At 36.0% G+C, this 288,358-nt stretch overlaps 5 protein-coding genes across 11 annotated transcripts; 2 read left to right on the forward strand and 3 right to left on the reverse strand.

Moving 5' to 3' along the window:
• Positions 1-23,589: 23,589 nt before the first annotated feature.
• Positions 23,590-151,310, forward strand: LOC140153302 (voltage-dependent L-type calcium channel subunit beta-1-like). 5 transcript variants are annotated; one of them, XM_072176021.1, is made up of 12 exons: positions 23,590-23,894; positions 52,879-52,968; positions 87,572-87,691; positions 93,047-93,169; positions 95,190-95,317; positions 117,000-117,223; positions 127,423-127,535; positions 129,821-129,963; positions 131,505-131,617; positions 145,149-145,300; positions 146,156-146,251; positions 147,761-151,310. In XM_072176021.1, exons 1-12 carry the CDS (start codon positions 23,775-23,777, stop codon positions 148,727-148,729), a joined length of 2,391 nt encoding a protein of 796 aa, XP_072032122.1. In that variant the 5' UTR covers positions 23,590-23,774; the 3' UTR covers positions 148,730-151,310. The 5 variants fall into 5 exon arrangements, with proteins under 5 accessions (XP_072032122.1, XP_072032124.1, XP_072032123.1 ...); XM_072176023.1 differs by having other exon boundaries at positions 117,117-117,223; XM_072176022.1 differs by lacking the exon at positions 23,590-23,894 and adding an exon at positions 39,259-39,374.
• A 16,638-nt stretch (positions 151,311-167,948) lies between these two features.
• On the reverse strand, positions 167,949-181,563 carry LOC140153304 (NEDD8-conjugating enzyme UBE2F-like). 2 transcript variants are annotated; one of them, XM_072176026.1, is made up of 6 exons: positions 181,484-181,563; positions 177,799-178,002; positions 174,764-174,897; positions 174,076-174,146; positions 172,973-173,063; positions 167,949-172,117 (listed from the first exon to the last, which is right to left on the reverse strand). In XM_072176026.1, the coding sequence occupies exons 2-6, from the start codon at positions 177,938-177,940 to the stop codon at positions 172,001-172,003; spliced, it is 555 nt and encodes a 184-aa protein (XP_072032127.1). In that variant the 5' UTR covers positions 177,941-178,002; positions 181,484-181,563; the 3' UTR covers positions 167,949-172,000. The 2 variants fall into 2 exon arrangements, with proteins under 2 accessions (XP_072032127.1, XP_072032128.1); XM_072176027.1 differs by lacking the exons at positions 177,799-178,002; positions 181,484-181,563 and adding an exon at positions 175,239-175,370.
• A 3,759-nt stretch (positions 181,564-185,322) lies between these two features.
• LOC140153305 (ras association domain-containing protein 8-like) lies at positions 185,323-204,596 on the forward strand. Of its 2 annotated transcripts, none has more exons than XM_072176028.1 (3): positions 185,323-185,358; positions 199,748-201,131; positions 203,872-204,596. In XM_072176028.1, exons 2-3 carry the CDS (start codon positions 199,958-199,960, stop codon positions 203,961-203,963), a joined length of 1,266 nt encoding a protein of 421 aa, XP_072032129.1. In that variant the 5' UTR covers positions 185,323-185,358; positions 199,748-199,957; the 3' UTR covers positions 203,964-204,596. The 2 variants fall into 2 exon arrangements, with proteins under 2 accessions (XP_072032129.1, XP_072032130.1); XM_072176029.1 differs by having other exon boundaries at positions 185,323-185,354.
• Positions 191,913-192,422, reverse strand: LOC140152250 (uncharacterized). Its single transcript, XM_072174553.1, has one exon. The coding sequence runs from the start codon at positions 192,420-192,422 to the stop codon at positions 191,913-191,915; it is 510 nt and encodes a 169-aa protein (XP_072030654.1).
• A 17,622-nt stretch (positions 204,597-222,218) lies between the features above and the next one.
• Positions 222,219-287,119, reverse strand: LOC140152251 (bridge-like lipid transfer protein family member 3B). The gene is made up of 24 exons (XM_072174554.1): positions 286,945-287,119; positions 283,918-284,080; positions 283,138-283,176; positions 269,471-269,559; positions 266,558-266,672; positions 259,275-259,475; positions 258,362-258,556; positions 256,424-256,607; positions 250,217-250,303; positions 246,888-247,121; positions 243,260-243,598; positions 242,142-242,248; positions 240,709-240,786; positions 239,197-240,038; positions 237,828-237,999; positions 237,710-237,790; positions 232,439-233,294; positions 231,771-231,839; positions 230,894-231,000; positions 230,041-230,191; positions 225,316-225,449; positions 224,229-224,357; positions 223,587-223,698; positions 222,219-222,713 (listed from the first exon to the last, which is right to left on the reverse strand). Exons 1-24 carry the CDS (start codon positions 286,986-286,988, stop codon positions 222,424-222,426), a joined length of 4,818 nt encoding a protein of 1,605 aa, XP_072030655.1. The 5' UTR covers positions 286,989-287,119; the 3' UTR covers positions 222,219-222,423.
• Positions 287,120-288,358: the final 1,239 nt, after the last annotated feature.

A 288,358-nucleotide genomic window follows, 5' to 3' on the forward strand; every position in this document is an offset into this window, starting at 1 on the left:
AAATGATTAAAATTTGATATTTTTGATATATAACAGTACTCGAAGTAAACTTTATAAATCTGATGATTTATACTTAAAGTATAGAGGTGGGATGAAAAGCCGACGATCAATTGAAAATTTTGACCTTTCGTATTGAAGATATGGATTTTATTCCCAAAACACCAAATTAGGTCTTTTTGGGAAAAAAATCCATATCTTCAATATGAAATGTCAACATTTTCAATTGATCGTCGGCTTTTCCTCCCAGCTACATACACTTTAAGAATATGTGTCTTTAGACTTTGAGGACTGTTATATATCAAAAATGTGAAAAATATCAAATTTTAATAATTTGTCATAAAATTTGTATTATATCGTGAATTTCAAAAATGAAAATATTTGATATCAGAAAGACATTCTTCGTATTCAGAATGCAATTCGATATGTCTGATGTGCTCTCATGTCCCACAAAAATACTGTCGAAACGCTCAAAACGCTCATTCCAGATCCCTTAATGTTAATTCAATGCATTGAAATCGAATTGAAATTGAAAGTAATTTTAGGTGATTTTCATTTCAATGCATTGGACCTACCTCAAGACATCATTGACATCCCTACCCACTTTTTTTTTTTTTTTTTTTTGGACTACATTATTAAAGACAAGAATTAGACAACCACTCCTAGCGACCTCGAGGAATTAGACAACCACTCCTAGCGACCTCCAAGAATTAGACAACCACTCCTAGCGAACTCCAAGAATTAGACAACCACTCCTAAAGCTCCCAAGAGGAAGATTCAGGAGGAAAAGTACAAAGTACAAAGTACAAAGTAAGTAATTGAATTGGAATCGAAATGAGTGGGCTTGGGCATGAATTGAATTGGATTGGAATTGAAATCATCCTGAGCAATGAAGAATTGAATTGGATTGGAATTGAAATCATGTTGAGTGATGAAGAATGAAGTGGAATTGAAATGAAATTCAGCCGTGATTTCAATTCAGCATTTCAATTCACAAGCAGATGTCTGTGATTCCAGATCATTCCGCCTGTAAATAGTGCCCTTCCCCCGTTCTGAATTCTGATACACTTCCAGGTCTATTCACACAAGAGACGCACATTAAAATTTAGCATCAATTTATGGATCCATATAATGACCATCCCTGTCTGGTACAACATGCATTTTCAGGGAATTTTTGTTTATATTAGCATAGATAATCTATGATATTTGCAAGGAGTCTGGGAGTGAGCTGAGACTGCATGCACCGTAAATGTACAAAACATAAACATAAAGTGTTACGAAACATATCAACTAGCAAGTATTCTGGAAAGCGTTCATTTAAAAATGATGGCATAATTGAAGAAAATTAAAAGTATATAGCTATCATTTCTCATACACAGGTATAGTTAAACTTTTTGAGACTTTTTTGGAGTTCTCCTTAATCTTTCTTTAGAAGAATATCTACAGTCTCTCTTGTCATGTGGAAAAATTATACTGAGGTTCTATGTTCATAAAGACACTAATATCTTCTAATATGATGCAAATTGATTCTTAGCATTTCCAATGTTTTAGATTGCTTGATATGATCGATAATGTGAGTATGAGATCCCTCCCCCCCCCCCCAACTTGCCAAAGATCTCAAACTTTTGGCACTAATCATAAAGCCCCTATTTTTCTCAAGCTCCTAATTTTTATGCCCAAAAGTCATTATACATTTGAACAAATTGTGAGAAAACCATTAATGAAAATGCTTATATCTTTGACAGCTTTTTTTTCACAATTTTGTCAAAAGTACAAGGATTTTGGGTGTAAAATCTTAGGAGGAGTAGGAGACAAGTAGGTAATCATTGCGCCCAACTGCGTGCATGCCATTCTATACCAATACACGTTGTTATGAGACTTAGTTTTTCCGCCTTATACGAGGGGCAGTCAGTATGTTTTAAGAGTTGACTCGTGACGTCATATGTGGATTGTTTTCATGGCATTTCTCAATGATTACATAAACACTGTACCTTTGTTTTTCAAACAACACATTACGTAACAGCATTAGCATAAAATCAATATACAAGGGACACTGCCAAATCACGCAAAAAGGCGGGCCTTTTAAATTACAGAAAAAACATGTGTTTACAATGTCCGAAAACAGCAAAAGTACAAGGTGCATATGGCTAGTTTTGGGCAGGAATAAACACTAGGTCCTCCGTTTGCATTTGGTAAAATATGCCATTAAACTTTGGTGGAAATGGGACGTCTGGAAACTTCAACAACTTTAGGGCTTGAATGGAAGCAAAATTATTCTGCAAAAATGAAAAAGCAGTTATTACAAATGACATTAATTATCTCCAAAATGAAACAGACTAAAATATAATGACTGGTCACGTGTGAGAGCTGGTAGGCCTACTCAGTGCGATGATAACTGGTGCAAATGAAACAACAATCTGCGCATGCGCAGGTCAGGATGACCGATACAACATGGTGGAAATGCACGAAAATTGCTAAATTCCATGTAAAAGGGCCTAAAATATTACAAAATGCTATGAAAATTGTAATTTAAATATGCATATGAATTTTTATAGATGATCTCAACCTGAAATGAACAGAAAAAATTTAAAAATAAATTTCTCATTCAAACGATGGCCTCTCTCTTTGTACCACTACTTTTTGTATAAATGTAACAATGGTACAATAACAGTTATATTTTAATCACGGATTCAAATATTTTCTAGGGAGACTCCCGTTTAAATGTTTGGAGATTAGTCAACAGAACTGGCAAAAAATTTAAATTTCCACGTTTGCTATTTTTGGCAATATCAAGATTTTTAAAGAAAGAAAAGCCTTGTTTTTGTCAAAAAATAAGACATATTTGACCACGCATTTTAAATAAGCTAAAGGCTCATTCTCCGATAAAGCGTCCAAGTTTGGTCTCGGTAATTGCAAAATTCCAACCACGAAGAATTCATGAAAATCATTCAGAATCGTAAACTTTAATAGTTTCAGAGCACAAAACAATGCATGGGTGATTTTTCAACAATACTTCATTTTTGAGCAATATTACTTGTACGCATTGGTGGTAACGTATCAGTGGTAACGTATCTGTGAAGCCCTTTCACACTTTTGTCTGAATCGTGCAAGTGTAAAACTTACCGACTTAATACTCATACTTGATCAGTCATCACCCAATGTACTAAAGTCTGGTATGGTATTTGGCTTCATTTATCACAGCGTTTTTTCCGAGGGGAGTAGAATTTAGGTAACGTATCTGTGACGACATGAACGTAACGTCAGGATTTTTTTGCCATTAATAGACCTGATTTGTTTTACTTTGAAACCATTGTGTTATGTACCACATATATAATATAACTATGGAGCCTGCTTGATCCATCACACATGAAAACATTCATATAGCTAGTTATTTTGACAGATTGCTATCCATTAGAAATATGGTAACGTATCTGTGAACAATATTGGCGACATAGTCTCAAAGCCCTGTTGGAAAAATTTAATAACCTGCGTTGTGGTGTTTTATACTTTATAATTAGGGCATACCAGCTAATGAAAAGTACCTATAATCCATTATTATGCGCGCATGTATAGCAAACAGGGACACATTATACGGAACGCACCTTGGCTGGCGACATGGAGGAAAACAATGGATATGTATAATCAGCTTTATTGTTTTATACTTTCTAGGCATGTTACAACCTCTAGCCCCCACACACTTTAGAAAGCAACTCCTAAGTATCAGTTATATTAATAAAAGTCATTTCTTTCTGACGAAACAAGTCTGAATACGACTTGTAACTATGGGCGACACAGATTTGGCTTTTTGGACACTTTATCGGAGAATGTGCCTAAAACCTTTACAGCCCAACAAACATGGTTTAATGAACTGGTACCGGTAGTTTGTGTTCTATTACTGTTCCAAAAGGCAGCATTCTCCATTCTTTAATTCCCGAGAAAATATAGAAAATACAACAATACCTCATTTCAGCCTCTTATTTCCCTAATAGGTCTGTCACACTACGACGGACTGGATCAACGTACATCACCGAATACAAAAATATTTTATTCGGTGGAAAAATCACCAGTCCGGCAGAAGATTCGGTGGGATTTTGGGTCCGATTCCCGTTCGTCTCTCTATGCGTTGTGGCCGCTAATAATCCTGCAGGCGTCTTATATCCGATCGTTCAACGTCCGACAAATGACCGGATTTGGGGGTCCGATTCCCGTTCGTTTCTCTATGCGTTGTGGCCGCTATTAATCCTGCAGGCGTCTTATATTCGATCGTTCAACGTCCGACAAATGACCGGATTTGGGGGTCAACGTCCGACAAATGTCTGGATTTGGGGGTCCGATTCCCGTTCGTCTCTCTATGCGTTGTGGCCGCTAATAATCCTGCAGGCCTTTTATATTCAATCGTTCAACGTCCGACAAATGACCGGCGAATCCGTGGCATGTGGCACCAACAGGGACGTCCACCCTATCAGAAAAGTGGGGGAGGAGAGGGTGTTTGCGAGGGTTTTTGACCCCTTAGAGGCAGTGACGTAGCAAGCACTTTTTCAGAGGGTGAACAAAGTGGGGAAAGACAACCTTTAATTAAGGGGGAAAAATTTGACGAAAATGGTCAAATATTGGCTAATAAGTACAAAAGGGCTACAAATCTGATATATCAGGGCAACCAGCGTCCGGGGGCAATAGAGGTGAGAAACATTTGGACAATGAAGGCCCAATTGAAGCCATTTGTCATTTTTGGATCAATTTTAGCACTATTATTGGGTACTATTTTAGTTTGAAACAGCCGCAAATTGGTGAAACGAAAGCCTAATTGAAGCCATTGAAAAGTTTTCACCATTATTGTATAATATAAACAATTGTTTTAAAAATAACACGTGGATGTCCATAGCAGAAGCAAAAAGGAAGACTTGTCCATTTTTCAAAATGAAGGTCCAATTGAACCCATTTGCATGGGGACTGTAGGGCCTATTTACATTATTAGCCTAGGCCTATTGTGTAAAATGTTACACTGATCCACTGACACTTAGATATAAGACTTCAGACTCGTGATTTCAGGTAAAGCATGCATGCATGGATTGATATGTTAAAGTCAGTAATAGACCGAAGTCCGTCTTAAATACTGACTTCGGTGACAAAATGTCACGGGCCCTACATATCGACGGGCCGGCAGTAATTTTCACAGACTTTTGGGCCAAGGAACCACATTTAAGCACTGCCTATAATAATCACAGGCCTATACTTAGGCTTACTATATACTATCCTGGGCCTACTCAATAACGTACAATTAACCTTTTCCATGTTTTCTCTTCTTTTTCTTTCTTGTCAATCACTAAAACTGGTAGGAATTTGATATTGCGTCCTCTACCCTTCAGAAAGTGCCCCTCCCTCAATACTACTTTACTGCATAGGCCTACTAAATTACGTGCAATTTAACTTTTTCTCTTCTCTTCTCTCTTCAATTTTTCTCACTTTCTTTTCTTTTTTCTCTCTTTTCCCCCTTTTTTCTACTTGTCAGTCACTAAATTACTGGGGGAAATATGATATTGCGGCACACACCCTTCAGAAAGTCCCCCATGATCGATGCACATGTTCGCCATAGGCCTACATCCGGCACAAGCGCCTGCGAAACCTTGCAAACACATGCGGTATATAAACGAAAGAATAACGAACAAACCCAGGGTATATATACAGAACAGTACGAACACACATCGGACAACTTCCGAACATGTGTATTCGGCACACTCCGTTTCAAGTTTTGTGCATGCACAATACTTGAACCGTATTGTCGACGGACCAAACAAACATCACCTAACACGAAACGCATTTGGCGGATAATAGCAGGACATATGGAGATCATAAAACGAACATTGACGAACACTAACGGATTTGCTAAAATACCATCCGTTTCTTATACGGAAGACCGATCCGGTGTAGTGTGACACTAACACGGTCTGGGTCAACGTACATCACCGAATGCAAAAATATGCTATCCGGTGGTGAAGGCCTCACAGGAACGTATTTGCAACGAACACGGGCCGAGTGCAACGAACAAAGAACGAACATGAACGAAAGGAGAGCGAACAAACTCCGGCAATATGCAGCACCATACGAACACACATCGGATAAATACCGAACATGTGTATTCGGTACACTCCGTTTCAAGTTTTGTGCATGCACAAAACTTGCCGACGGACTTAACGAACATCACCTAAAACGAAACGCATTTGGCGGATGATAGCAGGACATAAAAAGAACATAAAACGATCATTGACGAACAACAACGGATTTACTAAAATACCATCCGTTTCTTGTACGGAAGACCTATTCGGTGTAGTGTGACAGAAGCATTAACAAAAACGCCTCACTTTCACCAGGTGACTCTAGACCATTGATTTTATGCTAATGCTGTTACGTAATCATGTGTGTGATATAATTTTTACATGTGTTGTCCGAAAGACAACGGTACCGTGTTTATGTAATCATTGAGAAATGCCATGAAAACTATCCACAAATGACGTCACGAGTCAACTCTTAAAACATACTGACTGCCCCTCGTATAAGACGAACAAACTTTAGTGTGATGCAGATCCTCTGCAGTATAAATTATCCAGATCCAGATCCAGATGCTTCGGCCAAAAAATAAAAGGTTTGTCTCAAAGCTTGCGCGCGCATTTGTAAAATCGCGCAATTTGAGAAAAACCAAATGCGGACATTTCTTTATTTCAAAACAAATTTTTTTAAAAAATTTTTCCAGAAAAATTTGGCGAAAATCAGATTTTTTTCTCAAAATAAGGCCTTCCGAGTCAGGCTTCGCGACGTGTGTCTGGGGGAAAGGGATTTGTGACTGGGGCAAAAAGTGAGCAAGAAGATAGCATTGGTGATGGTAGTAGTTGCTGTCCACTGAAGATAGCATTGGTGATGGTAGATGCTGTCTACTGAAGATAGCATTGGTAATGGTATCAGATGCTGTATACTTAAGATAGCATTGGTCATGGTATCAGGTGCTGTCTACTGAAGATAGCATTGGTAATAGTATCAGATGCTGTCTACTGAAGATAGAAATGATAATGGTATCAGATGCTGCCTACTGAAGATAGCAATGGTAATGGTATCAGATGCTGTCTACTGTAGATAGCATTGGCAACGGCATCAGATGCTGTCTACTGAAGTCTGAAGATAACATTGGTAATGGTATCAGATGCTGTTTACTGAAGATGGTAATGGTATCGGGTGGTGTTTACTGAAGATAGTATTGGCAATAATATCAGATCCTGTCTACTGAAGATGTTAATAGTATCAGATGCTGTCTTCTGAGAATTGTTATTGTATCAGATGTTGTCTACTGAAGATAACATTGGTAATATTATTTGTCTACTGAAGATGGTAATGGCATCAGATGCTGTCTACTGAAGATAACATTGGTAATGGTATCAGATGCTGTCTACTGAAGATAGCATTGGTAATAGTATCAGATGCTGTCTACTGAAGATGTTAATTGTATCAGATGCTGTCTACTGAAGATAGCATTGGTGATGGTAGATGCTGTCTACTGAAGATAGCATTGGTAATGGTATCAGATGCTGTATACTTAAGATAGCATTGGTCATGGTATCAGGTGCTGTCTACTGAAGATAGCAATGGTAATGGTATCAGATGCTGTCTACTGAAGATAGCATTGGCAACGGCATCAGATGCTGTCTACTGATAACATTGGTAATAGTATCAGATGCTGTCTACTGAAGATAGCAATGATAATGGTATCAGATGCTGCCTACTGAAGATAGCAATGGTAATGGTATCAGATGCTGTCTACTGAAGATAGCATTGGCAACGGTATCAGATGCTGTCTACTGAAGATAACATTTGTAATGGTATCAGATGCTGTTTACTGAAGATGGTAATGGTATCGGGTGGTGTTTACTGAAGATAGTATTGGCAATAATATCAGATCCTGTCTACTGAAGATGTTAATACTTAATAGTATCAGATGGTGTCTTCTGAGAATGGTTATTGTATCAGATGTTGTCTACTGAAGATAACATTGGTAATATTATTTGTCTACTGAAGATGGTAATGGCATCAGATGCTGTCTACTGAAGATAACATTGGTAATGGTATCAGATGCTGTCTACTGAAGATAGCATTGGTAATAGTATCAGATGCTGTCTACTGAAGATGTTAATTGTATCAGATGCTGTCTACTGAAGATAGCATTGGTAATGGTATCAGATGCTGTCTACTGAAGATAGCATTGGTAATGACATCAGATGCTGTCTACTGAATTAAGATATCATTGGTAATAGTGATGCTGTTTACCAAAGATAGCATTGGTAATGGTATCAGATGCTGTCTACTGAAGATAGCATTGGTAATGACATCAGATGCTGTCTACTGAATTAAGATATCATTGGTAATAGTGATGCTGTTTACCAAAGATAGCATTGGTAATGGTATCAGATGCTGTCTACTGAAGATGTCATTGTGTACAAAAGTTAGAAAACGTGCAAAGCAGGTCCATTATTGAAGCCATTCGTGGACTATGCCTATCGTTTTATAGGCCAAATTGATAAGCATAAGTGTAGGACGGTGTATGTAGAAGCAAAAGCGACCACTTGTTTAGGCCTATGATATACGCGGAGGGGGGGGGGGGCATTGGAAATATGGCACCGGGGTGGCAAATTCCCCCACACCTGTATGGCTATGACTACCTCTGGTTTTGCGAGAATTTATTCCATATCTCATCAGATTAGCTTCAATATAGCCAAAAGGTGATGGATTCACTATACTTCATGAAAATGTTCCAACCCCATCACCCCCCCATCATATCGTGAGAAATCTACGGCGGCACCAGGATTTTGTCGGGGTGCCGGGGTGGTGCATGGAGGGCAAAGTGAAATTCGGGGCGGGTCAACAAATTTTGCACGCACAAAATTGCATTAAAAGTGGAAAGTTGTGTAATTTTGTTTTTTTTGGTGTGACATGATGCAGTCATGTCTACAGTAGAATTCATCTCGACCTTTGCAGGACTTAAACCCCATTAAAAGCTATTAAACCAAGATAACACTCATTGAAACAGCTCAACTGATTAAATCGGATCTTCTCTGGTTGTGCACATGTGTCTGTTTTTGCATGTGCGATATCGCAATAAAGCTGGTATTATAGCTTCAGTTGGGTAACCGATTATAAAGGAAACGGAAGGACACAATGGTATGTGGACCTTTGTTCACGAAATGAGACAATGCCTGCTTTTTGTTAACCAGCATTCTTGAAAATGAGCAACATAATGATTGTTGACTTAACACAGTTTGGAAATAATTTCTTCATATTTTTGGTGTTATTTGTCGTTTACATATCCTTCCTAAAACACAAAAGTGCGACCCTCTCCAAACACCTAAATTAGCTAAAAATTTAGGACATGTTACAAAACTATATTTTCTAGAATTTCATAGAATAATTTAAATGTAGCTTGTACCGTTTTTTTGTGGCATCCTTCAGAAGTGAGCGGTCCGATACCAATATTTTCGGTCAAATCTCCATTCAATTAACACGGGGAGTTGGCTAGCTATGCCTTGCCCTCACTCATATTTTACAAAAGTGCGACCATTTCTGAACATCTAACCTAGCTGTAATTTTAGGTCATGTTAGAGATATATATTTGCTAGAAGTTTGGAGAATAAATTAAATATTGGCTGGTAATTTTTCACACAGTGATGTTAACTAGGCAAGTGTCCATTCTTCCAACATACATCATTTGTAGAGGTCACGCGTCAATGGTGAGAGCACTGTGTATTGTGTATAGGAAAACGGACAGTAACTGCAGTATGATGGGAGCAAAGGGGGGAGGGAGAAAATAGGAAGCTGGTGGTCCCCCGTAGTGCTGCCACTGCCACTAGCTGCGATTGATGTCATTGATAACGTCATAAGCATTTTACAGGATGACAAAGACTTTAATCATTATTGATGAAAAAGGTCTATAAAAGATGAAAAAGGTCTCCATCTAGGTCTGTATACCATCCAGCCTGACTCGGATTTAGCAATGATACATACATTTATTAGTAGTGTTAGCATAATGATTATTGTATCGATCACAATATTATAATTATTGACTGAGTACTGTGCAGCTGATCTGGGATGTGCGACTCATACACGTTGACCTCATTTTCAACTTTTAGTCTGGTGCTGATATAGAGGAATCCAAATTCACGCATTCCTACACCTGACTAGCAGCCTTTAGTTGGGTAGCCGTCGGCTACGCAATAAACTGAATCTCGACCTACTCCCCTAAATCCTCACACGCTTTGCGCATGTGCGAGTACTATAGTCTGTGTTCAAGACTTGCGTGTATTCATGATGCATTGACCAGGCGAGCACGTATATTTGCCGTGCTTGAGTACTTGTGTAACTCGGTAGCCTAAGTGTGCTAAAATCATGAAAAATAAACTGTTACTTTCTGCAGGGCTGCTTTCTGATAAAAGAAAATGTAGGCCCCTATCCATAGAAATATTAATGCTTTATGTAATCAACTATCACAATGCCGTGAGTTGGTTATAGGCCTATGCCTAGCTTAGGCCCTTTAAGATTTGTTTAAAAAGGCACGATGTGACTGTTAATTACAGTAGGCCCCTAGGCCCATTAATTATTAATTAATTACTTATTATTTTCTTTATTTTGAAACGAGTGGTCACATCCCAATATCAACATTTTGGCATTGCATATATAATTATTGCGATTTATGGTTGATCTTATACATTGATATTTAAAGGAGTATTTCGTGATCCTAGCTAGCATCCTCTTTTTATGACATTTTTATATCCACGAAAAAAAGCATATTCCCAAAATATCAGTTGATTCCGATTTTGCGTTTGCGAGTTTATGCATGATTATGTGTATTACACTGCTCCATAGACAATACGTTGTAATTTCGTTCTGGTGCACCAGAACGAAATTCAAATTTCGCGATATCTTTGCTAAACGAAATCTGCAAGAAATATTTTGTACATAAACATTATGTAGCCAGAGTATTCCAGTGATATAAAAATCTCAACTTTTTTGAGAAAAGTGGGGGATGAGGCTGTGGATCACGAAATGCCCTTTTAAAATGCAGGGATTTCAGTAGGCCTATCACAGTTCAAGAAGTAAAAAAAGAAGTAGCAAATTAATATAGGCCTATGTCATTTTGAGAAAATGTCAAAATGATAATTAAGATCAAATAGGCCTAATTAAATATTTTGCAATTCTCAATTTTGGACGCGGGAATAAGTAAATAAATAAATATGTTTTACGGCTCCTCTGGCTTTCTTTTTTGAGGTTTCTTCAATTTATAGCAGGCCTATAGGCCTATTTTTATTTTATTTTTTGAAGTTCAGTTAGGCCTAACCCCATCCCCCCAATGTCAAAAAGAAATATACGCCATGCACTGGTCATATTATCCACTAGCCGTAATTGTTTATTCAAATTAATTTTCCGTTAGGCCTAGGCCTATATTAAAGGGGCATTTCGTGATCCACAGCCTCATCCCCTACTTTTCTGAAAAAAGTTGATACGGGAAAGCTCTTGCTACATAATTTTATGTATGTTTGAATTACGTTCTGGTTTGGAAATAAGCTTTTTTCCGTGGGCATATACTGAAAAATGTCATAAGAAGAGGATAGGATTACAAAATCCTCCTTTAGGCCTATAACTAACGTGTTTTGGTTTGTGTATTTGTTTATTTATTTGTTTGTTTGTTTTCCGATTTTATTAATTATTTTATTCATATGTTTTTTATTTTTTGTTTATTTTTGTTAATTGTTTATTTCTGTTTATTTGTTTATATGTTTTTATTTGTTTGTTTACTTGTGTATTATTTGTTTATTTATATTTTGTTAATTATTTTGATTATTTGTTTGTTATTATTTGTTAAACAATAAACAAAGAAACAAAGAAACCAAATATAAACAAATAAGCAAATTAATTAAGTGTTTTACTTATTTGTTTATATTTGTTTTATTTGTTTTTTATTCGTTTTATAGTTTGTTTTGACTTTTATTTGTTTTTTTTATCTTTATCAATTGTTTTGTTTGTTTATTTGTTTATTTTTATATAAGTTAAAGGTGGGTAACCTGATTGAAAATCTCATCCCCCATTTTACCTCATCAAAATGCTGATTTTGGTATCAGATGAAAGTTCATATTTTTCTCATAAACATATTGAAATTTGGCGTTCCAAATCGGTGTATTTCCGAAGAAATCATTAAAAAAAAACCTGCCGAATTAGTGTGTCAATTATGGTATAGGCCTACCATAGTTTTCGCCTAATTAGGCAGTTTTTTTGATGATATCTTCGGAAATACACTGAGTTCAGTGAGTTGGAACTTCTAATTTCAAAATGTCTATGAGAAAAATCAGGGCCTGTCACTTGAAATCAATATTATATTACATGATCATGATGATTATCATTAATAAACCACTATATAGGCCTACTACCAATGTCACACTGTATAAATGTCGGTAATTCCATTAGGAATTAGTCACATTTACAAAAAGCATTTACATTTTCTTTTTGCATGAGTGCTTGTAAAGGATGACATTTTATGTTATACTTAAGTTTTAAAGAATTTGATTTTCCAAATATATCAGGTCACCGTCCTTTATTTTGTTTGTTTGTTTGTTAATAAGTTGGTTAATAAGTTTGTTTATAAATTTGTTTGTTAATTAATTTGTTTACTTTTTTGTTCATTGTAGTGTTTTTGTTTGTTTGTAAGTTTGTTTATTTCTTTATTTGCTTGTTTGTTTATCTTTTGTTTTAAATTGTTTATCTTTTTGTTAATTATATTGTTTATTTGTTTGTTTATATGTTTGTTTGTTTGTTTGCTTGCTTGTTTGTTTATCTTTTATTTATTATTTTGTTTATTTGTCTGTATTTTGTTGCTTTGCTTATAAGTTTCTTGTTAATTTGTTTGTTCATCTTTTTGTTAATTGTATTAATTACTTGTCTGTAGTTTGCTTGTTTCAAGTTTTGTTTATTTGTTTATAACTTTGTTTGTTGTTCATTTGTTTATCTTTATATTATATTGTTTATTTGTTTGTTTATAAGTTTGTTTATTTGTTTGTTTAAAACTTTGTTGTTAATTTGTTTGTTTATCTTTTTGTTAATTATATTGTTTATTTGTTTGTTCATCTTTTTGTTAATTTTATTATTAATTTGTTTGTTTATAAGTTTGCTTGTTTAACTTTTGTTAATTATGTTTAAGACAACGGATAGCAAGAAGAGTTATATTTGTTCTCTAAATCACTCATTCGAACTTGAAAATTACGGATGCGATTTAAATTCTGGTCTAAAACAGTGAATAAAACGTCATTACTACTAAATATAACATTTAAAGGTGAAATATTAACTTTATTAAGCTGAATGAACATGGTAATAACCTAACTCGATATTTTGACATTTTCGAGTTATAACTCGAAAATGTCAAAATATCGAGTTAAGTTATTTTGTCCCTGAAGAGAGGTATTTGTTTTCCCCCAGATCACGTATAGACGTAGGGAAGTAAAATACTCTTAATAAAATCTCATTTACATTATGATTTAAGACAACGGATAGCAAGAAGAGTTATATTTGTTCTCTAAATCACTCATTCGAAATTGAAAATTACGGATGCGATTTAAATTCTGGTCTAAAACAGTGAATAAAACGTCATTACTACTAAATATAACATTTAAAGGTGAAATATTAACTTTATTAAGCTGAATGAACATGGTAATAACCTAACTCGATATTTTGACATTTTCGAGTTATAACTCGAAAATGTCAAAATATCGAGTTAAGTTATTATGTCCCTGAAGAGAGGTATTTGTTTTCCCCATATCACGTATAGACGTTGGGAAGTAAAATATTCTTCATGAAATATCATTACATTCTGTTTTAAGTCAACGGATTGCAAGAAGAGTCATATTTTGTTCATTTGAAATTGAAAATTATGGATGCAATTTAAATACTGGTTTAAAACAGTGTATGAAACATCATTACTACTAAATTCAACATTTAAACGTGAAATAACCGTACCAAACATCACAAAACCACAGTTCACAAAGCATAGGCACAGGCAGGTATCCCACGTGATGTGATTGTGTCATCATGCGAACAGTCATATGATCACGGAAAGCTTGGTCGACAAAGCTACAACCCCGTGGCAATGTCTGGCGCCCGAGGGGTCGGTGGTTCGAAACCGCACCCGAGAAAAAAGTTTTATCCTCTTCTTCTTTTTTTTCTTCCTTCCTTCTTTCCTTCCCCCTCGCTAACAACCAGCGAGGGCGTTTGGGTGAAGGCTCAATTCAACACTCACTTGATATTCGAGGAATTATATAATTTTTGACCGAAATATCAATTCATCCGATCGATGTTTGACATACTTCACTAAATATATATGAATATATATCACCAGTATTTAGGTCAATTTAAAAGATTAAAATATGTAACTTTAAGGGGGTACTACACCCCTTGATAAATTTGTGACTATCTTTTGCATTTTTCTCAAAAAAATATTAATAACACACTGGTAACAAAATGTTATGTGTACTATTATAGGGGCAAGGAATCCAGTTTCTACACTGGAATTTCAGTGACTCAAGGGTACGTTATTTATAATAAGAAAAGAGGTACCACTAGAATGTACCTCATTTCTTATAATGAACGACTTGTTTTAAATCACTGAAATTTCAGTGAAGTAGGGCCTAATGGGATTTCTTGCCCCTATAATATACATAACTTTTGTTACCAATTATGTGTAGTTATTTTTTGAGAACACTGCAAAATTGGGAACCAGGGGAGAACAGTGCCAGTGCATTGATTGGTCACCTAAATAAGAAATAAATAGATAAATAATTAGTCACAAAATTTGTCAGAGGTGTAGTACCACCTTAAATGATTATTTAATTAATATAGGGCCTACTCGTTGTACATCACAAAATTTCATTTATAAGATCCATGCATTTTTTCCCTTAAATATTGGCACTTCCTTGGTTTCTCGTAGCTCTGCGCTAAATTGTGTTTTAACATTCTGTCAAATTTATCTCATAAAAGTTACACCGAATAAGACTTTTATTATTTCGCCAAGTCTAGCTTGTATTATTTTGAATACTACCGTTCTACTTTCCGTGTCCGTTTAACATTGTTTATAATGTTCAACTACTTTCTGATTTTATTACATTTTTACTCAAAACCTCTGAAAACCTAATTCAAAAATCCTAACTCGAAACTCGAAAATCCTAACTCGAAACTCGAAAATCTTAACTCGAAACTCGAAAATTCTAACTCGAAACTCGAAATTTTTAACTCGTAACTCGAAATTCTTAACTCGAAACTCGAAAAACCTAACTCGAAACTCGAAATTAGTAACTCGAAACTCGAAATTTGTAACTCGAAACTCGAAACTCGAACTCGAAACTCGATACTCGAACTCGAAACTCGAAACTCGATACTCGAAACTCGATACTCGATGAATAGCAACACACAACATTATTAACGAAAAGATAAACAAACAAACATATTAACAATAAAGTTATAAGCAAATCAACAAACTTATTTAATCAAATAAATAAATATAGAAATAAATCAATAATAAAATAATTCATTAAGTGATAAATAAATAAATGATTAATTGATATATAAATAAATAAATAAATAAATAAATAAATCAATAAATAAATAAATAAATAAATAAATTAAATAAATAATAAACAAATGAATAAATAGATAAACAAATAAATAAATAAATAAATAAATAAATAAATAAATAAATAATAATAAAATAATAAACAAATGAATAAATAGATACATAAATATAGGTCTATAAATTAAGTAAATAAATAAGAAAGAAAGAAATGAAGAAACAAATATATAGAAAATTCACTAATGGATAAATAAATAAATCAATAAATAAATATTAAAATAAATAAATATATCAATAAATAAATAAGCAAAAAAGCAAGCAAGCAGCCGTTATCAATTAACTTTTAAAACATTAAATAAAGAAATAAATAGATAAAAATCATAAATTGATAAATAAATACATATAAACAATCAATTAATTGATAAATAAAATAAATAAATAAATAAATAAATAAATAAATAAATAAATAAATAAATAAATAAATAAATAAATAAATAAATAATTAAATAGATAAATGGATAAATAACTAGGCCTAGGCCTAAATACCAAATAAATAAATAAATAAATAAATAAATAAATAAATAAATAAATAAATAAATAAATAAATAAATAAATAAATAAATAAATAAATAATTAAATATATAAATGGATAAATAACTAGGCCTAGGCAAATACCAAACCAATACCAAAATACCTTCGGTACTGCACAAGTTTAAAAAATATTTGATTTCATTTATGGCCTATGCATAATTTTGACTACCTTTATGGCTTGAATAGTAAATACTAAATAGCCTATAAATAGGGAGATAAATATTATTTTTATTTGCGTAAATATAATCCCCCTTACCTCCCATCGACCAGTTGATAGGCCTACCTTCGCTTCGTTTTATTATATAAAATATTATTATTTCATCTTCAATGACGCATTTTATTCCGGGATTTTATTTCGATTATTAATATTATAAATCCAGGCAGGAAGATCCAGGGTTTATCATTTATGCCCGGTAATTATGGTAATAATTGTGGCCGTAGGCTGCTTGTTGTGCTACAACATCAACATCAAACCATGGAAGAAAGAGATCTCTTTCTTCCATGATCAAACTAAATTCCCCGCGAAATGCAGGTAATGTATAGCAACGTTTCGCGATTCGTGCATGACACGGTGATTTATTTATAGACTGCATGCACCTCGCGCTAGACTTGTGAAATGAATCGTACTTGTGCCGTGTGCAAATTTAGGGGAGTAGGTCGAGATTCAGTTTATTGCGTCGGCTACAATGCACTCAAAATGTGAAATGATTCGGCCTTGGCGGAAATTTTAAACTGCATTCCATCACCCGTTTTACACCTTCCGCGAAAACACAGGTAGACAAAAGAAAGATTAAAGATTACAACACAATACAGTTCCCTTCGACAAAACACACAGCTGGTATATTCGCTGTTGAAGTGACATAATAATCGGATTAACTACACGCGGTATCTATGCATTGATGTACTTGCAAACAAAAGGACTATGTATGAATAGATGCGACGGGATTACCTGCGGAATTATCTCCATTATATATATTATTAGCTATTATTCTATTAACCCTCTTCGTCCTTGCATCTTCTCTATGTGTTAGGCGGCTTTTATTTGCACAATTGGACGCTCAAAACACCAGGTTGGTGCTAGCGGCTACCCAAAGATGTCCGACCAAATCCTGACCATGACTTGGCTCGTTGGCAGAGCTCGTTGGATTCGTCTATAGGATCATGTTGTCTTGACTCTAAAGTCAGAGCGCCCGCACAATGTTTTTTGGTGTTTTCTATATCTCTGAAACCTACTGGTTCAGAATCTGGCGGGTGCCACCCCACCGGCCCCTGGCACCATTGAGCATCTTGAAATAAATGACCCCAAAATGACCCCATATGGTCAAAATATCACAATCACAATATTATTCCTTTTGGTAGACAAACAATTTGCAACAACTTTCACGAAAATCGGAACAATTATTTTTGACCCCAATGCAAACTGGAAATGAATCATTGACCTGTTGTGGCACATAACTTCTGAACCAAAGGTCGTATTGAGAAAAAAATTACATATTTGCGATCTTGGGCCTAGATAAATAATTTGATATACTTTGAAGTGATATTTGAAGACTTTCAATTTTTAACCCCTGTATAACACTATGGGGTCATTTTGGGGTCATTTATTTCAAAATGCTCAAGGGTGCCAGCCCAGCAAACACAAAACGTTTTCGACATCATTCGCAAAAGGTTATAAAAGGTTGTCAGAAAACGTTTAAATGTCGGGTTATATAAAGGGTATATTCAGAGTATAAAACGTTTTCATAACCTTAAAAAACATTTTTTGATAATCTACTGCTCAGCAAACAAAAATGTTTTACAGAAAACGTTTAAATGTCGGGTTATATAAAGGGTATAAAAACGTGTTAATAACATTCCAAAAACATTCTTGAAAACTTGATACAAAACATTCTAAACAGAATGTTATTTTGGGGGTTGAAAAAATATTGTGCGAAAAATGTTTGCCCAAAATATTTGCAATAACGTTTTAAAAACGTTTTCATGACCTTTATATAACCCGACATTTAAATGTTATTAAAAGGTTTTGAAAAAAACATTTTAAGAACATTTCTGTGTTCGCTGGCTTCAAATATTTTAACATAGGCCTACTGTTATTTAAGTATTGACAAAATATTTGGCAAAAATGTTTACAAAAATGGTATAAAATAACATTTTTTGAAAACATTTAAAAAATATTGTTGTAGTGTCTTTTCATACAAAACGTTTTAAAACGTTATCATAACCTTTATATAACCCGACATCTTAATGTTATTAAAACGTTTTTACCTAAACCAAAAGCCAAAATATAACTTATTTAAAACGTTTTTAAAACGTTTTTGTGTTTGCTGGGAGGGTGGCATCCGTCAGATTCTGAATTGGTATGTCTCATCAGAGATATAGAAAACACAATAAAACATTGTGCGGACGCTACTTTTAGGGTGGACGAAGTCCATGGGCCTGAGGGTTCAGAGCCCCGAGCACAAAAGCGAAAATTAAATATGGGCTGATAATGGAGAGTAGAGCCGGGTTTAACATTGGGCGGTCAGATGGGCCCGGGTCCAGGGCCCCAAAATTTGGGAATTTGGGGGCCCCAAAATTGCCCTATGCACCTTTCTTTTAACCACAATAACAGCATGTTTTTTGGCCAAAATAGGGCAAAATTGAAAAATTTTCCGCGCTTCGCGCGCATTCAAAGGGGATAATTCATATTGATATGGGGCTAAAATAGTCCGAAATTGATGGTTTTTTTTGCGTGCTTTGCGCGTAAATGTCCTAGTAACATCGGAACAAAATATGTTAGTCCCCCTCTATATTATGATACGTAAACTCACTAACTTGAGTGCACATGCCTTTCTCGGCACCTGAGTTCGGGCTCTCCCAATTTTGGCATGGCCCAGAGCCCCTATATGGTAAATCCCGCCCTGGTTAAAAGGGCCCCGCACTGGTCTTTGTCCATGGGGCCCCTGATGCCTTTGCTACGCCCCTGTATAGGCTATTAACCCCTCCCAACCCACCCGCCCGCCCTTAAAAATGTAAGAAATGCCGTGGAGGGGGTTGCGTGTGATAGCATTGGTAGTGGTATCAGATGCTGTTTACCAAAGATAGCATTGGTAATGGTATCAGATGACGTTTACTGAAGATGTCATTGTGTACAATTTTAGTTAGGAAAAGTTAGAAAATGTGCAAAGCAGGTCCATTATTGAAGCCATTCGTGGACTATGCCTATCGTATTATAGGCCAAATTAATAAGCATAAAGTGTACGGCGTAGAAGCAAAAGCGACCACTTGTTTAGGCCTATGATATACGCAGGGGGTGGGGCATTGGAAATTTTGCTATGGCTATGACTACCTCATAATGGCCATTTTAGCCTAAAAGGCATGAAAGGTGTCAATTTTGCGGGCTTTGTGAAAATTTATTCCATATCTCATCAGCGCCGCTTCAATATAGCCAAAAGTTGCTGGATTTATATACGGTACTTCATGAAAATGTACCAACCGCATCACCCCCCCATCATGTCGAAAAAAATTCTACGGCGGCACCAGGATTTTTTCGGGGTGCCGGGGTGGTGCATGGAGGGCAAAGTAAAATTCGGGGCGGGTCAACAAATTTTGCACGCACAAAATTGCATTAAAAGTGGAAAGTTGTGTAATTTGTGTGTGTGTGTGGTGGGAGCAAACGGGGGAGGGAGAAAAATTATAGGAAGCTGGTGGTCCCCCGTAGTGCTGCCACTGCCACTAGCTGCGATTGATGTCCTTTCCCCAAAATTGCCCTATGCACCTTTCTTTTAACCACAATAACAGCATGTTTTTTGGCCAAAATAGGGCAAAATTGAAAAATTTTCCGCACTCCGCGCGCATTCAAAGAGGAAATTCATATTGATATGGGGCTAAAATAGTCTGAAATTGATTTTTTTTCGTGTGCTTTGCGCATAAATGTCCTATAGTAACATCGGAACAAAATATGTTAGTCCCCCTCTATAATTATGATACGTAAACTCACTAACTTGAGTGCACATGCCTTCCTCGACACCTGAGTTCGGGTTCTCCCAATTTTGGCATGGCCCAGAGCCCCTATATGGTAAATCCCGCCCTGGTTAAAAGGGCCCCGCACTGGTCCTTGTCCATGGGCCCCTGATGCTTTTGCTACGCCCCTGTATAGGCTATTAACCCCTCCCCACCCACCCACTCACCCGCCCTTAAAAATGTAAGAAATGCCGTGGAGGGGGTTGATTGTGATTGGGCGTGTGGGTGGAGGGGTGAGTGCTTCTTGGGAACTGTTTTAGAGCCCCGGTGCAGACAGCATCCGAAGTCCGTCAGGAAACTGGTCAACCTTGATGTACATGCAGTGCAGGAGTATAGGCTAAAATACAAGCGTCAGTTGGACGATGTCTGTGTGAGGGCATGAGCGCCAATCCGGCTTGAAATGTATGTTGGGGGGGGGGGGCACTCTGCCAGTGCTCTTTAGCAAAGTCATATAGTTAATTGAATTTACAACCGTATGACAAAACAGGTTAAAATAGTAACTTTTTGCACAAGATTTGCAATTTAAAGAGAACTCAAGGGAGATGTCTGAAAAACAATTTACATATCAAACATATTTGGATAAATTGTTCCGCTTGGAAAACAATTTAACCGAAGAATAGTTTGTCATATCTTACCTGGGTAACAGGCCAATAAACTTATCCCATTGAATCATGTTCCCAGCAAACACACGACGTTTTACAGAGAAGGTTTAATCGTTGGTATATAAAGCCCAGCAAACACAAAAACGTTTTAAAAACGTTTTAAATAAGTTATATTTTGGCTTTTGGTTTAGGTAAAAACGTTTTAATAATATTAAAATGTCGGGTTATATAAAGGTCATGATAACGTTTTAAAACGTTTTGTATGAAAACACACTACAACAATATGTTTAAATGTTTTCACAAAATGTTATTGTAAACTATTTTTGCAAACATTTTTTGCCAAATATTTTTCAATACTTAAATAACATTATGTTAAAATGTTTGAACCCAGCAAACACAGAAATGTTCTTAAAATGTTTTTTTCAAAACATTTTAATAACATTTAAATGTCGGGTTTTATAAAGGTCATGAAAACGTTTTTAAAACGTTATTGCAAATATTTTGGGCAAACATTTTTCGCTAAATATTTTATCAACCTCAAAACGTTTTTATACCCTTTATATAACCCGACATTTAAACGTTTTCTGTAAAACATTTTTGTGTGCTGAGCAGTAGATTATCAAAAAATGTTTTTTAAGGTTATGAAACCATTTTATACTCTATACCCTTTATATATAACCCGACATTTAAACGTTTTCTGACAACCTTTTATAACCTTTTGCGAATGATGTCGAAAACGTTTTGTGTTTGCTGGGAGGGTATAAAAACGTTTTTATAACATTCATAAAACATTTTTGACATGCCAATTCAAATTTTGAATCTTGTTTCATTGAAATTGAATGTAAATCTAATCAGAATGTGTTAGTGGGAGTATTATATAGAGCACACACTTCAATCGATAATTTCATTACAGACATTGACCCTATTTTAAAGAAGTTAACTTTGGATAAAAAACATATTTATATTATGGGTGATTTTAACATCGATTTACTTATAAAGTAGACAGTGACAGACCTACTCATGATTACCTTGAACTTCTTTACTCCTATTCATTAATACCTACTATTTATAAACCAACAAGAATCACAGAATCAACAGCTACAATTATTGATAATATCATCCTTACAAATAATGACAATATTATCAACTCAACAATTATGATTTCTGACATAAGTGACCACTTTCCAACTACTTTATCAACCAACCTCGAAGTAGAAAATCAAAAGTGTAAAACGAAAGACGTTATATATAAAAGAAATCATAATAATAAGAATATTGATAAATTTAAAACAAAACTATCCGACGTTAAATGGGGTGAAATTCTTGATGCAAATGATGACTATAATAAATTCATTGACACCTTTAATACGCTTTACGACGAATGTATTCCGTTAAAGAAATGTAGGCCTACTGGTAATAGAAGAAAAGAACCAATATCGCCATGGATTACGAAGGGATTGTTAAAAAGTATTAACAAAAAGAATATGTTATATAAACAATACATTCAATCTCCAAACGACAAACAATTTCAAATATTCAAAACATATAAAAACAAGTTGCAAATGCTTATTCGAAAATCAAAACGCAAATACTTCTTTACCAAGTTTGAGCATGCTAAAAAATAATATGAAGCAAACATGGAAAACAATTAATAATATTATTGGACGAGGAAAGAAACAATCTGCACAGAGCAAATTTAAAGCTGAAGATGGCAGTTCTATTACCCATCCTAAAGAAATATCAAATCAGTTCAATAAATAAATAAATAAATAAATAAATAAATAAATCTCTTTTGGGATTTAGAACTTTATTCAAAAGTCTAACTATGAGTAAAAAGTTGTTAAACAAATAAATAAATAAATACATATATAGAACCTGTCAATCAATCTAAGGAAAGAAAGTGATAGAAAGAAATAAAGAAATATATAAATAAAGAAATATAAATACACAACTAAAATGATTACCCAAATTATAAGTAACCATTAAAACAGCACGTGTACCGAATCGAAAACGTATCCACAGCTATCTTAGCCTTATCTTCAGTAGATAGCAATATCAAATTGCCATATGATGCAGTTTTTCAAGCCTTGACAATTTTGCATACCAAAGTTGGATAAGCACTTTATTTATGCTTTATGAATTTACTAAATTGGAGGAAAATATTGGTAAAGGATATTATTTGTGATGCAAATTTCTAGTACATCATCTGATACTGATAATCTCCTTAGGTATGTACTGTGTCACATAAAAAATTACTGAGGTGAAAAAAAAATAACACAGAGAAAAAAAATCACCTTTTCCTCGTTATGATACATCGTTTTAATCGTAGACTTATTATTATTAATTTCCATAATATTTGCCAAAGTTATAAAATAATACTCAGTAAAACTGTCATGACAAGATAGGAAGATGAACCCAGCTTATGTGATGATGTCAGGTGAGTTCTCAAAATATGCCCTTCTGCAAACCAATCAAAGCAACAATGACGTCGGATTGTTTTGGACCTAACCATTTTTTAGTAGGGATAACTTGTTGTTATTAAATTATGTAGAACCCATTTTTATAATCTCTGCTAACTAAATGAATGTATAGAAGCATGTTCTCATTATAAATAAATCTAATGGAAATGATGTTGACTTAAAAAAAAAAATTATCTCAAAAGCACTCATATTAATCTACACGTTTGATGGTATTTCATATATATATCCCTAAGTGAAAGTGTTTACTTGGATTATTCCAATGGTAGCCATTTTAGCCATCTGGGCCGGGTAATGCTGAAACATCCGAAGTATTTGATGACGAACCGATCGAAATTTACGCGAATTGTCGGTTAATTATTACAGATTTCGTCGTATTTTTTGGCCCAGTGTATAGTAAAAATGACCAAGATCATGTGGTAGCGATAAAGGGAAGCTGGGATTGGAAGAAACCAGCGTAATATGGCCAGACCAGCGCCGAGTCATCACGAACTAGACCCTCACCATCCTCGTGTAGCGGTCTCCGATCATCATCAACAGCCTTTGCATCCCAATGTTGGTAATCACACACAGGCATTGCAGGTCGGTAAAATATCAAATTATAACACTTTTGGGGGCTTAAAATGTGGCGACATTAGTATTCATGAAGCATTCAACAACTCAGTAATATAGATTGTGGCATGTTATCGTTGATACTTGAAGATGACTCAATTTATTGCAGCAAATGTCATCAAAACAAACGGGAGATTTCATCTGATTTGACAGTCGATGTGAAATGTCATTTTCACCTGGACTACGTAAATCGACGTAAATTATTGTTGAATCATCACGAATAGAGTGTCATAACATTATATATATTGAAATTTGTAATGAATAATACTGATAATCATTAATCCCATCAATATTTGGTATGTCATTATTTATAAACATGCTTGGATACATACATACATAAAATGTCATGAAAGTGCTTGCATATTTCCCCGGGCCCGGCATAATTTTGTAACATCTAAAAACTGATACATGTAATTTTATGTATCATGTTTTTGTATGTATAATATACTAAATGTATTTGATTTCTTTAGCATAGTAGTGGATGTACAACCTAAGGTGTTGCAATGTTTCAATGTACTTTTTGTCAGACTTCTCTGCTGAGTATTCAAGAGGATAACCACCAAGTACCAAGAAAAATATCAAGTTATGTTTTCAATCTACACCAGCCATAAAAAGAAACTTGTCAGTTATATTCATCCTTGCTGTTCAACAACCTAATAATTTTGGATTATTCTGAAATATTATTAATATTATATACATTGTTAATTGGACTTTGCTTTCTCAATCTCAATTGACACCCTGTGAAAATTGAGCTAGAATTTATCAAGATATGCGCCTCCAAACCCTCAAACCCCAAAATCAAAAGTTGCAATTTTAACGATTCAATTGTGCCTTACACTGTGTGTGTTATTGATTAGCTCGTGGTGCTTGTGTGCAATACAACCATGCGTTCCCATTGTAAATCATTGAAATTGCAACTTTTGATTTTGGGGTTTGAGGGTTTGGAGGCGCATATCTTGATCAATTCTTGTTTGATTTTCACGAACAGGGTGTCAAATAAGAAAGCAAAGTCCATTTAACAAAATGTATATTTCAGAATAATTTAAAATTATCAGGTTATTGAACAGCAAAGATGACTATTATAACTGACAAGTTTCTTTTTGTGCCTGGTGTATACACTGACAATGTTGAAATCATTATGTTCTTGACATGAAAAGGGTATATCACAGTATAAATGTCACTGCTAAAAGTGACCGGTATGCGGTATATGATTGGTATCATTTTTAGCTTTGAAGTAAACTAAAGTAATTTTGTTCAAGAATGTGTGCTCATTATTTTACAGCGCATCACAAATATTCAATGTAGTCAGATATTTTCAATGTGTTTATTTCAATGTCAATGGTCAATGTTTTTTGAACATCGCAACAGCTTGGTACAACCCCTGTTACCGTACTGTCCTATTCGGCAAGGACAACAATTTTGTCATCCTTATCAGTCTGTTTACAAACAGAGATACGAATTAACATGTCTGTTAAGTTGGTGGCAGCAAGGTTTACATGTACAATGAAAAATTACAAGCAAAAGTCCAGTGTCTCTGCAATGACTAAACAGCTGAAGTAGCAGTTTTTGGAAGAAAGAGGGATGGATTCCAGACTCACATTTATACAAATCACTCCATCAGTTAAACCTGGACCAATTAAAGAAAAGCCCTTCATCTAGACAGACACAGAGAAACAAGTCTCCTTTCACCCTCATCAACTATCACTGAGAAAGACTACAGAATGAAATCTTCTCCTTAACTGCATCAACGAGAAGGGCCCTCACTATTACAAACAGAGATACAATGTACAAATTAACATGTCTGTTCATGTGGAGGCACTCAGGCAGCAAGGTTTACAATGAAAAATTACAAGTGAGAGTCCAGTGTCTCTGCAATGACTAAACAGCTGAAGTAGCAGTTTTTGGATTATAAAGAGGATGGCTTCCAGACTCACATTTATACAAATCACTCCATCAGTTCAGGGTAGCGCTAACTTGCGCCATGGGGTCATGGTAGCATTCTTTTAGCTTTTAGGCGCACACAATTACAATGTAGAGGTTGCCAAAGGGTCATTTGAACCCTTTATTTCTATTGTATTGGATCCATAATTTCACAAAATTTGAAATTTTTGCCCCCGTGTTTGAAAACCTAGCGCTACCCCTGCATCAGTTAAACCTGGTCCAATTAAAGAAAAGCCCTTCATCTAGACAGACACAGAGAAACAAGTCTCCTTTCACCCTCATCAACTATACCACCGAGAAAGACTACAGAATGGAATCTTCTCCTTAACTGCATCAACGAGAAGGGCCCTCACTATTACAAACAGAGATACAATGTACAAAATATGTCTGTTAAGGTGGAGGCAGCAAGGTTTACAATGAAAAATTACATTGTCTCTGCAATGACTTTTAAAACAGCTGAAGTACCGGGGTAGCAGTTTTTGGAAGAAAGAGGGATGGCTTCCAGACTCACATTTATATAAATCACACTATCAGTTAATCCTGGACCAATTAAAGAAAATCCCTTCATCAAACAAGTTTGTTTCTCTAGACAGACACAGAGAAACAAACTTGTCTCCTTTCACCCTCATCAACTATTATACCATCGAGAAAGACAACAGAATGGAATCTTCTCCTTAACTGCATTAATGAGAAGGGCCCTCACTTAAATTAAAATATTTTTAAAAAGGTTTACCTTCAAGACTTGAACAGCGCTACGCTTACTAGGGACTCTCATTATGACTAGATATATGTATATGTCCCTTTGTGTAATAGCCTATGGAGGCGATTGCAGAGTATACAACCAGAACCAGAAGATGCATAGATACATGTCATGCATGTGAAATTGTGACAACATTTAGGAATTCATACTTGTTTATGCGCCTGTCAATTGCAGTCCCCGCCCCCCGGGACCCGGGCAATAGCGGGGACCTAGCCGGGACTTAGCCTGGGATGTAACAGCTCATTGGGTCCCCGCACTGCCGGGACATAGCCGGGACTTATACGGGGATGTAATGCATCTCGAGAGGGCGGGATCTACCCAGGGCGTTATAAAAGAGTCATCTCAACTGTGTAGGGTCCTAAGCAGGGGAAACACTGATCTGTTCTAACCATTTACCAGGGGAATCCAGGTTCTTTGATATTATGAATTGAGTCTCGGAATTCATGCACATGTTGTGATCTTTTGGCAGTTGCCCGGGGTTAGGGGCAGGGACTTGCCCGGGATGTACAAGAAAATATTGCCCCACCCCTGCAGGAACTTAGCCGGGACTGTTACAGTTTGTAACAGTTTCCAGAATTACGTCCCCGCCTAAGACCCGCTATCCCCGGGTCTCGGGGCAGGGACTGCAACTGACAGCTGCATTAAACACATGGGCAGCGACACTTGAGCATTCTGTGGGTCGGAGTGTTACCCTAACTTGGCTATTCCTCAACAGGGGTTCAATTTTGAAAATAATAGGCTTACGTCAAGTCGCACATGTATCTGGAAACGTTAAGGCGGGCTGTCAGGTGTGGTATCAAATTGCACTGGGTAAGAGCTTTAAGAAGTTACAGAATTGAGGTGTAATTGCACTCGGAAAAGCGATAGGTGTGCAATGGTGTGTGATTGCCCTTTGGCCCCTTAAAACTAAATCCCTGGCCTCAACCTCCTTTTCACTGGAATAAATGATTGTTGTTGAGTTGAGTTGGAATTTAAAAGTTAATAGAATTTCCACAAAATATAAAAACATATAGGTTTGCAACTATGTCTATGTACAGCATCATTTTGCAGCTGCTGACAATTGGACTCGGATGAATCTTATGGTACGGTACATGACAATCTTTGGCCATCAAATGGAAATTAGATGTTATTTTGTCAGGCAATTCATTTATATAACAAAAAAGGAGCGGTCCTAGGACTGTTCCTTGTGGAACACTCAAAGTTACTTTGATGCATTCAGATGAACTTCCATCCAGGACTACACATTGAAATCTGGAGCTCTGGAAATCTGGAATTGTTTAGCAAAATGATGTGGCACTATGTCAAATACTTTACTGAAGTCCATTATAATTATATCTATTGCCCATGCAAAAAGTCGATGGACTTAGCCAAGTCTTCAACAGTGAGTGCTAATTGAGTTTCGCAGGAACAGCCCTTTCTGAAACCATGCTGATGGTCAGTGAACACTTTCAAAATGGGTGTAAACATGCTCTGCAAATTACATGTAGGAAAAACGCTGTTGGACAAATTCAACAGCAAAAAACCTTTTTATCATGAGCCTCACCGACAAAAGAAATCCCATCAGACACAGTGGACACTCTTACAAAACATGCAAGAGTCCGAGCTTGAGACAGTTGACAGTCACACCTACCTGGTTAACTTCAAATTTCCACCTCCACATTGGTAACATCGCCACATTGGGCACCATAACACACTGATGGTACACAATATGTTCGAGTAGCTTACATGCGATTGCATTCAATAATTCGATGGAGATGAGCGGCCACCCTTCTTAAAATGTGGCGTCGCATTGGCTTCAAGCCAGTCTTTTGGAGATCTCCGCACAATGAAGATGATTCAACTAAGTTGTACAAAATGTACAATAATAATGTTCAATATTCCACTTAACACTGTGTATATACTTTCAGTCATCTGAGAAAAGTTCAAATTGTGAAAATTGAAAAATGTCAACCAGAAAAAACTTGCTTTTGGTTAGATGTTAAAGCCATGTGTGATTTGCCCCACAGCAACGGCCTCATTTGTTTAAAAATGTCTACTTTTTGCACCATTGCAACATGCCATTGGTGTACATAAATGCCCTGTGAAAGACTAAGCCGGAAGTGCTTTAATTCCAGTAAAATTTACCATTTATAATAAAACCGGAGATCTCCGGTTTTATTCTGAGCTCACTGATCGAGTGCTGGATAAACACATACGTGCGTGTACACATTCAATCATTGAATCAGTGATGTACTCTATAAACTGTATGCATATCGCTATTTGTCTTGTTTGCAAATTGTACATCACATCAGCTGCATATAGCTCTGCCAGTAATCATGATAATAATACGATCGGCGAGATTATGATTATACACGCATTGTAAGTGATGTCCGTCTTGACGTTTAAATACATTTTTGTGTAATCTGTGTGCATATCGGAATTCGTCATACTACGTCAAGTTCGTCCTAGCTGTGTAAAACTACGGCAATATTCATGACAATAATATGATCAGCTAGCTGATACACGCATTGTACATAGGTGCTGGAATGAAATAACAGTTTTCTTTGTTTTGCCTTGTTTGTTTGGCTCAAAATGAAAAGGGAACAATGTGATTGGCAGTTTTTAAATAGGAATCTATTCCTTATGGAAATCATACTTTATTGCTGTAACTTCCTCATCGATTGACCTCCAATGACTCTAGGCCTAAATCATCTTACCAGCTGAAGGCTAAAGGTAAGCACCACTGCACCAGATAAAAACGCAATTTAGAAATAAAAAAAATGCACTACGATTTTCCAAGTGAGTTTTGTTCTGGTTGACTTGATTCAAATTACATGTATCACAAATTCACAATATTCCACCTAAGTTATCAATCGGCTGAGTCACCATGGTCATGCCAGTTGATTATCAAGCTAAAGTTTGCAAAACAGGGATTATAAGTTTGATTTGGCTGAATAGAAACATTTGGCCATGTGCAGTATGTTTGATGTGCAAGGCCATAATTTATGAAACGATTGGTGTGATCAGCAATTTTCAAGCAGAGTTGTCATGGTATCCTGCATTTTGATGTGGAGGTACAATTATAACGAGGAGAACATTTGCTATTAAAATTAATGTTTTATAAAATAAATCAATGTGTACTGTATCCTGTTGTCATTTATTTCTTTGTTAAATTGTCAAATTTTAAACATGACTTGAAATTGACAATGTGTAATAACTTAACCCTAACGCCCCAGGGGCTTTTTGGTAACTGGAAGGGAAAGAAGGAAGGAATAAAGAGAGAAAACAAAGAAAGAAGTTGTTTGCTCTGGGTGGGATTCGAACCCGATAGCCCTTGCATGCCAAGCACTAGGTCGGCGACACTTTGCCACAGGTCTTGGGTGGGCATGGCCAGCGAAAACGTGCCCATATATCACTTGGGGCGATTGCTTCATTACGTCACATGGGATGCAGGCACAAACTGGGGCTGTTAGGGTTAATTAAGCCTTTATTGAGTTTCGATAGTGGTCAACTAACCCTAACGCACCAGGGGCATTGTGGCGACGGGAAGGGAAAGAAGGAAGGAATAAAGAGAGAAAACAAAGAAAGAAGTTGTTTGCTCTGGGTGGGATTGAACCCGAGACCCCTCGCATGCCAAGCACTGGTCGGTGACACTTTGCCACGGGTCTTGGCCTGGCCAGCGAAAGCGTGCATGTTTATCACTCAGCCTGGGCAATTGCGTCATCTCGTTACGGGGGATGCACGCACGAACAGTGCATATCAATTAGTATTTTGTAGTACATGGGGCTGTTAGGGTTAATAGATAGTGTCTTGGTATAAGTTGAGATTGAGGAAGTCATTGACTTGACTTGAACAACAGCAATGACTTGATTCAACTTGATTCACATCTACGATACTCTGTTCTTTGATTTGGTCTGGGTGACTTGGTCACATCATATTTTTTTATGCTATGTCAACTCAGAGGCAGTTTGTTTTGTGTGTGAAGAATCAAACCAGCAGTAGTGGAGACTACATGGACAGGGGCACTTAAAAGTTCTTCTGGGGTGCTACATGTAATTAAGGAAGGGCACAACATTTTGTAATTGATTGGTCCTGGCCTGCAATAGCAGGGACTAAGCCAGGACTTATACGGGGATGTAATGCATCTAAATAGGGCTGGTGATCTACCTGGGGCATTATTAAAGAGTATTCTCAAGTCTCAACTGTTCCAGGTTGTATGAGGGTGAAATACTTGCCCTGATCTGTTCTATCGATTTACCTTGGTAATCTTGTTCTTTGATATGATTTGAGTCTGAGAAGTCATGCATGTTTTGTGATCTTTGCAGAGGGTTAGGGATGGGGACTTGGTTGGGGATATACAAGAAAATAGTGGCCCGCCCTGCTGGGACTTGGCTGGGACTGTTACAAATGTAACAATTAGTGTCGGTTTGAATTTAAAATATAAGATCTTCCTAATCTGTGTAACATGCATGCCTCATGTACATGTACCAGTGATGTCTATCATCTATCAATGTTTAAATTATGGTTTTCAATTTTTTTTAAATATTTGTTCTTTTAGAAATGTGATGTCCCATGCCAAAAATCTGCCCGGGGTGATTTTTTCACAGTTTGTTTTGTTTTTTTCCCTCCAGCTCCAAGTGAAATCGCCCCGGTTAAAATGATGCGTGTCAAGGTGGATTGAGGCATTGGCATTGCGGCCAACGCTTTGCGTCAAGATGAGAATTGTGCAACCTGCAAAATTATTTTTTTATTTGAGATATGAATATTGTTGTTTTGTTTGCAAAGTTAAATAGCATGAGTTGACAACTCTTGCTTTAAAGTGAAACCAGGAATACTTGTAAATATGCTGTTCTGGGTCATCTCTCTTCAATTCCATATAAACAAATAAATAGTGACCATGAACAAAGTAGTGGAACAATATTTATTGTCAGGTCCTGGGAAAAACGGAGTGAATTGAAAAACAATACAAAAATCCTTGAGTTCAGGTGCATTTGTTTACGTATAAATTAGGCCAAAAATAAAATGGTTTGCGTGTCCTCCACCGATCGACCCAAAATTGGCCAAAATCAGGGTAGGCCCTTAATTTTTTTTTTTTTAGTTTATAATTTTAATGGTTTTTTATAAATTTTTCTGTGACTAAATTTCATTTGAAAAGCTAAATTTGGCCAACAACATTTGCTTAAGAATAAAAAAATTACCGGTACTGTAAGCTTGTTAGAACATTTATAAGTGTCCATTTCAGCATCAATGTTTGCAATAAACTTTGTATTTTATACCTGTAAGTATGCCGTAGTTCTAATTGAATCTATTTCTATGTGGTGTATCTTGCGTATTGAAGATCTGAAGTGAAGTATTGATTTATCTTTCCACATGACCAATGTTCAATTGACTACAGGCCTATACAGTAGTGTTCATTGCCGAGGCCTTTACAGTAGTGAGTCATTAAAAAAAACCCAGACCGACCGACCCGGGGAAGTGACGGTATGTGCCTGTCAATAGGCCCTCTCTTTTTAAGTCACATACCCCGATGACCCCCTTCTTTTAAAAGTCATACCCGATGACCCCCTTTTTTTAGGTGTGGCTACCAATGATCCCCCTCTTTTAGGTGTAGCTACCCAATGACCACCTTTTTTGTAAAATTGTATCGGCAAAATGCCAGAAAATAATGCAAAAACTTTCAAATTCCCTTATTTTAAGCAAATTTGTATCGGAAATTTGTAACAAGAAATAGAATTTTGCTTCCATTTTTTCAAAATTTCTACCCGATGACCCCTTTTTTGTGAAATTTTATACCCAATGACCCCCTTTTTTCAAAATATTATACCCAATGACCCCCTTTTTCATTTTGTTTGTACCCAATGACCCCTCTTTATTAAAACAACATTTTGTACCGATTGGCCTCTACTTCAGCGATGCTTGTAGGCACATACCGTCACTTCTAAAACTTGATTGCTCCCCCACCCGAGCGACTGACTCAATTCTGAAAAAGTTGTGGAGGACAAGCAAACTATCTTTTTTTTTTTGGCCTTATTGATGATGAGTACTGTATTTGGGCATAGTTTGGTTTTACATGTTGTAATTCCCTTATGATTCAGCCAAGTTGAGACTATCCTACTTTGTAATGCTTACATTATTGGATAATTATGTAATTGTAACATGAATATTAATAACCACAGGGTTATATGCAAACTAATCTTATAGGATGTATAGAGTGCATGGATTGCTACAGGTAAGTGTGGTTTCACACCATATCATTGTATTCAGAGCATTCTGAATAGCTTTTCCCTGTTGTACAGTATGTATACGGTTATAATATTTTATATAAAGGTGCCCTTTGAAATTGTGAAAATTAGAAGGAAAAAAAATGGATGAATTGGCCTTTGAGCTTTTACTTTAACAATAAAAAGAGCGGATTTTTAAATGAGAGGAATTTATAGGGAGGGTTAGATTAACTTAAAAATGTAGGTATATTTACAATTTTGGAGCAAAATGATTTGTATGACGTGGAAAGTACACAATTCCAATTCCGAGCCAGACAAAATGTTGAGGCCTTACATCATTGCGGGATAAAGATGTTTGCATCAGTATGTGAGCCCTTTTTAATAGCCTTATGACGTGACTGGAAAATATTACACTGGTACATGATTCTGAATAATCCAGTTGCCAAGTTGATCAAATAATTTAGTGATTTCTGCTAGTGAAAATTATGCCAATTTCATTGGGTTTTTTTGATTAAGAGAAAGAAAAATCAACATCAAGTTACAATAATCCAATTCAAGACTCCTTCTAATAAAAACAGCCAACAAACTTTCAAAATATGTTTTTGGCACCCTGCTGTTGCTGTATGGTCTGGGAGGTGGAGCCAATGCGTGGAGAGATGTTGGTTTGTCCTGGTATGTCCTAACTGTCCCATCTAGGTGGGCTGTACAATTTCGGGTGTCGGATGGTACTAACAGTGGTCCTATTTTTTGTATTAAAGGCATTTGGGTTTTCAAAATTTTCCTACTGTTTGTCAGGTGGTCAAACCAGGGATATGAAACCCCCACCCTTCTTATCTTCCCTATGCTTTTTAGGTAGACATCCTTTTTATCAAGAATTGAACCCCCACCCTTTTGTGACCAAAGCTTACAACATTGTAGTTGTCAAATTAGGAAGACTGAACATTGTTGCTTTCCACACGGGCACTATCAACGACAACCACTCGTAGTTTACATCTTAACCATGAAATCTTATGGTTAGTAACTTGAAGTTTACTTGTTGATAACTTAACCACGACAGCGTCCATATGGGCACTAACTACAAGCTAATCATCAAATTTTTTGTAACTACGACGTAATCAACAACTTATCATGGACCGTCTGAACGTGCCTTATGATGCCAACTTTTCTATTTGCATAGTTATATATTCACACTTAAGGCTGGCATTTTCGGGCGGGCTCGCAGGTACCCGCTCGAGATTACATTACATTAAATTAAAAAAAAAATTTTTTTTTAAGTTTATTTTTTATTTGTTTTGTAGTGTCCCTGGACCTAGACCTAAATGCTAAGATCGTTCATGGTTGAACCCCCCCCCCCCCAAAAAAAATTTGCACAATGTTTTGTGTTTTTAATTTGAAAATTGATACTTTGTTTTCATGTCATACTCTATTAATGATATCAAAATGCATTCAAATTCAATGCATTTTTTTTTGTTGTTGTTGCAATTTCGGGTAAAAATGTGCCGGGTACCCGGGCACAAAATTACCCGAAAATGCCAGGCCTATTCACACTTCACATACTTGTTACAAGGCATGTACATGTACCAGATTTGTACCCTGCATACATGTACATTTGGTTAAATCAGGTATTGTGACATAAAAAAAAAGCCCAAAATATCTAAAAGACAATCACTTTACAAACAGAGGTGATGCTTGGTCAACAGCTTAAAGGTGGATCTGTATATGTCACAATAAATAATAATATTACTAAAAAGAACAATACCCATTCACTACAAGATGTCCATGTCAATACATGTTAGAGAGGTCACAAAGTACTAGTGCAAATTCCTGAAAGTTTTGAATTATTTTATGATATTTTACAAGTTTATTGCCATTAATGTTCTAATTGGCTTATGAAGTTCAAATTTTTAGTTATGATATTAACCTGGGTTTGAAGTAGTTTACTTATAAACAAAGATGTTATGAACATTTCCTAATTTTACACAGATTGTCCAAAAAAACCTCAGTTTTTATGAGCTTTAAAAGCATACGAAATATGTTAGGATTGCACCAAAGATCTACAAAAAGTCTACAAAAATCAATATTCCTTCCAGAAATTTGTTTTCTATTGAATTTTGGCATGTTTTTTAAAAGGTATGATCCGATTAACAGCCTCACCCCCCATTTTTCTTCATCAAAACTGAGATTTTGGTGTTAGGAAAAAAAGCTCATATTTTTCTCATTACCTCAGTAAAATTTAACTTCAGAGATTTTTTTTCGTTTATGGTGTGAACAAAGAGGTTATGAATTGTGGTAACCACAACCGCAAGTATGTACTATCTTTGGGGCACAACTCAAAATTTGGATACATATTGTTTTAATGGTAGGCCTCAATTAAAGATAGAAGACAGACCATGAACAAATTAGACCACGCCCTTTAAGGGCTGGGGTATGAACGTTTGGACAGTATTTATTTTGGGACATTAGAGCACATCAGACATATCGAATTGCATTCTGAATCTGAAGAATGTCATTCTGATATCAAATAATTTTGATTTTTGAAATTGCAATTTAATACACATTTTATGGCAAATCATTAAAATTGATATTTTTGATATTTAACAGTACTTGAAGTAAACTTTATAAATCTGATGATTTATACTTAAAGTGTATGTAGGTAGGTTGGGATGAAAAGCCGACGATCAATTGAAAATTTTGACCTTTCGTATTGAAGATATGGATTTTTTTTCCCAAAACACCAAAAAAATTAGGTCTTTTGGGAAAAAATCCATATCTTCAATATGAAAGGTCAAAATTTTCAATTGACCGTCAGGCTTTTCCTCCCTGCTACATACACTTTAAGAATATATCATTATATTTATATAATTTACTCGAGGACTGTTATATATCAAAAATTTGAAAAATATCAAATTTTTATAATTTGTCATAAAATTTGTATTATATTGTGATTTTAAAAAATGAAAATTATTTGATATCAGAAAGACATGCTTCAGTATTCAGAATGTAATTCGATAGGTCTGAGGTGGTCTCAAGTCCCACAAAAAATACTGTCGAAACGCAATAAACGCTCATTTTGGATCCCTTAATGGACCGTATAGTTCTTCTAACGTGCCATACACTAATTCTGTGGGAGCATGTCACATTTTTGGCCACACAGAATTTCAGTTCATGAAAACTGGTAGTGTATAGTGAGCCCCGTGCTGCCTCTTCAGAAAATCATGGACTTCCCCCTCCCCATGGATGTTGTTTGATCTTTTCATCACATGATGTTGCCATGTTGAATGAATATTGAATAAGCTTACTTTTTATGTTGATAATTACTGCAGCTTTTGTGTGTGTGTTTGTTGTTATGAAGCCAAAATAATACATGCTAATGTAATTAATGTGGAAGTCTGGGCTCCTCACTTTTAAACTCCAAAAGTTGTATAATTTCACACATTGGATAATGAGAAAAATATTAGCTTTCCACAGTTGCGAAATCTCATTTTGATAAGGGTAATGATTGGGGGCGATGGTTATCAATTAGAACACCCTTTAACATCGTGTAACATCCCTGATGCTGCTGTGGCCATGGGTAACACTGCTACTAGTGCTAACCTAATGCCTAGCCTGCTGATACTTAGGTGATTGAGAAAGGGTTTACATACCGTAAACGTTCACCTAATGGCGCATCTGGGCTCCTTTTCCTTTGCCATGGGATAAATTTCATGTGCAAATAGAGAGCTCCCTCCTTTGAAATCACAACAAGAATTAAGGTTCTGTGCCCTTTTTTGCTGGTGGGAATTTTACGGTATTGCACTTTTAGGTTATGCCTAAAATTCCGCTTATGTCAAGGGAGCCCATAGCGCCATAGGCGAACGTTTACGGTATTCCATGAGAAATTAAAATTTTGGTCCTGGGGTCGGTCAGGTTAGCACCAACCCTACATGCTGCTGCATAACAATCATCCCCATTAGCACAGAGGAAATTGATGTTTGTGTAGTCTTTGTCAAAGACAACTCGCGATTGAGGGGAACGAGCCGTAAGCGCAGCATCTAACACCCATAAATACCATAAGGATGACCACTGCGTATCCATGCATCCCATGTGATATGCACTAATGCAATCACCCAAATTTCTATTCACACGGAATTGCTGGCCAGTTCAGGGAAACCCCTGTGGCTACCTGTCGGTTATTGTTTGCTTGGCACGCAAGGGGTCTGAGGATTGAATCTCGGAGACTAGGACTAAAAAAGGTGCAATAAACTGAATTTTGATGATTCTATGATTTTCCAAATGAGCAAATTGCTGAATGGGCCCTTTATTCAGCAAAATGCTCCCATGTGTCAAACAGTTTGCATCTCATTGCAAGCAAACATGGGGAATACATGTAGGTGTAGTACATGGGGTCTTCATCTCAGAAGGGGTGGGGTAAGAATTTGGTGTATGGCTATAGTAAGAGTTGGGGGCGAGGGGTAGGGGTAGGGGTGTGGCATGAATAGACCTAGGGTGTAGATTGGTCATTCTTAGTCAGTGGGAGTGGTCTAGTTCAGTAGACACATTTTGATTGGACAATCGCAAGATTTCGGTGCCGTTTATCAGGCCGTAGAGCGACCCCACGTCATCATGCGTCTTGATAATGCCTTACACGCTTGTAAAGGTGCTTGGCGTATGTATTGGCGCTGTAATCGTGAGACTAGTGCGAATACGTGACGCGCTAGCAGTACAGCGCAACAGAATACGTGAAGTTGTAAACAAGTTTCGTTCATTTTATAATGAGGGAGTTTTTATGACGGTAAACTTAGTTTTTGCTTTAAAAATTGTTTACAGTTATTAAAATAATATTTAACTGACTAAGAATGAGAATAAACAATAGGAATTTTTATTTTACTATCCTCTACTGCGTGATAGACGGCAGGTAGGTCCAATATTTTTATCGTAGTGGATACCGGCTGCGCCCGGCATCCACTACTCAAAATATTGGACCTGCCTGTCGCCTCATCACACGGTAGAGGATAGGCAAAATAAAAATTCCTATCGCTTATTCTCTAATTGGTACAGTGCTGGGAAGGTAGTGCAGTGGTGTGATAAGGGCAGGAATGGAGAAGGTCATCAGGGGTCATTTGAGGTCAAATTTGTAAAGATTGTTGGTTTTTCATGAAACTTGGTACCTACATTTGAAAAAAAATATGGGAATTTTGTGCAAGGTCATTAGGGGTCAATTGAGGTCAATATAGTAAAGATTGTTCAATTTTCATGAAACTTGAAGTACGGTACCAAGTTCTCTTGAAAGTATGAAAATTGTTTTAAGCTCATCAGGGGTCATCTGAAGTCAAAATTGTTTTATTAGTTTTAATTTCCAGAAAATTGTAATTAATCATGCACTTTCCCCATTTTTGCAATAATGCTTTAGTTGTCAAAGTTCATCGCATAAGCAGGTGGTTGTGACAGACTTGTGGGTTGAGAACTGAATGTTTATTATAACATTCAGGGGCATTCCCAGAAACCTTCAACCGGGAGGGCATGGGGGTTGTTGAGTGGCTAAACTGCTTTAAAATAAGCCGATTTGTCATGTTTTGGGCATAAATGGTGGTGGTGGTGGGGGCACACATGGTATTGGATGCCCACACAAGATGCCAGTACTTTTTTCTTTGATGATAAACTGAAATAGGGTGATGTTGCTGGAAAATGATATATTAATTAGTGAGTCTGTATGAAGGGACTCAATACAAATCTGGCTCATGAGTTTCAAAGAACAAAAGTCACTTTTCCTTATTAATATCAAAGCTTAATTTAAGTTGGACAGAATTGAATCAAAACCTCCAAACAAACAATCATTGTAAAGACAAACAAGTAAACACCTTTATCATTCAAAATGTCAGCTTAAATATAACTGTTATTTAATGTGATAAATGAACAAAAACTCAACATGTAAACATTCCACTGAAGTCATTAGATTAAATGACTTAAAATTTCCATAGATTATAAACAGTATAGAGCACCTTTAGCATTGCCAGTCAGCGTGTGAAACATCTGTGAGCTATTTAGCGTATTAATAAATTATATGATTACATGGATGGATCATCTGAAAAAATTGCCATATTTGAAAAATTAATTGTCACCTTTTGTCATGCCATATTGGATTCCTAGCTAGAAGTGTGCAAGCGAAAATTGCAAATTGGACGTAGATCACAAGTGCACAGGGAGACGCTAGGTGTTCACGCAGAAATGAATAAAGGAAGAAGAGATTTGAACGTGGAGATGCCCTCTCTTTCTTTCCACGTGTGCCAACACATAGGAAGTTTATTTACCCACTTGTTCTAGTCAAGAGTGTGCAAGTTTTTGTCAGCTCTGGCTTATCCTTGGTCATGTATGAAATTAAAGATGTGCCTTTATCGCTGCCACATTGCAGGCTGGCAGTCAGTTAGCCTGGGATTTTCTCTATAATGTGATCTAGGCTGCAGATGACACGAGCTACCAAAGGCTAGAACTGACTTGGTGTTGGCTTCATAGCTGGCCAGCATTATGGTCCAGCAGTTGTATCATTTTCAAATGGACTTCGCTAGGTACAACGTGAGTAGATACGATAAAGTGGTAATGGTATAATTTACCAATCTTAAGATGTTGTAATGCGTGCATGTCATGTACTATTATTTTGTTGCAGCGTGGTGGTGAATAGCAAGTTGTGTAATATTATGAGACAGACACTATAGCTTCATCTAGTCAGAAAATAGCTTTTTCACACACGGTTCCCTGGGTGTCAAAACGGGACGGTTTCTCCATGCATATCACTTCTCCTCATCTCATTAATGACATGATTCAAAATTCTCTTTTACTGCTTGTAATTGTATTTTATATGGAGCCAAGCATCTATATTCTCACTGAGGGAAACATGTACTGAATGAAGCTTACCAAGACTAGATTGATTCTGAACTGTTTAGAAATGAAATCTATTTTTTTTTGTAATGACTTTTGTAGCTTGTTTATCATCATGGTATGTTGAATTTGTAACAGAATTTGCTTCCCGATCCAATGTGACACAATTAGGGTAACATCAATGTCTACAATTTTAATTAATTTGTACTTGTTCATATTCGCCTCAAGCATTTTTAGGGTAACATTGTTATGCATTTAGTGCATACTTTGATGGTGGAAAATTAGTGGCAAAGATTGGCACATTGTAACTAGATTGGAAGACTTGGCAATATATTGATAGTGATAATTAGGGATGAGTCTTATGACAACAATATTGGATTGCAGGGGATTTGATACTGGACTTTAATATTACCTGGGTGTTCCATAAGCCTATCATATTGTCATGACTGCAAAATGAGATGAGTGCAGTAATTTCATGATGGCAACCCATATTGGGTGTTGGTCAACATCAATAAAAATGTATAGAGCTCTTTTTGCTAAATTTACAACTTGATGATCAAATGTAGCTTTCTGAGTTGCTTCATCCTATCATGATGGCAAAATGAGATGAGTGCAGTAATTTCATGGTAACCCATATTGGGTGTTGGCAACATCATTAAAAATATACATCTTAAAATTTTTAAATAGAAGGGTTACAAACTTGATGATGAAATGTAGCTCTGAGGTACTCCATAAGCCTATTCTAATATCATGCAAATTGAGATGAGCACAGTAATTTCATGGCAAGCATTATATTTTGGTGTTGGTCAACAACAACATACATTTCATTTTGTTTAAATAGAAAGGTTGCCAACTTGATGATGATAAATGTAGCTCTTTTCTATACACATACTAATGGGGAATGTGAGTCTACATAAGTTGTGTCACATTTGATGTAGGTTGGAGTTGAAGCTCATGAATAATTAATATATATTATTATCTGTGTAAATATGCATGGCAATGTTCATCATAAATACTTGATGATAACGGTTCTTGTAATGTCCAAACCAATGTGAATTGTAATAAGTAATTTGAGTTCTTAAAATGTAGACAAATTTTGGAAAGCTGCCAGAGAACTGATGATATATGAAACAAGCAGGTTTATACATCCGAGTTAATACTGAACATCAGACTGAACATTTAATAGGATATTGTCACCATATCTAACTAAAGAGCCAAAATTTTCTCTTCAACTGTGAGTGAAAAGACCTTATAACAGGCATCACAAGTCATGTGTGTCGGTGTGTTCAGTCAGTGTGTGTGTCCAACAATTTATATAAGGCTTTTGGTTAAATTTGGTCTCACATGAACAGTTAAAATCCAACTGCAACCTAACTTGGGCCATAGCTACACTATAGAGGGTATGCAATACGACGTCACTCATAACAGAGTCATCCTCATTTAAATAAAATTCTGTCCTCCATAAGGTACCACGGGAAAATTTGTATGATAATACAATAAAATGTGTGATAGGTATGAATGGTTGTGGAATCGATCTAGAGACCTGTCCTTCTGTCATCTTAAGTTATCTTAGAACTGTCCTCCAGCATGGTAGACCCACCCTCGGGTCCATGGAGAACGACTGGTAATGTAGATTACATAGCATTAAAAATCAACCCAATACATGGACCCTCCCAGTCTGTAAGCAATTTGACTTCCAGTTCCCACAAAATGCTGGGAGTTCACTTTTACGGATTTGGAGTCATGCAATCTTTCTATATACCACGTCCATGTTTTCACTACATTAACGTTTGTGTAAGCGACTAAAACAACGATATTGTATCCGACCAATCAACGCAGCTTGGCAGCGGGGATATTTGAAAAGGCTTCCCTAGCTAAATAATGTGCAAACATTTGCAAACCGCACGCGATAATATACGCAATATGGACAATAGGCCTAAGTCCGAGTCGAGTGGTTGCCTTTTATTATTGCGCGTACCATGGGTCTATCAGACGCGTGCCACATGAGCTCAATACCTCTCAGTTGTTGACAAGCAATGACAAGTGTCCCATCCGATCTTGCGTCACATCCCGCGGCATAGCTTTGTGCTACCATATTTGAATTGAAACTGGGGCGGGGCTTTCGTAATTGACATCAGAATCACCGGGCTTCGTTGAACGAATATTTGGAAGTGAAATCTCTAACACTTTGGAACAGTCTCGGCGTGGGGAGCGGTCACTGAATTTTAGCGTTCAATATAGGAGGTGTGATCATTGTAGTGGTCTCAATTTGAGCTAATTTGTGTAGAGAGAGGAATTGGTTTTGGGCTGTGTATTTAGAATCGGGGGTGAAGGACTATGGCATATTTTGGTAGGCTATTATGTATTTATGTATCGTTCCATTATCCAGTCCGGACCGAACCGAGACTGTGGGACAGTCTACCAGCATGGCTGCCATTTCAATTGTTATACCGTTCTGGTTGGTTTATTGCATACACTCTATAGGAATTAATAGTGGTGTTCAAGGTCCACACTAAGGTCAAAGGTCATTTGAGGTCAACTTGTAAAATAGGTTGAGAATGATAAAAAAAAAAGTATCATATCTTTGTACTACCTATCTGGGATCGCCATCCCTATTTTGTGTGTTTTAATGACAAAAAATCCATAAAGGTGTAGTTCAAAAGGATATAGGCCTATGTAGGCATTTTTCCAGCAAAATAAATTTTAATTTTGACATCCTTAAGGGTAGACTAGGTATTGTTGGTCGAAGCAGCCAAAAAACAAAAATCGAATTTCATTATCTAAATCATTGAAAAATAACACACTGATGTTTTGCAAAAGTTCATGAACTACAAATCATATACATGTAGGCCTACTTTGAAAACTTGCTTGATTTATTGTTGTTAATGAGTTATGTACGTTCTTACAAAAGTGTCGTTGTTTCAGCCCCGGGTTTCAGCCCTCTGGACCTACAAAAGTATATCTGTGTTATTTGAATTCTTCTACACACTCTCTATCTATTTTTGCCAAAGCTCGCTACCATTGGCAAGATGCTGTGAACTACCAAATCGCAACCAAATAGTTGCTAACCTTAAATGAATACCAAACCTTGAAAGTCTTTCACATGAAAAGTTTCACAGGTTCAATTCAAGGAGAAAGGTGAACAATAACAACAAAGTTACCTGATGGCAATCATGTACATGCACAATGGCACACATGCTGTTTATTTCGGGGTTTGCTCTATTTTACTTTTGGAATATGAAGAAAACTGTGCTATGTAGTTTTTCATCAAAATGCAGAATATTCTGTAAAGTTATTGATAAGTTGGTCTTACATTTTGGGTGTTGAAATTCTAAATGACTGTTCATCCCTTTAATGACAACAAATCTTAAACATGTGGTTTTTAAAATGACAAAATAATTTCCTTACATGAAATCCTGAAACGTGTTGTTTGATGGTAAAACATCCTTAATTAAACATGTATCGGTAGTTTGATGACAAAAAAAAATTCCTTAAATTATGACCGAGGCAGAGCTGAGAACACAAAGAAGGGTCAGTCCATATGATATCAAGGAGGTCCCCACCTGACCCCCTCAGATTTGCTTTATATTTTAGTCATATGTTGTACCTGTAAAAATATTAAAAACCTGCAAATTTGAGGTCTGTAGCTCTTACGGATTTTCTGTGGTAGCCATTTAAAGTTGGCGTATGGGGGTCTAAATTTGGACTCAAAAGTTGCCCTTTAAATAAATGTCATCTTTGGGAGTCTGTGACTTCTTTACAAAAAGAGAGAGAGGTCTGAAACCTTGTATACACACTAACTGCATGCCTAATTTGTCAAAAAGTAAAAAATAAAAAAAAATTGGTAATTGCGCGTTGTGTCACGGGGTCATTAAATATGCAAGAAAAAATGTAATGTTTTGTAAACTTGCAAGTTTAGCCCCCCGAAATTCACATTTTTTGTCAGATTAATTATTTTTTGTTGTCACTGATGCTAAATATAGGTTAAATACAATACATATCCAAAAAATTGAGGTCACAACTCATTTACATTTCGAACAGCGCCCTCACGAAGATGAAATTTATTGCAAATTCAACATTTTCAGGGGGTCCAAAGTCGATGTGGTCCACCTTCAAAATTTATAAAACATTTTTTTTATATGACTACTAGTCTTAAATTACAACTTTGCAAAGTCCCAGTAATTGTCTAGGTTGACTTCATATAAAACGATAACCCCAAAGTTGACCATTTTCTTATGATTGCATGTACTGCAAATGTGCCGAATTTGGAAGGCTTAAAAGTCAAATTGGCCACAATATTGAAAATAAATGATTAGAGCAACTTTTGAGTCCAAATTTAGACCCCCATACGCCAACTTTAAATGGCTACCACAGAAAATCTGTAAGAGCTACAGACCTCAAATTTGCAGGTTTTTAATATTTTTACAGGTACAACATATGACTAAAATATAAAGCAAATCTGAGGGGGTCAGGTGGGGGACCTCCTTGATATCATATGGACTAACCCAGAATGATCATGCCCTCATTACTTTAACTTTAACTCTCCAAGTGCTCTTTGTCAAATAGAAGGGAAAGAAGGAATTAATAAAGATAGAAGATGAACAAAGAAGTTGTTAGTTTGGTGTAGGATTCAAACTCGAGACCCCTCGCACGCCAATCAATAGCTCGCCCATACGCCCACCAGTAGCTATTGGTGTTTCGCTGGCCTGGCTAGAGAATCTGTGCGAGGCCGGAGCTTACGGCGCAAATACGGCTTTTGAGAATTGACTAATCACGTGGTCGTTGCTAGGCAAGGTCAAGGTTCGGTCATGTAGGTCGTGCAATCATGTTATTTTATGAAAAGTACACTGACGCAGAAGGTAGCCTACATCCTCTCATGATCGAGAATTACTTATTTTGCCTATAGTTTCTTTATTTGTTTCATTTAAATTCAAACTCTTTTGCTTGAAAATATTTTGTTTGTTCATCAGAGAAACTAGTTATTTTGTGTTTCAAATTGGATCCCTGATATCGACAATATATTTATTTATTGTGTTCGGCCAAAATGTGACAGAACCCGCTAGAGATGGGTAGTCTTGAAGGTACATGTAGTTGTGGTGATACGGAACAAACAGTTTCAGCAGTTTATTCCACAATGTTGGCTCATTACTGAAGATTAATTGGGTAAGATGTGATACAAGGACTTGACAACTTTCAATATTGGCTAGGTACAGTTAATCACCAAATCTAATTCCCACATATCAGCAGGCCTGAACAATTATAGTTGTGATATTATTATAATTTCTAGAGGTGAAAATCACAATAACCTCAAATATTTACACAATATAATTTTTAAGGATTCCAAAAAGTGGAGTGAAAAATATCTGTCATCAATACAACTGTATTATGTTGGTGTGATCCATGACCTTCTTACATTTAGCTTTTAAAAACGGGTGATTGACAAAGTAAAAAAGTTATCAACGATTGTAAAATTATGAAAAGTGGATACTGCAAATTATTTAGAATTCAAATTGACAGAATAAGTGTGTATTTTACTATTTTACGTCAATCAGTGTGAATTAATCAATGAAAATGTATCCGGTAAAAAGGACCAACATAACAATCAATAAGTGCATTTATTTATGCAGTAAATTCAGTGTGATGCTTGAATTAACATTTTCATATATTTCATTTCAAGCTCAAATCAGGTCTAATCAAATCATAAGCCAGGTTTTCTTTGAAATTTTGGGTCTTTCCATTTAAGTTTTAGCAAAACATTTCAGGAAGTAGATGGTATAATGTATTTATTGATTGTGACATGCTATCTACTGAAGATAGCAATTATCATATTAACTTATCATTTTAATTGTAAACTTTGAACCATCATAGTCATTTTAATTGTAAACTTTGAACCATCATTGTCATTGTCATCATCACCGTCATCATCATCAGCACCATCATCATCAGCACCATCATCACCACCACCATCATCATCACCGCCATCATCACCATCATCAATCATTATCTTTGTCCTCAATGATTTAATATGGTCATCATGTATTTATCTACACACAAAGTTCAAAATGGTAGTTGTCTAGAAGGTTAGATTATCCAATTTGAGTTCACCAGACACCTCAGACTGGTTAGTAAATACTGTTGCCCATATTCCTGATCCACACTTACATGTACAGTCAACAGTACCTGGGGAATGAGCTCCCAAAGTCGCCATTTTGTTTTGCCGAGTTGTGGATCATGTTTCTTTGGAATTAATTATTTAGCATTTAGCACATTGCACTAGACTCTACATCTAGATTTTTCCAGAGTCGGTGACATTGAAGTTGGCTGCCTGCTCATTTATAAACGGATTTGATATTCATGGTTTTGATTGTGGTAATGATCTCTTGTAAAGGTATTATTAGTCTAGGTTCTTAATCCTGAGAACTGTTGCAGAAAGTATTGTTAAAACTGTTATGCTTTAAATTAAAATATTGATGTATAGTAATAAGGGTTCAAATTAAAGGTGCCCAGGACCAATTTCTTTTATATGATGTTTTGACTGTTTTCTACATGGTGACCTATATGACTGAAACATTTCCAATTCCAAGTTGTTATAATCGTTTGTGAAGTCCTTTTTAAGCCTTAACCTTCGCAAATACACACCCTGGGATACACGCAGGATCCTTTGCAATGCAATAAATAAAAGTGTTCTAATTTCACTTCAAAGTTTATCAAATTAAAGAACCTACTGTCTGTTCAATTAGCTTAGATTCTTGTATTTTTAAGATATTTGAAAAAATAAACAATTTTGGTCAAAGTCATCAAAGAAAAGTGTTAGCACAGCCTTAGACCCAATGTGATTTTAACTTTTCAAATTCCAAAGTTCAATAATATTTGAAACCCCATTTCTTTTCAATTTTGCCTCATTTTAGGCAGTTACTTGGGTCCACCAAAAGGGTTCACAACCTTTTCACAAACCGAGTGGGACGGTCCATTCTCAACTTAGGGCATAGACCCTATCCAATTTAGCAAAACAATCTGTCCACCAATCTGTCCTGCCATTTCAATTGTTATACCGTTCCGGTTATTGCGGGGGTTATTGGATAGGGTCTATAGGTGATGATGGTTCACCAGTTTTTGTTGCACAAAATTATATAAATTATATGCGCGATTACGTTTTATGCATGACATTATGCTGAGCATAAATAAATTAATTTATAAATACGCAAGGATTTTATATAAGCTGGGCCTACTCTGGAAACCCTTAGTTCATCTTCACATTTTTGTAATAACGTAATGTTTCAACAGTGGGGTTTCAACACAAAATAGACCTACTGGCAAATATAGCTGTTAAGCTGGAAAATACTTCCTGATGCGGATGGTCGAATAAATACTATCTCAGCGCATCTAATTATTATGACATTCGTCCCTATTGCACTAAATTGATTGATTCAAAAGAGTTTATGGTACCCGACGTTGTACGGCTTTTTATAAAAATATACTTACCTGTACCATTCTTGTTGTCAATTCTGGATACTTCGAATGAATGCATGCATGACTAAATCAGTGCTCCTAATATTTAGTCAGGTGAAACAGTATTGTTTGAAAATTTTTGTAAGCTGCAGATTGCAGAGCAAACATCACACAGTTCAAAGACCTAGCCATTATTATTCAACAGTAGGTAGTAAAGGTAACTACCTATTGGTCACACACCAATAATAAAAATATATGTTTGGATTTCAACTAAAATTGTGATAGTTTCATGATTTGCAAAACCTTTCTCCATGCAGCGCTTATAATGCAATATACATATCTGTGTCTTTTCTGATAAAACAATACATTATTCACAGTTTCTGACAAACAGTTTGCACAAAATGTCTTACATAATTTTTGTGTATGCAGTTTGCACGAAATGTCTTACATAATTTATGTGTACATGCACATCTGAGTGTGAGCTTGTAAGTTGTGGTGACTGATAGGACTCTGATAAGCAATAAATATGCTTTTTTGAGCTTCATTTTACGGAGGAATATAACTAAGTCCAGGTCCACAGGAGTGTGTTTTTCCTGTTGATTGTGTTACAATCATGTTATGAAATTACTATCCTGTGTCTGCTCAGTGTCTTCGGCATAACAACAATCGTTGGGTCAGTGAAGATAGTATGTTTGTTTTTGTTCTTTAACCTCATTATTTTGCCTTTAAAGCCACTGCAGAAAGCCACTGCAGAACTTATCTGGACAATTGTAGTCTATTATGCATACCCAGGATGTGAGAAACTAACTATACAGTGTGTCTCGTCGCAAGTTGAGAGTAACGCCATGTTGGATTTTGCACGTTCAGATTAATTAGAATCAGTGCATTTACTTGGTTGCGTTGTCAGCGTATGTACAAATCGCCTGTCTACGCGTGTGTATACGCCCCGCGGGATTAGGTTGGCACACGCTATTTAAATTTGCCACTGCTAAATCCAACGTTACTCCCTCCCAACTTGAGACAAGATTCTTTAACTAGCATATTACAGTTTAAGTATTACTCACTATAGACTTGTTTTGGAATGCTTTTTAAAAATGCAGATACAAGTGTCAGATAAACCCAACCACACTTTACCTTTCCAAAGTACAATGTAGCACCTTTTAAAAAACTTCTTGTATAGGGGGCATAGTCATGACCTGCCAACAGAACATGAATCAAAAGTGTGATGGCATTTCAAAATGTTCTACATTTATGTTGGGTTGAATGCGCTGTTAATGCCATGATTGCAGTTAATGTCATGATTGCCTTTTCTACAGGTACCATTTACCATATTGTTATATAGAATTAATGTGATTATTTTAAATTGATAGCATATCAACTTGAAGTTTATGTGCACTTTTTAGCATCTAAAGTGCAGAGCTATGGTGAAAGCTAGTGATGTGATATTCTGCTGTGTCACCCCAGCTGCATGATTGAGATATTCATATTGATATGTAACAGATAAATATGCAGCAAATGTGATTTGTCTGCGTACGAAAGAGGTGTTAATTAACAAAGATGATAATAAACTACCAGCCGGGAATCTTAAAATGTTGAAAAACATACGTAGCCTTTCGTGATTTCCTGAACAATATTAGTTACCCCCTGTTTGTTCATGAAATACAGAAAAATATCTTAAGGTCTGGTGTCGTAGTCCATGAAGCCGAATGCTGAATGGAAAAATATCTACGGTCTGGTGCCGTATTCCATGAAGGCGAATGCTGAATGGAATACGGCATCAGACTGTAGATATTTTCCCTTATTTCGTGAGAAAGAACAGGGGGTACATGTAACGATTTGTGTATGGACTGCAAGTCCAGATCATCAAGCCTGTGCACGTGGGCGCTCATCCTTTTTGCCCTTTGTCAGGTAAATGGGTAGGGGCGCAGAAAATCACCCAGAACTGAAAAAACCCAAGAAGCACAATCAGGGTCGTTCGGGCCGGCCCGAAGAATAGGGGTTATTTATTGCCTTAGCGTGTATTTCCCATCATGCAGGTATGTTAATTTTGTACAGTCCTAGATTATACAAGTGCTGTACGAGTCATGTATACGACACTGGCTTGATGTTTGGTTCCAAATTTGGCACCCAAAGCTGAGCATCATGTGCTGATGTTGTTACAGCAAATTTTCCAACTTTTCATCAAGTAATCATGAAAAGGTTTACAGTAGAGTTTAGAGTAGTTGAGGTAGTGAAATACCAAGAGAAATCTACTTTGATAACCAGTCATGCAAATCCACTAATGTGTCAAATACTGCGTTGTCTGGACTTGTCTCATTAATTTTTTTCTGAAGTGATCGGAACAGCTCGGCTTGTCAAGCGCTAGCCTAGTTTGATTGCCGCAATTATCTAAAATTTGTACTTACCAGCCAGCTGGGTGTGTACCAAATTTTACCTGTCCTAAAAAACTGGCACTGGCAGGGTCTTATCTAGGATTTGACAAGTGCCCATCATTTTCACCAAACCTGCCTGTCCAAAATTTGACTCTGAATACATAAACCAGATGTCTGCCCCTTCTGGGGTACTCAGTTAGTATGAACGGCTAATCAAGCTTGCAGCAAAATAGCCACAATAGCAAATTGGAATTGTGTATTAATTTAAAACTTAGAACAAACTAAAGATAAGTCTTCACTCCACCTATTTTTAGAGTTTAATAAAAAATTTACCATTTCTTAAGTATTTCTTTATTTTTTGAAAATTACCTAAATTTTTCCACATTATAATTTTTTTTGGCCTACATGGAGTGTGCTATGGTTTCCAAACTTTCAGGGATGGTGTATAAGCTTAATACCTAAATTTTCTCGCCAGCTTTTTTGGATAAAGTGTTTAATTTTTTAGAAAAATTATTTTAAAATTTTTGATTTTAGGGAAATTTAGAAACACCTATAACTTACAACAGAAACACTTAATTAAAAAAAGCTGGCGAGAGAATTTTCTAAATTTGATTACCTTTCATATGACACCTTGTTTGTTGAAATTGGACCTATAGTTAGCTCCAAAAAAATTCTAGAATTTAGGTAATTTAGTGTTTCTAGAAAAAGTCAAGAAAATTGAAAAAAAGTACTAAAATTACCATTTCATATCTCCTTTGTTAAGGCCAATATTTTGGAAAAAGTTGCTGTCCTTTATTAAGTAGCATTTTTGCAATAAAATACATTAAAAACTAGATTTATGCAATGGGTATAAAGGAGAGAAAATCACATTTAAATAAATTACTTGTTTTCAAAAATTAAGCTGATTTGAAGAACTTGGCAACATGCAAAGTCTATGGGGTTTTCCAATCACAGGTGAGTTTTTCTCATCGATCTCCACATTCTGTATCATTTTCAAGCAAATCTGAGCATGACACCATAGCCGTTCATACTACCTTAAATAGAGCTTGATATAGCCTTGATTTATTAGTTTGGTCTTGTTTTGACTAACAGAACTTATTCAAGCATTATTTTAAGTCACAGGTATTACTTGTGCCTGTTACAGGAGCAAACTGCATGTCCAAAATGATTAGGATGGAAGTAAAGCAACAACCCTGAATGAAGTTAGAAAATTGCAGTGAAGGCAACTGGTTGCAATTTGATGCGAGGGCATACTAGAGACTGATATATCAAATCAGCAGTCACTTTTCCAATTGACAAAGGGAAACATAATAAAATTTTTAAAACGTGTTACGCTCCTTGCGAGTGCCAAGCACATTGTATGACATGCGACCTGCTGCGACGAAATGACCATAGTCGCAAGTTGGTATTTTCGAGACATCCTGGCTGACTGAGTTGATGATCTTTGTTTGCTGCGCACTGTACAAGCCAGTACTAGTATGTCCTTCGAGAATGGCCCAGTGTGCCCCATTCACAAAGGACATACAGACATGTTACCAACTTGAACAGATGCGTAAGAAACAAAGAACACCAAGGCAGTAGCCAGGGCGTTTTAAAACTGCATATTTGGCAACTTTATACTCATTTCATGGTAGCAGGTCACATAATTATGAGCATTAAACTGATCAACCTTCTTTAGTAAACACAATTCATGGAGAAATTGTCTTGAGTGACCCTTGAAACAGAATTGATGATTGCACATTTACTTTTATGATGAGGACATGTATTTCATTTTAAATATTAGAGGAACATGTATGTGATGAATTTTCCTTTGCTGATTTTGTAAGACGCCAATTGTTTTTCTCTCTTACTTGCAAGTAGTGTTGATTCTACAGACCTGTTACTTCTGAGTGTGTGAAGTTTAAGTCAATCACTCTACTGCCATCTGTTGGCCAAGATGAATTAAATTATGCGCAAATTCTTGCAAGTGCATGTTACCTGCTGATGTCATGCTGCTGTGCAGCGCTAGTCGCCACGGTTGGTTGAGGCAGTAATTTATTATCAAGTATATCCCAGCATAAGTACCTCTGGTTTTTTAAGCAGTCACTTAAAGTAAGCTTCCCCGTCATTAAATTTGCTGTCATTTATTGCTTTTAAAAAGATACAGAATAGTTTTCTTTTCCATTATAACTGCTTTGTTTAGAAAAATTGTATTTTATATGAAGATTTTATATGTTACATATGTTCCTGAAGTGAAGGTTGGCTTTTGTCCATTAAATATGTACTAAAAACAGCTTTTAAAGGCCTATTTTGAAAATTCACGATTTGAGAGGCGTGTTGTAATTAAAGTTTAGCTAATTATCAATTGAGGGACCAGTTGAAATCGATGTTTGAATGCTTTCCAAGGTATTTTATGTGTGGCCAAGCTTGTATTCAATTACACAAGTACCCCAAATACTAATGTTACAGCCTTTCATCACTGGTATGGTTGTCATAAATGAAGAGGCCTAACATTTGTCTAGCACCTACCTACCTCAATTGGAGATTAAATACAGGAGTAAGAGATAGACAAAAGCTGGTTTTCTGATTAGAAGAGTAACATTACGCTATATATTGTCTCCAGAAATGCATACGGATTAATGCCTTCGTCAGATGCCCAACCTGGCTATGATAATTTCCGGTGGCAATTTGAGAGTTTGAATGTTGGTCCCTGCCTAATTGTACGACACTCAGGAGTTGTTGTCCGTCTCTTGGAATGGAAGATTTTGGTGTCACTTTGCTGAAAATGATAGCTTGTTGGCATCAGCTATTATTATGGCATGCAGGCTTGCCAATTACATTATGTACATGTTTTTGAGTCTAGCATCACTTTGGAATTAATGTATTATTATACTAAAGAGGCGAACTGGAAAGTTGCTGCAGGTGTCATCAATGTCAAGGGAAATTTTGTATCGAATGGTAATACTGGGAAAGCAACTTTTAATGCAAAAAGTGCAAATTTCTTGCATTTATTATAACAAATTATGTGAAACTTTGCATGATTAAATTGCTATTTCATGCAGATATTTTGTGTTCAGTAAAAGCTTTAAGTTAAAATATTTTAACAGAAGTAATATATATGTTGTACAGATTTTAGGCTTTACATAATTTTATGGATTTTACCACATGTATTTTATCAATTTATGATGGATTATTATGTAAACTTCGATTTCAGTACAAGCTGGCGTGAAGTCTTTTAAAATAACGATCATGTCTTTTAACAAAACTAACTGCAAACATAAATCTTATCAATCTTTTATTTTTCCCTTTCCTTTTTTTTTGACATTGCGTCGACAATGTTAGAATATTTATAGTTGTTAAGCTAACAAAATGAAGATTTGTTTGCATATTTTCTGTTGCAGGCTGTTGGTAAAGGAGCAAAGAAAAAAGGAAGAATCAAGAGATCTGATGGTAGCTTCTCAGATGCCAGCTCCAATAGTTTACTACGACAGGTAAGAGTAACAAAGAAGGCCAGCAAGGTGGCAACATAGTCATCTCTTTTTTGTCCTTTTTTTGTCCTTTGATATTGGTTTGTTGACTTTGAGTGGGTTAGTTGGCACTGAGTGGGAGGAAATATTAATGCACTATTAGTATTTAGTCCTAAATGAATTAACTTGAGTCTTGAAAGAGTGCAAACCATGATGAGTTGTGGTGCTGTATAAAGTAAAGGTTATATCACATAATTTGCATATTTATACATACTAATGAGCTTATTAGCACATTTGGGCCAACAGTACTTGTAACTAACCACCTTGTTGAAGGGTACATGTACACTGTGTTCTCCATATAATTAATTTGTATGGTATCCTGGACATCTTAACACTGAGTGCTGAAATCTGACATGTTTAGTCATTTCAGGAGCCATCCACTTCACAATTCTTAGGAATTCTAAAAACTGTGTTTTTGTCTTGCCTTGGCTCATAAAGCCAGCATCCGGCTGTCACTTGATCACTTGTGGGAAAAGAAATTGAAGTGCATGAAATTTGCAGCAGGAACCGCAGGAAAATAATAATGGATATATGAAGATGGCCATTTTGCTCGCTTTGTGGAGGCGGTCATATTTCCATGGTAAATTGAAATGGGGTCAAAGTATCGGGCATTTTCTTTATTAATTTTCTTTTAAGGGAAATTGTCATGTGTTTAAGGCGAATAAAAATGAAATATGTTGATTTCTTAGTAAATTCATGATGGGTATATACTGATAGGCTATAGTAACAATATTCTTATTTATTTTGAAAATGGCTGATTTTGAGGTACATGATCAAGCAAAGGGTTTGGTTTAAATATAGGAGAGTTCAGATTAGTCTTAAATCTGAAAGTTTCAATATTTGCCATTGTAGACAATTTGTCATACCTTAGTCACTGGTTCACACCTGTTAGCAGCCCACTGACTTTGTGTTGTGATCATTTTGATTGCGGTTCCCAACACAGATAGCATGAGCCAGTTGACATCACACTACAACAGCAAATATAGTATACAAATATTAACTGTCTATGAGTGTGATGGTCGAACCTGAACAGCGAGTGGAATGGAACAATACATCTTCAAAGCCTGGTACTCTTCATGTGTAGGGACCAGTGCCAACATGCCAACTGGCGATATCACTCTGGATTCATCTTGCAAATATGCCATCCTAGATGGATGCCATCTCAGATGATTTTTGTCGTTCTGAGTGGTCTCTGACAGTGGTGTATGGGGCTCCCTAACTGTACAGCTCTACGATGGTTTGTTTGGAGGGGGCCTATGTGTTGCTCATTCCCGCCTGCTCCAGAGGAGCAACCCAGGTTATTTAAATTTGGTTTCCAGGATCATTAGGTATAGCGCAGCTCACAGACTACAATGTGGCCTTTAACAGGTGCAATTATTTAGATAACGATAGTGATGATATTGAACATGACAACATTATGAAATTTTTTTAAAGGAACAAACCATAAGATCGATTAAGTCCCATAAACATCTCCAGTTTAAACTCCCCAGGAGTATTTAGGAGGTCTACCAATCCAAGATCCAAGAATAACATCAATTTAAGAATATAGGAGAAATGTAATCAATATTTTACCCCTTTCCCTTACTCCCAAAACAAACAAAACTTGTTTTTTTAGAGGACTTCATTGATCTTTTGGTTTGTCCCCTGGGAGTAGAATCAAGATGTTGTGCAGAATTCAGTGACCAGGAAATGGTGGGAAGTTCAAAAGGGAAATCACAAACTAATTAAAGATGCAAATTAATGCTTCAGCATGAATAATGTTGATACATTCACGACTGTCCGACATCTTGAAAATATTGCAAGGTGCAGTACATCATGGGCCGGTGAGGTGCAGCCGAGCCCATTATTTTCACTTTTTTCTGGCCATATAATTAGTCATCCACAAAGTATACTGGGAACCTTTTTAATCCTACTCCATTACTCCCAAAGCTGTGATTTTAAAGAGAGAGTACAAACTTTTCAAGTGACAGCATGTATTTTTGAAAAAATCAACATGAAACCACACATAGACCTTTTCAGAAGGAGGTTTTACAAAAAGCAATGATTATGCCAAAATATATTCAACCAACCAATTTCTGGTGATTTGAACATGTATTCGGCCATGTAGTGGACACCGCGTTAGATATGCGCTGTCGCCAGTGTGATTGGTTGTGGTGCTTCTTACCGCATCTGACATCTTTCTGAACTAATTTCCAACCTAAGATTTTCAATCATCTGCTGAAAAGGTGTATGCTGTGAGTAAAATGCATCATGCCATTCAGACGCTTTCGGATACATAAGAATCTTCAACCTAGAATTAAATCAGTGCATTATATCCCATTTTGTACGCTAATACAACATACTAAGTTAAAAGTGCATAACCTTTAGGGTTTATCTACTGGATGTAGTTTTGTACCTAAATTAATAAATAAAACTAAATAATCGAGGCGTGGTCACTGTATCTATTTTGACTTAACTGCACAGGATGTTGTGTCCCTTTGCCCCCTGCCGAGTAAGCCTCCTCCATTCAGTTCTGTCTGTCGCCTGTGTCTTTGCTTCATGTGGGGTCATTCTCAAGTCCCTCTGAATTTGGTCCTTCCATTTGGTTGGTGGACGACCTGGTGGTCTTTTCTTACTGAAGCCATTAATGTAGGTTTGGTGAGGAAGCCAATGTTGAGGCATCCTGATGATCCTGAAGATATGCAATATGCCTAAATTTACCTTGTGGGAAGGAATATAGGTACAAATCGACATCCGGTAGAGAAAACCTAAAGGTGAGTATTGATACAGATTGTATCTAAATGATTGGTACTCATCAATTCCTGTGATTATGGTTAAGACCATCACATCAATACAAGATCCATCTCATTTGTAGACAGATGTTATGAGGAGTTCAAAAACAGTATTTAGTGTTCATATCAAGAGGATCCAATGTTGAATTGTGAAGAAGCAGGCCTAATCAATATAAAAACTGATGGGTACCAAACATTTTGATACAGCTTGTATATATATTGTGTAGCAAGCCATGACACTTTCCTCTCTCTCACACACACACTCTTCTCTCTATCTCTTTTTGGCGCCCTTGCCGTGGATCTGTGTTTGTCTGTCTACATATCTGTCTCTCTCTCATCCTCCATCCTCACCTATTTCCCTTTCTCCCTCACTCCCTCTCACTTGGTCTTTTCTTTTGTCTCTACATGTCTATCTCCCCGTTTCTGTCTTTCTGTTTATGTCTCTTTCACTCATCTTATTTTTAGTTTCATCTTATTTTCTGTCAACTTGATAAGCACTGCCACACTGCCATATTGATTTTATGTATGAGGAGGCCCAATACATTATCTGTTGAAAACCCTCTTACAGGGACAACATTTTTTATGGCATCGCTGGGTAATTTGTGATAAATGTTAAAATACCTCGATCATTTATTTCTACTTTTTGCTTTCTTACAAAAATTTTGATCCATAGATATCGTATCTTAAGAACCACAAATTTGTGCTGAGTGTGTGGTTGCTATTGCACACGCCTTAGCATCTTTACTGTAATCATATACCAAACTAAACTTGCCTCAACATACATGTACTGTATAATAGGATACATGTATTGCTGTTTGATAAAGCCATAATGTGTGATTTGCATAAAGAATAGATTCCTATTTAAATGTTAGTTTTGTACTGATAGCCAGGGACAGGCGATTTGCGCGGAACTTTCTTTCCGCGCAATTCCGCGCAATTTAGGGATACATGATTTGCACTGAAAAAAAAGGTTCCGCGCAATTCCGCGCAATTTGCTATTTTTTTCCGCGCAAATCGCCTGTCCCTGCTGATAGCTATTGGTCACATTGTCCCCTTAAATTTCAAGCCAAACAAATAAGGTAAAACGAAGAAAATTGCTATTCATTCCAGCGCCTACAATGCGTGTATCATCTCGCCGATTGTATTATCATGATTATCTTCATGCAGCTGCAATGTACAAACAAGGTCTACGTAAGACGAATAGCGATATAGTTTATGCGTCAAGACGTAAGACTAATAGTGATATGCATGCAGTTTATACGTCACTGATTCAATGATTCAATCATACACACGCACGCGATGTGTTCATCCAGCACTCGGTCGGCGAACTCAGAATAAAACCGGATATCTCCGGTTTTATTATAAAATGTTACATTTTACCATAATTAAAGCACTTCAGGCTTAGTCTTTTCACAGGGCATTTATGTACACCAAAGGCCATTACAATGGTGCAAAAAGTAGAAATAAAAAAAAAATTGAGGGCGTTACTGTGGAGCAAATCACACATTATGGCTTTAAGGTGGTACTACACCCCATGATAATTTTTTTTAAATTCAAGTACTAACCCTCCCCGGTTATAAGCCCACCCCCATTTTTGAAGTGAAATCTGCTATCTATGGGGGTGGGCTTATACCCGAGTGATTACGGTACTATACTCTGATCAGCTCGTAATAAGTGGGACTCATAATATCGTGGATTGATATAGAATGGCGTCCACACAGCTGGGCGCAGCACCTATGTGAACAAACCGAACATGCGTATTGCATGACTGACACACGCTTTTATGAATTTATGCAGGCGTAAAAAAACCCGTAAATATGGCGGACTACTCAAATGCATTCAACAAAAGCATGATTGCAATCTATCGCGACAGTTCGTCTCACACACATAACAAATGCACTACGATCAAATAGGTTGATGACAACATTTGATTGAATGGACTGCACTGCGCCATGATTACAGTGAAGGTTCTAATCCTTTTTTTGGAGCCAATCGATAAAACAATGCAGGGCCTCTATATAATAATGTATTTTGTGTTTGCTTACAAAATTAGTTTAAACCAAATTTCATGCAAAATAGTTCACTAAAATTCTGAAAAGATTTGAGAATATTGTTGCCCCTTAGGCGACAAAAAACAACCCAAACCTGTTCTACTTTTTTCTTTTTCTGGAGGCTAAAATTACCCTAAAATATCACCAAAATCTGACAAATCTGAAGATTTTGTGCAAACATAATTCTAAAAATGTTCAGCAAAAAATTTATAAATTTTAGCCCAAAAATGGCTGGATTTGCATGATTTTATCTAAATTAAAAAAACCAACCTAAGCATGGAGTTTGTGCTGTTCAAATCTGCAGCAGTGGCATTTCAAAGGGGAGCAAAATCACAAAGTCGTCCTGCTCCCCTGCTCTCAGAATTACATTACCAGGATGAGTATTTGCGAAAATTTGCCATTATAATGCTAAAATGGACCAAAATGGGATTTATTTTGGAGCAGGAAAAAAGCAAAAGTTAAAAAAAATTGTGTCCATTTTGCCTTGGTATTTTGACAACCCCACTGAACTGGAACATGTCAGAAAAATTTGTTACTACAACTACTTCTAGAACTGTGTTACAACAGTAAATTTGGCCTTGAGAGGACAGACAATGTTGATGAAGTTGAAAGGGGAGTTAATTACAATTGCCATGGCTAGAGCAAAACAATGAACAAGACATATTACTGGATTTGAGTCTACCTTCTGAAAATCAAAACAATAAATTATACTTGGGCATCGTCAGTCTTTTGCACATCGCATAGCTCGGCCAAAACATATTGCGATACCGCCATCTGATGATATTTTTATCCATATCAGACATTCACAGTGATACAGGTGCAAAATGGCCCAGCAACTGTGACAAGCAGTGAAGCAACATGTATGCAAATAAACAAATAGAAAACATACTTATTCAATCCACTGCCATCGTTCAAAACAGAATGTTTGAAACAGATTAATTAAGTACAGGGCAAAGTACACTGTTCAATATGCCTATTGTTTGAAGCAAATCCCACATACCGTTTCCGTTTTACATCTATTTGAAATTTTCTTGCATTTGTTGTTTTTACCAATAATCAAAAAATGAGCGAAAAAGTGCACATGAATATTTAAAATTGCCAATATTCTTTTGCAAAAAAAGAGGGCCTGAGTGAAACATGAATGACAATGAGTTTGAACTCATCATGGCTTATATTGGAAACAAATACAATAAAAACAAAACCATTACAAATTGAAACAGAATTTGTATGTTGAAAGTTTGATGTAATTTTGGTTCTTAACAGTTCAAAATGATCTACATATTGAGCCCAGGTTTTTCGTTGAGCAAATGTGTCAAATTCAATAGTTACCAGCTCTACAGGCGTCAGATAACCGCACCCTTGACGTCATTACTTTCAGCAACTTCACAAATTTGTGAAATGAAATAAAAATAAGGATTAGAATTTAATTTAAAATTATTTTAACAATATTACAGATATTTTTGATGTATTATATTTCCAGGATATATTCCATGTGACCAAATTGAAACATAGTTTGTTTGAACACTGTGCATGAAATCCAAACACGACGATTTGTTTCAAATATTGTTAGAATTTTTTTTTAAATTTCGCCATTCAATGATCTGCATGAAGCTATATATGATTGGAATCAATTTTATGCTGAAAATCATAACTCCCACCAGGCTATAATAACATGTAAGTCCAGGAGGCAGCTTGGATGGTTTGAAAGCGTTGTGGTTGTTGATAGCGACTGGCCTGTGATTATCAGTCATACCCATCTTAACCCCCTTTCCTTGTCCATGCTGGAGATTTGTTAGCCGACCTGCCGGCATGTTAATTACTCTCAGTAGTGTCAGCGTGCTTGAGACACATTTCAGCCAACTCGTAGAGTTGTGCGTGTTGTTTTAGCTTGGTGTAACACATGGGGAAACAAGGTATAGTTGGTGTTTGCTGTTTACAGGATACATCTTGATGTGATGGCCCCAACTTTTTAACATTTGGGTGACACATCGGTGCTTCTTGCCTGAAACCTTCAGCAACTTTAACGCCGGCCATGTTTTCTTATACGTAGCAACTGTGGGGATGTACATTTCGTTTCCAAGCTCCGTAAGAGAAGACAGCTGTATTTTGCATGTTTGCCAGAGAAGGCACCTATAGTGAGTGGAAATACTTAATGCTGCTTTGCTGGTATTCTAGACCATTGCAACGTGAGCTTCAGTCTCACTCGGCGGGCTCAGCAGGCACATTGTAAGGCAACCTTCACGGGTGCCCCAACGCACACTACCTACCTTACCTACCGACCCCGGCTTTTTATAGAACTTTGCCTGCTCGACTGTCTGTATGCATACATGTGATAAAGAGTGAGAGAACAGAGTTGAGCCTAAGGAGTCATGCAGTGCCATAACAGAGCAGTTCTTTGCCAAACCTGGTTTGTGAACAACATTAATGTAGCGCTATGGAGTTGCGGTCCTTGGTCTTATGAAAGCTTACATTTAATTGGAAACCTATAAGGGATACTGCTGGACAGTTCCCAAATGACAAATAAACGCTGCAAACCGTGGATACCTATGCAACGCCAGCGAGTATGTTCCGGGTAAGTAATGTACCTCTTCATGCAGTAACTTCTACCCCTTTCTATCATTGTAGTTAACTTTGCTATTTTATCATCTCCTCATTTCTTTTATACGTGATCAAGGAAGCAATTATGCGGGGGAAGAGGAGTATTGCATAGAGCATGGCTTTTATGGATTGACTCTGTCTACAAACGTTAGTTATGCATAGGGAAACAAGCATGGCAATTATCATGGGTGGCTGCTTCAAAGCAAGCAGTGAAAATGAAGAATCAACAGCATATGATCTACAGCACATAGTACATCTAGTATTGTGTTTGTATGTAGTATATCTACACAGGTGTATGCATGTATATGATGAACCGGCAGTAAGCCATAGCTAGTCGTTTGCTTGGCTGTCAACTTGGTTAGTTGGTTGGCTGGCTGGTTGCCTTGCCTGATCCATCGTGTCACTACATGTACATAGAACTAAGAGAGAGGATGCTTTATATATGCACCGTGCTGTTTGAGCCTTTGGCACCAACGAGGGCCGCATTCCCATGCCGTTGCACCACAACTATTAGAATTTGTACTCGCAGTGCAGCAGTGTTGTCAGTGGCCATGTTTAAACCATTCTGTTATTGAGACGCATGTGAATATTGAGGTACTTTGGTGAAAGTTATAGAGAGTTTGTGTAATCTGAGGGAATTTTAGCTCGCTTGTAGAAATATTCCTTGGGTTGAATGAGAAATACAAAAAGCAAAACAAACTTCAAGAATGGGTACTTCCACTATCTGTTGAAATATTTAGCTAATATGTGTGCCTAAATATTTCAATAAAGAAAAATACAGATACAGACTATATACACCCCATCACATTTATCATACAATTACATGTACAATTAAATCCCCCTTTGCATAGAATAGTTCATTATATCTCTTTGACCTTTGACTTTATGTGGGGTAGATGGCTTCTGGTGTATGAGGTCCTTCCTGGGTTGAATCACCAGCTGTACGTATTGCATCAGTTTTGACTAACCCTTTGTCATCTGTTGGTAACTTTAGAGGTCACACATGAAAGGTCAAAAGGTCATTTAGAGGTAAAATAGAAAATCTAAATGGCAAGATGCATACTACAATATTCTTATAAGTCACTGCAACTCTTTGAATGACCTTGTTTGACCTGCAGTAATTTTTGTTTCGCCTGAAGAATTGAGGAAGGCATGAACCAGTCCTAAATTCTGTATGTGTGTGTGTGTGGAGGTGGTGTGTTTGCATTACTTTGGAGGACTCCAACATAACATACTGGCACACCAAGGACCCGTGGGGCCCTTAAGACAGGGGAGGTGGGCGAGCCGGGTACTGATTAGGTTTTCCTAAAGTAAAATGTAGGCTTGGTAGGTTGAAAATTAGTATGAAGAAAAACTACTGCATTTTGATGTGCAAGTGGCCCTTATGTCCTCATCAAACTGCGAAAAATTAAGTCTTGTACCCTTCTACCCTCTATAGCTCACATCATTGAAATGTTAACTGTTTCAACACTTGTTTGGTCAGTATTACTGACTTTTTAAGGACTTGACAAGACAACACACCAAGGATATTTGGACTTTTCATCATTTTTCAGGTCCTCGGAAATATTAGTAGTGTGGGGGGGCAATTATGTAAACAATGTAAAAAAAAAATCGCCCACCCAAAATGACTTTGTTAAGCGAAGCACCCGGGGGGGGGATCACTCCCATTGTGGCCTGTACACCATCCGCGATAATCAACTTTTGAAAAGCACCATAAACAAGGATTTAACCCTTGGTTAAAACGATACCCTTTTCACACCTTAAACAGGGATTTTATTCCTTGTATCAAATTTCATACCCTAACTTTCATTTCCGCGTATTTAGCAATTGCAATTTTGCTACCCTTTTTTCCAATTTTTCATGTTTTTGATACCCTAAACACGATGCGGCGTATCGTGCCTACCCTGAAAAAATACCCTTTTACGCGTTTTCATTATTGCGGATGGTGTACAGGCCACAATGGGAGTGACCCCCCACCCTGGGCTGATATTGAAACGAATATGGTAATTTACCTTTTGGGTAAATCCCATGATTCCTTGCAGTTAGACATGAGATGTCATTTAAAGGAGTATTTCGTGATCCTAGCATCCTCTTTTTTTGATATTTTTCATTACATATCCACGAAAAAGCCTATTCCCAAAATTTCAGTTGATTCCGATTTTGCGTTTGCGAGTTATGCATGATTATGTGTATTACACTGCTCCATAGACAATGCGTTGTAATTTCGTTCTGGTGCACCAGAACGAAATTCAAATTTCACGATATCTTTGCAAAACGAATTAATCTGCAAGAAATATTTTGTACATCAACATTATGTAGCCAGAGGTTTCCAGTGATATAAAAATCTCAACTTTTTTTGAGAAAGTGGGGGGATGAGGCTGTGGATCACGAAATGCCCCTTTAATGTCATGCCGACTTGCAAATTTGAGGTTAACTTGCAAAATAGGCTAAAAATTTATCAAATGCTGTCACATGAATAATTGAAACCCAATTGTAACCAAACTTATGTCATAGCTGAACTATGGGAACTTTCCTATGATGGTGGATTTTAAGGTCACACAATGAGGTCAAAGGTCATTTGAGCTCAACTTGTAAAATAGGCTGAAAATGAAAAAAAATATAGTCCCACATGACCAGTTTGAATCTACTTGCAAAATTGCAGCCAAGCTTATGCACATGCTTCAATATGGAAGCTTTCATGTAATGGTGGAGTACAGGGTCAATGATGAGGTCAATGGTCATTTTAGGCAACTTGTTGGGTAATCACAAAAGCAGGCGACACTTGTAGTTCAAGAACCGCCTTGTTGGGAATTGCAGCAGAAGTGACAAGACTTTTACAGCTGATTTAACACAATGCAATCTGAATGCAGTGAAGTGTCAAAATTCACTGGGAACTGTACAAATTAGTATTATTTTTTATCTACCACAGCCTCCGGTACCTTCAAAGTGTTCTCCAGTGACAAGAAATACAGGGCAATGTATGAACAAAGCCCAAAATGAAAGGCCCCTCCCCATGATATTGGAGTGGGCCGGGGATACATTTTCGTTTAGTGTGACAATATCTTGAACAATTATCCAATCTTTGAGTTGAAATTTTTCCAATGAAGTGTTTGGATAAATTTTTTTAAAAATTGTGAGTAAAGGCTGTTGGCAACAAAAACTCTACAGATATAGCCCGACTACCTTATTCGACCTAATAAGCACCTTGGGCACTTATATAAACTGGAAATTTTTCCTGCAAAACAATGATGCTGTTCAAGAAAAAAACAACATTAGAACAAGTGTCAAAGCTATTGCAACCTTATGCCAATATATTCAAGTAGCATTTTTTACCTCTGTTCATGCTAAACTACTGTGGGGCACGTAGACAGGGGAGGGTGGTAATTAGGTTTTTCTAAAGTAAAATGTAGGCTTGGTAGGTTGGGAATCTTTACATGAAGAATAATCACTGCATCTTGATGTGCAAGTGGCCCTCAGTGCCGACTGGATTTGCCATCTGGAAAGCAACCATAAATTGACTTTTCACATGAATAATGCAAACTGTTCAGATGTAAGAAAATTATGAACCCAGAGCTAACACTTCAATATCCATGATAAACCTCAGACTCTACAGTCTCAGGCTTAGGATTACTGCAATATTGTACTATAGACAGCCATCAAAGTGTTTTGCAATAAGTGATGTCAGAATTGGTCACGTCTGGCTTAGTTCATAGGCCAACTGTTCCAAGATCAGTTGTGCACACAATTTACATTGATTTGTACACAAAAACAGCCTTCAAAATTCCACTGTTATTGGTTTTTTCCCTTCTCCAAAGATGAAAAGTCACAATAAGAAGATATGGAAATGTTTCATCTGTAAATTGAGTATTTTTTGTGTGTGTTTGCAATGGATCCCACAATGCAACAGCTTCAAAAGAATCTCTCTTGGGTTATCCAGGGTTATCAAACCCAAACAAATCAAATCAAATCAAATCAAATCGAGACCATTTGCATTTACAGGATGTTATTTCAGTGTTTTATGAAATGGTGCAACTCATTTAAAAATGGTCAAGTTGACCTATTTGTTTAATTGACCATTTAGTGCAGCAGTTTAAAAATTTATATCAGGTAAGGACTCTTATAAGAATAATGTCAAAACACATGTTATGATAAGGTCCCCAGTTACACAAATTAAAGGCATCAAATTAATCAATAAGAAGGGTGGGGTAAATTTGAGAATTTCAAGACATACAAAATGTAAAATACAGGTTCATATATTATGTTGTGCACTTAACTGGTCCTGTAATTGTAGTTGTGGTAGGTTATTTCAGTATCACAAGTGCCATGATATCTTATTTTTAAAACAGCATTGAAAAGAAATACCAGCCAAACTGGGATGACCTTTAAATCAACACCCTCCAAACCATTACATTTGCTGATGTACTAGTTAATCATACATACTAGTTAATTTTGTATGCATGCAACAATTTGTATAGTACATATACATGTACATCAACATATTGAATGCTAGCCTAGTGAATCATTGTTAGCCTGACCGTGACACCTTTAGCACCTATGTATGCATCAAGGAAAAGTCAACTGCCACTATGTCATCAATCTATGTCTGAGTATGGGTGTCTTCAAGTTACACAGTATGAGGTGGTCTGTCCTGTCTGGATGTGTTAGGCGGATACACCCAATCATGGAACTGTACTGGATCAGATGGTTATTGCATCTTACAGAAAAGAATAAACCATTTTGAAATTGTCATAGTTTTTGGCGGTTTTTGGTTAATTGGGTATTTTCAATATATTTCTTATATATGCAAATTAGAGCAGCTAAATAACAAAAACACTGTATATTAAATATGATAATGAAGCAAATTGAGATTAATGTCAATTGCAATAAATTTGGACCTTTCATCGCCCCTTTAATGAAACCGTCACAAAGATTCGCTGAACTGCATTCTTAGTTCGCGCGCATGTATTACCCGAACGCATCATCGCGGGATAATTGAGGATCAACAAGCATGGCGCTGTTGTGTGGCAACGTGTGCACTGTCTTATATGATTATCCACTATTGTCATGATGTATAGCTGAAACCCAATCAAATTGTGGATACATATTCTTGACAAGACACATCAACTGAATAAGGATAAACAACAGAAAACAAAAGAATTAGAAGTTGTAGTTCAGATATAGTTCTTAAAATATTAAATTCAGAAAGCTGTTAATTTGACACCTACAGACCCGTGTTATTTGGCTATTCAAAGAAGCATACAAATTTACAAAGTTTGATAAACCAGATTTCTGGAGGTGAGATATGCAAATAGCTGATATCGAATATATACTATCTTCAGTAGATAGCAACCCATCATTTCTCGCAAAAAAACAAAATGTTTAGATATGGTTATTGACCCTGGAGATGCAAGAAATTTGTTCAAACGTTGAAGCCATAATATGCGATATGCTCCACAGCGACACCCTCATTTTTTCCTTGAATTTCTACTTTTAGCATGATTGTAATGCCCAATGGTGTACTAAAAAAATACCATGTGAAAGACTACCGGTAAGCCTGCATTGCTTTAATTACAGTAAAATTTCAGATTTTTTCTGCATTCACCAATTGAACGATGGCTAACACGTCCCATGCATGTGAGCTCAAAGTGATATATAAACCGGGTGCATATGGCTGGAACAAAGTAGCAATTTCCTTCATTTTATTTTATTTTTACCTCAGTTTTTTTTGCTCAAAATGAAAAGGGGACAGTGTGATCAGTGAAAACCAGCATTTAGATAGGAATCTATTCTTTATACAAATTGCATATTATTAACACACTTACCTTTGACTCTCTTGACATGCTGTCACATTTAAATTTACCTTTGAAAACAGTGCCCTGATCACAGGCTGCTATAGACTGCTATCTACTGAAGATAGCATTTCCAATCAAGCTGCGGATTTACTGTTATAGACTGCTATCTACTTAGACTGCTATCTACTTAGACTGCTATCTACTGAAGATAGCGTTTCCAGTATCAGCTATATGAACATAAATCACCTTCAGAAATTTCATAGAGATTACTCAATGCAAAGGATCATCAGTGTTTGGAATGATAATTGATATGGCATTCATCTCGCATTGACAAAATAAACAAACACATTAGAAATTATCTAACTGGACAGGTGCATCATGCGTATCATGGAAACGAACTGCACTTCATGGATTCTTGCCTGAGTTTTGATATTGTCATCATTCTAATATGATTGCTTAGTTTTTCCAACATTTAAATAAATTTTTATAATAACACTATTATGAACTAAAAGATCAAACCAAACATGAATGCTATTTAAATGCTTTCTAACAAGTAAATACAGCAAAATGTTCATCATTATTTTACAATCTTTGAAATATTATTGTTTACACAATCCAGGAACTTCCCTTTTGAAAGAAATTATGCCCTACTGATTTTAGGGATAATCCCTTAAAGCCATAATGCAAGATCTTATAATATAAAATTGGTTGTTTTCAAACCCAATTTTTTGCTATATTTTTAATGTTTACACATGTCCCAACTTACGCTTAAATGGAATCAGCCATAATGCGTTGTGTTTGTATGTCAACAGAGCAATTTCCAACCTAATGTCATACCTAAAGTTTGTTCGGTTTATATAAGGCGGAAAAAATATGACTCATAACAGAGTGTAATGGCAACACAGTTGGCGCAATGCTTACGCTACTTGTGCGTTGCGTAATGCGTGACTCACTGGCGACGCTTATGTGAATTTACGCGAGGTGAGTTGGAACTTTATTGACGTGGCAGCAGTAACAAAAGCCGAATAATTTCCGCCTTATATAAGCCGAACTAACTTAAGACTCCATGTTAAATGGCCAAAATAGCCAGTAGGTTTTTTTACTTTACATGTACCTTGTTATTTCATTTTAAAATGGACAGAACCCCTTCCTGACAGTTATTACTAATATTATTCAAGCATTTTAGATAAACAATAACATTATGGCTTTAGCTTTAAAAAAATGGTTAGAAATATTGCTATAGAATATATGGGAGAATTCTAGATCATATTCATAAATTTGTTTTCTCTCTCTCGCTATGTCATAATTTATGTAATTTCAATTTTGTCAATGAGGAAGCAGATCATAGATTACCCTAGCTTATTTCAGGTTAAATGTCACAGTAGCTTATAATATGCCAAGCTTACACCTTGTATTGGCACCCTTGTGTACAGCAAACTGTGAAAACTCATCAACTATTGAACAAAAACATCAAACCCTTTGGAATATACAATACCTGTGTTGTTTTCAATTTTAATGTGAATTTTGACGTCACTGGCTTCATTTATAATAGTCCAGACCATCCAATTACTATTCCATAAATATTTTAATTGCTTGTTATTATATTAGCATCCCTCAGTTCATTAAAAAATGTATCAAAAAAATTATGTTCAGCATCTTGGATTATTAGGCTAGCATCTGTGGTTACAATACAATAAACTATTGTTTTAATAAAGTAGTGCATTATTTTAATTTTGCTTAATGAATTGGAAGGCTTTTTCAATGTAGCGTGCAATTTTAGTCATTTATCTTTATTCCTAGTGACAGTAACCACAATACAGATGATAACACCAATGAAACCTGGTGATAATCCCCCACATGCAAATCAATCTTAATATCAATCAATTATTTCCCATATTTGGATGAATATTTCCCACCCACATAGGAAATGGAATATTCTCTAAGTAATTTACCTCACATTTTATATTATCAGTTATTGTGACTGCGGCTAATGCACAATGTATAGCCATTGTAAATATGTCTAGCTGAGGGCTTTTATGTATTAGAGGTATATGACCTGACATCATTTACCTATGAGATTATGTATGCCTGTTAATTCTATCTAACATGCCCGTCTAAGCAAATTTGGTGAATAATTGTATTGATTTTGACATCCAACAAAAAATTTTTCTAGCAGGGCATTAGTAATTGCTATTAATAAATATCAAGAACCTTGACTGTATATAGCTGCCTACATACGTTTCCTACTCAATTCATGTATCAAGTGGAAGCACCTCCCCGTGGCTGATAATGGTAGTGTCCATATTGCTGATGCAAAACGCTCATTCTGCATTAGCTACTGCTCATCAGCAATTCGTGTCGTGGGGCGAGGCTTGACGTTGTGGGGAAAAATGCATCAGTTCACCGGCCTTCCCACACTAGCTCAACACATACAAACTCTAGAATTTCCACTATGTCTCCTTCATAATGACACCAAAATGCTACCGTTCATGGCATCCTGCTGGGTGGGAAATTCATCACATTGACTGTAAAGACGCATTTTGCATGTCCTGGTCTAGAGCAGGCTCTCTGACGGACTTAAAGAGGAAATAAGTCATTTTACAGTGAAGGGACGAGACAATAATACATCCGAGCTGTGCACAGAGTGGAGGCCTCGGTATCTATTGCATGCAAGGGACAACAGTGTGACATGTTACGCAAGCATGGCTGCTTTTATTCACATCTCTGTGCCGACGGCCATGCTAGATCCTTCATCCTGTTCTGTGCCTTAGCTGTTTTCACAGGGGCCTTACCCTGGGTAACCCCTCTGAATATCTTAGTGTCTTCAATACGGGTCCAGATGATACGGCAAAGGATTTTAACACCATGACTTGGACGCGCAAGGAACGCGAACGGGGCTCCTATTCCTCCGTCAGTCAGTTTGATCCGGATTATTTTATGTCAACTGATGAGGTACAGTACGACAGTGTCAATATTTGTCATTCACTAACAGATCATGAAAGCAAGAAAAAATTTTCCATTCATACATTTCCAACATGAATAATCTAAACTATGTTATTATTACCATAAATAACCAAATATAATTCAAGCGTCAATTATATATTTCAAAATTCCAAGCTTCCAATATTAACATGTAACTGCCTTCGTTCAGTGAGTAACATCAGTTATTTTCATATTCTTATGATAATAAAACAGTCACTACATAGGTGTAGATCAATATGTTCATCGACCATCTTGTTTTATAGATTTTTGGAGATCTGATATTTAAGATCATCTTGCACATAATAAATTGTGCCGGTTATTTACACACCTTGTGGCCCCTCTTCTATCAGCGTATATATTAATGGTATTTCCTTTGCTGATCAATTCATTCATAAAAGCTGTAGGCAGCCATTTTAGATTCTACAACAGGCTACATGTAGTAGTATATGGTTAGTAAAATTCCTAATAAACATGTATTCAATTATTCATCAAAATGGCACCATCGAAGCATATTATTACCTATTGTATCATTAATTTCTATATAATATATGACAGATATTAATTTATTATCTTCCATGTTTTGAGTTCATTGATGAATATACGCACATGTTGGGGTGTGTGGGGTAGGTGTGGGGTATCTGTTTGTGTATGTGAAAGTAGACAGCACTATGTTTGTGAATGTGGTACGTAAACGCACGGTGTCACGTAATGCCGCTGTAACCAAACGGCACTCTTGCATGGCACCAAATTGACATCGCACGCTCTCATTTACCGCATTCGCATAGTACTATCTTACAACACTGGCATGGACAGACACACCCATATACATGTAACCACTGGCAACGTGGATAGACATATCATATAAGGGGGGCATTGATTAGAAGTGAATTTTCAATGAAAAAACTCGCAAAATACATCTTCTGGAACTAGCAAAATACAACTTCCGGTTTGAAATACAACATGGCAGCGGCCATGCCGGGCCATGTGTGACATATTATTTCAAAATACTACAAAGATATTTACATGTATGTGTAAGAATGTGAATTATTTAGTTAAATATCATTCTACTATAATGTGGCGATGACTTGGATGTAAATTCAAGTTAGAGTTGGGTTTGTCCATGCAATTTCTCAAACATAACATGCCAGTTTTAAGCTTACATGCTGTGGCATGGGAATTTCGACATTAAAAAAAAATATGGGGGGGCATTTGTTAGAGAATATACTTGACAGTGGACATAATATACATTGAAGGTTGACAGCCAGGTTGAAAGGATTCCTTTGTGAGTGAAGGCTTTCTGGTTCTCAACCCATGATATACATACCGTATTGTTTGTATTAAATACCCTGGAGGCGTTGCATTTTTTCAAACGGGGGCGTTTATTAGAAGTGAAATTTCAGTGAAAAAAAGCTTCAAAATCGGCGGTGAACTTCAGAAGAATCACTAACTTCCGAGTTCAATTTCAAGATGGCCGTGCACACAGAACTATGTGGAACATGATATTTCCGGGGTAAATATGACGAAATAACATCTACATGTATAGGTGCATCATCAAACAAGAATATGATGATAATAGTGAAATTCTACCATAATTAGGCAATGACTGGATGGTAGTTTGAGTCATAGGTTTTGTCCATGCAATACTGAATAGTGAGTGTCACTGACATGACTGATGCAAGTTTTAAGCTTACTCACATGATATGGCATGGCAATTTTTGCATTTTTATCCCTTTTTCATTGAAAAATTGGAGAGGGCAGCCCCTTCCTGTTCTCCCCCGGGAGGAGATGTATTTTGCGACACTCGTAACACCCTGGAGTTGAGTGCATGATGGGAAGTAGGGGAAAAGGTCTATACAAACAATACGGTATACTATACATTGAGTTTTATTTGCCTTACTGTGGACGGTAATAGTTTTTAACTGTGGACGGTTATAGTTTTTAACTGTGGACGCTGTTTATAATGTATTGTAACCTTTTTTGATCTAGTAACACGTTCTGAAATTACGCAGTTGCTGTGTGTCAACTTTCACAGATATTTCCATTATGTACGTCTTCAATTGTTTACAAACACACCCCCTCATACATCACACACCCACACACATAGGGTAAACTGTGATTTGAAATTTTGTCAGATAATTTATATACAAACAATTGCAAGATTTATGCCTTCCAAGATATTGTGACATTTTAGTTTCACCTAATTGTTTGTGATAATTACTATTATTTCTATCAATTAATCCAAAGCATGTTACACTTTAACTTGTAATATCATCCTTAGTCAACTTGAAGTTAGTACATGTGTTATTCAACATCATCTTCATCATTGATGTCATCATCAACAAGGTCATCTATGTCGGCATCATTGTCATAATCATTGTTGTTATCTTCATCAACATCCCCTTTGTCATCATAACCATTGTCATTTCTTTAATTCAGCAAATTTAGTAATGGTTGTATCTTTTGATGTTGGTAGAAGATATGTGGACATAAAAGAAGCTGAAGTTGTTAACATGACTATGTTTTATATGGATATACATGCAACAAAAAGGAATATTTCTGCAGTTATAATAATATTTGCACAACAAAATCATTCAGTGCAAAATTATATGCACAGCTGTGACCAACATGTATCCATAGTCAAAATCACAATAATTACACAATGATTCATAGAACTGTCCATTGAGATTCAAAATATGCTGAACAGCATACCACGTTCAGTATTGTGGTTTAAAGTGTACAAACTTGCATTTGATGTGTATCAAGATCAAATACACTAATAATAACGATGAAGATGTGTGTAACACATCGGAAATGCAAGTTCAGTTGACTTTGTTGTGCTGAAAGTCAGTTTAAACTATTAGAAATTAGAATTAAAATGTTAATTCTACTAATTACAATCATGATAATATTAATAGCAGTAATAATGATAAAAAAAACATCATTTAGGTCCAGGCATTAATGTTAGGTAGTTCAGATAAGGGTAGCCTAGTGGCAGTTGATTTAGTAACTCACTATATCTAGGTGACATAATAAAGCAAGGATGTCTGATCAATATGGGTGATTTAATATAGACAAGAAGACTCTCTCACCTAATTTCAGACATTGCAAAACAAATCTGCTTATTTATTCCTATACTCTCTTCACTAGATGCCTGTAGGATCCAATTCAAGAGTCTCTTCCAAGCACACAATGCTGTCCATCTTTGTATTGCTGTTTATTTCTCATCCTGTTTTCAGATTCACAGGACTTTCTACATGTACAAATGTATGCTCTACCATCTGACTCCACTGTCATTTTTATGTTCCTGACTTAAGGAATTGCATGGTTGGTTACCTGGCTTTTCTTGCGCTGCATCCAATGGGTGCAAAATCACCATCATCAGATGCTATTTAAATCTCACATCTTCCCAGTGTTTCTCCTTTGGGGAGGAGTTTAGCAAGTGGTACTATCCCTGCTTTTGTGGGTATCACTGAGGTCATGAGTTTGAGCCTAGACTCCCATTACATTGATTATGATATTGATAAGTTAAGGAGTATTTTGTGATCCTAGTATCCTCTTGTTATGGCATTTTTCAGTAGATATCCACAAAAAAAGCTTATACCCAAAATTTCAGATGATTCCGATTTTGCGTTTGTGAGAGTTTATGCTTGATTATGTGTATTACACTGCTCCATAGACAATTTGTAATTTCGTTCTTGGTTAATTCAAATTTCACGATATTTTTGCTAAACAAATTAATCTGCAAAAAATTGTTTGTACATAAGCATTATGTAGCCAGAGGTTTCCAGTGGTATAAAAATCTCAACTTTTTTTCAGAAAAGTGGGGGGTGATGCTGTGGATCATGAAATGTTAAAAATGGTGCAAATGTTTTAAGTAACCAATAAGCAAGCACTCACTCTTTCTATCGGTTGATTTTCTTTCTTTCCAGATGTGCTTAGTCTACTTTTGTAAACAGTGCTTTAGATTTATTATATCTTGCACACTTGTTCATGAATAGATCATTCTGCTGAAATGAAGAAATTGCGAACATAATGGTCTATTTGCTAGCTAGTTAACTCATATTGCGCATAAATTGACATTTTCAGGGCTATCTTTTACACAGGGATGATAATGACCAGTTGAGCTAGCCCTGTGTATATAGGGCCATGAGGTTTTGCATAGCAATTGGAATTGATGGAGAGTATTGTCATGCTGTTTTGATGTAAAAAGCCATACTGTTATGATTATAGTCAAATTTTTATTTTGCTATAATTTGCCAAGGTTTTCTGATCATTTTAAGCCGAAATAATGATGTCAAATGGAAAGAAAACCACTTACTGTGGAACTCTATGGGGGAATTGCCAAATTGGCAAATAAAACCAGGGATTTGCAGTTTTAAGGGTATGTTTCACCATTCTACAAAGCAGGCAGTAGTCATTCATTACACTACCATGTTTTATGGTTAAATTTGAACTAATTAAATATTCATGTATATTCAGATTATATGCTCTTACTTTCAGTGCAGCCACAAAGCCAAGCTGACCATATTGCAAAGCAGATGCGAGTGTGTTCTGTGGTTATTTGGTACATGTATTTAAATATTACAGCTCAAGATGAATGACCCTCACTCACTCACTCTCCAATACAATACCAGAGTAGCCATTGAACCTATTCAACAGACTTGGAAATGACATGGGTAGTTAATCTAATGTCTCTGTTATGAATAGAATACTATATCAGGGAATTTTGAATTGCAAAGCATATATCTAAACATGTTTAGTACATCACAAAAAGTATTTCAGTTATCACAAGTCTTGCCGAGAAATTGATAGGCCTGTTATCGACTGTCGTATGTGTCGTATTATCGTCGATATGACCCTAAATCCGACATGTCAAAATAAATTGTCCTGTTTCGACACTTTAGGACACATATCAAAAAGAAAAAAAATTAAATTTCAATGCTATTTTGTCCAAATAAGCTTACCGTACGATCATGTTTTCATCGGAAAGTTGAAAATTACCTCCTGAAGTTGACTCGAACCCGGAAGTAGAACAAACCAGGAAGTATGTTTACACCGGAAGTCGGCAATCGGAACTCGGCAATCGGAACTCATATTGGCATGATTTTAAGCTTATCTATCGACTTTTTTCAGCATTTTAAAATCCCATTACGACTTTCGACATGTGTCGATTGTTGTATTTTTACCCCAACGAAGTGTGGAATTAAAAATCATGTGTCGATAACAGGCCTAGAAATTGATGTAATTAACAATTAAGATTTTATATTTTGCTGTAACTAATGTAGAGTTTCAAAGTTGTACCAAATACAGTTTCATAAATTTTGACCTTAAACATTCAGAAACACTCAGCTTGAGAGAGTATTGTTCAAAGCAAGGGGGTGGGTTGAAATAAGGATTTGTAATAAGCAATGAGCTAGTTGGTTTCCCTGCATGCTTTGATCATAGTCACAATTCTGTGTCAGTTCTTATTTTCCACTGATGACATTTAAGCCTGCCTGGAATACTAACTAAGCAATAACCGTGATAACAACTCCATAGCTAATTACCTCTTGTGTAACTCTTGTGTATTAATTTGGATGTTCCAAGTTGACCTAGTCAGTGCATAAGATTATTATCTTTGTCCAAATGATAATATTGTCACTTCCTCTTAATTGACATTCTCAACCTATGGCTTTGGCTTTTGAAATAGCTGCTTGATATGAGCACTATAAGAAGATATAGTTTGTGGCAATGACATTACAGGCTGGAGAAGTCTTATTTTGGGTGTGCTCTTCTTTTCATTTATGTGTCATGTCATCGTAGGTATGTTATTGCACTAATACTATACTGTCAATGGAGCGGAAACAGTTACTCATGCACTGTCACCTTAGATGTTACATGCAGGAATAGCTCAAGTGAGAGCAAAAATTATTGCCTTGATGCTCTTTAGCAGGCCCAACTTGTAAACAGATCAGATTATACAATCAATAATTATTTTATTTGGAAGAAATTATTAAACAGAGTTATCAACTGTTGTGCTTAGATTTTGGCATAAAATATGATTTTGAGGACTTGATCACACACAAGATTGAAAATCACAACCAATATAAATGCGAGTTGTTTGATGGTTCAGCCCATAAATACGGAGTTGCATTTAGAACTATGTCAGCTTTATCAAAATGATTGGTACCCATCCGTTTTTGGTATCTTTGAAAAGCCTGCGTTCAAATGTACTAAATTGGATCCACTTGAAATGACCCAGACTGTCAGATTGTGTTAATTTTGCTATCTACTGAAGACAGCAGGTATCAGAGAGAGGGGAAGAGAGGGAGAGGAGGGGCAGAGAGATGGGGAATCCATACGATATTCAATACCATATGATTATTATCAATAAGCCTGGCAAAAATTGTCTATTTGGGCCCCCCCCCCCAAGTGGGAAATTTGGTGGATTTGGGCCCCCGCCCCATACAGTCTTGCTCCTCCTGGAAAAAATCCCAGCTACGCTGCTGGTTAATCCTTAATACCTTTGACCCCAATCTGTGAAAACTTCATAGACAATGGCTAATAGTAATATCAATGCATGTTTGCAATTGGTGTCACTTCTTTCTTCCTTCCTTCCTTCCTTTCTTTCTTTCTTTCTTTCTTTCTTTCTTTCTTTCTTTCTTTCTTTCTTTCTTTCTTTCTTTTTTTTTCTTTCTTTCTTTTTTTTTTTTTTTTTTTTTTCTTTTCTTTTTTTTTTTTCTTTCTTTTTTTTTTTTTTTTTCTTTTTTTTTTTTTTTTTTTTTTTTTTTTTTTTTTTTTTTTTTTTTTTTTCTTTCTTTCTTTCTTTCTTTCTTTCTCTCTTTCTTTCTTTCTTTCTTTCTTTCTTTCTTTCTTTCTTTCTTTCTTTCTTTCTTTCTTTCTTTCTTTCTTTCTTTCTTCATTCCTTCATTCCTTCATTTTAGCTTCCTTTCCTTGGCGACATTTTGATCGAAGTGACATGCAAACAATCAAACAAACACCCAAACAACTTTTCCCTATTTAGAGTAAGATGAAATAAGTATCATACATAATAAAAACTGTATTTACTTATCCTTCACTTTTAAGCTATTCCTACAAATTGCAAGGTGTTTAACACTTTCACTGTGATCACTGATGATAGCCTTTAATCACTACAACGTGGGCATGACATTACACCTCAAATGGGGAACCTGTCACACAATGCATGGCACGTATAGCACGCACACACTGGAATTAAGTACTGCTACATATTTATTACCACTATTAACTTTCATGGAATAGGAAATGTTGACTTTTTCTGTGATTACCGTCATCTTGTTTTCTTTGAATAATTTATCAAAAGATATAATGATTGTATTTCTTACAAGGAACTTATTTTTAACTTAACGGATATAAATCCATTGGAATTGAAGTGCCTGTGCTGTAGTGCTAGCCATCATAAATGCTCAGGATTCCCAGTCTAAGCTCATATGTATTTACATCCGATTGTCTTTGAAGTTGGACCCCAGACTGACGTCATACTGCTGAGCTGTTTCGTATTCTTTTTAGCCCTTTCTAAACAGAATTGTTGCATTTTGGATGGATACATGTGTCAAGTTACATCATATGGAATTAGATTATGCTGCATTTATATTGGTTACATTTTCAAACATTTCAAGTTCAGGGATCATGTTGGAGAGAATGAATAATTTGTTTTAACTTAGTATTGGGTAACACAGTTGTCACTTTTGGGAGATTTACATAGTTTTGGGTATGTTTGTAAAGCCAAAAGAGATAATAATGTACTTGGAATTCAAGCATACCCTCTTGAGAAGGAAATACTATATACTGTGAGTTTTGAAGCAAACATAAAAATGCTTGTTGAAGGGTGTTGTTGTATGGACTTGGGGGTCATTCAGGGTTGTTAATTATTTCTCTGTGTGTCTGCGTTCTTTATTACTAATTTGGCATTGTTCTTTGCCAATGAAATTTATGAAACATCCACTAGATGCTAATAACATTGTTCCATGAAATAGCTTTCTTTCCCAAATTTGAAATCCTTTTGGGGAACAGTGCAATGAACTTTTGGACATAGCTATCTTCTGTAGCAGTAACACAATCTGAAATCTGTCGTACTCAGTAGATAGAAGCATTAACATCATTTGCTGTCTATCTGCCACAAACTAATATGGTATATCTTCAGTAGATAGCAGCATTATTATATACAATTATGTTTTGTTTTTTTCACAAAATAATAAGGCCATATAAACCTATCTATCAGATACATGTTAATTTTTAGCTGAAATAAGGTAAAATTGGTGAAATCATGAGTTAAACATAAATTGGAGGGGATATGACTGGCATGCCATTTAACTTCTTGTTCAATATTGAGATATTTGCTATCTTTTTGTGAATTATTTACAGAAACACAATCCCTTGTGGCCACACATGTAAACAGGGTCTAGTAACATGCCGTCAGATCACACTGGTGCTATCGTATTTGTATGCAACAAATACACATGTGCGCAATTAATTACGTCTGGTGCCATAGGAAAATAAGTATTTAATTAACATATTTGATCAGTATTTTTATTAGCTATTTTATCAATTTCCATGGAAACTAGTCCCAGTACCGGTACCCCAAAACATTTTTTCAGAGCTCATTCTAAAAAAAATTTTTGGCCATATCTAATGATTGTATACTCTTTTTTTAAAATGGATAGCTCAAACATGGCCTCCACTTATGCTATTTTATCTCTTGATCTACAACTTACAAGTCAAAGTTAATTTGCAAAAATATATGTTTCAAGGAATATGATGATGACTGGAAAACCATCATTTACTTTTTGTAGAGATCTAAATGGTATTCCCCTTGTGATACTTGTCAAATGATATTTTAATTTCGAAAGCTCAAGATTTGTTAGTTGGTAGCTTAGTAATGATTATTTTTAGGCATCCCTTTAGAGAGATAGAGGATGATTCCATTGTAAAGAAAAGATGCATTGTTCTATGATTTTATTGTAGTTCTTGAGGTAATTAGAAGGGAAAAAATTACAAGTTTAATTAATTTATAAATTATCACAATTTTTGATAAGAATTTGAGATGAGGTATTAGTTTGTTTGCACATTGACATCATTAATATTGCGCTGATACACATAGTTGCTCAACATCAATGTTGAATAGACCTCAAGTCCTCATACACTGTAGATATAAATCAAACATTTCAGCATATGATTATATATTTTATTTGGTGTTGGTTAATTTGGCATTGTCGTTTGCCAATGAGATTTATGAAACATCCACTAGATGCTAATAACATTGTTCCATGAAATAGCTTTCTTTCCCAAATTTGAAATCCTTTTGGGGAACAGTGCAATGAACTTTTGGACATAGCTATCTTCTGTAGCAGTAACACAATCTGTAATATGCCGTACTCAGTAGATAGAAGCATTAACATCATTTGCTGTCCATCTACCACAAACTGATATAGTATATCTTCAGTAGATAGCAGCATTTAAGAAATATTATATACAATTATTTTTTGGTTTTTTCACAAAATAATAGGCCATATAAACCTATCTGTCGGATACCTGTTCATTTTTAGCTGAAATAAGGTAAAATTGGTGAAAGCAGGAGTTAAACATAAATTGGAGGGGATATGACTGGCATGCCATTTAACTTCTTGTTCAATATGCAGATATTTGCTATCTTTTAGTGAATTATTTACAGAAACACAATCCCTTGTGGCCACACATGTAAACAGGGTCTAGATCTGGCAAGTAACATGCCATCAGATCAGACTGGTGCTATCGTATTTGTATGCAACAAATACGCATGTGCGCAATTAATTACGTCTGGTGCCATAGGAAAATAAGTATTTAATTAGCATATTTGATCAGTATTTTTATTAGCTATTTTATCAATTTCCATGGAAACTAGTCCCAGTACCCCAAAACATTTTTTTAGAGCTCATTCTAAAGAAATAAGAAAAAAGTTTGGGCCATAATCTAATGATTGTATACTCTTTTAAAATGGATATAGCTCAAACACAAGTCAAAGTTAATTTGCAAAAATATATGTTTCAAGGGTTATTTGATGATGACTGGAAAACCATAATTTACTTTTTGCAGAGATCTAAATGGTATTCCCCTTGTGATACTTGTCAAATGATATTTTAATTTCTGAAGCTCAAGATCTGTTGTTAGTTAGTAACTTAGTAATGATTATTTTTAGGCATCCCTTCAGAGAGATAGAGGATGATTCCATTGTAAAGAAAAGATGCATTGTTCTTTGATTTTATTGTAGTTCTTGAGGTAATTAGAAGGAAATAATTTACAAGTTTAATTAATTTATAAATTATCACAATTTTTGATAAGAATTTGAGATGAAGTATTAGTTTGTTTGCACATTGACATCATTAATATTGCGCTGATACACGTAGTTGCTCAACATCAATGTTGAATAGACCTCAAGTCCTTATAGATATAAATCATACATTTCAGCATATGATTATATATTTTTATTGTGATTGTTAAAGTGCATGTACTCTTCAGGCAGGTAGGCAGCCAGCTATGCGGCTTCAATAATTATATGAAAAGAAAGCGTGTATACAAGGAGTGCTGATTGGATCAACAAATTCACTCGGAGAAAATGAGGTCAAATATCTCAAAGTACTCTCACCAGAAGTGTACAAGGTGAACACACAAATTTGCACAATTCTCATTGTCTCAAAGATGAACATATCTCTTATTTTTAATTTTATTAATTAATTAATTAATTTATTTATTTATTTATTTATTTATTTATTTATTTATTTATTTATTTATTTATTTATTTATTTATTTATTTATTTATTTATTTATTTATTTATTTATTTATTAGTTTATTTATTTATTTATTTATTTATTTATTTATTTATTTATTTATTTATTTATTTATTTATTTATTTATTTTTTTTTAATTTTTAATTTTGATTTTTATTATTTATTTATTTATTTATTTATTTATTTATTTATTTATTTATTTATTTATTTATTTATTTATTTATTTATTTATTTTGCATTAATTTTTCTATTTATTTATTTGGTGTGCAAAAGATCTGCAGACATGAAAAAAGCTGAACGACAATGTTAAAATTGTTAAGATTTAGATAATTACAATGTTATCTACTGAAGATAGCGTTTGTGTACTTATTTGTTGTCAGAAATAATTAATTTAATTAATTCATAATTTATTTTACATTTTTAGATTTTTAGTTTTAACATTGTTCTTATGGAACATTAAAAAGAAAGTCAAAGATAATGGTGCCTGAAACCGATTGTTTTCCTATGATGGTGAGGCAGTAGTTTCATAATTGAATTTAAGTAAATGCCTACATAAACAGAAGAGTGCAGTTAGGCCTAGGCCTGCACATCCACACAAATTAACTGAAGTGCATGGATACCGCAATGTGCTGGTATACATATGCATACTGATAGACAAAACACACATTGGCATATAATTGAAATATTCATTTATGCATGATAATAAGACTATTTATAAAACCCTCAGCTGTGCAACATTTGGTGCCAAGCCTGAATCAATAAATCCATATGATTTGATAATGCTCAATTCATTTCTATATTTTCTGTGCTTGTACATAATTTAGCTAAGGAGCCAATGTAACGAGCATGAGCTGAATGGGTTGACAATTATTATTACATGATGAGAGTCATTGACCTGGCAGGGACATGATCAACATGGGGGAGTGATCCTCAGGTTTATGGCGGAAATGGATACAGTGCACTAACCTGATGCAAACTTGCCACTCCCTGTGAATTTCATCCTTTTAGTTCCTCATGTTGTTTGTAAGTTAAGCCAATTATTTACTAATAAATTAGGATAAGTATGAATAGCTATTACATAATTTCAGGCTCTCCATGATCGCTACTTATGAATATTTTATTGTTCATTGTTAATGCTCAAGATATATTTTGAAAGCCAAGGAAAAGATGGCATAGTCCATTTCTTCATTTTTGTGTTACATTTTATGACGAAGGAGGACAATTGAACTCATGAAATGAAGCATATTCTTTCATGGTATGTATTTGCCTTGCCCTTTATGTACATAATGTCCATTTTGTCGAACACTAGGCGCATGATTTTCATTTTGCAGTTAATTACTTTACAAGATGGTATACAAACGTCATATATCAAATGCCACCAGTGTCGTTTAAAGCTTCAAGCTAAAATATAGTCAGTATTATACTATCATTATTAACTCGGGTTTAAGCAAATATGTTGTAACCCTTGTTTTCATCGACACATTTTATGTGAGTTTGTTAATTTTCTTCCTGTGATGATATGTGACCGTACAGCACAAATGAGCCGTAAATGTCCTCAATTGTATTCCGAGTTACAGTGTAAAATGGGCATGAAGGTCGTATTCATTGGTACCTCAATTTGGTGCTCGTGTACCTCATTTAATGAGATACACGTAGCACCAAATTGAAATACCTATGAATATGACCTTCATGCCCATTTTACACTGTAACTCTGAATACAATTGAGGACATTTACGGCTCATTCGTGCTGTACGGTCACATATGACCATTATATTGTGCAGTGAACAGTTTTGTGATAAATGTAATGCATGTAGGCTTATTTCTTTGAATCTACACTTCAAATAGGTGGAGTGGAGTTCCACAATCATATAATAAATTAATATAATGCAATTTTTTCTGGGACAACGTTTTTTTAACATACATGTAGGAACACTACGTACCTAATTGCCCAAGCCTAGGCGCAAGGGAACCATGAGGCATAGAACATCACAGCAAGAAGGAGATTATTTCAAATGATTTGTCGCTTTTTTAGTATTTACTTCAAGTACAGCCCTGTGTTCCATCTACCACTCTTAGCTGTCCTGCCCTGAGGTTGCATGATCATTCGATCGATCAATCAATCGATCAATCAATCAATCAATCAATCAATCAATCAATCAATCAATCAATCAATCAATCAATCAATCAATATTCATACAGTAAATTATAAAAAGCAATGAATGATGAAGTTTTTTAGGTTTTTATTTTGACAATTTATGCATATTATTTAAAAGATTTGCAATTGTTGTATAACAAACATGTAACTATATCATGAAACATGGCCAGGTACTTCTTGTTATGAACAATTGTTTGTAAGCCTTCTTTAGATCTTTATACAACGTGACCAATAATAAATCAATGCCAGTTTGTGAGATTGAGAATTAACTAAATCAAGTTTACTGATGTGATGGGGAATTTAATAAAAAAAGGCTAGTTTAATTTGCAAAGATAAAATTGGTTCAAAATGATTTCAAATTAGAGCAAAGAAATTTGATTATGTACAAGAGTCCCAGACAATAACAATGACCGTCCAGTGATTCACTCAGGTGAATTCCTTATTATTTAAAAAAAAAAAAAAAAAGAGGGATTTTTTTTTCCTGTAAATTTGGTTGTACACAGCATAAGGTGGCGATTCTCTGCCGCTATAAAAGACGTTTGGTTTCCATGGCAACTGGCATGCTAATGTAGGAAACGTTCATGTGTAACACAATCTTAATAATTGGCGCCTGCAGATGGAGCTAGCATAAAAGCAGTTCTGTTTCCCCAGAAAACATCAAGTCTTGTTCAGATCTATTTTGCAAGCTTGGCTGAGGTTTTTTAAAATTTTAAATATGGTCCCCTTTATGCACTAGCTTTAAAACTTGTTCATAAATTATCCTTGTTTAAGATTGATCTGAGTTTGTTTACTCTCAGATCAGCAGATATAAAGTAGATGTGAACAGAATGGAGTTAAAGATGGCTCAATCTGCATATCTTATGAACACATGACATGCTTGCTTGTTGTGACAAAATCAACCAATGAAATAAAGTCCTGGAACCATTTGTTACTGCCCTTCCAGCATAATGAACTAATATTCATATGCGTTTTTAGGTGACAACAATTGTGTCATCATGTTGGGCATAAAAGTGATAATGTTCAATAAACTAAATGACTTAATTCTAGTGGGAGGGAAGCATAGAAACAACAAGTGTAGATAGATATGAAGGCAATTTGTGAATGCCATAGTGTACAGTCCCTTGATGAAAGCAAAGCGAGTCAGCCGGGGCTGCCAGTGCTTGGCTTGTTTCCAAGGAAATGATTCTCGCAGTCTGAAATGTAAAGGGTTAGTTAGTCGAGAGAAGTAATGGATCAAACGCTGACGTCATGTGGATTTGGGAAAGATAAACCAGCAGAAATGGATTTCCTTGGTAAATAATCGCGCTATTGTTGAACTGACGATTATAAGAATAGTAAATGATCACCTAGTTCTGTTGATGGTCTTTATAATGTCACATAACCTATAGGGAGATCGTAATTTTAAGTTTGACGTAGAAACTACTCCAGTTAATAATAATAATTAATTTCTGAAATTCATGGTTATTAAGCAGATGTCTCATTTAAAATGACAGAGACCATGTGCAAACAGTATTGACATTGAGTTCAATGTTTTGTTCTACTTCCAAGCAAATGTTATATACCAAATACAAGAATTAATTTATCATTCATTTCAGGCTAATTAGTTTGTAAAAAAACGATTAATTCTTCCACAAACCTTTTCAGAAAGTAAACATGGATCCAGCGCTACCACAGTAAACAAAAGCATCACAACCAATCACACACTGGTGACAGAGCGTTCGATGAGTTTGTTGCGTGGTATAATTGTTCACACCAATCACATACCTTGTTGCTCATATGTGACGCAACGTGGTGTCCTTTGTATGATCAAATATGCATTCAAATTGCCATAAATTGATTGGTTGACTATGCAAGATTTTTCTGAACTAATTTTCAAAGATTTGGGATCAGCTGCTGAAAAGGCAGACACTGAAAGATAGTTTTTCGTTAGTTTTATTTCAGGCCTATATATGACATGATTTGAGATCTTGCCACCGTTTGACTGCCAAATTAGGTTGCAATCAAACCTTTGTGGCTAAAACTTTGTGCAGAATAAGAATATGAAGTAAAAAAATGCCAACATAATTGTCAACTTATTCCCCATTTGATTGTACATACCCCAAAAATGGGTAAAATAGTGCAGTGCTACTTCAATTGATTTTTATACCCCTAAATATAAGTTAATTATGAAGTAATTAATGTAAACTGCTCCAAAAAAGAAACTTACCAGGTAAGAAATTTGTCTGTCAAATTCAAACGACAAATTGTGTTACACTAAATGGGATATGAGTGGAAGCAGTGTTAATTTACGCTAATTTTGACACCTCATTTGTTGCAAACGGATGAGTATTTTTGAAGTTATGCTTATTTAACCGAACCTATCCACTGGAATGAAAGTTGCACTCATACCACTTGAGATGGTTGGCAGTATACAGGTGTAATCAGTGCTCTCCTCTTCTTCTTTGCATGACTAACTTTCCTATTGCTTCTTGTGAGGATGAAGAATGATCAAAGTTCAATGACAATTGTCCTTATTCAATCATCTGGGGCGGACCTGCAACTTTCAAATTTGATAGTAGGCTTGTTCAAATGAGCATAACTTCAAAAGTTTTGATCTGTTTGCGACAAATGAGGTGTCAAACTCCGCGTAAATGTACACCGCTTCCACTCATATGCTATTAAGGATAATACGATTTGTCGTTTGAACTTGACAGACGAATTTCTTACCTGGTAAGTTACTTTTTGGGACCAGTTTACTTTGCAATTGTATATGTACCAACCTAGTTTAACTTTTGTCATCTGCAATTTATGAATTATAAATCTCCCTTTGTGATTAAAAATTGCCACAGTTGTATTTTTGATCATCAGATATAATTACGTATAAAAGCGGTAATAAAACAAATCACCCATTTGTCACATTCGTCACATTTGCAAATGTGACATTTAGAAACCCTTTGAAATTTCCATTATTTTTCAACTGATGTAATTTTGTATGCAAAAGAGCCTGGAAGTATTTGTTTGATATCGCACTGATGGACATAGTCTATGTGGTCTCTGCATTTAAGGGTAGACAAGGTATTGTTGGGCGAAGCAGCCAAAAAAAAAAAAAAAAAAAAATACATTTTCATTATAATCTAAATCAATATATTATTAAAAAAATAACACTTTGATGTTTTGCAAAAGTTCATTCTACAAATCGTATACTGTATTAACTGTCCAGGGGTGCTTTTTTTTTTACATTGCTTTATGAATACATAAAAAATGGCCCAAAATATTCAACCATCATCATCAGTGTGTCATATGTTTTGGGCCATGATCCAGATTTGCATTGGCAGTTTGTTGTAAAGTTATTGGTTTATTGTTGTTTTTAAATGAGTGATGTACGTTTAACAAAAGTGTTGTTGTTTCAGCCCTCTTTGCAACATAACTCGAGAACCACAAAACCTATAAAAGTATATCTGTGATATTTGAATTCTTCTACACACTAGCTATGGAATGATCAGTGCAATTTTGCCAAAGCTCACTACAATTCGCAAGATGCTGTGAACTACCAAATCGCAATAGTTTAAAATAGTTGCTAACCTTAAATACGAGTTGATATACATATAACATACATACTATATATGCATAGATGTATATACACCCGCCATTGTCTAAGCATCAGAACATCAAGTGCCGGTGTAATCTTCATTCAATGTTAAATAAGCATGGCATTAAAATGCAATGCCTTCATGTGTATGACATTCATGGGTGTGCATTAAACTGCGGGCATATGGTAAATGCCTGTTGCAAGGATAGGGAACGACAGACTGGGAAAATTTAGTTTTTAGCTCAGGAGGAATATAGCATGTCATGGACCCAATAAAACATGAGTGTGGAATCCAGTGCCAAAGACAGTTAATGGCAGATGAGTCTTGATCATAAGATTTAAATTTGCAAAGTTTACTGGAAAAATCCAGTGACAGTTTGTTAAAACAGTGTATATGAAATTCAGACACATGGCTGATTAGCTGTCCTTAAAATAAATGGAGAAATGTGTGAATTATATAACTTACAAAAATCATAGGTTCAAAAAAATATACTACAGCAATATGAACCTTGTTAAAAGCTTTAGTTTTTTATGCAATGTTATTCAAAACAAGCCAAGTGATAAGTATTGCATTGATGGTCGAAGGATGTTTTTTTTTTACTCTCACAATAAAGTGAATTTATATAGTAATGTATAAATATTCATGATTACATCATTCATTTGGATTGATCATACGAGTGAACATGGAAAATTGTTTTTTCTTAAAGCTTTCAAGATGAGTCAATTTGCAGCTGGAGAAACCGTTTAAATTCTCTACCTGTAAGATACGTAGCCCAGTTTCATTTCATTACTATCCATTCACTTTGACCTTAATAATCATCATAATATGATTTTAATAAGATGCCCTTTCTATTCATCCATACACACTTTAATCATAGCCTAGTAACCATGCAGTTAGTGAAACAATGAAATATATTAATAGGTAAACACATATATGCTGGTGATCCATGAGTATGCATTGCTTTCAGTGTATACCAGCAAACCAGTCTGCCGTATCAGTTGACATAATCAGTGAGAAGACAAAATGGGCACATCCCATACAGTAGATGGGAGCAGGTGCTCGTGTGAAAATACTATTGTCGTGAAATTGATGGCGGAGAATTTTGATTTCCTGATGCGACTTTCAGAAAGTAAATTGTCAGTGACTCTCGGGCACAGTCTGCAAGCTGCAAATTGATAATGGCATGACCCATGCAAAGTTCATTTGTACATGTGTATTGGATATACAATGTTAAGACATTTTGTTGCCTAACAAAATAGTGTATGGTGGGGAATAATATTTGGCTCAATAACACTCCAGATGCAGTTTAAAGCAAATGTAGTGAGAAATCAGGTAATGTTGTACTAATAGAATGCCTGTGAAATGGTCACCCATGATGATCACATATCATTTGTAATTTGGCAAATGTATTAGAAGAGTTTGCATTACATTATGCGAATATAAAGGTTATAAAATATATTTTGATGCTAAAAGATAGAAGCATTACTTTGACATTGGGTTTTCAACATACAGCACAAATTTACAAAATATGATTTTTGACCATTACTGGTCAAGTTTTTATTTTGTTTGTTATAAATGTATGCATGTATGGAACAAAATCCTGAATTGGTTTGTGTTAATATCATGTCCATGATGACATGGCATGGAAACTTATTTACCAAACAATGCCTTATAAATCAAAATGTGAACTGGTAATTCATTGTGAGGAAGCACTGGGAATAATGGTAGTCAAATAGGTAATGTTCGTGGTGCACAAATCTTTTAAACAATAATCAAAGACTATCCTGATGAATTTCTTTGCAATATATGTTTTATTTTTATTTTTCTGTTACTCAATCATGTGTTCTTCTTTTTCTCATTATTTTAGGGATCTGAAGACTCCAATTATGGAAGGCCTTCCGATTCGGATCTATCGCTGGATGAGGATCGAGAAGCCTGGAAGAAGGAAACCGAGCGACAGGCCCTTGCACAACTAGACAAAGCTAGGGTAAGTGAACTAATACTTAGAGAATAAAGGTAGTGTTTTTAGCCGCTGTTGTGCATCTATAGTCTCATATATAACACTGGCGGCATCATTATTGTTTTACGCCAAAGATAATGATGTCGCGTGTTTTATTCTCATTCTTAAACACTTCAATTCAAATAAAAAAAATAAATTTTTAATCAAATTAAATCCTACATTTTACCTACAAATTACCCAGGGCTTAGAATCGATGCACCCCCGATTAGTACAAATAGTGTGTACAAGTATCGCGTCGAAGGGCATGCACTCTACCGTGTTATGTCATGTCATACGGCTAAGAACCAATAAGATTGCAGGAAATTTTTTCCAGTGTTTAAAGGAAGTGTACTGCAATCACGACATTATGTCTTATATGTTAGAAAAATAATTTATCAAGCACAAATCACATGGTTTTATAAAAAAAACTAACTCGTACTGACCATAAAAACAAATAAAAATAGCCGACTCTCAACACGCAATATTCAAAATACCTGTGCCGAAATGATCTAGTTTTTGATAATATGCCATAAAATTTGTATCATATCACAAACTTTAAAAAATCATAATTATTTGATATCACAACAAACAAAAATCCTAGACACAAAGAAACATTCATAAAATGAGGCTTTTGTTAATTAGTATCTAGTTAGAACCTAAGTTGCCTTTTAGGAGAAACAAATGACTAGCAAAATTTTCTCAACACAGAACTTTGTGTTAGCCTCCAGACTGTAGATCATTAAAACAATTACGGGCCTTTGTTCAAATCTATGACAGTGCAATTATTTATTTTGTTTGATTAATTATGTCAGTACAGTTCGTATGCACCACATATTAATGATGGGTGCAAAAGTGCAGAGAATAAATTAATAGGTGGCAGTATGTGGAATGTAATTTAGAAAATGACATGTGATAAGGCATCATGAAGCAAACTATTAGAAAGCTGGATAATTAAATCTAATATTTCATGTTGAAATTAAATGTGGTGAATGTCACATCTTGTTATAATCATGACTTGGATAATTTACAAAGTTGATACGGTGTTAAGTTTTAGGCTAAGTAAAAAGTTTGTGTGATAAACAAAACAAACACAGTTTATTTGCACGAGAAGAAGTGCATCAAAATTCAAAATGCTTACTAAAATGTTCCACAAGTGAACTTTCTGATTTTAATCCTAAAAACCTTGAAAAAGCTTTGCTTTAATTCTTTCAAGCGAGGAGAGAAAGTTATGATGCATATAAGTAGCCTAAAAGTAGAGAGGAATTGAAATCAACATTGTACATGTATAACAATTTTATTTCAAATCCCATGTGGTAATAATTAAAATTCAACCTAACTGACCCTTTTCAAAGTGGATTTCCAGCTTACTGATCAACAGTCATCATAAAAACTAAAAAAAATAATTCATCCGTGCCTGTCTTTTTGATGTTAATTTATTACAATCTCAGAGAAATATTCACCCTGTTGTTTGTAAAACATGAAAACAAGTGCAGGATGAATATGAACATGTCCAAAGGCTGGCCACAATATTAGCAGAATAAAATTGCTGATTACATTAAAGCAGTCAGTAGAGAACACATGGAAATACTCCAAAGAGAGATAATATGTTCTATGTGAAAGCATAGAGGGAGGTCGGGGGAGGTGTTTTGATGGTTGGCACAGCTGTGCTGTTCATGTGCATAATTGCAAGCGTTTGAACCATCCTCTATTGCACAACCCATGACTCCAAGATCCGGATGTTTATTGAAGATAATAATGATGAGTCAAGGACCCTTGTTGATATGCACCAAGTGTCTTGGATGTCAGATTAAATATATGCAACAGGGTCATGCCTTCCATCAACAGGCTAGCACTCATACGCATACAGCATATGTGCAAAGCTCAAGTTGGGAGCACTAGGTTGAATGTAATTTGGAATTATAAAATATGAAATCCCCCATCTTACATGTAAATTCAAAGTGTGGGTGGGCATTGTTAAATTGTGTTTCTTAGAGATATTGTGCTACTTAGAGATATTACCAAGGACTGGGATTTGTGTTACGTGTACCAAAATCAATCCAGAAACACAAATCATTCACAATCAACAATACACCCGAAATACTAGCGCCAAATATAGAGTTGCTGTCTACAGTAGATAGCACATGCTCACAAACACACACTTTCATGTTTTTAAGAGCAAACAAATCTCACAGATATGTTCATTTTACTTGTTATTCACCAAGTCCATTAATGATTCACAGAATCTTAAGCTGCATTTGTAGCAGACCATGATGGTGCCTAGGGTTTTCAAGGGTTACATAAGTAGAATATTGGTAAATGCGAGAGTAAGAGGGCTTTACCTTATAAGATGGCATATCTGAATAACAGTGTGCTACTACAACTTAAAGAATATCTGTAAAAAGAGATGAGATGAACAGTTTGACTTTGCCAAAGTTAAGGAGAACTTGTTATCAGAGGTCGTCATAGATAAACAGAGGATTATGTGTATTATCCACTGAATGAATAACAAACAGTGTGCTACTACAACTTAAAGAAGTTTTATGTAATTTATAATTACCACATTCAACAGACTGTACATACCTCAAAATAGAATTAAAGTTCAGTTATATTTAATTCATTCATGTATTATTTGCTCCAGCTCATGTATTTTGCTATCTTCAGATGATAACAATCACATCAGAATTATAGTTCACTTAGTGATATTCATAAAAATAAAAGAATGTGTTGTCTTCAGTACCAGATAAACAATTTCCATCAGCAATTGAATTTTTGCTATCTTCAGTAGACAGCATTTAGAGCAATTCAATGTTTACTATCTTGAATATATTATGTTCACGTGACCAGTCACCATGAACCAGGTGTAAAGTTGCCAGGGCCTATTCAGATATATAGCTCCATAAACGCAACAGAATTCAATAGGAAACAAAGGAATTTCAAGAGGATTATTGCCTATTTGATTGAATATTTACCAGCAATTATTACATGTGATATATCATTTTAAAGCTTATTTTTTTGTACATTGTAAATAATTCAAAATCTAAAAATTGAAAATCTTGAGTATACAGGATATTTTTGAATCCGAAAGATTGGTACCAGGGCTAGTTTGAGTTACTTTGCTTACTTGCAGGGATAAATATCTGTTGAATTGAAACTCAGAAACACAAACAAGTTGGTAATTTCTCTCCATTTCAAATCATTACATTTTCTTATGTTGTGCAGGAAATACAACCTTTTCCCAAAAATTAATGATATTGCTGTTTGTCCATGGATGATTAATTTTTACACGCACATAAAAACATACACCGCCATGACGTTAGTTAGTCATTAAAATTTGCTAAGGGTCCTAACTACTGTACTTTGTACATTTATTTGGCCAATTCATTGGTGAATCTATGACCTGAAAAAGCATGCAAAATGCAGGTCACTGTTCCTTGCATGCATGATGCCCACTGGTTACAAACTTGCAATTAAATCTGTTACTGCTATCTTCAGTAGATAACTCAATATCAAATTTTAGTTAATTTGTTTTCTTCAGTAGATGTTCCTTCTGATTTTTAGAAACTTGCAATCTGTTACTGCTATCTTCAGTAGATAACTCCAGTATTAAATTTTAGTTCATTTGTTTTCTTCAGTAGATGTTCCTTCTGATTTTAGAAACTTATCTGTTACTGCTATCTTCAGCAGATAACTCCAATATCAAATTTTAGTTCACTTATTTTCTTCGGTAGATGTTCTTTCTGATTTTTGATTAAAAGTAATTTATTTTTGATTGTTTATTTATTCTGTTCAGCTGGCAAACCAGACATAAAAGCAAAAGTACTTTTAAATTTATTGTTTGCACAATTGACAAAGTTCCGTGCAATCATTGATATTATGCAGTGCATAATATGTTGCATCCGCAGCCATAATATGGTTTTTATTTTATTTTATTTCATTTTATTTGATTGCAACAGATACGGAATCAAGAAGCAGCTGGTTATAAGATCCAGCTGTTTGTATTTTTTTCTTGGGTATGCATGCATGTATGCATACATTAAACTTTACCATTCAATTGAAGAATTTTTCATATTTTGTACTGAACAAGTGCACATGGCTCATATAACACATATAATTAATGTGTTGCTGTCATACTTCACTGAGCATTTGGTGTCTTTAGTACTACTGCCCCTCCCATTAATTAAATGCATTATTAAGAACACCACCAAGCAAATATGTACATTTACACACTAAAGACATAGTTTAGATAAGAATACTCTGTGAGAAGTCATTTTTACAAGTCTTCTTTTTTGGACCTCTTGTAAAAGTTCATTAACAGTATTTGGCGTACACACCGTGTGCAACATTTTCAAGTGTTGCTGTTTTGTAGCGGGCACTATAATCAGTTAACCACTTCAACAAATGCAGCCATGTTGTAGTAAATAATATCTTTCCATAAATTGTAAATAAATATGCAAACAGCAGTTAAAAGACTGAGAGATTGGAATAATAAATACTTAACCCTAATACTGCTGGGGTGGTTTTGGTGGGCAGCCTCATATGTTACCCCTCCTACTCTGTTCCAGCAGAGGTGCCCAGTGTGTGGTAATTTATGACATTGACTGGTATTAGGGCTAATTTAATAGTATCAAATCTGAGTGTGAGACTGAGCTCGGTGTGCATCATGGCACTGGTTGCTCTATTCTATGTGAAAGTAGAATTTTTTGTCTGGATGTAACATTACGTTACTTAAACTCACATTTTCACCCGCTCAACAATTACATCCCTGTGGCATATATGGGCCTGCCATGGATTGAAGCTACACTTCAATCACCAAACATCATCCAAATCCTTGTATCAAGCAATCATAGTATGTTGGCTTCTGAATTACCCTCCCACAGGTATCTGTGCACATCATGCAGACTGGCATGAAATACCCTGTAAGGGACCTACATACTACTTTTAATCTGTTTATTTGTATCGCAGTTCATCATCTGTGTCACAGAAGCAAGATATAGCTATTTGTGTTGCAGCGACATACTCAATACAAACCCCTCAAAATAGATTTCTATGAATGTTATCAGCCAAATTCATCTTGAACCCTAGAGAAAGTAAATATAATTGTTTACTAGGAATAAGATGTATACAGACTTGAGGAATTTCAAATATTTGGAAGATTATAAAATGTGAGGTTGGTTTTTGTACTATATTGTTATGCCATAAATTATCCCAAACATGTATTCTGGCAGATGTTGAAAGATAATTTTTTATTATCATGTCCTGTAATATAGGAATATGTATAATTTAAAATGCAGGCTCTATCAAATAAAACATGCATATAATTTATTATTTTGTTTTCTTTTGCAGACAAAACCTGTAGCTTTTGCTGTACGAACAAATGTAAGCTATGATGGCACCTTAGATGACGACTCACCAGTACAGGGTTGTGCAATATCCTTCAAGACAAAAGAGTTTCTTCACATCAAAGAAGTAAGAAAACAAGCGGTGAAATGAGCCCATTCGCAATTTTGGAAATCTCGGTCTCATGATGCGCTTAACTTCCTTGCTTGGGAATGGGAGATAAAATTGATAACTCGTTACAGTATTTTAATGCGGGTGAACTTTGCAAGAAATACTTCCTACATGTATTTTTCATATTTTTGGATCTTGATGTCTTCCGAACACTGCAGAAGACTAGGAAAGTATTGATGAGCTAGATAGAAATTGCTAGAGTGAAAACAGGAATGTAAAATCATGGGGAATCCTTTCAGGCACAGTTCATCACATACATCGTCAATGGAGGAGGTTCAGTTGTCACATGGTTGTCATCTCTCAAAAAGGCCCAGATGTTGATGCACAGTCGTTATGAGTCCGAGATTTCAAATTGCGAAAGACCCGGATGTTGATCGCAGTCCAAGATTTCCAAAATTGCAAAAGGGCTTATTACATGTTCAGTAACAGTGTTACTTTGAGTTTGAGAGGTTTGGAGAGGAAGTATTTCAGGGACATGTTATTGATTCAGAATTTGGATTTATTAAGATGAAGGTGAATGTGGAAGAAGGATCTCATCCTAATATGTTTTCAAAGAAGCCATAAAATACATTTACGGAGTAAAATTGTACAGATTTCTAGTGTGTCATCATAAAAATTAGCTCTTTGAAAGGTTACGGTGAAACTTTTCTTAGAAATTCAGAACCATATGTTCTCGATTCTAAACATCCGGCTTTTGAAAATGATGGAAACCAGTAAAAGCTGATCAAGGACAAAGAATATATCTGATTACAAGGCAGTCACACCCACAGTTCTAGGACGAGTAATGAGCTGTGTGATTTTCAACACCAATCTAGAGAGTGAGCAACAGGTCTATGGGGCTTCAGTGGTTTTAATCTAGGGCCTCCCTCCATCGCTGAAAGCATTTTCTTGTGCATTAATTACTATGTCTGACTCATATTCTAATGAGAAAAGAAAGTGACACCCATAAGGCTGTAAACATTTTGTATGCGTATGTGTATGTGCAAACTGCAAAGTTAAACGATCTAGCCAATAATAAATGTCTGCTATGAAAATACTATTTAGGCAGGGGTTGAGCTCCCGGTTGAGCTGTCCACCAAATCTTACAGGGTCCACACAAATTCATTGGACCCATTCAGCCCTACAAAATCCAAATCCAAGGGGTCCGATGGGAATTTTAAACAAATGCCACATTTTGTGGTCTTGAACATAAAAGATATCAAAGCTTGTTCTCAAATAACATGTTCAGCATATAGAGTAGCAGTAGACAAGAGTTGAATGTGTCCTTGGTTCAAATCCTTTCCGGTCAGCACGTTTTTGTGTAATTATATAATGATGTTACAGGTATCTATTTACATTGTGCTCCCTCAATAGGCGGAAATTGCTATGTCAGAAAATGGGTTTAGGACTCAAGCACACACAGACTTTGATACTGGCTATTTTGGCTGTTCAACATGGAGTTCTATGGGGGGATTAATATCCAAATTATTACATTTTATTAGAATTATTCTGTTGGTCTACAATCCTACAAACACAACAAATTAGCAGGGTCAAAATTTTGTTTCACAGTGCGAGAATCAATCTTCATTCTTGCAGAAATGATTCTCGGATTCTCGCCGAAATTCTGACCCTGATTTGGCTGATTCCATTTAGGTGCAAGTCGGGACATGTGTAAACATAAATATTTAAACAAAATAGGGTTTGAAAAAAATTAACCAATTTCATATTATACATTGTAGGATTGTACATTAGGCTGCGATCACATAGAAGTATTACTTTATACTGTATTCGCTATATGAAATACGCTCATTCGATCAGGCTGAGTTCACATAGGAGTATGTGAACTCAGTCTGATCGAATGATATTCAGATAGCTTAATACCGTGATACCGATACTTCTATGGCTTGAAAGAAAACCCTGCTGGTTATAGCTTTGAAAGTTGTGTCACTATCTATTATAGATGTACATAATATTTTTGATTATTGTTTTGTTCCCACAGAAATACAATAATGATTGGTGGATAGGAAAACTAGTCAAAGAAGGAGCTGGACGAGGCTTTATACCGAGTCCTGCCAAATTAGAAAATATGAAACTACAAACATCAGGGAGTAAAAGCAAACTAGGAAAGTGAGTATCCATCCTGCTTGGTTTGTATTGGTCTATGACTGTATCACAGGCTGTCAATAACAGTATCTATAGTTGCTGAAATGCTGGTGTGAAAAGCATCTTCCAATTTACTTGATAAGACCTCCATAATACAGTTCAAATCATGCCTAGAACATGGCTTGAAATAAGCAGGAGCAAGGGGCAAATTTACCCCAGCTAAAAGGCAAAATGCCCCTGGTTCTGAAACAGAACTGTGTGTATTTGTATAGACCAGGGGCAATATTTACACAAAAACACCCAAAATTGCTCCTGGATCTGAAATCCTTATTTCAAGCCCCGGCCCAGAAAATACCTCTGTTGGTATCATGTATCCAGTCTACATGCCTTTGCATCAGCATGTATTACAGTAATTAATTTAAACGGAACATGTTTTTCAAAAAACACAAGAAGGAAAATGTCACCCTTTAAAATGATTCCAAAGTAAATTACATTTGATCTATAATTTGTTTTTTAAACTGGACACCGTAATCATATACAAAACACAAAAATTCTTGCGAGGTTTTAGATTTTGTAGGCTACCAAAATAGAATTCAGAAGAAAAACAAATCATGCATGAAATGATTGCTTATCAATTGAAGTGTTTAATTATTTACTGTGAACTTTTAGACGGCGGCACTTGTTAGTCTTGCTTTCACAAACTGATCCTTCCTTTGCTGTTGTGCAATGGAGTTGCATCCTCACAGCTTGACCTTTTGGGGATTCGTGCCTGTGCGAGGTTGATCATGACAAAAACCGACATCTGTAACAATACCACTTTGTATCCAAATAAATCTTGATATTTTTCTATTCCTGAGGGGTAGAAGGATGCATAATACATGGAAGCTTTCATTTCCTTAGCGAGTTATCTTCTAGGAACACTGTGCCCCATTTATCTGCGGAAAACTTGTCTAAAATTCCAGTAACCTTTTGCAAAGTGTGATACTAATGACCTTTCGAGACAAAAATCAGCAAGGTTGACATTTTCCATTGTGGCCTCAGAATTTTGTTTTGTTTTTTAAAGAACAACTTTTGGGATGTATATAATAGAGTTTGTTTGAAAATGCAGCCACTGATACAGTCAATAAAAGACCTAAGCCATTTGAAAATGTATTTACCTACAATTAGGTGATGATAATTGAGGTGATGTTGTTTTTGTTTTGAATTAATGACAAATCATTTGAGTCAGCCTGTTTCATAGTCTTGCTCTACTGATAATGATCTTTGAATTTAATTTTCCAATTGTTCTGGCAGAACTAAACAAAGTTTGCATTTTGTAGACTTCACATAACATACAAACCAGTATAAAATGACGGGAGCATCAGCTTTTTTCATTTAGAGTTTTTCACATTTCTACTGCTTTATATTTGATGGTTTGCTTTAGAACATCCTATCAATACCTTGATCTTAGGTTAGTGTATACCTAGGCGCTCATCCTTTATCACAATTGGGGTATCTTAAGATTTTGCAGTATTTCATTTTGAAAACCCCAAGGCTTTAAACTACAGCAAAGAGTCTAGATGAATTTGATTGCAGGATTCCAAATCCTGTAGCACACTCTTGCAAGGTGGATAAATGTTTAAAATACCAAAACATTTTAATCCTTCCCTAATGTGACTGAACTGCAAATTACCTGCACATGATGAATAATATCAAATTTGGAACCCACTGTAACACCCACGACAAAAATTTGATACAAAAATAAGAATCTAACCAAAGAAATAACGACTAAATCTTGTGAGTAGTTTTTCTTCAATGAATATTATAATGCATAAAATGTCAAAATGACATAATGAGATATGTAGTAAAGCCAAGCTGCATGCATAATGGACAAGATTCTCTGTATAAAGGTCTTGTCTAGATGTGTGTGTGTGTGTTTATAGGAAAAAATGCAGTGTCAAATTACGGAGTATGAGGGTAGCACTCTCTCTATCTCTCCTGCTCTCATTTTCTAATACATATAGAGGTCCTCCATTATATACTGGTTGTGTGTGATATTGGATAATTATTTTGTTACAAAAAGTAAGGCATGATTTTCCTTCATTTGTATAATTTTGGGCTGAAATTAACTTGTTTGGAAACAGTTTTTACAGCATTGTCACATTAGTCAAACATGTTGCCTTTTATAAAAAACAAAATGGTGTAAGTACCATCTAAGTAGTTTGCTTTTTAATATGGTGAATGCTTACTACTGCGTTCAAGAAATTAATTTATTCACATGGACAGTGCTTTGCATTATTTGTCACTTATAGTGAATTATGCGTCATGTTCGATTCATGCCCATATTGGGACTTGACTGCAAAGAGCTTTATTCAGTGTAAGAGCTTCCCTGCCCAAGTGCCTGGCTATGATATGTTATTGCCACACTAAAACAGGACCATCATCATCATCAGGAGTTAATTGTAAAGCTGAATTTATACATGTAATGAGTACTGTACAGTACAGATTATTAGCAATCTCACAATGCTGGTTATCAATATTGTATAAGTTCAGTTATACATGCTTTGTTTGAAGCTACCGAGTAGCAATGGGAGTACTCATAAGGAGAAGTTTTAAACCAATTTGGAAACGTTTGTTATTGCCTCCTTATTCCAGAAAGCAAACCCCAGAAATGGCTAAAAAGAATTCATTGATTTTGAAAAGCTAATATTATGTAAGCAACATTGCGATCATCCCTTAGCTACTCACTAAATTGATACACATTTTGCTCTGTGATAAAACGATGCCAATTTGTATTAATAGCTTGACCTACAAGATAAATAATCCTATGATTTTGACGAGGTCATAGCGTTTAATCCAACATGTCATCAGTCCCTTTCTGCATCCCTGCTTTCTGTAAGCACTATAACTTCTTCCATGTGAAGAACCTGAAAATGCATTTTTTTTTTCAATTTGACTGCATTTGCGAATAAAGCGGGTCATACTAATAATGATATATGCAAAACAAAATTATTTCTTTCCTAATCAGACTGCATTCTGGAATAAGGAGGTTATACAACAAAAATAAGAGGAGACTTATTTCATCATACCTTTAAATACTGAATGTTCAGTGGTGTGTGATGAATCATTGGTATGCTAAACAGAGAGATGGATGTTTTTGTGAGAAAATGTACAGTCCATCGGTCAAAAAGCAATGGATCATCCTTGATCATTGGGACATTAATTCAGCTTTTAAACAGACCAATCAATAATTTATGTGGGGATTTGGGAATGAGAGAATTGAGCGGAATAGCAAATGTTCCATATGGACATAATTTTGAATTCCTCATCCCTCCAACATAAATATTGACTGGTCCCTAAGGGGTGCATGTGGCAGATAAATCATCGATCCTTTTACACATAGTCCTGAGCTGAATTTACACTCCAGTTGCTAGTGAAAACTTTATCATTTAACATAAATAAGATTTCATTTGTCACTTGCGACTGGATGTAAATGTTAACTTCACAGTACGACGTAAAAAACACACCATTATTCAATATTTTGCACATCTTCCTCAACTTCTTACATTTTCTCTCCTCTTTTTCATTTTGTATATTTAAGTTACGATCACACATCAAGAACAAAAACACCATCCTTCACATCAGCCAGCTTATTAAATAATGAGAACATTATTTACACATGACATAAACAAAACGATACATTTGTATAAAAATATTGCAATATTTCATATGAACAGACAATATCATAATCATATCTGTCTTATCATATTTCTGTTTCCATTCCACACACTATATTTTTTGATGAGCAATCACCAAAATGGATGCCTAAAGAGCATAAATCATATCATATCAGTCACTTCTCAACACAATGCGATTTTGGCCTTGTCTCAATTGACTTTTTCGGTAAATCCCATAATCCTTTGCGAGTACACCTGAGGTGTCGTCATTTGATGTCACATCGACTTGCAATGTGCAGCAACGATGTTCGTTAAACAATGTGCGCATCGGTGCAGCGTCAAATGACGACATCTCAGGTGTACTCGCAAAGGCTTATGGGATTTAACGAAAAGGTCATTTGAGATAAGGCATTGTGTTGAGAAGCGACTGATATGATTGGTTCATCAAATGTTAGCATCCTCAAAACATGGTATCATGGGCTGTGGTTATTTCAGTATTTGCCAATCTTGTCAGACTCAGTACACCGGTCGATCTTACCGTCTCCGATGTTGATTAAGATACTTCTTGCATCGATCCGAGATGCGGAAAAACCAATAGTCATTTTGTCCCACATAAATGAATAAATAACAAAACCCCGATCCCCGGTGGACTCACCCAAAAGGTGACGTCACACCATATGATCGTCCCTTATCCTCCTTGGTCTCCGACTGACACAGACGCGTGCCTATCGATTGTTCATAGCACTGTGTATCAATTTCTCGAAAAAGGCGAGATATACGGTTGTAGTTTCACACCTTAGGTAAAACCAAACCGGTATTGTTCGGCTGAGGATAGTTTTGACGGCATTTTCTGGCTTAAAAAAGTGACAAAAAAGCGATCCAAAACTTAGCTACATATCGTGCCTCCGTTTGTATACGGGACACACGAGCAATTCAAAATGGCCACTCGTTGACGCCATTCATTTTGTTTCCCACGTAAAACAACCATTGCAGCCTGTAAGTTACAATAGATGTTTGTACATACACATTGTATTTCATGTACGGTAGGTTATTGTTGCTATGTTAGGGTGATTACTCTATCGTTATGTCTTCATTACCGTCTGATAAAGACGAGTTAATCAGATATTCATACGGTGGGGATTGGTAGGGACCCGTCTGACATTTTAGTAATAAAGTTAGCCAGTCCTTACTTTACCACTAACGTTAGCGACCAGCCTCCGTGCTCAGGTCTGCTTACTGGGCTTGAGTCGGCGTGTTGGGGGGGTAGTGCCCCCCTCCCTTTCTCCTCGCTTCGCCTCGGCCCTGTCGGGCTTGCCCTTCCCTGGTGACGGAGCGGGACCCACACCCGCTCTGTTTCACCCACAGGGAGTGCTCACGATCTTCTAGATGTCTTTCTTTTGCTTAGGACTCTCCGAGTTCCAGCTTGCGATTGGGATAGGCTCCGTCCATCGCCATAAGACGAAGAAGAAATCTACCAAGGGCACTGGTAAGGTCGACACGGTGGATTCTGCTGTGACAGCCCCTATGGGTCATGGCAGGTCTGCTTAAGGGGCTCCGGTCCCCGGACAAGCAGGCGGTTCCTTCGGGACTGCTAAGCGCGTCCAAAGGCTCAGCAGCCAGCGAAAGCACTGACTATACGTCGGAGCAAAGTAGCAGGCAGCAGAGCGGTAACCACCAGCGAAAACCCTAGCGGGTTTTGCAGCAGGAGGATACCAGTCGACACGGTAGATTCTGCTGTGACAGCCCCTATGGGTCATGGCAGGTCTGCTTAAGGGGCTCCGGTCCCCGGACAAGCAGGCGGTTCCTTCGAGGGACTGCTAAGCGCGTCCAAAGGCTCAGCAGCCAGCGAAAGCACTGACTATACGTCGGAGCAAAGTAGCAGGCAGCAGAGCGGTAACCACCAGCGAAAACCCTAGCGGGTTTTGTAGCAGGAGGATACCAGTCCTCTAGCGAAAATCCTCACGGGTTTTTAGCAGGAGGACACCCGTTTGTTGCAGGCATATCTACGGGCTCAAACAGCCACAGTAGTAGCCAGCGACGGGCAGCATGCAAGGGTACCCCGGGCTTGCCTGGGTTGAACCCTAGCATGCATGGGTTCAGCAGAGACGATACCGCTGCTAACGCTGTGGGTGTAGTCTTAGCAGAACCAACTGGGGTTGTCACACGGCAGCGTTCCATGGCGGGACCGCCGAGTGATACCCTGGGCCCTAGAATAGCTGCTGGCTGTCCACAGGGACTGGCTGGCGATTATTCAGGGGTTGGGCTCGCAGTCTCTCACGGGACAGCGACCCAGGTGCATTCGGTGGCAGCTACAAAGGCGAGCTACGGCTTGACTTCAGTGGTAGCCGCTATGCACCCGCCCATAGCTGCCGTGAGTGGTCCGCCACACACAGCGACCTTGGGCGAAGCTCTAGAGGGTACAGTAAGTAGCTTGAACAGCCTAGCTGATCAACAACCCACTTATGTCCTCGAGAGCCAGCGGAGCGTGGGATATCCATTACCGTCAATGGGTCAATTACCCTCTCTTGATCGATCACTGTCAAATCAACAGGGCATAGCTCCATTGATTGACGATGCCTATTCAGGTGGCGAGGTGATTGATCGGGGGTATGCACGCTCAGCTACCCGTGGTACTAGGCAAGCTCCCTCTAGCCAAGGGACAGCGGTATAGCGGGGTACCCATACACGGGCTTGATCCCTTGCGGGGAGCGCAGTGAGGCATGGGTACAGTGGTACACAGCCGGGAGCCCTCACGGGCACCTACGCTGGAACCGCGCATACAGCGGTACACAACCGGGAACCCTCACGGGTACCCATGCTAGTACCGCGCCGGTACCACGCCAGCACACAGCTTGATCCCCCAAACAGGGAACGCAGTGTGGCGAGGGTACAGCGGTCCACAGTTGGGAACCCTCACGGTACCCACGCTGATACCGCACGGTACCGCAGCACCCGCTTTAGTCGCCACAGTCTCGGTGGCAACAAGGGGGGGGGGGGGGAGGCGGTGCTGGTACTGCAGTACCATGGGGTTACCCTGGTGGCGGATCCTTTCAGGGTCAGCTGCCGGCTGGGTATGCCCGTGGTACCCGCCGCAGGGTGTTTCTTCCACGGCCTAGCACCGTGGCAAGTGTCGCCAGCGATGGCCACGCAGTACCAACATCAGCTGTTGACCAGGCCAGCCGGCATGGGGCTAACCCAGATCTTGATCAGGGTAGGCCCGTGCTGCTAAGCGCTAGGACGACGGCTGCGAGAGCATGCGGACCCAGTGGTGCCATGGCGGATACCTCAGGGTCTTGCGGAGTACTCCCTCTTCTGCTGGCAGGTAGTCGGCGAGCCACACAGTGGTTATGCCTTCTTACCCGCTTTCAGATGCCCGTCCTCAGTTACCGTCCTCATCGGAGCATGCTACGGATACTGTGGGCGAGGGAAAGGAGTCGGAAGCTGAGTCCGGTAGTGACATCACTACAATCTCCTTCCCCGCTGCCCCTTGAGGGGAGCAACAGCACTGATCTTCCTCCGGACACCCCCTAAGGGGAGTCCATGGAGGAGGACCAGGGATCCTTTCAGTAGGATGCTCAGCTGCTGCTTCCTCACAGGGGCGCCTGCACTCTCATTCCCGGCAAACCTCACGGGTAGATATCGTGGGGCTGTCGAGCTCAGTAGAGCTATGGCGCCGGCGTGCTTGCACGCTTCCTCTGCGTGTAACGCGGGAGGACCACGGGACCTACCTGAGGGGATCCGAGAGGGGCCCAGATGTCGTCAAGCGTATCACGCTCAGACAACATCTGAGCTCTTCCGCGAGGTGAGCCTATTAGCGGTGCTAACAGCTAGCCTCAACGAGAGCTCCATGGGCCTAGCCCATAGGGTGTCCACTCAGCGCCGGGGAGGGGCCTGCCACTCCAATCGCTCAACGCGATGGAAAGGCAGGGTCCTTTTTCTCTTTGGATGCTTCTGCGCTACGGTGGAGGACCGTGCAAAGAAGCTACCAACGGGAGCACTCTGAAGAGGTCGGAAACTGCCCTTACCATGGGTAGGAGCTCCGACTTCAGCAGGCCGTGCACCACCAACAGTACCCGAGCCCACTACCTCTGCAGCACCCATTTCTGGGAGGCGCAAGGGTAGCACAGGAACAGCTGGCAAGCCCCGAAGAGGAGCAAGCGCTCTTCCAAGGGAAGCTAGGCAGAGCATTCCTGGGGGGCTCAGCGGTTTTTCCACAGGGGGATCTCCCAGTGGACGACCGCTTATGGCTTTCACCCAGAGGTGGGAAACCATCTCTTTGAGCGCCTGGGTATGGTCAGTGGTGAGTGGGGGTTACAGACTGGCAACCCAGTCTCCCCACATTCGTCTGCACATTTCAGAGGTCCACAGTAGTGCCGTCAGACGGCCCCCAGCGTCGGGCACTACTGACAGGGATCACACAGCTTCTCACGAAGCGGCGATTGTCCCGGTCTACCCCCGTTCTACGGGTGATCTTGGAGCCATTGGCTCCAAGGAAGACGGCGACGGGAGCCCCATCCGGAACCGCAGGCTGTTGAACACGTTCTTCAGGCCCAAGAGGTTCAGAATGGGGACTCTCGCCTCGGTGCTAGCCTGCCCCATCAGGGGCATGGGAACAGCATCGCTAGATCTCTCGGACGCCTATCTGCATATGCCAATCGCCTCTCAAGATCGGAGGCATCTGCGCTTCTAGGTACAGGATCAAAATTACCAGTTTTGATACCGGCCTTCCGGCCTGTCCATCTCTCCCAGGGTGTTTAACACTCTTGGTCAGAGCGGTGGCAGCGTACCTGAAGCACAGGGGTGTCAACATCAGTTGCTACCTGGACGTTTGGCTCATATACGGACGCACTCCACTGAAGACTACGGGTCTCATGGGGTTGATAGTCCGTGAGGGTGCGGGACCCTGGATTTTTGATCAGCTCAAAAAGTCCAGCGTGGTCCCGACGAGACACCACTATTTGTAGGGGCCCAGATCACCCTCACGGAGGGGTTCGCGGTGCTCTCACCCGAGCGGGTGGCGAACATGGTGCGGTGTGCCTGACTCTTGGCGAGTCTCGGGCAAAACCCGCTGTGGCATGGATGAAGGTGGTAGGCCTAATGGCCAGTATGGTAGACCTCGTACTGTACTGCCGTTTCTACGTTAGGCTTACCCAACTACACCTTCTAGCCTGCTTGCAGGCCCAGTCGTCACCAATATCCCTCGCGGTTCCGTTGTCGGAGATCGCGCGAGAGAACTCTGGTGGTGGACCCATCAGCCCAATTTGACCCAGGGTGTCAGGTTTCCTGCACCCCGGTATGTCACGTAGTGACGACCATAGCGTCAAAACGGGGCTGGGGGTCCACATCCACGGAGACTCCGTCTCGGGCCTATGGGGCCATAGAGACAGAGTTTCACATCAACCTCCCTCGCTTACGAGGAGGTGATCGTGGAATCACATACCGTTGTCCTGACGGATAACACAACCGTGGTAGCCTACCCCAACAGACAAGGGGACTCCGGGCCACCACGATTGAGCCTGCATGCACGACACCTGATAGGGTGGTGCAAGTTCAGGCAGATTACGATGAGAGCGATACACATCGCGGGCGTCACCAGCATCCTCGCGCACAATCTGTGACGAGGAAGGGTGTCGGGACCAGCAGAATGGTCCCTTGCTCCGCAGGTCGCTCAGGCGATCTTCAAGGGGATGTACCACCCCTCGAAAGATCTGTTCGCATCTCATCGCAATCATCCACTGCCGTGTACTGCTCAAGGGTCGCGGACCCCAAGCATTCACCGTGGACGCTCTGTCCATAGACTGGGGAGGGATGACAGCTTATGCAGTCCCTCCGATCTCACTACTCATGAGGGTGGTGGCCAAGATCGGGTGGGAAGACTGCATTGTCATTCTGCTAGCGGCAAGGCCGCTGGCACTCCCAGTACCAGATCTACTCCGGATGCCGGAGCGGAGGTACCCAGTCTATCACTAGAGCACCTGCAGTTAGCTGCATGGCCCTTACCAGGGAACACGCAGCGAAGGATACTTTTCATCAGAAGCTGTTTTTCTCATCGCCGGGCTAGACGGAAGTCTACCCTCCGTGACGTATAGCCAGAGTCTGGCTCCATACTACGCTTGGTGCAATGAGACAAATAGCTCTCCCGCTAGAACCTCTGTGCTGCTAATTCGGAGTTTCTGACAGAAAAGTTCCAAGCAAGACTTCAGCGGGCCACTGGGGCCAGCTATAAGTCAGCTGTCCTCTCCATTCACCGAGGTTTGAGGCGGGTCGACTATCATAGCCGATGGTTACCTTATTAGTCTACGCCTCGACGGTATGTTCAGCGAGTGTCTACCAAAAAGGAAAGTGATCCTCCTAAGGGATCCCAACACAGTCTTAGATTACTTTAAGGGTCACCCTTTTGACCTTCCGTCAAAAGCGACGCCTAAATACGTAACTCTCAAGATGGCTTTCCGGTTTGGCGTTGGCTTCGGGACGGCGGTGCTGAGTTGCACACGGTCTCGAGGTTAGCTTCCGTGTTCACAAACACTGGAGCGACACTGTTTCGGGCGCTCTGTTCTCGTGACTCTGAGCGGGCGCGGTGCATACCGACATTCGTCCCTCTCCAATCCCCAGGGTTGGGCAAGGTTCGGCTGAAGCCAAAGATAGGCTGGGGTGTCCGATAAGGCGCTGCAGCACTATTTCTTCGAACACAAGCCTTGCGAGGACTCACGACCGCATTCATCACCCTTACAGAGCCTTTCGGTCCAGCCGCTGTCGCAATGGCTGGTCCAGGTGTTAGTGGGGTCCGGGGGATCGCGAAGGTTTCGCGTCCCACGACCCACTCGACACGAAAGCTATCTCATCATCTTGGGTATACCGTTCGGTTATCCCTTGAGGAGATCTAGCAGGCGGTGTCCCGGAAGCCACCTCGCCCTTCTCTACGATACTTCCGTTTACGTTAGTAATCAGAGACGGGCGGAGGTTTACCGGGACATTGTTCGGCGATCATAATACGGTGGTGTACGGGTACCAGGTTTTCAGACTATACAGAATACTCAGCATGGTAAGAACCAGTGTCGCTATTCTTAACCACCAAACTTATTAAGTAAGGAGGTTTATGTCTGTGATCGCGTGGTCTTTTCTGTTTCCCGACCGTTGGGGGAAAATATTTTCTGACCTCGCGAAAACCATCGTTACCCGCTCCCGATCCCTGATCAGATGCTGACCAATCTTGTACCTCCATCCGTAGGTTACTTGCTAGATCGATCTTTCAGATGTTGATGCAAGAAGTATCTTAATCAACATCGGAAGCGGTAAGATCGACCGTGTACTGAGTCTAGTCCCAAACAGAAATGTTTGGTAGACTCATAACCGTGCGATCTTACCTTTCGATGTTGATTATCCCGGACCCCGCCACCCCTACAAGTTTGGTCCGAGTAGGGGATCCCAAGTCGGATAAGGGGCGATCATATGGTGTGACGTCACCTTTTGGGTGAGTCCACCGGGGATCGGGGTTTTGTTATTTATTCATTTATGTGGGACAAAATGACTATTGGTTTTTTCCGCATCTCGGGATCGATGCAAGAAGTATCTTAATCAACATCGGAAAGGTAAGATCGCACCGGTTATGAGTCTACCAAACATTTCTGTTTGGGACTATTTTGTTTCATGATTGAAAATGGAAAATAACTAACACTTTCATATACATTATGCATTATCAAATTCTAAGGACACAATCATTACAGCTAATTAGATCCTTTTGTAACACATATTGTAACTACATAATGTACACCGATTATTCGAACTCCGGAACATTAATAATTATGCGAACCTGGCTACATGCGCAACACATGAAATTTATGCAATTTCAACTTCAGCTGTATACATGTGAATAAAAACTCCCAACAGTTTCACCATTAAGGATATATCTTATACTTTGAAATACTAAATTTGTTTGTCATTCATCTATTATAAGAGAATTACAGATAGTTATGCCAAAATGTTATGAACATATTTGATACAGGTTTTAACATAGGTATGTAGGTATAAAATGCATTATTTGTGTTTAGGCCAAACAAATTGTTGTGTTGCCCTGTAGTGGGAAAAATGGAAGGTTTTTTTTTTTTAAATCTTATCAGTCTTGTTTTTGAAAATCTCCCAAAAGTATTACATATAAATAATGCTTTTTTCATGAGGCACATGTGTAAATTTTGACTACTGGATAATTGTTAGATGATATTCATTTTAAGTGGAAAACACAAAGATTTTAAACATCCCATCTGTAAAAATCATCATTAAAAAAATACAAACCCAATATTTTTTGGCCTATAATACAAGGATTCCTAGGTAAGCAACCTCTTCTCTAAACCAAAGTTGTTTTGAGTTCCCCTAATTGGGAGTGCATTCAAGATGACAAGAGATACTAAATGGTTTTGTAAACCATATGAAAAGACTTCATAGATACAGGGTATTCGTGCCGTATACTGTTGCACCAGATTGCTCCCTGGGATCCATAAACCATCCTTTGCACGTTATTTTCATTTTAGTACAGAAATGGTAATTGCATTTTAGGTTTAGCATGTCATATAGGAAACTTGTGATATATGAAGGGACTGAAGAGGCATATAGGTGTGAAAAATAAAAAAGTCAGGATGTTAGTGAGGACTAGTGATGGAGAGTGATTGTGTGAAAATTTGAAGCTGTGGAAAATGGTGGCTACACATAGAATGGTCTGTATTTTTGTCAATCAGGCGGCCTCAAAGGATGATATTAGCATTCACATGTGAGTCATATTACATTTACAGCTCTAGCTCTGTTGCCTGCCATGCCCGTCAGTTTTCTAGCCACACGCTATCGAGTGTAGCCATTATAAACGGCAGACAGGAAGGAAAAGAAAGAAGGAAGGAAGGAAGTTGTTTGTTAATTTAAGGTAGTCAAAATTTTAGAAGTACAAAAAAAGAAAGGAAAATATTATGTTTCAGATTTTGTCTCTTCTGATTGGTAGTGTCGTCACTTGAAAAGGCAAACATTGGTATTAGGAATATTGAAATTCAGATTGGTGTACTGTAAAGACCAAAGTTTACCGTTTTACAAAAAACGGAAAAGTCACACGGAATTGGTAATTTCAAAAACGGAAAATGGAAACTTCTTAATTTTTTTATTATTTGTAACATTCGGCCGAAGCCAGGCAAAGCCCAATAGTGCTCAGAGGCTACTATATTAAAGGGATACCACCAGCCAAATATGACGGGACAGGGATATGGGAAGTGGTCCAATTTCTTCTGTTTTATATCACAGTTATCCATAGTTGCACTCACATTAGGATGAGTAACAGTTGTTCCAACTTGTTTTTTAATTTTAAAAGGAAATGCTCTAACTTTAAAAATTTTGCATTCAAATGTCCCAACAAAAAGATCAACATTTGCAAGGTAAACCTGCATCTTTATATCGATAGCTTTCATTAATTCCACCTCCCCCAGCTTTACATAATTATACCTTCCAGTTAATTGTAATTTACAAGCTCATTTGGTATATAATAAAAGAATACTTCATGTCTATATTAAATGTCTCCTATTGATTTACATCACATAACATAGGATGTTCATCAAGTCCAAATCGATATATCAATGTTTAAGGATCAGACACATTTGATATATTACAAATTAACAAGCTGCATCAAAATGATTGGTACCCATCAGTTTCCAGTGATTATTTTTAAAAGATGTCCACAAATTGTAGCAGATTTGAATAATATATTTTGTAAAATTTCTTGTAAACAAATCCAAGTGAATATTTAGACAATAATAACTGCGCACCATCTATTTTGAGGTCATTGTATGAAATCGGAGGGTTTTGTTTTGGGCTGAGGTATTTTTGCGAGGAGCAAAAATACGAGGCCCAAAACAAAACCCGACTAATTCTGGCCACAATGACCTCAAAATAGATGGTGCAAAGTTATTATTGTCATTCATTACCGTCGTATCTAATATTTTGAACAAATCAAAATGTTATTTTATGCCATAAAAGCGCTGTTAAATATAACCAGTTTTAATCATTGTTGTAACCTACCCTACAAAAAAAAATCAACCAGGCGAATATAACATTCAAGCGCTGACAACAAAGCTACCAATCACAGAAGCGCTGACGGCATCGCATAGGCGTGTGCGTTGCCATAACACGTAGCTTATACACGCACGCGCGCGCAGAAGTCATTGTTGCGCGTCCGGAGTCATTGTGAGTTACTAATGACCTCACAATTAGTGCGCGGTCAGGCAATCAATTTCTTTTGATTGGATTACAGGCTTTGCGTATATTAATGAGGTTATGAATGAATATTGGGTAAAATGATGTTAAACATGCCTACAATGATGTTTCGTGCTACATTGTAGCACTTTCTCAAACTGACTGTTCTCCCAATTCTCATCTACTTGCTGTTGGAGCTTGACATTGGTGGTGCGTGTTTTTGGCTTTAGGAGCTGGTCATAGATATGCGACAGGAAGTGATTACCTTGATATCGGGTTAGTGTGTTGGCCCCTTTATTGCTTATTTCAATTTTTAGGGCCCTGAGCTGTCGATCCTACAGGATCTTTATCAAAGGCAAAGAGGCAGTTTTCAACAGCTATTTTTTTAAAGCTTATTTCAATTAGTACATAAATAAATCTTATTTTGGCTACCCCAATTTTTGATGGCCGCCCCAATATTTCTACCTTGCTATGTAGCCCGCATTCTAATACAGCATCAAACTTCAAATTTCCTTCTAATTTCCTTCAATTTGTTGTTTTACCATATTTTCTTATTTTCAAAACTTAAAATTCCTTCCAAACAGCCAAATTTCCTGGGAATGGGCCCCAAATTATCCACTCTTTTCAGGTCTGTCATATCCACTCTATTAATTTGGCTAAACTGTAAGAAAAAATCAAGTACGTCCAAAATGGAATTATTAATTACTAATCTGCTTGATACAGTGTGTATACTTAGTTACGAAATTGAAAGGATGTGGCAGATCCACAAGCATGGTGCAAAGATAATGGGAAGTTGCAGAGGAGAAGGTGATATGTCCTTTTTGAACGCCTGATATATGATCGCTTGATAGGGAGTCGGGTTAACCCCAATCTTGTTAGGGTGGCAGACTGCAGAGTATTGCTGCGCTGGCGTAGTTTTGTGTTGCAGGCCTGTATAGATGAACAGAATAAAAACAACTTGGTTCATGATTACATTATTACCCTGCGGGCCTATCACCTTCAAATGTTGTTTGGTGATGAATATTTCATTTTGCAAATTACATTTACTGAACTTTTTTTTTCAAAGTGTGTATTCAGCAAATTGTCAGCAAATCCAGTATTATGTAAGTAGAGCCTTTGGTGATATTTATTTATAGGTTAGAATATTTATTGTCTTTTAGGTTGCATAAAGTTCAAATAATGTTAAGAAATAATATCTGTATTTCATTTCACTTCTCAGCTACAAACTGAACAACATGTCCCTTAGCTTTTTAAAGCTAGACTCAAACACAAATGGTAGGGAGTTCCCCTTTGTAAGGTATTGTTTGTATTACAGGGAATTCCCCTGTAAGGTATTGTTTGTATTATTACATTGCCCTGACACAGTTGAACTGACCCTTTTCTATTAAAAATAAAATGCCCATGTAATGTTCTGCAAAAGGGACAACTGACCCACCAATGCCTAAATTTTATGTGAATCACAGCTGTTATCTGAAGGCATTAAAATATCTTCCATGCATACAGTCTGATTAACCATGGTTCCAAAATGTTCTGGATTGAAATAAAAATTACTCTTGGAGAGAGATCTTCATTCTGAGTTGATACGGCAGTCAGTATAAGCATGCAAATGGGCAAGGAGGAACTGCAATATATTGCTATTAGACAGTCAGGCAGGCAGGCCTCTTAGATGTATGCATTGTCTCTAGTATGGGGTTCATCCTCTTGTTGCTTGCATGCATCAAAGACAACCATAGTGCTCTGTTAACAGTCAGAGAATACCTTATCTCACTGTCGGTATCGTTTCACCGTGTGCATTCACCGGTGTGTGCGGCTTAGGAACCCGAGGCAAAGCTGAGACTTAGTTTTTGGATTCTTAGTCTGTATAGGCTGAGAGCTGGTGCATAGGTGGTCTGGCTCCTGTTACAAAGAGGTCTTGTGAAGGGTTGCTTGCACAAACAGTAAGGTTGTAAAACAAAAACATTCTGATATCATGGACTTGCCTCATTTATGAGAGACCTTAGAATGCATTCACAAATCATTTTAGCTGTCAAAATGAACTGGTGTGCTTGTACGTGACTATCATTTTTTTTAACAGCCCACAAATTCATCCTTATTTTTTTAGTCGGGAGCTGAGAAGCTTTCCAGTGAGTCCTCACATACACATCAAAATAACTGCTTTATAAATTCTTTTATTGAAAACCTAAAATGCGCAAATAAACCATTGATGTTGTGACAAGATTTTTCTTTAGTATACTCACATTTAGAAGGTCTCTAACCTATTATTTCCCCAATTTTGTGCCCATTTATAGACTAATTGACACCTTTCCCACCTTTTTTATTCAATTTCAAATGTAAATTCCTTATAATTTGATTTGGCATTTTCAAAGTGTAAACTGACAATTTGTACTATGAAGGGAATCAAAGCTGATGCAAGTTTAATTTGAACTGCTCAAAGCACCCAACCAACATGAAAGAAAGGGGGATTTGGATATTATTTCCATCGCACCTTATGCCAAGTTTTCAGTTTATTTTGATGACAGCTAATTTGATGAAATTAAGGGGGTACTACACCCTTGGCCACTTTTATGCCTATTTTTGCATTTTTCTCAAAAATTGTAGCGCATTGGGGACAAGTAAGATATGTATATTATAGGGGCAAGGACTACAACTACTGCACTGGAAATTTTATTTCAGCACAGACAACAGTTGTAGAGTTACATTCAAAAATGAGGAAAACCAATATTTGATCAATAAATCAATAACTACTTGCCTTGAGTTGCTGAATTTTCAGTACAGTAGTTGTAGTCCTTGCCCTATAATATACATATCTAACTTGTCACCAATGTGCTATAATTTTTGAGAAAAATGCAAAAATATGCTAAAATTGGCCAGGGGTGTAATACCCCTTAAGTTCATGGATAATTTATTCATCTGAATGTAAATTGCTATTGTGATCAAAAGAGTTTGGGATTGTCCTTTGATGGCTTTTAGATATATTTGGCAAATTTTAACAGGGTTGATCGTGATGTTGTTTAAAATGAAGAATCTATATCTAGTCCAAATTAAATTTGCATGTCTTATTTTTAAATCACATGGTAGTGGATTGCGGTGGATTTGGTGTTTTAGTACAGGCTATCCATGTTAACCTTAGCTTTGTAAGCGAGCAAGTAATGTTAAGATACTAGCAGGTTGGTGGTTGTTTTTACAGTACATGTTAAGCCAGCTCTAGAGTTGACTTACTAAACTTGTCTCCATCCATATTTGCTACGCATTACTGATCAAGCTTAGCTCTATAATGGAAACCTAAAGATGACGTTAGTTCAACTCATCCTTTCGATGCTTTCTGATAATGCCATTATGTGTGTCTCTACCTTTTTCATATGCAGTGGGTCCACAAGACGTCATGACGTTGACAATAAATGTTGTTGGTAGGGTAGCAACAGTTGTTAGTGCAGGACTAAGATTATCATTAGTTTTTTTCTCTATTTACATTTTGAATATAAAAGCTTATTTCCAAATGCTGTGATCTGTAAAGCCATTAAAGAGCAACTTCGACTAAAAATCCAAGGTCATGAGATGATTATAAATTAAAACTGCAGATCACAATTCAATCAATTTTTGTTTTTTATTATTTCTTTGGTTTTTGAAATACAAATACTGTTGAGTGAGATATTTCATCAACTACATTTATTTCAATGAATGGAATTAAATGCAAATTATGTAAATTGCTTGGAATTTATTCAATTAGCCAAATGGGCTGGGTATCTTCTTGCAAGACATTGATTGGTCATGTAACTGGTTGGCTGTGAACAGAATGTGAAGACTGTTTGTGTAATTGATTTTTAAAATTAATTAATAAATTTAATTATCCAATTATTTCAATTTTGATGCCACCCTTGAATTCTATATTTTGGTTTATAAACATGTAATTATAAATACTGTCTGTCTGTTTCATTCAGTCAATAGTATTGGCAATTAATTGGCATGAAATAAATTGAATTGCCCTCTACCAAGAACATAAAAGGAACTTTTTTCTTCATTTCGGATCATTTGGCTGAAAACCTTATGTTATATCATTTTGCAAGCTAATATTTAAAATGACAAATTGGCACTATACTGTAGTTGATATACCTATATTAAAACATGTTTCAGGAATTATTTACAAACTTGGGGAAATAAAGCGAGTCTGACTTTAGAATGTGAGCAAATTGAAGGCAGTGAGTAGATAGTTGAGATGTTATAAGCCTGCTATATTCATCAATATATGGAACACTGATACACAATAGAGAAAGGTATCCCTTGATAACCTTGAAAAGGTGATATGTACACCACATGGCAATGTTAGCCATATAGCAATGATAGCTAGCCCCATCCCAGCCTGGCTCTCACACGCTTGTTCTCACTCACATCATCATCTTTCCGTCCGGCCGTCCGTCAATGTTCACTATTGATTTTATTGCACTGAACAAATCTATATAATACCTCCATACATCTGTACATGTTATGTTTCCAATGGGATGTTACTCACATCACCAAATAAATGACTACATGTACTGATTTTATTCTTTGCTATTGACATCAATAAACAGTTAGGGGTCAATTGATTTAAAATAATCTTGAATAAGCCGATTAGGAGTCTCAAATTTGCCCAAGAGAAATGAGAAATACGGAAGCATCCAGAGGCGAAACGGAAGGGCTCCAGAGGATGATCTAAAAACAAATCTGTTGGAGATGACTATCATATAGAGCCATAACATTGGTTGAGGAGCATTGCATGGGAAAAGATGGGCATACAATCATACATGTTTATTTTTGAAGTTCATGTGCATGTAGGAGTGCTCATGATGATTAGGAGTTGCCATCTTATTTCATAAATTCATAACACCCATACTATGAAAATATGTCGGTGTTAAAGATATTTATTATTTATTAATAATTACCATTCTCTGCACCACATAAAATGATAAAAAAATACAGTTTACAAACACATATGTGCAGAAGGGGATCTTGAATAGACTAGCTAATTTAAAGAGATCCCCTTGATTTGAAATACATATTAATACATATAAAAACATGACAATAATCAAAATACAATAGGAATAACCTGTCTGGAGATAAATAATATCACAAGGGTCATTTCATACACTCTTTGATAGCAAGAACCAATCAGAGCAAACTTTAGAAAAACCAAAAACATGCATTGATTGTGTATATTGTAGGATTCATTCATTTTTCGGGCGGGTTGATGCATTTACAATTGTTTCTATTTTCCAACATTTTTAGTGATAATTCGTTATAAAAAAAGAAAAATCATGTGTTTGTTTTTCTTCTCGTGTATGAAATCGGTTAATGAACGCGTATTACTTGTTGCTCGAGAAATTAGACCAAATAATGCACTTGCGCTGATGTTCGTGTATTAGACGCATAAACATCAGCTCGCGAGCATTATTTTGTCCAATTTCTCTCCCAACAAGTAATACGCATTCAAGTATATGAATGACTCTGATGATGACAATGATTTCTTATAAAATTGTAAAAGCTTTTATTTATGTTGTCCACCACACCCTTATTAAGATTAGGTTAATTGTTGAATATTGCTACAATTGTATAATTGTCCAATTCCAAGACATGAGGATTTCTCAGAAACATTAAAACAATGCATTACTTTGCATCATTGACATCACACATTCTTAGGCCATGTTTGGTGTCCAGTGTCATACATAGACAGTAAGCTATTATGTTCCTGTTAACATACAATAACTTCAGGCCAATCGGAGTGAGAGAATCTCCTGCTCCCACACATATTCTAATTGTATATTATTATGTTGTATCAACCATAGTTATGATTGGAGATCTGTTGAGTTAATATCTTATTATGGAATACATAGATATTAAATATACTTCTATAACTTTACAACTAATTCCCATATTGTTGCTTACCTTATGTCCCAGTTATAATAAAACAAGAATAACCATGTTCGCCATGATTACGCAGCCAAGGATCCTGGCATGAAAATGAAGTTATTGCACTAGCCCAATAAAATTACAAGGATTAAAAAGGCCTAATATATCGGAAGGTCTTGGTGAAAGAACAATTTTTGAAACATAAGATGATCAGAGTTTTTACATGGTTAAGATCAAATGCAAAGAAACTGCAATAAATTATTCAGACGCTGTCTTTTGAAATGTGGTGAAGAGCTGTAAAATACTTCTCTGGTGTCCACTAGAAGTGCTTTAGAGGTGCTGTTTGGGCTTGCAATGCGATGTTAGCTAAACGATGTGCGCATCGACGTGACGTCAACGGACGCGGACGACATCTGGGGTCTAACACAAGGAATTATGGGATTTATTGAAAAGGTCCAATTAGTGAATCATCAGAAGGAGCTATAAATTACTCAGCTACACAACATTTAGATGAGCTGTACACATCTTTACACAAATCATCTTAAAACAAGACACAAAGCCTTATAAGACAACTGTTCCCAATCAGGCTCTACAAGAGAGCACACCCAAACTGTTGCTTTTCCACACTATAAGTACAGAGCGGTACGTAAAACAAGAACACCCCCACACACCCTTACACCCCCCACTACACATACCCACAGATATACATCATGACAATTGAGGATCATATGGAAACAAATAAAAAACAACAAACAAAAACAATATCTAAGCAGAAAAAAGAACAACCAAATATAATTATTGATACATGAAATAAACTTCAAAAACAAATGAGCCATTCCCTTTTCTTCATATTCAACACTTTGTTTTATGTTTATATCTTTTTTCATCTCTGTACACATATTTTCTTCTTTTCATCACAAGATATTATCTTTTCTCTTCCACGGTTTAGGAGGAATGTATCTATCCACAGGCACATTGAATGATATGAGAGCACTGATACAAGGTTTTGATCTTTCGTCTTCACTCAATCAACTGAAAAGCTCATTATTTTATTCACACCAATGAACTGTGCAATAAGAGACCAAATTGTGGTACTCATATAGTCACAAGTTGCTATGGCAACATATTGTCTCCCTTCAATATCTGTGCACAGACACTAACATATCTTTGAATTTTCTTTTCTTTTTTTATTCTTTCTGCCCATTTTGAAAATAAACTCCTTATGGTCCTCCTGAATTAATTTGCTACTGTCGCGCCGGCTTTCTTCCTGTGGTCTGTTGCCAATGTATGACCATTGATCATCACTGCATGTTTGCTTTAACCGACTAACATTCCCTTTTTTCGTTGCATTTGAACAAACCTCATTATTACAAAAACCCTGTCTTTGCATGATTTGCATGATATTTGACACCAATTTTGATTTGAAAAAACCCTTTTTTTAATGGATTAAAAACACGGATTTTGCTTTTCCAACCTGTATACCAATCTTATTGCTGCATTTTCCTGATTTCCTATCGACTGTGATTGGCTCATATGAATGCACTGTGAAATGATGTGATTTAAATAATAATAATTGCGATGCTAACCAAACGTGGGATTGACATAATGAAAATATAACACTCACCTAATTAACACACGTACCTAACACATCTCTACTCACCGCAATCACATACTAACTCATTTTTGTTGAATGCTTCCATCTTTTAATTTGTTTCTGTTTTCTGTACTTATTTCATTTCCTTTTTCTAATTTATTTTCGTGTTCTACTATTGTTTATGTTTTTCTGCATTTCGTTTTGTTAATTATTGTTTGTATTATCTTCATTTTTGTTCCTTTTTTGTTTTTGTAATGTTACTTAACCGTATGTATTACATAATGCTTTTGGTATTGGTTTTCCACTAATTTTTCTCTTCTATTGATGTAATGGTGTTTGAATGATGTATCAGGCCACCCCAGTCTCCCTCATCAGGGAAAACTAGCATCTCGTTCCTTTCAACAAATAAGGCTGCCACCCTCCCTCTTAACAGCAAAAGTACCCATATCCCCACTTCCCCCCGTTCTAGGTCCACCAGCGGGCTGAGTACCAGTTCCAATATAGGAGATATAATACATGGAGGACTCACCAACTCACACCGGTCCAATTCAAGAGGATCAACACCTCCAACTCCAGGTGAGTACAGTCTTTATATCATATCACCTTAGGGATGAAATCAAAACCCGACCGGCGGTTCCGTCCAGCAACCGGACGGAATCGCTGGTCAACCGCCGGTCGAGTTTTGATTTCATCCCTTATCCAATCAAATGTTTAACATTTATTTATATAAACTTTGGTTTACCTCGAGTACGGCCCGACAGAGTACTATTTCATGGTTAGGCCGCAACCGTGCCGACCAATCCCCAATGCTCTGTGTGATTAACTTTACATGTGCGATTCGATACTGCGACCAGTGAAATACGCATTAACGTCTCTTAAGGTGAACTAAAGTATAAGTATACATGTATATCATCATTAGGTATGTTGTTGGCTTCAATGTGACAGTGACATAATTGCACTCTTCAGTGGTGACAAGAAATTTGGCATGGGTTGACTTAAAAAAAGAAGGAAGAAGTTTGACTCCATATAGGCTGCATGTATTTAGTATAGGAAATGCACCATATTGGATTGTCATGAATGGGGGACAAAAATAGTACCTGCAGCATTTGTCAACGAAAGCAAACATGCAGTTGAAATAAAAATTTGGTGGATGGCGAAACAATGCAGGTGTACTTTTCTCATCTGTCATATGGGCTACAGGTAAACATGAGGGAGTCCCAAGTTCTCCCAGTCATATTAAATGGTTGACTTGTATTCACAATGGCAACACATTGGTATGTGTATAAGAAGAAAATGTGTATATAATGTGACACGATCTGGTCCATGGGGGCCAAAGGCGGCAAATTTGAAACTGAGATAAAGGCAAAAATATGGAGTAAAAAACAATGAAATACATAAGAAAATACACATCACAAAACCTCATTAGAACCAAGTATGCTAAACCTTTGGTGTTTTCAGTATGTCTATATGATAGCCTAATGTTACTACAAGGTAATAATTATGGTAACTCAATTTTCAAAAGGCCTCCTTTGGCCCCCATGGAGCAGATCATGTCACATATAAGCTTTTCAGAGTAGCCATAGAAGATCCAAGTAATACGCAGCAGGAACCATACTTCTGACAACCTGTATTCTATAAGTGAACCAAATTTAATCTTGGATGAAGTTGCAGTTAGTTTAGCAAGACGGAGCCTGTCTTTTCTGTCTAACTACACCATAGAGAGGAGAAACAGGTTGATAATGAAACTTGACAGTCGCTATCATCGCTGTATGCTCATAAAAAGAAGAATATTAGATCAGATGTATGTGCAACTGAACCAATCTTCTAATCCAATATTAAAGTTTAGTCCCATTTTTGTGAATACAGGTCAGGGTTTACTTGGTTTGCACTTCTTGCGGGTGTAAGTTGCTGCAGAAATCCCTAGTCTATCTCATAGTGTGCACAAGTTGATTGGTTGCCATGTACTTTGCAGGCCCAAAGATTAAGCGATGAGATTTGACAAATCATAGATCCAATTAAAAGAAGCCAATTGCCTTACAGCCAAACTAACACTAGCTAGGCTGCCTACGTGTAGTACTGCCAATTGAATGTTGTCAGTTGATATGGTGCTTTGAAGATGTGTGACCCAAAATGAGTATATGAGGCAGATTCGGTCAATTTGAAATGTAGAAGCCAACAATGTACTGGACTAAAGATTTGTACACTTTCAATTTTGTGTCTATTTAGTTTGACGTTATAGCAAGTTTTGTTTTGTTTTGATGTGTTTTAAAAATAAAATGGGAACTGAAAATGTTCTATTATGAAATTGTGTATTTTGCATAGGATGCATATTTCAGTTTTTACATGTGAATGGAAAACATTTGGCAGTTGGTTTTGATGTATCAAAATGTTCTACATGTCAAGCAGAGATTGCTATTTTCAGGAAAATATCTGACTAAAAAATTATGGAAGTGATGCTTGTACTTCACTACAAGATGAAAAAGATGTATTTTCAGAGCATTATCAGCAACCTAAAGATATTTCGACAATACCCACTGTCACTATTTTATCTATTTAGGTAATATCATTTTGACAAGTACCGGGTGTCCCAAAAAAAGGTTACATGTAGATTTTTGAAAACAATCTAAGTTAACGTTAACAAATATAAATGTCCTTTTCATGACATAATGTATGTACCCTCTACTAGTACCCCTGTGAATGTCAAGTTCAAAACGTGCGTATTTAGCTCGCATTCCACGAATTCCTGAGCAAGCTGTTTACCATGTTTACGTGACATAATGCAACACGAGGTTCGCTGCCCGCACACTGCGTAAAGTACATTTGGCGGGTCATTTGAGTAGGTCCATCCATAGCATGCCAGGCGCAGTATATTATTTTGTTGAACAGATAATTAAACTTGTTCAGTTTTACTTCGAGAGTTCGGTCAGAAACAATGGACAATATTCTTACAGTATATAACACAGCAGCGATTTCAACTCAACAAAACCCAAACAAAGCCTAGATGCAAATTGTTATTAATTTTATTATGTTGATGGCAGGAGATGCAGCGTGCAGAAATGCCTTCACCAAAAAAGTGTTCCTCTCTAATGACCATCTTTATTTTTGCTAACAAGAGTCAAGAAGCTCTATAAGAGATGTGCAATATTTAATTGTCAATGTGGTTCTTTAGTGCAAAAAGTTTTTCAACCATGAAAAAAGAGAGAAATAAAAAGTTATTAGAAAAAATAGAGCACAAAGATGTGCTTGTGTCTAACTTTCGTTGTGCGATATTTTGATGATTAGTCACTTTTGAAACCCCTTTCATCTTGGTGCTCATAAGTTAAGTTGCTTTAAAAATACGGAGTTGAACCTTAGCAGACAACTACAAGAAGGATGAATAAATAATACCTGAAAAAGTGACAAGTGTTTTGTTGTACCAATCGCAAAATGCGGTTCATTTTCTACATGTAACCTTTTTATGGGACACCTTGTACTTTAGCCGGGATGCTTCACTTACTCACATTGGGTTACACATTTGCTCCAGCCATACAATTACTAATGGGCATATTTTGATACTTTGGTGAAATGATTTGTTAACATCGTGACAGTGAGCGATTTTCAGGAAAAGAAATGTGGCCTTGTGTCTGCCTGTAGTTGAAGTGCATATATCATTGACAGATATTTATGTGACATTTTGTACTGTAGCAGAAATGTCTTCAGAATTAAGTTATGTTGTACTGCTCATATTCATGTTACAGTAAGTGTTATGTACAGGGTCAGAAATTCGCAACCAAGTGCGAGAATCCTTATAGATTCTCCCAGTGGAATTTTGCAAGAATCCATGGATTCTCGCCATATAACTTTGTAGGATAAATTGAGATATTGATAAGATTCCATTTAGATTCTTGCAATTTTGTTGATGAGAATCTTTGCGAGAATGTATTGTCGGATTCTCGCCGAATTTCTGCAAGCACGCTTAAAGAGGAAGCCCCGCCAGAGCAGTTCTTCTGGGGTGAACCAAACCTGCCTGGTTATCAAATTAATCAGTGACAAGATTATCTCTGAATTTGACAGGCACTAATTGATGTTTTCATGTTATTGCATCAATTAGCACCTGTCAAATTCAGGGATAACCTTGTCACTGATTAATTTGATAACAAGGCAGGTTTGGTTCACCCCAGAAGAACTGCTCTGCCGGGGCTTCCTCTTTAATGTAAGAATTCAGAATGAAATAATGTATGTTTGTGTAAAATCAATTGTGAAAGAATAAGTAAGTGAAAATTACCACATTAAGTAGTAAATTTCTACTAACATCGTAAGTATCATGATTTTACAAATTAGTTGAAACAATCCCATAAATATTCCTAACTTTGACAATATTCCATGTATATGATGTGAAGTATTATTTAAAGTGAGACTCGTGTTAGTCAAGTTGATCTGCCTTTGTAGAAACAACCATGCAGGTTCTTTTGTTTTCTTTTGTTTAAGGGACACGCTACACTAGCTTTCAGTCCAGGAGATAGGCACTTTTCTTTCTCTGATTGACGCGCATGCCCTGTTAATGCGCGACAGGCTGGGCTTTGTTTGCCCTTCATGAGCGTCAAATGAAAGTTTGACACCCAATCAGATTACCGGTCTGTTATTATCATTGAATCGGCCAATCAGAATCCCACTTCTGTGTTTACGCTGTGTACGCTCACAACGGGCAAGAGTATGCCATTTTCTCTGGAAGATTGTGTAGCTGTTTTTGTATTTCAGGAACCTTAACATGTGATAATTTAAATAATGCAGAAAAATCAAAGTGGAATAAGGTCTTCATCCGACTTAAGATGGGATATGTCCATACACATACCATCAGATCAATAGGGTAAAATAGTGATTTGAAATAGACCCAATTATGTGTCATTGCAATAGATGTGGAACTGATGACCTATATGGAGCCCCCTCATCAAAGGTCAGTCAGAGGTAGCTCAGGCGAACATTAGCGAAAAACATGAAACAAATTGGCGTATAGTCTTCTCAAATTTGTTAAAATGATTGTGCCATGCCCAGTGTAAATTTAATTTCACATTGCCATCGAGAGGGTGTGCTCGGTTGCGGAAGTGATTGTATGGCACACTGATTCCACAACAGTTTTATTTCCAGCATTTCTGCAAGCTTTTTTTTTTTTTTTCGCAAACCGGTTATCGTGTTTGCAAATCACACAATTTACCTATGGTGAAAAGGTTTGTCTTTGCCAAGATTGTTTTTTCCCTGTGGGTTTGTTATGTTGGCTCCATGTTGACTTGGTACTAACTGTTAGTGCTGTGCCATGTTATGCACAGTTAATAATAAATTAAAGGGAACTGTTGACTCAGAATATATGAACCCAAACCATACCCTGGGATAATCTTAAGGAGCAATATTATATTAAGTGTTTTAAGTTGCCATCTTAAATAGTGTATTTTTAAAAACCCTTTGTAGCCACATTTCTTAGTTAGATGTCTAGCTAGTTGAATACTATGAAACCACAAAGTTGCTTCTTCAAAAAATGTGCATCTATAGAGTGTGTAGTAATATTCGGCTGAGGACAGCAATTAGGGTGAAATGTATCTAAGAAGTAAATAAGTATGTAAAATGTGTGGTTATCTTGGAAAGTCTGTTGGAAGTCACTACATTATGATTTATGACATAGAGCCCATAATATTTATGGTAAATATTTTAGTTCAGGCTTTTTTGTTTGTTTAAATATATTCTGAAAGGAATTTTTGACAGATTTGAAAAAGTTTTGTAATTTTGAGAGTACAAATTATTTAAAAACACTAAAAATGCTCATTGATCAGATATTGACCATGCGAATGGTATTTCTGACTGCCAGGCAAATAAGTACAAAATTGCAAAATTTACATCTACTGAAGACAACAGACTTATGACAGTAGTTAGTAATGTAAACATAATTGAATGTCAATGTATTTGGTTGTCTTGCACATTGTATTTATGCATTAAAAAAGGGCAGAAACATTTATTTTTCATTATTGTGAAATGTTGCATGTACTGAAGGCAAGCTAATCATTTCATGGTTACAAATATTATTATGTGAACTGGGTGCCGTATACATGAACCCATTCTTTTGTCGTGGTTGTAAATTGCTTCATCAACCAACATGAATTTTTGATTTGTGTTGTTTCAATTTCATGCATGCATGCAATTTTACGGATAGATGAATAAATGAACAAATTTTTATTTCAAAATGCCATGTAGCAAATATGTACAACTGTAATCCTGCTTTAATTATTCACTTGGAAGCAATAGCATTTGAGCTGAAGGACACCATACCATGGCAGGGTCTTGTGCCAATCAATGGTAGGACAGTCACTTATTATATAGGGCAAGGAGACCGTCACAGTAAGCCGTGCAGACCCAAATGGATTGGAATCCTGAATGCTATTGATTAATACTCGACTAATGTGGATGTGTGCTATTTTAATGTATTGCAATTAAGATAGTACATTTACATTATAGTTCATTAGCAATTAAGTGATGCTGGGGGCTTACTGTTACACCCACATAGCATAAACCAATATTATTTTTAGAATGAGTTATATATACATTCAACTGTGTATGACGCTTTTGTTAATGTAACACAGTGCATGCGTTCTGTATAGGTAAAGCATCTGGGGAAAGCTTTGGGAAAAATCAAAATAAACAGATCGGGCTGTGAGGATGCAATCCGATGCATGATAATTTGAATATTACAGGCATAACCAGACTGCAATTGAGGAGGCAGCAGGGAGGGCACAATGAGGATTTCTGTATAGTATATGTATTAAGTGACAGCTCATTTTGGGGCATCAGCAGGAAGGGGTGGGGCAAGGCAATAAAGAGGGAGAGGACTTGTCCACCGCTACCCTCTTGTGGTTACACCACTGAACCACTGTACTAAAAACTATTTATCATCAACATTAAAGGAGGATTGAGGCCAAATTAAGTGGAGGCTTGGGAGTAAGCACATAAACCTTTTATAAATACCGTATTTCGTCAAATAAACGCCCCCGGGGGCGTTACATTTTCCTAAGGGGGGCGTTTATTCAAGGTCAATTTTAGAACGATAATTCCTGTTAAAATCATTAGGTAAACTAAAAACACATGCTAAAATGACGAACTATGAACTAGAAACACTGACTTCTGGCTCACTTCCGGGTTTCTGATCCAGATTTTCGCCAATTATTGACGCTATTATGGACCATGTGCGCACCTTGGTAAGCTTACTACACAAGATAGCATGGAAATATCAGCATTTTTGAAACATCTTGGTTGAAAAAAGTGGTGGGGCCGTTTATTTGACGGGGGGCGACTATTTGACGAAATACGGTATGTACCTGTGGTCACATTTGCAATCAACACTTAAGTGCCTTGTTTCTAAGGATTTCCCTAAAATTACTTAAAGCTATTAAAGGAAGGTGACCTGATATATTTGGAAAATGGAATTCTTTTAAATTGATGTATAACATAAAATGCTGCCCCTTTCCAGCATTCATGCAAAAAGAACATGTAAATGTTTCTTGTAAATGTGACTAATTCATTATGGAATTCCTTACATTTATACTCAGCGTGATAATCATGATAATAATAGTCTACAGTGTTTTTATTAATGATATTCATGTAATAAATTGATATGGAATGAGAGATGCTATTTTTCTCATATTGAAATTAGAAGTTCCAAATCGGTGTATTTCCAAATAATATCATCAAAAAACTGTCAAATTAGTCTCAAACGTGGTATACCACAGTTGAGACTAATTCAACAGTTTTTTGATGATATCTTCGGAAATGAACTGATTTGGATCGCCTAATTTCAATATGTTTACAAGAAAAATATGAGCTTTCACTTGATACCAAACCATCTGCATTTTCATGAGGCCGTCAATCAGGTTACCCACCTTTAAGTTAACTGTTAAGATAGCAACGGTTCGTCTGGCCCTTTGTAGACCTTTGTGAAAGGACCTTTCCTAACACGGCAAGTTCCACAGAAATCCAGTTAAATATACCATACTTTTGTATATCGTCAATGCAAAAATTTGAGCATGTGTTAAGGATATCTATTTAGTGATAAACTTGAATGTAAAAGAAAACCTTAAACTGAATGGCCATTTTTGCACTCAAGCAAAGTTATCAATACAGCCACTGGACCCATTTGTGATATTTGAGGCCCAGGTCTGAATTAGGAAAACCTTAAAGATTGCATTAGTTAAGAATGGATTTAATAAGGACATGGCCCTAGCAGTGAAAACAGATTACGATGATCTGTGGACACTGCATGGCAATTACTGCCAACTTATGACAACAGTGTGCTGCCAGATTTGGGTGCCAAGGTGTTTATGTAGGGTATTAGCGTATTTCAGTAGCTATGATCTTCAAGTAGCCAAGTCCATGTGATGGGCAGAATCAACATTTTTCGAAATTCTGATAGTGCAACAAATCTGATGTGTTTTTCAGAGCACTGAGATGAAACCAAATTTTCCATTCAAATAACAAGGGTGTCAGCCAAAAATCAAATACATGTATGTGTGTCAGAACACACCTGCAGTGTTAAAATTGCAGTTAGCAATGGTTTTCAATTACACCAGTTCTAACCAACTGGGGTTAGCTTTATATTGCTGTCAACTGCTGGCAGAAATCAACTCCACTACATGATTGCGTATTGGTGTGATGACATGTACGACCCTATTTATAAATAAAATAAATAAGGAAATGCAGGGATTTATAACGCATGACTTAAATATCTACCAAGTGGATCTAAAGGCGCTGTTGTGAAGCCTGATTTCATGCAGCTTGAACACAGAGGTGAACCAGATAAAGACGGGCAACCAGATACCAGATTAGATGGGACAAGAATATAGCAAGAGGTCCAATTTCCTAATTTACACTAGGACACTAGGAAAAAGAACACAGTTCAATTTTGACCTTGATTTCCATGCTGCAGAGCATTACCACGAATTAATTTGAGTCAGTGGGCGTTTTCCTTATATCAGTAAATTGAAGTCATTGTCAGAGAAGTTTGAAATTTTCATTAATGTTTATCCAGCAGAACATGCATGAAAAACACATATTCAATTTGCCTGACTGTATATGAGCAAAAGAGGTAATTCAAAAGTTGAATTGATTTGCCAAAATGATGCTCTTTTCACAACTTTGGAAGTTGTAATCAAATAGCGAATGTACACTTGATAGTGTTTACACTATTATACTTGGAACCAAAATTAAATCGTGAGTTTATCCCAACATAGAGTTTGTTAGGCTTATAATTGGCAAAAAATAATGAGACTCATAACATTGTGTATTGATATAAAATAGTGTGCACGCAGTTGTGAGAAGCATTTGCGCTAGTTGCGCATCGCATAATGCGTGACTGGTGAGCCTTATGTGAATTTACACAAGCTTAAGTTGGGACTTTATTGACACATGCAGTAAACAAAAACAAAATTTTATCCAAAATTTATAAGTAAAAACAAACTTTTAGATGGATTTACTTTAAAATATAATGTTGGTGCAGCTTTTTGTGTTTTTAAAGAAATATATACTGAATCTATCAAGTAAAAAAGAATGACAGAAATGTTGCTGATATAAACGCGACTTAAAACATGGTTATCTGGGTCTAAAACTGTTGATGTGGTCGTCCTGGGTAGTGACATTTATATTAACAGGACTAAATATAATGTGTAAAAAACATTTTGTGTGATTAATATAGATTTAAAAGGGCATTTAAGTGATCCACAGCATCATCCCCACTTTTTTCAAACAAATTGAGATTTTTATACCACTGGAAACCTCTGGCTACATAATGTTTATGTAAAAAAATTTAGCTGATTAAGTCGTTCTGCAAAAATATTGTCAAATTTGAATTACGTTCTGGTGTACCAGAACAACATTACAACAGTGGCCTATGGAGCAGTGTAATTACAACAGTGGCCTATGGAGCAGTGTAATAGGCATAATCATGCATAACTCATGTAACGAACACAAAATCGGAATCGACTGAAATTTTGGGAATAAGCTTTTTCGTGGATATCTACTGAAAAATGTCATAAAAAAGAGGATGCTAGGGTCACAAAATATTCAAATAAGTGAAATATTATTAGCATAACTATACTATGTAGTAATAAGCAAAATGTTATTACTATAATTATATTATATAGTAATAAATGCAAATATTATTAGCATAACTGTATTATGTAGTAAGTTATTTTATGTAAGATAATTATTTTGTAACATAATTAACAATTTGGATTTGTATGGTTATTGATAAGACTTCCTTTTGGGAACAAGACAGAAGATGGGTGATGTCATATAAATGAAACTACTTTATAGGACTTCATCAATCTTGTGGGTATTCCCTTATGTACATAGTTAATAACATGACAGTAGTATTCATAAGTAATTTGTCACAATTCATTAATTGATCTTTTTTTGTGGTGTTATGTTTGTAATCCTCATGATAAGGTCTATAGTGGTTCTGTTGATATTTTTCCCAGAAGCACATTTTGCTCCAAGAACAAGATCCAAAAGACTTGGCATTATGACAAAGTGGAGCTTTTTGCAATTCACACATCTATTAAACTATTATATATCAATGTAAAGCTTCTGGAAATTATATATCATGCAGTCAAACATACAACAGCATCAAATTTTTCACTGAGTGCAGTTGTATGGTCCAGCTACTTCAGTGTTATGAAATGTTATGATTACTGGAATGTTATGATTGAAGAGTTTTTGACAGAGAATTTAATCACTATGTTTCTTGTTTCCTTTCTCTACAGGTATAGATCTAGACCAAAATGGGATGGATGAAGATAGTGAGTCACTAGGCAAATCAAAAGGTAGCACCATGTCGCCACAACCAAAAGAAAAGAAAAAGCTTTTCTTTAAAAAAGTAAGTGGTCTCATCATCCAGAATGTTTCTTTTAAATTGAACAGATTCACATTAAGGTTTTTGTAACTAATTTCTAAGCAAAGCCCTTTTCTCTGGTAAACATTGACCAAACTTGGCGCACCCACCATCTACACACCCCACGTGAGAACCAGAGCTTGTCAATGCCTATCCAAAATTTAAGGCTCTAAATGTAAGTTCTAAGATTAAATAAAAAATAATTTTGAAAGCTTTATTTAATGCATAAATTTTATTAAATCAAAAGTAAGTTTTTTTGCTTGTTCTCCATCTAAGCTTGTATTGTGACCCATCTCTGAATTATAATGCTGCTCACATACCCAAGTGTGTTGATGAAATAGCGTTTATATATCAGTCTTTATGTAATTGTCACTTCTCTGTGACTAAAGTAATGAAACCATTTTGGTCACAATAATGCATAATTTACCACCAAAGTGTTCAGAGACGTTACAATTTAGAGGATTATTTTAGCGCTGTTAGAGGAATATCCTCATGAGATGGTCTAATACAGAACACAATCAAAATGATATTTCACTCTTGCTTTCAGATATTCAGACATTGTTCATTACCTTTAAGTGATAATGATGTCAAACCTTTCACAAATTGCTTAACTCATATGTATCAAGGCAATACAATGCAAGAAATGGTTTGTTTAAAACTAAAAGCTGAAAGAAAGCTTCATGTCTGCACCAACTCGATCATGAATACAGTGCAATGGTACTTAGCACTTATATTGGCACATTGGCTTGTGTAATTTGTTTTTATTGCAGAGATTCAGCTACTTGGTGACAAAGCACCAATTTCCAAGCAGGTTCTAATGCATTGAGGTTAAACATTTACCAAATACATTGAACTTTTCATAATGTTCATTTGAAAATGTTATCCCATCTAATGGTGGCAATCTCGTATCTAATATACCACCTGTGACAGTTTGCGTAATAAACACTACTGTTATGATAGTGTAAAGCTTTACTCCGTGAATGTATGACGTCACAGGTGGTAGAATACAAGATTGCCCTAGTTGTTATTACAGTGAAGTATTTATCCTCTGTTATCCCCTTCCTTCTACCCCACCCTCTCTCGCACTCTCATCTCGTTCCTCTTAACTATCAACCTACTTAGCAAATAATTTGATTGTTGGTAATAAGCAGACTGACCAGTACACTGGTGTCAGCTGTTGAATTAGAAAGGGAGACATTGAGGCTCGTACGTCATGATTAGTGCTTGATCAATGATGGGTATTATTTGAGAGTTGCGAATGTATGGAACATGTGTTTATTTGTTCACACAGCACTTGATAGGGTTTGTTTTATTCATAGGTGTTGGCTATTTCTGTAATGAAAATAATACTAATGTTGATGATGATTATTATAATGAGAGTAATAGTAATGAGACTGGATAATGGTATACAAATACTACATGCTTAGAGGGGAAATAGTGTAAATAATTTTTTCTGAGGTATTGGTTACGGGTCTATCACCCGAACCCGGAGGGTGAGGCATGATAGGCCTGTTACCAGTACATAGGGAAAAATAGTTGCCCTATTTCCCCGATATAAACTATGTAGTATTTGGGATGAGGTGACAGGGAAATTGTCAAACTTCCCTGTAATAGTAATGAGACTGGTAATGGTATACTACATGCTTAGAGGGGAAATAGTGCAAATAATTTTTCCTGAGGTATTGGTTACGGGTCTATCACCCCGAACCCGGAGGGTGAGGCATGATAGGCCTGTTACCAGTACAGAGGGAAAAATAGTTGCCCTATTTCACCGATATAAACCATGTAGTATTTGGGATGAGGTTGTAGGGAAATTGTCAAACTATTGAGAAATAATCCTTTTTGTTTGTGATTAACTAAGGCCAAGAAAAAAAATTGTTTGCTTGCCCCCAAATGAATTTTAACAATTGGGTCGGTCGGTCGGGATTTCTTTTTTTAATTTTTTTAATTACTAGCAAACTCTACTGTTTGTATTAATTAAGGCTCAAATTATGAAAAATCAGACAAATGCAAAAATTTGAAAAGAAAAAAAAAACTTTTCAGGAATTTCCAAAAATAGGGTCGGTATTCTTTTGTACAGTAAATAGAAAAAAAACAACTTTTTTCTGATTTCCAAAATTAGGGTCGGTCGGTTGAGGGCAAGCAAACATCTTTTTTTTTGGGCCTAATAGTGGCATGATTTGCTCATAAATGAATATTTATGAGGTTTAAAAATAGTTTATTGCTGTACTTTTCCTATGAATAACTTTGTAACATTTGTTTTCTTGCAGCCAACGGAGAACATTCCTCCCTATGATGTGGTACCCATCATGAGGCCTGTGGTACTAGTAGGTCCTTCCCTTAAAGGTTACGAAGTTACTGATATGATGCAGAAAGCCCTGTTTGATTACCTCAAACGCAGATTTGAGGGGAGGTAAGACCTGTTATAAAGCACATGTAGCAAACGTTCTTCCTGTATGTGGCCCGGTGCCAGTAAATGAGATCCTCATCTGGAATGGAGACAAAATAGATGTTAAGATAGTAATATCATGCTTGAATCAAGGAATAAGTTCAACTGTTTTCAATACTTTTGAATGTATTTGAATATCGAATTTACATTCTGTCAGATATGCATTACAGAAAAGCGCCAAATACTTTTTTCACTTTGGGTTTGTAAGAATGGGTGCTCATTATACAGCAGTAGACTAGGTTTTACAATAAAGTATCCCACCCACAAGTTGAGCTTTATTCCGTGGGTATACACCATTCTCAAAATAATCAAGATGGTGTGGAACACCAGATTCACAAGTTGCGCCCTGCATTATTACAAAATTACTAACCTTGACTTGGTGGTGCATATTTTACGTTAAATCAAAAGTAAAATTATGGATATAGTCTTTGAATGTCACAAAAATGTAAATGAGATGTGTGAATAGATTGGATATGCATCACTGGTAAGTCAGCATGCCATATCCAGATGGAATCAATGCCAGGCAGTATCTCATTTGCATATTCGTGATATTTTACCAAAGCTGTAACCAAAATAATGGATATGAAACTCTTCTATTCATATTAGTTGTTACAAAAAAATTTCCAGGCTTAAAGATGGGTGATCCAATTGTAGCTCGTATTTTCTAGATCTTACATTGAGGCCCATCACCCAAAAATTCTTATTCCAGGCTTAAAGATGGGTGATCCAATTGTAGCACATATTTTCTAGATCTTACATTAAGGCCCATCACCCAAAAATTCTTATTCCAGGCTTAAAGATGGGTGATCCAATTGTAGCACATATTTTCTAGATCTTACATTAAGGCCCATCACCCAAAAATTCTTATTCCAGGCTTAAAGATGGGTGATCCAATTGTAGCACATATTTTCTAGATCTTACATTAAGGCCCATCACCCAAAAATTCTTATTCCAGGCTTAAAGATGGGTGATCCAATTGTAGCACATATTTTCTAGATCTTACATTAAGGCCCATCACCCAAAAATTCTTATTCCAGGCTTAAAGATGGGTGATCCAATTGTAGCACATATTTTCTAGATCTTACATTGAGGCCCATCACCCAAAAATTCTTATTCCAAGTCTTGAATTGAAGCTATAGTGCACGATTTCTATCAAATTTGATTATTATGTTATAATTTACCCAAAATGCTAAAATAATATTATTAAATAACGGTTAGGAAGGGGTTCTGTATATTTAAAGGCCCATTCAGTAATTGCTCAACCTAATGATCGTAAAAATCATCAAAATTCAGATTTTGGTGTCTTTGTCATTGTGATAGATGTGCTAACATAGCCTGCTAAAGACATAATAACGAAGTAGAGGGAATGAAATCCCATGGCTATGTGGCCGTTCAAGATGGAGTTCTATGAGGGACTTATGTCTTTGGCAGATTCTAGTGCTAATGATATAGATTGATATCACATTAAAAACTGACATTGTTGTTTTGTCGTTTGTATTGAACAGAATATCAATAACAAGAGTTACTGCGGATATAGCATTAGCTAAACGTTCTGTCCTCAACAACCCCAACAAGCGTGCAATAGTTGAACGCTCCAATAGTAGGTCTTCTAGTATAGGTAAGATTTTGATTCTATGCACTTATGTGATGTGTTCAAGCAAAATAAGTTAGTTTCAGGTGAAACGTATTCATAGGAATGAGCATAAGGAAGTATAAAGTTGATTGTTTTCACATCTGAGGAATCATACTTCCAATTATGACCGGCTGTTCAGCGTTGTGCAACCTGTTTGCAGCGATATCAAACAAAAGAGAACATTTATTTTGTCTGAGACAATACTGATTTTGCTTGACCAATCACATGTTTTTTTTAATGTTATGTAAGCTGTAAGACTTGATACACCAAGTTGTGAAATTCCTCCAGGAAGTTATAGCACTAATTTGTTGAAAATACTTTTTATTGAGGGCGGAAAAGCCATTAAAATAGTTTGAAAACATGAAAATGGAGACCCAACAAAATACAAAATATTGGCTCTCTTTGGTTGTGAACGTAGACTTCTTGGTCCGTATGCACGAAAGAGTTAGACCGGGCCTAAAGTTAGACCTGGTCTAAGTAGAATTTAGTACCAGGAGAAAGGACATTTTCCTTTACATTTCCTTAAGTTAATTTGTATAATTTTTGAACTTTGCATTTAAATCTTTACAATTTGCTATCTACTCTAGGAAGGAAATACGAGTTACGGACCTGATGGAACTAAATTCCACTTACACCAGGTATAACTTTATACCCGGTCTAACTCTTTGTGCATACGAACCCTAGGGTCTACATTATTTGTGGCTGGGAAAATAATTTAAGCCTTATTTTGGCCTTTCATAAATTATTTTAATAGAGAACATGGCTCCCATTTTTTGTTACATTTCTGTTGACAAACTATCTAATTCTCGATCATGAGAGGATATACCTTCTGCGTACTGTTGCGTCAGCATACTTTTTGTGGAACAACACGATCGCACAACCAAAATCGTGATTGGGCATAGTACGCTCGACGCAAATATCTGTGCCTACGCAAGTTGGCTCTCATGATTGAGAATTAGATATTTTGCCTCTAGTAAGATCCCAAAAAAGGAGTGGTATTAACCAACTTGTCAAGTCTTTTGAAACATGTTAATGAAAAATTGATTTATTATTTTCTGGAATGGGGAGTAGTAATTGTAATTGGTTGAATGAATGCATGATATGCTGTTTGTTCTGTAGAGATTCGCATTGTAATTACAAAAGAACTGAATTCCTCCTTGTGTATTGGGTGTCATGCACTGTAAATCACCAATGAATTAAATTCTAATAACAATAATCATAATATCTATTATGACCTTGCCACTAAAGAGAAATGATAGTTATTGAACTTTTGTGGAATTTTCATGCAAATCATAATTTTAAATCATATGTCCAGCTGTTTCTAAATGAGATAAAAGGTCTAGCATTGTTTTTTAGGTTTGTTTTGTTTTGGTATACTTCTTTTGTTTTATAAGACCAAATGAATTAAAGATAAATATTTAAATGCCTGTTGGCCTAAAGATGAAGTAGGCTGTAAGGCAGGAGTTTCCCCTGGAATGTCTAGGTAATATACATGTGTCACTTTTTGCAAGGGGTTCTCTTTGTAGAATAGAAGAAATTTGCTTAGAAAACTGCATGCTTTTTATGTTACAATTGTGAGGGGCAAATCTTTCTTGTCTGCAATGATGTGGATGGTCACTTGGGCTTGTACTATATATAGACCTTGTCCAATATTTAATCAAAAACCAGGACAAAACGTTTGCGAGAAATCTTCATAACATACTGCATTAAATAATGAGTGCAGTTGTTTTTGTATGTCACTAGATCACCGTGGCCTTTATGTATTACCAATGTATTCACCTGTGTGATTCTATTATCGCTGAGTGAGGCAAATATATCAGTGTACCTTTAATTTTGCATAGCAGCAGCCAGCCAGCAAGCAACAAATATGCCTGTATAGAATGCTTTTAAGTAAATTGCCAGTCTCAGGAGCTGAGGGAAACATTACTATAATGAGCTTGAAGCACGAGGGTGAAGATGATATGGTGCTAGCTACGCTACACTCACTCACTCCTCACTCATTCACACAGGACTGCCTGTGTATGTATAGATACATATAGATACACACATACAGAAAAATAGTTGTGCCTAGAGATGAAAAATCATCCCATAGGAGGTCCTTAAAGGGAAATAATGGACAAAACTGTTTGACCTGTAGCGTTTGATGTGCCACTTGCTGGATTTGATTCACTGTTTCTATTTAACAGTTCCATATAGGCCATATATTATATTTATATTTTGGTACTGCATTTGCAAGGGATTGCAGCAAAATTGTTTTGATGAAAACAAAACCTGTTGCAGGTAGTTTGTTTTCTAGCACAGATGGGTTAAGAAACTCCTTCAAATCATTTTACTCCTAAGTACAAAAAAAAATCACATATTGAAACCATTTTAGGAAAGGTGAGTTATTAATATCATCAGGAAAAATATATTTTTGGACATAGGTTAAGAAATCCCAGCATAACGCCTCTGCCTTTTCCATCCCATAGATTTGGGACCTTGCGAGTTAGTCAGGCATCTGTAAATATGTGTGTCCCTTTAAAGCATGTTAAATGACATTCTACATGCAGATGATCTGTTAAAAAGGTTACTGAGAGGCAAGATGAGAGATTGCTTCATACAGTACATGTTAATAAACATTACAAGCTACCATGCATGCATGAATAAAATTACACTATGCTACATACAACTCAGTAGAGTGCTTTTGTATGCAATTTTATTTAGATTATTTTTTAGAGAAGAAAGGATCCTGGCATTTCAAAAAAATGCTCAAGTTTGATTCAATTAAGAAGTAGTTCTAGTAGTGTTTTATATTAGAATGGATAATTACTTGTGATTAATTGATTCAGATTTAGTCAATTATTGATATAAATAGTTCGTTTAGTAACTAGGCTTAGAAACAAAATTGTGCAAATCTCCCAGTGGATGCAAACTCACACGTTGTCATTCCTGAGCAAGTAAAGACGATGATGACGTAGCCTAGAAGTAGCTGTTTGGCTGGCCAGTCTGTAAACCTGCTAGGCCCCCGTTTCATATCTTATTAAGTGCGTGCAGAAGCATACTCTGCTAGGTTTGCTTCATACATAGCTGTTGTGTTGACTTTGGCTATAAACAGAGGCTCCATTTGATTCAGTACAACCTGTGGATTTGAAAGGTTTCATGTTAGGTTCAATGGTTGTGATTTGCTCTAACTGCCTCATTGACCTTTGATATTGAAAATGGAAGATTTTATCTTTAGAGAAATGAATGCATCTTAAAATTAAGACACAATTTCAAACAAGCTAGCCATGTTGTGTAAGTAACAAGTGTGTCTGTGTGTGAGTCTTACTTCCCACATTTTCAGCATAATTGTCTTTCATTCAGGTGTGAATTACTAAATGATTTTGAATCATATTGGAAATAAAATGACTTACAGAGAAAACAGCAGAAAATCAAGCAGTTCAACTTGAAACAAGAAAAAAAAATAAAGACACATTTTAGGGTTGAAATAGCACTTCAAGTTCTTAAGTGGTCCTATCTTTATGACTATCCAGGTTTATGTCAGATATTATAATACATCACTGCAGTTCCTTTAATTTTAAGCCTCCACTCCTTAAAATGAACAGAAATACAAATTTTGCTATTTAGGGGGAAAGAAGAAGAGGAAATAAAAAGAGGAAGGAAGGGAAAAACTAGAGGAATGAAGTATGACAGATTGATCCTGTTTCAAACACATTTGATTTAACTGACAAATGTGCCAAATTAATGCTATATCGGCAGGTTGCATGGGTTGATGCCTGTGGCATGTATACATCACCAATTTGATACAATTGAATTGGATATAAGGTCATGACATTAAGGACTGACAATGAGAAGTGATTTTTACCATGAGGGACCTGGTCATATTGTCCTTCATTCCTGAGGGGTCACATCAGTCAAGATCTGTTCACTGATTTCATGGATATTCTGTGGATTGGTTGAGGATACCAAGTGCCAAGGCGCTGGGAGGATTATTGCATGCTTGTTTGGTCATCAAGGGCAACAACCTTTAATTACCAACAAAATTGTGAGCGAGTGGTTTTGGAGTTTGATTACACAGGATGACATTTATTAGCTTGAAGGTGGTAAATGATTAGTTCTCAAGGAAATATTGTAACAAGTAACTAACTTCAAAATTATTACAATAAAAGTGTTTGCAACAATTATTAAGCGCTGCATAAACTTCTCCCATTTTAATAGGGTAGATTTTGGCTGATATCATCAAAACAAAGCTATCACTGATATATCATGATAGATAATTGTTAACAAGAGCCGCTAACCTCCATCCAGACTTGACAGTAGCGATTCACAGCCTCTTAAAAATAACTTGCCATCCCTCTTGTGCCTTTGCCACCTTTCTCTCTATCGTTTTTCACTCGCTCACTCTCGGTTTAACCCAATGACGCAAGTAGCAGTATTTCCATCTCTCACCCAACTAAAAATAGCACATTGACAGTGGATCGCTTGTTTATGGTACAGTATGGAACAGGCAGGTTTTTTTATACTAATTCCCTAGGCCACTGGTTGAAAAAAAGGAGCCTCTTTGTTTACCAAAGATTAAATTTTGTAAGATAAGTTAAAAATAGACATTCTCTGATCGGAGAGAATAGCAACTGAAATTTGAATTTTTCACAAGTTAAATGCATTGTGTGGATATGAAGATGATGATAATGACAGTAACTTAACCTGTGTGCTGTGTGACGTGCCAGGGTATGCATAGAAACATCTCATAAACATAAGTACATTCTACAGGCAGTGTGTGGATGGCATGGCCACACACACATGTATGCACATCTGTTTTATAGATAATATACAGGATACTCGGGTGTTCAGGGTAAAATGAGCTGTTTAGTTATAGATTTAGCTTAGTCATTAAGTGGACAGAAGGCTTTGCTAGCATGCCATGTTATCGTACCAAGTTGTATGTAAGAATCGTCTAGAGGTGTCAATATATTAAATAGCAGGATGAGGTAGAACATGGCTGTATTATTTGTATGCATGTAGTGGAACCCAACTGTGTGCATCATGAACAAAACACCGCTGTATTGAGAGATAGCGAGAGTATGAGACTGCAAAAATCAATGCCAAACTGTGGGGATAATTTTGGGTACTAGCCCTGGGCAGACAGATGTTTACTGTCGTACTGATCAGGTTTGGAGCCTTTGAAGGCAACAATGTTGATGTGAGAACTTCATGGCCAATTTAATATTGCATATTTATCCACTGATCATGATTAACAAGTATAATGAAGTTATGGCAAAAGTGTTACTGTACTGTAGAAAAAGTAGGTCAAGGACTGGGGAGAAGAATCTTATTATCTTTATCAAATTAGTCACTGCCTTGTAATGCTGTTATATGTAATTGGTCATGATCTGTATCATCATAAAATGCAAACAAGAGCAGTTTCAACACGAACAAAATTTTAATTGGAAATCATATTATTAATTTCATTTCATTTTCTCAATCAAATGTGTTATGTATGCACCAAATTAAAAAAAAAATCTTGAAGAGCATGGCTGATAATATTGGATGAACAAAATAGCTTAATACTGATTGAATGAGCCACTGTGTCAAAGGGCATCACATTCTATACATCGAGACATAGAATAGTCTATTTTGCTTACTAATTGTACTAATAAATATGAGTTATATTCATTTTTGTTTTTTTCCAGGAAAGTGGGAATCCATTATTTTGGTTTCTGATTAGTCCTGAGACAACTTAGAGTCATGATTTTTAATCTCTTCCTGAAGCAGTTAGATTAAAAAAATACAACGTATGATACGCCTTAGGGTATGTGTATAGCTGGATATTGCCTTCATAACTGGATACTAACAAAAAGGAAGAAAGGCTATACAATTCCCATATAGATGGGTTTCATATTACATTTCAGTTTATCACATGCAAAAATGAGCCGTATTAATGCACAGACAACTATTATGTTATCAACCAGCTGTTGTATAACTAATATGTTACTGTAAAACATTTTATTTGGTCCCGCATTTTTCTTTTATGACATGTATGCATAATATGTGGCAGCAATTTAATTCTGTACCAAAGATATTTCTCTCCATAGTTAGATATCTTATTCGCATATTTTGCTATCTACTGATGATAGCATTAGCTTATATTCCTTTGGTAGCATATTTTGCTATCTACTGATGATAGCATTAGCTTATATTCCCTAGGTAGGATATTTTGCTATCTACTGATGATAGCATTAGCTTATATTCGCTAAGTAGCATATTTTGCTATCTACTGATGATAGCATTAGCTTATATTCCCTAGGTAGCATATTTTGCTATCTACTGATGATAGCATTAGCTTATATTCCCTAGGTAGCATATTTTGCTATCTGCTGATGATAGCATTAGCTGATGTTCCCTAGGTAGCATATTTTGCTATCTACTGATGATAGTGTTAGCTTATGTTCCCTAGGTAGCATATTTTGCTATCTGCTGATGATAGCATTAATGTAGGCTCCCTAGGAAGCATATTTTGCTGTTTACAGATGATATCATTATTTATATTCCCTAGGGAGCATATTTTGTTGCATATTAGAGATGGAATTAATGTATATTATCTTTCAAGTAATTATGGCTATCTACTCATGATAGCATTAATTTATGCTCCCTTTGAAGCATATTTTGCAGTCTACTGATGATAGCATTAGTTTATATTCCCTAGGTAGCGTATTTTGCTATATGCTGATGATAGCATTAGCTTATGTTCCCTAGATAGCATATTTTGCTATCTGCTGATGATAGCATTAGCTTATGTTCCCTAGGTAGCATATTTTGCTATCTGCTGATAGCATTAATGTAGGCTCCCTAGGAAGCATATTTTGCTGTTTACAGATGATATCATTATTTATATTCCATTGGGAGCATATTTTGTTGCATATTAGAAATAGAATTAATGTATATTATCTTTCAAGTAATTATTGCTATCTACTCATGATAGCATTAATGTAGGCTCCCTTGGAAGCGTATTTTGCTGTCTACTGATGACAGCATTAATGTGTACTCTCTAGGTAGCATAATTTGCTGCATATTAGTGATAGCATTAACCCTAACCCAACTAGGACTCACTAAAGCTCACTATTAAAAACGCTCATGCGTGCATGCATTCCACGGACTTGATGATAATCAGACCAAGTCATATATACCCAGGGAATCGCTGGTCGGGCCAACGCCACCTGTGCAGCTACATGCTGGGGATCTTCTGCGTGGCATGCGAGGGGTCCCAGGTTGAATCCGGGGTGCCAAGTGACTTTCTTCTTCATCTTCTCTCCTTTTTCGCTCCTTCTTTCCCTTCCGATAGCACAAAAACCACGGGTAGGGTTAGGGTTAAGCTATATGCATGTTTTCCCTATATGCCTTCTTAACCCTAACCCAACTAGGACTCACTAAAGCTCACTATTAAAACGCTCTGCGTGCATGCATTCCACGGGACTTGATGACGCAATCAGACCAAGTCATATATACCCAGGAATCGTTGGCGGGCCAACGCCACCTGTGTAGCTACATGCTGGGGATCTTCTGCGTGGCATGCGAGGGGTCCCAGGTTCGAATCCCGGGGGTGCCAAGTGACTTTCTTCTTCATCTTCTCTCCTTTTTCGTTCCTTCTTTCCCTTCCGATAGCACAAAAACCACGGGTAGGGTTAGGGTTAATGTATATTATCTTTTGAGCATTTTTTGCTATCTACTGATGATAGCATTAATGTAGGTTCCCTTGGAAGCATATTTTGCTGTCTACTGATGATAGCATTATTTTATATTCCATAGGTAGCATATTTTGCTGCCTATTAGTGATAGCATTAATGTATATTAATTATTATCTTTCAAGCATTTTTTCTACAGATGATAGGATTAATATAATACTATGTTCCCTTGGCAGCATATTTTCAGGCCTGGAAAAATGGGCAATTCGGGAATCTCCTTGCCAGGAAATTTGGTCATTTGGAGGGATAAATAAATTTATAAGAAATGGTGAGAAATCCTATTAAGTTGGAGGGAAATTTATCTCTCTTGCTGGGAAATAAACATATTTTCCAGGCCTGCATATTTTGCTGTCTAATGATGAGAGCATCAGTGTATATTCTTCTTGTAATGGTTACATGGTTAGAGGGGAAATATGGCAAACTTATCATTGGCCTATCAACCATATATATATAATTTATTTTATTACTCCATACTTTGACTATGGAAATAAGGTACAGAGAAAGCAGTTCTTGTCATTTGTGATTTACCAATGAGGTAGCATGATTTCATCATGAATATTTATGAGGTATAATAAGACATTTTACCTTCTGTCCATGATAGTGTTAACATAAGATCCATTGGTAGCATATTTTGCTGTATACTGATGATAACATCAGTATATATTCCCCTTGTATATATTTTGCTGTCTACTGATGATAGCATTATAATATATTTTCTTGGTAGCATACTTTGTCTCTGATGAATTGTCTCTTAATAGCATAATTTACATTCTCTGGTAGCATATTTTGCTCTCTACTGATTATAGCTATATTGTATTCTCTCTACATTCGAGTTGACGCAGCGGTAGTTCCCTCGCCTTGCACCACTGAGGTCCCGGGTTCAAGCCCGGCCGTGCCCAATGCGTGGTGAATCATCACAATCAGATCGCATCAACTAGGCTAGCTGCAGCCAAACCTGGCGCAAACCTATCCGCACTTAGATTGTAACATCCACCCATTTTCTGCAGCTCCCCAAATTCCATTGGGTGAAGGAAGTTTTTGATAACGAAACAACTAATCCCCAATTTTGATAGCAGGAGGAAACCGGAGATCCCGGAGAAAACCTGCGAGAGCGAGCATGGATCGGGATAAACCAAGTGCACATACAGGCGTTAGGCACGGCCGGGGCTTGAACCTGGGACCTTAGTGGTGCAAGGCGAGGGAACTACCGCTGCGCCAACTCATTAATGACAATTTTAATGACTTATCCTTCACTTGTAAGCAATTTATACAATTTTAATCATTTTGACACTTCGCTGGGATCACCTTTGATGATATTTTCTTGGTCTGATGCTAGCATTAATGTATTTGCTGTCTACTGCTGATAATATTAATTAATATTCTCTCAATAGCATATTTTACTATCTAGTGATGATAACATCAGTCTATTCCCCTTGTATACATTTTGCTGTCTACTGATGATAGCATTAATATAATTCTCATGTTAGCATACTAAACTGTGTCTAATGCTATCATTTGTGGAAGTATATGCTGTCTACTGGTGATATCATCAATGCATTCTCTCATGTAAGCATATTGATGAAAACAACAGCCGTACAACCACACCCCTACAAAAGTGTGTGTAGACCTTACTTCCACACCCAAACCCTATCTGTACACACCTACATTATACCACAAACTTGACCTAACTGAACATCAGACCAAAACAAAAACATTAAAGTTGGTTTTCTAATTTCTTTGAAATCAGATGCTACTGCCTAGTGAGTGAGTCAATAAGAAAATGTCATCATTATGTCTGCCTGTTTCACTGGCCTCATTTAACCTTGCCTTCCATTGGGCCCCCACAATATGAATAAAACATACAATGATGGTAAAACTACACGATGAGTTGTCAAAGGTAGCAAGTCACTCTCACACCAATTTGGCTTGACTTACGCATTATCAAAAATTAGCAAACACTGAGCTTAATTGTAACCCTTCTTCTGGGTGCAGTGTACCACTTTATTTCTACTGCAAATTTGGAACATGGAGTATCATATCTGCATGTAAATTTAACTCTATATCAGGATGAAGTTTTTAAAGGGATATTGAGAGATTTTGAGTTCAAAAGGTGTTTTAAACCCAGAATTTCCCACAGAGACCCTGCTCACATTTTAAAACGTTAGAATGAGAAAAAAATCATTTTGGCAAGTCGTGTGGATCAAATTGTCATTTTTGTATATATTTCAAGATCCCCTCCTGGGATCACAATTGTAAAACAATAGAAGTTTTTTTTTATCTAGCATCAGAAAGAACTTGCAACAGCACAGTATTAAAATTAAAAAAAATGTCAACCCCATGAAGTGTAAGTAGTGTGTAAGGGGTAATAAAACAATGCAAAAATTATCAGATCTGATGATTTTCAGAAAAGTTGCTGTTTTGTCAAATTAAACATGTCATTACAACTTTCTATGGTGTTTTGTGTTATAAGGAATTTACTGCATCATGAACTCAAAAAATTAAGTCAGCCACCCCCACAAAATCTGTGAATATCATCAGAGTTGTGGTCTCCGTAGAATCTAGCTCACATAATTAAAGAACATTCTGGAGAGAAGTTATGTGGAATTCTGTATAACCACGCCACAATTAGTAGCATACTGCTTGTGTAGATCAAGTTTTTGAGTCAAAAAGTGTACGTGCCAACTTGCCTTGATGGTCACGGAGGAAATGAACACTTCGGAAAGCAACAGATGGATGGCTGTACTTACAGGTTATAATTCTACCAAACATTATGAATCTTGACCTTTTCATCATTAAAATATGCATTGGCAGGTTTTGAAAAGCAGGGGGCAGCATCTTCATTCTCAAGTCTGAGGCCATGTGATATTTCAAGTCGGTTATGCAGGATTCATAATATCACTCAAAACAACTTTATTGTCATAATGTCTTATACTGGCATATCATTAAGCCAGATTTTAAAGATGCAATGGAATAATAGCTGTAGCATTGGAATAAAGAATACATTAATATCAAGTATGGTGGTATATAGCCATAGAGATTAACTGCTGTAATTCCTTTCTACTGTGTTCAGATGTCTTTATAGACCTCCATGCTTAATGCAGAGTGATTCACAATTTGGTGAGGCACCTTGTTGTAAATCATATCACACAACCGTCCTTGTAATGTTGAGTTTAAAGTCATCAGATTGAAAGGCTGTAAATCGGAGAGGGACATCATACTACATGCATGTTTGGTTTATATACTTGTATTAAAATATGCAGTTATAGTAAAATGGTATGTAAAATTATGCCTCCCCCCACACACATGTATAAATATCAGCGAATGTGGACAGAAATATGCACTTTGATGAGAGTTTTGTTAGCCTTATTACGGACACATGTTTGAGTTGCTTCGACTTTATTGCGGACATTTAGTGTTTTCCCTGTTGGGCGCGGAACTGAGGTCACTGACTAGCCATAAACCCCCAACTGTGGACGTTGTTTGTAATTCACGGTTTAGTCCCGGTTTTTGTATGCTATTTGTGATCTATCAATCTGCCAGCAATTGTGATACGGATAACTATGGTTCCTCTGTGTTAGCTGTTACACAGCGATTCACCCTCCCGCCCACAGACACACCCCTACATCTAACCACCAGCAAACAAGGATATGAAAAACACTACTATCCAAGTGCAGACTCGTCCTACTCTGGCAACTGCGGCCATTACAAAGTAGCTATAATGCTTTCTTATGGCATATTACGTCTAGAAATAGTGTCAATGAATCATGTACGTTCATGGCTCGTCCACAGATCCTGTGCATCCACTGTTATGCAGAGATATCTTGTGTGTGTCCTCATTTGCCAATGTTTACAAACACACCCCACTCACGCACAACTTGCTGTCCTCTTAGTAAGGAATTATTTAAGCTGCTTGTTTAGAAATTGTCCTTGGAAGCACTTGAAATGGGCGAAGTGAGAGCAGGTTGCCATGGATCATCTAATCTCAACTATAAATGTTTTGTTTTGTTATGAAGCACCTGTTAACCTTTTCAAAGACAAAATCCAAACTGTTTTATTATCTTGGTGACTGCTGTTTTTGATCACTCATTGCAAATCCTGTTCCGTGAGTGCTTCATTAATATTACACTAACATATATTTCCCCTGGGAGGAGTAAAATAGCTTCTTGCAAGTGTTTATCAATATCTAAAATTTCAGCCTGCGGATCAGGCAAAATTATTGTGAAGGTGCACTCACGTTAATAGTGTTTTCTCTGAAATAGCACATAAAATTAGCTATCGGAGGTGCGCTGTGGTACTAAAACATAGCATAAATCATAGGTGAAACAAGTGGGTTAATAAAAATGCAGGGTATACCACATAAATCTTCAGGTAAAAGCATGTTACATTATCATAAAAGCTCCATTTTAGTGTCAAATTAATTGATATGGTAAGGCAGGCAGAGTTTTGAAATAAGGAGGAAGAAATTTGTGAGCTAGGCTGTAGATTAATTAACGTTTTCATTATTAACTGTAGGGACATTCAATGAAGTAGAACTAATCACCAGAGGAATTGTTTCTAGTCAAAATGTCAAGGCTAATGGAGGTACACTTAAAGGGCTTTCTAAGAAGAATGGATGGCTTGATCAACAAGTGAATACTGTTTTCATTATATTAAGGAATGCATGCAAGATTAATATAGTCCAAATGATTTGCAGTAATTAATGAGACTTGCAGGTTGTACCAGAGTACACAACCCTCCCATATCGAATCAAACCCATTCATGTGAAGACAAAGGTGACTAAAAATAATGCAATAAGGTTAAAACCCCTTGATCTATTCAAATCCCTAATCATGTATCTTACTGCCAGTTTTTCATTACATGGACAAAGCAAGTTCCTATTTCTACAAATGGAAGAGTCAAATAATCTTGATTATAGTCTAAGGTTTTCATGCCATGTCAAAATTGTTAAATGGAAAGACAGGAAGAAAGTTGAAAATAGAAAAATGTAACCATATGCAAAATTTATATCACAAAAGGCCCTTTACATGTACCTAAGCATTGCAAGTATAAAATAACCTGGTGGGAAGTTTGAGCAATTTCATGACATAGTATGTAAGATAAATCTTTAAATACTGCATTAGTAAAAAAAAAAAAAAAAAAGGTGGGGGTGCTAGATTTCGTTACCATAGATCACAAGAAACGTTTAGTGCAGTATATCTGTATGTTACATTTGCTGTGACAATTATTTGTTGGATACATTTTCTGAGCATGTACTACTTTTGCATGTTTTAGTATAATTAAATGTATACATTTGTTCTTGATTTTGTTTATTGCCTGAATAGCAATTCTATCCAGTATAGGATTGTTTACTGAAAAGATACGCATAGGTAAAAAGTTTGACTAATACCAAGTTTGTGGTGTTTGTATTCCTGTTGATTAGCATTGGTAATAACATTAGTTAGCTTGTGTAGTTAATATTATTATCACAATTGTTAATTTTGTGGTATGACATTGTCTTTAATTTTTGAGATTATTTGCTAACAAATAATTCACTAAAAGTTAATTGAAGAGTGTATGAAAGACACTGTATTAACAGATTTTGTAAGAATGTTTAATTGTAGCATTAGTTGGATTTATATACTAACATATTTTGTTTTCCAGATATTTAATAAATGTGTAATTTCATGTAGAAGTACAAATAGAAATACTTTAGTGTGGGTACTAATGTTGATTTTAATCAATGTGTAACAGCCCTAAAATTCATGCAAATTCACACAAATAACATACCTTTATATGTTGTTCTTTTTCATCATGTGCAGCTGAAGTACAAGCAGAAATTGAGAGAATATTTGAGTTATCACGGTCCCAGCAGCTGGTTATACTGGACTGTGATACAATCAACCACCCTACCCAACTTGCCAAGACTTCACTGGCTCCCATTGTAGTCTATCTCAAAATTGCATCGCCTAAGGTAAGTGTCCAACATCTCGTTTCATGGAAGCTGTCGGACAACATTAACTATCTGATAATAGGTTGGTTGCAGAATGTGGCCTCGCGAACGTGTCATCGCGCAAGAATCAAGTGCGAAACATGGGCGGGGGCGCGTTGATGATACAACTTCTGGATAGTATACTAAAGGAACAGATCCCGAAAGTAGTGGCTAAAAACAATACCTTTATTCTCATTCTTAAACACTTCAATTCAAATAAATATATTAATCATAAGTAGACCTAATTTTAATCAAATCAAATCCTACATTTTATAAGGAATTACCTACAATCAAGGAAATTAATGTTGGCACACTCTGGCATACTAAATGTAAATCGTCACCCCTCTCCCCCAGTTCAATGTTGATGAAAGCACTTTTTCCATTGGGCTCTCCAGTCTCCCCAACATTGATTGTGGGGGAATGGGGAAGGGAAGGGGAAAGGAGAAGGTTTGTTCTTCTCATCAAACATAGTTACTAATTTCACTGAACTATCAGAGCAGCAGTGAAGAGTTCCAACATATTGTTAAGGTGTGCCAACTATTAATTTTGTTGATTGTAGGGCTTAGAATCGATCAGTCCCATTTTTGCTATGCACCTCTGATTGGTTCAAATTGCGAGGACAAGTATCGCATTGACGGGCACACGCTAAAGTGTGTGATATCATGTCATATCACACGGGTAAGAACCAATAAGATTGCAAGAACATACAAGTAGCACATTTTATATAAATAAATGCATGAAATGATGAAACCAGCCTGTAAGTAAAAGGTAAAACTAAAACCAGCCAAACAGACACTAATGCCAATGGATTGAACATGTTTCTCTTCCTCTACACAGGTATTACAACGGTTGATCAAGTCCAGATCAAAATCACAAAGTCGCAACATGAATGTCCAGTTGGTGGCAGCAGATAAATTGACACAGTGCCCTCCAGTAAGTCATCGCATGTTTTTGCATTTGGGTGGGGGTGAGGTAGGAAGGCAGTTGGCATGAGTTCAATTCTAATGAATAGATTAAACCTTGTATCGACAGGGCATGAGATGGCAGCTCAAGATTTATTTACATTTTTTATTAATTTGCTACAGTGTGTACCAAAATTATGGTATCCATCCATTTGACAATTTGCATATTACTTCAAATTTTGAGTTGGTCGACAATATGATGCAGTTGATGATCTTTTTCTTAAATTCTCACTATACAAATTCATATTTACTATAACCCACAAAGAAAACGTTTTACAGAAATTTTTAAATGTCGGGTATATAATGTTTAGTGTAAATATCATTCAGAAAACATTATTGAAAACTTGATCCAAAACATTCTAACATTATGTTATTATGTGGTGACAAAATAGTTGCAAAAAATGTTTCCCAAAAATATTTGTTGTGGCATGTTTTCAATTAAAACTTTTTAAAAATCCTATCATGACCATTATATAACTAGACATTAAAACATTTTGACCAAAACCAAAACGTGTTATAACGTTTTTATAAAACCTTTCTGTGTTTGCTGGGAACATGAGTTTCAATGTGGTACTTGTTCTGGGATGACTGAAAACAATTTGCTGTATCAATCATTTTGAGAAATCTTGAATTGGTATTGATGAAGGGTGTTATTGGTGAGATGAAAAATTGGAAGCTTTAGAATTATCACTTATGATAAACAAGGTGTTAACCGCCAACACCTAATTGAACTAGAAAGTATGCACCATGGTATGTTACTCCTGTGCATCCAACAAGCAATGTATGAAGGCTATTCCTTAATTGTGTAGATCATACGTATATGAGCAGCTTCTGTGGTTTGGTTTGGTGTTATTTTAAATGACTCAACCTTTGTGAATCAAGAGGGTTTCTGTGAAATTGTACTTATCCAATTACAATGTTGTTTTGATAAGCATTGGCTACCTGCATCTTCCTAAATCAAATAAGGATATAAGCATTTGTGTTCACATGTAGCTACTCTTTTGGGGAAAAAAGGAGAAAAAAGCCAAACTGCAAATATTGAAGATTGTGGTACATAGGTATTCAGAAATATAATAGCTCTGTGAATAAAGTGGTCCAATTTCCCAAACATTCAGAGTTTTTGAAATGCTTGTATGCATAAATAATTACAGGAGAGAGAACTGGTTGATATTACAACTCCATTTTTGATCCATGGCTTCATTTATTGCGTACATTTTGTGAGAATTAATTTTTGCACTTGGGTCCTTCTTCCACTGCAGTCTTCAACTCTTTATTTGTTTTTCAGTTGCACAAGGTCATTTTGCAGGTTGAGTCTAAAATTAAAAAGGGGTTATAGTTTGGACTGAGTGAAATACATTTGAATATAAATTCTAAATTGTGTTTAAAGTACATCATTATAGAGAATAATAGGTGTGGCCAGTGAACATATTAGAATTGACTCATTGATGGATCTTACTGTGTATTTTCTTCTCTTTTGCAGGAGCTGTTTGATATCATTTTGGACGAAAACCAATTAGAAGATGCCTGCGAACATCTAGCAGAGTATTTAGAGATCTATTGGCGTGCTACTCATGGTCCGGAGTCAGCATATCCACCCAAACCTTTAATGCCTCAGCAAAACTCCGTCTCTCGGACATCATCTCCGCTACATAACCCAATCCAGAATCTCTTATCTCGCGTAGGATCGCATCGAGACAAAGAGCGAAATAAGAGAAAAGGTGGGAAGGATGAGCATGATGGTCACGATAGTGATGCCCTCTATGACGATAGACAAGAAAGTGGTTTTGGTAGTGATCCAAGAGAACACCCAGACTATCCTGAAAGGGGGGATGATAGATTAGACCGTCATCTAAGCTCACCCGAGGAGCGTAGGTTGCGAGATTACCCACATGAGGCTGATCATAATAGGAGGCGTAGGGATTATGACGAACGCCATCATAACTCTAGAGAAAGGACTCGTGATCCTGAACGGGGTCGACCTGATTCAAGGGATCCCCGTGATAGAGATAGGCAGTATGACGAGCGGGATGCTGTGCGATATGAAAATGAATACCCGATAATCGTGGTAATCATAGAGAACCCCGTGAACATCGTAGGGGTCATCGTGACAGGGATCGAGAACACTTGCCTCAAGATAACCACAATGCAAATCGGTCTCGTGGTGATAGGGATAGATACCCTGAGAGACCGAGTGCAAACGGTCGAGGTAGACCACCTCGTGAACGTGAAATTGAAATGGAGGAAATGTATGCCAGAGTTCCAAGAGCTCCAATGGCATACCAAGATCCCTACCACTCACCAAACTATTCAGACATTAGAGAAACAAGAGGGGGGGCAAGAGACCGTGCTCGTCGTGATGCATCGCCTGCACCCAGGAACCGTGTTGCACGGCCGTGAAAACCCTCCCTCCTTGTTTTCAAGGTTTCAACTAGCATTTTTGCCTATATAATAGGTGTCAATTCCAGCTATTGTTGTAGCAGCCTGGTGTTCCCGCATCAATATGACCAGTGAACTGTGACCTTTGACCTCATGTAGACAAGTTTAAAAGGGCAGTTCTCTGTGTGATGTTATATCTCTATTAGTGTGACATTGTAGTAAAGGAATAATGATGGTTTACTTATGCAAAATAAAATTAATGATGGATATTGCAAATGACAGCAGCATTGTAGGAAAGCTTTGGATATAAACTCCAGCTTCTTGTAAAAAATAAAACAAAAGCTTATTTGTATGTAACAACCATATATGGCCATCATGTGACACCCCATGTGTTAATCATGTGACCATCATTCATTCATCATTTGAAACTTGTATGCTTCTGTTTCGAATCACAGCTAAAAGATAGAGATACATTTGATGTCAGATCGTATCATCCACTACAAGTATTCGACATGAACAAAATTGGCACATTGTGTTTCTTCTGTTTCTCATAGCACCATCAGTGACAAATATGTAGCATTAAGGAGCTCTTTCAATTTTGTCAGCCTAGCTAGCTTTTGGCATGTGATGATGTAACCATCACGGCGCCACCCCTATTATATTGCGATATTTTGATCTTGGTTGATATGATAGTTCATGTTGCTTCAATCCCCAGTAGTCCTATCCATTGTGACGTCGGCATGACCAGGATTGCTCAATACTGTATGCAAGTGCACGTAACTTTTGTTCAACAGTTCAATTTGGATTTACTGCTACTGGAGTTTTACATAAGCGGTTGTATTTGAAAGCTGTGGAAATAAGTAATTCTAAGAGTGACATGCTTCATGCATTAAAATGGACCACCGTGTAAATATATGGAGCCTGCACAGCATCTTAGCACCATTGTTGACATAGACATCAGGAGCGACTACGGTGCACTGCAGGGACGGCTACAGTTTCATCGGTAGCTTGACTAGCGAGTGACTTGCAACGTGGTAGTAGTAACAAGTAAACATAAAACAGATGATAAACTGACTTCTCTGTATGATTCATAAATGTATATGTACATGACTCAATACTTGAGAATGGGTATGCTGTATTGTATATATGTGAAGGTATATGGCTGTATCTGTTGTACAGGTTAATGGAGCTCTGTCATAGATACATTTATGATAATCACAACACCAAGGAAACTTGGGATGTGTGGTTAAGAAGTCAGTTTGACATGTGTTACAATGTGAGCTTGATTTCAAACCCTTTGTGGTGTGTGTATGATAGCCCATACAAGACAATGATATAATGGCGGAGCAGCATGGAGCTGGGTATTCAAACCAAACATGCCATTTGTCTTGTTGAGCAAATATCATTTTATTGAGTGCACAAAATTCTTGCCAAAGTTGATAGAAAAACAAAGCAAATTTTGGCATCGGTTATTATCGATTTGGTTGTCAGCAAGGCTAGCTTTACATTTTAGAACAAAAATGGCCGATGCATTTCTTTCTTTTTCGTAACACATTTTTGTGGATAAAAGAATCCTGGTGTAGTACAAGGTGATACATATATGTCGGGTATGTGATGTAAGCTGTAAATTAAAAAAAAAAAGAAAACCATTCAAAATTAATTTTTGTTTGAATCTGATATATCATTTTTTATTTAATAATAATTATATGGGGGAATTCATAATTAATATTTGTTCATATTTAAAAGAAAAAAAATTACAATCGTCAATTGGATTATATACTATACTACATCATATACTTGAAAATGTTATGAATGTGGTGACCGTGTTTTATATAAAAATGTCTTCTTGTTGTGTGTTCTTTCCCATGTCTTATAGTAAAATGTAATCTACATAGATATATCATCATATCACTAATAATATGCATTTATATGATATTACACGGTGTAAAGGACTTCAGTGCACTACTAATGATTCAGATATGCTTGTAGACCTTTATGTAATGCCACATGCTTTAAGGAAAAAACTTGCTTGTCGATCCTAAAAAACGATCACTTTTTAATCCCATTAATGGCTATTAGTAGTTCCAATCGTAGAGTAGTTAAAAATAAGCTTTGTTATACTAGGGATGTTACGGAGGAGTTAAAATAACACGTTAACGGACTTGCCCTGCATCCCCAAGTACGATGAGGATGGTTCAAAGTAGTACCGTACATCTTTTGTCATTTTTCCAACATTTTACCAAACATCATAATGAAAATAAGTGTTTATAGGCGTGACCTTGGCATACAAGCTGTTCCTAACATGACTGGAGCTATGTGTAATGTTTGCACTGGATTATGGTCGAGGTGGATTTCCATTTCTTAGTGCAGTCTTTATGATTAGAAACAGCTTGTTTTCTGATGTTTTTGCTTCATGTTCTGCTGTGATATTATAAAACAGTGAACAAAAAAAAAGATTCTGTACCTAAGATATATTGGAGTACTAGTTAGTGCGTAGTTGTAGGTAAATCATTCTTATTGTAGGGTATTGTACTCAAATCGCATTAGGCAGAGGAAGGTCATGTGCCGCTATCAAATGTTCTTGATATCCATTATTCGTACTAATGTTCCTAAAAAAAAATCAAATCACTAAAATACCAGTGCAATTGTATGCTGTTATTCCATCAGATTTTTTTTTCAAGGAGGAAAAAAAACACTATGAAAAGCGTAGAAAGTAATTCAGGGGAAATTCATATGCGCCAGAGCGCTCTGTGCGTGAAGTTTAACCAACTAGCATTTTTTGCCTCTATCTGTATATACAAATCTGTACATACATGTACATGCCTATAGTTGGAATTATTTCAAAGAAAATGAAGATATTTAGAGCTTGTAGTCCATACTTTTTGTGGTCAATCGTCTGTACGAATACCCAGGTTTTTCCCTTATTGTCATAAATTTTTATTTTTTGAGGCTGTAATGAGCATTTCTTAATAATGCCATGTTGCCATTTTGTGAAACACTGTTGCCAGGGCTGTACTGTAGATATTTAGATTTGATATTTAAAAAAGAAAAAGAAATTATTATTGAGCAATATTTCATTTCTTGAGTTTAAGTTCCATTTTATTGGCGACAAAGCAAACCAGTATGTCCGTCTACAGCTCAAATGTCTGTTGTTGTTTTTGTTGAATTGTTTTGTTTTCTTGCAAATGTTTATACATTTTTTAAAAGAAGTTCTGTATGTATCAGGCAATTTTGACTAAAAGCTGGCAAAAATAAAAAACAGGTAGTGGTTTGCCTGTAAGCAGGCAACCCAGATGTGTTCTCATATTGGTTGTATCTTACTTTTTTTCATGCATATGAATGAATATAGTATGCATAGCCAGTTATTTTTTACTGTCTTCTCTGATATATTTCATATTCTCGACAGAGAAGAATTAATTTTGATTGTGTTTTGGATGTATCATGATATTTATGGTTGAACTTATCTTGATGATTGTGCCTTTTAATGATTCGGTAGTAGTTTTAAGGACAGACGACAGCGGCAGCACCAGCAAATGTATGAGGGTATGTTTGTTTACTAATAACACAGTTGCTTATCTCCAATATTGGTATAAAAATATCTAGATTTTAAGAAAAAAAAAGTGCATCATGTTATTTATAAATCCCCAAATATTATCAGCACAAGATACCTGATTCAAATATTTTACTACTCAATTTACTATATACATCCAGATTTTTTCCTTTATTCTTTTTTTATTTTGTATTAATTTGGCCGGAATTGTACATATTTATATTATTCTTACAATTTTGAAGTGGTCTAATTACAAGAGAGTTTCAGTGGAATAGCTCCAATTTGGCATGCAAATTTTGTACGTTATTGATTATATTAGATTAATTAATATCTTTGTTCTTTTTGGTGGTGTTTCTAATCGTACGTGAAAAAAACCAAATGTGTTTATCCATGTGCTCTTTTTGTAGTGTTGTCATGCATTTTAAGTTTTGAAGCAGATTTTCAAAATGGCTGTTGAAGATCTCGCTCTCATGCCACAATTACATCACTTTCAAATATTTCACCAATTTCCGTGCTGCGAGCAAGCAACAAGATAAAAACAAACATGTCATTACAGCTACTATTTTCCTACTTTTACACGCACATTTTGCATGCCTCATTCTTTCTTGAAAATGGTAGGATTTTCCAAAGTTTTCTTTAAATATGTGTTTTGTACCAAATATGGTTTGTAAATAATTAAATCAAGGCTCACTTGGGTGCCATAATGTATATTTTCCCTACTTATTTTATTTTGTTCAACCACATCGCTGTTTCAAAACTTTGTGTAGTATCATATTTTTTTACTTACATTGTGAATTTATTCACCAATTTACGAAATGGTGTATGATTGTCAGTAGAATTTAAGTTGTTGAGGATGCCTTCTAGTCACATGCTGGCAGTGTATGCCATCAGTCTTTTTCAGGTGACAAAATACTGAATTTGCTTTTTCTGAAAATTATGAAAGCCTTTTTGATGAGCCACTGATGACGTATCATCGATGCGGCACATCTACACTATGCACAGTGAAGATGTACACATCGATGATACAATCATTAAGGCTTACAGGTTTTTTAGAACAGTTCTATTGTCTATAGTAAGGTAGATACCATCTAAACCAAAGGATACTGCTGCTAAAAGCTATTGTACCAATATGTGGTATACACACCAACATTGTACACAAACTACAGTACTTCAACATCCATGTGTATTGTTTTGGTCTGTCATGTACTGTACAGTTTTGGTCTGTCATGTACTAAACAGTCCCGGGTGAACAGTATTGTAGAAAGCGAACAGTACTGTGTACATTGATATGTGCATTGGACTTGTATGAATTCATCTGGTTGTACTCCTGAAGCTCAACATTTTTAAATTTGGACCTTTATAACAGTTTACATGATTAAAAGTCACCCAATTCATTAGTATGGCAATGTAGTGCATGACTTTAAAAGCAGAGTCATGATTGGCTAATTGAGTCTAGGGTGTATGATTAAATCAGGTCATGGATTATCAGCAATTTATCAACTTATCAGCAAATCCAGCCGTTTTCAGGTCCCACTAGCAGCATGTGTTAGGGAGTGACAGATTTTAAAATGAGGAGCTGCAGGTGATAATCACCCAAATTTCACAAAATAGCCCCTTGTGAAAAAAGAGGGCTACGTTTTGTTAAATTTGCTGAAAATGTCATCAAGAAGTATTTTAAGCCATGTGGCTTGAGGGGTTGATATCGGTGTATTTGTATGTGAGTAGAAGGCATATTATTGACAATTTGACTACCCTAGTGGTAAGCCAGGATTGGAGCTTTCCTTTGATTGTGTACACATTAATTATTTGAATTTTCCATAATTTATTGTTGTTTGAGAATGTAAACAAATGAACTGCATTCAAAGATCTATATCACAAGTACCATGACTCCTTATGTAGTAGGTATGGCCTTAATAATAAACCTGGTTTAATTACAAATGACTGGTCAAAAGAGAGAATTCCAAAGTAAAAGAAATGATGAGTGAACAACTTTCTGGCAAGTTATATCCACTATATAAAGATTAATCTGGGACACATCTTAAATGATTTTAAAATGGTCTGGGCCTTCCCATGTATAAATACAAATTTGAATTGTTTCCTGTAATATCATATAGCTACATCAAGGAAGCCTGCAGTGTCAAAGACATTTATCAGAAGTAACATCTCTTACATGGGAGTACACAAAATACCATTTAATCGCTCTGGTTTGGTGTAACTTAACCTTCAAGTTCAAGTTGTGTCCCATGCAAATTTGATAAATTGTTGTCTTCAGTAACTTTTCAATTTAAGTGACATATTTTGATCTTTCACTGATCAACATTACAGTTGAAGGGTATAAGACAAACAACATGAATATATTCTTCATTTTGTGACGTTGTGCATTAGTTGATATGCTCGTGTATGGTGCACCAGGTCCTTGGTTCAACTCCCACTGATGTCACTTGCTAAATTGATAACAGTTGTAGATTTGAATTAGACTTTCTACATCAGCATAGTGCATGTCATAATCAAAGGTGTTTGTCATCCTTTTGAGAGAATATTAAGTCACCAATTGTGTGTCCAGAAATCCGCTTTAAAAAAGCACATCGCAATTCATCCGTTGACTGCAATAAGGTTGCAAGTGATTTGTTATTACGATGCACGTCCGACTTTCTTGCGCTGAGCTAGCGAATTAATCCCGCCCTGAAAAAGACAAATAAATCAGTGCCGTTTAACTTAAGGTAGGCAATGCATGTTGATCAAATTGCAATACCGTAATGTAAAATAAATTTATCCCACTAATTTCTTGTGATAGAGATCTTTGAAAGCAGAAGTTTGTTGTTGTTTTACTCTCAAATCATTTTGATTGTACTTTGTTTTTCCTTTGTATTATTGCTGTGTGGTTTTGTGCACTACCCAGCTTTGATCACCTGACGGCCTTCACATACAAGCTGTATTAATTTCTTTTTGTACTATAAGTCTACGGTGCAGGCACACTTTATAGCATATATATATAATGAAGTATGTTTTCAATTGATTGCTTGGCATGTTTTCATATATATTTTGAGGTTATTAACAAAGAAGGGTGTGATCTGTACAACTAGTTGCCGCTGTCATTGTATCCTCTTATGTTGACATAGCATTTCTACAGAACCATACATGTATAGAATAACAAGGTATATATCAACCACACATTTTTTTGATGGACTGAGAAAAAATAGGTCTTAAAATTAATGTAGTACTAATCCTTTTTTTGCTGTTTTTTTTTTCTACCTACAACATTCATAAGTGGCTTTTGCTAGTGTTGTAATTCTGGTAGGTGGACATGTTTCTAGAGCCAATTTAAAGGGGTATTTACAATTGCAATAACGTGTAAATTAATATTATGGAATTGCAAATTCAAAATACATTCTATTGGTTATGGTTAGCAACAGAATAATATCTATAAATTTACATTATGAAAAAAAAGTTGTAAATTTTTATATGGGAAAACATGACAAGCTCAGTGTAAAAATACCCCTTTAAATGAACACCCCACTGACTGACTACCCTGGTGCCCTTATGCTGTGGATGAGCAGGTTCTCTTTATTCCACCTCATGAGGGCGCTGTTTGTAACATGTATCACAGCTCGCTTTACACTGTATATGGAGCTCTTTCAAATTGATCTGTATGTATATCTTTATCTAAATATTGTATTGTATAGCTAAAAACTTTAATATGGTGTATTTAAACTCTTATATATATTGCTCAAATGCGAGCATTGCAAATCTGCCTATTGTATACATACACAAAATACATAGAAACTTGAGAGTTAATCAAGATTATAGAGAAATAAGATAATATCTTGCAGCGTGGGTGCTTTCTCTTTGATACTATTTTACTGCACAGTATTCCAGACTTATTTTGAATTGTGTATAAAAAAAGGTGTAGTTTTTATTCAAGTTATACCTCCTTTTTTCTAGTGACAAATTTTATTGGATTGTTTAGACTTGCTATTTTGTATTGCTACTTAAAATTATTTGCAAAATAAGGATATTATTGATAAAAATGCAATAGTTTTGGGTTCAAACCTCGACCTCCATCTTTTTGACTGGTCTTTCTTATTTTCATGAATCAACAGTTTTCCATTTGAGTAAACAATTTCATCTTAGAGAAGTATTCAGATTTCAGATCTATAAGGAAATAATTTAAACATCCGTGCAATAAGCAACATTTGGTGGACAATTAATAGATTTAAAGCCAGTTTGTACAATACCAACACTTTTTAAACATGAACAAGTAATTAACATGGCAAGTTTTACCACAAAGGAAAACTGATTTTAAAGGGCAGCCAATGTTTGAAAAACCACCATTGTATCAAAGCCATGGTTCAGGAAATGATGATTGAATAAAACTTAATATTGGATTGTTTTAAAGAGTTGCAATAATTAACTTCCAGTGCCATGATATAAAAATACCCGTTTTGTATTCATAACTTAGAAAATAAATAGCAGACGACAGAACTAGAGGCTACCAACTGTGACAGTCTACACCTCTAAGCTTAAAACAGTGGTAATGGTTGCAATACATGTGGCAAGTCTAAGTAAGGACTGTTCCATTTGAACTGCTGGTAGTTGTTAATATATTTCTTGTGTGTGAACCAGCTTGTAGATTTGATCCATATCCTATTTGAATGTTAAGAAATTACCTACACATCACATGAGATGCAAAAGGTCATACCGAGAGAAGACAAAGTTAAAGACTTCAAAGCTTATGTGAAGCTAGTGGCTGAGATAAAGCAACTTGTGCATTTCGTTTGTGGTAGATGTGTTCAGTAGTTGTGGTGTTTCTTTTCTAGAATGGGATGTGGATCAAGGAGTAATTCAGAGAGAAAAGGTTCTATTTATTTGTATTGAAGAATGAAAATAAAATATAATAAAAAATATATAAAAACCTGTAAATGGAAGCCAGGGTATCTGTGAAGTTATGCAAATACACTTAATATATTTTGCATGTTGCTTCTTATGTTATACAATTCTGTAATTAATCTAAATCAGGGGACAAGAGGAAGCTAACATTCATTGCTAAAACATATCTCATTATTTATTAATTATTTAAATGATAGATATAATGACAAATATTATATTCCATTGGTGTATAGATATAATTTGCATAATCGTTTTTGGGCAACCCACATCAAATTGAGATAAAGTAAATAGCAGCAATACCACCTTACAATAGCTTCCAGAGAAGTATGACACTCTTGTGCTCTTGATCGATGCGAGCACCCTATTAATGAGCGACATACGCTGGGGCAGTGCGTTTCCTTTTTAGGTTATCGGTTTGTTATGATTGTCAGATGATAGAATCAGCCAATTGGAACCACACTTCATATTTACGCTGAGTACGCTCTCAAAATGTAAGCAAGTGCTGTTCTTCTCTGCTAGCAAGTGTATCAAGATTAAACTTTGAGATTTGTCCGAGATTATTCCCATGTATAGTTTGTTATTTATGATGCTCCTGACACTTAATCATGTAACTCTGATTTTATGAGTGCCTCTCTCATTTATTGTCTTAAACATTGTAATAACAAAATCCTACGATCTGATCCCTACCAAGAGAGACATTGAGGCAGTCACATTCTCAATATCATAGACAACAGAATATCATGCTGTACACAGTGTATTTTGTATAACTTCACATGTTGTCATAGAGATGCATTCTATGATTTTCACCTGTTGTTGTAGTAATTGAAAAGATGTGTAAGGTTGAAGCAGTATTTGAAATTATGTGCAGTTCTGCTCTGGTCTTGCCATCCAATATATGTACATGTATAATGTATTGTATATTTCGAGTCAAATGAATAATTGAATGTCAGAAATTTAGCCAACTTGGTCTTAACTGTATATTTACAAAATTATGATATAAGAAATTTTGTATTTGAATTACAAACGGGTGTGGACGCGATCATGTGTTCTGAAGATAAGTGCATTGTACAAGTGGGTTGACCTACCTGGAATTACACATGTTTGCTGGTGTAGCCAAGAGTGTATCATAATGGATGTAGTCCTGATTGAAGGTCATGAAAATGGTACATGATTGCTGATGCAATCTTACATGGATGGTAGTGTGCACCTTGGCAACTGCTGTAGTTTCATGAGAGGGATCTTGGAATTCCATGAAGACATGGTTGAAGCTGAGCTCCATTCATGCACAATTTTACTACATGTACATTTGAATTTTCAAGTCTCTGCAAGTTTAGACAGTACTATACTTTGGTTCATCTCAAGTTCAGCACTGACATCAAGTGCTTTGTTGCACCAAAAGTGTGCTGACAAGCCGTCCTTGGACATGTCGGTGTAAGTTCTGTTCTATTAACTTTACACTTCTGTCACTAGTGAAATATACACCTATGTCACAGCTGGTGAACCAAAGTATAGTTTAGGAATTTGCCATGCAGGTATGTGTATAACAACTGTTATAGAAACAGGCTTGTCATACAATATGACTACTAGGATTTTTCTTTTCTAAAGGTGCGAGGATGAAATGTTTGAACTCCATGTCTGATTTCTAAACAAGTATGAATTATTCTGCCAGTTATTTGATTTTCATTTTGCTATTTCTATATTTTACAACATTGGAACCATTGTATGGAAAACAGACTAACAAAATTTATTGTAAGAAATTGGTTGTTAGGATACTTAGATGCACCGATGATGATGAATTTGGATGTAAGAAAGTCATATCATGACCACTTACATTTGCATTGTTTTGGACACCATGATATGAGGACGTATGCTATGAAGCATGTACAATCCGTGTCTAAGTGTACAGATATGAATTTAAGATGTCATGGAAATGTTGAGATTCCACCACATCATTATCTTGCACATAACTACACCTTCATCATGGCACATGTCCCTATGACATAGGAACATGAGCCATGACATATGGACATGAGCCATGACGTAGGGACATGAGCCATGACGTAGGGACATGAGCCATGATGAAGGTGTACAGTGTGTCTGTGTGTGTGTCAACAAATATGTATTGGAGTAAAGAACACGCTGATAGATAATTTAGCATGATGTTTATTATTGCAAGATAATGCATATTCCAATAATCCATTACAATAACATACTTAGTATACACATACTTGTGTGGAAATCCTCAGTGGCAAACTCACTGTCTATTGCAGAGATTTGGATCCATAACTTGGCTTCTTTTACAGATTTTTGTAATGTCTTTGTAGTAATGCACATACACATACTTGGTACTACCACCATGCATCCACCCATATGTTTATAGATAGTAGACTACTTAGATCTCCTGGCTGTTGACAGTAGGGCTTTTTATACTGACTATATTTATTTGATTTTTTCATATATGACTGACTGACTGACTGTCTGGTTAGCTGTAAGGTAAAAAAAATACTTGTTGGTGTTTCAAAGTAAGATTTTATCAAGTCTGGAGTTAAAGGTATGTTTGTACAGAACAATTATGTGATATAGGCTATAGGGGAAAAATCACCAAAAATAATGTTGATATTATTTAAAATGCAATTACATATTTATCATGCATTTCTTGAGCTTTAATATCATGCTGTTAATATTCAATGAAAATGATTGGGGATAAAATCACCACAAGTCATTGCATTTTCTATTTCCTTTATAATCAATTTTTTCTAGTACATTTTCATTGGTTAAGGTTGCGTTAAAGCGCACCGCTAGACGAGCTACAAATCTCACTTTTATTGCCAACAAGTTGATATCATTGTACTAAGCATTGAATTGTAGGGTGGGCAGCTTGAAACATGAGGATAGTGCCATCTTATGATGTGTCCCGTATGTATGTACTTGAGATTGGCTTTCTAATGATTGTAGATAAGAAAAACCTACCCACAGTGCTTTGTAAAATGGACGTCTTAATTGTGTCAAATTCTCAGCAGGTGAAATGATCCCTAATTGTTAAGAAATTAGTATGAATTTTTGATGACTGGCTCTCATAATTAGAAGTATATATATATTTGACAAATAAAGTTGATTATTATTGCAGGTGTATTTGATCAATCATTTTTTTGCATTTATGTCAAGTGCCCCATTTCTTTTCAAGTGCCTACAATTTCATTTGAATTAATGCAAAAAATATGTTGACTGATGATTATATTGCAACTAGCTGCGACACCAATTTTTGTAATTATTGAAACAGATGAGGTAGAACAGTGCAATCATTTCACCTGATGAGTATTTGACAATAACTAGAATCACTATTGTTTGTAGTATAAAAACACTTTTAAAGCATGCCAAACTGGAGCTTGCTATTATGTCCACTTGAATTCAAATTTTATAGTACAACTACATGCAAGCCAAAGTTTGATGTGACAAACAAATTGGAAGTGATTTATATGGCAGTAATTATGGGTAAATTGAGACGATTACAAACCTATTTAGTTTAGGTAGTGAGTAGAGAAGACAAAATTGATGGTCAGACTTGAGACACTACAAGGCCGTAAGCCTAAAACAGAGACAGTTAACTACATGCGATTCACTCTGACATAGTGATAACAGAACCACTGTTCAATGTACTATGCCTTATATTTTGCCCATGTACGGTGCAGTGGTGACGTTGCACACTTGGCTATTTAAAGAAGCCATAGAACTGACAACACAGTTGACCTACTGATTCCATGTTATTTTTTACTGCCATATAAATGACAGAAAATTTGAATTGTCTTTTGCAAGGGCTTGATTCTCTCATTATTACATTGTGTAGTATGTTTTGGGTGTAGCAGTGATGAAACTGTGCAAGAGTTGGTTGAACAATTACTTAACCATGGCATTGTTATCATATCCACATGTATATATTATATATCATATCCAGATTTTCATGATGTCTTTAGTGATATGCAAATAATAACAAGAATACTGACATTTAAACACTAGATGTTTGTATTCACTTTGTGAAACTCATACAGGATTTCAAAAGGTTTTCGTCAAATTCAGATATTTACCGTTTGAAATGCATTTTTTGCAATGTTGCATTAATTAATCAGCAGTGTATTTTCCTTAAGTGTATTCATTTTTATTTTTTACCATTTGCGTAATTAGTGATGTCAACAGTCTTGTATGGTAATATTGACATCACAGGATCACTTTGCATTTAAGCTTTTTTGAAAAGGTTTCTTTCTCCCTTAAAAAAAAGGTCAATTTTGTCAGTAAATTGGCACATTGTAACCAGATTGTATAATTGCTGGTCTGAATGGTATCAGTTTGTCTTGAGTGCTGGTCGACAAGACAGTCATGGTTACTTGTAAACAAATACATGTTCACATGCACATACACACGTAAACATGCGCGTGCACATACACATACTTGCTGTGGAAGTACAGCAGAAACTTTCATCCAAGCCTTTATTGCCAGTTGATGTTACAGTGAGGGGACTAATGTAATCCAATTCTCCGCAAATAAGTTCATCAGTAATTACGGATTGTCAATGAATTATATGGTTCAGAATTCTTTTAAACAAATCCAAATTTTGATATTACATACCTGGATCAATAACAGTTTCATGCTTGCCCGCACCTCGACGGCTGCTTCTTGTTGGAGCTGATGTTGATGTTGCTGTTTGGTTGTTTAGGACTTGGTCATAAATAACCAAACAGGCACGGTGTAGGCATTGGTCATTCAATTTGAGAAAGTGCTAACACAAAATGTCATTGATCGAGGTTATGTAGCATCAAATTTGGATTTCTGAATTTTGTACAATATAATTTGCTGTCTATCTTAGCACTTTTTACTTCTAATTCAAAATCTTGACATCATGCGTGAACCATTTTCCACCCTGATGTGGCAGTTACGTCAATGCGTTGAGGCAGCTGTTTCACAAGCGTATCTATGCAGCATTTGTTAAGTATGTGTGTACGTCAGTGCTTTGAGTGAACGCTAGTGATTTGAGGCTGCACCCAATGAAATGCGCATTAGCATTACTGCCACATCAGGGCGAAAATGGTATAGATAACATTGCTCAAGACAATTCACACCACAGATAGGAATAACTCATTGAAGAAATGGAAAGGACTGATTGGGCTATTCCTGTTGAAATCCTTACACCTATATGGTAGACATGATCTTAACCATCCACACAGAGAGTGTGAATTTCAAATGAGGTTACCTGAGTGGGTGACTACATAATGAACTATACATCCCCTGTGCAGGAGATTTAGGCATATGTCTATGGATTTTAACTGGAATAGTCAATTATTTCCTTCAATGCATTAGACATTCATCAACCATTAAGACAGTGCTCAACAGCTCATAGTTGAAGATTCATCAGGATTGATAAAGTGAAGTCAAATTTAAAAAGTTCTTAGTTTTTATCCAAAGGAACACATTAAGTGCATTTTCTTTGGATTGTAAAATAAGAACCTTGGAATTTGACTTGTGTTAACGGTTTTGATAAGAGATTTTGAATCAAGTACTTTGTCTTCTTTTAAATTTGCAGAAATGTCCCATTAATTTCTGTGCTTTATTACATAAATTTGGCAATTCAAAAACTCGCTGATAAATTTGATAGTGTATTGATGTCTACATAAAGCATATTTCATTCAATAAATGACTTGTTAACATTGTACAGACTTTGCATGCCAATGCTACATCTTGTGGTAATTAACTATATAATATGCATCATTACAAACAAGAAAAAAAGTAGAATTTTTTGATATTTAATTAATATGATTGAAATCTTAGGTAATAATATCTTCAATTTGAGGTGATAACATACAAAGCACATATTCTGCAATGTTTGTAGTTCCATATAAGGCAGTGAATCTCAAATTATGTAAAAACATGTTTAATCCACCATTCAATGTATACCTTCTCATCATAGAAATAGTGGTTTCTAAAAAATGCAAACATTTAAAGACTAGATTTTATGTCGCCTTCAATCCAATCCCTTTTCTTTTTTTATAGTGGTATCATGCACATCCAATCTTGTCATTTTTTCAAAGATTTTAGATTGCACCTACCTTCCCAAAAGTCTTTTTCATAAACAAAAATAATGACAAAAAGTTTTTTTAATGTCTTACAAAAGTTCTAAGTGTTTCGCCTTAACTGTATAGTGCAAAGCTCACTTTTAAGGGAAGAAATGCCTGATTTGAGAAAGCATATGCGATACTTGTGCATGTACACACAATCTAACTAACACTTGACTATTCAAGAGTGTTATTCATTTGATACTTAGTTTAGATCAGGTACAATTTACACATGATTATTGATTGTAGTTATGATTACTAAGTAGATTTTAAACCAAAAAATGGAATAGTATAGGCTTATTCCAGTGTATTGATTACCACCCATTTTATCTTTTGGGGTATTATTAATAATTACAGTATTACTACTATGGGGATTATCACTATATATACAGATGCCTAGTCTGTCATGGCATATTAATATTAGCTAATTAATTATTATGAATTAATTACCATTTAACACTATGAACGGTTATATTCAGATCTACTGGTCAGCCGATTTCAATGGAGGCAATGAATGAGAGGTATAAAGCATCAAACTAGTTACTATGTAACATTGCTTCATTATAGTAGAAATATATTAGCAGCTTTACAAATTCCATGTGAAACTGTTTAGTACCCAGAGAGAAACCAAACCCATTTTACCAGTACAGTATATAACCCAGCCAGCCAGCTAGCCGGGACAGTAGATTTGAATATATGTGTTCATGGTGATTAATATGGGGGCACTGCCTATGTATGTAGCAAGTCTGTTCCTCTTAGCTTTGCTGCCTGGCAACGGATTTGTAAATAAATTTTTAAATGCTTCTATCTGCCAAAAAAATGACCTGTTGACTCCTACTTGTGTCTTCATTTCTTAGTTGTCGTGTTGGGTATATTCGCTACGGGAATTGTGCTATGATCAAGCAAAATCAGTCTGAAGTCGGACATATTCAATTTTCAGTTTCTTAAAGGATTATTAACAGCATTTGCAAAGCTACATTTTGCAGAAAACCCCATTGAATTTGGACAACCATTTCAAAAGATATGAGCAGTTACAGAGTTTCCAAAACAACAGGAAACAAAAGGAAATACTTCCTTTGTTTGGCTATATCTCAATATCAATATTTCCAACTTCCACTGATTTTGCTTGATCACATCACAATTGTGTTGTATACTATCACCTTCATGTAAGCATAGTGTCAAAATGGGTGACCTGATTGACAGCCTCATGATCAAAAATCTGTAGAATTAGTCCTGACTGTGGTATACCATGTTCAAGACAAATTGTAAGTTTTTTGATGATATCTTCGGAAATGCACCGATTTGGAACTCCTAATTTCAATCTGTTAATGAGAAAAATATGATCGTTCACGTGATATCAATTTATTACATAATTCTCATTAATAAAATACTGTAGACTACCAGTATAATGCAGTGTATATATTTCAGTAATTCCATAAGGAATTATTCACATTTGCAAGGAACATTTGTGTTCTTCATCCTTAAAAGGGACAACATTTTTATGTTCGGGCCCCTAGAAACAGTTTTCAAGAATTCCATTTTCCAAATATATCGGGTCACCCTCATTTAAACTTAAATGGAATAAAGCTGTCCAATCCCTCAATGAAGTCTTGACAATATACCGTATTTCCTTGAATAGTCGCCCCCCTCAAATAAAGGCCCCCACCACTTTTTTCAACCCAGATTTTTCAAAAATGCTGATATTTCCATGCTATCTTATGTAGTAAGCTTACCAAGGTACACACAAACCCGGAAGTGAAGAGGAAGTCATCGCTCCCAAGTTCATGGTTCATCATTTCAGCGCAAGTTTTAAGCTTACTTCATGATTTTAACAGGAATTATTGTTCTAAAAATGACCTTTTGAAAAATACAATGCCATGGGGACTATTTGAGGAAATTAAGCTAATTTTGTGTATGCTTACATGAAAGATAGACATATCAGGTTCATCACAGTCATAGTGAATGGTAAGGAAACTGGGAAAACAAATTTCCAAGAAAAATAGGTTTGAAAAAATATGCTGATTTATTTATGGGGATGTGCCACTAAGTTTTTCTCTTTTTGAATCCAATGCTGTAATAAAACATTCAAATTAGCACAATGATCCATTTATAGATCTCGCAACCTTGCAGTTCAAATTCCAAGATCTAAACATTATTTTTGATTATGAACGGTCCTTCATTCCATCTACAGTCCACACATGGAATGCACTCCTGCCTCACCTTCCAGGACCAGCTTCCCAAAGGAGTTTAACAGCTATCTACGCTAGGCGCCAACCTGTCGGCTTTACTGTAATGATAGATGCTGCCAATGCCTCGATATGTCTTGACATAAAAATGAGTCAAAAGTTATCCATCACTATGTGGTGCTCAACACAAAATGAGTAATGCTGTTGGTTATTTCATAAAGGCAAAGCTATGAATAGCATTTACTTAACCTATTGTAATCTAATGTGGATGTTGAGATTTTCCAATTTTTTAAGACACCTGCACTAGTACAATTTTTATCATACCATCAAGTAGTTTCCTGTGTTTTCTTTGGATAAGCGCCCCAATTTACCCACATGATATATCTCGTATCATACCTGCTGACAGCATGTATATGCACATATTGAAGGACATAGCATGCGTGTCTGCATAATAACTCGCACAGCGATGATTGTTCCATCAGAGATGCCACTCACTTATTTTCTTATAGTTTGAAAAAAAAACATCAGTTAAAGGTATTTATTTGGTCTTACCTCACCTGGCATTACTGACGCATGTTAAGTCCCACCCCAATGGTCATGTCATAGTCTATTAATGATTTCAAAATGCATTGGATTTGTATCCATTTTGAAATCATTAAGGAAAGGGTATGAACGTTTGGACAGTATTTATTGTGGGACATTAGAGCACATCAGACATATCGATTGCATTCTGAATACGAAGAATGTCCTTCTGATATCAAATAATTTTGATTTTTGAAATTAGCAATGTAAATGTATACATTTTATGGCAAATCATTAAAATTGATATTTTGATATTTAACAGTACTTGAAGTAAACTTTATAAATCTGATGATTTATACTTAAAGTGTATGTAGGAAAGGATGAAAAGCCGACGATCAATTGAAAATTTTGACCTTTTCAGTATTGAAGATATGGATTATTTTCCCAAAACACCAAAAAAAATAGGTCTTTTGGGAAAAAATCCATATCTTCAATATAAAAGGTCAAAATTTTCAATTGATCGTCGGCTTTTCCTCCCAGCTACATACACTTTAAGAATATATCATTAGATTTATAAAATTTATTTCAAGGACTGTTATATATCAAAATTTGAAAAATATCAAATTTTAATAATTTGTCATAAAATTTGTATTATATCGTGAATTTCAAAAATGAAAATTATTTGATATCAGAAAGACATGCTTCAGTATTCAGAATGCAATTCAATACGCCTGAGGTGCTCTCATGTCCCACAAAAGATACTGTCGAAATGCCATAAACGCTCATTCTAGATCCCTTAAGGGGGTACTACACCCCTCGATAAATTTGTGTCTATTTTTGCATTTTTCTCAAAGACTAATAACACACTGGTAACAAAAGTTATGTGTATTATAGGGCAAGGAATCAATTACTACACTGGAATTTCAGTGACCCAAGACAAGCGGTTAGTTATTTATGATAAGAAATAAGGTACCGCTAGGATGTACCTCATTTCCTATCATATATGCTGAACCGCTTGTCTTGAGTTACTGAAATTTCAGTGTAGTAATTGGATCCCTTGCCCCAATAATATACATAACTTTTGTTACCAGTGTGCTATTATTTTTGAGAAAAATGCAAAAATAGTCACAAATTTACCACAGGGGTGTAGTACCCCCTTAATAGACTATGACATGAACACAAATTATAACTTTACATGTTTATGACACAAATTGGTTTTTTTTAAAGCATGAATGATTTTGAAAGCATTTACCACTAGGTCCAGGAACAATCCAAATCTAAAACATAAATTTTTTTTTTCTGGGTTTTCCAAGGCAGAAAAAATCTGGAAATTTTTCCCTTTCCTTAAAAACCCCAGAAATTCGGCTAAAACCAGAAAAGTGACATCTCTATTTCATAACAATCATGGCGGTTCAATAACTAGTCTGTGTTACAGACCGTGTACCTATATTATCCATAGGGAGAGAAACTACTGGGAACCACACACTCTCAGAAACCATAACTCGCTGCGAGCACGCGCCGCAAAACGCGCGGCTCATCGCAGAGAAGCCGCTCACCACCCTTGATTGCGAGTCCAACACTATGGCGAGTTAGTCTTTAACAAAGACTATTCAATAACAGGCTACAAGCTGGTGTACCTGCATTGAAACACAATTTGACTGAGATTTGCCACTCCTAATAATACAGAGAGCAAACATGGCAGCTTTTCTGAACAAAATTTGCGGCAAAAAGCAGGTTTCAGCAGAGTTGAGTTGGTGCGGCAGAGGACCATTATGGTTGAGCTCTATTGGAGAATTAGGCCTACTTTATAGCTAGGATTATCATGTAGACGGGTTTGAGTAGAAGTCCCAGGTAGAAGAATTAATCCTGTGAATATTTGTTCTCGTTCATGAGATTATTTGCACAGTATACATGTAGTACGATAAAATTATTATTAGGTTCACCCCAAATCTCGCCTAATAACTAATAGCATTACAGATCACACTTTCTGACATTATTGATGGTTGGCATATTAGTTGGAAAATAGAGATCCAATCAATTATAAGCTGTTATTTCCATGGTTTTATTTTCCTATATTTGGCAGCCCAACATGAAACATAAAGATATACAAAAGTACACTGGTATACAGAATTACATTAGAGATGTTATGTTTTTTCCAGAAATAAGGAACTTGTGCCCTTAAGGGCTTGGATAGTGACGTTTTTACATATTTTTTTGTGGGACCTGAGAGCATATCAGACGTATCAAATTGCATTTTGAATACGAGGAATGTCCTGATATCAAATAATTTAGATTTTTTTTAACTTTGTGATACTATATAAATACAAATTTTATGGCAAATGATTAAAAATTGATATTTTTAAAATTTCACATCCTTGAAGCAAATTGTATAAATCTAATGATATGTACTTTAAGTGTATATAGCTGGGATGAAAAGCCGTCCATCATATGAAAAGTTTGACCTTTCCTATCGAAGATTTGTAGATGTTCAATATGAAAGGTCAAAATTTTCAATTGATGGTCAGCTTTTCATCCCAGCTATATACACTTTACATACATATCATTAGATTTAAAAAGTTTACTTTGAGGACTGTTAAATATCAAAAATATCAAATTTTAAAAATTTGCCATAACATTTGCATTTATATTGTGAATTTCAAAACATCACAATTATTTGATATCAGAAGGACATTCCCCATATTGATGTCTGATGTGCTCTCAGGTCCCACAAAAAATACTGTGCAAACGTTGCTATCCGATTCCTTAAAGGGGCATTTTGTGATGCATAGCCTCATCCCCCCAATTTCTCAAAAAGAATTGAGATATTTATACAACCGGAAAACTCTGGCTACATACATGTAATGTTTGTGTGCAAAATTTTTTATAGATTCATTCCCTTAGCAAAAATATCGGCAAATTATCATAGAACGAAATTACAGCAGTGGCCTATGGAGCAATGTAATACACATAATCATGCATAAATCACAAATGCAACATCCGAATCAACTGAAATTTGGGGAATACACTTTCTTCATGGATATCTAGATTCTCAAACATACCATAAAAAGAGGATGCTAGAATCACAAAATACTCCTTTAAAAATAAATAATAATGACATTGTGAAATATTAAAAACAATATGGCCAAATAAAAAAATGGTTTGTCTCAAAGCTGATGAGAATTTGAAACTTTAATTTGGTATGCATAATTTTTTTGTTAATTGAAGCCCATTCAACTTCAAACATTTTGATTAAAAATGTTTATGCTTTACTGAAATGTATATTATATAATAAGTAAAATTATAAACATGCAAGCAATTTCTTACTGATGCACTCACCAACTTTGAAGACAAACAATTATTTGTATTTGACCAATAATGGCTTACACAGGAACAGAAATACCACCCAATAAACAAAAACCACTGAAATGCAAGTCAACTAAGCCTATCATATTTAACCTGATAAGCGATTTCCATGTTTCATGTTATTTCAATGAGGAACTTATTTTTTACTGTCTTATAGTCAAAATGGAATTTTCATGACAAATTATGCTGTAATTATTCACAGGAGAAATATAAGTTGTCACATTGCAACTCAATGCCAATATGACTTTCCATTCCTTATATGATTACATGCTAAATTGCACTGATAGAGCCACTTACAGCCATAATGTACGATCTTTTAAAATGAGTTTGGTCAATTATTTTCAAACCTGATTTGTTGGCATATTTGTCAGGCTTTGAGTTCTAAGGTTAGCGAGAGCAACGCTCGTGGAGGGCTCACCTTAGTTGCCCATCCAAGTGTAATTTATAGCTCACCTTATAAAATCTGCCAGACTTCTTCACAAGTGCAGTTTATAGCACATCTGACAGCTCACCTTAACATTTCAAGGAGCGCAATTTATTGCACACCTAAAGCCTGATTTGCAATGTTTACACATGTCCCAACTTACACCTAATTGGATTCAGCCAAATTCATTGTTTTTAGGACAACAGAGCCAACCGAGCACTCACCTTTGACTCATGCAATATTTATCTAGCTTGTGCAATATATGTTTGTACCACACTCAAAGCCACTCAATATTATTTATTATTATTATTATTATATTAAAATTTGACCAAAACTGTACATTAAGACTTTAAGTTAGAAGCCCACAGGGGATGCAAATAAGGGGAGGATGCCAATTAAAGGCAAGGTGTTAATTACTCCCATTCCAGAAAAATACAGCACTATTTTTTGGATTAAAAAAGTATTACCATTGCCAAATGAGACATAGCTAAATCTTAAATTCTTTATCCTCTGGCTAGTTCTAACTGATAATAAAAGTCAAATTTTAATAGTTTTGCAACTTGAGGGGAAATGGGCCAAAACTAAAAGCATGCAATTTTGCATATCTATAATCTTACAATTTCAGTCACAAAAGACTTGGCCATAGTCTAAGCATTCAAAATCTTCACTATAGGCTATAAATTTAATCATAATCTTAATATTTTATGATTTTGATAATTGGTTATAAAAGATATTACCAAATGTGTCTTCCAAAAATTAGAATGCATAATCTGAAATTAGTCTTAGTACAAGAATCTGGCCTTGATTGTCACAGTATACGAAAAACACCCAAAAAACACATGTTTTTGGCCCTTATTTCCAACAATTAGTCAAATGTGTAGACTTTAATTACCAGTTAGAACCAACTAAACAATTGGGATTATTAGTTATGTTTCATTTGGCAAAATAAGATATATTTTTAATTAAAAAAAATAGTGCTGTATTTTTTTGGAATAGGGAGTAAGTCAAATAATATATGGTATTTATTAAGTAGTTTCAAGCTCTACCAATTGAGAAGATCAAAGGAAGAAGACCAGATGGTAAAAACCAATACTGTTCTGCTCATATTTGGATATTCAGTGAATTAGCCTCTCTTACTTACTCCTTGTGTGGTTCTACCACATTGGGTAGCATCTCAAACTGGCAACAGAAGTGAAAGGAAAAATCACATAACTTTATGTAAGGTTACATGAATTTACGTAAGGTTAATTGAATTGGTTCAATTCCCATTCAGCTATACTGCCAGTTCAAGGCTCTACTCTCAAACCCGATGACTGTGCAAGGAGCAAATTTGGTTGCTTTCCTGTGTCATAAAAGATTACTTCTTGAGGTTATTGATATGTTCAAAGTTTTTTTCCCTCGGCGATGGAATTAAAAACCTTAGACTTGCGCTCTGGACACTTTTGTTTCCAAGTCCAACTTGCGCAGAATGATGGAGAAGTCAAAATAACATCCCAGCAAACACAAAATGTTTACAGAATCCTTGAGTTAAATAAAGGGCATATAGAGAGTATAATACATTTTAGTAACATTCAAAAACATTTTGAAATCTTGCTGCAAAACATTCTAACATAACATTATTTAAGTGTTGACAAAATATTTTGCAAAAATGTTTGCCAAAAATATTTTACAACAACATTTTGACAACATTTAAAAATGCTGAACTGTAGTGTTTAACAGAAAACGTAATAACCATTATACAAGCCAAGATTTAAATGTTATTAAAATGTTGTAATGTTGTTAAAATGTCGTAACCAAAACCAAAGTTTATGTTTTGAAAACATTTTTGTCTTTGCTGGGATGCAGAAGTCAAGATCTCTCTTTCTTTCACTGAACAGCAATCCCCACACTTTTATTAGTTTGTTTAGGTAAATCCAATATGCATAATTAACCAATACTAACTCAAACCGTTCACATCTGTCATATTTGTGCAAGCAAGTTGTCTCTCCAATAGCATCTATTTCCTATCTGACCTTTGTAGTAATGTTTACGATGTCAAATCTAAGATTGCGGTTCTTGAGATTCTCCTTCGAGATATATATATATATATATATAAAATTTCAATATTCAACTTAGGCCAGCCATTGCACATTTGACTTTCATGCACTACTAACTTGGCGCGAGTTAATTATCTATCATACACTTGGCACACACAGCACATTGGTGGTTGTTGGTTGGTTGGATCCCATGATTTTACTAAAAGTATATTGCAAATTGCATCCAATCTGTCCTGATTTCAGCCATTTTGAAAAAGGTGGGTGTGTATCCTGTATCATCTTTTAGCATAGCGGTCTACAAAATAGCGTACTTTGGCTTCAAAGTCTTTCTTATCACGCAGATAATGTTCTGCTGCTTCTATGTTTAGTGGATCGTCAAAATTGAGAAGATCCTGAAATGAAAATAAAAAAGGTTATAATAGTAACAGCACATGTTTGGGACGACATTGTGAAAAATTTAAACATTTTGCCTCTGGAACCGAGGAATATCCCAAGGGGCGTAGCCCTAAAGGATATTCCCAACTTCATTCATCTAAGAAAGACTTGACATGTGCATGTACCCAACCAGTTGTTGCCCTTCATCTGAAACATGTCACCATCAATTGTGACCGTTTGTGACGTAGTATCTTTGATGCATTATGCTCAAAACCACTTAACCTTCAGCCTCATCATCTTCTATCTCCCCGTCACAAATTTAGAGAAAAAAACCATTTAATGTGCTTTTTTATGCCTGCACCACTTTCCTGTGCTGAGATGAAAGTTATGCCACCAGGAATCCTGGCCTATGACCACAGTATATACATAATAAAACAAACTTCTTGCAAAACTGGTTTTTACCAATATGCTAACAATTATGGGCCACAGATAACAACCCTAGTAAATCCTGACAAATAATGCATTGTAATCAGCCTTGATGGGGTGCTAACAGTTGGGCAAGTTTATAAGCCCATGCCGTACACAATACATCTTACTGTTCTAGTAATTTTATGTACCACTAACAGAGTGAAATTGATGTGATTTTTGGTTACTCACATTACAGTCTTTGTGGAATCATTGGAATGGCTTCTAATTAGGTTGTAATACACAATAATATGCCCAGATCTTGAAAAGGTAGTAAGAAATTTGGGAACTGGATAATATTTGGAACATCTTTAAAACAAAAAAACAAAAACTATGCTGCATTCAACGTAAGTATTGAGTAGCCCAGCTGGAACCCGATTGACTGGGCAAGTCAAACTGTGACTTACTGTGAAAAGTGAGTTGAGTCCCCATATTACATCTTTTAGTCTTCTAGTTGGTGCCCATCCTGTGCCATCTACTGAATGCTCCCTAAGAAGACTGAAAAATAAACCATTAATTGAGAAATTAGTGACAAATCTTATCTTTACTGATTACCTTTTAATATCATTCAAGACTTGGACAACACTTATTTCTAAAATAAATGAACTTGCCCTGTCTGTTCCTTTGCACAATTTCTTTATCAATTCTTTCACAGAAAGCAATATTTTTGCTCAGCAGTGCATCAAAAAATTTGGAAAAAAAAAATATATGGAACTGCTGGATGCTTGCAGCCGTGGGAAAAGCTGTGTAACAACAGTAACGCTCTGCTGATCGCTTATATGTTATACTTCCTAAGCACTCTGTAAGCTTCTTTTTTAAATTACCTGAATGGGTAGCTCCATTTGAAATCTACACCCCTTGTGTGGGAGATTAAGATTATGTCTTCCATAGGGGGTGTATGGATTTCAACTGGGATAGCCCATTACATGCCAGAGTTGTTTGGTGTCTTACCAGCTGAACTAACTTGACCTCTAAGCAGGGTTGCTTGATTTAAATCATGCCGATTTAAAATCACTTGATTTTTTTTTTAATCACTGATTTAAATCAAATTGTTAATTTTTTACCATTTTTGATAAATGTTAGGTAATTTCTTTCTTAAATTGACTGTTTTACTTCATTCCCAATATTCCTACAACTTTTGGATACAATTAAAATACCTCTATGGTGTCTTTTTATCTTTTGCTAAAAATTCATCTTCAAGGTGCAAAATTCAACAGGTTTTTTCCCCATGATTTTACCAAATTTTTTCTTTGAAATTTTCACATGTAAAAACATGTTTTGATTTTTTAATAAATACCTGGTTGGATTGTACATATGACTAGCATTCCACTGGTACTCTATTTGACTTTATCATGGGGTATAGCAGTTCTTGGAATCAAAAAAATTGATTTAAATTTAAAAAAATCTGATTTAAATACAAAAATCAAATTTTTTAATTAAAAAAAAATCAAAAAATCAACAACCCTGCTTCTAAGGGCAAGGGGAAGTGTTGTATCAGTTTGAATCTTACCTAAGACATATTTTTCCATCTTCTGTAATATTTGGATGCCATATTCTTGTACTACAAGTCACTTTAGGTGGCTGCAACAAATCAAACAAAAAGAACTTGATGACTATAAAGTAAATACCGAAATTAATTTATCCTGTTAAAAAGTGGGTTTCGCATCGTGTAACCGTGGTGCAATGCATGATTTACTGTAATCGTTCCATGGGTCCACTAAGTGCCCACCCCAATTAGCGCCCATCCACAATATGTCAACTTCCAGAATGTGATACTATTACTAGTAAGTATTAACCGCCCATCCAAAAAGTTTTATAAAGCTTACCTATAACACAGTGTGTACATTGTAGGAGTACCAGAAAAACCTTATTTTGCATTTGAAGTCATAAGGGCTCACTGTACAGAACTGGATGATTAGTTTTTGGATATTTTTGCACGTAATTATGAAAACAGTGTAGAAAATAAGCGGCATTGTAAAATGACTTACTTAAGCGCCCTGGACATGAGTAAATATTACAAAAATTAACCAATTTCATATAAGATCATAGATTATGGCTTAAAAGCAGCAGCCAATTATATACATGAATAGGAAGCACTTCAAATTCTTTCTTCATTTTACTTCTATATTGACTCAAATATATTTCAACTGTTCTGTGACATTATCACTGCTGGATATAAGACCTTTAATCATTCTTACCACAATATTGTATTCATCAGGAACATGAACATCAAAATGAAATTTACCACCTCTCCAAAATCCCTCCTCAGGAGAAACGTGAACTTGAAAATTGTGTAGTTTGTTTACATCTTCAAAACTAAGTTTACAGGAAGCTGAAAGACAAAGAAAAAGGAGCAAAGAATAATTATGCATGGAAAATGTGGACTCCATGATAGGGAGCTCTTACAGGGACATTTTGCCTTTTGGATTGGATTTTTGTTTCCCCAAATAAAATAAAAAATCCAGAATAAAATGTGGGAAATATTGCTACTTTGTTGGTAATATGGCCAATATTCCCAGGATTTTTTTTCTCGGAAAGGGCCAGATTTAACTTTTGCTAGCCCCTGGGCACGACCACATGATTGGCCCCCTGGCTCTTTGAATTGAAGTGTTACACCCTTCCCCTAACTTAACCCTAATGGATACTCCCCTGATACACGGATCATACACCTACCTGGTAAATTGGTCTCCATTTCTGGGACCTCTTTGACCAGTAACGTATCCCTTATGGATAATCCCTTGATACACCTACCAGGTAAATTGGTCTCCATTTCTGGGACCACTTTGACCAGTAACTTATCTCTTATGGATAATCCCCTGATATACCTACCTGGTAAATTGGTCTCCATTTCTGGGACCTCTTTGACCAGTAACTTATCCCTTTTATAGATAATCCCCTGATACACCTACCTGGTAAATTGGTCTCCATTTCTGGGGCCTCTTTGACCAGTAACTTATCCCTTATGGATAATCCCCTGATACACCTACCTGGTAAATTGATCTCCATTTCTGGGACCTCTTTGACCAGGAACTTATCCCTTATGGATAATCCCCTGATACACCTACCTGGTAAATTGGTCTCCATTTCTGGGACCTCTTTGACTAGTAACTTATCCCTTATGGATAATCCCCTGATACACCTACCTGGTAAATTGATCTCCATTTCTGGGACCTCTTTGACTAGTAACTTATCCCTTAAATGTATACTCCCCAAGACACCTACCTGGTAAATTGGTTTCCATTTCTGGGACCTCTTTGACCAGTAACTTATTCCTTATGGATAATCCCATGATATACCTACCTGCTAAATTGATCTCCATTTCTGGGACCTCTTTGACCAGTAACTTATCCCTTATGGATAATCCCATGATATACCTACCTGGTAAATTGATCTGCATTTCTGGGACCTCTTTGACTAGTAACTTATTCCTTATGGATAATCCCCTGATACACCTACCTGGTAAATTGATCTGCATTTCTGGGACCTCTTTGACCAGGAACTTATCCCTTATGGATACTCCCCAAAACACCTACCTGGTAAATTGGTCTCCATTTCTGGGACCTCTTTGACCAGTAACTTATTCCTTATGGATAATCCCCTGATATACCTACCTGGTAAATTGATCTGCATTTCTGGGACCTCTTTGACTAGTAACTTATCCCTTATGGATAATCCCCTGATACACCTACCTGGTAAATTGATCTGCATTTCTGGGACCTCTTTGACCAGGAACTTATCCCTTATGGATACTCCCCAAAACACCTACCTGGTAAATTGGTCTGCATTTCTCGGACCTCTTTGACCAGTAACTTACCCCCTTTAAAGCCATAATGTGTGATTTGCTTCACAGCGACGCCCTCAATTTTACTTGGATTCTACTTTTTGCATAATTATAATGCCCTGTGGTATACTAAAATACCACGTAAAAGACTAAGCATGAAGTGCTTTAATAACAGTAAAATTTAACTTTTTGTATTAAAACCGGGTCGACCCGGTTTTATTTAGAGTTCAACGATCGAGTACTTGCTAACATGTACCGTGGATGTCAACTTGTATGTACACACGTCGAGCGCGATGCTCCCTGCAGTTACATGTACCATATTCATTCCAATAAGCGACCAGGGTGCTTAACAAAGTCATTTTGGGTGGGCGCTTATTTTTTACCTGGTTTACTTAATATTTTGTGAGGGCGTTTATTAGAGACGAATTTACGTATGTTATAAAAGGGTCCTGACATGTTCTAGTAGCTTTTCTGATGTTGAAAATGCATTGCAAGTTTACACAGGATGTGCAGTTCTCCAGCTATTTCACTGTATCAAAGTCTATCTGTCACTTAAACATTAATGATACCCTTTAGCAAATTGAAAATATCCTGGGTGGGCGCTTATTGGGGCATGGGCGCTTATTGGAATGAATACGGTAATACGATCGGCGAGCGTATTACACGCATTGTAGATGTTGGAATGAATCGCAATTTTCTTCGTTAGACCTCATTTGTTTGGCTCGAAATTAAAAGGGGATAATGTGATCAGTGAAAACAAACGTTTAAATAAGAATCTATTCTTTATGCAAATCATCAGCAGGCTTGATCATTGCAATTCACTCCTCCACGGTCTCCCACAGAAAGATATAAACAAACTCCAAAGAATCCAAAACATGGCCTTCGTCTAATTTCTCTTACAAAAAGCGGGATCACATAACTCCAATTCTTCGCGACCAACTTCACTGGCTCCCAATTGAGGAGAGAATTCAATTCAAAATCCTCCTCCTCACATACAAGGCGTTCCACGGTATTGCTCCTCCATACTTGTCTGAATTGATCACCCTTTATATTCCACCTCGTGCCCTTAGGTCAGGTAATGTGCGTCCCAATGATCATCTGCAAATTGTCCGTTCCCGAACAAAGACCTATGGTGAACGGGCTTTTGCTGTTGCCGCCCAATACTGTGGAACGCCTCCCGAACAGATCCATAAATCACCCAATCTTGCTCAATTTAAATCGCAGCTAAAAACCCACCTGTACAGAATTGCTTTCCTTGTTTAACTTTTGTCATGTTTTCCCACATTATTTATTTTGCAATGTAATGAGTACTCTTTGTTTGTTGCTTTTGTCATTTTGCTTGTTAGCGCATTGAGATGTTTTTTACGTTTATGCGCTTTATAAATGTGTTATAATAATAATAATAATAATCACACATTATTGCTTTAAATGTATACTCCCCAAGACACCTACCTGGTAAATTGGTCTCCATTTCTGGGACCTCTTTGACCAGTAACTTATCCCTTATGGATACCCTTCTGCTACTTTCTGCTACAGGTTTCTTGTGAGCAGGTGATGACCTTTCTTCTTTAAGCTTCCTTGATAATGTTATCATCACGGAATTGTCTCAGATATCAGACATTGACACGAGGGAATGGGAAATCAAATCAGATGAATCTGAAAAAGACAAATGGTTGTGTGAATGTTAACATGTTGATCATAAAGACATGCATAATGCAGTAATCGTTGGGACCCAGTTTGCCTTAAGCCTTAAATGACGAGTTAATACATTCTGATACAGAATCATTATATTTCAATACAAATAGTACAATGATACAAATAAAATACTAATATTACATGACACTGCCTGTACCGATACACTAAAAGTAAGAAAATATGTAACAGATCTGGTCCATGGGGCCAAATGTGGTAAATTTGAAATTGAGATACATGCAAAAATATGGAGTAAAAAACAATAAAATACATAAGAAAACAGACATCACAAAACTTCATAACTTTAGAACCAAGTATGCCAGATCTTTGGTGTTTTCAGTATATGATAGCCTGATGTTTGAATACATGTAAGGTAATACTAATAATAATAGTAACTCAATTTTCACAAATGCGGAAATGCCTCCTTTGGCCCCCATGGAGCAGATCCTGTCACATGAAATGCATATGGTAGACAAAATACATACATGTAGGCTTAGGTCCAGATGTTGGCTTAGCCTACCATGAGGGGGGGGGGGGCAGGAGGGACATACACTTTGCCAAAATTACCCATTTTTTGTTCTTTTCAGCCACTTTTTGACAATTCAGGCCGAATGTTCCCCACATTTCAAGCCAGATTGGTGCTAATGCTAGTTACATTATACAATGACTAAAACAACTCATAACAAAATAAACTGTATTTATGCATTTTGTATGTTTTTTGATTATTGAAATAAAGTTGAAATGAGATTTTGCCATGCATCAACAGATTGTCCTTCAACAGACAGTCAGACACACCATACATTGTACAAAAAATTATACAAGGAATACAATAAATTAATACCGGATGCCTATTGTGATTCATTAAATACATAATTTACAATAATTAGAGAGCACCAGGAACTGCTTGCATATTTGCATAAAAATTAATAATTTAGTTTCATTCACTAAAGTAGCTAGACTCAACATTGTCTTGGTCACATGATCGTGCCAGTGTTGTAATGCAATAATGTTTGTGTGGCCTAAGCTAGCCTGTTACTGGTAGTGGTAAGTCAAGCAGAATTCAACGAAATTCCCTATTTGATGCCATCACATTCTCCTTGTTCCATTTTGCAAACAGACTCAGAACATTAGGCTAAAAATGTATGAAATAAAAATACAATTAACATCTCTTAAGTTCCACAGACAGAAAATTTTATAGAAATTGTTTCAACTAGGGCATAGAAATATTTTACCTACAAATCCCATGCAAAAGTCTGATGGCACCTCTGCATGTACAATGTACATACAGTGTACATGTTAGGCCTAAAAAAAGGTTTGATTGGCCCTATTGATTGCCCTTTCCCGACCGACCGAGTTCTCAGCATTAAATATTGGTAAAATTAAGATCTTAAAAGGTGTTAAACAAATGGTATATTTCTTGAACTTAATTAACTTTTAGTCATAAATGCAGTTCCTGTATATTCTGTTAAAGTTGCCTTGGTGTTACTGACCAAGACTAAGAACTGTTCGCTGAAAGTCTTACACAACAGTCTGTGCCTGCAAACGAGCTAATTAAGTTCTGTACAAAAAATAAGTGTTTCTCATTGACCAAATGGTCCATGGAGCTCCATGGCAAGCTGTAACACTACAGAATACTTTGGGATCTTTAAAAAAAACCTATAATTTAATTTGATTTAGTCTTATTGAAACGTGTTAAAATTTTGCAAAGGGTGTACTAAAATGATAGGCTGGCCCGTTAAAAAAAAAATCGAAACTCAGTTTTTCTCAGAATCAGCCTAAAGTTCAGAATCTGTTTACAAAATGGAACAAGGAGAATGTAACCCATCAAACATGACTTACCACTACCAGTAACAGGCTACACAAACATTGCATTACAGCACTGACAGGATCATGTTACCATGCCACTTACACAATGTTGATACCCCAGTGGCATACGCAGCACATTGAAAGTGGGGGGGGCAGGTTGTTCAGTTCCCCCGAATGGAGTCTGATTAGGAGTGTGAGGGGGCAAATTTGGATGTTTCCTAATGACCAACAAAGGGGGGCATTGCCCCCCCCCCCTTTGCGCACACCACTGTGATACCCTATCTACTTAGTAGGCCTATTTTGTTCTCAGCAATTGGAAGGCTAATTAATATTAAATTATAAATTATCGAATGTGCTGAAACTTGAATGCGAATTGGATCCAATTGAGGGTGATTTAGCAATGTGCAGTAGTTTCATGGCAGTGATACATTTTTTTGTACACCTCTTGTGTATCCATACATGTATAAAAGAAATGTACATTTGGCTTCTGTTTTGGATACCTGTACACTTTTTGTTTTAACTAGCAATGGTATTGGTATCAAAACTCTACTCAAGAACTCAAGTATATCTTTTGAGCAAAGGCTATAAATTTTGACCCATCTAAAATTTAGTTGAAGTGCAATTTTAGCAACATGTTTGATGCAATCACCCAACATGATCGGCTATGTCTACTTCCACTGCTTTACATAGTGTCATGCTTCATCGATTTCTACTAGATGTTAATAGCTGGGGACTAGCATCAAATTCATCATGTGAAGCTTACTGCTCCCATAACCCTCCTGGGTCGTAGGGGCACTGCATGATAGACCACTCCACCACCATCTTCCATCTGTCTCGATTGTGTGCCAGGGTTTGAGTCTGTGAGAAGTTCATCCCAGTCCATTCTGCGATGTTGTCCATCCATCTCTTTTTCTGCCGGCCTCTTCTTCTCTTTCCCTGCACTGTTCCCTGTAGGATTGTCTTGGATATATAGGCCACTGGATCTTGTTACATGGCCATACCACTTCAACTTCCTTTTCCTAACACTAGTATTAGTAACAAACAGTGGACAGCAGGTCCTCATAATTTCTCATGTGTTGTAATACTCTTCAGCGCACTTCCTCGTTGGTGATGTGGTCAATACCCGGCGATCTCACATCCGGGACACCGGGCATAAACGCTGTATATGCCCGGCCCTCGACCAATCACTCGCGCCGTTACATAGCGTGTACGTATGAACATCAACAATCATGTCCATGATCAAGACGCTGACTTCAATTTTGGCCCACTTCAATCATGCAATATTTAACCGCGACTTTTGCACATGAACCCCCCCCACGTGCATGCGACAACCAGAGATGGTGATTGTACGTATAACGACAGATCATACAGACAGATAATAGATAAGAGATACAGATGATGACATGATACCTGCATTGGCCATTATTGGATGGTTCAATTCATCATTCAAATTTGTCAAATGATTCAATCCACTGTTCATGGCATGGGTTACAACTTGAACTTACATGTAGGTTTTGGGTCATTGGGTTTTAGAGGGTCATGGAAAGGGCCTTGGCTAAATTATAAATTCCCTGAAAATTAAGGATTGCCTATTTTGATTATAATTAGAGGCATTTGATGAAAAATTCTTTTTACTTACCGTTCGACTAGCACATACGTCAGGAAAAGGAACCAGTTTTACAGTTCTGCCGTGTGAACATATCGAAGCGTTATTAATCCATAACCAAAAGGTTAAAGTGAATATTCATGACATGACGTCATGCTTGGTTTTTTTTTTAAATGGCAAGCCGAATACTCAATTTGGGGGGGTGGTGCGGGTCTTCAATATGAAATGGAAATAGCCCGGGGATGGGGGGGGGGGGACACTCGACTTGGAAGTGATGCGGGAATGTGCGAACAGCAGTTCACAAAACCCCGGGGGGCACTCAACTTTGGAAGTGACGGGTATGTCATGTGCCTACCGGAGTCGCGAAGTAGGCCTATAGGCAGGCCCGTAGCCAGGGGGGGTTCGAGGGGTTCGATCGAACCCCCTAAAATTTTCACACAAAAAGGAGAACATGAGAAATGTGGGCGAAATTGCCATTTTAGCATAAAAATTGTTATTTTTCGCGCGCTTCGCGTGCATTTGTCCCGCTAATTTTAGGATCAGTATGTATGTGGAAAATAAATGATGACTTAATTAATGCAATAAATATAGCAGAGTAAATTGCCTCTGTGTCTCATCTATAGATTTGAAGATTTATTAAAAAACGATGACCGAGAAAGCTTAGTTCAGAGATGAAGGAAGTGATATAGGCCTAACATATGAAACTAAGAAAATAATTGATATTATTTGTGATGAAATAACGCACCTGATTTGCAACTGCTAATTTGCCTATTTGCTATAGTATAATGAACCCATATATTCCTGATAATAATGTAAAAATAATGCACCAAATGCCTTCAATTGGGACTTTATATTTCAAAATTCGTCAAATTATGAGGGGGCACACCCCTCACCCCCTGCGCCTGATAGGCAACTTTTTCTTGTTTTAAACGCGCTAATTTGCCTCTGCTATAATATATTGATCCTATATATTCCTGATAATGTAAAAATGGTGCACCAAATGCCTTCATTTCAAGGGGACTACATTTTTCAAAATTATTCAGTCTCAGGGGGAATATCCCCCCTCAGACACCCCTGTGCCTGATTTGCAACTTTTTCTTGTTTAACCACGCTTCAATTTCTGAGGGGGCACATCCCCCCTCAGACACCCCCTGCACCTGATTTGCAACTTTTTCTTGTTTTAACCACACTAATTTGCCTCTTTGCTACAATATATTGAACCCATATATTCCTGATAATAATGTAAAAATGGTGCACCAAATGCCTTCAATTGGGACTTCGTTTTTCAAAATTCTTCGGCCATTACTTCCATCATTTAATAATAATTAGGCCTACCATAAATCTGAAAAACGAACCCCCTAACTCAGAGGGCTGGCTACGGGCCTGTATAGGGCCTATCGGGTACAAAGCGTTATTTTAAAAAAGGGATCATTGGGTACAAACAAAATAAAAAAGGGGTCATTGGGTACAATATTTTGAAAAAAGGGGGTCATCGAGTATAAGATTTAAAAAAAAGGGTACAAAATTTTGAAAAAATGGAGCAAAATTTTGAAAATTTCGGCATAATTTTGAAAACATTTGACAGTTTCGGCATTTTTTTGTTGCATTTTGATGATGCTATTCTAGAAAAAAGGGGGTCATTGGGTAGCCGCAACCCAAAAAAGGGGGTCATTGGCCGGGTAGCCGCAACTAAAAAAAAGGGGTCATCGGGTATGGCTTTTAAAAAAAGGGGGTCATCGGGTATAGTCGACTTCAAAAGAGGGGGCCTATTGACAGGCACATACCGTCACGGCTTCCAAAGTTGAGTGCCCCCCCCCCCGGGTTCAAAACAAGGGGTCTTTCAGTGAGGCCTCATCTGAGACCGAAAAAAGGGGGTCTTTCCATGAGACTGGGGAAAAGTTTTTTCCTCATGTTCCCAAACAACAGAGTTTTTCAAGAAAACTATGCCTTTATCGCAAAAACCCACGTTTTTCTGACAAGGCTAAATTAAATGCTCAGTAAACAGATTAGAAAAAAAAATTCTCAGATCATTAACTTAGTTTTTCTATAGGTTTAAAGTTTTTCCCAGTAAAGAGTTTTTGAAGAAAATAAAAAAAAAACTATACTTTTCAGAAACTTTACTTTTTTGATATTTGTTTTTCTGATAAGGCAAAGTGCCCAAGTCCAGAGAGAAATGCATTTTTTCTGAAATATAGAACTAAGTGTGTTTTTTTTGTTATAATTTTTCACAAATAAAAAAAAAACCACACACACACACACCCCACACAAAAACAAAAACAAAAAAAAACACAAAAAAACAAAAAAACAAAAAACAAAAAACAAAAAACAAAAACAAAAAACAAACAAAACAAACATCAGAGCTTTTTAAGAAAAACTATAAGTTTATCAGAAAACTATATCAGTTTTTAATTCTGATCAAATCAAATTCTCAGTAGGGCCTAGGCCTAAGAACAACTTTCTGATAAGGTTGATGGGTTTTCTGTAAACCTTTTTTTTTTTCCACTTATTACCCTGTACCGGTACCTGAATCTGAAAAAAACCCATACAGAATGGATCCCTACTCTTATCCAGTACTATAGTATCTACATTTGAAGCATATGTTTAAGGACCCCAATGGAAATAAGCTTTTCTTTTGAAAAGCTTTTTGGGCTATCCTTGGTGCTCTCGGCTGTTTTATAATGTTTTTATAATGTTGTTTTTAAAAACGTGTAGGGCCTACATCTTATTATTGTTAATTGTCTATTTATATATATGTAAACATTGTAATTTCTGAGTACCGAATAAAATAAAATAAAATCAAATCAAATCAAATCAAGCTTTCATGAAAAATATTGACCACAATAAAATTCACCACAGGGCTTTTTAAAGTAAAACACACATCCCCACCCACCCACCCCACACCACAGCAAAACTCCCTCACCCTCAAATCCCAAGCAACAAACAGACAAACAAAAACAAGACACCCATCCAAATTATTCATTGGCGAACTAAGGCGTGGAGCGCGCCAAAAGCTAAGAGCGACGAAAGTGCATGGAGCACATTAAAATTTATATCGTAAGCGTAAAGAAGGTGTGCAAACCACGTAAAAATTGTGCATTATATTATAGCTATAGATTGATGCACATTTTGATTGTGAAATTAAAGATGCGCATGCAGCGCGCGAAAAATTATAACCCCCCTATTTTTGGTCTAAAAATTCTATGACCCTCCCAGTATATTTGGGATTCACCCCCTTCTGAGAAATGCCAGCCCTAGCGTTGAATTTTGGCTTGCCATACGTGGGGGTGTGTTTGTGTTCATGTTTCGTGGTAAAGTACACTACGTCACAAATGTTGAATATTAATAATTTTGATACAGCAGGAATATAAACTCTACATAAATCGGCAATCAATTACAACAGGCAAGGATACTTCACACTGGATTCCCAATTGCCGTTCATTGCATATTCAATATCGAAATGTGAAGGGTCTTTGCCCTCTGTTAGTATGAATTTATTAAGGGATTGGTGTTTACAAATTCATGGAAAGGAAGGAATACAATGACACTTTTCAGCTGTAGAGGAACGTCATGACCGCTATGAATCACACCATGAGTAAACCAAAGAGAAAAGGGACAATGCATTACATTGTAATGTGATATATTGATGAACAATTAGGAACAAAATGAATCGTAAAGACCCGGCGAGAATGTCGAACTGAGGGAAAATAAAATCATCTGCGTGTGTGCGTGTACAAAAACAGAGCCATTCACCATTATAAACTTTAAAAGTCTTGTCCTCTTGACTGAGATAATTGTTGTCTTACGTCTTACGTCTATCCTTGTCGGTAGGAACCTTCATCAGAAGTAACATCACCAACTTTGATAAGCGTGCTTGATTCTTCTCTCGTCTACTGCACATGGCTAGGTAGGTAAGTATTAATTAGAGAATAAAAGATAGGATTTTGTCTTTTGCCTATCAAATATCGTGTCATAATGGATGGGCTGGCCAATATTTTGAGTAGTGGATGCCGGCGCAGATAAAAATATTGGCCAGCCCATCCATTATGACACGATATTTGATAGGCAAAAGACAAAATCCTATCTGTTATTCTCATTCTTATTCAGTTTTAATGTAATTTTTGCGAGAAAAACTGGCTGTTTTCAGAAAAAAATAAAGTTACTTTTGTGAAGACATCCCCGTTGTTTGAAATGAACGAAACCATCACGAACATCTAATTCTAAGCCGCCGAATCGCGTTCTTAGTTCTCGCACATGTTTTACGCGAACGCATTATCGCGCGATCATTGAGGAGCAACAAGCGTGCCGCCGTTGCGTGGCGGCGCGCCCTGACTAATATCAGTATCAACTATTGTGAGATATTATACACCCGAAAACCAATCAAATTACGTGAATTCTTTACAAGACGCACCCATTGAATAAGAATGTGCAATATTGTAACCTTGATCAGGTCAGGTGTTGATTGAAATATTAAAAAGGAGAATTTTTATTTGTCACAATAAAACTTAAATCTGAGCCTGAAATTGATGATGAATTCAGCTCAGGGGTGGTGCAATAATTATGTGTACCCGGGGTGAATTCTCAAAATGGTCTGCCAAAAATCGCACCCCCCCCTTTGGTCGTGCCAAAAACCTTTGCCCCCCTTTGGCCGTGCCAAAAACCTTTGCCCCACCCCTTTTGACGTGCCAAAAATCTTTGCCCCCCCTTACACATGCAAGATTTTGGGGAACCCGAATTTAAAACCTTAAATTGTCTTAACATATAATGCGGAAGAAAGCGAGCTGGAAATATTGCATATTTGAACGTGTTCAGAAACGTTTTCCTCACGCCTTTTTAGGGCGTAATATAGAAACGGTGCCCAAAATATCTGTGCCAAAAATTGCTTGCCCCCCTTTCGACCTGCCAAAAATCGCTTGACCCCCCTTTCGACCTGCCAAAAATGCTTGCCCCCCTTTGGCCTGCCAAAAATCTTTGCCCCCCTATAATTCACCCCTGGGGGTACACATAATTATTGCACCACCCTCAGTCAGTGGCTAGTGGAGTAAAAAATTTTTATGACCCCCCTATCGCGGGCTAAATTTTTTTACGACCCCCCATCTCAGGTCGAAAAATTTTATGACCCCCTTTCCGCCTACACAGACTGACGACAAGTTCATCACCGGAACTAAGTCTAAGGTGCAAAGCGTGCAAAAACTATTACATGTATGCAAAGCGTGTTAAAATTTGGATTGTAAGAAGGCGCGCGGAGCGCGTTAAAATTTTGAAACATTAACTAAAGATTGTGCGTAGATTTAGAATGTAAAGAATGTGTGTGCAGCGCGCAAAAATTTTGGGTCGCCATGCAGCCCTTAATAATTCTATAACCCCCCTAATTTTGGTGTAAAAAATTATTTAAGCGGTGGCCCGGGGCCAGTGGATTTTGCGTCGGGCCAGTAAACTTCCAACAATACTGGCCCGGCGGGCCACTAGATTTTTGAGCCTGATATAACACATTTGAGACAAGAGATATAATCAGTGATGGACATATTTACACAGTTTCTGCTCCATCTGTCACCTGTAATTTATATCTTTATTTTTAAATGATTTTTCGTATAAGAATATTTCTTATTCTTGTGTTGCTAGCAAGTTGGAAATATGCGGCTGCTTTTTACGTCGATAGTAGGCCTACATACTACTTCCAATCTCTTGCGTGCTCTATCTTATGATGATAGCGATAAAAAAAAAAACACATATTTTGAACCTTTGTGAACTTTTGGAACTAAAAAAGGCAGGACTACTGACTGAATTTGTGTTAGTGACTACACTCTCTACATTGAGTAGGCCTACAATCAGTACAAAACAAATTAAAATGTTTAGGTTTGCTTGACTATAAAGGGCTCGGATAGCAAAGTTTCCACATATTTTTTGTGGGAGAGCACATCAGACATATCGAATTGCATTTTGAAAACGAGGATGTCCTTCTGATATCATAAAATTTTGATTTTTTTGAAATTCGCGATATACACATTTCATGACAAATGATTAAAAATTCATATAGATTTTTTCCCAAAACACACACAAAAAAAGGGTTTTTTGTTTTGTTTTTGCAGTAGAACATATTGAAAAAGCTGGGCCAGTAAATTTATTGCAGGGCCACTACTAGATTTGCCATTTTACTGGCCCAGAGGGCCAGTAGAAAACTGAAACCTAAGTCTGTCCCTGACCCCCCTATTTTTGGTCTAAAAATTCTAAACCCCCCCCCCCCCCAGTATATTCATGACCCACCCCTTCCGAAGAAAATGACAGCCCCCTAGGCCCTCAAATAAAGACTTGCAAAAATTAATTTGGTCACCAATTTGGTTAAAATCAATTTAAACTTCAGTATTTAAGTATCTGGCAATTCACAACATTACAGTGTATTATGCCTTTAATATTTACATACGTATTAGAAAAATAATTATCAAGCTCAAATGATGTGGTTTTTATTTAAAACAAACACATATTGACCACGTAATAGGCCTACAAATTAAAACACCCGGCTCTCAGCACACGATATTCAAAGTTTCAGTGCTCGAAATCCAGTGACATGGTTTATTTGTGCTCAGTTGTCGACGGCCTTCATTATTATTACTTGGACGTCATTGCCCCAGGCAATTTTAGCGCCTAGGAATTTTGAATATCACATGTTGAGAGATGGCTGTTTTTATTCTTTTTTATGGTCAATACTATGAGTTTGTTTTTAAAACCACCAAATTAGTGCTTTTTCTAACATGATATAACTAGGCATACATCATTACATGTAGGTTGTGTTTGCCGGAGACTTCCTTTAAAATGTTTTTTTTTAAAGCTCCCCTGAACAACCAGTGGATTAACTTTGTTATCCTGGCAATACGAGTTAGCAATATTAAAACAAGGCAATTTGTCAAATATTAAAAAGTAACACAGAAAGGTCATAAACAACATACATGGTCGCATGTCATAAGTTGGGTATGCAAAAAGGGTGGAGGGATTACACTTTTCTGAAAATTGTGATACAAATTTGATTGGCTTTCCGTAACCCCATATCCTACAGCAGTGGTTGATACCTCATTTTAAGCCTAATTTTATACTCTTTCAATCTACTGAAGCATATAATTATGCATTATTCAGTAAAAAAATCACATCAGTTGAAATGAAAAATGCCAGGGGTGGAGGAGCAGGCGGATGTGGAGCAGGCGGATGCGGGAGTGTGCAATAGGGCCTATGTGAAATTTCACATGTCAGCATGTCATAACTACTGGTTATTTTTTCAAATCTAGTGAGGGTTTGATGTATTGACAGCTTTGAATGTTGAATTTGTACAACTAAAACAATTACTGACTACTTAAGGTGGTACTACACCCCCCCTGATAAATTTTGTGACTAATTTTGTATTTTTCTCAAAAAGTAACTACAAAATTACTACATTTTGTGTACATACTGGTAACAAAAGTTATGTATATTATTGGGGCAAGGAATCCAATATACTTCACTGAAATTTCAGTGATTCAAGACAAAGGGGTTCATTATAAGTTAAAAAATGAGGTACATTCTAGCGGTACCTCTTTTATCATAAATAAAGTATACCGCTTGTCTCGAGTCACTGAAATTCCAGTGTAGTAACTTGATTCCTAATACTCCTATAATTTACATAACTTTTGTTACCAATGTGTTATTATTTTTTGAGAGAATGAGAGAAATAGTCACAAATTCATCAAGGGGTGTAGTACCGGTACCACCTTAAATGGTTATAATGTTCCATTTTTTAAAATTTTTAATGAAATCCTAGTTGAATTTCAGTATTTTTAGCAACATGCTAATGTACATTTCTCTTCTTAATATTCATTTCCTTAAATACATAGAATAACCGTCTCGCTAATTACTCGTAAAAAGGTCATTGACCTTCACAATGTAATTAACATACGTACAATTATTTCAAATAGTTCATTTGAAGCATTAATGTATTGAGACCATATCCTCCAAATCTGATGACATTCTTGCATAAAATAAAAATTTTACAGTCATTTTTGTAATTGAGGTCCGATTTGAGAAAAACGCATTTGAAAATTGAGATTTACATAGACACCTGTGTATTAATTAATTGGTAATTAAGCATTATCTCAAAAATTAAGCATGTGGTAAGTTTTAAAATGGTGTTAATTATTAGATGTTGTCAATATATACAACATATCCAAAAATACATTTTTTGTCATTTTTGACCATGTAATGGAAATTGTACCCAACTTATGACATGCGACCACATACAACTTTTGATCAATCATTCAACATATTTTTTGTCTCGTCAAGTCCTTAAAATGAAAAAGTTTTGAATTTGATATGCCACATTGCTGTTAAATGCACTATTGAGCAATGTTAATTTCTTATTATGTTACTTATAATTACCAAATCTGGCCTTGTTAGTCAGGAAATTGTTTTTTGTAACTTAATAATATGTTTAGAGATGAAAAAAAAGTGAAATTGCCATTTTTGCTGGCAAAAACTGGCAGAAACTGTTTTTGCCAAGTGGTTAAAACCGCGGATAAAACCATGGTTTGCGAACCTGCGAACCCTGAAAGAGAAGATGAAACTTAATTTCGACTAGTGATTGAAAATTATAATTATTTATTTATTATGGATGGCTCTAGAATCCTATTTTCGAGTTTTGAAATGTTGCTTGAAAGCTAGTGAAACTCGGATGACGGACATTTGACGCCCAGGTAAAGTGACGGACATTGGCGCACCTACATGTATATGTTGTGGCCAACCAGTGGCTTTCTTGACTGTACCCATGGACATATCTTTAAATGCCACAAAGGTGTGAACCCCAGAGTGGTGTAAAATGAAAGAGGAAGAAGTAAAGAATATAATAAAAATATTTTCCCACCCGGGGGTTACACTCATAATAAGCCCTGGGTCAATATTCATATGGTCCTACATGTATATATCTCAAAATGCCAAGAAGGCATGTACCCCATAGTGGTGTCAAATGATAGAGAACAAAATAAAGAATTATCTTAAAAATAATTTCCCCACTACATGTAGTGGGTCACACTCCTCACAAGACCCTGGTCAATATTCCTATTTTGGGTCCTTTTCATATCTCAAAATGCCAAGAAGATGTGACCCTTGAGCGGTGTCAAATGAAAGACAAAAAAGTAACGAATAAGTAAAATAATTTCCCAATCGGGGGTGACACTCCTCAAAAGACCTGGGTCAATATTCATAATTGTGGGTCCTTTTCATATTTTGAACTGCTAAGAAAGTATGACCCCTGAGTGGTGTCAAATCAAAGAGAAAAAAGTACAGAATATATAATTAAAATAATTTCCCCCACTGGGTGACACCGACACTCCTTTATGACTTAGGTCAATATTCCTATTTTGGGTCCTTATCACATATCCCAAGAAGGTATGAACTCCCGGGTGACAATGGCCACAATATACTGCCAAAGCCATGGTTCAGCTTTGGTGTGGTAATCGCTCTAGTTTACACTCTTTTGTCTGCTACATTGTAGACCGTGGTCAAACCAAACCTCAAACCTTGTCATATGTGTACAAAGTAACTAAATCTAATTTACATGTATAGCTATGGCATATCAATTGTGATAACTGATGATGACCTCTCCTTGAAATCAGTATCATCTTGTTTATAAATAAATAAATACAGAAATTTATAAAGCGCATTATGCCAGGCCTCAATGCGCTGAACAGAGAACTAAACTATGCAAAAACTACAAAAGTACATATTCTATAAGGCATAATACAACCAATACAAATTAATTATAGAAAACACATTAGAAACATTATAAAGCAATTACACTTGATAAGAGAAACATAATAGCATATCATATAATGAATAAAAGCATGATAATTATAAACAACACACTAAAATCCAAATCACTACCCGAATGCCCTGAAATTTGAAGCCCACAGAAATCACCCCGACAGACCAAGGTAGACAACCGTTGACCAGCACATGACAAACAATCGTCCACCCGAGCCAGCCAAAAAATTTGTCCCCGAGCAAAAACACGCCAGAGACTCAAATAGTGATCCAGGTCCCAATGAGAAGACATAATAATTCAAAAACAGCAATTTCACAATATACAAATTAAATATCATTAACAAATTTACATCGATACATATATATATAATAGAAACATTTGATTTAAAAGCGTGGATTTGGCCCGCAGAATCAAAACGCGAAAATAACAAACCCGACCGGCGGAGGCCCTGCTGGAGAGGAGAGGTTGCCAGCACTTCACTCTCAGCGGCTTCATCAGCAAGTCGCTCAATCAAATGCAGCAGGGCCATAAACAAAGCAGAAGTAACACGCAGAAATGATAACCCTGGAGAGGAGAGGTTACCAGCACATCACTCTCAGCGAGATGATCAGCATCTCGCTCCTGTGAGATGGAAAACAGGCAGGGTTGAAAACAAAATTAATTAAATATTAAAAAGATGTGTCTTCAGACGACTCTTGAAGGACGACACCGTAATAGAAGAGCGAACTTGAAGCGGTAGATTGTTCCAGAGTGAAGGAGCTGCATACACAAATGCACGCCACCATAGAATTTGGTTGATGGTCGACTTGTGACAGTCAGAGATAACTTGTTTGATGAACGAAGATTGCGAACTGGTTTGTAGTAAGTGACGATATCGGAGATGTATTGAGGGGCGAGTTGATTGAGAGCCTTGTATGTCATGAGCAAGATCTTGTAAGCTGCACGTTTCTTGATGGGAAGCCAATGAAGCGATTGTAAGACTGGGGTAATGTGCTGAGATCGAGGAGTGCGAGCGACTAACCGGGCTGCTGTGTTCTGAATCAGCTGAAGTTTTGTGATGTAGGAATCAGGAAGACCATAGACTAAGGCGTTGCAGGAGTCCAGCCGAGAGGTGACAAAAGCGTGAACTAATTTGGCAGCAGTTTCGTCGTCGATGAAATGACGATGTTGCCCTATTTTCCGTATGGCCGCCATAGCAGACCTGCAGATACTGTCAATATGATCCTTCATGCAGAGGTTGAGTCGAATATGGCGCCAAGATTCCGTGCACAAGATGAAGGGGAGATGACGGAATCGCCTATGACTAAAAACGGTGAAGGCATGTTGACGGTGGTGAACCGAGAACGGAAATAAAGAAGCTCGGTTTTGGCGTCGTTTAACACCAGCCTATTATCAACGGCCCATCGCCTCACTTCAGCGATACATTTCTCAAGAACACGGATAGCATGTTCACGATCTTCTGGTTTAAATGTAATGTAAAGTTGAGTATCATCAGCGATGCTACTGTTGAAATGCCATAGGAAGTGATGCTAGCTTGGAGAGCAGCACTGTACATGATAAACATTCAAGGACCGTCAACTGATCCTTGGGGAACTCCACAATCTAAGGTAACTTTCTTTGAGATGCAGCCATTCACTGCAACAGATTGAGTTCTACACTCAAGATAAGACTTTACCCACGTCAGTGCGGTACCATTGATGCCATATCTTGTTGCAAAACGCTGAAGTAGAAGCTAATGATCAATAGTATCAAATGCGCAGGAGAAATCTAGCAACACCAAGAATGCTTCCTTACCCTTATCGAAAGTGCACACAGGATGTCATTTTGTACACGCACCAATGCAGTTTCCGTGCCATGATTTTGACGATAGGCCGATTGCATGGTGGCAATGAGATTGTGTTCACGGAGGTAAACCTGTAATTGGCTGATGACGCGCGCTCGATCAGTTTACCGAGGAACTTCAAATTAGAGATCGGACGATAGTTGCTAAGATCATCACGATCCAATTTAGCCTTCTTAAGAAGAGGAGACACAACAGCGTGCTTAAGGGTAGCTGGAAAATAACCAGATGCCAGCGAATGATTGACAACTTTAGTCACCATCGGAAGAAGTTCAGGGATGCTTTCCTTGAAAATACAAGAAGGTAATGGGTCAAGTAGACATGATGTAATGTGAGACTGCTTGATCACATCTAACACTTCATCTTCAGAAACAGGTTGGAAAGTCTCAAATGAAGTGCAACAAGTAGCATCTGGTGTAGGAGCAGACGAAGTCGATGCGAGCAATTCAGACGATGGCGAAGAGTGCTGATCTTAGTGTGGAAGTAATCAGCTTAACTGATCAGCAAGATCATTCGAGGAATCATGAGTTGGCAACACGGTATCAACCTTCGGCTTCACGAGCTTGTCAACAACCCGAAACAAATCACGTTGATCAGCATCAGCAAGTTCTTTGCGATGATAAGATGTTTTAGCATCATCGAGGAGTTGTTTATACGATGAACACTGATCAGCATAGAGTTCTTTATGAACAGATAGTCCAGATTTCTTGAACTGCCTCTCACATTTGCATCTCTCCTGCTTTGCTGCTCGAAGAGCGTCACTGTACCATGGTGCATGCGGACGAAGAATAACACTATGTTCAAGCTCAGGAGCATGATGGTCGAGTAGATCACGCAAGATAGAGTCATACTTCTCAGCGTATGAATCGACGCTATCTAATGATTGACAGTCTGAAGATAACAAAGGAGACGCTTACGAATATCAGACCGAAATTGATCGATATCGATGCTACGGAGTTTGCGACTTCGAACGAACTTTCTGGAGGGAGGTGGTCGGGTGAGGTTGATCTGACATTTCACTCCAAAATGATCAGATGGTAGGTGGTCGTGAACAGAGATGGATGAAACGAGATCATCTGTTTTGCGACAGATCAGCAGGTCTAGGGTGTGTCCACCGATGTGAGTTGGATAAAGTACGTGTTGTTGAAGATCGTGGGTCTGCAGAATGTCTTGGAAACTAGATGCTAGGCGATCATTAGCATCGTCAACATGTACATTAAAATCACCTGTAATTAGCAGGCGAGTAGACACAAGTTGAAGCGCTGTAAGCAGTGATGAAAATTCTTCCAGAAACATTGCATTAGTGAGTTTGTTCTTTTTGTTTGGATGGGGCCGATATATCACAATTAGACAAAGCGATGTAGAGCCCGATGAAATATTCAACTCCATACGTTCAAAAGAAGCAAATTCTGTGATGTCATTAATTTTAACTTGAAAACCTTGCCTGACGAGAACGGCAACACCACCCGCTCTACTAAGACGAGGCGAGTGATGGAGGTCATAATTGGGAAGGGTGTTCTTGATGTCAGCAAGGGCACGGCTATCTCGTTCATCCCCAGTTAGCCATGATTCTGTTACTGCTAAGATATCCAAGTTATTAGAAATAACAAAGTCACACAATGAGGTAGACTTGGTTTTTGCATTCACTGAACGTGCATTCCACACGGCAAATCATACTAGAGCATTATGGGACTGACCTCGATCTATTTTCACATTGATGAGATTGTTCGTGTTAACTCCCGACTGACCAGTAGCCAGTGCATTGCATTTTGGGATACTGTTAGTGTTATAGACAGTCATTATTTGACGCTTTTGTGACGTCCACCACGACATCCTCTTGGTTTGAGAAGAGGAGTGCTCATCCATGATGGCGTGTTCAACACGGAATAATGGTTGTTGATCACACTTGATTTACTTAGATAAGCAAGTGATCGATACAGAAGAGGTCTCATTATAATAAGTAGATAATACTGTTCACTAAGTTCTTATATGTAATGTAAACATAGGCCTACGTATTAAAACACGGGTAACGTGAAAGTACACTATACGTAGATCCATATAGACATATCATCATGTACACGAAGATAAAACAATGATAAATTATTAGACTCCAAGATGAATAAAGTCCGTAGCAAACAAAGTTCATTAAAAGAGTTACAAAGTACTTACAATTATACTAGTTGAAAAACAAAAGTTCAAAATCAGCGAATTAAGTACAAAATAAACAGAATTTACGAGAGCGATGTTCAACGTTTATCACTCTCCATCTCATCCCTGGACCCTGCATTAGGCACAGATTATAAAAGGAATCTAGGCAAGCATGAGAATTTTGAGTTTTAATACTGAATTCAGTTTTTTTGGTCAAAATGTTCACAACTTTATTAATTTCAGCCTGTTTTTGGTACTTTTTGTCCAATTTCACATGAATTTTCATTTTTTTCCAGTTTTTTAGGAAAGTGCAGTCCCATGCCTGATTAGGACAAAGTGGAATAATTACTAGGCAAACAACTAATCATTGCACTTTATTGTTGGAAATAGGCATTGCTCTTTGCAATAGACATCAATCTCTCACAAAAGTTTGCTTCTCAGCTTTCCTGGGCCTATCCATTCTTAAGTTCAATGAATCAAATTTTGAATCACATCATTTCTATACTGAAAGCACTTTTCATCTTTAGCTTGTCATTTGGTAAAAATGAAATTTTATTTCTCTAAATTGTCACTGTAGGCCTACATGTAAACATACCCATGGCATTGCCCAAGATACAGCATGCTGGAGCATAATAATTCCATAACATATGGCTGCTAAGAAAAAACAATTTTTTGTAAATTTTTTTTTTTGCCAACTGTCAATCCCTTAGTGTACCTAAAATGTAGGAGTCATTCTAGCCCAATTATGCCAGCCAAGTTGCCATACTGTAGCTCTTAGATTTTGCTCAAAAGCCACATAAGTAGATGTTGTACATGTAGTACTAAGAAGGGGTCCAAAGAAAAAATTCCAATTCCACTCTATTGCAGAGTTACATGTATGGGCGTTCAAAGTTTGGTTGGAGCCAATGGTTGGTTGCTGAGGTGAGCCATGATTTGATTGAAAAGCAACTTTGACACACTGACAGGATTTTCTCAGCAATTTGTGTCCATTTATAAATTGCAACTCATACTTGCACATTGTGAAAGGGAAGCTATAGAAAAAAGGTAATTTACATGTACTACAGTACTACATGTACTTGTACCTTCGTTTAGATTTTTTTTTGGGGGGTCAAATTTGGCGTTCTGCACATACATGTACATGTATGTGTACCTTCATTTAGATTGGGGGGGGGGGTCAAATTTGGCTGGCCTTTTGTTCTATCTGTTGCATGTTTTTCGGACTTTGGGGGACCATATTGCATTCTAAATTCCTTTGTGAACTGGTGACCCAGCTACACATAGTAAAAACAAAAAAAGGATGAATTTTAAACTCAAGTGGTTTGAATTTATGGCCCTAAAAACATGTCCCAGTGACAAATATTGTTTTGATTAGATGCTCTCAGGTGAACAGTTCAAATCCGTTTGTAACCATTATTAAGTTTTGATGAGTCCAAATGTGTGAAAATAATGGACCCAAAATAATAATGGTAAACTTGGATGCTTTATGCCCAATATTTATTGGTCTCATTCATAACACGTTTTAAAATATAGGACTTGACTACATCTCATCCAATATTCTAAAACTCATAGCGCTCAAGACTAATAAATATGGGCTCAATCGATCCAATTTTATATCAAACTTACATTGGTGGTGGCATCAAAGGTTATTTACAACTTGTAAAATAAGCTGAAAATGATCAATCTGGTCTCATATAAACAGTTCAAATCCAATTGCAACCAAACATTGATTTCATATTGCTTGTGAAGGGAAACAAAATGTATACAAAAATCTTTTAAAATTTTGAAAATATCATTTTTTTAGATATATCTCAATCTCATATTAAAAATAATTGTGGCAAAATTGTTCGCAATTTAACCATTATTATGTTTTGATGAATCCAAGTGTGTGAAAATATTGGATCCAACACATAATAATGATAAAATTGGATGCTTTGCGCCCAATATTTATTGGTCTCGCTATGAGTTTTAAAATATTGGACTCGACTACGTCTCGACCAATATTTTTAAACTCGTAGCTCGACCAATAAATATGGGCTTAATCGATTCAATTTTATATCAAAATGGGTGCACCCTTTTGGAAACAGTTTGTACTTAAAGCACTTCCTGATTTAATCAAACAGCCCCTAGCAGTTCTTGTGGAACTATGGTCAGCCTGAGAGGATACTTTTGTGTTCAGAGTTAGCCCCTGGTTCAAGTACCCAGGTTCCAAAAAACAAAATGAATACATGCTGTTTTGAATTTCTTTTCTTTTTAAACTCATTATCGTTTGTTCATGCAGTCTGAACTTTAACTGTTGAGGTTTCATGATGCCATGGCTAAGTTTAAAATAACCTGGAAATATTTGAAAACAGTATTTGTTTTGAGATAGTCCTGGTTTATGTGAAACAGCCCAGGCTGTCTTGGTTCATCATCAAATTGACTGTAACAAGGGGTTGGTCTACATTTTAGTATATCCATGCTGGGTCGCTGGTTTTGAAATTTGTGATGTTGTAACATTTCCATTAAAATAAATTTGTATTTCTTTTCCACAAAATGTTGGTTTTCCCCTTTCAATTTTGACCTGAACGGATTAATAGGCAAAATAAAGAATATCGCTATTTAATTTTAAAACCAGCGCAGGCGATGCCAATTGATGCATATGATATTACGATGTTGATTGTGTGTCTGTTTGGTCCTTTTGACTGCAAAGATTCTCGTCAACAAAATTGCAAGAATCTAAATGGATTTTTGTAAATAGTTCAGTTTATATACACAGTTTATGGCGAGAATCCATGGATTCTTGCAAAATTCCACAGGGAGAATCCAAAAAGGATTTTCGCACTTGGTTGCGAATTTCTGACCCTGATTTTGATCATAGTAAATGTTACAATATGGCTTTAAGTTTTATTACAGGCCTTACATTAAAAACAATTTTTGTGGTAAATTGTGTTGAGCACAAAAATGAATGTTCCATAAAACTTCCACTTCTACAGTATTTTGCATAAAAACACTAACCTTTTTAAAGTATTTCTCAAACGCCTACATACATTTATATGTGTCAAGTTTAACATTCCACAATATGAACTTGTAGTAAGCCTGATTAACTCATCATGTTTATTGGAATACAAGAAGTAGCATAGATGACATTCCAAAAGCTTTGTTTTTGTATATAGGAGGTTAGAAAGAGCCTGAAACAGTTGACATGTAGATGGATAGGTGTGAATTGAGGTGGCTTGACCTTAGCATGGCCTGTTTTAATAGACCTACTACATGTATGTGTGCAGTAAGAGGGTTGTTTCTCAGATCAGGATCTGTGCTCAGATTGGCTGATTCAGAGGATTTGATAGGTATCACATCGTTATACACTAGAACTGTAGTAGAAGTGAGTGGTAGCAAAGAAATTAATATCAACAAATCTTTTTTCTGTGGAATTGTTCATGTGAGTGGGTTAGAATTAATGTTGAACCTGCTGTGTGTGCTGTCCGGGAAGTTTTTCATATAGGCCTATTTTTAAATCATCTTGTCTTGAAAATATCCTGTTTCCAGTGATTGAACATCTTCATGAACTTGAAATGAGGGAATATGTTACCAATATTTTACTGTTTTGCCAATATATTACATCTTCAAAGTGATTCATGTGGTAACATCCCAGTAACATGCCTGACACACATGTGTACTGTGTGGAAGATGTTGACAACGAGCTACAGCGGACGGAGTGAGTATGAATTACAAAATGTAATTGTCTGGAATTGATATTTTATGCTGTTGATGTACACAATAGAACTACACAACAGTTGCTGATAGATGACATTGCATGAATACTGAGATGCATTCAAGTTATGTGTATCATGGGCTTAGGAATGGGGGCTTCAATAATTTGGGTGCAAGGGCTTGAATACCCACAAGTTCAGCCCCAATGATTAAAGGTGAAGTGAACAAATATCATAAACCAGAAAAAATGGATGTTTTTGACATGTTTTTTGCATAATTTTCTCACTTCTCAGGTACCCCCAAAAATAGGTCATCAAAAAATGTTCAATTTGTGAGTCCCCCCAATGTTGAAAATCTTCCTTACTCACTGTATTGTGCATATTTTAGTACATTTTATGTTTTATTTTGCTTTCCTCAGTTTACACAGAGTCAGACACAGGAGATCATTGCTGTGCACAATATATTGTATTGTAGTCCCATGCAAAAGGGGAAATAAAAATGAAATGTGAATTGCTCTGGTAGGTTTCCAACAGAATTTGTAGGTCAAAGATATCAACGGTATTTAAGAACTTTATAGTTTCAGAAGTAGTCCTGAGCTACTTTTACAAAATTGCTCAATGCTCATTGTTTTTGGACATTGATTTCTTAGCAGGGATCATATGCATAACCCTGGGGCAAATAAAAATCAAAGATGGGAGTTCATTTAAAGTTATGGTGAAGTTTGAAAGAGACTAGCATTTTTACCAGAAAAAAAGTCAAACAAAACTGTTCTGCCCTGAAGTTTGATAATCCTATATAGATAGAGTAATCGTATTTTTCTTTTCTTTTTTTTTAATTTCAGAAAGAATATGGCCTGTGAGTGTGTGAACCAGTCTCATATCACCTGAAGAATTCAACATCATGCGATAGCACTTCATTTTCATTCAAAATATTATCAACTGATATAAACAGGGCGATATTCCCACATAATACTCTCCTGGACCATGTAGTCTAGAAATTTAAGTAGACAAGAAATCTGACATTGGTATGTAAGATAGTTTCCATAGCAACCATGTCGGAACTTAAGGTGTATGTTGATGGCATCCAAAGGGTCGTCTGTGGTGTCAATGATAGCACAAGTTGCCAGGATGTTATCATAGCCTTGGCCCAGGCCACTGGACAAACTGGAAAGTTTAAATTAGTGGAGAAGAGTCAGACAAATGAAAAAAGAACACTAAAACCACAAGAGAAACCATTACATGTGATGTCCAAATGGAATAAGTCAACCAATGATGCTTATTTCATGCTAGTGAGTGTTGGTGATACTCCAAATTCAAGTAGACCACCGTCCTCCATGGGTCTTCCAACGGACAGGTTCCGACAGCCAGGAGATGGGTCGGATTTGTCAGAATTTCCCAAGCAAAGACAAGCCAGTATACGTAGGTCTATGACTTTCAATGGCTACCAAGGGTGTGGGTCCACTACTGTAAAAGACTTGAAAGAAAAAGTGAACCAAAAAGCTGAAAAGTTACACAATGAATTAACAGAACTAATCGATGTGCAAAAACTACGACTCAACGAACAGCAAAAACAATTAGAGGGTGTAGATGCTGAGATGAAAGCATTGAATCATCTGGAAAATATCACAACTCCTGCGATGCCTGATAAGGAAATGGAAGAAGATATGGAGAAGACATTGCAAGCAAATAAGTTATCTATTGAGGAAGTTGAAATGTGGGGTCATGAACTTGACATTGAGCAACAGCTACAAAGTGAGCTGTTAGGTGAGATTTCCACACTCAGAGACCAAATTGTGCATTGTGAGGAGAAGATAAAACTACAGCAGAAAGACGCTGGTCACATATTAGACCAGATGGAGAAAGAAGAAGGCCGCCAGAAGAGGGTGGCTGAAGAGCAACTCCAGCGACACCTTGATGATGTTCACGGGGAAGTCAAATTATTGGAAGAGGAATATCGTGGATACAGTGCAAATTTAGAAGAAACAAATAAACTGTTACATGAAGTAAGGACTGTTCTTGATGAGAAACGGAGAAAAGAAAGACAACTTGTTGAAGAACTTGAAGACAATAATTCTGTTGAGGTGACACAGAAGCAATTAAGAGTGCCCCTAGCTGTCATTGACATTGATGGACAATTAGCACCAGAATTGAGGGTACCTTCCCCTACTTCAGAGCCAGTCCTTGCAACAACTCAACAATCTGAAGAATCCAAGCACAGAGACGAATGTAAGTATGAAATAGATTGAACTTTGGAAATATGCGATCAAGCTAAATGAGTCCTTTGTTGCTAATATTGATTTTGAGATATAGCCATTAGGTGGCGAAAAAAATAGCCTGTTCTACGGCCTGACCGACTCACAATTTGTGTTATGGAGAAATTTTTTTTAAATGTTACTAAAATCACGTAAAATCAGCCGTTTTGGGGCCAAAATCTATCTTTTTGGGCTGAAAATGTATAGAAAATATGTTTGCAACAAATCTTCAGATTTTTTTCTGATTTGTCAGATTTTGGTGAAATTTTAGGGTAATTAGCCTGTAGAACAGGGTTTTTTTTCATCGACTTAATGGTATTTATCTTCTTTTGTATTTTGTTGTTCTGAGCAACACTTTAATGACCATAACTTCAGAACCACAAGTCCAATTATGAAGGATTTTTCATTGAAATAAAGCTCTGAAAATGGCACGTACATGTACAATGAAATTTTGATTTTGCTAGACAAATGTGATGTGAATCATGCGATCAAGCTAAATGAGTCGGATATCGATCAAAATCAAAATTTAGTTAACATTTTCAGTAAATGTGCATGTGTCCCATTAGGCAAACCTTATGCAAATTACGGCACTATACTTTTTATACTATAGGCAGTTCATCATTCACCTAGTTCTTTGGATGGCAGGTTGTAGGTCCTTGGACAATGGGATGGGGGGGGGGGGAGCATTTCACTAACATGATGACAATGCATTGTAAGTCCTTAATGGATCTGAAGTCCCAACCTGGCATATTAAAATCTAACATGTAAATCACATGGAAGAGTTATGGTGGGTTAAGGACTTATGATGGGTTCAAAACACTTGCTGTACTCATTTTATGTTTGTGAACTTTACTCCTGGTATTAGTGATCACACAAAATACATGCAGAAAAAAAAGATATGTGTTCCCTAACTTCAGGAAAAGAAAGACTTTGAGATGATACAAGCTTGCAGTTGATGATGTGAAATTCACAATAAATTTAATTAAATTGATACAGGTAGAATGTATGTTATGTATCAGGTGTGCAAAATCTTTAGGTTCACTTTGTAAAAGAAAGGGTGAAATAGATAACACATACTTCAAAACCCATTTGAACAGAATTCCTTGTGGTCAAAGTACATTGTACAGTCATAGATTGGAAAAAAAAGTAACAAAGATTGTGCTCGGACCAGGAAGTACATGTAAGAACTTCAATAATAAAATGTGCATGTGTTTTATGCAAACTTGTCCTAGATGTTAGTGTTTACATAACAAACATGTAAAATGTTTCACACCTTTTGTGATGAGGTTGATGAGAAACCAAAGCAGCACTGAAGTGCATGTAATGGGCTATTCCATTTAAAATCCACACTACCCCTGTGGAAGATTTTGGAAATATCATTCACAGGGGGAGTATGAATTTTGAATGGAATAGACAATTGGGTAACTTCCATTTGAAATACTCACTCCAGTTGTGGAAGATATAGGTAAAGCCATAATACAAGTGGGACCAGGGCATTGGCACCGTTCTCAGAATGATCAGAGGATGAATGACAGGTGTGCAGGGTTCACAGTTTATCGCGTTTTCGCGTCCAGGACGCTTTTTGAACTCACTGGACCCGGAAAAAGTAAGATTATGTAACCTGAATGGGTCCAGCAGGCTGTGCTTGGACCCGGAAAAAATCCCATCCAAGAAATAGAAAATGTCATCATAGATCGTCATTGTGCGATAAACCCAGCTCTCAATCGGCTCACAGCACATTTTAAAACAACTTTTCATTCATAAATTACATACATGTACAATTACAAATATCGCTGCAACATGATACACACCTCATCGCTATTTCATGCACAGATATTTGATCAGTGATACAAGGGGAACTGTGGAAGAGGTTGACTTGCGATATTTTTTCGGATCGTGCAAATATTATGTTACAATAATACTGTCAACAAAACAGGGTCAATTCCTAGTGACATCGCAAAAAACACGCTTTTTTTGCGGTAGTTGTATATTTCAACCGAGCAAATATAACAAAATAACCAAATAATTAGATTAAAGTAGTGCATGTTATTAGGTAGTAATTGTAGTTCTTTATGAGAAAGTCCGCCGATCGCGGAAAGTCTCTTTTTAATTTGACTAGACTTTGATAAGTTTTGGGTGCGAATTCGCATACTTTCATATTTATCGTTTATGCCAGTACTGAAAATACATTTCGGGTGTTTCTGAAGTTTAGTACATAAGTACAATTTGGACCCACAAAAATCAATTTGGGACCCGCAAATTTCACTAAATGGGATCTGAATGGGTCCAGCATAAAAAAGTGGACCCGCTTATTTGAGAGCAAACTGTGAACCCTGCAGGTGTGATCATTGTATTGGGGGGAGTGTGGGTTTCAAAATGATTAACTCTGACCAATTACATTTGAAAAACATACTACCCTTGTGGAACATATTTCCAAAATCTTCCACAGGGGTAGTGTGAATTTCAACTGGAATAGTCCAATGGAGCAATGGTACAATGATCACACCTGTCATTCATCCTCTGATCATTCTGAGAACGGTGCCAATGCCCGGTCCCACAGAATAATAAAGCACAACTTCTGAGTGAATACCTTATTGTACAACCTGACGCCAATGTAATAGACTTGGATGGGAAAAAAGAACTTTTGCTTGATTGTGATATCATATCAATATAAAATGATTTCTTTATGTTAATCTTTTTATTCTTTTTTTCAGTACTCCAGGTACAGCGACGCTTTAAGAATAATCCCCGTGAGCTAGTGGAAGCAGCACCTACCAGTGATAACCCAGACGGTGTATATGTATAGGATGTATAACTTACTGTTATTATACATTACATTAATGAGTATTCTTACATTGTAATTTTTGTTAATGATTCCCTGTAAGGAAAGTACCGCAAATGTAATAGTATTAATCTTAAAACTGTTCCAGCTCCAGTGATGCCTCTTTAATATCCTTGGACCTATATGGGTGTATGGTAAAGCCACAGGTATTTAGTTTGAAAACATATATGCCCCTCCAGTGAACATATCCTACCCAGAACAATATGCATTAGGTACCACTGGAGCTGGAACAGAAGGAAATGTTTGTACACCAAGTATCTTAGTACGGTATATATTATCATTATTTTTATGCTATGTATGCCAGAAATACCAACAATTTGTCAACTTTTGCTATGAAGATGAGATTTTTCCCTTTCATTTTTTAAATGTAATATTATAGAATATGACCCATTTACGCAAACACTTCGGATCTATTGGTTGACTAAAACAATTTGAACATTTTATTTGAAACCTCTCATATACATGTATGGAAGTCATTAATGTGGATTTCCTCTGCTTATATGAAGAATGTGTGTGCTTTAGTACTGTTTATTTAGATGACACCTGACTGAGACCTATGGGTTGAGTCAATTGTTTTTAATAGTTACTGTAATGGTAGTCTTTGACCCTGTTCACATTAGGAAATTTTCTTCTTTCGACGAACCTCGAGCGAAGATTAAAAATCGCTTTTTTCCTAATGTGTACGCACTTTTATTCATTTCGACGAAGATTAAAATTGTTTCATTCAACGAAGCTAAAAAGGTTGTTTCGACGAAGGAATACTTCGTTCGACGAAGCAAATTTTGTAATGTGTACGCTCGCTTCGTTCAACGAAGGAAAGTGAACATTATGACAAGTGACCTTCGCCGGTTTTACTATAGCCGGGCGTTAGCTTCGTTCGAGCTACGTTAATTTTCATTAAATGTGTACAGAGCAATGTCTTCATTCGGTCTTCGTTCAATGTATAAATGTGTACGCATGCTTAATTAGTTAATCAAGATTAACTTATCTTCGTCGAATGAAGAAATTTTCTAATGTGAACAGGGTCTTAAAGATCATCAACCTGTTCATCTTTGTTGGATGAATTCTTTTTGGCTGAATTAATTCATTGCATGGTAAAACTTGTATCCTATTTATCTGTGTATGTGTGTGCATGTTCACACTTCATGATTGTTACTTAAGGTGATATTCCTGGAAATTAGGAAATGCTCTGAGCACATTAATTGAGTTGGGCAAAGTCCATCCAAATTGCATCAAACAAAAGGCATATTAATATGGGCTTTGCTCTACTCAATTAATCTGTTTAAAACATGTGTAGAGCACTTCCAAAACAGATGCCTCAAATACCACCTTAAAGCTCCCCATGCTTTATATTTTTATAATGTCTAGTATTATCAACTTAGGCTTCAAGTTTCTAATAAGAGCATTCATTCACATCAATGGATTTAGCATAGTGATTATTTAGTAGATATTTGTAAAGTATATTAACAATACACTTCCAGTTGCAGAAAAAGAGTTAAATCAAAAATTACTCCATTTATAAAAATCAAAATAAATGATTTGAAATTGAGTGTTTAGCTGGTTTTAAAAGAAAGGATGCCAGGCAAATTTCAATATATGTGACATGTTCTAATCCAATGAGACCAATGTATGTAAAGATGAAATTAAGATGTAATTTATGCACAAATAAGGAGCTAATATACAATAAAACTTTAAAAAAAAAAATGAAAATGGGCAAGTTAAAAATTGTCATAACTCTTTTTTTTTAATTTCTAACTTTGGTCTGAGTGGATTAGATCATGTCATATTCTGATTATTGGTAAGTGTGTTTTCTATTTTCTCATACAACATGAGTAATTATCAAAATTAACACACAAAGGACTTAATTAAAGACTTTTGTTACTTGATTTAATTTTTTTAACAATATGTTTGTTTTGAATGCAAGGCAGCTGGCAGTTTAGTGTGGAAGGTATAGTTTACAATCCACAAACAAATCGGTGATCTAACCAAAATGACTCTCCTTGGTGGGAAACTTTGAATTTGTTGTGTGCTATTTTCATCAATTACATTAATTTTTGAAGTGTGGTGAAAAAGCTGGATCTCAGACACTGCAAATCCAACACAATTGCTCTGAGCCATATGATTGTGTAGAGATTGTTTTTTATTTATTAACTTTTACATTTTCATATCTTGGGAAAATACATATTTTGTTGGTAATGTGTAACATTTCTCAACTCTATTATACTATGGTCAGCTTGTAACATGATGGATTGATAGAGAATGGTAGTATACACAAAGCTGGGTGCAGTACCCATGCAATCTAATAAGTTGGGACTTGATTGACTTTCAGTTGCATGCAGTAACAAAAAGCGGATAATTCTTGCCTATTATTACGAGCTGATCATTAGTATAATGTTTTTTTTGGTGTTTTTATTTGTGTTTCGTATTGATTCAATGTGAAAATAAAAACATTAAAATAGCACACTATATCTTATTATAAAACTAAATACAAGTGTCTTTGCTAGTACTTAGACTTTTGTCACCATGAATGAGTTTGATCTATTCTTTTTTTTTGTACCAAAGAGTGTGTCATAAAATGCAGCAGCTTAGTTGTAAAATTGGGAGGTTAAAGTTGTGCTTTTTAAAATTTGTTCATTTCTTTTGCCTAATAAATGAAAACATCATTTGAATTAAATAACCTGCAACTTAAAATTCAACATAAAATTACCAGTACTTTAGTACTTGTAGTACTGTAATTGTTTACCAAAAAGGAATGTGTGATCCAAAGAAAAACGCCTACATTTATCATATTCAACATAATTAGCACCCCCTATTTAGCGCCAGATCCTAATTAGTGCCCTTAATCACAGCAGTGATTTGTTGTTGGGCCAATTTGGCAATTCTTTTGGCCCAGTTTGGCAGATTTTCAGGAATTATTTGCCTTATGGGAAACTCTTTTTCCCTCTTTTATTTACTGAAAGGTTTTGCACTAATTCTGGCAAGTCCAGGAACACTGCCACTTGGGATTTTCAATGCTTTTAAAGGGCCTTTTTAAGTGTACTTATTTGCATGAAATTCAATTGGTCAATGAAATCACACATATGACATATGACACAATCTGGGCATCAAGTTCTTCCAACATTTATTCTAATGTTGCCATCTCTTTATCTTGAAATTTGGAGATTAGTTTGTAACGAAAATGTCTAGTTTTGCTTTTATTATAATTAGAGGTTAATAACTGCGCATCGGTTATTTGGAGGGCATTGTGAAAAATCTAAACATTTTGCCTTTGGAACGAGGAATATCCCGAGGGCGTAGCCCGAGGATATTCCGAGGTCCAAAGCAAAATGTTTAGATTTTTCACAATGCCTTCAAATAACCGATGCAATGTTAATAACCTCATTCATAACCGTCACTTTGATCTCTTAACTTTACAAAATAACACAAAATGTTCCTCAAATGTTTATAAAAATAAACTATTTTTACATCTTCCCTTTCCCAAAATCGATCAGGCTAAAACAAGACGACCAATAACAAAAGTGCGTATCAGAATCTGTACAAATATGGTAGCGCGCAATCCAAATCTGGCAGCCAGCGCACAAGCAGTTTGTTGGACGACAACACGGTATACGCAGAAGTCAATTGTGTGCGACATTGGAACAATTACGCATTTTGCGGTCAATTGTGAGATATTAATGACCTCGATTTGCGTTCGCGTTTTCGCAAATAATAAGATATGATTGGATCGCACGCATCGCGTTTATTAATGAGGTTATGAATAAATAATGAGTACTCCAGCAGACTGGCATAAATACCTGGGGCACTTAATAAGGTCAAATAGTGAATATGATCAGTAGATTCCAGTAGAGTATTAATGAATTTACATCAATGGCAAACAACAGAGTATTATTTGTAGAGAAGTTGAATAATTGTAGCAGTTATCGATAATACAATTGATCAATATGAAATGCTAATATATATAATTATAGAAAGTAGACAGCTAAAGGATCTATGATGTAATGCTAAGATTTTTAATTACACATATGTACATGTAAATTTGAAACAAAAATTTAAATAATATGAAATTAAATATGCTTGCCAGTTGATGATAATTTTGTTTGATCAATGTTTTGAACATAAAAATGTAAAATGCTGCGAGATACATGTCATGTGAATCCAACTCATACGATTTCTCATTGAAGAAACTACTCAAAATAAGAAAATTTACCTCATGGTTTTAATAAATGACACTTAAAACCTCTTATTATTTTGTAATACATATAGATAATTTGAAGGGGTAAATCTGACATGTGCAGCATGTGAGATTTTAGATTTTTTAAATATCGTAGTCAATATTTGCATTGTTAATGTGATGAATTCATCATGCTGTTCTTAGAACAAACCAAAAGATATGAAGCCCTTCTAACATCACTAGTTTTGTTACAATGCCAGTCCCTCCCTCCCTTTATACATGTATATTATTTTAAATAAAATTGAATTGAATATATCCACCCCAAATTGGAAGTAAGTAAAAATATATATTCTCAAGAATATACATGTAGGAGAATCTTAATTGACGTTATTTGCTGCCGTAGTGCACGTTAGTAACCATTGGTTACTGGTTCAAGCCTGGGCTGATACACCTGTTCCGAATTATGATATGCCATAGGCTTTGTGTTGTGATCATTTCGATTAGTGGTTCGTAACAAAGAAAGGTGAGCCAGTTGACCTAACAATGGCCATATTCTAAGGTGCACTACGCCAGCGAATTAAACCCTTCCCAACCCTAACAAAACTTGTCATGCATAGGGCTTCATCAAGCATTTGGTTTGTTCCCATAACCCAAAATATTCAAATGCCTAATGAGAAAGTTCCACCCTGGTTCTAATCCATAGTTAATTGGTTCAGATCACCAGAACGGCATTTGCTTGTATTTAACAAGAACAGAATAAAGTACACATTTTATATTTTGACTGATATTTTTGAAAATATAGAATTGGCCAATGTAATCTGTGATTGATAATGAATCTTTGCCCTGACTATGACTGAGTACTGAGGTTCATGTACAAATGTTGGCTATGAAAATAAAACTGTCATCCATCATAACAAACAGACCAGGGTACATTTAACTGTGAACTTTGATTGAAGTAACTGTATTCTGCCCTAATTGTGTAAATAACAAATTAATATAGTAAATATTATTGTTTTACACTTGAATGAATTTGTATAGCACTTGAAGCTACATGTGTACAAAACTTCACTGTTGTATTTGTACGATTTGAAATTGTAATCATATTTTGTATTGCTATTTATTATTTTGCATTGTATTATATAGATACATACACATGTACTCAACTCTGGTATTGACAGAGCCTTAATGGGCTTTTACACTATTGCATGCCTTTTAACACCTCGTATAATTTATTGTACTGTTTTCTTAATGCTGTTTGTATGGTATGATTATTTATTCAATAACTAGCTATTCATGTGTCTCCAGGGAAACCCAATGCTAGATGAACCAACACTTATTTATGATATAAGGGTTATGATGCCTGCATGTAAAATGAATGATAGCACCCCAAATGATTGATTAAAACAAAATGTTGTTCTCTTCATTTGAATCTCCTTCACTATGTGTTGTGCTAGATGTTCACACCAACATTGATTGGGAGAATAGGGATTATGAAAAATATGGGGCCTATTCCAGGATAAGTATAGGTGAAAAACAATAATATGGTGTATAGGCAGAGCCTTTTATGTGTGTGACTTTGAATGGGTTCATTATACTCTTAAGTAGTCAGGATTGACTTGTAATATGTGCTGGTAACAGCTGCATGTACAATTAGCTTTTTGTGGAAAGTACAACTGTAATGTCAACAGTGTATTCAGATATGTATTGATGAAATGAAATGTGGAGCGCCCCTGAAATTTCTGGCAGATTATACGTATCGGAAGACTGGTAAAGATGTGACTGGTAAAGTTGGTTGTAATGTTTTGATACTTCTTAGATTTGATCTTTAAGTATTATGTAATAATTCTCTTCAGGACCAAGAAAGGATATTTGAATCCCTGATTGAATCTTACAGAGAGATGCAGCATCTTTACCTCTTTGATAGTTGCATACAGTTATGGGTGCATGCAGGATTGTATCCTCAAATGTTGGCACAATTTGAAATAAAGACTAGATTGCTACCCAAAGCTTTATAGTTATTAGTTTAGGGTTAGGAATAGCCAAAGGATCAACACTTTTTGTTTTGAGGTTAGCATTAGGACCAAAGTTCAGATTACCAAAGTTCAGATTTGTAGAGGTTGCATCTATCTAGAGAAGAATCTTTCCCACAATGCATTTCTGTCCTGTACTCATGATTTGCTATTCAGTGCAACATGGGTTGATAGTGACAAAAATACTGTAAGAGCTCAAAATTGCACTGAATAGCAAATCAGTACAATGAAGAAATGCATTGTGGGAAGTGTAAGATGTCTTAGTTACATCGTGTTATACAATGTACAGACTGAATGATTATGTAATTTGATTGGATGTATGATGTATCTGAAGAAGAGAACCGTGTCAGAGAGCTCTTTTTAAAAATCTTGGATAAGTGCTGTATTCTACCAAATTAGTGTCCCCCATAAGCACCCTACTCAGTGAATTTTTACATGAATTTTTACATGACTTTTTAAGTATCTAAATACTCGCTTATCAATACACCCGAACAGCTAAATTTATGTCAAATATCTCAATAAAGTTACCATGTAAACCTTTCAGCTTAGGATTATGATGCTTGTTTTTTTGACTTTCATTGTTTTAATAAGCCCCCTTCCCGAAAATGTCTATTTTACAGTACATATAAGGCTCTTGACTTATTTTATACCTAATTGCGTGTGGAGAAAAAGTACTACATGTTACTTTTTAGTCAATTTTGATGTATATTCTTTTGCAGTCTGTAACCCAGTTTGTCTGGCAGTCCTGACCATAGGGTATTTAAACTCACAATGAACTTGTTTTGTCTGGTACAATGCACTCATATTGAACTGTGGTAAACAATATGATGATTCAGTGTAATTCATTACTGTATGACAGAATCCAATAGAGTATTCACTATTATGTCAAAATGCATTGGAGCATCCCAGGGGTGGAGAATATTGCCAGTTGACTGCAAAAAGGTTGCAAGTGTATAATAATAATGAAATTGTTACGATATTCTTTCATTCAACCTTGGATATGATGTGGGCGTTATTCTCTCTTATGTATCAACTTCTATGAAGTAAAGAACATTTATGGTGTACACATTATCAAGGTTGGATTCAATATTAGCACCTTCAATTGTTAAATTTGTAAACTGGGTCATAAGTCAGTTAGAAGTATTGTCAGAGTAGGCCCTACTTGTATACCCAGACAATCTTTTGTTACCATATTCGACAGCTTCCTTGTATACAATGCAATTTAATTTCAAGAAGCTTCTGGATTCCTACTTCTGAAAGTTTTTATTATATTGAGAAGACTTGCATTGTTATAACACTACCAGTATATATAACAAAATTGTATCTTATCTTTTTCATTACCAAAACAAATGTGTACTCATCCCTAGCTGCACTAGAGACACTGGCTAATGATTGGCTCAGATTCATGCATATAATACTGTAAAATACTAATTTTAAAGCAAGGAGAAAGCCTTGTACATTGTACTGAGAAACAAAGTTACCTAACAAAATGTGAAAGAGAGCAATTGACATTTGTATCCATCAAACTTTGTAAAATAAATGCCAATGAGGTGGTTTTGTATAAAGGTATGCAAGTATTTATTGTCGCAGTGTAGTTAAATATTTATACCAGCACATTCAGTCTGGGCTTCCAGAAAGTGAAATTCTGAATTTGCATCAATTAAAATTACATATCTACTTGAAATCAATAAGTATCTGAAATGATACCAGCATATTCTAATGATTAGCCATTTATGGGGGTGAGCTACTGTAGATTGATTTGTGAATGTACTATAGATGTGTGCTGCTGAACATTACATTATGTTTTGATTGAAGTATGTGGGTGGAAATTCTAAAATGAAAGATTTGATTTGATTGTATTTATCCATAAATTAAGTGCAATGTTGTTATGTTAGAAAACTCACATATGTTCATATAAATATTAACTGTCTATGAGTGTGATGGTCGAAATATAATCACGAGGTGAAAGATGGATTGTTCCATTCCATGGAACAATATATCTTTCACCGAGTGATTATATTTCGACCATTACACAAATTTAAGACAGTTAATATTTGTTTTATATCACTCATGCATAAATTCTATTACTAAAATACTATTTAAGGTAGGAAATACATTTTTTTTTTATTTTTACACCATGTTTTGCCGTGATATATTTCACATTTTGGGGTCCACCCAATAACTAAATCGGCGAGTCCAAGAGTCAGCGCACAGCTTGGCGCAGGCACACTATGCCAGAGCACATGATGGTAAAGACTATCACACGGAGAGGGTGATAGTAAAAATGGCAAATGGTAATCAACCAATGAACTGTCTAGAATTTATGTATGAGTGATATAAAAGACACTATCAGTGATTTGCTTTAAAATCAGAAAATAAAATCTAAAAATCAATAAAAACAGATCTATGCAAATTATTCAACTGAAAACTAGTGGCGTAGCATCATATAGGCAAGGAGGTACATGGTTCCCAATCGATTTGAAAATCAGATAGGTAAATTGCTGAAAAATGCCTTGTGCCCCAGGCCCGGTGCCCCGTAAGATCACTCGCGCTACTCCACTGCCGAAAACAACAAAATAAGGGTAAATGTTGCATGTTGTTAAATGTTGCAGACACGTTGGAGCTACATGCATAATTGAATGGAGCTTCATTTATCAACACTACCATTTTTTCTATTTTTGCAAATACCTTGATTTAATTTTATTGACTTATCTTTCACTTTTAAGCAATTCTTAGAACTTTTTGTTTTTTGCACTTTCGCTGGGATCATTGATAGAGCCTTTACTAGTAGTTTTGATTCAATTATTATGACCTTTTAAGTTATATTCTATTGATTTGTAGCTCACCCCATTTCAGTGCAGACCATTGATGCAGAATAAAAATTGTACCTTCATCGTAATTATGTCTAAATTGGTGCGACTTCTCCAAAGTTGCAAATCCTTCCTTGTGAAATTCATCATGATATTGAATCGCAAAAAAGAAGAAAAAAAATGAACCCAGATGGCACCGTCAAAATTCAATTACAATCCAGTTACACTATCTTAGTGTTTCGCTGTAGAGCCATCACAACAGTCCTTTTCTTGACAATTGAAAATTATTTGACAATTATATGTCAGTATATGTACTGAACTTTAATGCATGTATGTTTGCCACAAACATGATGATTACTAAAGATAATCAATATTTGTTACTGATAATATTGACAATTGTTGTTTTATTGATGCTATTGGCCAAATAAATTTGTATTAACATTTCATATTTTGTGTGTCATTTCATTTATTATGCGCCTGAAAGAGTTGAATGTATTAATTATAGAGTGACAAAGGCTGATTAGAACTCATCCATGTAACACATTTCAAGGGAATTGTGAAGTTGTACAACTTTGTACAACTTGTTGAGATAAAAATATCAATCTGTGCAATGCAATTGAACTTGTGCCGACACTGGCATGTATTTTAATCTAGGTTGTGGCATTACATTGGAGCATTGGGAAAAGGTCAAAGAGTATTGGACCTTGACCATTGTCCAAAATAGGGAAATGAATTGAGTATTATTGATCTCTTTGTAAATGCAGAGCCTGGATTTGACAAGCCCCTCATTCAGAGATGTCACTCAGTTTCACTGAAATAACCTCATACTGGCGAGAAAAACCTGAAAAAGCATGTGAATGCAGGCCAAAAAGCCCCCGAACGAGCTGAAAATAAGTACACAGGAAATTCGACTCGCAAGACATCTGAATTCAGGCTAAAACCTGAAAAGTGGCATCTCTGCACCTGTACAGAAATGAATTTGGAATGGATCGACTATAGCACTAACCCTGTATAATAGCCCATTCCTATAATTTACACTTTCCTGCTGTTGGGTGAATATCGATATCACATACTATAAAACAATGAAAGCAAGGTCAAGACGATTATCACATGCTTATAAAAATAAAGAAATAATCGCATGATGCTGTTCTTGATTTTGCTTCCATGTTGTTTTATATTACTTGATATTGCTGTTCACCCTGTTATAATTAATGGCAGGAAGGAACTCACCAATGCAAAATCGTAATTAATCAACTGAAATTTTGGGATTTAGCTTTTTTCTAGGATATCTACTGGAAAATGTCATAAAAAGAGGATGCTAGAATCACAAAATACTCCTTTAATGAGCATGGTTATTCAAAACAGCTATTATCTACTGGGAGCCACAATATGGGTTACATCGAATGGCACATTTCTCATGAACTCTACACTGTGGATCACAAGCCACTGAAACAATACATATCAATTGATTGGGGGATTCCGTTGTTGAAATAAATGGGTCAAATGACTACTATCCTATCAATGGATGTATTGAGAAACATTTTGCCCTGAAGGAAATCAGCTTTTGTCTTATTAACCCTTTCAGTAATGTTACACTGACAAGTTTCCTCAGTAGAGCTCTCTGTTAGTAATTTAGGCAGTCAGCCAGACTTTCTGGAATGTCAGTAGTTGAGCATGTTAACTTTTAAAAGTGACATGATTATCACAGCAATTTGGACTTGCACATTTTATTTTGTTTCGCTTTATGAAGTTCCTTCAAAAGATCCTGTGGTTTGGCATGTTAAATCTAGAAAAAATATAACCAATTGAACTCAAAATCAGTAATCCTTGTCAACAAGACTTTAAATTTAACTGCTGGAAACCCCATTGTTGTAGCTGGTTCATGTTAAAGTGTGCCAGATATTTGCAAAGTGTTTCACGTGTGATACACACGCGATCAAATTTGTAGTGTCCTACATATACACCACTTTAATTGCACATGTATTACATGTGGATGGTATTGTCTCGAGATACTATACGGAAATCCAAAGTATATGTCAGGTGTTCTTTATGGTGGCTGGAACCAACTTGCTGAAGCTTGTGCTTCATGCTCAGAAAATGTTCAATAAAGCACTATATATCCTAGCATTAATTTTCTTAGCAGGAAGTGAAATAGATATATTTCCCCAGAACATATGTTACAAAATTTTTAAAGCCATGTCCCAAATAATTGACAATCAATGATTGAACTCCAGAACACTTGTCAACATATTCACAATAATATTATTGCTTCTTTATTTTTACAATTATTATATCAATCATAAATAGCAGCAGGGTCTGGAGCATATACCATTAATCACAAGATTCACATTATAATATTATTTACACACCTTAAATTAACTTAATATTTGGTTTAAATATATTTTACTTGGAATATATAATTAGTACACATTTTTTTTAGTTTTAAAGAATGTTTATTGCATCGAAACAGACACATGCATTTTTGAAATAAAGATTTAATATCTTAACCATTTCTAAGATTGATAATCGAATAAAAATCATAAATATGTAAAAGAAACGTGTAAAAAACAACAAAAAAGATAAAACAATGAAAATGTCTAATATAAATTAAGAAATGCTAGAGAATAAATGCTACTTTTGTTTCAACTTAAGAAAAAATATGTCCATGCATCATTAAGCCAACACATACAAATATACAACACAAGCTATACAACCGAATGAGTACTGCTTGTATCAAAATGATTGCTGCCTGTCTGTCATCTATTTATGTTGTTAAAACATAAATTCTTTTTTTTTTCTACATTAAAAGATGTTTAGATTTTACAATTGGATGCTGAACATAGCAAGAATGATGGAGTGTCATATTGTCAGTAATTTTGATATAGTAGTTTCCTCAAAACATATTGCCGATAATAATCAACAGATTGTCAGTAACTCTAACCTTTGATTCATCTTGAGTTTGGGAGTGACGTCACTGCCTTTACCCAATTGCTCGATCCACAAGCGTGTTGACATAATGCCCTTGTAGGGGTGTGTATACACTCTGCTACGTCACTACAAAACTCAAGTGAAACATGATATAGAAATCAAACAGTATGTGGAGATTGTAAGATTTTTAAAAGAAAGATATATCGACTGCTCAATGCCAGAAGTATAGCTCCATGTGTAGCTGCCATGTGGTGATGAGTATAACATACAGGGCAGCTATTGCACTTATCCACTTGGCACTGAGCAGTTGATATGTTTCAGCATTATCAATCATTTTGATACTGTCTGTATTTTAGCTAGCTGTCAGATCTCTACAAATTAAACTAAAGAGAATGCAAGATGCATAGACATGACAATAATGCTTCACACCTGGTTAATGCTGAATTTTTGTTAATTAAAAACCAACACAAAATGAACATTGAAGTCCATGCTATACACACCCATGCATGATATTTGTATGAAATTGCATTATGTAATTATATATAATAGAAAAGTACATAGTGCATATCATATTTGACTTGGCAGGATTTCTATGAATGTGTGCGCATGTGTCCAACTGGCATGCCTTGTACATTAAATACTTCATAATCTCTTAAATAGGTAACACTTGTCATTGCTTCCTTATGATTGGAAATTCTTTATCAATTACATCCCACTCCACTAAGTTACTGGCTAACATTATTTGTGTGTGTTTGGAAAACTCCCACTACCTGAAGGCTAGACTAAACACCTGATTGGAATGTGCACTTTCAAAATTATATTCACAAGGGGGAGGACAAGTTTAGCCCTGGGCTATAATGTGACCCTTCCCTTGGAACCAGGAACATGTCACAATGCTAACCTTTCTGATATCTTCACAGATTAGTAAACATTAAAATGCTTTAGGATGACACCAAATATGATTTTGCACCATGTACACTTTGGCAAATAATTAGGACACAATTTCCTTAAGAGTTGTTTGGATGCCACATATCGTCAGCCTACTACGATAATTGGCTAAGTCATTTTTTGTAATTTTAAGAACAAAGTACAAAATATGGTTCAAGCATGCATTTATTCACCAATCTTTGCACAAGAACAATTGATAATGAGACAAATTAAACAGAATAACCTGAAATAATTAGGGTAATTATGTAGCTGAGGCATACTTGAACTATGTTTTGTACTTTGTTCTCAAAATTACAAGAAATGACTTAGGCCATTATCATAGTAGGGTGATGACATATCTCATAAATGTGATGCTAAAGTGGCAAAACCAGATGGAAAATGAGCATTTAACTGGTTACAGAGGTTCTGAATTCGTTCAAATAAAGGTGTATGTACTTTCTTATTTCTACCATGATGTAGCCAAAGATATTGAGGAATCCACAACTCCATACAAAGAACTAAAGAAGAATGTTAAAGCTTGTCAAAGTATTTTCTTTGAAGAATGCAGAGCCTTAGGTTAGGTAGCACATAGGAGACCAGTTCTGACTAACTTTGGCAGCACAAGTCACCTATTTTGTTTCAAATATATTTAATACTTCAACATTCTGATGCATTTATCCCAAGTACTATGGTTGGCTAATATGCTATAAATCAAATAATATCAGAATTGTTAGTTGTAACTAAGAAAACATACCATATGAAAACATCCCTAAACAAAATAAAACTTCAAGGTAACTTACATAATTATGTTGAGCTCTACTTCTAAAGCATATAATATAGTATTGCCATCACAAAACTTGAGGGATTAGCATGTGAACGTGAGTAATGCAATGTCAATTGATCACTATAGTACCTTAACACCCCATATGCAAGTGGCAGATATAGTTTGCTGTGTTAAGTGTCAAAGTATCTGCCCATCTGGTAGGTAACAGTGTTAGATTTTACTGTGTCTTATCTCAAGTTGACAGTAACGCCATGTTGGATTTTGTAGTGGCAGATTCGTTTATGCGGTTGTGTCACTAGCATATGTACAAATTGCCCTTCTACGCGTGTGTATATGCCCCGCGGGATTAGGTAAGCTAGAGCGATTTGAATCTGCCACTCCGAAATCCAACATGGCTTACTCTCAACTTGAGATGGGACACAGTATAGTGCGAATAATCTATATTTCAGACCAGTAGGCCTATATTTTACAGACAAGGCTGGCAAGTTTTTTACAAGCCCAACTGGCTATTGTAAAAAAAGGGATGTGAATCAGGTACAACCCTGTTGATCAGCCATTGAGATGGTGTCCCTATTTCAAACCTGGTTCAATCAAGACTCACATATAACATCTATCAATGCAAGTTTTGTGACAGCAATTTACTTACAAACAAGTACTCAATTCATTGCATTGATAAAACTCAATATATATATTTAATTACATTCACTTTGCACGGCAGTATTGCAAAATGAAATTACCAAGATAATTGCACACTTTTATCGCCATTTCAACTCTACCCCTGTTAGCAAACCTTGCATACCATTAGGAAAGTAGTACAAAATTATAAAAAAGAAAGAAACCACAAAGTTTGAAGTTATAAATTTGGTCTTACCCTACTTGCTTGTGACAGAATATATTTAAAAGTTTGGCAAACAATTCTCTTTGAGATGTCACTACATTTAATGCAAGATATTTGACACCTGTTGCATTCTCTACATGATGTCATTCACATTTGCAACTGTATCACACCTTAACTTTGTTTAGACATTCCATAACCAGTGTGGAACGACAAACCAGGGCCTGATGTACTGAATTTCCCATCAACCACCTGCCGATGTCAAATATACACAAAAACTAAAACTGCTGAAGGAACCATAATCTGTATGGATGATTGAAAATGTCTTTCTAAAGCCAAAGCTAATTTTTATTACAACAAAAAAATCCAAACAAGCTCTTTTGAAGAACTACAAGACACAATTTTCACCTTAAAGCCATATTATAACATTTTCAAACAAAATAGATTAGCATTTCTTTGCCATAAAATGTTAGCTTTTACTGTCAGATATATCCCTTTTATTTTTGAGCCGAACAACTACGGCAAAGCAAAGAAAATTGGAATTTACTACCAGCGCACATGTCGCCAATACGTACCACTCCTTCCGGTCATGTTATAGTACGACCTTTTGTTGTGTATATCACCGTCCCGCACGCTGTGTACGTACTGTGTGTTATGAACATCGCACTACAGCACCTAGAGTCTTGATTTTTGCAGGCTATATTGGCTTAATAAAGTACAATTTAATCGTGTAAAAAAATGAATTAAAAAAATTCAGTGAGGGCGTCCTCCTCAGCAAATGTTATAATATGGCTTTAACAAGACCTGTGGTTGTTAAGATACGGCTAAAAAAGGCCCAATAATTTTTTTTTTTCATAATCTGACAGCAATACATGAAGTATCACAACTGTCAGTTTGGCCAAAACTTGAAACATTTTCATCTCCTAGAATCGCTGCATATGGTCTGGTACGCCAACCATGAGCTGTGCTTTATTTTGTATGTGATGCACCATTCTTAATAAAAGAATCAGAGGGTGACAGGAGTGGTGTTTCAAACATAAGTGCTCCAATTAATGTATTGCTTTTAATACTGCCATTGTGAATTTGACAGCAAAAATCTCCAAAACTGACTTATCTTTCTATATGAGAATTGTATTATTAAACAAAAATCACAAAAAGTATCTCTGGAATATAGATTCACTTATACCTAATAATTGCAAGGTTGTCTCATATGAAATACAAATAATTTCCACAATAATAGTAGCACAAGTTGTACTTTAACCAACTTAACTGCTTACATGGTTTACTTCTTTATACTTCACAATGTTTTACACATACTAACAGTTGATGACTGACAAATGGGTCTCTGCATTGTAAATATTCTTCTAAATTATCCTACATTATGGTGGAATTAAAGTAATTTTCTATCCATCTGTTTGAGCATATTCTGAAAACTTATTAGTCCATGTAAGTTCAATAAAATTTGCAATAAATTCATCTCAATTATAAATAAACTGTGATCTTACTATATATTAATAATTAGCAGTCATAAAAATCTCTATTTACATCAAAATTATATGATTATTTTCATGCATGCCAAATGAGACCATTGACCAGGTGATCAATATAGCAAAGATAACTTATTTCTATATAGATTATACCAATCTAAAGATAAGTAATAGTTATAATTTTATGGCATCTCTTAGAAAGTTTGCCAATAACAAAGTGATTGGACCCAAAGGGTACCGACTCGACCTTGTTTGCAGGTGATGCCAAGACTTTGACTGCTTACAGTTCGCATAGTCCATGGTAACACCCATATTTTGGTCTCCATGCATGACAAACCCATATGGCAGTTTGACCATAATGTTATGTGCAATGCAATTCTGTGTTGATACTCTTTGGGTCTAATCTCTTTGGCTAATCGGCATTTGGTGCAGAAATCAAGCAATGCAGAAACTTAACAATAAGGTACCACACAAACACATAAATGTCTTTAAAATGTTATAAACATCAATATAATTTGATGTTGGTCAAAACATTTTAAAAACTCTTATGCGGCAGTTACTTTATAAGACCATTCATTTATATATGAAACTGGCAATAATAGGCATGGTAGTATGAAGAAAAGAAAAAGATTGCAACATACTTTTATCACATCCTCATTACAGATTGCAAAATGGCTGCACACATATAGATTGCAAACATATGACCAATTCAATAATAGTACATACTAAACACTTTATAAAATACATTATAGATCACAACTATTGGGTAAACCAAGTCATGATAGTCAGTGCAAAGCTGTGTTCAAGTACTGTAGCCAAGTTTTACAACAGATCACACCTCCCGCCACCCTATAGACCATGCCACCTACATCACAACATACAAGCTCTTTTCTGAAATACCGTAACAACTTGATAGTTAGCATATGTGCTTACTATCTAGGGCTTTTGAAAACATCTAATTGTACCAAAGTCTGGCGCTTTACCAACTGAGCTAATGGGGTTGAGACACATTTGCAGGTTTTGTATATAACTATGTGCATCGATGATTTGCTCAAAACCATTTACACTTTTATGGATGGGACTCTTCAGGTTTATATGTTTTAAAAGCGCTTGATAGTAAGCACATATGTGACACGATCTGGTGCATGGGGGCCAAAGGAGGCATTTTCGAAAATTGAGTTACTGTAATTATTACATTATACATAAAATAGGCCATCATTTACTGAAAACACCAAAGGTGTAGCATACTTGGTTCTAAAGTTATAAAGATTTTTGATGCCTATTTTCTTATGTATTTTATTGTTTTTTACTCCATATTTTTACCTTTATCTCAGTTTCAAATTTGCCGCCTTTGGTCCCCATGGACCAGATTGTGTCACATATGCTAACTATCAAGTTTTCACGGTATATCAATTTGAATTTTAATGAAAGTTGATCTGTATTGGTACAGATAATGAAGTTTAAAACTTTTGATCCGACCACAAAGAGTTTATTCCCACCTTACAATTTTCAAATGGTTCTCTATCTTTCATCATTAGCAGTCACAAAGATTTGCAATGCATCATTAGTGCCCAAACCAAAGAATTAAATATGGGAGAATTTATACACACTCTGGCATTTTAAAGAAAGTTGCTGCCAGTAGAGGTGAAAAATAGTTGATTGTTTAGTCATACAGTCATTAGTAAACTTCACTTTCAGTTCATGCAGGTCTACAGATGCATATAATTTTAGCATATTTTGCTTTAATGCTATCTTGCCAATGAAGTTTGGAATTAAATCTTGCCAATAATGCGCTAAGCCAAAGATACGCAAATCTTTGTAAGGCACATGCTTTTTAAGACACCATTAATTGATTAATTTCACCCTCTGAGGAAAAAGGCCTGAGTCGCACTGTTTTGGTCTACAAGCATGATCGAATATGGCAAATTTCTAATAGTACAAATTACGGTTTGGTATATTGCAAATCATTGTGAAACTTCCCATGATAATTATTTAGGTGATCAGGTCTATAGAGGATTTCATAAATATCCAGAGAGGTATATCATCCGTGAACAAAGATCCATGTACAGAGGGCCATTATCATAATCAAAGCACTGCACATACATAACTTGAATAGGGCATCTAAAACAAGCAGATTTGATAAACAGGTATTCCTTTCTCACAAAATACAAAATCATATGCATTAAGGGTCCTTTAAAGTTGTATAAAATTAGTTAACTTTCTGACCTTGTGAGTTTAAGTGTTTTTCCAGTTGAATAATCCCTAGAATACTAATAAGATAATGCCAATACTTGTGTATAGGTATATATAAATGATGTTTGCCACACTTGTTAAAATGTGCATTTTCAGATATATGCTTCCACATGTTTATGGTGCTTTTTGAAAGGCCATGTTCACAGATGATACCCCCTTGTAAATATCAAGTGGCACCCCAGGCATAATTGATATACTTCTACCTAATGTTAAGTTGTCGTTGAAGGTCTGTTATAGTTAACTGCAGAGTATCTCGGTTTCTATCTGCCGTTAACAACTCTTCCTGTAGGTGCTCAAGGGTAGACAGCAAAGACGACCGCTCATGTTCTAAAACATTGAGGGCATCCTTCATGAGGTGTAACTGTGACCGCAACTGTTCATTGTCACTTTTGAGAGAGGCGGAGGATTGGGTGGCTGGTAAGGGACTATCCTGGTCGTCAGCATCTAGGATTGAATTGTCCTTTTCACTGGCAGATTTGGAAGATCCGGCTAAAGTGATATGGAAACAGAAAGATGACAATTCATTATAATAAAACTACCAACATCGGGAAGTTCATACTCAACCTTAGTGTGTCATTTCCCCCATGACCATTCATTGACTTAAACTAGCCTCAAAAAGAAACACAAGGTCATATCTTAAAATTCTGTCCATAAAATGAAGCAAAATTACACACATGATTACTTCAATACTCTACTCTAAACACATGTCAGTAACCAAGCAGTTGTCCAACCGACACCGCAGTAAAATGCACTGACATGGAACAACTTCCGGGACCACATTCACAGGCGGAATAATTGGAACCCAGCAAAAGAAATCTGTGAGAATTCGCACAAGATACAGGTGATTATTTCTAAAGAGTAGGTGGAATAGTGTTGAACGGGGCTGCTTCTGCTTTTCACACACTTTCTTCAAGAAACAGGTCTTGTTCCACACTTTTTCATTTACTCACAGATTTTTTGTGTTGGGTGCCAATTATTGGGCTGTGAATATGGTCCAGGAAGCTGTTCCATGTCAGTGCATTTTGCTGTTGTGTCAGTTGGACAACTGTTTGGTTACTGACCAGTGTTTAGAGTAGAGTATTGAAGTAATCATGTGTGCAATTATTTTTTCATTTTTATGGACAGGATTTTAAGATATGACCTTGTGAAAAATTATAAGTTTCTTTTTTGAGGCCAGTTTAGTTATATTCACACTCACAGTGCAATAGAAAAGAAAAATACACAAAAACAATGACAGAAGGACTTATTACGTCAATGTCATACAACACGAGATAATGTACCTCCGTCACAGACATCAAACTATCTGTGATGCAAGGATGACGCGTAAAGTCTAGTTACCTTTGTAAGCTTATCCATACTTACCGGTAATGTGGAAGACACCATCATGTGTGCGTGTAAAGGTGAGGCATGGGACATCAAGTTTGAGGGGAATTGCTATGCCAGGGTTTGTTGGGTAACTTGGTGGCCCATCATCCTAATAAGAAAAACAACAAGAATGGAGAAAATCAAACAAGTGCATGTTACACAGGCATGGGTGTATGATTATGAACATAACCAAAACAGGAACCAGCAGCACATATTTGACTTGAGTAAATATGTACTGCAAATTCTATAAACTTCTATACCATTTTTCACTCTGATGTGGCAGTGACTTCAATATGCATTTCATTGGGCGCTGCTTCAAATTGCTAGCGTTCGCTCAAAGTGCTGGTTGGTGTGCACATGCACATGCTTAAAGTCGCGGTATACATGCCAGAGCGAACAGCTGCCTCAACACATTGACGTCACTAATGATGCTGTCCCCTTTTCCTATAATATGAACAAACTACTGAAACTTTCTAGCTCTGATGCCATCTATCAGTACCAGTCCAGAGTCAATTTTTCTCCAAAACACAGTGATTTTTTCTGTTGTCTTGCCTATAATATTCACAATAAAATCTCTGGTAGATGCAGAATCAAAGATTACATATTATGAAACCACATAGTCAGAGAGTATTTACTTACCTGCAGGACTAGTTTGGATTGATTTACATATATCTTCATAGGCATGGGTTCACTGGCTATCTCATCTGCAGTTAAGCTACTGATATGGGTTATTGTGGAAATCATAAATTCATGGTCCAAACCATTCACCTAGGTAGAAGGTATGAAAACATAACAAAAGGTGCAGTTAGTTAAGGTGCGATACACAGGCATAATATAAACCCACAACCCTCTGCACATTTTACAGGAATCTGTAGACCACTGTGGCCCAGGACATATCATATAAACCAGACCTTCTCAGCTGGCAGCGTAGGCCACTTATAGTGCTTAAAATCAGTCAAAGTACATTAAAGTAAAAAAAATTGATTAAAAAAAAAAAAAAGAAGGAGAGACAGTTGTACTGAAGCGCTGAGCCTTTAAAAAAAACCTAAAATCCAGGAGCTTCCTGGAGGCCCCTGGACACCACCTGGGTCGCGCACATGCTCTCTTGCAAAGTCCTCAATTAACATGTTGGCACTTCATGATCACTGATCCCTAAAATTTTCCAGTTGGCACTTGAAATAAACTAGTTGAGAAGGCCTGATATAAACCATTCAGCAACAATCAGGGACTTGCTACAAAGAAGCACACACCCTATACATACCACAATATACCTTTGCGTCCGGGACTAGCTCACTGAGTTCTCGTACAGGTAACCATGACAATAAGCAGTTAGCTCCCTGCCCAAGTTAATTTTCAAGTTAGCTTCATTATTTCACGAAAACAAACAGAGACTGCATCAGGGCTAGTTTTAAAAGTCTCACTAAACAACATGGGGAAAAAATATAATAGTTCCTCACAACCAATTTCTTTATAATCAACACCTTTAAAAACAGAAACTTCAGCACTTATTTTCCTATTAGATGTTGTTGTTGGTTTCAAATATAATATATCTCATACATCTTATTTAAATCTGAGTCTGTAAAATCTAATAATGTCCCTCAACTGTCAAAATATGGGAGCAAATGGCCCTTGTAATCTTTGGCTTGTTAAGAAGACTGCAGGCCGAGTCGATAGATTTGTTTACTCTGCCAGTTACAATTACAACCATATTCATACAACCACTTACCAGCAATTGAAGATATCCCTGTTCACCAGCAGACTCAGCAAGATTTTCAGCTTTTGGGCCACTCTGAAATCTAAGGAATGCTAGTGGTGCACCTTCAGTAGGTTTCTCTTCCAATTTTGGACAAGATTTCCTGGCTGCAAGAAGAAGGGAAACAAACAAGTGAATGAAGCATTAATTTCTGCTGGAATGCTAGCCCTACTGGGAACAGCCCAATAGTCTGAAGGGTCATTAGTCTTTAAAGGGTTAAAGTTAAGGTTTTGGGCATGTTAGGCCTTGGATTAATAGGGTTTAATTAAGGTTAGGGTTAAATGTTGTGTTAGGATAGTGTTAGGTTAGGGTTAGGGTTAGGTTTAGGGTTATGGCCTAGATTATTAAAGGCCATGATGAGAATTAGGGTCAGGGTGTTAGCTAGCAATCCGCCATTTTGGACAGGCTGTTTGCTTCTGTGACAGGCAAAATTAATGCTTGTGGCATAAGCAAAATACTAAAATGATGCTTGAATAAGTTCTGTAAACTCAAAACAAGACCAGACAAGTAAATCAAGGCTATAGCAATAGCTATTTGAACTGACTGAACTCCCCGAAGAGGCAGAGGTCTGGTTTATGTTTTCAGGGTCAAATTTTGGACATGCTGTTTTGGTGAAAGTGACGGGCACTTATCAACTCCTAGCTAAGACCCTGATAAGGGTTAGTGTTATGGTAAGGACTAGGGTTCAAAACTAATGACCCTTCATACAAACGACATGTAACCACCCTAACTTGCATGCTCATTAAGCCTACAACAAAATGTTGTCTTGCCCTCCAGACAAATTTATGAGTGGGTCTGTCGGTCAGTAAATAATTTAACTTCGTACCATACTGACTGGAAGTACTAAAAGGGGTTGTTTGTGCTGACTGACATCTGAAGGGTCTGCACATGAATAGGAAATGAACCATAAATTTATGTGCAATTACTCCAAACATTGCAGCAACTGCACTATAAAATGTTGTATGTATGTTTGCATGCTCCATACATCTATAGAATTTCATAGTCACAGAACTAATATTTGGGTATTTTTAAGGGCTCTACTGCCATGCTTTTCTGGAGTCAACGAAGCAGTGCCCTATTTAGATTTGGCATTTAATATTTAAGGAACAAGCCAAAATTTCCATGATGTCCTATAGCAGAAAGTACTTTCATTAGGGGGCTGACCCCATCCCTCCCTCCCTTCTTGTAACATAAGTGTGAAATGTTGGAAATTCCAACGCGAAAGATCAACTTTGACAGATATTTTAACTAGTTTTTACAGACATAATCAGATCTTTTTAGACCCTCCCCCTAATGAAAGGACTTTCGTTTATAGGATGTCATCTAACTTCTGGTTTGTTCCCTTACCTAAAATTCAGTGTACAAAAACAAAATAGACCTATGAAATTTTCTTTAGGGCCAGTCCATGGAGGGTTAGATGACAAAGTCTTGTTAGGCCTTATTCATGTCTATTCATGTCAAGCACGAGCACCTAACCAAAATTTAAAGCCATAATGGATTTGTTGGCATAATTGTAATGTTTAAATAAACTGAGCTCAAAAAGAAACTTACAATTTTTCAGAACTTGTGAATCACAAGGTCATATCTTAAAATCCTGTACATTAAAATGAACCAAAATTACACACAGGATTACTTCAATACTCTATTCAAATACACATGTCAGTAACCAAGCAGTTGTTCAACTGACATAACAGCAAAAATGCACTGACACGGAACAGCTTCCTGGACCACTTTCACAGCCCAATATTTGGCACCCAGCTCAAGAAATCTGTGAGAATGCATACATGATCCTTACACAGGTGATTAATCGGTGCTGCTTTCTGCTTTTCACACACTTTCTTCAAGAAACAGGTCTTGTTCCACACTTTTCCACTCTTTGGGAATTATAATCTGTGCAAGGATCTTGTACTCATTCTCACAGATTTCTTGTGCTGGGTGCCAATTATTGGGCTGTGAATGTGGTCCAGGAAGCTGTTCCATGTCAGTGCATTTTGCTGTTGTGTCAGTTGGACAACTGCTTGGTTACTGACATGTGTCTAGAGTAGAGTATTGAAGTAATCCTGTGTGCAATTTTGGTTCATTTTGATGGACAGGATTTTAAGATATGACCCGGTGAAAAATTGTAAATTTGTTTTTGAGCCCAGTTTATATCCCAACTTATGCCTAACTGGAATCAGCCAAACTTGTTGTGTGTGTACAACAACAGATAAATTTTGGAATAAATGTTGTAATTATAACATTAAATCCCCCACATAGAGCTCCATGTTAAATGGCCAAGATCTCCAGTGTGGTTTCAATCATTTTACCTCATTTTTTTCAGCTTAAAATGGACAGAAACCTTTCCTGACAGTTATTACTTATATTATGTCATCATGTTCAGTAAAGATTGACCAATTTGAAATTGGACAGGTATCACACATTATGGCTTTAATCAAGTTTTCTTTCATATCAGCATGCTCAACGTTCGCAATGCAAGTCGGTCATCATGCTATTTCATGGTGACATTTACCTGAATAACTGTAATAACTTGGTTCTGTTACAAAAGAAAAACAATTCACTACATATTATTCACAAATTCTATTTGTGCCTAAATACCATATTTTCTCCCTACTGTACTTTACCCACTGACTTTGCATTTTTAAAGTTTTAAAAAAAAACCCGATTCTCTCCCTTTCTTTCTCTCCCTTGGCAAGTTTAACATACATATGTGACACAATCTGGTCCATGGGGGCCAAATGAGGCATTTTTGAAAATTGAGTTGCTGTAATTATTACATTATACATACAATAGGCTATCAATTACTGAAAACACCAGCACTGATGAAGACCTCAGCATCGCTGGATTTAGATGTTTTTGCTGACTTCGAACTTTTGCCATGTTCAAAGACTTTTGTCTGACACGGCGTTTATTTTATAGGCCTATTGGTCTAACGGCTCGCATCCAAACACTTTACTTGGAAAACCACTTTTAAAGGTCTAGCATACTTGGTTCTAATGTTATGAAGTTTTTTGATGTCCATTTTCTTATGTAATTTATTGTTTTTTACTCCATATTTTTACCTTTATCTCAGTTTCAAATTTGCCGCCTTTGCCCCATGGACCAGATCGTGTCACATATTTTAGATGCCTTGTGTGTATCAAAATGAGAAGATGCAATCATTACAGTTACATAACCCAATTACCTGGTTCCTAGGATAACACATGACAAATAAGACATTTATTTTTCATACGTAATGTTTTGTGTCTATAGGTACTGATATAACCACAATAGACACAATGGTCACTATACTCATGGGGACTAACTTTTGTTCTGAACTACACTGTGTCTCTACCAAAGAAGTTATACCCAAAGAGTACCAACTCAAAACTACTCCATGTGTAATGCTATAGTAAATCTGCCATATTGCTGCTCATGGAGGGCAAATAGTGTGCCTCCAGAGTTTTTCGGAAAACTCCAAAATCGGAAGATTACTTGCATCTTTAAGCTTGAGCGTTTCAAAGGTTTGTCCATACGGCACTTACCACACACTTTTGGCACAATGCCTTACATGCAGAACCTGCGAAATTATCCTGATAAACTAGTTGCCCTCCATGAGAGACAAATATGGTGATGCAAGTCCAATGTTTGTTTGTTTGTTTGTTTTTTATTTGGCAATATCATTAGAATACAAAAACATATTATAGAGACAGAAAAATCATTACAAAGTACATCAATGTGACAAATTATTTAAAGCTTAAATTAATCAGCCACAAAGCCATTTAGGAACAAAGCACACGGACAAAAAAAATGACAAGCCGGGATAACCCATTAAGCCCGCAGAAAAGGCAAGCTTATTTCGATGGGGTCCCAAGAAAAGATGAGAGAACAAATGGGAAACCAAAAAAATGCCTACACAGTGAAATCAGACATCTCTTGACTGAGAGAGTTGCTGGCTAGATGTTGTTTGACACTTTGTTTAGATGCAGACTTGGTGGGCAATCCCTTGATGTTTGATGGGAGATCATTCCAGTCCAAAATGGCTTTGTAGTAGAATGTGTTTGAGGCGATACCTTTTACCCTAGGAACAATGAAATTGGATTCACTTGATCTGGTTCCATAAGAGTGAGCACTTGATGTTCTAGTGAAATTCTGATTAAGATAAAGTGCACCTTGACAATGGTAGATGTTAAAGACATGGTTAAGCCTCAGCTGTTTAACTCTGTCACAAATTTTCAAGAGATTCACAAGGTTTAGCTCATGTTGCCCAATGTGATCTCTGGGAGAAAGCTTCAAGATGTAACAAGCAACCTTATTTTGAGTAATTTGCAGTTTATTTTTGTGGTTCTGACTGAGGCCACTATACCAAGATGTGCAACAGTAATCCATGTGGCACTGAATCAATGCAGAACTAAGATTTTGCGCAAAGCTTGATTGAGAATGTGAGAATGCCGGTAGAGGAACTTAAGGCGACCAGAAGCCTTTTGATGACAGAGTTAACCATGCTTTCACCAGACAGTGTATTGTTTATTGAAACACCAAGATACTTGATACTCTCCTGAGATTTGATAACATGACCATCATAGGCAACACAGAAGTCAGGAACTTTCTTTAACTTAGCTTTGGTGCCAAAGAGTATACATTCAGGTTAGACTAACCCTCATTTGAGTCTAGGGCTGACTTTTATCCCCTTTTAGAGAATACCAGTCAATATTGACTTACCAGCAGGTGGCATAGCTAGTATTTTGTTATAATCCATGTTGCCCCTTTCCTCTCTTTCTAACTTCTGTAGCTGTACTTTTGTAGCAGAATCTTGTCCAAGTAGTTGTATGGCTGCATCTAACTGAACAAGATTGAATGTCACCATGGACACCTGGAAAAAACAACAAGTGAAAAACAGTTGTTTATATTAAAAATCTGAAAAATAAAATCATACATTTCACTTAACTATATGCTTAAAGGAGAATGCAAGTGATGAAAATATGTTCTTTTAAATGTGATAAACATAATTATTGAACACATATCCACTGGTTTTACTGAAAATGGAACAGTATTTAATCAAATAAAATGTGTCTGTTCCAGCCCTGTGTTATTTAGATTTTATTTCATACATTTCAGTGTGGGTAAAGTGACGTTGTCATACACACAAAGGTTTTGAATAGCTACATGTATGTAACCACTGTACCCGCACTAGAGCGTGAAGCTATCCCATCGGCATGTTCGACTTAAATACCACATGGTGGGAAACGGCACATTTTATTTGATCTTGTGGTAAATAACATCCTGTTTTCAGTAAAACCAGTATATACGTGTTCAATAATTACATTTCTAACAGGTTAAAGCATATGTTTTCATCAGTAACATTCTCCTTTAAATGATCACTGTGAGCAGTATAGGTTGTGGATTATTTACCAATGAGGTAGCATGCTTTTTGCTGATTTAGAAATTGATTGGGCCAAATCAGTTGCCATCACTCCACATTAGTTTTTGTACTAAGTTGTGTTACATGCATAAAACAAAATGCTCCTGTTGTGCAGTAATTGCCACCCTTGGTATAACACAAATAGATACTTACTGATTTGAGTTTAAACTTGTTATCCTTAAACTGTTCTCCTATTGGTATAGCTGAATGAATACCACTGTCACTGGTTGCTGATGGCACAGGTGATGAATTCTGCATCACTGAAACATCAAGATGTAGAAAACAATCCTGTTTAATAATTGGTAAACTAGTTGCCAATGCCTACTGAAATACATCTTAATCTTGAATGAGTATTTTAATACAGATACAGGCTCAGACATAAATAACAAGATGCACACAGACACACCCCTACACATATGCAAAACAAATAAAATGCTCTGTAATATTAATACTGATGTAAAAATAAAACGCTACTGAACAATTCTGTTCTAGTTGCCCTCCTCAATATTGCATTGGCTACTAAGTCTTGCAGCTAGCAGATTGGAATTAGACAACACAGAAGATAATTTAAAAGCAGAATAGTAAAAATATGCCAGCTTAACCAACATGATATCACCGGTCTATGAACCTGTTCTGTGACATGACATCACCAGCTTGTCATGTGACAACCCAGATCAATAAACCAGTCACCATCAGTTTGAACAAGACACAGAGTCGTCGTGTCGAAAGCTCAAGTAAGTGAACAAATTTAATTGTGTGTAACAATTTAAACTCTACCAATAAAACATGATATCAGTTTAGGAGCAAATACAAAAATATACATTGCAACCATGTAAGAGGACTCAAAACAACAGTAACGCCATAAAACAGGATGTACCAGTATCGGCACACACACACACACACATTTCACACAGAAATAAATGAGCATTTGTAGTTGGCAAGTATGAAGCAAATGGAGGAAGATGATAAAGTGCTACGACTGATTCTACATTCTTATGAATTTGACTATGAGAGTACTTGCAACAATTACCTGTATTTTGGAAGATATTCAATACCCTTGAACGTTCTGAATCTGTAAGAGAAGGTGAAGCTTCACTCCCTGAGAATATAGAATAAAATGATATTTATATACTTTGCTGCATTACCCTTCAGATGCTTCACTTGCATAAATGTAATAGCAATGGGGATGGTAAAATAAAATAGGGTGCACATATATATACATACACAAATATTTCATTGTTTCAATGTTTTACTTTTAACAATGCGAGTGTTGGCATATCTTGTGTGCGAGATGTTGGGATTTTATAAAAGAGGGAAAATGACACAGAAAGACTGGGAAGAGAGATACAGTGTGAGAAAGAGAGGAGGGTATGTGGAGAGAGAAATGGGGAAAAGAGTGAAGTACAAGGAGGATGAAAAAACAAACAGAAAAAGTGGTTTGGTCCTCGCTTGTGAAACAAGTGGTATGTCCTCGCTTGTGAAGTCATGAACAAGTCCTATACTGCAGGTTATGTTTATGTTACATGTGCATCCATTTGTAAGTTGGCCTGTGGGTGTGTGTTTTTGTGTCTGAAAATAATTGTCTTATTTCAACCATTTACATCAATTTAAATGGGTCTCTATTTGTAACGCCTTTTCTTATTATTTGCCTCATTTCCCTCGGTTTCTATTCGACATATAATCTTTTACTTCACCTACCAAAGCCACTCTCCGATTCAACCTCCAGTCCACTCTGGCTACCACTGTGTGTAGACATCCTCATTGCTGCAGCAGCATATCCTTCACTGGAATCGCTATCAATGGACAAGATGTCTATATCAATGGATGCGGCATCATCAAGTGAAGTCATAGAACCTGTCATAGACTTGTTGTTGTGAAGGCCAAGTGATAACTGATTCCCCTGTCCTGGTATGGGGCTAATTCGATTAAGCACACTCTCGGAGTTACTACGGTGAGGGGGCAAACTAGTACTATCAGGGGCGAGGGTTTGGATGGTAGGTATAGGGTTGCTTTCATTCGGTCCCAAGTTCTCTTGAGATTTTCTTCTTTCTCGTTCATCCGAATCGGCATAGTATTTTTTCAGTGGTATCGAAGCTGATCTACCACGCTGCACATCTTGCTCTGAATCTGGCATAACAACAGCCCCAGGAGGTCCTCCTTGGGGGAGCATACTAGTCCTTGCGAATGTGTCTGTTTCAGGTTTGTCTGTTACAATCTTTGGCAACTGCACATTATCAATGTCAAAACCAGTGTTCTGTAGGTCACTATCTTCATACCCTACTTCAAACATCCTTGGAACTGTTCCTTCAATCTGATCATCAAGTACACCCTCTCTTGCAGTGTACTCCCCATGTGCACTGGTACCTATGGAGTCGCTATCGGCATCCGTATCAGGGATGGGATTCAGGATCAGGTTGGCTTCTATGATTGGGCAACAGAATGCAATCCCTTTCGTATTGGGTGGCAGTGGTTTGCTGCTGTACATAACCTGGTCACTTTCGATATCTGCCATCATCTTTTGCAGTGACTGTTGCAGTCGTAGGAGAAACAAAACCTGCATGTGGAGAAAAATCACAATGCAGTTAGTAAACTGATGTTAGTTATCTTATCTACAATCTTTCTGGATAACCGCTAGTAAACATCCTCATTTTGAAAGTTTGAGTGATGAGATACTGACAACTGATCCGACTATGTACATTTCATTAAGGAGGCACACAGGATCACTAATTATCCATTATTATTCACTTCATAACTCGAAAACTATTTTAGTAAAGTATATAAAAGTATACATTTTTTGAACGGAAATGAGCTCATAAATCCATTTAAATGTCAGTTTTGGGTCAAAAAGTACAATTTTCGAGAAAATCCCAAAAAACGGCTTTTTTGACCAAAAATTTTTGGTCCGCCATAAAAAAATTATTTGAAAATCAAAAACTGTAAAACATGAATTTTATTAATTTAGACAAATAAATCTAGAAAGTGTTTTTTTATTTTCGAAATTTTGCTTAGTTTTTAAAATATAGGCAAAAAATCAGTAAAAACGTGTGACCCGTGTTCAAATTTTTGAATCATGGGTGATAAAAAACGTTCTAGGCCCTAATTTAAAAAAATGAAAAAACACTATCTAGATTTTGGCCATATCTAAACGTTTGACTTAAAAACTTACCTCAGTGATGCTTCATTTAGATGCTATGGCGGACCAAAAATGGTTAAAAGTGGTCAAAAGTGAACTTGCCGAAAATCGCGATTTAGAAAAATACAGCGGATTTTAGGTCCATTTTTGAAGATTATTCCATGAATATATAATCCGGTGACTTGTGACGATTGGTCAAGTTAGAAAATGAGAAGGGGCATCCAACTGCAGCAGATTGGCATTTTTTTGGTGATTTAGAAGGTAAAATATACAATGTGAAAAAATTATCCGTGCACATTCGGCATATGTTTATCCACATGGTGTAGCCATTTTATTTACTGCAGTCTTGTTTCCATGGTGCAGCAGAGCTTCCGCAAAGCCGCGACGTCGCGTCGGCGTTTGAGGAGCGACAGGCGCATGGACAGAGAGACAGGTTCTGCGAATAAGTTGCACAGTGCATGGTCGTGTTGCATGAACGAAACCATGATTATTTAAGTACAATTTTGTCCTGTTCCGTATAAAAAAAGATCATGCTCTGTATTAAAATTTGCGGACATCAGAACATTAAAATTAGGATAGAATAACTGACAAGCAATTATTTTAGCAGATAATCAAGGAAGTTTTATGAAATGAAGAATAAATTGAGACATACCGGTAATCATGATAATTGCGATTTCTGTTTTGTACTAATTTTCATAATTTTGCTTTAAAAATGCAATGTTTATAATTTATCGTTTTGGTGATTTTCTTTTTTTTTTTTTTTTTTTTTTTATATTTTTTTTTTTTTTTTTTTTTTCTTTTTTTTTGGTGTTGACAAATATAGAATTTTTATGTTCATTGTTCTTTTCTGAAACGCAAACATGATGTTGTTACTACTCGTTGTTTTTTCTTTTTAGTTGGTGCTTGAGATGCACCACAGCGGCCCGTCCGCGCCAAATATATGCATTTTAACGCCCGTTATAGCTAGGCCTACACCACAGGAATCCCAAGTAAAATTTTAAAAGATTCTGATGTGTCGCATTACTCAATATTTCGTTTTGTTATTGTAATTGTTTGTTGTTATCATATTTTATTTTTAACTTTTACGGAATATCAAACACGCATACAAAAGTCATAGGCCTATTATAGGCCTAAAGCCACAATAAAGTTGTAAAATATTTTGTACCGCATAAAAAGTGAATAAAATACAACAACAACAATAAAAACAAAAGTGTGTCTGTTGTTGTTTTCAATCAAATAAACGTGTAAAAAATGGGGTAAAAGTTGTAATATGTCTTGAATAAACTTCTTGTAAGACGGACAAAAAGTAGGCCTATTATAGGCCTACATATGTTAAACGGGCAAAACACGGAGAGGTCACAAGAAAACTGAAAAACACAGAAATTTACATAGCCTAACAAAACCGAATTTCAAAAGTAGAAAACAGAAACACTTATGGCTTTAAATTAGATTGTGGTTTATGCAGTAGGCCTACCGTATATAGGCATCATGCTATAAAGAGCGTTTTAAAACACTGCATGAAAACATTCACGAAAAATGCTTTAAAGCAGTTTACCTTTTAAAGCATGCAGAAAACATTATAAACGTGAAAGTTGAAAGCCAGACAAACATTGCAAATAAAAAGGCATTCGGCCAAAACATTCGCAAAAAGTGTTGTAAAACCAAAAGCTTTTATCGCAATCATATATGGTAGACCTAATAGACCTAGGCTACTAATGGAAATGTAGTTAAAATGGGTTATGAAAAAAGCACGAATTTGCGTTTTCGATTATATTTCTCGTTTGAAAATGCTTTCATATGCGCGTGCTCGCTATGCCGATTTCAATATCGACATTTTTGACATAGAGGTGTTAAGCAGTATACAGACTTTTTATTGCACGTACAATATTGTATGTACAATATGTACGTTATTTAATCTATTGCCATTCTATTTCCAGTAATGTTTAAGTTCTAACGAATGTTTGATGACGTAAAATCGATAATATATTTCTGCTAGATATTGTATGCAACATATTATCGATTTTTCGTCATCAAACATTCGTTAGAACTTAAACATTACTGGAAATAGAAGGGCCTTAGGTATCTAATATAGGCCTACCGTAGTAACTATATTTTTTATGGTCTTCAAAATTAAGACGAGACTGAACGACCGCAGAGGCTCCCGAACCAAGGCTGGGACTGCATAAAATATAAGCTAATATAGGTCTGTATTCTTGTCCAACTACACCAACTTGGTAAATCAAATAATAACAATGAAATTAATGAATGAATGAATGAATGAAATAAAACAAATTTTTAAACATAACATAATAAGCCTAATGATGTAGGCCTACTATACGGGTAGACTGGCCCCAGTCTCGGTTCGGTTCCATCTCTGGATAATGTAACAATAAATAATTACGTAATGCCCTATGAAAAAAATGCCAACTCCCCCCCCTTATTTTCTTCAATGCCAAAAACCCATTCCTCTTCATCCACAAATCGACGCCACTAATTACACCCACCACAGTCAACCATGCAGCAATATAGAAATATACTCGTATTATAAGTGAACGCGAAAGTCCATTGAGTGTATTGGGTTGATTTTTAATGCTATGTAATCTACATTACCAGTCGTTCTCCACGGACCCGAGGGAGGGTCTACTATACGGGCTAAGTCTAGCCTACTACTAGCAAAATATTTAGGGCCTACGTTTTCTATCGTATCTACCAGATTGCGTCATAATTACAGGACTTCTTACGGGTAACTACTTCTTACAGATAAATTTCATCTTTTCAAGTTCAGAATGAAACTTGAAAAAAAAAACAAAAACAAACAAAAAATTCACTATTGGTCAAATAAAAAAACAAACTGTAATTTATACCACTACATCAGCACTTTTCAAGTTGGCGAAACTTATCGAGTAGGCCTACTGATTCTGGGAAGGGGACGGGGACGGCGGTGGTGGTCTGTCGGCCCGTAGTTTCGCAATGCAATGGTGCAAGCTTTACCTACCTTGGAAGAGATCAATACGATAAAATACGGTAGTGATCGCGATTGGCGACTCCAGCGCCTCAATCAGTAATCACCTCGTCCATCCAGTTTACCATGTGTGCGTGTCTTTGCTAGCTGTACGCCGCAGTACGCAAGCTACTGAGAACGCGATATATTGTGGGAAAACAATGATTTATTTGCTTTTGCATTTTGACGAATTTTTAATGAAAAAGGGTCTTTAAAATAGCTTTTCTTATGGTTCAAATTTTAAGATTTCTTTAAAATCTATTAATCACAAGATAAAATATGGTTTGAAGATGACATTAATGATGAAAACTCAATTTTGGCCATGTAACACTTCAGTGATCCTGTGTGCATCCTTAATGGTAAAACCACTGAAAATAGGATATTGCTACCTCACTTTAGAAGTATATTCTACACCAAAATTACCTTAGACTTCCTTAATCTTTGGACTCATTCAAGACTCTGAAAGCAAAATTTGTATTGCCATGATTTACATTGTATCTTGTTTAATTGTATTATTTACATTGCATATTTTTAATTATCACAATGTTATGCTTCACTGTTAGATTAGCAGTTTATGCTGTCTTTTGGATGATACTCTATGCTGCGCATATTAGTGATGTTGCATTCATGGTTTTTTGCAGTGTTTTCCATTTCCTTCATCAACTTATGTGTCATCTTTTTCTGACACTAATCATATGTTTTCCATTCTTTCTGTATAATTATCTGTTTTTCTCGTATTTTGCCAGCACTTAAGAGTGTCTTTTTTTTGGCACAGCTATGCACTTCATAAGTTTACATTACATTACATTAAATCACATCTACATGAAGAGGTTACCTGATAGTGTTGTACAGTGAGCTTAATTTGTCCTGGTGCCTGCACAATATAATATGCATCTCCCATGCTTGATTCATTACATTACATTACATTACATTACAATACACAAAGAGGTTACCTGATAGTGTTGTACAGTGAGCTTAATTTGTCCTGGTGCCTGCACAATATAATATGCATCTCCCATACTTGATTCATCAGATAACTGCCTACTACCTAAGGTATGGTCTGATCCGGCATCACATAGAGTCGATGTTTCACTTTCTAATGGAGATAACACTGCACCCACAAATCTGAGATTTATAAAACAAAACAATCATAATAATGGAACCTCAAATTAGGAAATGAAGTTCCCAAGGAAATCTAAACATGTCAGCTTGTATCTATGATGACAGGGTTCCAACCATTCATTGCACTTCAAGATGCACTTCAACTTAGATTAAGATGTGCTTTGGTTATACATATAATCATAGAGTACAAAACAGTATCTATTGGGCTATTCCAGATGTATTCTGCACCCCCCTATGGAAGACACTTCCGGAATTCTGGGCTAAATTGACAGCCGGAATTCACATGTCAGGAAAACCCCATGGAAGACCCTGCCGGAATTGTGGTCATATAGCCAGCCGGAATTCAAGTAAATGTAAATGTCTTCCATAGGGTTCCAGCTGGAATTAGAACATTTTTTCAGTTTCCAGCCAGAATTCAAGTAAATTGTAAATGTCATTCATAGGTTAATCGAGATGGCGACCATAAGTGAAGATCCTGCCGGAATTGGAGCATTTTTGACCATTTTCCAGCCGGAATATTAAGAAATATGAATGTCTTCCATAGGCACATCATGGCCTTTCACAATCCCCACTCTTGTTTTTTGTTAATTTTAGCAGCCGGAATTTCACCTAATCTCAATGTCTTCCATACCCTCCAGCCGGAATCTGTGTTCAAAATGACTGCTGGAATTCTAGACACATCTCAATTCCAACTGGAATGGTATTTTTTTAATGTCTTCCATAGGGGGGGGGGGGTGGAATACATCTGGAATAGCCCATTGTTACAGATAGGGCACCCAGTATGAAGAAAAAGTAACATTTAGCATGAAAATTTGAAGCGTAGATTTACCAAATGTATAGTATGCCAAAAGATATGCTATTGAAAAAATTAACACTGTAATTAGAAAGTCCTGTTTAAGGAATTTCAAAATGAGATATAGATCTCCTCCTACAGAATTACAGCTACAAATTTGATTTTCATTATATCATGTTGAACATGTATGTATGATTTCATTCGATGCTAACGCATTGTGAAAAACACAAATACAATTTTGAAAATTTTAAAAACCCGGTATGTATGACCAATACTTTGAAACATATATACATTAAGTAAACTTCAGGGATTATTTAGATGTGCTCTACAAGATTTGGGTTCATATTATAGCCCACACTTATGAGCAATGGAGGGGTTTTCTTTGGATCCAAAATGGTTTGCCATACCTGGTTTGCTCGTGATCACTTCCTGCACCACTAGATTTAAATGAATCCGGTGATTGTGACTGAATCCATCTAGGTGATGCTTCCTTAGTTAGATCTTCAAAGGAATTGAGTCTATTGCCTTCATCAGATGAAGTGCGACTTCCACTAGACTCGTTCGACGGTGACTGATCATACCTCCGTCTACCTCTAGGCGACTTGCCATTGTGAGCTGGTAGAGAGCTTCCTCGTAACTCTGGTAGATCCAGCGGAGTTGTGTGTACATCTATTCTTGATTGTGATTGGCTAACACTTGTGGCTTGTATTTTATCAGGACAACACGTCCAGACATTCAAAGTGAAAGGATCTAATAGAGGAACAGGCCTCTCTCTAGAGCTGGCCATGCCAAAGAAATCGGCCCATATCTGTTCAATCTTGATACTCCACACATCATTTACAGCATCTGGTCGGAAGCTGTGTGTGGTGAGTTTCACAGCAGATGGCTCAACAGCAGGAGTATCCTGTATGGATACCTCATGTTTGGTAACCCCTGGGACTGCACCGTTTGGACAGTGGTCAGTGTTTCTTGGTTGAAAGCACTCCTTGGGAACATAGAAATTTGGCTCGTAAGCATGCTGCCAAAATAATGGAGGGAGAGGGGTCAAATCGTCAGACATATTTGGGAATGTTGACATGTTATGATAGAGCTTCATTCCTTGGAAATGCTGCAGAAGACGAGAGAGTTCTGGTCGTGGTGAGCTTGTACCTGTCCGGCAGTTAGTTGCTGTCAACTGGGAGATCTGAACATGGAGCTCCTGGGGCCTGTCTGGCTGATCTAAAACAGGAACCTCGGCTGGTATGATTATCTGTAACAAAGAGAGAAAAGAGGTTCACAGTAAGCATCATACTGATAATATCAGTTAATATCCAAAGCAATAAGAAGAGGTTTGATAGCTGTCCCCTGATTCAGCAAACTCAAACTTAACATGAGCATATTAATTTTTTTTAACGTTTCACAGACATCTTTTTAACTGTGTGTACAGTAATAAACTGTTTCATGTTATTCACAATAAGAATGATAGTAATGGTAAAATGAAACATTCTTTTCATCAATTTGTTTACCATAATGAACATCAAGCTAATTAATTTCATGTACATAATTATGTCTAAATTAGGTTTTTATGGCTTTGTGTTAATTGTTGTTAACTGTTTTAATGCAATTAGGATAGTTATTGCAATGAAGTTGAATTGAAGTGAATGATTATGCTTTCAAAGGTAAAAGGATCATACATGAGTAGAAGATCTCATTGATTCTTTTTCATTTTATTCCAATTTGCATAAAACAGTAGGGCTATTTCTCAACACTGAGACATAGACCTTTTCAAATCAAAATTGGCAATATTAGAAAAACCAGGTGACATGCTCCAGGTGTGTGTGTGTCATAATACGTTCGCATAAATTCATATAAGCACTCCACCGTGACACGCATTACACAAAGCGCAACCTAAAAGATTTTTACTTTTACAGTATTCCTACCTTAGGCATGAGTGCATCAAATCTGATGTCCATGTGATCTCTGCCTTCTCTCTCTGGCACAAATTCATCCGTATCCGGCTGAGATATAACACAATATATGGCAATATGTTACGATTGTACACTTGAAAATTCGTCAGGTATATAAAATTATAATCTATGTTTATTTATTACATTTCTTCACACAAAAAAAAACAGATACAGGAGACTCACATGAAACAAAAGCAAGAATAATTAAGAGTTCCATGATTAAAGCAAAATACCACTATCAATATATACTCCTGGTCAAAAAGAAATCCCCCTGTCTAAATGAGCAGAAAAATATAGATGTTACATAACCGTGGTTATCTTGAGTTTACAGGGACATATTTTTCTGCAACATACATCAAAGAAAGATGACACTCTACGCACTAAATTTAATAGATGTTGGAGTCAATGTTTGGAGAATTACTACATTCCCAATTTTTCATAAAAATGGAAATTACATGGTGTTATGTAATCCAGTTTATCTCCAGATTGCGCAAACAAATTGTGCTGCAGTTTGCACCTGAGAAAATGGGCGTCTATAGCTTTACAACTGTCAAATGTCATTGAATTTAATCATCAATTTCTGGAGACTATCACATGCATACAAACTTGTACTTGGATCACTATGTGGTGTGCATGGGGTTTTGATCAGGAGTATATTTGAAGCAATATACAATGGTTTGAAAAATGTGCAAAACAAACAGCACAGGACCAATCATTATTTAATGAACACATACATACAATAAAATTTTAAGCAAAGGGCAAAGAAAAAAGGTTTGTCTCAGAAACCCACCCACCTAGCTACGTGACATCAGTTTTTGTGCATAGCCCTATGCGATCACCTCATTTTGGGCCTTTTTTATTTTGAAATTTTTAATGGATTAAAGAGCACGAGTAATTATTATCATTATGCTCAGATAATTACCAACACTTATCTTGTTAGTTTGTAAGAGGAGTAAAAAAATAATTAAAGTTTACACTGCAGAATAGGGCAATTATATTTCTGTTGACATAGTCAGTACAGAAAAAGAAAAATAGTAATTAGTATGCTCATGTGGAAAATGATTAAAAATACCTATCTGAGGTGACAGGACTGTGGCCAGTCTTTTTTATAGTAGTCCCACTGTCCCCAGTTAACGAGGGTAGGTAGGTTGCACCATTTTTCGAATTTAGTTGATATTTGTTTTACATGTGGTATGCACCGTTCAAATGACAGAAAATTTTTTATGTGTTAAATAATTTGTTCTATTCCCCCTCTACCCATGTAATATTCAGGTACCATTTAAACAAATTAGCAGCAAAGTGAAGACAAATTGATTAAGTCATCATGCAATGTGTTATCTAACGCTACATTCATGCATCGAAAGAACAGATTACCAGATCACCAAGAAACATCTATTTACATTTACCAGAGTTTGCAGTATATTAAATGCAAACTGATTGAGCCACAGCACGGTCATGTAGTCTAACTTGAATTGCACTGGATTCAGCTGCACATATGCAACTGGTGATGGCACTGTAAATGAAAGATATAAGTATTATGCGGTTAGTGACAAAATTAAAGAAATTATCACAATTTAAGGTATATTTACAGAAAAGAAGCTCTTGTCAATGCCTTACTCAAATCAATATGAAATTGCATAATATAAAGGGGTTGCATCAACATGCAGACATTAACCAACAAAATAAATTTACTGCAAATCAAAATGTTTTGCCTATCCATTTGGATCTGTTGACACAAAGGTGGACTAAATTCAAATACATTATTTAAATATCACTATGTTAGCCAAATTTAGAATGTCCTCTTCATACAATAATCTATAACAATCCCAGGAAATTTTGAGTTTGAAGTTCTATTATAATGGGAAAAAAAGAAATTTTATCCAAAGAATACCAACTCAAAATTGCCGTGTGTAATGCTACAATAAATCCGCCATTTTGGTTTGTTGCTCACCATGTGTCAATAGTGTATCTCTGGAGTTTTTCTCTAAGAGCTAGAAATCGAACGATAATTTGCGTCTTTAAGCCTAAACATTACAAAGGTTTACACACTGGGCGCTTAGTGCGCATTTTTGGCACAATGTGTTACATGCAGAATGCAATCAACTATGCGGTTTGGATTAAAGTTTGCCAGGCGCATAGCCAAAGTATCCAGATGTACACTATTTGCTCTCCTTGAGTGACACACAGCCATGGCAGTGTCTGTACTCTTTGGTTCTACTTCAATGTGGGATATACATCTCCCATCCTCTGAAGCAAAAGGAGTGACAATAGACAAGGTGGTTAACTAATAAGAAACACCACAGAACATCAAGTTCTATGCAATGAATTGTCCTTTTCGGCAAATCCCATGATTCATTACGGTTAGACCCGGGATGTCGTCATTTGACATCATGCCGACTTGCAATGCGCAGTAACGATGCTCACTAACAGCATGTTCGCATCAACGTGACGTCAAACAAATCTCAGGTCTGCAATGAACTATGGGATTTACCGAAAAGGTCAATTAAATTCATGATTGACATACCTGGGAAGTCCAATTGATTGGGAAAGTAGAATGATAAGTATTCAATATGCAGAGATGGCATCTCAGGTGGGAGACAAAATGTTCCTTTGTCTGATTTGAGTAGTACTTGCTGACCACCTGCTCTCTGGGTCTCCGTCCTATTCTTGCCTGTCTGTACGCAGTTGAACTTGAAGTCCCTTATCCTTAACACAGCACCGTGTGACATCAATTTCACAGACTGTTTGGTTGATGCGTGTTTAGAGGATGAGGAAGATGAACTTTGACCTTTGGTGCTTTGACCTTTGTCTTGTGGACTGCTGCTTGAAGACTTTGACTGCTTGGAGGATTGCTGTTTGGAAGCTGCAAAATAACAGAATGCTTGTAAGACATCTATTATAAATTAGGGAGTTTGGTGAATTTGTAGCGCTAAAAACTTTTATCGTTTATATTACATACTAAGGATCTTTGCGTTGCGAAGAATAGAATTGTCCCACCCCAATAAAAGATCAAATTTTGTTTTTGTTTATGTTAAGGGGGTCAAATTAAGGTTATTATAGTATTCAGTAAATTCCTTCAACAGTGTCCGACTACTCTTCCTGATTTATTGCATAGAAGAACAAGGTCACAAGTTACTACATAGTAACGAATGAAGTGCCGATGTGATGACGACATGATTCAATTAGCCAATCAGAACCACAATTGTCAACAGTATTATTGTACAATGAAAGTACAGTATCTGTGCTTCATGATCCAATTGCTACTCAATGAGCCTAATATTGATGACAGTGATATTGACCGCCCCATTCATGAATGGTGATTGGTCTCTGTATTCATTGAGTGCTGGTTTGTAAGGTAGCAAAAAGCATGAATTGGACGAGATGAAACAGACGCCGTCCGCTTCTGGATAAATATACAGTTCAGTATCCCTGGTGGGAAAAGACGAACTGGAATATGTGTGTGTGCGATTTAAAGTGTGCGAGATGAAGTGCTGTTTCAGCTGGTTTTTGAATCTTCTATAGATATTAGTGATTATGGCAGTAGGTTCCATTCAGTGGCAGTTCTTGATATGAAGTACTTGTATGTGTCTGTGGTCAGAGTGATATTTATGAATGGTTTGCTGTGAGATTTTCATTTTCTGGTAGGATGAGTTACCGGGTGCAGTAGGCTTTCGACATGGGTGGGGAGGTGACCCCGGCAAGCTTTTTGGAACACAGATAATCTGGTGTTTTTACTCCTGGTGGTAAGGGTTTGCCAATCTAAGTCCTGCAACATCTTGGTGGTATACTCTGCTGTTCGTATTTATTTAACACAAAACGTGTGCGGGCAGCTCGGTGTTGGACAGCCTATAAGCTCTTGATGTGTATGGGTCCCATACTGCACTACAGTACTCTAATGATGGTCTTACAAGTGGGAAATATGATAGTTCTTTGATGTCTTTTGTGCATGCCTTGATATTTCTTTTGATGAACCCAAAATTTTATTGCCTTTAGCTGAAATAGTATTGATATGACTGTTCCACTTCAAGTTGTGTGCTATGTTTGCACATACAAGGTCAGATGGATCTGGCAATGATGCGAAAAATGGACGTGACAAATGGCCAACTGGACTTGGGGGAAATGGAAGTAACAAATATGCCCTAATGGAAGTGGGAAATTGTTTACACTTTCTATAATACTTTTATACTATAAAAAATAACTTTTACAAGTCAGTACAGTATTCTGGATTTGGATTGGGCCATGTACTTTATGTTTTGCCTGTACACTGGATTAGGCTATATAAACTGGCTTCAAAAAGTTTCAACACCTGTACACGACACGCATGAATAAAGTGCACACACATGTCTTCCAAATCTATATCAAACACCCAGATTTGGAAGTAATAGGAAGTGGTCCTTTATTGTTACCAAAAATGCATAGATGTTGCATGAAATAGCGCAATTAATAATACCTTTGGTATTTGTGTTGTGTTCATGTTTACGAAAAAACAAATAAGAAACCACTTGTCTTTTGGTGAACTATTACTGTGTACTCGAAAAATTGTGTTGATTAAAATTTGAACAAGTTTGGATGAAACAGTTTGCCTGTCCTACTTTAAGAAAACTAATGCATATCCAGTGGTGTAGCATTAATGTATAGCCCCCCACCCCCACTGTGACATGATATGAATTTGATACATGTGTAAGACTGACACTTAAAAATAAAAGGTTCGGTGAGATAAAATGTAACTTAAAATATAAAAGGTTTTGGGTGAGAGCTAAAGATGGACTTTTGCACCTAATTTATAGGGTGACCGGCTGAGAACTCTAGTAAAAAACAGCCCGACAGAAGCCTCCAGTCTTGAATTACTAGTTCTAAATTGCTTCAAATGACTTTTGACATTTAACAAGTTTAAAAACAAGTGATAAAGGCAGGTTTTGTCTGAATGTGTACTGTTACATTAAAACAATCCACCTCTCCATTGTATTCCTAAATGGCAATCTTGTTTCATATCACTAAGCACATTAAATAGAACATTTACATACCCAAAATATCAGTACCATTTGCCAACCGTGAAAGACGGTGACCGTCAAAAACCGCTAGTAGTAAAAATAAATCAGGGATTAAATTTCATAAATATTTCTGAGGATTAGATTTTATTCTCACTAGAAAAATTAATTCATAATTTTAGGAGAATCGTAACTCAACCTGAAAAATCATTAAGAGATATAATTCTCTGATCCTGGCAAAAATCCAAATCTTGCAAACAGATGCCGAGTACGTACATAACATGTCTGTTAGACATACAAAACCTGTTCTCATGAAATGGGTAGAAAGTCGCGAAGGATAAAAAGGAGATATGGTTTATTGAATATACCAGAAACATAACACTTTTGAACACCAAGTGAGGGGGCAATCCTAACAAGTTAATCTAATCCCGAGATTATGAACCTTGTCATGGCTCAAAAATATAGATTTGCAACTTTCCTCTCATTTTGTGGAAACAGTTCTCATATCTACAACGAAGAGAATAATACAAAACAACCCATCCGATAAGTACCCTACAAACCTACAATCCTGGAAAAAAAATAGTTGGCACAATTGTGATATAAAATTGGATCGGTTGAGCCCATATTTATTGGTCGAGCTATGAGTTTTAAAATATTGGACGAGACGTAGTCGAGTCCAATATTTTACAACTCATAGCGAGACCAATAAATATTGGGCGAAAGCATCAATTTTATCATTATTATGTTTTGGATCCAATATTATCACAACTTGGATCCATCAAAACATAATAATACTTAACATTGGATAGGCGAATGAGACATTCATTCAATTTTTGTGAAGCACAGACTCCCCCTGTGTCTCATTCTTCCCCACCCCATGTTTCGATGTTGGAGGGTCTCACAGACCTGCCGACAACATGACTTCGTTCAACATTGAACTGGGGAGCGGGGGCAGAGATACACCAAAAGTCAGCCAAAGTGTGCCAACCTTTTTTCCAGGATTAATAGGTCACTCAACTATTGCTCACTCTGACTCACTAGATCATCATGCCCATTCAATTAATAAAGCTAATATACATTACAAATTAATTTGTTCAAAATATTCCTTGAGCTTCAGATAAAGAAAAATATCATGTATACTCTTACAGTGACCTGCTCTTTTACCTTTACTTTCTCTATGACTCTTGCCATCCGTCTTGTCTTTATGTGTGTCCACCTTGTCTTTGTGTCCACTGTCTTGAGTGACTCCTGAAGCCATCTTTACTAGTCGTTGTTGTTTCTCTAGTTGTTTTCGAGTACTTGCATATTGTTGCTTAAAGTGGGCTAATAACGTATGGATCCACTTGTCTGATGTCTTCATGGCTTCATCAAAATATTCCCAATGATTCCTACTGCTACCTATAGTGTTTCAGAAATAAAAGGACTTGCTATGTTAGTATTTACTGCTAATAATAGTGAAGTAATGATAATGATAACAATATTACTACTAATAATAATATTAGTGTGGCAGTGATGATGAAGTTGGTACAATTATGACCTCTGGTTTGAGACCAATAATATTGTCTTTCTTTCATAATCAGTGCAAGAATCAAAATGAATAGTAACTGCAATATTGAAATTATTTCAAAAACAACCCACAAAGACATGTATATCCATGACTGGAAGGATTTTATTCATAGGCAGAAGAGATGCTTTTATGACAAATTAAAAAAAAATTGACATGTGGCAAAGGTAAGTGCTTCTTTTTCCCACATTACAAAACTGATGCAAGGTACTTTAAATATCATAAACATCAGATATAACAGCTACAAATTGTATTCAGTGGTGCTTTTAGTGACAAGAGATAAAAAAAAATCAATCTTTAAGGTGTGAATTAAAGATAATTCACTACTTGCACGGTTCCGCCATTATGTACTTTGTGCAAGGAGAGCCTTGAACTGATGATCACATGAAAGGAATAATTACATAACATTGCACACAATGTAATATGACTGGTTCGCTTCTCATTCATGTGTGCTGCCAGTTCGAGGCTCTCCTCGCACATTGTGGATAATGGCGGAAACGTGCAAGTAATGAATAGATTGCTGCAGCACGTCTGATCAAGTGATGAGTACAATACCATGCAAAATGAAGCAGCAGAGAGATGAACCAAGAAATATATAATAGATATTTGAATTTACCAAGTAATCACTTTCAAAAAATATATTTATATTTAATGAAACAAAATGCATATCCCAGATAAACCATCAACATATTCATTTAAAAATGGAAGTTGCTGATTAATTGATAGATATGAAAAGAAAAAATCAAAGAAGCAGAAAATGCACAATACAATTTATGTTTTTCATTTTAGTGTTGACGGTAACTTCAAAATATCCCAGATAAATAACTTTTGTTTTAAATATTAAGATGTTATTATCCTATTAAATTGTGCATTCTTCTGATCCTTCTGTAACCCCATAAATAATTTAACCAAATTTAAAATAATACTATGTGAGTTAGATGTGCATCTGTTCTATCATTTTCCACCATCAACATGCTATAACAGGCAGTAATGACTTCAAAAGCACCATAGACTGTCCACATGTGTGCTCCAACAGTATGTCAGGTTTTTCTCTAGAACTAATTAGTACCAGAGAACTCTGCAAGTGGTATACTGAAATGGACCACCCTGCATTTACAGAAATGCAGCATACAATTGAAAATTGTGCAACAGATACATGCTACTTTTGATTTCCCCTTTCCAGTATGATCTTTTCCCATGTGAATACCAAAAGAAAACAATATAACCAACCCACACATAGAATTTCTGAAGCGGACATGTTGTATATACCTTTGATGTTGTCTGAAAGAATATCCCAATCTTCAATTGCATTAGCAACTATAATAACAACAAAATAAGTTGCAACAAAAACTTTAAATTGGATGAATAAAACAGTTCTACAACCCACAATTTATATAGTAATGATAGAAAAATGGTATGATCTGAAATGTGACAAAATAATCTGGAAGGAAGTTGCATCACATACGGATAATTATGTGCATGGCATGAGGTATTTTAAGCATTCTTGTTTAATTTATTATTTTGTTTAGACTGTACGGCCCAGGATAGCCCAAAAAATCCTCCAACACAAAGCTTATTTCCATTGGGGTCCTTGGGTTGGGGGTACAGACATCCAGGTGTTACACTGGTCGAAACTGGCTGTGAGGTCTTTGCCATCCAGTACATCTGCCTTCCAATTCAAAACAAGTAATAGCGAGATTTGATAATTTAGATTTTAGCATCCACCGGGAATTGAACGGTGAATAACTAGCACCAGAGTCAAAGGCCTTAATCGCTGGGCCACACTGCTTTTCACAAATGAAGAGCTTATTTCCAAACCGTGTTAAGTCCACTATCCCATGTTTCTGATTTCCCTGTGCGATATTGCAATGTGTTGTGATGCTAGGTATTATAATTTCAGTTGGATGCACCATTACAAAGCAAACAGTGGATGGACGCACAGTAACAATACTGTATGAGGCCTTTGTCTCCCAAATGAGAACAATAGTCTGCATATTGTTATGCAGCATTGTTATGGCAAATAATAGCTTGTTGATGATACAACTCACAATCTCACAAGTAAATGAGACACACGGGGTTGTGGACTTAACACAGTTTGGAAATAAGCTCTTCAAATATAAGTGTCAGAATGCTCCTCTTCCAACTGTGATGTGTTTTAAGTGCTGATATCTCATGAACCCTGAATTTCTACAGACCATGTGCGGATCAAGCATGATACAAACGACACGAACAGAGAAAGTTGTCCAAATTAAATACTTTACTTATTTGATGCAAAAGACATGGGGTTTACAAACAAGGGACCCACACACAAACTAAGAAATAGTATCTGATCTACTTGTTGGGAATGTCAGTAGTAATCCCACAACAAATACCCATTTAATCCAGGGGAAGGTGGTTATTTTTACTATTATCTGTTTCAGCTACGATGTCACCTCAATCATTTTTAAGTGGTATTAGGGCCGATACATATTCCATATATTCTATGTCAAATATTTGTCCAACAAGTACTTGTTATTCGATCTGTTTCAATTTATTTTTATCTTCTAATGGATGTCAAATATCCTGTGGAAATATATTAATTGGTTTTACGCCAACAAACATTTGTAGTTAAACAGGACTAGAAATAGTATGGATAGACTCAATAACGAATACTTGTTGGATCAAAAGGTATCAACCAGGCCTTATGAGACAGGTGCCTGGTTCATTTCTTGGTAAGTCTGTAATTTAACAACCTGTATTGATTTTAGATTTATTCACATTAATATCCATAAACCTCTTCTACTAGTGAAAGGAATCTGTTCAGAATGACGTTAGAGGTGACAGCCTAGCGGAAACCTTGTACAGGTAGACTTTGTAAAACAAAGGTTCAATTACACCTGCCCTAATGCATAAACCACCTGATATCTTTCTTGCATAGTATTGTACTTACTAGCTACATGGAATGGATAATAGTCCAATGAGAATCCATTAATTGACACTTGCATGGCACCGCCATCAACACGTCTCTTCGCCCATTCTAAATAAGAAATCAAAAGTATAGACTGTATTAATAACAGCATTGTCTCAAGTACTCTACAAAACAGTTCAAATATGCAAATAAGCAAGCCAAGATGCATAGATTCATAACAAATCTAAATCAAGGTTACACTGTATGCAATACTTTATATAGCAACTGTCACACACATACATAAAGAGTTCTGAAGTAACATAGATGCATCAAAATAATAACAAGTATATCCATACACAAGAATGTAACTAAGCAACAGAAAAAAAAAAAGATCAGCGTTCAAAAATTTGATGAATTATGCGAACTTCTTTGGTTTGTTTGCACAATATAAACTAGAAATGCATCTTCATGTAAATGCCATTAAATAGCCATTATGTTAGTTTTAAGAATATTAAGAACTATTAACAAGCTTCAGATAATGGGGTGTCAACTTGAGATGAGCTCATATTAAAAAAGGTCCTGAATTTTGATAAGATTAATGATCAGTTCTGTTTGTTGGCAATTTAGAAACTGAAAGTACAATGCATTTAAATGACCTTTCACACTTTTGTATCTAAAACTACTTGTTAACTAATTATGATGATATTTATTAAAACATAATTATTGCTGCTACTTTAACATGCATCCATATTTAATATCTGGTGAAGGATGTAAACTGTGAATGAAATAAACCTTTACTAAATCTGGATGAAAATAAACCACTGTTAGCACAGTAGCAACCAACATATGAACATCAATAACACAGGTAATGTATAGCCCTAGTTTGAATATCCCATAGAGGTAATAAATAACCGACATGTACCTTCAAGGATAGCCAACTAAATACAATTTATAAACACCATCATTTGGGGATACAAATACAAGACTGTAATTAGATTATAGCAGCTCACTGATATAGTCTGCTGGCAATCGACAAACCACATCAAACATGCAATTCACCTGAATAAATACATTGTACTCTGCAGTTACAACACATTCAAGACCTGCATTGTACTCTCATAAAATGAACATTGCTTTGCAAAATTCTATTTTAAGTTACCAAAATTACCAGGACATTAAATAATTAATATATGAATGAAATATTCATATAAAAAAAAATAACAATCATTTTCTATTTAATTGGTATACATAAAAAAGTTATGCTCGTGGCACAATGTCCTTGCAAATTTATTGCTCATACATATAGTACCATAATAATGTGTACAAAACATTCATATGAACATAAAATGTCTTTTTTCTTCAATTGATATATCGACAATTCAGAGAATTCTATTTCCGGACGTGTCCTTGCAATCTAGCGCTCACTGTAATAAAACAGGTCTGATAACATTTGGACTTTCATTTAATTTGATAAGGAAGACAAATTCCAGCATGTTTCAATATCTACTCATAGAAACACTATCATCATCTATGCAATTGCCACAGCAAATGATATCCTGAAAATATCCAAGATCAGTCACCTTTTCCTCTGAACACCCATTGCTGAAACATGATCCCCTCAGACTATCAATCTTTAAATTCATAATTTCAAAATTTACAGATAGATGTGGCAACATACAGAAATCAATCTATAATCACCCTCTTAAGGGGGTACTACACCCCTGGCCAATTCTGTGCTTATTTTTGCATTTTCTCAAAAATTATAGCACATTGGTGACATGTAAGATAATGTATATTATAGGGGCAAGGACTACAACTACTGTACTGAAAATTCAGTAACTCAAGGCAAGTAGTTATTGATTTATTGATCAAATATTGGTTTTCCCTCATTTTTGACTGTAACTCCACAACTGTTATCTGTGCTGAAATAAAAATTTCTAGTGCAGTAGTTGTAGTCCTTGCCCCTATAATATACACATTATACTTGTCCCAAATGCGCTATAATTTTTGAGAAAAATGCAAAAATAGGCACAAAATTGGGCAGGGGTGTAGTACCCCCTTAAGCTAAGGTGATCTTAATTCCCACTTCCAGCTATATGACCTTAATTTCTTTAATTTGCAAGCTCATAATCAAAATTCAATAACATTTTCCATATACCAATATTTTAAATTCATCTCTCTGTCTCATTGGCTCAAAAGAACTGTGAATGTCAACATTGTTTACGCTGGAGAAGAATTTCAAGAATTGAAACAATCAGAGTGGAAATTGTTGAAAAAAACTTTCATCAATTCCATGTCTCACCCCGCTAAAAAAAAAATCAGCCAATTTTATGCTATAGCAAAACAAAAAGTAAAAGAACAAAAATTTAGTTTTTCACTTTGCAAATTGTGAGCATGTTATTCTGAACAACAGCCAGCATCATTCATTCAAATACTATAACTCTACAATTTACATGCACTTCAATATCCAAGAATTCATTCCATTTTATTTTTTTATTTTAGTAGCAGTATGAATACCTAAGTCACTGTAATTAATCATTTGTCCTTAACTTCAACAAATACCTTAAGGGTAATAGTTACACGTCGTACATATTGCAAAATCATCATATTTCAAACTACAGCACACAATATCATGCAGTCAAAACAATACACATGCACATTTATGTCAATATCGTATTGTCTGTTCAAACAAGCTGTCACATTACAATAGAGTCAAGTCCATTCTATTGCATTTATAGTGACTGAATTTGAAATCCAAAGTCTAGTCTAGTCCATTACATATGATTTTCAGAGACAGATACAGACAATTGCAGCAATGTGATAGTTCAAGCCACTTAAAAATTGTCATGTTGGAGTACCTGTGGTAAAATTCAGGCATTAGGAAAGGTGATTCAGGTTACACCAATCAATACAACTATGCCCTCTAAATCTTGTAGAGCACAATTTTCATGCCTGATCAATAATTCAGAGCTGTACTTACTTATAAAATGCAACTTGAATTGTCTAATTTTTATTGCTATGCTTAAAAATAATACATTTTATAGGTTTATATAAAATTGGTTGCAACCAAAACTGTGTTTTCCATTTATAACCTTGGTAATAATTCAAATGAGAGAATAACGATTCATACAAAGGGCAATCACACTACCATTGCAGTACAATATATTGTTATATGTGATCACAAAATACAGTATTAATAAAATCAAGCTAGCATGCATGCATCTACAGACAAGTGCCACAACACAACTGTGCAATATCAGTGCCATTGATTAATGTACCTTCTTCTTCTGATAACCATCATGAAATCAAGCAAAGTGTGTGTGTGTGGAAATAAATGAGAAAAATCCAATCATTACAGTTGAAATTGCAATTAATAGTTAAGATTGAAGTTGTTACACAATGTGCTGAGATGATATTATTTGACAGGTCTCTGTAATTATATTCACCAGAGTATTAACTCATAATCTAAGGGATGTAAGCATTTACTTATATATTATTTACAAAAGATGAATTTAAAATTTAACAAAGGGCAGAGGGTGCAAACCAAATTTGGCGAATATGTACATTTATACAAACACCCATACGTGCGCGGGCATTCAAAGAGAGGATGTGTGTATAAAAGCGTGTGTACAAGTATAAAAGTGTGTCTGTCCCGGCATTCAAAGCGAAGACAAGAGTGAGTTTCACACATTCAAAGTGAGGACATTTTTCACAGCGAGGACATCTCTGAATACCACATACAAAGAGAGGAAATTGCCCATACCTCTCCACTATACCCCACATAAAGAGTGTCATCCAGTGCACCTATTCACAAAGCAACGACTAGGATTTTGTCCTCGCTATGCCATAATGTCCTCACTTTGAATGTGGGAAACTATATCTTGTCCTCGCTTTGAATGAATTGGCGAATGCACCCTGGTGCTTGCATATTAAGCATCACAATGTGCAGGGCTGGAAAAATTAAAATTTCCTGAAGATGATCAAAATTTCCTTCAAAAAGACAAATTTCCTCCAAATTCTTATGTATTTCTTTGTTTAAGGACCTTAATTTCCCTCCAAACTTCCAAATTTCCCGGGAAGGAGCTTCCCACTTTCCACATTTTTTTCCAGGCAAAGGTTTGAAAGGTTAATCGATATCGGCCCTTCCTTATTATTGCTTTTCTGTCAGATGGTACTAACATACAGATGTTAATTTCAATGTTAACACATGTATGCTTGATTTACAGAAAATAATGCTTGTGAAGGATGAGAAAAGTACCTGTAAAAGGCAAACAAACATAAGCACACACACAAAATAACAAATATGCAACTCCATGGTAACTGGATCATGAAATGATAGAAAATGCAGTAGACTTTAGCAAATCATTTTAATTGTGGTTCAGGACTCAAAGGCATGATCCAGTTGACATAGTGAAAATTGGATTACATGTACATTTGTAACACTTTCATGGAAAATAACTAAAACCTCCTCCGTCCAATGTAGTCTCACACCTTACTATTTGCTAGTAATATATGACCTAGATTTCTCTTTGTGTTATGTATATTAATAATTTTAAATCTTATATTCCTGAAACTGATTGTATATAACCACCACATGTTCTTGTTATTTAATTCCATAAATAAAACTTAACCAATCAATCAAAAATAAATATATAAAATAATATGAAAATGTTTCAAGTCCTGTAAGATCTAAAGGATAATATTCAGGCAACTTGAATACAAACAATTGTCATACACAAATATTATGAGATAATTATATCAAATACAAGCCTACAATACAGAGACATTATAGCAATCTCAACTCGCCATGACATGACATATTTGAATTATACTAAATGCTTATAATGCTTATGTTCAATGTAAATGTTATTTGAGAGAAATATTAATGTGTTAGAAGATCACTCAAATGTACAACACAGAATACAAGAATTCAGATATGCATAAAGATGTCCATTACTAATTATAACCTATATCTGTGTGTTACAATGGTTGCAGCTGTATAGATCTTGTAAATTATTTTATTTGACCCCCATTTATGCAAATTAGGTCATCAATATCCATAGACATCCAAACAGTGTGACACAATACTAGAAGTACCAGAACTCATCTAGCACTATCATCTCCTAGACTCCTACACTGTTTCATGCATATTCATCATTGTACTATCATAATAGATCTCCTCTGACCAGTAAGTCAGCTGGCTAGCCTGATAGACGACGACTAAGCACATTCCCTATGCAGCATGTTGCAGAGGACAAAATAACATGTTTCCTATGTTTTTGTCTTGCTTCTATTCATTCAATTTGGAAAGCAAGAAAAAGATTTAACTAAAGACTAATGTCTAGCCTAACATGACCACTATTTTGTGCTTCCTCATCACATTCAATCTTTCAGCAGAAGAGAAGATAATTAGAGTATCACTCCATAAGCACACATCAAAATACATTTTAAACAAAAATATACCTTCCTGATTACTTGTGTCCAGTCCATCTTTTTTTTATTGAAAATGAAGGAAATAATAAAACACAAAATGCCAACAAATTACAAAAACATGATACATTGGGTATTGTTAATAATTAACAAAATTAATGATAACATATCAAACATTAAACTTAAATAATCATGATAAAAAATCAACATAATTAATAATTCTGACTTCATGCATGTTGGAAATGAAAGTCACAGGTATCAGGAAAGTTAACTTCACAATGTCTCATTAGGATAAAACTAATAAATTAACACTTTTTGAAAGAGATATTTATGTAAAAACGTTTGGAGGATACATTTCACTGTTGTCAAAAAGAGAAAATATTTTTTTATTTTTTTTATTTTGCTGTTCTATTATTACCCAATGTTTTTCTTTTCAATACTCCTAATGTTTAAGTTCAACATAATAGTGAGCAGCAAATCTCCCACACTGAATTGTGTTGACTATGGTGTGTGGTGTGCATTATCGCCATAAATTGCATTAAACTCCTTACGCACAACACAAAAATGCACTGAAAAGAAAGTCTGCCCAAGACTAGTGCAGTAAGATTGAAATGATAAAATAAGGTTCCTTTGAACAATTAAGATTTTTAGTTAACAAATTGAACACGATTCTTTCAAACTCTTTTATATATTGTACATGTGTGAATAACAATAATTCAGACACAAACAACCATAGACGTCTCTATGCAATGGACTCTGTATGTTTATTATCTTCAAACACAGCTTATAAGTTCAACTTTTCCCCCAATTATTGCTCACCTTCAGCTGTCTGGTTCATCTCATCACATAGATGTAAATCAATATGTCTAGTGAACAAGTGATAAGAGGTCTCCACCACATCATACTTCTCAAAGAATTGAACCATCTGCAGCTCCTTGGAACTCTTCACATTATGAGGTCTGTTGGATGGGTCTGTGCCACCGGAACGTGGTGGTGGTATAGTCTAAAAAAGAAGTGAAAAAAGAAGAAGGCAATTTCATTAACCAAAAAACTGCTCAACTCTTGATTGCGATCTAGATATATCAATGTGTTGAAATAAACTATTTGCTTGTCAACAATAACATTTGATCAAAACATTATCAATTATAGTGATACAGCAACACTAACTAAATCTTTTTCCATTCATAAGAACATTATGCCGTTATATTTTACCAGTTCATTCATCAACTCCTTTGCAATGTAATCAAAAACACCCACATGTTAGAACTGCTGCATCACAGACTAGCATATTTAAATACAAAGAAGCATACATGTCTAAATGTAACTGTGATATAAAGCCATAGGATTCTGGGCAAAGACAGAGGAGGACTTAAAAAGCCTACTTTACCAGAACATGATGTACTTGCATTATCACAACTGTCACAGCTTTTCACAACATCAATAAAAACTTGTGTTTGTGAATATTGGCCAATATAATAGGTGGCCTCATATTACTGAAGATGGGATTTACATGTAGAGTGTGCCCATATTTACAACTCTTTCCACACATTTTTGCCATATTTGTAGAAAAATACAGACATTTTTGCTAAACACTGAAGAAAATTGTAAAAGGGAAACAACTCAAGAATCACACTCACAGTTTTGTTCAAGACTTGCGGTTCTTATATTAACCGCAAAAAGACAAGTATTTTCCAATACACCATCTTGAGCTGAAAGCCACAAGATTTCCTTAGAATCTGTACATTACTAATATGAATTTTATAGGACACATTCCTTTTAACTATCCATAAAATGACTTAAAAGAGTGCCCTTAACATATTTCAGACACAGTTCACTATGGAAATTATACATTGGTGCACCATGATTGATATTTGCTCAAAAGTTGATCAAATTTGATGGAAAGAATTGAATTAATTGGAGGTTACTGAATAATTCTGTCATGTTCAGTCAATTTATGTTTGGTCACAACTTGCAAGGAAGACAGAAAGGGCATGCAGATGACATAATATTGAAAGATATAAGTAACTTTCTTGCTTGAAGCTTTTTTATATTCTAAGTCATAAGGTATGAGGTTGATAGGTGAGGATATTAAAATATATGTTAGCAGCCCAAGGGCACTTGTACTAGTACTTCTGTACAAGCAAGGGTCGTCTGAATACTGTGAAAGTGGATTTTTTTTGTGGAACATTCAATTTGCGATTGATTTTCAATACAGCTACCGCTAAAAACATGCAAAATATGTTCTTTTATGTAAGAAAACTCAAAGTCACAAAGTTATAAACAAGTGAAGTAGTTCATAATTGTTGAATAGCAAATAAAAAATAACTTGCAAAAATTACCACTTTTTCAATAAATTGAAATACCATAAGAGCAGAAACTCAAAATGTATGCTGTTTCAGACACCGCAACCAAATATTTTTGATGTTGGGGTTGACCATCAATGCTGGTTATTAATGACCCATCAAATAATTAATCAGAATTAATGGTAAAACTGTAATTTGACAATTATCACAACTAACAATTATAGTCAATTAATAAGGTATAGTGATCAAAAGGCAAAAATGATGCATGCTAGGAAGGAAAAGGATTCAAATCCACATTTGCCTATCAGTTTCTATCAGCAATATACCTTATTGATATTTCATAAATAATAAGAAACCTCCAAGCATCAATGGTCGATTGAAAGATCAACCAAATTTCGCTCCCAGTGCCATACCGCCCCAAAATATTCACCCAATTTGACATTTCCAATCATACCTGTACTTTATTGGATGCCCTAGCTTTGCTTAGTTCAGTTGCTTTCTGTATGACTGGAAACAAACTCCTGAAATGTAAGATGACTGCTTTGAGCTGGGAATCTGTTAGCACCCAAAGAATATCATCTAGTAGTACTTGTAATCGTGACGACACCAGACTGCAGTCATCCAGTCGCTTCTTGAGACTCACACGCACCTGTAATATAACCACGGTAACTTTAGTCTAATGTACACACATTTATGTTTCCCTGTAGCATTATGCAAGGAATTGATGAAAGATTAGCCACTGGAATTGCACCTCCTTTGATTACACATGTGAAGAAATGAGTCTGAAGTCAAAAATTATTAAATTTAAGTGTTTTACACCAGTCACTATCCCTTCAAAAATGCTACATTTTGATGAAGACCACATGAAAATTGAACTTCTCATTAGCATGCTATAGGCACTTTATCAGTTGCTGAAATAATAAGAAACAAAAGAATTTGGGCATCCTTTTTGCCTATAACTCAAAATTAGACTTATTTCCCTTGATCATGGCACATAAATATGTGTTATATAAACTAAAAAGAGTTTACACAAGATTACTTGTGTCAGTGCAAACTAATATTACAAACTCCTAGCTATTATTTGGCTCTGAAGTGATGAGAGATATTGCAATTTGTCTTAAATTACATTTTTTTCCACTGGAGTCAATTGGTTAGTACCAGGAAGAGCATGTCACATCAGCACTATATAGGCCAGTGTGTAGTAAGAAAGTATTGTTTTACCCTCCATCAAATTCAGACAGCAATTGCAACATTTTTTCAGAAGAAACAACAAATTCTGATCAATCAAAAACCATCTTTAAATTTCAGTCACAAGGCAACAACTATTTTCTCAGAACTGAAACATATTTAGAATCATATTGACCCACCTTTCCTTGGTTAGTGATTAATCTAATTGGTGTAGTAGTAGGCCCTCCACTCTCAGTAGCATCAATGATGAGTCGTAATGTTGACCATTCTACTTCTTTGAATGTGATAACCTCACCCCTATTTATATCTTTTACTCTGCACATCCGTAAATCTGACAGTTGCCATTCTGGAGTCTTGCTCTGCACAAGAACCTGAGCAATCTGTAACCAATCAAAGTTAAATAAAACAATATTCAATTGAGAGTAGTTACTTAAATTATAATACAAAATAAAACAAAACATTGGTGGGTAGTACTCATAATTGGGTACTGATTACATTCCAAGACTGTTTGCACTATACATGTACATTAGACTAAATTTTACAAAACTGAAATGGGCCAATTTAGTGTACATACCAGATAGTGAAGAACCAATGTCTTAGAAAATAAAATTTGTACTTCAATGCCTTTTCCATATGTTATCAATGGTATGAAAATGCTTGTACTAGACAAATGTGTTGTGGGGAAATCAATATGATCCTCTGTGTTTACAAGCAATCTCGACAACTTTTATTTTCCGAGATGATTTAAAAAAAAATTATATGTCCAGTTCTCCTGCAAAAACCAGTCAGCAATGACTTGAATTAACAATACAAGAATAGTCCACAATTAGGACTTTGTCAGTTTCTTGATATTTAGTTGAGTACATAAAGCACCCATAGGATAATAGTGCAGCCATTACAGACCTTTACAGAAGGTTTTATAAAAAACACTGAAATACCATCAACACATATTCAACCAATCAATTTCTGGTGATTTTAATGCAAATTTGAAAACCCACCGCATCCAATAAGCTGCATTAAATAAGTACATAAAGAGTAACAAGGTACATGATTGGTGTGCACAATCATACACGTACCATGCCACACGCTCATTGAATATGTGTGTGATTGGTTGTGTTGATTTTTTGTTTACTGCACATACCATTTAGCAGTTGAAAAAGTATATTGTACCATAATGCTGAAATAATTTTAATCTGACAAAATGTACCTTTTGGCCCAATTTCATGGAAGTGACTGCAAGGAGGCCTAAAACAGTTAAACACAAATGGGAGTGCCAATTATAGAGAAGGGGAAGTAATTAGCTTGAATACAATAATAAAATGTTAGATTTGAACCAAAGACCTTTAGACTGTACTACATACAAGTAACCTAGCACCAGAGCTTATGGCATATGAAGGATTTGACCTCAAATTAAATCATTAGTACAGTATGCATTTCCAGTTGTAACCATACTAACATATGGCACATGTCAGAAATAATTTATACCAAGTTATTTTGATGCCAGAGCAAAAAGTCCACTGTACTGCTTTGCAGCGAGTGACTTTCACAAATGTTGCTGGCCAACCATTAATAGTTCTATTATACAAATGGCTATACATGTGCAATTAAATTTCATGAATTGAAGTTTTTTTATAGATTGTTTTATCATACTTCTGGATACTAAAAATATATGATTTAAATAAAGTACATGTACAGTCACTAAGCCTTGCAATTTACATGTAAATATATTTAAGGGCTCGGATAAATAAAAATAAAATTCTGGAATTGAGGAATATCCTTCTGATATCAAATAATTTTTGATTTTTTGAAATTAGCGATATAATACAAATTTTATGACAAATTATTAAAAATTATGATAGTCCTCAAGTAAACTTAATAAATCTGATATGTACTTAAGGGATCTGGAATGAGCATTTTATGCATTTCGACAGTATTTTAATTGGGACATGAGAGCACCTCAGGCGTATCGAATTGCATTCTGAATCTGAAGCATGTCTTTCTGATATCAAATAATTTTCATTTTTGAAATTCACGATATGAAATTTTATGACAAATTAGGCCAAAAAAAAAAAAAAGGTTCGTCTCAAAGCTATGCTGCGTTTGTAAAATCCACGATTTGATTAAAAACAAATGCGGAAATTTTTTTTATTTCAAAAAAAAAATTTTTATAGTTTTTTCCAGAAAAAATACCATGAAAAAAAGTCGGGAATAAAAAAAAAAAAAAAAAAAAAATCGCATTTCGCATTTGTTTTTAAATTTCTCGTGAGCTTTGAGACAAACCTTTTTTTTTTTTGCCTTATTAGAATTTGATATTTTTCAAATTTTTGATATATAACAGTCCTCGAAGTAAATTTTATAAATCTAATGATATATTCTTAAAGTGTATGTAGCTGGGAGGAAAAGCGGCGATCAATTGAAAATTTGACCTTTCATATTGAAGATATGGATTTTTTTCCCCAAAAGACCTAATTTTTTTTGGTGTTTTGGGAAAAAATCCATATCTTCAATACGAAAGGTCAAAATTTTCAATTGATCGTCGGCTTTTCATCCCACCTACATACACTTTAAGTATAAATCATCAGATTTATAAAGTTTAATTCGAGTACTGTTAAATATCAAAAATATCAATTACATTAATTTCAAAAATCAAAATTATTTGATATCAGAAGGACATTCTTCAGTATTCAGAATGCAATTCGATATGTCTGATGTGCTCTAATGTCCCACAATAAATACTGTCCAAATGTTCATACCCCTTCCCTTAAAGTGTATGTAGCTGGGATGAAAAGCCATCTATAATATGCAAATGTTGACCTTTTGTATTGAAGATATAAATTTTTTCCTCCCAAAGACCTAAAATTATTACCTGTAGGTATTTTGGGGAAAAAATGTATACCTTCAATACAAAAGGTCAAAATTTTCATGATGGATGACTTTTCCTCCCAGCTACATACACTTTAAGCACATATCATTAGATATATGAAGTTGACTTTGAGGACTGTTTATATAAAAACTATAAAAAAAACAAATTTTTGATAATTCGCCATAAATTTGTATTATATCGCAAATTTTAACAAATCAAAATTATTTGATCTCAAAAGGACATTACTCGTATGCATTATGCAATTTGGTGTGTCTGAGTGCTCTCAGGTCCCACAAAAAACACTGTGTAAAGGTGGGTGACTGAATTATGAATCAGGGTTGAAATTAATTATTACGTAACTGCTCTAATTTCAGGAAGTGAACTCTGCAATGTATAGTGTTGTACTGTATGCAAAGCACATGAAGGGGGTTGTTAATATTTCCTGTGTCTGTCTTTAATCCCCTGAACAAAGTGGGTTGGTTGCTATGCCACCTGGCTATGCCAGCATGATATCCTCATATAATTCCAAATTTCAATGGATTCATAATATCCAGCTGCATTTTGTAAACTCTACTTGCTTCAATTCAAAAGTATACGGAAATTAGAATTTCTTATAAATAGCTATCTACTGAAGATAGTAATTCTATGCGCAAGTTATTTGCAATTATAACTTTATTATTCTACTTCCAAGTGACTGCATATTACTCATGGATTATTCATAATTATTGACAGCGTACATGTACTTATCATCTCATGGCTAAATGCTACATTACCATTTCAGTTAAGTGTGTCTATGCATACTTTCAAAACAATTATTATTACAGCCTGTGAAAAATAACAAGTAGGCTTAATGATCGAATTGCTATCTGTGGTATAGAGTGCAGCCAGTAATGTTGGAGTTTTTAAAATTGTATAGCTGGATTATTTTAGAGGTTCTGAAATTAATCACGAAAAGTGTGAAAATAAACATCTTCCAGCTCAGCTATACAGTATTTGTAATGTGAAATTAAGGTGGGACAGGTGTAATTAGATGGGCCAAAATCATCATTTCATCAAAAATTAGTTGTTGTCACTTTTAGAGACATTAATGTATGTAATTTTCATAACATAAAAAAAAATCCGGAAAAATTATGTAAATTGTATATAAAGCGTGTTAATTACAACAAGAATCTATTATTTTCTTTGTTTACAAATCCGTTGCCATGCGTTTTTCATGCATTTCATTTTTTCACCAAAAGTCGACATTTGAAAAAATGCAGCTCCTAAAGTATACCCCCTATAGACCTGAAAGTTGACAGTTATGTTCTTTAGACCATTATCTAGTGCAAGAACCTACTTTAAAATGTTTCTTGGATATTGATAAAATAAGATAACCAAATATGCCAAAATTGGTACACGCAAGATGTCATTTTATCCCAAAATCATACGGGTTACACCTCCTACCCCCTTTGATGTTACTGGGAATAGGCTCATGCACTAGATCCTTGGAAGAGCTTTATTTTGACACCTCAAGTGTCTCAATAGGGCATTGTATAGTGGAGCTATATTTTTTTGAAAAACCACTAATATTCGCTAATTAAATTAGATAATTAATATGCATAAAATTTAAATTGAACCTGTTTTTCTACATTTAATTCTATACCTGTTACAATGAATCATGTAAAGATTTTCTATGATCTTTCTACACAAAAAAGTGTCAATTACACCTGTCCCACCTTAAACTACTCCCCATTCCACAAAAATACAGTACTAATTGTTTTGGATTAAAAAACATTATGCTGTTTTGCCAAATGAAACATAGCTAAATCCTAATCCTTTAGTTAGTTCTAACTGGCAATGAAAGTCAAATTAAATAATATTTTTGCAATTTGAGGGAATATGGTCCAAAAACATGCAATTTTGCATGTTTTCTTACAATTGACGTCACAAAATTGTAAGACTTGGCACAAGTTTAAGCATTCAAAATCTTGAGTATAGGGTAAGAGTTAGCTCATAATTTTAATATTATTTGTTATTTTTGCTAATTGGTTATGTAAAAGATTGAAAAATGTGTTTTACAAAAATTAGAATGCATAACTTGAAATTAGTCTTTGTTCAAGTCTTTGGGCATGATTGTCACAGAATACGAAAAAGGTCGAAAAACGCCCTAAAAATGCATGTTTTTGGCTCTTATTTCTAAAATTGACCAAATATTAAAATTTTACTTTCATTGCCAGTTAGGACTAACTAGTAACTAAAGGATTAGGATATTTAGCTATGTTTCATTTGGCAAAACAGGATAATATTTTTTTAATCCAAAAGAATTAGAGCTGTATTTTTCTGGAATGGGGAGTAGTTTTATCCTGATATTACAGTGCAAATATTCAGCTATTTATATAAAGCATCCTGTAGCTGCCATAGTGTTAATTACCTAAAGTATACAAGTGGAGCAGCAATAATCAAAATGGTTTTGTTTTCTCTAGATCTATGCTATCTATGGTATGCATTAGAAATAAACTATGCAGAGAACTGCTGTCTTCAGTAGATAACACTTCAACCATATTGCACCAAAATCACTGATGTGAAGAACAGGTGATACTCATGGAGAAGAAATTTGGATCACCTATCATAGCTCATTGATTATCACATGTGAAATATAATTCTAATTTGGCTTTATCATCTAGCTACAAACACATGCTATAGATACAAGGACTTGCTATCTTCAGTAGACAGCATAGATGAATACAGCATTGATGATTTGACCCTTTATGTATTATACAGGTCAATGATCATACATGTAATTCTAGTTTTTTTACTATACATCATATTCATAATTGCATTATGTCTTATGATTTTAATCTCTACCTACAATCCCGGAAAAAATGTGTTCGAACACCCACTGTAATTCCTATGTTCTTCTTAGTATCGTGCGCACGCTATATGAGTCACTGGAAACTAAGGATTATAGTAGTGTTGTCTCAATGTTCATCTTAAGCATACCCCCTCCCCTTTCCTGATGCATGCGTTCTTTCAAATCTAAAGGTATCACATTTTTTTTCTCTTACATACATTTCAGAGTTACTACATTTAAAATGATTTGTGCAGAGAGTTACTATCTCATGTAGATATATAATACCCTTTTGTTTTAGTCATTTATTTCATAACATGCAGAACACTGTAATTTATTCTGCGTTACCTTAGTTACATTACAAATGGCATTAATTATCCTTTCATATGCAGTATCACAGCTTTTGTCATCATGTCACACCAATGGATACAAGTTATGCATAGAGAGAGAATTGCTATCTTCAGTAGATACACATGTCACACTCGACTCTCTGACCACAATATAGACAAAATGTATAAAAATGTGAAGCATTTTTCTTCTTCACACAACATGAACACTTCTGATTTAATATGAATATTTCAGGGCCTAATAATTTGCGCAGAATAAAAAAAAATTAAATTACACCTAAATGACTGGGAAAAGAGCACAATTTGTTAAGAACTGTGCAAAAAACTCAAGTTGAACAAAACAGCTTGTCAAAAAAACAGATGAAAAACCCATATTATAATTGTGTAGGGATTGCATAAAACAAACAGCTTGTTCAGAATTGTGCAGAAAAATGAAACAAATTTCATGATGGATTTCATTTATAAAGTGACTTTTCAATTTACTTGGCAAAAACAAGACTAGAATTTGCTATGAATGAGGAGAGGAGGCAGACTGTCCCCTGGTAAATATTTTCAGGTGAAATGGGGGAGTGAAAAATTATTTAATAGCTTGCCTTTTTTGGAACCTGCTCAAGGCCTCAAATACCGTTTTTATTTTTATTTTGTTTAAATACCGTTTTTATTTTATTTTACTTTCAAGGGGTTTTGGCAGCTAAATGGATTCCTCATTTATTTTGAGCCACAAGTCTTAAAATTGTTTCCTTTTAGGACTACTTTCTATTAAGAATTTCCCCTGTAATTTAATTTTTGAGGGCTATTTTGGGATTTTCAGGGGTAAATCACCCTTAGCCCTGGTTGTCCCCCCCCCCCCCATGGCTGGTTACACACATGGTGGCATAGCTTGGATTCTGGACTTTAAAATGGGGCCAGCTAATGACCATTGCATTGATAACCATGCCTATGTGTGAGGACATCAATAATGTACTATTCTGGTTTCATTTCTTTTTCTTTAGTACAAGCGGGCAGGTGGTCTGAATCATATACATCCTGTGTACGGTTTTCATGGCTCCAGGTCTATAATCTTGTGTTTCTTCTAGTGTTAAATAAGGAACTCCGATGCAATGAATGAAGCCTTGAAATATTTACTGCATTATGTATGCCTGTTGCTTGATAAATCAATGTTATTTTGTTGCATACATGTAGCATGGAATCTTACAATATGAAAATTGTTTTCTCTCCCCTCCCTCCCTTTCTCCTGGACTCAACCTATTGTCTCTGTACATTTGTTGTGGGTGGTGGAATTTCAATATCATAAATGAATCACACGTAATTAAGTATTTTCTGAGAAAGACACTGACTCTGACAGAGCATCCCTATTTGGTGCTTGAGGCAAAATAATAATACTTTGACATTGACATTTAGAGTGTTTGTGATAAATCAACTTACCTGAATGTCTGCGTGGAATGTATCCGATACGAACGTTCCAGACACTGAATTGACATGGATATACATGCCATCAAGTACTTTCTCTGCAAACCCGTATTTACCAGTCGATGACCCACTATAACATAGAAATAAACAAGATCACTTTAGTTAGTAATGTTGTACTCACTGACACACTATACATACATTGTACATGTATTAGCTCTCTTTTTGTGGTGATTTTCCAATGCTTTTTGTTTTGTTGGCAAATTCTATGGACATGTGATAAATAAAATAAATAAAACAAAATACTATTTCAAATAATGTGTCAAAAATGAAAATCACATAACATTCTGTACATAGACAAAAGGCTTAAACTGAATATCTAAATTTGCTTCTATATTATATACATAGCAAATGTTACATGATCTAATAAACAACAATTGAATTCACATCACAATATTTACATAGAGTATCTACATATAAATAGTCCACATTTGATTAAACTTATGTGAAGTATAATATAAATGCCTTATTTTATCAGTACATATTGAAAGTTACTGGTACTATTTATTGTGTGTATGCAGATTGCAGAGCAACATAAAAATTCCAGAAAGAAAAAGACAGAACTCTAGTATAATCTATTAAAAATACTACCATCATCATGGTAATGGTGCATGTATATAGGTGTGCTCCAGTTGCTACCGTTGAATATTTTGGTTGATATTTAGTTTAACATACCCCTCAATGTGAGTGTGGGTGGGGTGGGTGTGTGGGGTGTGTGTGTATGTGGGATGTGCTTGTCTGTATGAGTTAATTGATCACTCACTGCCACATTGTAGTGTGGCCAATACATGTAGGTCAAGATTTAACTGATCAAAAAATATTAATTATTCATTTTGCTTGTTTAAACAGTATGTTCAAAAATTAATTAACCTCATTCATTCATTCATGGCCGCACCTAGCAAAGCTAGGTCAGCATTTGTTAAGCAACAGCTGAATTACAATCAATACCTGCTTCTATCTGGTGTGAGAAACTTGAAATTTGAAATGAACGGCAGGCTCTATAGCATTCAAAAATATTATAGTCTTAGAATACCATGGCATATAATTAACCAATCTTGAAAGAGCTCACTTGCTTATAATCTGTAACTCATTAAATATTAAATGAAGAATAATATGTGAAGGTCTTCAAATGACATTTGGTAATTCTCACACATTTTGGATGAAGAACATATTGTATTGAACAGGTAAACACACAATAACAATAATAATAACAATAACAATAACAATGATAATACCAATAATAAAAATAATACATGTACTACATGTAATAATACTGATGATAACAACAGCTACAACCACAAGTAATAACAATAAATAATAATAACAACAGCATACAACAACAGCAAACAACGATAACAACAACAATAATAATAATACTAATTGAACCACACTGTAATTTTACAAAATAACATTAAAAATAAAAGAATCTTGTATGTGCAGACCTATGTCTACATGAAGTTGTATGGTTATAGATTAATATTCAAAGCTTAGTTATATCAACAACATACACCTTGCAGCACTATAGCGTCACATTTAAACCCACTGAATTATAAACCAAGTCCATTGGTTTATTAATTGCACAAGATAAAATCCACTAGGTTAAACACAGTGAAACATTTTTGCTAGATTCATTTTTTTGCGCTTTGCCAATTTTTTACCGTTTCCCTTGTTTTTAAATTTGCGATTTTAAATTTGACCTACATGTATACACAAAAGGACTATATTTGTGCATCATTATTTTCGTGGTAGAAGCTTGGAACGTGAAAAACGTGAAAATATATGTAGCACGAAAATGTCCACTTTCACAATACACTATATAGATCTATGCATTATGATTGACATGGGTCAGGAAAAATAAGATCTTCATAGATCAACAGGAAACAAGACAAAATAAACATTGTGCAACATCCGAAATGTAAATATATGTAATCTGAACACACACTTTGTAAATATCAACCCTGGTTTTGATGCAGTATTCAAAAATATGTGTTCTTAAATAGTACACTGTACTGGTATCACGATGTCGCCAATATGTATCACTCCTTCGGTTCTGTTACTGTACGATCCTTTGTTGTGTAGATCACCGTCTCGCAAGCCATGTACGTACTGTGTTATGCCGCACGCCATGTACGCACTGTGTTATGAACATCGTGTATGCGCTTGACTTATATTTCCATCGTAATAATAAACCGACGGTTCCTGCGGTTTATTCAAAATCTCGGATTTTGACAAAACTACAGCACCTAGGGTCTTGATTTTGCAAGGTATGTTGGTTTAATAAAGTACAATATAATCGTGTAAAAAACAAGAATTTTGAAAAATATTGAGGGCATCCTCCTCAGCAAATGTTATAATATGGCTTTAACATCAGATCAGAAGATTAACAGGCCTCGAAATAAGGAGGCCCAAGGGCCCTCAGCCCCCGAAAAATCAGTGAGGGCCCAAAAAGACATATCCGGCGGGCCCAAATGGCCCATAAAATTTGTGGCAATTTTTCTCACTTTTTTGTGGGGTTCATAGGTTAAAACCAATGGCCCAAATTCAGGCCTACAAAAATTTGTGAGGGCCATCAAACATTTAAGATCAAGGGCCCAAATGGCTCTCAGAAATTCTGTCTTATTTCGAGGCCTGAAGATTAAGCGATCAGAATCAGACAATCCTTATTTTCATTCTTCCTTTTCTGTTCTGATGGTGCTGACCAAAGTGTTTTTCAGTGTCATGGGACTTCAGTACTCCGTAACTAGTGTAAGTGCTTTTAAATAAATAAGTCTGATTCTTTAATTTTTGTTAGTGTAGAATAATTGTGCCCACTCAAGATACATAATTCAACAAAAGAAAGGATGACAAATAATTGGGAAAATCAAAACTTACATCTGTGTGGGAAATTGGTCATTGCTGCCATTTGTAGGTGTCCTCAATGTTCTACATGTTTCAAGCTGCACTTCTACCATGTCCAAGAACTGCCATAAAGAGAAATACAAAAGAAAAGATGAAAACATGAAAGTTCATACATAAAATGTTATAGAAAAAGACAATTTAAAGGGACAACGTCAGAATAAGCAACACCAGCCTTAATTCTAATCATATGCTTATTTATCTTGACATCAAAATAGATTTTCTAATCCTAACTCAAACTTTTAAATCCTGGAACCAAACTCTCATCACAGAGTATCCCTACTTATCCTACATGTATAGTCTGTATCTTCCTCAGTCAGTAATTTAGATATTATTTTTATTGTAGCTCTAAATGTAATGATGAGAAGTATATAAAAGTATAAGTTTTCAGAAAGGAAATGATGCAAGGAATCCAACTAGCATAACATATTCCTACAAAAATTGACAGTTTTTGAGAAAATCTCAAAATTTGATTTTAGTTTACTGACTCGAGGAAATTATATGGCATATAAGCCTGGAAAACATTCCAATATCTGTTGTCTGTGAGATTTTTACCTACAATCATGCTCTTGTACCACAAGAAATTTGAATTGGTTCATAGCAGCTAGCATTATTCTACAGGGTGTATCAAAATGATTGGTACCGATCAAAATCCAGTGAGTACGTACAATAATGTCACATCAAAATGCAGTATAACATCTACCTTGTTTGTAGGTTTATGTAAGAAAAGGTCATAAAACTATAAATTATAGTAATTTCAAGAGGATCTAATGTTGAATTTGGACGAAGCAGGCAGGCGTTTTATTAGATGACAAAGCTGACGGGTACCAATCATTTTGATACACCCTGTAGATCATGCTCCATTGTTGTGTCTGTCTCATTTGGTATGAAAATAACACACAGGTAAAGAAAGACTCTCCCCAGACAGGATTAGAAAATTGAGACCATACAACTAGTTTGTCTGAGATTGTCAAGCTATGCAAGGAATATAATACTGCTTTGTATTTATTTCCATGTTAAAGTCACTAGTGATCCATAATATCATTTTTACATATAGCCTGCAATTTATAGAGTAAATACTGTATATTTACTCTATAAATTGCCCACCATCTTTTTTTAAAGAAAAGGTGACCAAAATGCAGAAAATGAGGTAGAATGAGAGAAAAGTCACTTCGCTATCTTGGTCGCTTAACATGGCTGTGTACTCTAGACATTGTTTCTTATTGCGAAATTGAGCTTTTTTGAAATGTATGTGCTTTTTTGAAAATGGACTTTGTTATGTTTTTTATAAATACAAGGAAAGAAAATCCAGATTTGTAAACTGGATTTTATTTCACTATTTCACTCATTTCCGCAATTTAAAAGGAAAAAAATCTTTGTTGTACCTCGGTGTACATGCGCGCAACAACGTTAACACGCAGATACGCTATGCATACGCAATGCTTATCTGCATGCGCAGCACAACTTATGGAAGCACAACGGAAGCACTATCACAAAAACCTAGTCGTCAAATGGCTCCGTTTTAGCTGATAAAATGTGATTTTTTTCAAGATCTTTCCCCCGAATTAAATATCAAGATATGAATGGATTTTGCCCAAACTTCTGAAGGAGCTGCGGATTTACCCGATGTATAAGGTAGAAAAACGAGAACTGCCTCATTCTCCTGTGAGCTTCGATCAGAGTGCAAAATGTGACCACTTTAAACTTCAACTGCCATTATTTCAATGTTTATTTTATCGTTAAAATGACGATTGAGGTACACGATAACTCAATAAATAAACCATCTATAGGTATGCAAATATGCTCATAGTAAAAAGCATGATTGACTGAAGAAACTGTTTTCTCATTTTTTTACATTTTTGTCTATTTCCGATTTTAGGCATCAAATTGTGCAAGTAGGCATTTTTGATTTTTTTAAAGTTCATTTCAAATGATGCTTTATATGGTCAATATCTCAAAAAAGAAGGACAATATCAAAAATCTGTCTATAAAAAAACGGTTTTTGGAATGGAGCCTCAAGATTAAGAAAAAGAGTGTTTTTTTGTTATTCATGACGTACCAAAACAACATTGCCAAAAATTCACTTTTTTGTGATAGATTTACTCCAAATCTGTATTTATATTAAGATTCATTGATGTCTTTCCCTTATATAAAAATGTGTACTTTTACATGTCTTGCGTGAATAATTACAAAGTTATGGCACTTTTACTACATGCATGTCTGAGAGTACACAGACACCTTAAACTGTGGTGTCCTGATGCGATTTAAATTAATGTCTTTAAGACAATAAATTCAAAATTGCTCTGTTTTCATACAAACATAATAAATTTGGCTGATTCCAAGTTGGGATATGTGTAAACATTACAAATATGTCACAAATCAGGTTTGGAAAAAAAATCATTTAAAGCGATCATACATTATAGCTATAACGATGTGATGGATGTGGCATTCATGCATAAATCCTATATTAATCAATGTGTAATCATGTGTACAAAATATGCACTCAAGACCTGTATAACAATATGCATTTAATTTAATAATAAATCCAGAATAATTGAACCTGAATCCCAACAAAAATGCATAATTCAATAATAATCCAGAATAACTGAACCGAATCCTAAGGAAAGCACATATTTCAGGTGAATTAAAATAGTGATTTGCTATTTATTCAGAAAGTCTAAAAAATCATATGTTTGTATTATATTTGTAGGGGCTGTGCAATAATTATGAGCCCTGGGGAGGGTAAAATTGGGGGAAGAAATTTTTGGCGAGCCGAAAGGGGGGAAAGCAATTTTGGCAAGCCGGGGGGGGCAGGCGATTTTTGGCACATATTCATGGGGCGCATTTTAAATAAAACGCTCTAAAAAGGCTTAGGAAAACAGTACAGAAACGTTTTAATATGCACATTTTCATGCTCGCTGCGCTATATATAATATATCTAGACCATTTAAGATTTGAAAATTGGGATTCTAAAAATTTGGCATGTGCAAGAGGAGGGGGCAAAGATTTTTGGCGGACCAAGGGGGGCAAGCAATTTTGGCAGGCCAAGAGGGGGGGGGGGCAAGCGATTTATGGCAGGCCATTCGGGCCCTGGGGCTCATAATTATTGCACAGCCCCTTACTATGCTGACATGCCCTGTATATGTAAGTAATAGGACCGAAGGCGAAAGAATAAGGATTACATGTGACATTTCTGACAATCATTGTTGGAGATCCGCACTGACTCTACAACACATAATTGAATGGAACTCCATATTTTTTTCTTTCTTGTTAATTTTCATTTGAAAATCACCTTTTATATATTCCTGCAAAATGTTGATACTTTTGCAGGGTTCCTTTAAATTCCCAGAAACGTGTATACAATCATCATTAAACCTTGGTGCTCAAATATTTACAGTTTTGTATGTCATTTCTACATTCTACATTTCAAACTAGGGATATGTTATTCCGTTCATTTTCTGGAATGTTTAACGCATCAGTGATGAGTGTGTTTAACATATTAACATGCATCAATATCAAGTTCAAATACGATACACGATACATGATAGGTGCGGTGCACCTCACAAAACAGGAATTTCTAACAGGTAATACTAGTACCAAGGGCGCCATACATGTGGTAAAATTTGCGAAGGCAACGTTAACAGCCCTAGCATGTCAGAAACTATGCATTTATCAGGACATATTATTGTTTAAGAATGAATGTTTTGAGCAAGTTTCATGTAAATTATTAAGGTTGTCTTCAGATTTCATTACTTTCAACTGTTGTTTAGCATTGAAGAATGGAAATTGTCTAGCATTGAAATTGACTAGCATGTACACATCTACTGCAATTGCAAAATGTTTAACAGATCATGCATGTGTTTAACAGTACATGCGTGTGTTTAACATTCCCATCCCTATTTCAAGCAATGAAATAATATTTTGAACTAAACTGCCTCACCTCACTAAAGGCTATAATATTTTGCTACAAATATTCACCAAGGTAAACTAATTAATTTTAAATCATTAAACTATAAAGGAAGGTTTAAAAAAAAGTTTATGAACTTTATTTTCCAAACTTAAAGCAATTTGAATTCTTGGGTGCAAAAATTCAACATTACTTTCAAATTATTTACTGTATGTAGTGCCTATACATTACCTTATTAAAAATCATGACAGTGTGTTTTAGCATGAAAGTTAATCTGTGTCGGTAAACTTCATAATTGGAAATTTAAACTTATGATCTCAACACAAAATTAAGATGTACCTCAAATTTTCGGTCACAACTTTGACCTTCATCTGGAAAATTTGAGGTACATGTACATCTTAATTTTGTGTTGAGATCATAAGTTTAAATTTCCAATTAATGTGTGTTTTGCTTGCTTTTTCTAAGAGGCACCACAGGTTGAAAATGCTTGTTTATCTTTCAGTTCCCATCATTTCTACCCCTTCAAGTGACAGATAATTAAACAGACTATCCTAATTAAATGTCTCCTTTTCACTGAACCATGGTTCCCAAATTGATTCCCCATGTATTCCTGTATTCCCCCTTCAAACAATAGCAGTAACCCCAACCCATACATGTCTGTAGACAACAGCTGATCATGTATTTAACAAATACCCTCCTTAAAATCTGGGCTAATAACATCGTGTAAATAAAATATCATCTTGCACTCAGTGTAATATTCATGAGTAAGTCTTCCCATGGTCTGCATGCCAGTACATTGGTTGACCCTTTTCCCAATGCAATTATTTTGAAATTAATCAATGTGAACACCAGCAAGCCTGTGTTAAACATAAACAATATATCGGAATATATAGCACCAGTAACGTGTAAGCTGCTCAAAGCGAAAGTAATATAACCTACTCATCATCAAGCCATGTGCGTGCTACCAACTGCATGACATGATACAAGCATGATAAAATCTACCATTTATGTTGAGAGATGAAATTGGATACTACATGTAGTACAAAATTTTATAATTTCTTTTTCTGGAACACAAAACCAATGAAATTCAGAATATTTTGAAGAGATATTGTACATATTCTACCCCGTATGTGTGCTTGTAAAACATTAATTCCAAGTCTACTTTCCCAGGAATAAATGTGGGCCAATGTACCACTGGGAATTGTAGGCTGGTTAAAGGTACCAATCAGGCATGCACCCAGCTAATGAATGGTACATGTGTTGGGATGTATGCAACCATTACAGTCTATGATGCAACTGCAGAAATCATGCAGTACTTAAAATGCAAGACAAGATAATCTTGAAAAATGGTCATGTACCAGTAATAAATTTATTGTCTAAATTTATAGAGTAAATTGATAGATTATTTCGACTAGGACCTGGTGATAAAGTGGACTATCTATTGACTAGATACATGTATAATAGCATATTTGGTAATATTGACATAAATGTACCTATATAAATTTACACTGTATATGGCCTAGGAAATTTGTTAATGGCCCATTCCATGTCAACTCCAGGGATGTGCACCGCAGCACCTCTTCAATTTTTTTCTTTTTCTGTGTGGTGGTTGATATTGATGAGAAAGTAAAATCCCGAAAATTTGAGCTTCATACTCCATTTCGTTTTCCCGTGTAGTGCCGTCGTCGGCACCGTTTTTTAATGTCGACATGTCGATAAAATTCGTATACCGACGTCGACAGTGTGTCGACATAAAAAAATTCTAAAAAAAATTGTAATAAAAAAAAAATGTTTTTGGCCAGAAAAGAAAGTTATAGGAACAAACTAAATTGTAATTAAAGGTTAGAAAACAAGAAAAAAATAAAAAAAAAAAAAAAAATGCCAATTTTTTTTTACAAAGTTGGATTAAGTTGTACATTTTAATTACTTTTGCTTCTATTGAACAGCTAACAATGCATACTAATTCAATGTGTCCCTGACTGTTCAATAGAAAGAAAGGTAATCAAAATAAACAAATTTATCCAACTTAGTAAAAAAAAATTGGAATTTTTTTTTTTTTTAGTAGCAGTATTTCTCTGGTTTCCAACCTTTAATAACAAGTAATTTTTGGCCTATAACTTACTTTTCTGGCCAAAAATATTTTTTGAAAATCAAAAAAAAAAAAAAAAATTTTTTTTAGAATTTTTTTTGATGTCGACATGTCGGGATTCGTGCCGACGTCGACATTATGTCGACATAAGGCATGTCGACGACGGCACTATTCCCGTGGCATCAATTTGAAATTTAGAGGGGTCAGCGTAAAAAATGTGTCGCAACGAGAAAGACGATGTTTGGAGGTCCATGAATGTATAAAGGAACATTTACAACTTTGAAAAGTATGTATCCTGGGGTACTTATTTGTGTAGAATTCAAATCTGGCATCAGAAAACTTGTAACTCCTTTACTTTAAAAGATATAGGGCCCTCAAAATGCAACTTCGTCCATCTGGGACCAACTTTGGGGGGTCAAAACTCCAAAAGTAAAAATAATTTTACTGTCCATTTTTTTGCTAGTCAGAGCCCTTTGGTAGGACATTACTCTTAACCAATATTGAGCCTATTAGAATATTTGTAGCTGAGATATTACCCATGCAAAACCCCAATTGTACATTTTTTTTTTTTTTTGACCCCCCTGAAAACCAATGTCAGGCATTTTGATCCACCATCAATTTCAGGTATGTTGAAAATATGTCCTTGGACAACATTTCTGAGAGATATTGGCTTTGGGACTCGATGGCTTCAACACATCAGTAAGGTTTGCATTCTCCATAGAGTTGTACATAAGTCATTATACAAATTCAAAGTATAGACCTCTGGAAAAGGCAACCGTTACTACTTAGTCACCTGAAAAATAATACTTATAAGTCATTATACATGCGAAATCAAAAATGTGTACAACTCTATGGAGAATGCAAACCTTACTGATGTGTTGAAGCCATCGAGTCCCAAAGCCAATATCTCTCAGAAATGTTGTCCAAGGACATATCTTCAACATACCTGAAGTTGATGGTGGGGCAAAATGTCTGACATTGGTTTTCAGGGGGGTCAAAATTTACAAAAAATGTACAATTGGGGTTTTGCATGGGTAATATCTCAGCTAAAAGTATTCTAATAGGCTCAATATTGGATAAGAGTAATGTCCTACCAAAGGGCTCTGAATGGCAAAAAAATGGACAATAAAATTATTTTTACTTTTGGAGTTTTGACCCCCCAAAGTTGGCCCTGGATGGACGAAGTTGCATTTTGAGGGCCCTATATCTTTTAAAGTAAAGGAGTTACAAGTTTCTGATGCCAGATTTGAATTCTACACAAATAAGTCCCCCAGAATACATACTTTTCAAAGTTGTAAATGGTTCCCTTTATACATTTATGGACCTCCAAACGTTGTCTTTCGCGTTGCGACACATTTTTTACTCTTACCCCCCTAAATTTCAAATTGATGCCACGGGAAAACTAAATGGAGTATGAAGCTCAAATTTTCGGAATTTTACTTTCTCATCAATATCTACCACCACACAGAAAAAGAAAAAAATTGAAGAGGTGCTGCGGTGCACATCCCTGGAGTTGACATGGAATGGGTCTAATAAGTTTTTATGCGAGTAGAATTTAACAGCGTTTTGAGTTCAGGATACATTGCTTTCACCACAGGATGGGTTTACTTGGGCATTTTGGGTGTACATACATGTATAATGCTGCTTGCTCCACATATATGACCACATCATCATATCATCACCTTGGTCACAACTATTTGGTGCCACCTCTAGACTTGACTATAAGTAGGCATGTCCACTAAAAATTGAAGTACTTTTAAATTGATTCAGACCTAACTTATTGGATGGGAATTGATGAAAGAAACATTTTGGCGTTTAAATAATCTTAATCGGACGTTTCATTCCAGAGATATGGCCTTTCGAGTGTCACGGTTTTATATAGGGCTGCTAGAACATGTTAAAAAGTTAAAGTCCAAAAAGGAATACTAACAGAAAGTGCAACTTTAAGGTACTTTTTCTTAATGTATTTATTAACTATCTTATCTGGAACATTATATTTGCTTATAACAACATGAAAATAAGATCATCCTGAAAATTTAATCGATTTTGTTGACATACAACAAAAACTATAAGACCTCAAAACCCATGGTTTGTTTGTTGAAACCTCAAGCATGATCATAGATGGTCGCCTTATGGAAAATATCTCCATAGAGGAGATGAACAATAAGTGCATTATTTCAAATGAAAAGCGGTAGTCTTAAACATTGTTCAATCTTTTAAGGTCAGCACATTTTATCTTCAAAAATTATTATATTTCATCATGGCATAAGTTTGGTAACATTAATCACTACCAATTTTGAGAAATTTACTCCAACTCAAAGGTTATCTTTACTACATTGAGCAATACACTGTGTGCATGGAAGCCTGATGGTCCCCGGTTTTTATACTCCCTATGAAATGGACATGGTAGTGAGAAGTGCACGGGAAGTGCATGATTTGAGATGGGCCATGTAGGCTTAAACATTCTTAAATTTCTTAACATCCTACACATTTTGTCTTCATAAATAGTTAAATTTTATGGGTATGTAAGTTTGCTTGTCTGATTCACTCCAAATTCGGAGATAATTGCGTTTGAACACCTGATGCACGGAATGGTGTCACTTCAACCTGTTGTAGTTCTCATCTCATTAAATTTTTCATTAAAAGTTGATCTCTTCATGCAGGAAGGTCCTCTCTATTTACTGACCAAACAGGAAAAAGTTTGGTGAATGTTTTCTGGTGGAATCAGGAATTTCTTGATACACCCTGATATAGGCCTACATTTGGATCAAAACAAGTATGTACGCCATTTAACATGCCTGGGATTTCTTGTATCGATCAGTTTCTCCATAGACAATACGTGTGTGAGTGCACGCACACAGTAAATGAAAAATCGTTCTAGTGGAAACTGTATTGAGAGTGGGCATCCCTACTATAAGTTAAAGCTGAGTTCTTGCAACTCTAATAATTACATACAGAAAAAATTGGGGTGTAGGGCAAGTAGGTTTTTTTGCAGGTCAAAAGGGGAAAAACATTATTCTTTTGACCAATGTTAATGATGGCTTATAATAATATTATGCAATAAAGTGACTTTAAAAAAAAATGGCAGTGAAGACAATGCAAAGTTACCCAGGATGTTTTGGTACCTTGGTAACATGTTGCATGGAACATAATGATAAAAGGTCAATGCTATGAGTATTAACCTAACCTATTTTTCAATGTAACTCATGTACATTCATTATGAGCAATCCTGACTGTGCCAAACATTACTTTATTCTTTTATACAACCATCTAACAACTCAATTTTATCATATTATAATCATTATTTTCTTCCCCAAAGTTTGCTGTGGGGAAAATCCACTGTTTCTAATCAATATCAAAGTTGCATTCCTTGTGTCATTTCCTATTGACAATATATACTGTCATACCTTTCTTATAAGCCTACCCGTCTAACTGTCTAGTTACTAAAAATATATCATGAAAATTAATTAAAAAATATTTCTGTCAAACGCAAATTATCCTGTGTGCATCCCAAAACGAATCTCCCATAAGTTGAACCAATAAATATGATGCAATTTTGCATAGCTGACATTGCAAGGCATCTCATTTATGGAAATTGATATTCAGAATATTTAAGGGTAGACGAGGTATTGTTGGTCGAAGCAACCTAAAAATCGATTTTCATTATCTAGATCAATATATTATTGAAAATAACACCTTGATGTTTTGCAAAAGTTCATTCTGCAAATCATATACTTTGCAAACTTGCTTAATTTATTGTTGTTAATGAGTTATGTACGTTTTACAAAAGTGTTGTTGTTTCAGCCCTCTTTACAACGTAACTCAAGAACCGCAGCACCTATAAAAGTATATCTGTGATATTTTAATTCTTCTACACACTCGCTATGAATTGAGCAATACAGTTTTTGCCAAAGCTCACTACCATTCGTAAGATGCTGTGAACTACCAAATCACAACAGTTTAAAATAATTAATAACCTTAAAGGATCCGATTTATTTATTGACATTTTTTCAAAAACAAGATTAATATTGTATATCATATAGGAGTATCATTTCATTCAGTTCATGCACTTGCATGCTTGACCTGCTGTACCGAATACAGAAGTCCCATGACACTGAACACTTTCAGGATTGTCAGTTTCTGATACTTTAATTTTTTTGAGTACTAGTATGTATTATACATGTACTTGTTAAAATACACTATGTTGTGGTCAGTGCAAGACTATTCTGGGCAAAAGTGAGGTATTTCATTTTAGGCTCGGATAGCAACGTTTGCACAGTATTTTTGTGGGACATGAGATCACATCAGACACAGCAATCTGCATTATGAGAAATGTCCTTCTAATAATATAAAATAATTATGATTTTTTGAAATTTGTGAATTACCGTATTCATTCCAAGTCATTTTGGGTGGGCGCTTATTTTCTATATGGTTTACCTAATTTTTTCCTAACAGGCGTTTATTAGAGACAATTTATGTATGTTATAAAAGGATCCTGAGACGTTCTAGTAGCTTTCCTGATGCAGAAAATGTATTACACCTTTACACAGGACTCCTAATCCCCCAGCTATTTCACTGTATCGACGTCTATCCGTCCCTTCAACAATAATGGTACCCTTCAGCAAATTGAAAATACCCTGGGTGGGCGTTTATTAGGACATGGGCGCTTATTGGAACGAATGCGGTAATACAAACTATGTAAATTTTCAAAAAGACCTAAATATTTTAGGTGTTTTTCAATATGAAAGGTTAACATTTTAATGATGGACAGCTTTTCCTCCCAACTACATACCATTAGATTAATTAAGTTTACTTTGAGAACTGTTAAATATCAGAAATATCAATTTTGAATAATTTGCCATAAAATTTGTATTATATCCCTAATTAAAAAAAAAAAAATCCTAGTATTCAGAATGCAATTTGGTGTGTCTGATGTACTCTCAGCCCCACAAAAAATATTGTGCAAAGGTGGGTGACTGTCTGACCGACCCCTTCCAAGCAACCCTGGAAAATCGTTCACTGAAAATAATGAAACAATACAACTAGATGTGCTCAAATTTAGACAGTGAATCAGAGCAGGTCACAAATTCAAGTGTCTCATTAGTAATGATTAAATGGCTAAAAAAACCGCAAGTGAATTGCGAAAGAAATTTACTCAAGGTTCAGTTGTCAATGGTAAATTTAAATGTGATAATTGTAAATGTCAAGGTTTAATGGGTTTGTAGATGTGCATTAAAAGACATGAAGACGTGCATTAGAAGACATTTTACTCAATATTTTGCACAGAGATCTTATGTAACCCTTTCATTCAGTTTATAACAGCTCTAATTTAGGGTGGTCTTAACTCTTGAATTATGGAAACTTTTGTTTTTAATATTAATACAATTTTTATTTTTAACCCAAGAATTTTTTGTTATTACCGTTAAGTTATTTATTTTTTTTCGACTTTGAGTGTCCTTAGGACCTAGACCTAAATGTTAGATCATTCATGGTTGACCAAAAAAAAAAAAAAAAAAAATTCAAGATGTTTTGTATTGTTGATATGAAAATTGATACTTGCTATTCATGTCATAATCTATTAATGATTTCAAAATGCATTCAAATTCAATGCATTTTGAAATCATTAATAGACTATGACATGAATACAAATGATCAATTTTCATATTAAAAATACAAAATATCTTGAAATGTTTTTTTTTTTTTTATAGGTCAACCATGAATGATCCTAGCATTTAGGTCTAGGTCTAGGGACACTACAAAACCGAAAAAATAAAAAACTTAAAAAAAAAAATTTTTTTTTTTTTTTTTTTAATTCGAGTATAGTCCCACCCCCCAATTTTGAAAAATGTTCACCCAAAAACGGGTGGGACTATACTCTGGCTCAGCACGGTAATATGTTTTCCAAAATTTGGGTCAAAAAATATTTTTGAAGGGGGGGGATTTTCACCAAATCTGAACATTTTTTGCCCGAATTTGACCTCACAGATGGATTCATCAAGTCTTTCCATTCCAAATATGTATACCTTTACAATACTTTAGACCAACAATATTTAAGCAGTTAGGAGGCTCAAAAGTTTCCATAATTCCACCCTTAAATTAAACCTTTGGGATTTCCAAGAGTCCAAAGCAAACTGTTTACTCTCAGAATACTGACCCAAGATAATCTCTGCATTATGATACATAATCAGGCAATGTGTGTACAGTGTCATTAGGGAAACCGATTCTGTGATTTTGCAATTCATTTCATCACCTTAGGCACTAAAAACTATTTTTTAATTCATGATCATAAAAATTTTATAAAAATTAAAAACAAATTATATCCTTCATTGCATGTAAAAAATATTTCCCAAATCCTAATAATCATCTTCCTCTACATTTATTTGTATCACAATAAAACAGCAGAAAATTATATAAAAATCATACATTAAAATCAAGATTTGTAAATAAATGTGACCCCCTGACACATACACGGTCATCAAATCAAAGGTAGACAACTGTAGACAAAATACATTAAAACCAATCACTTCTCACCACACTGAGAAGAAGATATAACACTTATCTGTCTCTAATTAAGATCACCCATGGGTGCACTATTCACTCCTGCAATCACCGATTAGTTGATTGGCATTCATAATTTACTATTTTGACAGCTTGTGTGTTTTACGTGTCAAGTATGCGACACAGTTTCCTGGTGGGCACAATTTATAAGCTATGTCAATGTCACCAAAGTTAGCAATAAATATGATGCCCACACATAGTACAAAGGACACACAATGTTTTAATCCCAGTATGTTACAATAAGCATAGAACTACATTTTTGAGTAAACTAATCAAATTTTCTGTCCAGGTTTAAGCCAAATATGACAGCGATATGGGGATAGTTTTCAACAATGACCTTAGACCCCAACTCATGAAAATGGCTACTGTCTACATGCAGTAAAAGTTTCTACAAATTTTATTTCATTTTATTTGATTTATTTCAATGTTACTTATTTTTCAATAATACTCATTATGCCCTATTATTTGGCCCAGTTGATAAATTTCTCACTAAAACTCTATTAGTCTGACTTAAGTTGAGCGTAATGCCATGTTGGATTTCACAATAGCAGATTCAAATCGCACACACTAACCTAATCCGGGGGTATATATACACACGCGTAGAAGGGCGACTTGTGTGTACGCTGGCAATGCAACCGCATTTAACAAATAAAATCTGCTACTGTGAAATCCAACATGGTGTTACTCTCAACTTGAGATGAGACAGACTATAAAAAGTGTTAGGTACATGTATGTACCACTTCATAAAATAAAATAAGAACATTACACAAGTATTGGAAGAAGAAATCATTGATAGGTTTACCCCTTCCCTGAAACATGTTGAAAACCCGAAAAGATCAACTTTGTCCGTTATTTTAACAAGATTTTTGCAAACATAATCAGACTTTTTGACCACCTCCCCCAAACTATAGGACTTTCATTTATAGGACATTATCAAACATTTATAGTCCATATACTGACTATAGAAAGATATACACTATACAGACTATAGTTTGTTCTCCAAACTCAAATGGTTTAAAAAAGTCTAAATAAAGACACAAATTACTGACAACAACAACGGCATACAATTTACAAACAAACAGAACTCACCACACATATGGGATTAGTTTTTAGTTTTGTCCATGGTATCTGCAAGATAAAAAGAAAAACTGTGTGAATTTCTGAACCACATTTGACAATGTCAATTGGTACATATTTGCAAAATAATATGTGACATGATCAAGGGGAATGAGTCACATGTCGACCCTGGTCAAATATGAGGTTTACATATGTTTCTGAAGAAGACATTTAGTGCTTTCAGAAAGTGAAAACCCCATGTTGATACTACTTTTCTTTGTGAAGTTACATCAATTTATCAATCGCTGAAAACAATATAAAACAAAAGAATTGTAACACTTTCTTTGCCAATATCTCAAAATCAATATTAGCGACATCCGACTCATTCCCCTTGATCATGTCACATATTAGATTTATTAGAACAGAATGTTTCATTCTTTTAAAAGCCTTACTTTTGAAGCTCCTTTTCAAGTATTTTGCCAAAACATTTTTATTTGGATGTGAAAGATAAAAACTTTATTTGTGCATGGGGTAAGAGCCTGGTGATTTATAAGTTTAGAAGGGAAACAGGATCAAAAAGAGCTGACTTTATAATATCTATCATCTTTCTTCCCTACCCAGCACCCCCTGATGTCCCTTTATGAATGTACATGTACATGATATTTAACTACAAGAAAATATTTATTTCATTTTAGATATATAATAATAATATTCTACTTATTATGCACCCATCATATCAAAACTCACAGACCAATGTACATTTGAATATAACTAAGCAACATATTTGTGTAAGAATATGACTTTTGATCTTACTTTGACAGAAACTTTGTTGCATACAGCCTTTTTCAAATTGATCCATGAAGGCAATTCAAGTACATCCATTAAAACATTTTCATCTAATTCCAGATTAGTGAGGTTCCCCTCACCCCTTAGTAGGCTGAGTCCAATGCTGTCATGAGATAAATTTTTGGCAAATCTGAAAAGTAAAAGAAAACATACAAGTCATTTACTCAATCAATCAAGAGTGTGGAACTATAATTATATACTTCAGTCACTCAATCCTCGCCAATTTTCAAACATATTTTTCTTTGTGAAATTTAATGTTACCGGTAGGGGCCTACTGTAATTGATTTTGATGACTGATCTGTATCTTCAGAGCAAAGTTTGCCAATTTTTAAGAGGTTAACCATGCAGCTAACAATTCGCCGACGTACGACGTGCCATCTGACATGACTGAGCAACTTTTTCGGGCGCTATAGGTGACCCCGGCCATCCGGGTACTTATTACGCTACAGTGCCTACACTTACGCTTTTCAACCCACAATAGATCGTGGAGCAGAGCGACTAGTTGAAGACTTGTAGCAGAGCTGATTCAATTTGTTTACATTTTGTTTTGACCTCGAAGCGAGCTCATTTCTGGGCCGATTTCGGTAAAATAAAGGTTAAATACTTGGCGAAAATTGCATTTTATGTGAAGCTGAACACATGAACATGTAGAGGAGAGTCTTAATTTTTGTTGTTGGCTGGAGGCCCCATATCGAGAAGTTATAGAACTGGTAGTATTTTGGCCGATTTGAAAAGGGACAAACAACAGAAAACTACAAATTTGACTTCTGAATCGGATTTGTTGTCAACGGAGGTCAACAGCTTGTGAATCACCTCCGCCTCCAGGGTCACATATATACCCGTCGTGGTTGGCATTGTTTACTACGAATTCAATGCTTTACATGGTATCATGCTTTAAAATATAACTGATTCTGACGCGTTTTGAGATAGCTCCCAGTTCTATCCTCATATCCATCGTCGGTTATCAGTGACCTGGACCTGGATTGAGGTACTTTTCGATCAATCTGTACCATGCTATAATCAAATTAAGTAATTCTTGGCCAAGCTGGAACACTGTGAATGCTAGTGGCTCAGCGATAAACACACACGAATATAGCGCGTACAGAAGAAAATATACACGCGCCTTACACTGCGTACACGCTTAGCACACTACATGGACGCAACGCGCATGTTCCAGTTTGGCCAAGAATTACTTAATTTGATTATAATTGCTATGTTTAAAGGAGTATTTTGTGATCCTAGCATCCTCTTTTTATGACATTTTTTAGTACATATCCACGAAAACAGACTATTCCCAAATTTCAGTTGATTCCGATTCTGCGTTTGCGAGTTATGCATGATTATGTGTATTACACTGCTCCACAGACAATGTGTTGTAATTTCGACTTCTGGTATACCAGAACGAAATTCAAATTTCACGATATCTAAACGAATTAATCTGCAAGATATATTTTGTACATAAACATTATGTAGCCAGAGGTTTCCAGTAATTTAAAAATCTCAACTTCAAAAGTGGGGGGGATGAGGCTGTGGATCAGACTGCCTTACTAGCCTGTATCACGTTTCAGCAAAAGAACGTCTGTACATAGTACATACCTGTTTTTAATGATGTTGCAACAATGTTTCTATTGTCAGCAATAACACCTTGCATTCATACTTTTGAGTTTGTATGTAGCACGTTCGTACACATTATAAATAAGTGAAATCAGAATATCCTGAAAGGAATTTAGCGACACTGACCTCGCAGCAGCTAATGTTTTCATGTAAACATGGCGAATGAATGACGTCATTAGACATTTTTAGCCTACGTTTCGTATCCTATCGTTGAAACAAGAAAATCTCATTCCCCGGCCTCATTCACGAATTCACTCACCTTCCTACACCACCAGTTGAAATAAAACTCAAAACATCCCGTGTTATTCCTCAAAACTACATGCACCTTCATTAATAAAAAATTGAAATCCTAGTAGAAATCTGTTATCGAAAATTGTTTGATATAAAACGTCAACAAAAGTAATTTTTCTGAAGAGTAGATACCACGTGTCAAAATGCCGGCTCGCAGTCGCATCCCCTGCTTTGTACGTGTACCCAGGTCACGGTCTGTCTACGTGACGAACAGTCAAGGTCAGAGGACAGCGCAACCTGTCTGCTGCCATGCCGTAATATAGCGTGACGTGTGCACAACAACAGCCTAATATGGGCATAATGGCTCCACCCAATGTCAATCATCCTTATTCACAATCGCCTTTGTCGAACAGACTCTTACGCAGGTAAGAGCTCACGCTGTCCTCACTTTAGCGATTAGGATCGACGAGCATCAGGCCGACACAATCTGGTTGTGTACATATGTAGGAGACTATCATTGTGATGCCCACGTTGGAACCATTACGGAAGAAATGTTCATTACCAGGACTGAAGCAGTGTGGCCATTTCTATGTTTGTAACGGGCAAGTACCGGACATTTTTCAACACGGAGCTAGCGGAGATTTAATTCGTCCAAAGGTAAGCAAAGGGTTGGGGATCGCATTTTTAACTTTGACTAAACTGTTTCGGAGTTAAGGCATGCTAAAAGTAGACCATTTCGGGGGCTGTATTATGGTGTACATGTGACGTTTTGAACAGAGTAAAAAATGACCATTTATTCGCTATTGCTGATATATACTCGCCGAATCATGTACCAATACACAAGGTATTGGTACATGAGATCAGGTATAGCTGTGGATCACGAAATGCCCTTTAATATGTGCAAATTAGAAGCTCTCGAGAAAAGCTCGAGTATGCTTAGTCATTTTATTCCACCCACTTCAGCAAATGAAAAAATGATTTTCAAACTTAAGAGACTAGAGTGAGAAATGGTATGGGAAACAAACCCTGCCCAAATTTGATTTTTATTACAATGCCAATTATTCATTTCTCAAATTTATCATTCAATCATGTTTATCATTATGTTTATATGTGTACCGGTATCGGTAGTACTAGCAACTAGCAACTCACTTTGAAAGATGTTTCAGGATCTGGTTCTTGATGATGGACGCCATGATTCACGCATGGACATTGATGCTGATTGTTTATCTACCTTTGGGACATGAAACTATACCCAAAATTACTAGTCTACACGATGAAAACTACAGTTTTTAACGTAGTTCATTCATGTCATCGGTCCATCGTACTTCCATCATCCGAGGCGATGGTGACATTGCAACCAGTGTTGCCGGAAAATATGCCGCCCAGTGCGCCCACTGTGTGCGGTGTGAAATCGCCCAACGAAGATTTATGGCAAGCCAAATTGGCAATAGAAAAATTAAAAATAGAAAAAAATAGATTTTTATTTGTTTTTACAGATAGGCCTAAATTTTTACTACATACAAATTTAGCGAATAGAAAACCCTAGTTTATCGAGTATAGGCTTAAAATACTTTTTTCTAGCTAGTCTGATTTAGGGACCGTTCACAAACACTTGTTAGGGGGGCCTGATGCAAAAAATGTGCTCGCGAAAATTTTTCGGGTCCCCCTTTTCAGATCTCAACAATTTCAGGGCCCCCCTTTTTGACATGAAAATTATGGGTCAACCCCATAGAAAAGCATATCAACTCAATTTTCCAAGGAAACTTTGTCAATTTTTTCATGGCCCCTCCTAGGAGTCAAAACTTTTAAGGCCCCCCATTTGCATCCCCCCAACAAGTGTTTGTGAGCAGAGAGCTTTTATTGATCAACTTTGTCAAAAACTTAGTTCAGGCCAATAAAAAAATTAATCTACGCCTATCCCTATGATAGTAATTTTGTTATTTTGAAATTCGCGATATAATACTCATTAGGCCTATGGCAAATGATTAAAAATTGATATTTGTGATATTTAACAGTCCTCAAAGTAAACTCAAATCTAATGACATGATGTACTTAAAGTGTATGTAGCTGGGATGAAAAGCCGACGATCAATTGAAAATTTTGACCTATAGGCCTATACATTTTCCCCCAAAAGACCTAATTTTTTTTTGGTGTTTTGGGTTAAAAAAATCCATATCTTCAATAGGAAAGGTCAAAATTTTCAATTGATCGTCGGCTTTTCATCCCAGCTATGGTACACTTTAAGTACATATCATTAGATTTATAAAGTTTTCTTCGAGGACTGTTATAGATCAAAAATATCAATAGGCCTATAGAAGACGCAACAGTGTCGTAACAAACACTTTTTCAGAGAGAGTGGGCAAAAGGGGGCAAGGGGCAACTTGGACAACTTTTAAGGGGGAACTTTGACGAAAATGGCAAAAAAAATGGGCTAAAAATTACTAAAAAGGCCTAAAATCTAAAATATCGGGGGGCTGTCCCTTTGCCACTGAGACGCAATGACAAAGAATTCAGTTTTATGATTCAGTTTTCCTTTTTTTTAAAACTATTCTGAGACATCCAT

This window comes from Amphiura filiformis, chromosome 5 (genome assembly GCF_039555335.1).
Source record: "Amphiura filiformis chromosome 5, Afil_fr2py, whole genome shotgun sequence".
NCBI lineage: Eukaryota > Metazoa > Echinodermata > Ophiuroidea > Amphilepidida > Amphiuridae > Amphiura > Amphiura filiformis.

Coding starts and splice junctions, on each gene's coding strand:
- LOC140153302 (XM_072176021.1), top strand. CDS start 23,775: ATGGCCAGACCAGCGCCGAGTCATCACGAACTAGACCCTCACCATCCT. Junction 87,692..93,046: donor CACAACTAGACAAAGCTAGG/GTAAGTGAACTA, acceptor TTTCTTTTGCAG/ACAAAACCTGTAGCTTTTGC. Junction 93,170..95,189: donor AGTTTCTTCACATCAAAGAA/GTAAGAAAACAA, acceptor TTGTTCCCACAG/AAATACAATAATGATTGGTG.
- LOC140153304 (XM_072176026.1), bottom strand. CDS start 177,940: ATGATAACATTATCAAGGAAGCTTAAAGAAGAAAGGTCATCACCTGCT. Junction 174,898..177,798: donor AATGGAGACCAATTTACCAG/GTAGGTGTCTTG, acceptor TTTGTCTTTCAG/CTTCCTGTAAACTTAGTTTT. Junction 173,064..174,075: donor GATGGAAAAATATGTCTTAG/GTAAGATTCAAA, acceptor TTTATTTTTCAG/TCTTCTTAGGGAGCATTCAG.
- LOC140152250 (XM_072174553.1), bottom strand. CDS start 192,422: ATGGCGGCCATACGGAAAATAGGGCAACATCGTCATTTCATCGACGAC.
- LOC140153305 (XM_072176028.1), top strand. CDS start 199,958: ATGTCGGAACTTAAGGTGTATGTTGATGGCATCCAAAGGGTCGTCTGT. Junction 201,132..203,871: donor ATCCAAGCACAGAGACGAAT/GTAAGTATGAAA, acceptor TCTTTTTTTCAG/TACTCCAGGTACAGCGACGC.
- LOC140152251 (XM_072174554.1), bottom strand. CDS start 286,988: ATGGCGTCCATCATCAAGAACCAGATCCTGAAACATCTTTCAAA. Junction 243,599..246,887: donor GAGTCATAGAGAAAGTAAAG/GTAAAAGAGCAG, acceptor GTTATTTTGCAG/CTTCCAAACAGCAATCCTCC. Junction 222,714..223,586: donor TGGTGTCTTCCACATTACCG/GTAAGTATGGAT, acceptor ATATCACTTTAG/CCGGATCTTCCAAATCTGCC.